Source organism: Ranitomeya variabilis, chromosome 1, assembly GCF_051348905.1.
Source record: "Ranitomeya variabilis isolate aRanVar5 chromosome 1, aRanVar5.hap1, whole genome shotgun sequence".
NCBI lineage: Eukaryota > Metazoa > Chordata > Amphibia > Anura > Dendrobatidae > Ranitomeya > Ranitomeya variabilis.
In genome coordinates this window covers 902,352,641-902,640,998 of record NC_135232.1, presented here as the reverse complement: position 1 = coordinate 902,640,998, position 288,358 = coordinate 902,352,641, and the positions used below count along the sequence as shown (strand labels likewise).

General features: G+C 44.1%; 1 protein-coding gene and 1 long non-coding RNA gene across 3 annotated transcripts; both read left to right on the top strand.

Moving 5' to 3' along the window:
- The first annotated feature begins 27,103 nt into the window (after nt 1–27,103).
- On the top strand, nt 27,104–27,903 carry LOC143776147 (uncharacterized). The gene is made up of 3 exons (XR_013215780.1): nt 27,104–27,230; nt 27,319–27,387; nt 27,650–27,903. It is a non-coding gene; the product is annotated as an uncharacterized LOC143776147 (long non-coding RNA).
- Nucleotides 27,904–51,370: 23,467 nt separating this feature from the next.
- ELOVL6 (ELOVL fatty acid elongase 6) lies at nt 51,371–240,441 on the top strand. 2 transcript variants are annotated; one of them, XM_077278959.1, is made up of 4 exons: nt 51,371–51,755; nt 208,170–208,301; nt 214,319–214,470; nt 238,076–240,441. In XM_077278959.1, exons 1-4 carry the CDS (start codon nt 51,667–51,669, stop codon nt 238,498–238,500), a joined length of 798 nt encoding a protein of 265 aa, XP_077135074.1. In that variant the 5' UTR covers nt 51,371–51,666; the 3' UTR covers nt 238,501–240,441. The 2 variants fall into 2 exon arrangements, with proteins under 2 accessions (XP_077135074.1, XP_077135082.1); XM_077278967.1 differs by having other exon boundaries at nt 51,618–51,755; nt 208,174–208,301.
- Nucleotides 240,442–288,358: the final 47,917 nt, after the last annotated feature.

The window sequence follows — 288,358 nt, the reverse complement described above, 5'->3', positions numbered from 1 at the left end:
CAAGGTAACCAATGTAACATTAACATTGGCATGGTAACAATATCATTACTCTGTTGCAATAGACATTTTTTGTAGCACCGTTGGCATAGTAGCCTTTCTGAGGTCAGCATGTCATGACACAATAATTACAATTTCACTCTAGTTACTACAACCATTTTGATTATGCATTTGTCCTTATATCTCCTGGGGTGATTGGAATCATCAGAATCTTGGTTTCAAATGTAATTAATGTAATGAATATTGATGACGACCATCCACACAACACACAATACTATTGTTATTTCAACTATTATAATGCCACCGTTGTCTTGATAACAATTATAATGTCATCATTGACAAGCGAGCTGGTATAATGTCACCATTGTTATTGCAAATGCATGGTTGTTGTGGAATGCACCATGATGTTACATTTTTTATGGCGACTAGTAGGGTGTCATGATTGTTATGCAACCATTAGGTTGTCACTTCTGCCCAGGTAATCACTATTTCTTATCATGGGAAACACAAGAGAATAACATTGTTGTTCAAACCACCACTGTCAATGTAATCGATTTAATGCTGATATACTCGTATTATGGCAGCCACAATATTACTGCTGTCATGGCACCATGTCTGTCTTGCCAACCACTATACTCACCATCAATTCATGGAAAGCATTATCATGGTACCATTGTCACAGCAACCTGTTGGATGTCACTGATATTATGGTGTCCAAGGATGTATTAGTAGTCAGACACTCAGAGGGATTTACAGAATTTAAGCAAAAGTGTTCTGCTGCTTGTAATACAGGAAAGATATATATCCTTGTACCGTTTAAGGCTAGTTTCACATTGGCGTTCGAATCCACAGCGTTTAATCCGCATCCGCAAGTGCAGGAAAAAAGACTTGGAAACGCGTACAAACGCGGCGTTTTTTAGACGCATGCGGAAACGCATGCGGTTAAATAAACGCTGTGTTTGCATGCTTTTCTATGCATTTTTTCCTGCGTTTGCGTTTTTGGTGCGCATGGTGACAAATTTTACAGGAGAAAAATCGAGATAACCAGACACCGCCAATGGGACTACAGAGGGCGTGTATTATGGGATCTCAATATATAGACCCTTGAACAGCTGAAATCTTCAGATTTTGCTCCTGTATGCTGTGTCAGAATGTATCTTCGCATGGAGAGCTTTTATTTCAATCTGGATTTAAGCATCAAGCTGTTTATTGCCTGTGCGTTTGCTTGGGAGCAAGACAGAAATCGCAAAAGATGGAGACGGAGACATCGTAGGCGTTTTTGGAGACACCCCATTATCGAACTACGTGAGAGCAGTGGAGCCTTTCACACGCTGTATGGCGAGCTTAATGTCAACCCGGAGAAATTCCATGAATATACAAGGATGTCGCAAGACTCGTTCCGGGATTTGCTTGCTCGTGTCCAAGGAGCCATACGGAGACAGGTCACCCAGCTCCGTAGAGCGATTCCACCCGAGGAACGTCTGCTGGTTACATTAAGGTACGTTCCAAATCTAAAACAATGACAGTCCAAATTTTGGGTGTTCTGACATGCATTTTTGGGGTATTTTCCTTTCTGTCTTTAGCGTAACCACACCATAAATAGAATAGATTGTAATTTTTTTTTGGTTTGTTTTTCTTACAGATTTCTTGCAACCGGAGAGAGTCTATCATCCCTCCACTTCCAATACCAGCTCGGAATATCCACCCTGTCCGGAATAGTTGCAGACACCTGCTGGGCTTTGTGGAATGTACTCCGGGAAGAGTTTATACCGCGGAAATGTGGCTTGAAATTGCGGAAAAATTCTGGAATGTGTGTGATTTCCCCAACTGTTTGGGAGAGGTGGATGGAAAGCACATTCGCATTATCAAACCAGCCAGAACAGGATCGGAGTACTTCAATTACAAAAAATATTTTTCTGTTCTGCTCATGGCAATAGCCGATGCGGACTGTCGCTTCATCGCCGTGGACATTGGAGCTTTTGGCCGTGGCAACGATTCCCAGACTTTTAAGAACTCTGATATGGGCTGCCGCGTATATGGCAAAAAATGTAATTTTCCACGGCCAAAACTGCTCTCCAACACTCAAGGTCCACCGATGCCATTTGTTATGGTTGGGGATGAGGCCTTTCAGATGTGTGAAAACCTACTGAAGCCATATTCCAGTCGGGACTTGAACCACACTAGGAGGATCTTTAACTACAGACTGACCAGGGCCCGAAGAACAGTAGAGTGTACCTTTGGCATTCTAGTCTCAAAATCTAATTCATATAGACAGCAATGCGTTTTTTTGGCGCATTCCTTGCGCAATCCACCGCATACGTCTCCAGGCGGTAAATTGACGCCTCCAAAAATTACTACATGTTGCATTTCCGCGAAAAGCCGCAGACGACGAAACGACGCATGCGGCGTCAAACGCGGTTAAACGCGAATGATCGCAAACGCATGCATCCCTAATGCTAAAGATAGGAATACACAACGCATGCGGATATTTGCGGAAGAAACGCTGCGGACACAACCGCAAATGTGAAACCGGCCTTAGCCAGTAGATAGTAAAATATTTAGAATTGAGAGTCCTCAGTGGTTGATACCTGTTAATGGCTAACTGAAAAGATGGTTACAAATTGCAAGCTTTCGAGACTACTCAGGTCTCTTCATCAGGCACAGACTAATACAACATCTGAAGAATCACATATTTATACACAACACAGCACAGAACTGTCATTATGGGAGAGTGATAAGTGATAAACAGTTGTGTCCATAAATATTGTAAAGTTCCTAGATTAGGAGTGAATGTTTTGTTGTACTCTGATTGGGGTCTGGTTCTGTTATGATGACCCCACATGGTCTGAAGTGCAAATTCCTTAATTGATGTAAAAAGACATAAATCCATGACCAAGGACAAGATAAAGATCCCCAATTCACATCAGGACTACAAGATCCCAGGTACCTTCAGCTGCATCACATCTAATGTGGTGTACTTAAATATTTGTACTAAATGTCCAACTGTTGGTCTGTATGTTGGGGAGACAGGGCAAAAACTGAGAACAAGGATAAATTCTCACCGCCATACAATAAAAGAAAAAAGAATGGATCTACCAGTGGCCAAACATTTTTGTATGCCATGGACCTGAAATTACTTGTATTAAAAGGTAGCTTCAAATCTCAGAGAGACAGGAGAATCTGGGAGTATAAACTTATGACGACCTTTGACACACTTAGTGCAGGAATGAATATGTCACATGGATTTATGTCTTTTTATATCAATTAAAGAGAACCTGTCACCCCCAAAATCGATGGTGAGGTAAGCTCACCGTCATCAGGGGCTTATCTACAGCATTCTGTAATGTTGTAGATAAGCCCCTGATGTTACCTGAAAGAGGAGAAAAAGACGTTAGATTATTCTCACCCAGGGGATGTCCCGCTGCGGTCCAAGTCCGATGGGTGTCTCAGGTCTGGTCCGGAGCCTCCCATCTTGATTCCATGACGTCCTCTTCTGGTCTTCACGCCGCGGCTGTGGCGCAGGCATACTTTGTCTGCCCTGTTGAGGGCAGAGCAAAGTACTGCAGTGCGGAGGCACCGGGCCTCTCTGACCTGTCCCGGCGCATGCACACTGCAGTACATTGCTCTGCCCTCAACAGCTTTTAGGCTGTGGGCACTTCCTAAGCCATCACTGCCAAGGCTGTGGGCACTTCCTAAGCCATCACTGCCATGCCAATATTGGGTAGGCGCATCACATGACCCGGCCTGTATAAATGCCGGATCACAAGTGTCACTGCCATTTTGCTCTGATTAGCATAGGGACAGGATGCAGCTAGGGACAGTGTTAGGTTCTGTGAGTGTACTCTGCACCTGTGTCTGTGGGAGTACTCTGCCAAAAATAATGTGTGTGCACCCTGCATCTGTCTTTGTGGGAGTATTGTGCCAAAAAGCCTCTGTGTGTATTCTGAATTAGTTTCTGTGGGAGTACTGTGCCAAAAAGCCTCTGTATGTGTACTCTACACCCGTCTCTGTGGCAGTACTCTACTAAAAAGCCTGTGTGTGAACTCTGCACATGTCTCTGTGTGAGCAGTCTACCAAAAAGCCTGTTTGTGTACTCTGCAACCGTCTCTGTGGGACTACTCTGCCAAAAAGCCTATTTCTCTTCTCTACTGTGTACTTTTTATGGTGGAAAAAATGAGGAGAGCATCATATAGAGGACATGGACGTGGTGCTGCTGGGGGTACAGCTTCAGCTGGTGGTGGTGCAGCTGCTGCAGGGAGATGACATGGTCATTCTGTGCCTGCTACATGCCCAAATGAAACACCTTTCTCTGATGCATGCAGGCAACAGGAAGTTCTGCATCATTTCATAGAACTGAGACTGCTGCACGAATGTGAAGCCAGAAAATGTTGAGGTGGTTTTAGATTAGATGGTTGAGAGTGCCTCTAGTTCCTTTACATTATCTTCCACTCAGGCCCCTGCTGATAAGGCACATGTGGACCATGGTCATCTGATTTCCATCTCACCCCCTTGCAAATCAGGCATACAGTCTAAGCCCTAAAGGTACCGTTACACTAAACGACTTACAAACGATCACGACCAGCGATCGTGATCGTTGGTAAGTCGTTGTGTGGTCGCTGGGGAGCTGTCACATGGACAGCTCTCTCCAGCGACCAACGATCAGGGGAAAGACTTCGGTATCGTTGAAACTGTCTTCAACGATGCCGAAGTCCCCTGCAGCACCCGGGTAACCAGGGTAAACATCGGGTTACTAAGTGCAGGGCCGCGCTTAGTAACCCGATATTTACCCTGGTTACCATTGTAAAAGTAAAAAAAAAACACTACATATTCACCTTCTGATGTCTGTCGTGTCCCCCGGCATCCACACGCTGCTGCAGAGAGCTTTCCCTGCACTGAATGTGTCAGCGGCGCCGGCAGTAACAGCGGTGACGTCACCGCTGTGCTCTGCTTTATGGCTGGCGCTCACACAGTCAGTGCAGGGAAAGCTCCCTGCAGCAGCGCGTGGACACCGGTGGACGTGACAGACATCAGAAGGTGAGTATGTAGTGTTTTTTTTTAACTTTTACAATGGTAACCAAGGTAAATATCGGGTTACTAAGTGCGGCCCTGCGCTTAGTAACCCGATGTTTACCCTGGTTACAAGTGAACACATCGCTGGATCGGTGTCACACACACCGATCCAGCGATGACAGCGGGTGAGCAGCGACGAAATAAAGGTCTGGACTTCTAGCTCCTACCAGCGATATCACAGCAGGATCCAGATCGCTGCTGCGTGTCAAACACAACGAGATCGCTATCCAGGATGCTGCAATGTCACTGCAACGTCACGGATCGTTGTCATTCTCGTTGAGTGTGACGGTACCTTAAGTCTAGCAAACGTCACTTCTGCTTTTTGATGACTCTGTTGGTTGTGGTTCCATGGGCCATCCACCTGGTCTTGCCTTACAATTGGAAGAGATTGAGTGCACTGATGCCCAATCACTTGTTCAGTTATAGGATGAGTACGTGGGAGGGTCAGTGCATACTGTCAGCGGACCACCACAGCATATCTATGATGATGACGAAACACAGGGGCCAACTGCTGCAACTTTCTACAGTGTAAAAAACCTCACACATATGCAGTCCAAGATTTCCCATAAAAATATAACTTTATTAGTACACAAATAAACACATAAAACTGTGAACAAGGTTGATGGACAACAGAGAGAAACAGGATACGCACTAGATGGCGGTACATATGCCCACAGGCTCAAGGCTAACTAGCTGCAGCAACATCAGTGCGGTAAGATCAATGCAATAAATAGGGGGCCTATGGTAAGTAATAAGAAAAATCAATAACCCCAAACACCGCATCCAGGTAGCGCAATAATGAAAAACCGATGTGTATAGTATAACTACCTGATGATGTCACAGCCAGAAGCCAGGAGCTGAGGCTACTCCTGCTCCTTCTTCTGCCTCGGTGTCAGCCTCTTAATCCCGCTCCCAATCAAAAGGGCCACCTGAATCACAGCAAAGACATGATGTAACAGCACTACCACCACCACCACCACCACCACCACCACTAGTGCTATTTAGCATCTTCAGCTGTCCATTCCCCAAATACCAGAGAGAAAGAGAAAGTACCCCCTACCCACCCACAAAACATGGTCCTGAATGACAGCATTTCAAAATTCCTGGAATTTGAAATGCTGCCATTTCGGCTGGAAGAGACGGACAGTTTTATAAAATTGATGACGGTGGCTCTCCCACAGTATGTGGTTTCTAGCAGCTACTACTTTTCCAGACGAGCTATCCCTGCCCTGCATACACATGTTGCAGACAAAACCAGGTGTGCACTGCACTACTCCATTAGTGTGAACATGTTTCGGGATGCAGTAACAGACAGGAGGCAGAGCAAGGTTTAAAGATAATTTTACTACAATGGGTATACTCCACGTAGGGAGGGAAAACCAGAGGCAGGGATATGGCAGGTGATATGAGCACAACTGGTGTGCTGAGGGAGGTAATGAAGGCAATAGGTATAGCAAATGTTCATGAAGGGTAAACTTTTCAGTCTGACGGCTTCCTGACTGCAGAGTCTTTGGTTCTAACTGTGGTGCCGACGCGATCTGGTGTCATCCTGCAGGCATTGATGATCCAGTTCCTGGCAGGGACGATGAGTCCTTGACGTCTTGCACGGGGTTCTGGGTCCAGGATTTACGTTGTAGAGCGAAGAGCAATCTCGACACTGCCGTGGCTCGGCAGAAGTATGCAGGTGAGAGAGGGAACAGTTCTTGGTAAGTCACCCGATGTTTCACACACACACACAGGCGGCACACACACCTTATTTACTGGCCCGCAGCGTTGGGTACCTTGAGCAATGGGAGTTAGCGGGCAAAATACAGTCTTTGTAAGTGGCAGCAGGGACAATATAGCGTGGACCTGTGCAGTCGCGGTGCTCAGAGGACTGAACACCGAATTCCCCCTGCTGCGCCCTGCGTGCTCCTGCAAAGTCTCCTCTCCTTTTCGCATGCTTTGCCCTTTTTATCCTAGCTACGCCCCTTGCTGTCGAGTGCAAAGGTCGGTCCGGGTCTGTAAGCTTTCCCCCAGACAACAAAGATGACAGTCCCGACAGTTCCGGAACCGGCGCAAGAAAGGTACCCTGGTCTGGTCCCTCTTCTTTCATTAGTGACAAGGTCCATATAACCACTGATATGTGGACCAATAATCACGGGCAGTGATGTTATATCTCCCTAACTGCCCACTGGGTAAATGTAGTGGCAGCTGGACCTGAGTGTCAGGACTCAACATTTTTTACCTTTTGTGCATTACTGCCCTCTTCGAAGATGGCATCTTTGGTCTCATGTGCACTGTGTCTTCCTGCTATAAAACTCCACCCCAGCCTTCAGTCTGTGCTAGAGTACTCTGCCTTGCATCCAGCTCCTGACCTCTGATTACTCCCTGGCTATACACCTGCTCCTGTGAACCTGTGTGGATATCCTGCTACTCTGCTCTGAGTTCCTGCTGCATACACAAGGTTCCAGTAATCCTCCTTGATCTGCTGCTTGTGTTTACTTCATCTGCATTTGCTGGACATGTAAGCTTCTGCTGCTTTGCAATAACCTGAGACTATTAACCAGGCCTCCCTGGTTGAGCTAAGATATGATTTGAACTGCCTATAAGCATATCTATCTGTGTCTGGACTAAGACAAGGATTTATTAGTGTCAAGTATCCTCAAGAATAACTGTGCTTCATAGACTTTCTGCTTGATTGCATTTTTCTCTGAAGTTTCCTATAGACTGCTGAGCTGCATTTATTATTTGCACCAAGTGTTGTGGACTTGAGTTTCTCTCTGCACCTGTTTGAATCACCGTCTGATAATATAGACTTTACCACTTATAAAACTGTGTCCTGTAGTTGTCTTGTTCCACACAAAGAGTCTCCTGAGTTATCCCCTATAATTATTACAGGATACTCTAGCCTTAAAAAAAAAAAAAAAAGGAGACTGCTGGAACAATGACTGCAGAAAGCAGATTAGAGCAGGTGTTTTCCATAATTAGATCACTGCAGAAAGATGTGGAAGGTCTGCAAAAGAAGTTTGGAAGCTTTGAACTCAATCAACAAGTGTTTGGACAGACTTTGCAGGACTTGAGCAACCGCATGGCAGCCCAGGAAAACAAACTTGCTGGCATAGAGTCCCAGTATGGACGGGCTTTTCAGGACATAAGCAGGCAAATAGCTGCACAAGTGTCTTTACCCTCTGGGCAACCGCCACCAGCTAGCCCACCTAAGTTGCCCCCATTCAGATTTAGTGGTGATCGTGACAAATTTTGTGGCTTTGTGAATCAATGTATGCTATATTTTGATGTGCATACTGACTGTTTTCCTACTGATAGATCCAAAGTATTGTGTGTAATAATGCTACTGACCTCACGAGCGCTCGCCTGGGCGAATCCGATGATTGAGTCTCGTGACCCACGGTTAAATAACTTGGATGATTTCTTGGCTGCTATGGCATTAATGTTTGATGTCCCTAACCGCCCTGCAACCGCTGAATCTGCTTTGTTGTCTTTACGCCAGGCTAAACGTTCTGTTATTGAGTATGCCACTGAGTTCAGGAGATTGGCGGTAGATACCAATTGGGACAGTTATGCACAATTGCCTATTTTTAAAAGGGGTCTGTCTAGTATTGTAAAAGATGAACTAGCTCGCTCTGAGTCACCACAAGAGATAGATACATTTATACAGCATTGTGTGCGCATAGACATTCGCCTTACTAAGCGTAGGCAGGAGAAATTTGCTGCATATAACCGTGTTTCTAACTTTTCCCTTCCTTCCAAAGAGCCTGCAGGTAAAACCTCTCGGGAGGTGGAGGAAGTGCCCATGCAAATTAATTCCGTTCAGAGGCACAAGATCAATGAGCGCCGGGAGCATCGCCTTCGTGAAAGTCTATGTTTCTACTACGGCCAGTCTGACCACTTCTTGATCAATTGTCCTAAGTGTCCTAGACGGCCTAACAAGGTGCTAGCAGCAATAGGGGAGTATGACAACTGTGATGATGAATCTGACATCTCTGAATGTAGCCTGCCTTTAAACGCTGTATTCCATTCACTTTCTATCACTTCACCCCCCCAAGGAGCTGAAGGAAAAGAACTCTCACTGTTCTCTCCCTATTAAGATCCTGTGTTCAGGACAGTGGATTTCCAGTTCAGCTATGATTGACTCTGGTGCAGGTGGCAATTTCATGGATATCGCATTTGCCAAGGAACATGGTATTAAAATTCAGCAAACAGCCTCTCCAATTACCATGGAAACAGTGGATGGGTCACCTTTAATCTCTGGTCCTGTGGATCAGGAGACCATACCCCTTGAAATTTTGTTGGAGCCTAATCATCAGGAGCAACTTTCTTTCTTGCTAATTTCTTCTCCTCATTTTCCTGTGATTTTAGGCATTCCTTGGTTGCGTTCTCAGAACCCAATTATCAACTGGGAGACCAAGGAGATTATCTTCCCAACAAGGAGCAACTCAGCATTAACAGAAGCTGTCCCTGAGTCCACGACTACGGAACCACATGTACAGGTATTCTCTTTACCTCCAGCTTATAAAGAGTTCTCTGACATCTGTGACAAGAAGAATGCAGATCAGCTTCCTCCACACAGGCATTATGACTGTCCCATTGAGCTGCTTCCCGGGGCAGCCATTCCTTTTGGTAACGTATACCCTTTGGCGGCACCTGAGCTTCAAGCTTTAAAAGAGTATATTGATGAAAATCTGACCAAAGGCTTCATACGACCTTCTTCCTCACCAGCAGGGGCACCTATCTTTTTTGTAAAGAAGAAGGATGGGACCCTGAGACCCTGTGTTGACTATCAAGAACTCAATAAGGTAACCATACGAAACCGTTACCCTTTGCCTCTGATTCCCAAATTACTCGAAATAGTCCGCCATGCTAAGGTGTTCTCTAAACTGGATCTTCGTGGGGCTTATAATTTGGTGCGTATTCGTCCAGGGGATGAATGGAAGACAGCATTCAGATGCCGGTATGGACACTTTTAATCTCTTGTGATGCCCTTCGGGCTTTGTAATGCCCCTGCAACATTTCAACACCTTGCTAATGACATTTTCAGAGATTTGTTGGACCAGTTTGTAGTGATCTAATTGGACGATATACTAATCTTTTCTGACTCTCTACAGGAACATGAAGAACATGTCAAAACTGTTTTAAGACGTCTGAAAGAGAACCATCTGTATATTAAGCCTGAGAAATGCGAGTTCCATTGTTCTGAGATACAGTTCTTAGGTTATATCATCTCTCCCCAGGGGCTGAACATGGAATCTGGTAAGATTCAGGCTATCCTTGACTGGCCGGTACCCAAGTACGTTAAGGAGGTCCAACGTTTTATTGGTTTTGCAAATTTCTACAGACGCTTCATTCGAAATTTTTCTGATATTGTCCGTCCCATTACAGGGAAAAGCCCTTTAAGTGGTCATCACAGGCTCAAGAAGCTTTTGATCGGCTTAAGATCTGTTTCACATCAGCACCACTGTTGATACACCCAGATCCAACACAACCTTTCATTGTGGAGGTGGACGCTTCTGATAATGCTTTGGGAGCTATTCTCTCCCAAAGAACTGGAGAGAAGGGTCTGCTACATCCTTGTGCTTTCTTTTCCCGTAGACTAACCTCAGCAGAGAAGAATTACGACGTGGGAGACAAGGAATTGCTGGCTATTATTGCGGCTTTCAAAGAATGGAGGCATCATCTGCAAGGAGCTGCACAACAGATCATAGTACTAACTGACCATCGCAATTTAGAGTTCCTTAGATCCGCTAGATGTCTTTCTCCTCGTCAGGCTCGTTGCAACTTATTTTTAAATCAATTTAACTTTGTTATCTCGTACCGTCCAGGTTCTCATAATGGGAAGGCTGATGCTTTATCCCGAATCCATGCTGCGGATTCCGTACCTGGAGCCCCGTCCAAGACCATTCTATCTGATGCCAATTTAATCGGAGTTATCCATGATCAGGACTTGTGGAAGGAGTGCAAGGAGGCCTATGAAGGTGATGTATTTCTGGCCAACCCACCTGTGGATATTAATCTTGTTTTTAAGGGTGGCATGTGGTTCAGAGATCGACGTATCTACGTCCCTGAGGTCGTCCGTCTGCAGATCCTCAAGTTGGTACATGACTCCAAGTTGGCTGGTCACAGGGGGGTACAGAAGACACAAGAGTTCCTGAGCTGATTCTTCTGGTGGCCAACTTGCCTGAAGGATACCAAGGACTATGTTCTCTCTTGCGAGGTATGTGCCTGTTACAAGACTCCTCATGTGGCACCTACGGGTCTTCTACAACCATTACCGGTTCCGTCCCGCCCTTGGGGGTCTATATCAATGGACTTTATTGTGGAGCTGCCTACATCAGGGGGCATGAATACAATCATGGTGGTAGTTGATCGCCTGACTAAAGCTGCTCATTTTGTTCCGTGCACCGGCCTCCCCTCAGCTAAAGATACAGTGAACTTGGTTATACAGAATGTCTTTCGGTTGCACGGGGTTCCGGATGAGATCATGTCTGACCGTGGAGTACAGTTCACTTCAAGATTCTGGAAAGGGTTTTGCTCTGCACTCAATATTAATGTCTGTCTCTCTTCTGCTTACAATCCCCAGACAAATGGTCAGACTGAGCGTACCAACCAGACGCTGGAACAATATCTAAGATGCTATGTCAGCGATCTCCAGGATGATTTGTTGGAGTTGTTGCCGTTAGCCGAATTTTCATATAATAATTCTCAGAGCGCCTCCACTAAATTTACACCTTTCTTTGCCATTCTGGGTTATCATCCGTGTATTTTACCTAGGTCTCCAATTAATTCTCCGATTCCGGCAGTGGAGGAAAGGGTGACTGCGATGAGACAAAATCTGGAGGTTCTGAAGGAATCCCTGACCACAGCTCAAGAACGTTATAAGAGATCGGCTTTTAGATTCCGTAAACCTGCACCCATGTTCAAGGTAGGAGATTCCGTGTGGTCAGCAACTAAGAATCTGAAGTTAAACGTTCTTTCACAAAAACTTGGACAGAAATTCATTGGCCCTTTCAAGATCAACGGTATTGTGAGCTCTGTGGCCTGCCGGCTGAAGCTGTCTAGGACAATGAAGGTACACCCAGTTTTTCATGTATCTTTACTAAAGCCTGTATCTCCTAATACCTTCCAGGGATGTGTTGTGCCACCTCTGCAGCCTGTTGTGATTGATGGGCAAGAACAATTTGTGGTGGAGGAAATTATTGATTCCAGATTCGCAGGAATCACCTCCAATATCTGATAAGATGGCAGGGATATCCCCTATAATTATTACATTGAGGTGGAAGACTCTGCCACATGTCCTACCACCCCTAAGGATTGCTGTACGTTTCTCTGTCCATGTTGCCTCCTCCTCCTACTCTGCTTCTTCCACTGCCTCCTCATTCAGTCATCACAGCCAGGGGAAAATGACAGCAGGCTGTTCTGAAACTCATCTGCCTGGGGGAAGATGCCACAGCGCACAGAAGGTGTGGATGGGGATCAAACAATAGACCGATGAGTGGTTGGTGTCTGTGAACCTCAAGTCCAGCCTGCTGGTGTGCGATAACGGGTGAAATCTTGTAGCAGCTCAAAGTCTAGCCAGTTTGACACATATTCCTTGCCTGGCGCATGTGCTGAAATTGCTGTTGCAGAAAGTGCGAGCTGTCTGTGAGCGCTTTTGGTGTTCTCACCTTGCTGTTTGCCTATCTGCACTGTAGCGTCACTTATGCCGTCCCGCTCACAGCCTCATATGCGACATACCAACAAGTTTAAACTCCACCTTGCATATGTCGGAGAGACTATGTGAGCAGCAGCAGAAAATAGTGGAGTTTCAGCTGCAGCAAACACAAGTGAGTCTCTGTGCAGAACAAGACCACTTCCCCACCAATGTGTGTGCTTACATATGAGACGTGCGCGCTGTGTTGCGCTGTTTCGAGGACTCCACCAATATGGCTTCTTGAAAAAAACACTTTAGGCAATGATGGATGAGGTTGTTTCACAGAAGGAAGAGGAGAAACAGGGATCATTCACACCATTATCAGGCCAGTAGTCCACACATTTCTTGGCGGAGGGCTCCTGTACCAACAGCGGCCAGGGACACAACTGTCCATCCGGGGGACAGTTTTGGAGGAGGAGGAGGAACTGTGTTCACAGCAGGACAGCACTCAAAGCAACTTGCGAGCATCACTGGATTGTGGCTAGATACATGCAGCTGTGCCTCCACAATGACTGCTGAGTTGCCCGGATTGTTACCAGTGCTGAATATTGGGTGGCCATATCCCCTACAAGGGCAATGTACAATTCTTATTTCCATCATTGGTGTGGGATAGAAGAATTTGGTAATACAAGCACATGCTGGCAGATGCACTACTGACAGAGTTCACACCTACCTGACAATGGTGGCTGAGTGGAAGAACAAGGCACTGGCACCACCTCGGAAGGCCCTGCGGCAAGTGTACTGTATTGCATGGCAGGGTGTGTGATCCCAGACAGGCGCATACATCTGTCAACAGCCAACATGGGCAATGTAACAACTCTGCTGGCATCACGGCATGGCCTCTCATCTCTCACACTATCTTACCCACTGCTCCAGGTCATGATGCGGTTTCTGTTTCCTGCCAGCTCCATATTCTGTGCCTCTGCTCTCTGCATGCTTCCTGGCTGTGTGCATAGGGGGGCGGCACCTGAACTCTCTGGTTCTTATAGGAATCAGGTGCACCTGTCTAATCTGTTCCTGACCAATTACCAAGAGGCCTCCAGTATTTAGTGCAGCTCCACCCAGTAGACTGGGCCTGTGCAATGTGTTAGCTCAGTTTGTGTTTAGCTTCTGGGTTGCCAGGCCTTGCTCTGTGTTCCTCCATCTCTGGAGGCTCTACACTTAGCTTTGCCTTGTTCTTGTTGGTCTGCCCTCCAGGAGGCTGTATATCCTGGTCTCTGTGTCTGTGTCCTTGCTTTGCCTTGTTTAGGTTTGTCCACCCTCCAGGAGGCAGAATATCCTGGTCCCTGTGTCTTTGTTCTTGTACCTTGCCTTGTTCCACTACCTTGTCTGAACTTAGTCCTATCTATGTCTCCTTGTCTGTGTCTTCCTTCCCTGCTGTGTCTTTCCTTGTGTTCTCAGCCTGCTTATGCTCCGCACTCTTGCAGCTCTGCCTGCTCTGAGCCCTTGTGACTTTGCCTAGGCTCCGCTCTCTTGAAGCTTTGCCTCTGCTCCGCACTCCTGCGATTCTGCTCCGTTCTACTGTTATGATCCGGTGACCCTGGAGCCGCATGAGACTATCTCTGGAGTAGGTGGTACCTGTACTGACCGCAATCCTAATACTGACACCGCAACTAGAAGTAGCCGTGGGATGTACCTAACCAGGCCTAGACACCTCGACACAGCCGGAGGACTAAATACCCCTAAAGATGGAAATGGGAAATCCTATCTTGCCTCAGAGCAGAGCCCCAAACGATAGGCAGCCCCCCACAAATATTGACTGTGAGTTTAAGAGGAAATACGTACACAGGCAGAAAAAACAGAGTTTAGCAAAAGAGGCCCTTCTAGCTAGATAGAAAGGATAGGACAGAGTTCTAAGCGGTCAGTATTAAAACACTAGAAAATTCCACAGCAGAAAATACTATATACTACATCTAACTAAAGACATAGGATGTATATCTGCATCTCCAGAGAAACCAGCATGACAGAAAAATCCAAACAAGTCAAGCTGGACAAAAACACAATAGATTGCACTGCACATAAAAGCACACTGCATGCGTGCTACAGAGAACCAAAACAAGGCACTTATCTTAGCTGAAATGACAGCAGGGCAGTGGAGCCAGACAGAGATGCAATCCCTCCAAGATACAATGGACAACTGGCAGGGATTGATGGATCCTACAAACCTAAATACCTAATAGAGCAGCAATAAGCAGAAACACCTGCCCTGGCCTATAATCCATAGACTACTGCACTACCACTAACAACCACCGGAGGGAGCCCAAGAGCAGAATTCACAACATCTACTCTGCTCTGCTGCTGCAGAGACCTCTTGCTGCAGCTCCTCTCCTCATTCCTTGCGGTTCCGCTCTTCTTAGCTTCTGTTGGTGCTCCATCTCCTGCTGCTCTACCATTCCTATCCGCAGCCTTGTGGTTCTCTTCCTGTGTGAACAGGTCCCAACCTGTTCCTTCACACTCCATTCCTTCCTGCCTGTTCCCGTACCTTCATCTCTTGTGTGAACAGGTCCCAACCTGTTCCTTTATACTTCATTCCTTTCTTCTTGTTTCCTTACCTGCACCTCCTGTGTGAACAGGTCCCTACTTGTTCCTTCATACTACATATCCGTATCTGCACCTCCAGTGTGAACAGGTCCCTTCCTGTTCCTTCGTACACCACACCAACCAGCCCTGTGTCTCTGCCATTCCTGCCAGCCCTGTGTCTCTGCCGTTCCTGCCAGCCCTGTGTCTCTGACGTTCCTGCCAGCCCTGTGTCTCTGCCATGCCTGCCATCCCTGTGTCTCTGCCGTGCCTGCCAGCCCTGTCTCTGCCGTGCCTGCCAGCCCTGAGTCTCTGACGTTCCTGCCAGCCCTGTGTCTTTGCCATACCTGCCAGCCCTGTGTCTCAGCTGTGCCAGCCTACTCGTCTGAGTTTCAGCCGTGCTCTTCTGCCAGTCCTGTCTGATGCCCGCACCTGTCCTAGTGTTCCTGTTCACCAAGTGGGATCAGCAGCCACAGCCAGACACCACCCTGGAGTAGCACCTGGCAGCTGCCTGCTGCACAAGCCTGCCCTCACCATCAGAGGCTCCAGTGAAGACCAAGGCAGCTGTCATAGTCAGGCCCCTTCCAGGGTAGTCTGGTTTGTGGCTCAGTGGGGCCACAAACCCCCCGAGCTCACGCCCACCAGTCAGGGCGTGAGCGTGAGAGGCAAGCTCACATTCATTACAATGAACCAGTAGAGGATTAAACAGGACTTGTCTGTACCTTTGGCTGTCTAAAGAAGTAAAGCAGTATTCCAACCGCACCCTGCTATACTCCACCGCAGTTTATTAGTTCTATTTGCCATTCCCCATGCTTTGTGGCTTCCCAAAATATTAAAAAAAACAGTGTTGGCTACCTCCTCTTCCACCAACACTGCCACATCCACTACCACTTCCTCATGAATTTCCTCTACTTGGACCACTGCCTTTTTTTAGGGAAATAAATGGAAAAAATAAGAATCTTGACCTGGTTCAAGATTGTTATTATTTTTATGTGTTATTTTAAGTTATTTCCTTAAAAAAAAAAAACAAGATAAAAAATACACACACAAAAAACAAAAACCTTGTTGGCTACCTCCTTCACTGCCTCTTCCTACATTGCCACGTTCTTCTCCACTAAGGCCTCCATCTTGTGATTCAATATTGTTGGTTTTTTTTAAATTTATTTTATGTTATTTTATGTCAGTGCCATCACTGAAGCTGCGCCCCCTGGCGGCATGAACTCATATGAACTCTGTAGTGTGCAAAATCAGCTGGCATTTTTCCACGCTACAGAGTTCATATGAGTTCATGCTGCCAGGGGACGCAGCTTCGGTGACAGCACCGCTAGTCACCAAAGCTCCGTTCCCTGCCTTTCATTCATTCCCCAGTTGTTTACAGCCAGGAGCGGCTGCATTAGCAGTGCTCCTGGTTGTAAATGTAAATGCCTCCAGATATGGATAATTGCGTGGGACATGACTGTACGGCGGACAGGTATAGGATATTGTTTTTTTTAATTTTGGATTTTTTTTTACAGAAGAGCGAGGGCTTTGCTTGGATTGAGCGTACAATAAAGATGTTAAAACCTGTGTGTTTCATTCTTTCATTAAAATACTTTATTATTTATTTTTAACCCTTTCAGACTATTGGATTAATAATGGAGAGGTGTCTTATTGACACCTCTCCATTATTAACCAGGCTTATTGTCACCTTACAATAGCAAGGTGACATTAACCCCTTATTATCCCATATGCCCAATGCTACAGGGCAATGGGAAGAGAGAGGCTAAGCGTTGGAATAGCCTCTTACAGATGCGCCTTTTCTGGGGTGGCTGGGGGCAGATAGTTTTAGCCGGGGGGGGGGCAATAATCATGGTCCTTCTCTAGGCTATTAATATCTGCCCTCAGTGACTGGCGTGGGAGCCCACACCAGTTTTTTCCGTGAACTAACCCTTTAATTTAACACCTACAGCTCCCAAAGTTTACACACACACTACTAACGGATATGCAATGGTTTACTGTATGTAAACCATGTCTCATATCTTTTCGGGTTCGATAATGATTTAGCAAAAGGCGACAATTGAATTACTGGCTTTTCTGCTATCTAGCTCTGTATGAAATATATATATATATATATATATATATATATATATATATATATATATATATATATATATATATATATATATATATACACTCACCGGCCACTTTATTAGGTACACCGTGCTAGTAACGGGTTGGACCCCTTTTGCCTTCAGAACTGCCTCAATTCTTCGTGGCATAGATTCAACAAGGTGCTGGAAGCATTCCTCAGAGATTTTGGTCCATATTGACATGATGGCATCACACAGTTGCCGCAGATTTGTCGGCTGCACATCCCAAAGATGCTCCATACAAGGCAGGATGGATCCATGCTTTCATGTTGTTTACGCCAAATTCTGACCCTACCATCCGAATGTCGCAGCAGAAATCGAGACTCATCAGACCAAGCAACGTTTTTCTAATCTTCTACTGTCCAATTTCGATGAGCTTGTACAAATTGTAGCCTCAGTTTCCTGTTCTTAGCTGAAAGGAGTGGTACCCGGTGTGGTCTTCTGCTGCTGTAGCCCATCTGCCTCAAAGTTCGACGCACTGTGCGTTCAGAGATGCTCTTAGGCCTACCTTGGTTGTAACGGGTGGCGATTTGAGTCACTGTTGCCTTTCTATCAGCTCGAACCAGTCTGCCCATTCTCCTCTGACCTCTGGCATCAACAAGGCATTTCCGCCCACAGAACTGCCGCTCACTGGATTTTTTTTCTTTTTCGGACCATTCTCTGTAAACCCTAGAGATGGTTGTGCGTGAAAATCCCAGTAGATCAGCAGTTTCTGAAATACTCAGACCAGCCCTTCTGGCACCAACAACCATGCCACGTTCAAAGGCACTCAAATCACCTTTCTTCCCCATACTGATGCTCGGTTTGAACTGCAGGAGATTGTCTTGACCATGTCTACATGCCTAAATGCACTGAGTTGCCGCCATGTGATTGGCTGATTAGAAATTAAGTGTTAACAAGAAGTTGGACAGGTGTACCTAATAAAGTGGCCAGTGAGTGTATATATATATATATATATATATATATATATATATATATATATATATATATACTGTATATATATATATATATATATATATATATATATATATATATATATATATATATATATACACTGTGTGCAGAATTATTAGGCAAGTTGTATTTTGATCACATGATACTTTTTATACATGTTGTCCTACTCCAAGCTGTTCTTGCTTGAGAGCCAACTACCAATTAAGTAAATCAGGTGATGTGCATCTCTATAATTAGGTGAGGTGTTGTCTAATGACATCAAAATCCTATATAAGATGTGCTTAATTATTAAGCAACTTCCTTTCCTTTGGCAAAATGGGTCAGAAGAGAGATTTGATGGGCTCTGAAAAGTCCAAAATTGTGAGATGCCTTGCAGAGGGATGCAACAGTCTTGAAATTGCCAAACTTTTGAAGCATGATCACTGAACAATCAAGTGTTTCATGGCAAATTGCCAACAGGGTCGCAAGGAGCGTGTTTGGCAAAAAAGGGGGCAAAATAACTGCCCATGAATTGAGGGAAATCAAGCGTGAAGCTGCCAAGATGCTATTTGCACCAGCTTTGCTATATTTCAGAGCTGCAACATTACTAGAGTAACAAAAAACACAAGGTGTGCGATACTCAGGGACATGACCAAGGTAAGGAAGGCTGAAAAACAACCACGTTTGAACAACAAACATAAGATAAAACGTCAAGACTGGGCCAAGAAATATCTTAAGACTGACTTTTCAAAGGTTTTATGGACTGATAAAATGAGAGTGACTCTGGATGGGCCAGAGGCTGGATCAGTAAAGGGCAGAGAGCTCCACTCCAAATCAGATGCCAGCAAGGTGGAGGTGGGGTACTGGTATGGACCGGTATCATCAAAGGTGAACTTGTGGAACCTTTTAGGGTTGAAGATGGAATAAAGCTCATCTCCCAGACCTTCTGCCAGTTTCAGGAAGGCAGTGGTACAGGAAGAAGTCGGTATCGTTCAAGAAAAACATGATTTTCATGTAGGACAATGCTCCATAACATGCCTCCAACTACTCCACAGCGTGACTGGCCAGTAAAGGTCTCAAAGAAGAAAAATAATGACATGGCCCCCTTGTTCACCTGATCTGAGCCCCATAGAAAACCTGTGGTCCCTCATAAAATGTGAGATCTACAGGGAGGGAAAACAGTTCACCTCTCGGAACAGTGTCTGGGAGGCTGTGGTGGCTGCTGCATGCAATGTTGATTGTAAACAGATCAAGCAACTGACAGAATCTATGGATGGAAGGCTGCTGAGTGTCATCATAAAGAAAGGTGGCTATATTGGTCACTAATTTTTTGGGGTTTTGTTTTTGCATGTCAGAAATGTTTATTTCTAAATTTTGTGCAGTGATATTGGTTTACCTGGTGAAAATAAACAAGTGAGATGGGAATATATGTGGTTTTTATTAAGTTGCCTAATAATTCTGCACAGTAATAGTTACCTGCACAAACAGGATAGCCAAATCTAAAAAAAAACACTCCAACTTCCAAAAATATTAAGCTTTGATATTTATGAGTCTTTTGGGTTGATTGAGAACATAGTTGTTGATCAATAATAAAAATAATCCTTTAAAATTCAACTTGCCTAATAATTCTGCACACAGTGTATATATATGTGTGTCTCACTGACATATATATATATATATATATATATATACAGTATATATAGAGAGAGAGAGACTATATATTTTATCACGAATATTTGAGCCCATGAATCCATTATATGTCCATTTTGCAAGAGAAAATCTCGCCATACGGATGCCATACGGATGACACACTGATACTTTTTGGAGAAAAAAATCACATCCTCGCATTGAATACGGATGACATACGGATCACTGTTCATAAACATTTCTGCGTATCTCAGCTGTGTAAAACTGAACAATTTTTTATACGTTGTGTGTGACTCCAGCCTTACCCTGATTGCCAGCACACCAGGGCAATTAGGAAGAGCCGAGCTAAGCACCGTAATTGGCACATCTAATAGATGCGCTATTTCTGTGGGGTCTGAGGGCTGGTGTTATTACTCTGGGAGAGGACCAATACCCATGGCCCTTTTCCAACCTATTAATATCATCCAGCAGCTGTCTGCTTAGCCTTTGCTACTTGTTAAAAATTGGGGAGACCCCACATCCTTTTTGCTTATGGATCCCCTTTTTAATAACCAGTAAAGCCTAAGCATTTTGCCACGTAGTATATTGCCCAGTGACGCAGTATATTGCCCAGCCATGTAGTATATTGCCAGGCTCGGACTGGCCCACCGGAGAACCGGAGGATTCTCCGGTGGGCCCCAGGCACTGACACCTGCTGGCATACTTGCCAGCAGCTGCCTAGGGCCCCCACTGCTTCAAGGGCCCCCACTGCTCCAGTGGCTCCAAGCCAGTGGCTATGGGACCCCTGAGTCAAGGGGGCCCCCCTGTGCCAGCCTAGCGGCAGCTGTAGACAGGATCCTGTCCCCGCTGCTAAAGCAAAATGAATATTCACGCTTCTCCACACCCCTATGGGCGTGGAGAAGTGTGAATACCATTTTTTTTTAATAGCGGGCAGCTTTAGCCGCAGGGTGAGGCTAACGCTGCTGCATGTAAAGCCCCACCACCGCACCACACACACGCACCGTCTGCACCACATACACAGGCACACAGAGTCAGACACACAGCGCAGTTCACCTCCTGGCAGCAGCAGCACATCCCGGCGTCCTGCTTCCTGTCTGAGACAGCCCAGCTGGACGACGTCATCATCCAGCACGCTGTCTCACACAGAAAGCTGCCGGCAAAGAAGAGGCTTCAGGGAGGTGAGCTGTGCTGTGTGAGTGTGACTGCGTGTCTGTGTGTGAGTGTGCCTGCGTGTCTGTGTATGAGTGTGCCTGTGTCTGTGTGTGAGTGTGCCTGTGTCTGTGTGTGAGTGTGCCTGTGTCTGTGTGTGAGTGTGCCTGCATGTCTGTGTGTGAGTGTGCCTGTGTGTGTGTGCCTGCGTGTCTGTGAGTGTGCCTGTGTCTGTGTGTGAGTGTGCCTGTGTGTGAGTGTGCCTGCGTGTCTGTGTGTGCCTGTGTCTGTGAGTGTGGCTGCGTGTGTGTGCATGCGTGAGTGTGCCTGCGTGTGTGTGTTAGTGGGGAAGCACAATGATATTGGTGGGGGACTCAATAGTGCAGGCGATGGGCAATGATGGCGGTGGGGGGAGACAGTGATGGAGGTGATGGGCACTGATGGCGGTGGGGGGAGACAATGATGGAGGTGATGGGCAATGATGGTGGAGGGCAATGATGATGAGGGGAGGCAACGATGGAAGTGATGGGCAATGTTGGAGGTGATGGGCAATGAAGGTGAGAGGAGGCAATGATGGAGGCGATTGGGCAATGATGGTGGGGGAGGCAATGATGGAGGTGATGGGGAGGCAATGATCGAGATGATGGGATGATGGGCAATGATGGTGGTGGGGGAGACAATGATGGAGGTGATGGGCAATGATAAAGGTGATTAGGCAATGATGGAGGTGATGGGCAATGATGGAGGAGATGGGCAATGATGGTGGTGGGGGGAGGCAATGATGGTGGGGGGAGGCAATGATGGTGGCGATAAGCAATGATGGTGGGGAGGCAATGATGGAGGTGATGGGCAATGATGGTGGTGGAGCAGGCAACGATGGAGGTGATGGGCAATGATGGTGGTGGGGGAGGCAATGATGGTAGGGGGAGGCAATGATGAAGGCAATAGGCAATGCTGGTGGTGATAAGCAATGATGGTGGGGGAGGCAATGATGGAGGTGATGGCGGTGGGGCAGGCAATGATGGAGGTGATGGGCAATGATGGTGGTGGGGGAGGCAATGATGGAAGTGATGGGCAATGATGGTGGTGGGGGAGGCAATGATGGAGGTGATGAAATGGGCAATGATGGTGGGGGAGGAGGCAATGATGGAGATGGTGGAATGGGCAGTGATGGGGTGGTGGGGGAGAAGAAGGCAATGATAGAGGTGGTGATGAGGACAATGATGGGGGTGGAGAGGGGCTGCATTATACTTTGTGAGGGGGCTACATTATATTCTGTGGGGGGACTGCATTATTCTCAGGGGACTACATTATATTCTGGGGGCCTACATCATACTATATGAGGGGGCTACAGTATACTTTATGGGGGCTGCATTATATTCTGTGGTGGGGCTGCATTATTCTCTCAGGGGACTACTTTATATTCTGGGGGGGCTCCATAATACTATATGAGGGGTCTACAGTGTACGCTATGGGGGGCTGCATTATATTCTGTGGTGGGGCTGCATTATTCTCTCAGGGGGTGACATTATATTCTATGAGGGTGCTACCCCTCTATGATTCTACCCCAACACCTGCTACATAATTAAGACGTGTACTACCTTATATTATACCCTGATATTAGCGTGTTTTACCACACAATTGGTGGTCTTGTATTTCTAGGTAACTGCATAGTGGGCCCCAAGAATGATTTTCTCTGGTGGGCCCAATGTGCTCCAGTCCGACGCTGTATATTGCCCAGTCACATAGTATATTGCCCAGCCACGTAGTATATTGCCCAGTCAAGTAGTATATTGCCCAGCCACGTAGTATATTGCCCTGCGACGTAGTATATTGCCCAGTGACGTAGTATATTGCCCAGCCACGTAGTATTTTGCCCAGTGATGTAGTATATTCCCCAGCCACGTAGTATATTGCCCAGCGACGTAGTATATTGTCCAGCCACGTAGTATATTGCCCAGTGACGTAGTATATTGCCCAGCCACGTAGTATATTGCCCAGCGACGTAGTATATTGCCCAGCCACGTAGTATATTGCCCAGTAATGTAGTATATTGCCCGGTGACGTAAAATAAAAAATAAACATATACTCACCTTCGGCAGCTTCCGGTCCCAGGGTTGGTATGAGCGCAGGACCTGTGATGATGTCGCGGTCACATGACCATGACGTCATGGAAGGTCCTTCTCGCGCAGGCGCGCAGGATCTGTGATGACGTCGCTGTCACATGACCGTGACGTCATGGCAGGTCCTTCTCGTGCAGGCGCGCAGGACATGTGATGACGTCGCGGTCACATGACCCTGACGTCATGGCAGGTCCTTCTCGCATAGCATCCTTGGCACCGGAACCTGCCGCTTGCACTGCCGAGGACACCACGCCACGTCGGAGGGTGAGAATAACCTTTTTTTTTAATTATTATTATTTGTAACAGATCTTTTTACTATTGATGCTGCATAGGCCGCATCAATAGTAAAAAGTTGGTCACACAGGGTTAATAGCTGCGTTAATGCAGTGCGTTATACCGCGGTCCATTAACGCTGGCATTAACCCTGTGTGAGCGCTGACTGGAGGGGAGTATGGAGCGGGCACTGACTGCGGGGAGGAAGGAGCGGCCATGTTGCCGCTGGACTGTGCCCATCGCTGATTGGTCGTGGCAATGGTTGTAGGCATTTTGCCACGACCAATCAGCGACTTGGATTTCCATGACAGACAGAGGCCGTGACCAATGAATATCCATGACAGACAGACAGACAGAAGTGACCCTTAGACAATTATATAGTAGATAAGTGGGACTCCACACCATTTTTTCATTTATTTTTATATTTATTACCTAAATACATTTACAGTAAACTATGCATGCACTGCACTTATACAGTATATCTCACATATTTCTATCTATTAATTCTACCCATAAATCTATTCAATCTATTCTATTCTGATGGTTAGCGCTGTGAATTTACTGTACTTTGCTGATGAAATGTCAGGTTTCCCTTGAGACTGGTGTGTAAAACTTTTATGGCACACACATGGACCAAGCTGAGAAAAGACTTGCAGAAGAGCGCTGAATTATTTGCTAACATTGATCAGAGTGCAATGCAAAGTTTTCTCGCATTGCACGCATCCGATTTATACGCTCGTGTGAGCTTTGTCAGATGCTCCTCCATCAGCAGCAATTTTTGAATACAGGAGTCTTATGCTGTTTGTGACTAAGGGTTTTTTCACACGTCCATGTCTCCAGTACGTGTGGTGACAGTTTTCACACGTATCGGAGACACTGACACAAGTTGACATATTCAAGTCAATGGGTCTGTGCACATCTACTAATTAGTTAAAGGGGGCACCACAGAGCATTAGAAGCTGGGATCCAACCATGACCTCAAGATACCATGTAGACACAAAAACAAGAAAAAGCAGAGGCCATAAAAAATGGGGATCACCAAGCAGCATGGATATGTGCAGAAACAACACAACTTTATTAAGGTGAAAACAGTGGACAATAAGCATTTAAAAACATTTAAAAACACTAAGATCTTAGCTAAGATCTAAGGGCCCCTTCAGACCTTCTGACACTCTATGTCGGTCTGTTCTCTCCTCTGTCTCTCTCTGACAGGAACTATCTTCACTTTCCCTCCAAACCACAATATACATAGGGGAGTCACCTAGGAATAGGATCCAAAGCTCCCCCTTGTGGCCTGGAGTGTGAACATGTTGTGTGCATTGTGATTACCTGATAAAGAGATATCCTTCATCGCTTCCAAGCTTAACATCACTCTCCCCGTGAGGAAAGCAATGTCGCTGTGATGACCAGGACCTTGGGGCGCCACATGCGTAGCAGCAGCCAGGAAGAGAAGCGCTCCATTCCGGGAGCATCAACATTACACAGTTCGTACAGCAGCCCCGTCACCACCAGTGGGGACCAGACAGCGAGAGGGACGTGCAGTGTGTGCCTGGTGGCTAATCAGGAGAAAGGTGCCGCATGCTAAGTGTCCGTGAGTACTGCACACGTGCCACATAAGATGGACCGCATACAAGACTGACACTTGTGCCCTGACTTTGATAGTGAATATGTGCCCAGACATTTGCGACCTGACTTAACCTGGAATATAGTTGCAGAGCCACCTTGGCCTCGTACAGCATTGTGGCTCATAACCTGGTCAGCCACAGCAGTTTATGAACTAGGCCCAGTGGAAGGTAACGGAGACCGACCACTGCTGCCAGAAGATGGGGCATTGATGCCCACAGGACTTTTCTGGAAAAGACACCGTGCCAGCCATTGCCGGCGCTATTGAGTTCTAAGCAGATGTTACAGTTGGCGGAACTCCTGACACAAGTGCTTCACAAGAACTGACATTATCTGGACCGTCGTTCTTCAACTTACAATATCCTTTGCCATCTAAATTGTTTAACCCTTTACCTCCCAACATCCTTTTCCCTTTATACTGTTTAACCCTTTACCTCCCTGTGTGGAGTATTCCCCTGTTATTAAACTTGTTAACCCTTGCTCTGCCTCCTGTCCGTCACTGCATCCCACGGTTCTGCGATTCATGCACTTGCTCTCAAATCTGTGGCAAATTCCTCATCAATGATAATCCATGTTGATATGATAGAAGTTACTGCAAATGAGTTGCATTTTGAAGGGGTATTCCCACTATATGCAAGCCAGATGAGATGGAAAATGATTGCAAAATGTTGTGAAGCCATGCTAGGTAAGTGTGCCTTGAATTTGGAATAAATCACAAACAAATCATCAGCAGTGTCACCAGTAATGCACCCCCATTGAGCCCCATCATCAAACATCCCCCTCCGAGCTTCACAGTATGCATCAGACATGTATTATGACGGCAGTCGGTATGGACCCACTGCACCACTGGCTGAGCTTACCCTGGAGGGGCATAACTAAGTGGCTACCTGATCTTCACTAGAGCCTCTGATGGTGAGGATAGGTTTGAGCCATTAGAGTAGCCACAAGGTGCCACACCAGGGCAGTGCCTGAACCTGTAGCAGCTGACATACGAGTCAGAGGCAAAACACGAAGCATAGAGGGCACAGGCAGAGACATGGTCAGACAATTTGAGGTCGGAGTGGGAAATATAGTATACAAAGCCGGGGTCTGGAGAGAAGAGGTCAGGCAAAATGAGAGAACAAGCAGGGTTGGTAATAGGAAAGACAGAACAAATAAGCACCTTGACGAAACACTAGAGACAGACTGAAACTAGGAACCTACGTTCAATGTGTGGAGCTGCCTTATATATCCCCTGCTGGCAGGGAATAGGCCAGGCTTCCAAGATCTCTCTTCGGGACAAAAGCCATTCCAATGAAAGGTCTTCCGTCGAAACTTCTTAGGCTAGGTTCACATTGAACCATAGGTGAGTCCGTCTAACGGACATGTTTTTAAGTAGTGAAAACGCAATATAATGCACATACTAACGCGCCCATAGACTTGCATTGTCTGACGCATCGTGACGCATGCCAAAATTGGCATGCGTTTGTCACATAACGTTTTTTTCTGACGGACCTTGGAACGCGGCTTGCAGCGTTTTCGGGTCCGGCCAAGCTAACGCAATACTAACGGAAGCGTTAATTCTGCCATTGATGGCTATGGCAAACGCAGCCAGATGCCAATCGTGAAAAATTTCCAAATAGAACCATATGTTTTAATAGCGTTTGAGGGTGGTCCATGTGGTCATGTGACAGGAAACATGATTTCGGCCATTAATGTCCATAGCACACATTTTTCCTGAGGCCTGCTGCACGTGAGAGAGAAAGTGTCTTGCAAGAGATCACAGGAAATGTAAGTACATTTGTATATATATATCTGTATACATCATGGGAGTCCGTATTGTCCGTCGGATGTGTGTGTACTAAAAATGTATTGCTTTGTTGCAGATGTCGGATAGTGAGGGAAGCAGCAGCAGCAGCAGCGTGTCTGCGGTTTTTTCTTCTCAATCGGTAGGCTTGCACTTTAAAAACCCACTAAAAGTTGTGTGAAACTCCAGTGTATTGAGCTAAGCACGTGTATAATCATGTTTTTATTGCAAATAGGAGTCTTCGGAGCCCGAGGCTGCTAGGCCCCCCCCAAAAAAAACAGGCAAAACCCACAAAGGTACATGGCAGACATTTTTAGTTTTGCAAGCATAAATTTATTGATCCAAGAAATGTAATTTTATTTTTTCCATTTAAATACACAATAGGTTGTGGCACACGGAGGACACAAGAGAAAGAAGGTTCCTCGCCGTCTGTCGTCGCCACAACTGCCAGTGGTAAATATAAAACTAGAAATTTTCTATCTAATATTTATCTACAATCTATCTATTCACTTTCTATCTACTATATCTATAAACTATCTATCCACTATCTATCTCGCTCTCTCTATGTATCGCTCTATCTATCTATCTATCTATCTATCTATCTATCTATCTATCTATCTATCTATCTATCTATCTATCTATCTATCTATCTATCTATCAGTCTACCAATAAAGTGAAATTGAACCTTTATACATAACATTTTGTGTTTACATAGTCCAAGTCAGCGAGCCAAAAAAAAAGGATTGTGGTTGACGAAGAGCCGTTGACCATTCACAACGAGACACTGATCAACCTTGTGGAAGCCAACCCCTCAATATGGGACCAAAGCGACAGCTCCCACCATGACATCGTGAAGAACCGCAAGTTGTGGGATAAAATTATCTGTCACTTCGATCCCCGATACATGGAGAAGTCGTCAACCTCAAAGAAAAAAATTGGTAAATATTGGTGATGTTACATTGTCTACTATCTATCTGTCAACTCCCAACTATATATACACTATTTCTTAAACTATTTCTCTATCATCTATCTAATAACTACTATCTATCAACTATCTATCTACTATCTATATATCAACTATCTTAACTAACTATACACAATTTTAAAACTATCAATAAACTAACTATCTATCAACTATTTATATATCTATTTTTTAATTTTTTTTAAAATTTAAAGCCGATGCGGTCCATACCCATTGGAAATCAATAAGGGATCACTTTGTCCGTGACTACCGGAACAGTCAAAATGCACCAAGCGGATCAGGTGCCAAACGGGTGACCCCGTATGTGCATTACGAGCAATTGCTCTTTCCGCAAAAAACAGTGTCTCAGCGCTCATAAGTACAAATAGGTCTGTGTGCAAGACAAAATTGTTTAATTAAAGAAAAATAATTTATTTTTTGGGGGGGTTATTACAGCACGATATGCAGTACCGCCGCGCCTAGACAGGCAGAGGAACTGGAGCCATCTCCACTGGAACCAAGCCAGCAGACGGGCGCTGAAGATGTGTCTGGCATCAGTGAGCCACGATCTGGGGAGAGAAGCACTGTTGCTTCTGGTGTAAGTGCCCGGTTGCAATCACAGCGTGGACGCAAGCGAGCTTCACAAAAAGATGAAGCTGATGCCATTATTGTCGATGGACTCCAAAGGGTAGAGGACAAGTGTCGTAGTGAACTCAAAGACCTGAGGCGGGAAATTACCGACTTGCAATCCCGCGAGTCTGTATATTCAGCAAATGAGTGGAAGCTATTTTTTTTGTCCTATGTGCCTGTAGCACAAAATATCCCGGCACACAGAAACCTTTTGTTTAGGCAAAGACTGAATGACCTTCTTGAGGAATTTGTGGGCCCCCAGGAACCCGCTCCATCGAGAACAAGAAGCATAGACATGCCGGCCTACAACCCTCAATATAGAGTCCGGGGTGAAACGAGCATGGAACATCAGAGACAAAGTAGCAGTCCATCATACAGTTGGGCAGACAATACGCCCGCGCAATACCAGAGTCTATAGTACTGCTCACTGTCCCCAGCCAGGTGCAATTACTGCGTTTCACGTTTTGTTGGTTAATTTTTTTTTTTGCACCCAATTTCGTGTGTTTTTTTTTACATCCCTATGGGATATCATATGTTAAACATGTCTAGCAACAGTTTTTTCATACAAATTCCAAAACTTTAGTAAACAGTTTAAAATTTAAGATTCTTGTATGACTTTAACTTTGAGCACAACATAATAACATGAATGTAACTTTTTACAAGACATAAAGGTTGTGGGAAATAAAACAACCAAAAAAAACCCCTCACATTTCAGCAAAACATCAGGACACAACTTCAGACTTTAAATAATTTTCACACGTGTCTGTCTTGCCATGGAACATGGCCTTCATGTGTGAAGTACTGTGCAAATTGATCACGAATCCTCATTATTTGAGCTGTAGACCGAACAGCAGTAGATTCAATGCTAATGAGGTTCGACTCATCGGGGTCAACCACCTGGGGTTCATGTCTGGCAACAAAATTATGCAGACAGATGCACGCCTTCACAACACGGTCCACATTTTCTGGTTGCAGTTGCATGCAAGTTAGTAAAATTCGCCATTTTAATGTCAAAATACCAAAGGCACACTCCACATAACGTCTTGCCCGGCTCAAGCGATAATTAAAAATGCGCCTGGTGGAGTTCAGACTACGGCTTGAGTACGGCTTGAGATTTTGTCCAAGTTGGAACGCCTCATCACCAACTAAAACAAAGGGCAAACTTGGGTCTTCTGTCCCCGGCAGAGGTCGTGATGAGGGTATGTTGAAATTGTTGCTGTACAAACATCTCCCCATGTTGGAGTCTCTGAAGACTCTGGAATCGTTAGTCCGGCCATACGCACCAATATCCACAGCTACGAAACGGTATCTTGCATCCGCAATAGCCATCAATATAATCGAAAAGTATTTCTTATAGTTATAGTATAGTGACCCACTATGCGCTGGTTTCTGAATCCGAATGTGCTTGCCGTCCACGGCACCAATACAATTGGGGAAATTAGCCACATCCTCAAACTGTTGGGAAATCGCTAGCCACATTTCTGATGTCGGGGTTGGTAGCACAAGTGGTTGCAAGTTGTTCCAAATGGCATCACAAGTTTCCCGAACCAGTTGGCAAATTGTTGACTTCCCAAGTCTAAATTGATAATGCAGTGACGAAACAGATTCTCCGGTAGCCAGATATCTGTCGGCATTCAAAAAGAAAAAAAAAAAAAAAATTGTTTAGGATTTTAAAGGACAACTAAAAGGCTACATACAATAGAATATACAATTGCCTTAAATAAACATAATTTATGCCCCACGATACCTACATCTAGTGTTTGTCAATAGAATGATAAAAAAATTTATAATTACCTCACAGTCACTACTAAACGTTCCTCCGCACAGATGCTTTCACGGAAAGTGCTGCGATGATGATGTATCTCATCCTTCACATGTGAGAGCAGAACATCAAAGGTCTCAATGGACATCCGTAGATAGCGTTGGAATTTGGAGGGATGATCCCGAAGCTGAACATACAGGGTGTGAAAGGCACCATATGTATTCCACAAGAAATTCACTTCGTGGATCCAATATCTCCTTTGCGAACTACGCTTTCTCTGCCGAAGTCGCAACCGCATCAAGCGAAATCTAACGAGCTCAGACACAAACATGTTGCTAGCAGAAGTTCACTCAATGCTTTCAAAATGGAGAATGAGTCTACACCCACACCCTGACGATGACAAAAGGAGAAAAAAAAAAAAAAAAACTTTATTGACAGTGACAAACGCAGACAAACGGATACTTCGCGAACGGACATCCAAGTGAGAAAAACGCGGTCACGTGCGTTAACGTAAGCGTTAACGTGATCCCGATTTTTCGACAAATTGGATCCTTTTCTGTACATGCGTTTAACGGATCCGTTTAACGCCATGTACTTGACGCAATGTGAACCTAGCCTTAGGAACAGAAGTAGAAGCAAGAGTTTAGAGAAGCAATTCAGGACCATCAGTTTCAGGAGCTAGACATGGAAAGAGTTTGGAATCCATAGATTCACTGGGAGCTGAAGACTGTCACCACATTAACTTGTCTGGGGATTAGTTTTCCGACAAATGTTTACAGTGAGATAGGGAAGGACACAAGCCCATGAAATAGCCCTTTCTACCACAGTAAAAACATACTCTCCTTTTGCGCCAAACAATATACTACTTTCCAGAATGAGTTGCCCCACCCAACTGCATAGGTTCCGCAGATGACTCAGACCAGGTTTGCCTTCGACCCAGGCCTCCCACACATTGAGGTGTCTCTTTATGTCTCTGGTGAAGACGGCGATCCACCCGCAGAGCCAGAGAGATGGCCGCCTCCAAGGAAACTGGAGTCTTATACAGGGCTAAGGCATTCTTCACCCTTACTGATAGCCCTTCACAGAACTTCCACTTAGTGATAATGGACCACCTCCAAAACTCGGAGCAATACTTCTCCACCAGAAGGTTTCCCTGCTGAATCTGACGTAGTGTGGACCCAGCCAGAGAGATCCGGTTGGGGTTGTCGTATATAAGACCGAATGCCAGAAAAAAATCCTCCAACATCTGGAGCAACTGGCAATCAGAAGGGAGAGAGAATGCCCGTGCTTGGGGTTTTCCCTGAAGAAGAGAGATTATTATCCCCACCTGTTGCTCCTCAGTTCCTGAGGAATAAGGATGTAACCTGAAGTATAGCTTACAGGCCTCCCTGAAAACAACAAATTTGTCACGCCCCCTAGAAAATCTGTCAGGCAAAGCAAACTTGAGCTCCACTAAGGGTTGCATGGGAGTCACGGTCCCCAAACCTGGTGTGTAGATCTGTCTCCTCCAGGCTAAGCTGCTGCAGTTGCCCTGTCAGAGCAGTGAAAGGATCCATAATGTACCAAAAACAGATTTAAATCAGAGCTAATGTCATGACTCTGTTGTTGGGTGTCCCAGGACCAGGGGCTCCTTCCCTGTCCCTAACGCAAGGGACACCCTAGCTTGCCTTGCTCCCTGCATTACTTCTGATGGTGACAATGCCTGGTCCACGTACCTTGCCTTAGCACCTAAATCCACCTTCAGTCTGTACCCTTCCCCCTTCCAAGGAAGAGGGGAGTAGTGGTATACCATAATACACCAACCAGACTAACAAGGTAATACTAACAGGGATAAAGAAAAATACCAATCACACAAATATACACACATAAATAACAGAGGTAAACACTGGGGAATGGAGGATGGGGTAAAACCAAAGTAGGAAAAGAAAGGAAATTATCACACACTCAAAACTAGCAACAGTCACAGATAAATCCACCAAACGCCTTCTCCAACAACCACCAACAACCTCCAGCCATGCATCATAAGCTACCTCTGACAATGAGTGAGCCAGGACTTAGTTTATATAACAGATGGGAGTGGCTAACAGTGCACAGCTGAGAGCCTTAAGGCAGGAAAGCTTCCAGGAGCTCTCAACTGAGCAGATTAACCCCTGCACTGCAAAAAGAAATTTACACCATTTATTATGACGGTGAAGTGCTTCCAGGGCAAGACTGGGACTAAAATTCAGCCCTGGCATTTGAAGTTACACAGGCCCACTTGTCACATGGTGACTGTATAATATCTTTGTACACTTTTAGGTTACAAGAAGTGAGGGGAGTGTAACACAACTATATAACATATAATTACAGCTTTATCCAGTATTACAACTCAGTCCTATGTATTGCTTTTAGTTGCAGTACCAAGAAAAGCCGCTACTTTACCTACATAACTGGATCTCGTAGATAATGAAGGGATTGAGATGACCAAAGGTTATGGAACTCTCATTCATCAGTAACGTCACCGCTCTTCAGATATTCCGGGTCTTGCGCTGAGCTCGGCGACTGTGAAGAGCGGTACTGTTACTTCCGTCACCGCTCTTCAGAATCGCTGGGTCTCGCCTGGTCTGGGCTAGTAGTGGGGGTGCCTGATAGACACCTCTCCATTACTTACACCAGGGATTAATAGCAGCTGACATTACGCAGCTGACATCAACCCTAAAAATCATTACACATACCAGAATTAAATGCTTTGGCAGCTAGGAAAAGCAGTAGAGTTAGAGCTATTCCCAGGCGTCGGGTGCTAACTACAACTGTCATCATCCTTGCCTCATCTCCCTGTGAAGCATTTCTGCTGTATTTACATGCACTGATCTCAGGCCACTAAACGAGTGTGATCGACAATACTGAAGTCGTTCGCTTGTTTCACGGCCTCTTTACACCAACTGAGAAAGAATAAAGGGAACAGAACAATCACAATTAGATCAATCTGTCCCCATACAGTATCATGTTATCAGCAGCACATCTACAGTTTACACCGGCGATGTGCTGCTGAGAACAAGGATTTCTGTTCCCACATAAACAATCCAATCACTCGATGAATAGGCAGCATTTTGCTTGTTTAGTATAATACACCCCATAGTCCTCCATATATTATAATGTGCACCTCAGTCCTCCATATAGTATAATACACTCCTCAATATAGTATAATACACTCCTCAGTCCTCCATATAGTATAATACACTCCTCAGTCCTCCATATAGTATAATACACTCCTCAGTCCTCCATATAGTATAATACACTCCTCAGTCCTCCATATAGTATAATACACTCCTCATAGTCCTCCATATATTAAAATACACTGCTCAGTCCTCCATATAGTATTATATACTCCTCAGTCCTCCATATAGTGTAATGTACTGCCACAGTCCTCCAAATAGCATAATACAAACCTCATAGTGCTCCATATAGCATAATGAACCGCCATTGTCATCCATGTAGTACAATTCACTTCCCAAAGTATAAGGCACCCTATAGTTCTTCATATAGTATAATGTATTCCCCATAGTCCTAGATACAGTATAATGCAGCCCACATATAGTATAATGATGCCACTCCAGAGTATAATGCAGCCACCCCACAGAATATATTGTAGCCCCTGAGTATAATGTAACCCCCCAGAGAATATAATGCAGCCCCCTCATACAGTATAATGCAGCCCCTGCATATATATGGTAGCCCCCTCATAGAGCATAATGCAGCCCCCCATAGAATATAATGTAGCCCCTCCATAGAATAAATGCAGCCCTCCTCATATAGTATAATGCAGCTCCCCATACAATATAATGTAGCCCCCTCATAGAGTATGATGCAATCACCCCTCATAGAATATAATACAGCCCCCATAGAATATAATGTAGCCCCCAGAGATTGTAATACAGCCCCCCATAGAATGTAATACAGCCCCCCCATAGAATATAATACAGCCCCCCATAGAATGTAATACAGCCCACCTCCCCACAGAATATAATACAACCCCCCATGGAATATAATGTAGCCCCCATAGAATTTAATACAGCACAGCCCCCATAGAATGTAATACAGCACAGCCCCCATAGAATGTAATGCAGCCAGCCTCATAGAATGTAAAGCAGCCAGCCCCCATAGAATGTAATGCAGCACAGCCCCCATAGAATGTAATGCAGCCTGCCCCCATAGAATGTAATGCAGCCAGCCCCCATAGAATGTAATGCAGCCAGCCCCCATAGAATGTAATGCAGCCAGCCCCCATAGAATGTAATGCAGCACAGCCCCGCAGAATGTAATACAGCACAGCCCCCATAGAATGTAATAAAGCTCCCATAGAATGTAATAGAGCACAGCCCCCATAGAATGTAATACAGCACAGCCCCCAGAGAATGCAATACAGCCCCCCCATAGAATGTAATACAGCCCCCCAATTGCCCCACAATCCAGTTATCACTCACTGATATATTGAAAAAAAACACTCTCCTCATCTCTCCTCGTGCTCCCGACTCCGGTCTCAGCAGCTGCAGTCTGCCCGGCCACACAGCAGGTGCGCGATGATATGTCATCGCGCAATTGCAGTGTCAGCACGAGGCAGAGCGGGTAATGATGGGAGAGGGAGCGACAGAAGACGCTCTCTCCTCCATCATTGCATTCAACTGTACCAGCGTCATAGACGCCGGTATAGTTGAATGCTGTGGGGCGGGCGATCAGGGGTGTGAGTCAGCGCTAAGGGGGGAGGCGGCTCTGGCACCACTGATGGCGGCAGCGGCCCACTCCTGGCATCGGCCCTTCTGGCATTTGCCAGAAGTGCCCAATGGCCAGTCCGGCCGTGAGTGCTTCTAATCTAATAATAGTAGGAGAAATCAGACATTGCGGTCTTCTGGCTCCTCTCTGTCACTGTAAACCTGTGACATCTCTCATATTCTCCAGTTTACCCCAAATTCTCCAGTTTCCCCCATATTCTCTAGAATTCCCCAATATTCTTCACAGTTCCTTCATATTCTCCAGTTCCCTCCATGTTCTCCATATTTCCACCATATTCTCTAATTTCTCCCATATTATCAAGTTTCCACCATATTTTCCAGCGTCTTCCTCTCCCCTCGTATCTTTGGCTCTGTGAGAGCTTACCTGCTCCAGGCTCTGCCTTGTCCTCCTCTGTGGCACTCTGCATTGATGTAACATCAACAACGTGCACAAGCTCAACTCAAGGTTCCTAAGAGCACAGTGGCCTACTTATTCCTTAAATGGAAGAAGTTTGGGACCACCAGAAGTCTTCCTAGACCTGGCCATGCAGCCAAACTGAGCAATCGTGGGAAAAGAGCCTTGGTGAGAGAGGTAAAGAAGTACCCCAAGATCACTGTGGCTTAGCTCCAGAGATGCAGTAGGGAGATGGGAGAAAGTTCCACAAAGTGAACTATCACTTCAGCCCTCCACCCGTCAGATCTTTATGACAGAGTGGCCCAGCAGAAGCCTCTCCTCAGTAAGACATATGAAAGCCTGCATAGAGTTTGCTAAAAAACACATGAAGGACTCCCAGACTACGAGAAATAAGATTCTCTGGTCTGATGAGCTGAAGATAGACCTTTTTGGTGATAATTCTAAGAGATATGTGTGGAGACAAAAAGGCACTGCTCGTCACCTGCCCAATACATTCCCAAGAGTGAAACATGGTGGTGGCAGCATCATGCTATGGGGATGTTTTTCAGCTTCAGGGACAGGACGACTGGTTGTCTTTGAAGGAATCATCAATGCAGCCAAGTACAGAGATATCCTGAAAGAAAACTTCTTCCAGAGTGCTCTGGACTGCAGACCGGGCAGAAGGTTCACCTTCCAACAAGACAATGACCCTAAGCACACAGCTAAAATAACAAAGGAGTGGCTTCAGAACAACTCTGTTACCATTCTTTACTGGCCCAGCCAGAGCTCTGACCGAAACTCAATTGAGTTTCTCTGGAGAGACCTGAAAATGGCTACCCACCAACGTTCACCATCCAACCTGATGGAACTGGAGAGGATCTGCAAGGAAGAATGGCAGAAGATCCCCAAATCCAGGTGTGAAAAACTTATTGCATCATTCCCAAGAAGACCCATGGCTGTATTAGCTCAAAAGGGTGCTTCTACTCAATACTGAGCAAAGGGTCTGAATACTTATGACCATGTAATATTTCAGTTTTTCTTTTTTAATAAATTTGCAAAAATTACTATATTTCTAATTTTTTTCAGTCAAGATTGGGTGCAGAGTGTACATTAATGAGAAAAAAATGAACTATTTTTTTTAATTTGAATTAACCAAATGGCTGCAATGAAACAAAGAGTGAAATATTTAAAGGGGTATGAATACTTTTCGTACCCATTGTACCAAAACATAGACTTGTCAATCCCATACTTGGTCAGTTTTTTCAATATAGATAGTATGAGATACTTTATCAAATGCTTTGCTAGAGTCGAGATACTGAAAAAACTGCAAGGCGAGTTTGGGAGCAGAGGGAAGGCTGGTCAAGGGAATACTGAATACTGAGCTATCTGGGAGAACTGGTCCACCACGATCCAAAGAAGGGCAGGTTCATGATAAATTCCATGGCAATGTGTTGCCAAGGGATGGAAGGAACTTGCTGAGGCTGAAGGAGACCAGCATTCTTCTTCCTGGGCTACTTGTTTTTGTTCACTGTGGCAAGGCGGTTAAAAAGTTCCAAGCATCCATAGCCAGCAAGAGCCACCAGAAGTGGCAAGCAATCACTTCAGTAGACTTACATATGCCTACATGACCGGCCAGCTTGGAATCATGTCCCCAGGACAGAATTCTCCTCCTGTCAGTAGGAATGAAGGTCTTACATAGAGGGATGACTTTTAAAAGAACAGGCGCCGCTTCAATAATCCTAGCCAGGTTAATGATGTGCTGTGATTCTTCCTCGGAATCATTCACATCAAAGGATCGAGAAAAGTCATTCACTTTAACAATCTTTTCCACAGGAAGGAAATGCAGTTCAAAGTCAAAATGGCCAAAGAAGAGTGTCCACCTGGCTTGATGTGGATTTAACCATTGGGTGGACTGCAGAAAGGTTAAATTCTTATCATCTGTGTATATTATTACCAGAGAGCTGGTGCCTTCCAGTAGATGTCGCCATTCCTCAAGCACCATCTTAATGGCCAGAAGTTCACGATACCCAATAGTATAATTTCACTCAGGGAAAGAAGTTCTTTGCAATAGGACTTCCCCAGGAGAGGAATCCACCTTCAAGAAAGAAATTGCCAGTGGAAGTTGGCAAAACCCATGAACCACTGGATGTTACCAAAGCCTTGAGGATGAGGCCAGTATAGAACAGCAGAAACTTTCTCAGGATCCATTTTGAGGTCCTGACTGGAAATTATGTGGCCAATGAATGCCACGGAGGATCGTTAGAAGACACATTTCGACAACTTGGCAAATTGTTCTCCCGTAGACACTACAGAACCTGTTGGATGTGTCTTATATAGGAATCTACACTCACTGGCCACTTTATTAGGTACACCTGTCCAACTTCTTGTTAACACTTAATTTCTAATCAGCCAATCACATGGCGGCAACTCAGTGCATTTAGGCATGTAGACATGGTCAAGACAATCTCCTGCAGTTCAAACCGAGCATCAGTATGGGGAAGAAAGGTGATTTGAGTGCCTTTAAACGTGGCATGGTTGTTGGTGCCAGAAGGGCTGGTCTGAGTATTTCAGAAACTGCTGATCTACTGGGATTTTCACGCACAACCATCTCTAGGGTTTACAGAGAATGGTCCGAAAAAGAAAAAAAATCCAGTGAGCGGCAGTTCTGTGGGCGGAAATGCCTTGTTGATGCCAGAGGTCAGAGGAGAATGGGCAGACTGGTTCGAGCTGATAGAAAGGCAACAGTGACTCAAATCGCCACCCGTTACAACCAAGGTAGGCCTAAGAGCATCTCTGAACGCACAGTGCGTCGAACTTTGAGGCAGATGGGCTACAGCAGCAGAAGACCACACCGGGTACCACTCCTTTCAGCTAAGAACAGGAAACTGAGGCTACAATTTGTACAAGCTCATCGAAATTGGACAGTAGAAGATTGGAAAAACGTTGCTTGGTCTGATGAGTCTCGATTTCTGCTGCGACATTCGGATGGTAGGGTCAGAATTTGGCGTAAACAACATGAAAGCATGGATCCATCCTGCCTCGTATGGAGCATCTTTGGGATGTGCAGCCGACAAATCTGCGGCAACTGTGTGATGCCATCATGTCAATATGGACCAAAATCTCTGAGGAATGCTTCCAGCACCTTGTTGAATCTATGCCACGAAGAATTGAGGCAGTTCTGAAGGCAAAAGGGGGTCCAACCCGTTACTAGCATGGTGTACCTAATAAAATGGCCGGTGAGTGTATATCGGGCGAGAAAATCAGGATGTCATCCAAATACTGAACCACCAACCAAAGGGCATGACAAGATACTCATAGTGACCGTCATGGGTATTAAAGGCCTACTTCCATTCGTCGCTCTTGCGGATCCGAATTAAGTTCATAGGTCCAATTTAGTGAAAATCTTTGCCCCATGGATTCTGTCAAATAGTTCAGAAATCAACGGTAGAGAATATTTGCTCTTGATGGTGATTTTGGTAAGGTCTTGATAGTCCATACAAGGTAATAGGGGGAATATCCGCCCAAGGAAGTTAAGGAGCGAAATGCATGTGTGTGTGATATCGGAGATCCCTTTGAGTAATTATTTACCACCTTATACCTCTGTGTTGGACATGATATGACATTTATTGGTACATATTCTGTACATGGGTGTTTTTATGCATTTGCATTTGTAGGGCTTTCTGCTATTTAATTCTTTTTGTGCACACTTTAAATTGATCTTTATGTAAGTCGTTGTTGTCATCAGATCACAATATAGAATTTCACTGATCTACAGTAATATTCAGTTCTTGTTTTGCCAGGGCCTAAAAAGTCTCTTTTTCTTGTTTGCGGTCCTTTTTAGTAACTTGTTTACAGGAATTTGACCATAAAGGCCTCCTTCTTGCAATCTCTCCTGGACAATTAATGTTGAGACGTGTCACTTACTTGATGTTTGTGCATCATTTATGAGGACTGTTACCTAGGTGCTGTCAATTTGTGGTTTCTGAGGCTGTTAACTGTGATGAACTTATCTTCATGAGAGCCAGTTTCATTATAGTGATTATTGGTTTTAATGACTGCACTTGAGTATACCTTCACGGTTACAGCGAATTTTCAGACTGACCGACTTTCATTTCTTAAGGTAATGATTAGACATGATGAGGCATAATTAGGCAGATGGAGGCACTGTTGTTGCCACAGGACCTGTGATCCGGTGGTGTCCATCTTTTTAGGCGTGCATGAAAGTGTGGACCGCCACAGTTTTGTGCATTTCAGAAAAGAGGGACAATGCTGAACAGAGGCCAGATTGAGTCCAGAGTAACTCTGCTGCCTCATCATAGCGATGGGATCACTCGGGGGTTTCATCTGAATCACATCATTTGGAAATTTAGATGGAAACCCCAAAGCAAGTGGTCAGGATAGAGCGCCAGATAAATATTATCCTAAATGTTATGTAAAATGTTCCCAATAAAAGCTTCAACTCAATCCACAAATAAAGCAAGTCCCCACTTAGGTCTGTTATCTGTTAACGGAAATATAAGGGGTTTCTACATTACTGGTAGCCCAAAGGCTCTGGAAAAGCAAAATGGCTCCTCACCTCCCCAAAAGAAATTCAGCAAATTATGCGCTCCCAAATCCTAATACCTTCTCCCTTCTGAGCCCTAGTGTGTCTAAACCACATATAGGGCCCACATATTTGGCATTTCTGTAGTGATAAGAGCCTGCATAATTTACGGGTGCGCGTCTCCAGAAGCATGAGCTATTTAACTCCCTAAATGCTACAATTGATATAGATAGCAACACTTAGGAGGTTAGGAGAGGGAGGGGGCTCCCTCTCCAGTCTAATTGGCGCCCCTGCGTGTCATCGTGAGGGCATCCGGGACACCCAGCTACGGCAAGCCTGATTGGCCATGCCATGAGCAGTGCAGCACTGACAGGTATAATGCATTGCAATGCATTATACCAGCAATCAGAGTAATAAAAGTTGAAGTCGCATAGAGTGACTAAGTAAAAAAAGTTTTAAAAAAGTTGTAAAAATATTTGTACAAAATATCACAAAATAACTAAAAAATGAAAAAAAAATAGGTACGTTTATGTAGAAAGAAAAATAAACCAAAAAGGTACATATATTTGGTACTGCCACATCGGGAACGACCCATCATATAAAACCGTCATGATAGTAAACCCCTTATTGAAAAAAAGATCCAAAAAACTGGGCTTTTCCTTCATACCGTCAAACGAAAGGTGGAATAAAACACGGTCAAAAAGTCAAATGTCATTAAAAATGGTACAGCTAAAAACAAGATCTTGCCCTGCAAAAAACGAGATTCCATACTGCTCCGTCAGCAGAAAAATAAAAAAGATATAGCTCTCAGAATACAGCGATGCAAAAACAATTCTTTTTTTTTTCTTAGTTTTTTTTTTGTAAAAGCTGCAAAACATTAAAAAACATAACAAATTATATAAATGTGGTATCATTGTAGTTATTCTGACCTGAAGAATAAAACTGTCTTATCACTTTTATCACTCAGTGAACGACATAAAAAAAAATAAAATAAAAGGCAATTCCTGAATTGCTGGTTTTTGTTCATTCTGTCTTTCAAAAATCAGAATAGAAAGCGATTATGTGTCCAAAAATTGTACAATAAAAAGTAAAACTTATCCCACAAAAAACAAACCTTCACATGACTCTGGCTGCATAAATATAGGAAAATTATAGCTCTCAATATATGGCAATGCAAAACGTTTTTTAGTGTGTGATAACAGTCAAACATAAAAAAAATATATAAATCTAGTATTGTTGTAATCACACCAACCTGGAGAATAAAGACGCCTAATCACTTATACTGCATGAAGAATTGCGTAAAAAATAAATTCTTGACCTGCTGTTAATTAGTTCATTCTGCCTCCAAAAGATTGCAGTAAAGCTTGTCTCGCGTTTATCCTGCGCTCTACGCTGAGCGTTTCCACTTGGGTTTCCATATAAATCTCTGAAATACGTGATTCAGACTGAACTCCCTGTGGAACATTCCCTATGAAGCAGATGGTGAACCTGCAGCCACAGTTTTGTGCACCTCTGAAAAGATAAAGCTGAATAGAGGCCAGACACAGTCCAGACTAATGCTGCTGCCTAATTATAGTGAAAGGATTCCTCAGTGGTTTCATCTGAATCACGTCATTTGGATATTTTGATGGAAATTCCGATGTAAGAGCGCAGAATAAATGTGATCCAAAATGTTTCCAATAAAGGCTTCAACTCAATCCACAATAAAAGCAAGCCCCACTCTATCATCTATCAATGGAAATATAAGGGGCTTCCACATTACTGGTATCACAAAGGCTCTGGAAAAGTGTTATGGCTCCTTACCTCCCCCCAAAAAAAATCCAGCAAATTGTGCGCTCCCAAATACAAATGCCCCTCTCCTTTCTGAGCCCCACACTGTGCCTAAACTACATTTAGCATCCATATGTTTAGCATTTCTGTGGCGATGAGAGCCCACTTAATTTACGGCATCCGAAAGCACAAGGTGTGCACAATGTATGGGCACTACAATATACTGTGCATTACAATATACGGGCACTACCATGGCAAATTTGAAATTTTCACTCAGCAACATCCACTGTTTCTTGTTTCTGGGAAAACACCCATGGAGTCAAAATTGTCACTACACCTGTAGATAAATTCCCAGAGGGGTATAATTTTCAAAATGGGGTCACTTTTGGGGGGATTCTGCTCTACTGGCACTTAGGGGCTCTATATATGGAGTCCGCAAACTATAATATGATAACGTGTTCTGTAAGGCTCAAATAGCGATCCTTCCCTCTCGAGTCTCACTGTGTGGCTAAGCAGTGCAGCTACATATGGAGTTTTGACATGTTCTGCAGAAATTGTGTGACAAATTTTGGTGCCATTCTTACCCATTTCTATAAAATCTGGGGCTACCCTCAACCATTCCAGCAAAATCAAAACTCCAATATGGTGTTTCTTCCCTTCTGAGCTTTGAACTGGTGTACTTGTTAGAAATTGCGTAACAAATTGTATGGTTCATTTTCTCCTATTATTCCTTTTGAAAATTGACAACTTGGGGCCAAAGCAACATTTTAGTGGAAAAATTGGTAAATTTTCCATTGACTCGGCCCAATGTTATAAAATTCTGTGAATTGCCCGTGGGTTACAAATGCTCATTAAACCCCTAGTTGCTTTCCACAAGAAGTGTAGTTTCCAAAATGAGATCACTTCTGGGAGTTTCTTCTGTTTTGGCATGTCTGGGGCTCTTTAAATGTGACATGACATCTGCAATCTATTTCAGACAAAATTGAGCTCCAGAATTCAATTGGCGTTCCTTCCCTTCTGAAACTTGCCGTGTGCCTAAACAGTAGTTTTCCACCACATATGGAGTATCAGCCTACTCAGGAAAAATCGCACAACAGATTTTATGGTCCATCTTCTCCTGTTCCCCTTGTGAAAAGGAAAATATTGAAGCTTAATGTTATAAAATTCTGTGAATCACCTGCAGGTTCAATGTGCTAACCACATATCAAGATAAAGTCCTTGAGTGGTGTAGTTTCCACAATGGGGTCACTGATGGGGGATTTCTACTGATTATTCACATCACAAGCTCTGCAAATGCAACATGGCATGTGCTATCTATTACAGCCAATTTTGGCTCCAAAAGTCAAATGTAGCTCCTTCCCTTTTGAGCCCTGCCGTGTGTCCTATCAGTAGTTTTCCACCACATAAGGGGTATCAGCACACTCAGGAAAAATTGCACAACAAATTGTATGGTCCATTTTCTACTGTAGCCCTTGGGAAAAATAAAAATTTGGGTCTGAAACAACCTTTTTGAGAGAAAAATGTATTTTCTCATTTTCACAAGTCAACGTTATAAAATTCTGTGAAGCACGTGTGAGTTCATGGTGCTCACCATACCTCTAAATAAATTCCTTGAGTGGTGTAGCTTACAAAATGGGGTCATGTGTGGGGGGTTTCCATTGTTTAGGTACGTTATGAGCTCTGCAAATGTGACATGGCCGTTTTTGCACTCCAAACGTTAAATGGTGGTCCTTCTCTTCCAAACCCTGCTGTGCACCCAAACAGTAGTTTTTCAGTGCATATGGGGTATTGTTGTACTCAGGAGAAAGCATACAAATTGCATGGTCTATTTTTGCCTGTCACCTTTTTGAAAATGAAAAATTTGGGGGCAAAAACAAAATTTACATTTTTTTTACTTATATTACTTTAATACTGGTGAAGCCTCTATAGGGTTAATAAACTTCATGAATGAGGTTTTAAGAACTTTGGAAGGTATACTTTTTAAAATTGTGTCACTTTTGGGTATTTTCATAGTGTAATGACACAGTATCTAGATATATCTGGGCTTTAGGCTCCTTCCTTATCCCTAAAGCTAAGTGCGCCCGAACTATCCCTGCTCCCCAGATCACTTCTGATGGTGAAGATGCCGGGGCCATGTGCCTTACTGAGCTTCTGAATCAGCCCTTATTGGTCCCCTCCCCACCCTGGGGAGTGGGGAGTTTGTGTTTATGAATACACAAGCCATTCAAGAAAAGATGTACATGGATAAATGAAAATACCAATTATACAAATATGCACTCACAAACAACAGAGTGGAACCCTGGGAAGGAAAAACAAAATAGGAGAGGATGAAGATATGCACACAAATCCCCAAGTAGCAGTCTCATAAACAACACACCAAAAGGTCTCCTTGAACAACCATGACCTCCAGCTCCACATCATACAGTATAAAACTAACTCTGGCAATGCCTGCTTGCCAGAGCAGAGACCAGTATATATAGCAGAGGGGAGTGGCCAACACTGAATAGCTGAGAGAATCAAAGCAAGAAAGAGTCCAGGATCTCTCAACTGAATAGATTAACCACTGCACTGCTAGCAGAAACCTGCAGTTTAATATGAAGGTGAAGTGCTTCTAAACAGTGTAGGAGTATGAGAAATCAGACAGTGCGGTTTTCTGGCTCCTCTCTGTGGCATGTAACTCGTGACACATAGGCCCCTCAAGGTCACTTTAGGGATGTTTTCCCTAAAAAAAACCTGGTTTTGTAAATTTTGTTGAAAAAATGATAAACTTTTAACTCTTCTAACTTTATGCTGATGTAAATTAGACATGTGGTAAATGTTATTCTGTGTGATATAGCTATCTGGTTTAAGGAAATAAAAATTCAAAGTTTGAATATTGAAAAATGTTCACATTTTTTTTATTTTGTATATTTTGTATAAATAAACACAAATCATATCGACCAAAATTTACCACTATCATGAAGTTCTACATTTCCTGAAATCACTATCTTAGAAGCACTGGGATATGTTGAAGCTTTCCAGATTTATTACTTCATAAAATGACAGTGGTCAGAAATGAAAAAAATGGCCAGGTCAGGAAGGTGAAAACAGGCTGGGGGTGAATGGATTAAACCTCTGGGTCTCTGACTTCCACTACCAGTCAATCAATTCTGCTTACCTGGCTTGTAGCTATCGTCTTTGCTCATTTTTTGTCTTCTTGATTTCTCCTGTTTTCTAACCTCAGATTGAATTTTGACCATCAACTTGTTTTCCTGTTTTATTTCTGATGAGATCTCATAGCATTGACCCCATGTGATGACTCTTCTTGCTTTTGATTGTTCCTCCACTTGACAGCCCTTCAGTGGAAGCAATCCACTGGACTGTGCTGTAAAACCAGATCCCTGTACAGGAGTTAAATGGAGAAGGTCGGGGATCCTGTGGAATCTACCAGACGGAGTGGCTTGTGCCAAGTCTGTTTAAGGTAGCCTTTTAAATCCTGTGGAGTCTGACAGCCCTCTGACGGTGTACTGCTAATTGCTTAGAAGGTTGACTCAAATTTCCAGTAAAAGAAATATCTGAGGTGTTCCAAAGGGTTTAACCCCTTCACAACGAAGCCTGTTCTTCTGACCAGGCCAATTTTTCCATTTCTTACCACTATCATTTCATGAGGTTGTAACTCTGGAATGCTTCAATGGATCCTACTGATTCTGAGAATGTTTTTTGTTACATATTGTACTTCATGATACTGATTAAAATATCTTTAATATGACACGTTTATTTGTGGTCATGTCTCTCCTGCTGCCATTGCCCATGGTGGCTTACAATTCTCACATTCCCCGAGACCAACAAACAGACATGGTGGTGGAGTCGGCATACTCCTGTCCTCACAATGCACTTTCCAGGTCATCCCCCCAGTTCCATCACTCTCATTCCCTTCTTTTGAGGTCCACGCCATCAAGCTCTTCCGTCCCCTCTCCCTCAGAGTAGTGGTCATATACCGGCCCCCAGGTTTACCCACCCACTTCCTGGACCATTTCTCTGCCTGGCTGCCGCACTTCATGTCCTCTGAACTACCAACCCTTATCCTGGGAGACTTCAACATCCCCATTAACAGCCCCACTTCCACACCTACATCCCAGCTTCTATCGCTAACCACTTCTCTAGGCCTCTCACAGCTCTCAACTTCTGAAACAGACAAAGACGGTAACACCCTTGACCTCGTCTTTGTCCAGCTCTGTTCAATCTCCTACCTAGATAACTCACCGCTTCCCCTCTCTGACCACAACATTCCCTCCCTACACGCATCATTGTCCCCAGTCTCCTCTTTTTCCTGTCCTGATCTGGCTGTACATCACTACAATGACACTCTTAGAAGCACCCTTGACCAAGTAGCTCCCCTCACCCTCAGAACCTCCAAACACAGAGTGAAACAGCCCTGGCTCACATCGCAAACCCGATTTCTCCAGCGATGCTCTAGGTGTGCTGAACGCTTATGGAGGAAATCTCGCACACCAGAAGACTTCATACACTTCAAATTTATGTTAAGAACCTATAATTCTGCCCTTCACCTCGCCAAACAGACCTACTTCACCACCCTGATCTCTTCACTATCCAACAACCTCAAGAAACTTTTTGACACCTTTGACTTCCTCCTCAGGCTAAAAGCACAAGCCCCTATCACAGACATTTGTGCTGATGACCTGGCCTCCCACTTTATACAGAAAATATATAATATCCATTAGGAAATCCGCTCCCAGCCACCAAGTGCAGTGACTCCCATCCCTCCCTGCATTTCCCCTGGCTCACTCTCCACATTCGATCCCATCACAGAAGAAGTCTCCAAGCTCCTCTCTTCTTCTCTTCCGACTACATGCACTACTGACCCCATTCCCTCTCATCTCCTCCAGTCTCTCTGTCCAGTCGTCACAACTCACCTAACTACAATTTTTAATTTCAACAAATTTTTATTAGAGTTTTTAACTAGAAAGAGAAAAATATACATTGAAAATGTATTCCCTCGCAGGGGAATTTATGGCGTAGTATAAGGACATATAACTAACAAGGGGGTAAACAATAAAATGACAACAAGAGGATAAAACAATAGGGGAGGGGGATACTAAATCCACAATGAGCATTGTAGCAAAGTAATTATCTGTTCAAAACCTTAGTTATAATGATAATTTCAGTCCAATTCTCATCCGAACCGCGAAACAAGGATAAACACAGATTGATTATGTAATAGGGATCTAGATCTCCATTTTTCCAATCCAAGTATGTTACGGTGAGAGACGTAAAATCTGGTCCATATGTGTGTTAGATTCCAAATCCATCCATGGTCTCTAAATCTTAAAAAACTGATCCCACATGTCATTTCTAACTACAATTTTTAATCTCTCTCTCTCTCCTCTGGCATTTTCCCCTCCTCCTTCAAACACTCTATCATTACTCCATTACTAAAGGAACCCGCCCTTGACCCATCCTGCACAAACAACTACAGACCAGTTTCCAATCTCCCCTTCATCTCTAAACTCTTGGAGCGCCTGATCTACTCCCGCCTTACCCGTTACCTCTCCACTCATTCCCTCCTAGACTCTTCACAGTCCGGTTTCCGCCTCCTACATTCGACAGAAACTGCACTCATCAAGGTGACCAACGACCTTCTGACAGCAAAATGTAATGGTGACAACTCTCTGCTCATTCTTCTCGACCTTTCTGGAGCTTTCGACAGTGTTGACCACCCTCTCCTACTCTCTAGGCTCCAGTCACTAGGCATTAAGGACTCTGCTCTCTCCTGGTTCTCTTCCTATCATTCTGACCGCTCCTTCAGTGTTCTGTTCGCTGGCTCCACTTCATCTCTTCCTCTCACTGTTGGGGTACCTCAGGGCTCAGTCCTTGGCCCCCTTCAGATTTGGCTTTCAGTACCATCTTTATGCTGATGACACACAACTATACACATCATCCACTGACCTTACCCCCGCTGTACTACAGAATGCAAGTGACTGTCTGTCCGCAATCTCCAACATCATGTCTGCTCTCTATCTGAAACTCAACCTCTCCAAAACTGAACTTCTTCTGCTCCCGCCATCTACTAACCTCCCTAAATCTGACATTTCCCTCTCCGTGGGTGGCACCATAATAACATCCCGGCAGCAGGCGCGCTGTCTGGGTGTTATGTTTGACTCCGATCTCTCCTTCACATCCCACATACAATCTTTTGCCCGCTCCTGCTGCTTATACCTAAAGAACATCTTTAGAATCTGCCCTTTTCTCACCATGGAAACAACAAAAACCCTCACTGTCACCTTTATCCACTCCCGCCTGGACTACTGCAATGCTCTATTAATTGGCCTCCCCCTCACTCAACTTTCCCCTCTACAGTCTATCCTTAATGCAGCAGCCAGGGTCATCCACCTCGCTAATCGGTACTCGGACGCGTCCGCTCTTCGCCAGTCCTTACACTGGCTGCCCATTCATTACAGAATCCAATTCAAAGTACTTGTTCTCATCCACAAAGCTCTCCACTGTGCGGCACCCGCTTACATCTCCTGCCTCATATCGGGATATCGGCCTAACCGACCACTGCGCTCTGCAAGCGACTTTCAACTAACCTCTGCACTAATCCGTACCTCCCACTCCCGACTTCAAGACTTCTCCCATGCTGCGCCAATCCTCTGGAATGCTCTACCCCAAGATATTAGGACCATCCACAAATTGCATAGTTTTTGGTGCTCCCTCAAAACATTTGTTCAGAGCGACCTATCACGTTCCCTAATCAAAGTCATTTTATGTTTGTGTGTGTGTAGCCCATTCGTCTTTGTCCCTCTTTGCCTTCTTCAAAAGTTGGGAGGTATGCCTATCCTGGTATGCATGGCCTCCTCATCTCTATCCTGGTATGCATGGCCCCTCATCCCTATATTGGTATGCATGGCCCCTCATCCCTATCCTCTTATGCTTAGCTTCCCTCATCCCCATCTTGGTATGCATGGCTCCCTCATCCCCATCCTGGAATGCATGGCCTCCTCATCCCTATCCTGGTATGCATGGCCCCTCATCCCTATATTGGTATGCATGGCCCCTCATCCCTATCCTCTTATGCTTAGCCTCCCTCATCCCCATCTTGGTATGCATGGCTCCCTCATCCCCATCCTGGAATGCATGGCCTCCTCATCCCTATCCTGGTATGCATGGCCCCTCATCCCTATATTGGTATGCTTGGCCCCTCATCCCTATCCTCTTATGCTTAGCCTCCCTCATCCCCATCTTGGTATGCATGGCCCCCTCATCCCCATCATGGTTTTGCATGGCCTCCTCATCTCTATCCTGGTATGCATGGCTTCCCTCATCCCCATCCTGGTATGCATGGCCTCCTCATCCCCATCCTGGTATGCATGGCCTCCTCATCCCCATCCTGGTATGCATGGCCCCTCATCCCTATCCTGGTATGCATGGCCCCCTCATCCCTATCCTCTTATGCATGGCCTCCTCATCCCCATCCTGGTATGCATGGCCCCTCTTCCCTATCCTGGATCCTTTGAATCGGGCAGGGGTGCAAAGGGACTGAGGGACGCATGAAGGAGACTCAAGGGCTTCATGCGGCACATGGGCCACATGTTTTAGACCCCTGCTTTAGAGTGTGGGAAAAACACGAGAATCTAGAGGAAATCCACACTAACACTGGGAGAACATACAAAGTCTAGATGTTGTCACTGGCAGACACAGGCAGAAAAGGGCCTTTTGCAAACCTGTAGCGCATTATAATGCACAATTCTACCTGTTTTGGAGGTAGAAATGACCTCCATACCTCTTGGGCATCTGTGCAGCTGCACACATTGCACCAGTGATATGTTCACCCCTGGATATTGACCTTAGGGCTCGCTCCCACTTGCGATTAAATTAGACGAATGCAATCTGATTAAAAATCGGATTGCATTCGTACCAATTTAATCCCATGCTTGTGTTCCCAATGATGTTTTTTTCCCTGCTCTGATCGGATCTTTTGAAACATCGCAGTGCTCTCGGATATCAGCCTCGGACGCCGACAACAAGGGCCGTTTGGATCTGCTTCCAAGGGCCGATAGCCAAAAACAATTGATCCTGTTAATGCTATTCCCCAATTTCTGACTTGTCTAAATGATCCCTTAGTGGGATTTAAACCCAGGACCTTTAATATGTTTTCTAAGGCCTCCTGCAGCCGTCAGTTATTTCTCTGGCATTTCCTCAGTGTTTTGGATCCTGTTTCCATCAATGTTTGGTCAGTGTGTCATTTTTTTACCATCAGAGTTTCATCAGGTATTTTCATATGAAAAAATAAATGAATTGCAAAGCTTGTCCTATTCATAAAAGTGATAAACAAGTCAGAACACGGATTGCATAAAAATGGCAACGTGTGCTGTTTGTGATTCTTCACGGACCCAAAGTTAGGTATGTGTAAGTTTGATAGCAGTCTTCGATCCAAAATGTTTTTTGCAGACATACGATCCACAAAAAGCCAGGGAAACATGAATAGCACCATAGACCAGTGCATGTGTGCTATGCGTGGAAATCACAGATAATACACGTACGGGATTCCCGGATGTCTGAGTGAGGCATCACTTAGGAAACAACATTTATAAAAATAAGTAAATATCATTGCTGAATCCTTTTTTTACTCAGGTCCCTCCAAAAAAACAAGAGCTCCTGATCCCTACTATCATACTAACTAAACATGTTATCATAAGGTCTTGGTCACACTACCGTATTTTCCGACAAAACATCGGATCGCAGTAGGACTGATGTTATTCTATGGGGCCGCACACCTGTCCGATTTGCAAAATCACAGCAAGTTCGAGTTTCATCCAATATTCAGATCACACTTCGCCATGCAAGTCAATCAGTGCGTGGAAATCATTAAACTGCACTCGGATGACATCTGAGTGCAGCTCGATTTCAGCGCACTGACACAATGGAAAAGTTTTTTTTTTTCCTCACTGTGTGCTGTTACTCTCATCCAAGAGGCAAGAGAAGCAGATCGCACTCTGATCAGCGTTTCCTTTGCATATTCAGCCTCATTCTCTTGGATGAGAGAGGCGATGCCATGTGCGCCTGCTCTTGGCTAGTGTCACAGTGCAGTGAGAAAATAGAATCAGTTATGCTAATCACTCCCAGATCAGAGTTTGTTCAGAGTGTCAGCATTGTGTGATTCGGAGAATATGGGGGTAAAAAATTTCTCCATTCTGTCAGTACATGAAACTCAGACTGCACTCAGATGTTATTCGAGTGCAGCCCGATTTTTCCACGGACTCATTGACTTGCATGGCTGAGTGCGATCCGATTGTCAGATGCAAATCATACAAAATAGGACATGTGCATGGCCCCATAGGACAACATTGGTCCGAGTGCGATCCATCCACTCGGACCCAACATATGGTCCCTGCACGAGCCCTCATAGGCTTTCATTTTCTATGCCATAGTTGCACTAATTTTCTTATGTGATTGTGTTCTATCTTCAGCTGTTAAAAATCAAGAAAGATAAGTTTATAAAAAAGGAAAAAACAACAGAGTTTTGAAATGCAAAGGGTTAATCATTTCAGGATGGCAACTTGACAAAGTCCAAAATGGTTTGGTCCTATAGGAGGGATGATAGTGAAGTGTTGCTTCTCCAGCTCCATGCACAGTTCTCATTCCAGGCACGGATGGAGTAGATGGCTTCTGGTGTGGCCACGAGTGGGTGTCAGGTGCTCCAGCCCCGCTAACGGGCGGCGTTAGGACCGCAGCGCTGCACTGCTGCCAGGGAGGATGCAGAAGAAAGGAGGAGGAGAGCCTGTGACCCGGGAGGAGGATAGGGCGAGGAGAGAGCAATGCTAACTCAAGGGTACAGTTAGAGGCACAGACACCTAGGGAAGGGGCTCGGAGCCGGAGGTCGCACTAGCTCCCAGGAAGGCTCCTCTCCCCAGGTAGCAGCCAGCAATGAACATGTCAGTGTTGACTTTGCAGGAATATGAATTCGAGAAGCAGTTTAACGAGAATGAAGCGATCCAGTGGATGCAGGAGAACTGGTAGGTGCCTTCCTCGTGTGTGGCTGTGTGCTGGGCATGATGGCAGGAGTGGGCTGTCACTGTGCTGTATATGATGGGAGCAGGCCTCCATGGCAGCTCAGGGGGCATGGGGATGTGCCAGGGCCCGGCTGCTGTACATCGGATGAATGAATGGGGAGCTCCATAGGACGCAGCTTGGATACATAGCAGGGCTTTATACTGGTAAGAGGGCCTAAGCTGTAATAAGCTAATGGCCATTAACCCCTGGGCTGCTACAGCAGCATCCTGGCTAGAAGCAGATGACCATTTATATTGTGTAGCACCAGCCCTGGGATATGTGCTCCAGCCCTAGGGTATGTGCTCCTCCTCCCTGGGGTACGTGCTCCTCCAGCCCTGGGGTACGTGCTCCTCCTGCCCTGGGGTATGTGCTCCTCCTGCCCTGGGGTATGTTCTCCTCCATCCCTGGGATATGTGCTCCTCCATCCCTGGGGTACGTGCTCCTCCATCCCTGGGGTACGTGCTCCTCCGTCCCTGTGGTACGTGCTCCTCCATTCCTGGGGTACGTGCTCCTCCATTCCTGGGGTACGTGCTCCTCCATTCCTGGGGTACGTGCTCCTCCAGCCCTGGGGTACGTGCTCCTCCGTCCCTGCGGTACGTGCTCCTCCATTCCTGGGGTACGTGCTCCTCCATTCCTGGGGTATGTGCTCCTCCATCCCTGGGATATGTGCTCCTCCATCCCTGGGGTACGTGCTCCTCCAGCCCTGGTGTATGTGCTCCTCCAGCCCTGAGATATGTGCTCCTTCAGCCCTGGGATATGTGGTCCTTCAGCCATGGGGTATGTGCTCCTCCAGCCCTGGGGTATGTGCTCCTCCAGCCCTGGAGTATGCGCTCCTCCATCCCTGGAGTACGTGCTCCTCCATCCCTGGGGTACGTGCTCCTCCAGCCCTGGGGTATGTGCTCCTCCAGCCCTGGGGTATGTGCTCCTCCAGCCCTGGGGTATGTGCTCCTCCATCCCTGGAGTACGTGCTCCTCCAGCCCTGGGGTATGTGCTCCTCCAGCCCTGGGATATGTGCTCCTCCATCCCTGGAGTACGTGCTCCTCCATCCCTGGGGTACGTGCTCCTCCAGCCCTGGTGTATGTGCTCCTCCAGCCCTGAGATATGTGCTCCTTCAGCCCTGGGATATGTGGTCCTTCAGCCATGGGATATGTGCTCCTCCAGCCCTGGGATATGTGCTTCTCCATCCCTGGGATATGTGCTCCTCCAGCCCTGGGGTATGTGCTCCTCCATCCCTGGAGTACGTGCTCCTCCATCCCTGGGGTACGTGCTCCTCCAGCCCTGGGATATGTGCTCCTCCAGCCCTGGGATATGTGCTCCTCCAGCCCTGGGATATGTGCTCCTTCAGCCCTGGGATATGTGGTCCTTTAGCCATGGGATATGTGCTCCTCCAGCCCTGGGGTATGTGCTCCTCCAGCCCTGGGGTATGTGCTCCTCCAGCCCTGGGGTATGTGCTCCTCCAGCCCTGGGGTATGTGCTCCTCCAGCCCTGGGGTATGTGCTCCTCCAGCCCGTGGGTACGGAAAGTATTCAGACCCCTTTAAATTTTTCACTCTTTGTTTCATTGCAACCATTTGGTATATTCTAAAAAGTTCATTTTTTTTCTCATTAATGTACACTCTGCACCCCATCTTGACTGAACCCCCCTCCCCCCAGAAATGTAGTAATTTTTGCAAATTTATTAAAATAGAAAAACTGAAATTTCACATGGTCATAAGTATTCAGACCTTTTGCTCAGTATTGAGTAGAAGCACCCTTTTGCGCTAGTACAGCCATGAGTCTTCTTGGGAATGACGCAACAAGTTTTTCACACCTGGATTTGGGGATCCTCTGCCATTCTTCCTTGCAGATCCTCTCCAGTTCCGTCAAGTTGGATGGTGAACGTTGGTGGACAGCCATTTTCAGGTCTCTCCAGAGATGCTCAATTGGGTTTAGGTCAGGGCTCTGGCTGGGCCAGTCAAGAATGGTCACAGAGTTCTAAAGCCACTCCTTTGTTATTTTAGCTGTGTGCTTATAGGGTCATTGTCTTGATGGAAGGTAAACCTTCAACTTCAGCCAAGTCTGAGGTCCAGAGCATTCTGGAAGAGGTTTTCATCCAGGATAGCTCTGTACTTGACCGCATTCATGTTTCCTTCAATGACAACCAGTTGTCCTGTCCCTGCAGCTGAAACCCCCCCCCCCCCCCCATAACACAATGCTGCCACCAACATGTTTCACTGTTGGGATTGTATTGGGCAGGTGATGAGCAGTGCCTGGTTTTCTCCACACATACCTCTTAGAATTATCACCAAAAACATCTTTAATCGTCTCATCAGACCAGAGATTCTTATTTCTCATAGTCTTGGAGTCCTTCATGTGTTTTTAGCCAACTCTATGTGGGCTTTCATATGTCTTGCACTGAGGAGAGGCTTCCATCGGGCCACTCTGCCATAAAAGCCCGACTGGTGGAGGGCTGCAGTAATAGTTGACTTTGTGGAACTTTCTCCCATCTTCCTACTGCATCTCTGAAGCTCAGCCACAGTGATCTTGGGGTTTTTCCTTACCTCTCTCACCACGATTGCTCAGTTTGGCTGGACGGCCAGGTCTAGGAAGACTTCTGGTGGTCACAAACTTCCTCCATTTAAGGATTATGGAGGCCACTCTTAGGAACCTTGAGTACTGCAGAAATTCTGTTGTAACCTTGGCCAGATCTGTGCCTTGCCACAATTCTGTCTCTGAGCTCCTTGGCCAGTTCCTTTGACCTCATGATTCTCATTTGGTCTGACATGCACTGTGAGCTGTGAGGTCTTATATAGACAGGTGTGTGCCTTTCCAAATCAAGTCCTATCAGTTTAAAGGGAATCTGTCACCTCATTTTTCTCATATATTAGCTGCGGCCACCGCCATCAGGGGCTTATCTACAGCATTCCATAATGCTGTAGATAAGCCCCCGATGTAACCTGAAAGATAAGGAAAACAAGTTAAGGTACCGTTACACTAAACGACTTACCAACGATCACGACCAGCGATACAACCTGCCCGTGATCGTTGGTAAGTCGTTGTGTGGTCGCTGGGGAGCTGTCACACAGACAGCTCTCTCCAGCGACCAACGATCAGGGGAACGACTTCGGCATCATTGAAACTGTCTTCAACGATGCCGAAGTCCCCCTGCAGCACCCGGGTAACCAGGGTAAACATCGGGTTACTAAGTGCAGGGCCGCGCTTAGTAACCCGATATTTACCCTGGTTACCATTGTAAAAGTAAAAAAAAAAAACACTACATACTCACACTCTGATGTCTGTCACGTCCCCCGCCGGCGTCCACAGGGTTAAAACTGCTTTCCGCAGGAGCGCTGCTATTGCACGCGCTGCTGCCGAGAGCTTCCCTGCACTGAATGTCTCAGCGCCGGCAGTAACAGTGGTGACGTCACCGCTGTGCTCTGCTTTACGGCCGGCGCTGACAGTCAGTGCAGGGAAGCTCTCGGCAGCAGCGCGTGCAATAGCAGCGCTCCTGCGGAAAGCAGTTTTAACCCTGTGGACGCCGGCGGGGGACGTGACAGACATCAGAGTGTGAGTATGTAGTGTTTTTTTTTTACTTTTACAATGGTAACCAGGGTAAATATCGGGTTATTAAGCGCGGTCCTGCGCTTAGTAACCCGATATTTACCCTGGTTACAAGTGAACACATCACTGGATCGGCGTCACACACGCCGATCCAGCGATGACAGCGGGTGATCAGCGACCAAAAACAGGTCCTGATCATTCCCATCGACCAACGATCTCCCAGCAGGGGCCTGATCGTTGGTCGCTGTCACACATAACGAGATCGTTAGCGGGATCGTTGCTACGTCACCAAAAGCGTGACGTTGCAACGATATCGTTAACGATATCGTTATGTGTGACTCAGCCTTTAGGTTTTGCTCACCCAGTGGTGGTCCGGTGCAGTCCGGGTCCAATGGGCATCGCAGGTCCGGGTCCGGCACCTCCCATCTTCATACAATGACGTCCTCTTCCTTCTGTTGTGGCTCCTGTGCAGGTGTAATTCTCTGCCCTGTTGAGGGCAGATCGAAATACTGCAGTGCGCAGGCGCCGGGAAAGCTCAGAGAGGCCCGGCGCCTGCGCACCTCAGTACTTTACGCTGCCCTCAACAAGGTAAATCAGCACACTTGCGCAGGAGCCGCAACAGAAGCAAGGAAGAGGATGACATCGTATGAAGATGGGAGGCGCCGGACCTGTGATGCCCATCAGACACGGCCTGCACCGGACCGCCCCCGGGTGAGTATAATCTAACTTTTTTTCTTACCTTTCAGGTAACATCGGGGGCTTATCTACAGCATTACAGAATGCTGTAGATAAGCCCCTAATGGCGGTGGCCGCAGCTTATATGTGAAAAATGAGGTGACAGATTCCCTTTAAACACAGCTGGACTCCAATGATAGAGTAGAACCATCTCAAGGAGGATCACAAGAAAATGGACAGCATGTGACATAAATATGAGTGTCTGAGCAAAGGGTCTGAATACTTATGACCTTGTGATATTTCAGTTTTTCTGTTTTAATAAATTTGCAAAAATTTCTACATTTCTGTTTTTTTCAGTCAAGATGGGGTGCAAAGTGTACATTAATGTTAAAAAAATGAACTTTTTTGAATTTACCAAATGGCTGCAATAAAACAAAGAGTGAACAATTTAAAGGGGTCTGAATACTTTTCGTACCCACTGTATGTGCTCCTCCATCCCTGGGGTATGTGCTCCTCCATCCCTGGGGTATGTGCTCCTCCATCCCTGGGGTATGTGCTCCTCCATCCCTGGGGTATGTGCTCCTCCATCCCTGGGGTATGTGCTTCTCCATCCCTGGGGTACGCGCTCCTCCAGTCCTGGGGAACGTGCTCCTCCATCCCTGGGGTATGTGTGCCTCCAGCCTTGGGGTATGCACTCCTCCATCCCTGGGGTATGTGCTCCTCCATCCCTGGGGTATGTGCTCCTCCATCCCTGGGGTATGTGCTCCTCCATCTCTGGGGTATGTGCTCCTCCATCTCTCGGGTATGTGCTCCTCCATCTCTCGGGTATGTGCTCCTCCATCCCTGGGGTATGTGCTCCTCCATCCCTGGGGTATGTGCTCCTCCATCCCTGGGGTATGTGCTCCTCCATCCCTGGGGTATGTGCTCCTCCATCCCTGAGGTATGTGCTCCTCCATCCCTGAGGTATGTGCTCCTCCATCCCTGGGGAAAGTGCTCCTACATCCCTGGGGTACGCGCTCCTCCAGTCTTGGGGAATGTGCTCCTCCATCCCTGGGGTATGTGTGCCTCCAGCCTTGGGGTATGCGCTCCTCCATCCCTGGGGAAAGTGCTCCTACATCCCTAGGGTATGCGCTCCTCCATCCCTTGGGTATACGCTCCTCCATCCCTGGGGTATGCGCTCCTCCATCCCTGGGGAAAGTGCTCCTCCATCCCTGGGGTATGCGCTCCTCCATCCCTGGGGAAAGTGCTACTCCATCCCTGGGGTACGCACTCCTCCATCCCTGGGGTATGTGCAGCTCCATCCCTGATTTATGCGCTCCTCCATCCCTGGGGAATGTGCTCCTCCATCCCTGGGGAATGTGCTCCTCCAGCCCTGGGGTACATGCTCCTCCAACCCTGGGGAATGTGCTCCTCCAGCCCTGGGGTATGTGCTCCTCCAACCCTGGGGTATGTGCTCCTCCATCCCTGGGGTACGCGCTCCTCCAGCCCTGGGGTATTTGCTCCTCCAGCCCTGGGGTATGTGCTCCTCCAGCCCTGGGTTACGTGCTCCTCCAGCCCTGGGGTACGCGCTCCTCCAGCCCTGGGAAATGTGCTCCTCCAGCCCTGGGGTACATGCTCCTCCATCCCTGGGGTATGTGTGCCTCCAGCCTTGGGGTACATGCTCCTCCAGCCCTGGGGTATGTGTGCCTCCATCCCTGGGGTATGCGCTCCTCCATCCCTGGGGTATACGCTCCTCCAGCCCTGGGGTACATGCTCCTCCATCCCTGGGGTATGTGTGCCTCCAGCCTTGGGGTATGCGCTCCTCCATCCCTGGGGAATGTGCTCCTCCATCCCTGGGGTATGCGCTCCTCCATCCCTGGGGTATGCGCTCCTCCATCCCTGGTGAAAGATTGTCTCATTTGTACTGTACACACTATTGTCAGTCCACTCTACATCCCTGTGAGCGTCAGCTCCTGTCCAGTTTCCGTGGTGCCTACAGGGCATCCTGCGATGTCACCTGTCTTGTCCTTCCTCCCGCTGTGGCTGCGCTCAGACATGTGGATGGCTCTTGGATGGAGCAAGGAGATGCTCAGATGTGTACACAGGATGCTACAGTAGTTTTAGTCTACAAGGCTCATTCCCGTCCTCACAACTGGGAATTGTCACATAAGGCTTGTAAATACTATCACTTTTGCAGTTTGCTGCTTATTAAAATGTGCATCCGTTTTTGCGATGGTAACACTTTTGTTTACAGCTTGTTGCCTTGAAGACTGACCACCGCTGCTGTCTAGCTTGTATACACTGTGCAGAAGCTGCCCGGCATTAGTACAGCTTAAAATAACGCTTACAGGCTCAATAGAAAGGGGCTTGTAAGTACGGAGTATGTTCCATTTTCTAGCAGCAGTGGATGGGCTCCAAAGCAACGAGCTGTAGATAAAAGAGAAGAGTTAATATCTCAAACAGCTAAAAATTTTAACAAGCAGTAAATTGTAAAATAGTTTTGAGTTTACGAGCACTGTCCGACAATGCCTACTTATGAAGCAGGGGAGCAATAGGAAAAGCTCACGGTGATGCCTCTTGTCTCTACGTATGCTCCTGGACCAATTGCAGAAAGCTTTCTTTGTTCCTGTTTGCAGCCAGGAGAGTTTGCCGTCCTTCTTCTCTCAGACAAGCTTCAAGTGAACTTTTGGCACCAGAATAGTAAGCGAGAACTTGCTGATGAAAACATGCATTCATTTATGTCTGCAGTGTGCTAAGCACAAAAATGGCTTGTAGATAGGACCAGTATGATCAAAGTGGGCCGAGGTTCGGGGACGTGGTTCTTTGTGCAAAGTACCAGTTCATCAATTTTTAAAAGTTAGGTAACGAACATGGAGAACATATATAGTGCTTACAATGAAATATGGGAAGCACATGTGCTATTTATGTTTGTGTGTATAAGGCTACCTTCACACTGGGTGTTTTTGCTGTATTCTTTTTTTGTGCGTTTTTTTAATGCAAATTTTCAGCTGCGTGTTACAGTACCAGCAAAGGCTATGAGATTTCAGAAATCTCCTGCACAAACATTGGTCTTTTTTTGTCATCAGTATTTTGTTCTTTGCATGGTTTATTGGGCATGTCATTTCTTTCAGCTTTTGTTCATCCATTGACTTGAATGGTTGATGAAAAAACGCTGAAAAAAACACACCAAAAACACATTACTTTTATTTTTCAACACTAAACTGTATCAGCATGTACATCAGACCTAGCATGTCAAAACTGCCGCAAAAAACGCATCAAAAATGCTGTGATAAATGCAAGAAAAGCCAAGGAAACATTCTGAAAAAACACCTAGTGTGAGCTTACCATATATATACGGTATATAAAATCTCAAAAGTCCGGTCACATCTGCAGCTTTGTTCCTCTTGGGTGCCCAGCAAACATGAGATATACTAATGTCCAGAATGACAAAATTAGAGCTTATCAAAAATATGTTGCCTTTATTCCAAACAGATTAGAATGACACCCTACACCCCCCTCCAGCTAATCAATTTTACAAAATCCTGCTCACCAGGATTATTTACATCCCACCTTGTATCAGTGCCTTAAAGGGAATCTGTCACCAGGTTTTTGCTCCACCATCTGAGAGCCCACATAATATAGGGGCAGACTTCTGATACCAGTGATGTTTTACTTATTGGGCTGCTTGCTGCAGTTTTGATAAAATCACTGTTTTACCAGTTTTCTTAATGCTGATTGGCAGTTTTCTGTGTACATTGTGCTTAGGTAGAAAGCTGTCATTCCTTAGTGGAGCGGGGATATACAGACCTCATGTATATGGAGGACGACCTGGCAACAGGCTTACTATTGATACTCTTCTTCTGATAAAAGTGTGATATTTAGGGCTCATACCCATATGTGAGAAAAAAAATGGTACAATTTCCGGACTGAAAAAACGGACGCGTGCTATGCGAGTGTCATGCTATGCGATTTTTAAACGCAACATCTGTATGACATCCGTATGCAATGCGATTTTAACATGAGCTTTTACATACAGGAGTTCTCTGTCATTTGCACATTGTTTTAAACAAAATATTCTTCAAAGCACACAAACACATATAGATAGATAGATAGATAGATAGATAGATAGATAGATAGATAGATAGATAGATAGGTAGATAGAGAAGCTGGCAATTCCTGTGCTTATACAGTGAAATCACACTGACAGGTTAGAATAGAATAGATATATACACATAGAATAGATATACAGTATATATATATATATATATATATATATATATATATATATATATATATATATGTCAGTGGCACACACATATATCTACACTAGCTATTGAACCCGTTCTACGCCCGGGTGGCGAGCATTTATATTGGTATATGGTATCCATCCTGGTATGTGGTACTTCCATCCTGCGCACTAATCTTGTCATGTGCTGCTACCATCTTGCGCCCCCATCCTGTCATGTGCAGCCCCATCTTGTTTTGTGCTCCTCCATCTTGTCATATGCTACTCTCTTCCTTAGCCCTCATTCTGTCATGTGCTCCCATCCTGCACCCCAATCCTGTCATATGGTGCTTCCATCCCACGCCCCCATCCTGTCATGTGGTGCTCCTCATCCTGCACCCCCATGCTGTCATGTGCTGCTCCCATCCTGCGCCCCTATCCTGTCATGTGGTGCTCCTCATCCTGTACCCCCATGCTGTCATGTGCTGCTCCCATCCTGCGCCCCCATCCTGTCATGTGCTGCTCCTCATCCTGCACCCCCATGCAGTCATGCGCTGCTCCCATCCTGCACCATAATTCTGTCATGTGCTGCTCCCATCCTGCGCCCCCATCCTGTCATGTGCTGCTCTCGTCCTGCACCCCCATTCTGTCATGTGCTGCTCTCATCCTGCACCTCCAACCTGTCACGTGGTACTCTCTTCCTGAGCCCTCATCCTGTCATGTGCTCCCATCCTGCGCCCCCATCCTGTCATGTGCTGCTCCCATCCTGCACCCCCATGCTGTCATGCTCTGCTCCCATCCTGCGCCCCCATTCTGTTATGTGGTGCTCCCATTCTGCACCCCCATGCTGTCATGTGCTGCTCCCATCCTGTGCCCCCATTCTGTCATGTACTGCTCCCATCCTGCACCCCCATGCTGTCATGTGTCGCTCCCATCCTGCGCCCCCATTCTGTCATGTGCTGCTCCCATCCTGCGCCCCCATTCTGTCATGTGTCGCTCCCATCCTGCGCCCCCATTCTGTCATGTGCTGCTCCCATCCTGCGCCCCCATTCTGTCATGTGCTGCGCCCCCATTCTGTAATGTGCTGCTCCCATCCTGCGCCCCATCCTATCATGTGCTGCTCCCATCCTGCGCCCCCGTTCTGCCATGTGCTGCTTCCATCCTGTGCCCCTGTTATATCATATGCTCCTCCCATCCTGCGCCCCAGTTCTGTCATGTGCTTCCACCCTGTGCCCCCATTCTGTAATGTGCTGCTGCCATCCATATGCCCTGTACGCTGCTCCATAAAGGTTGATGGCCCCCATAAGATGCTCCATTGTATATGTCCAGTATGCTGCTCCATAAAGGTTGATGGCCCCATAAGATGCTCCATAGTATATGCCCCATATGCTGCTCCATAAAAGTTGATGGCCCCATAAGATGCTCCATAGTATTATATGCTCCGTATGCTGCTGCAATATAAAATATAAAAGAAAAAAAAAAATACATACTCACCTATGGTCGCTGGGCGCCGAGTGCCGGGGGCCTGAGCAGGCGGGGACACCGGTGCGCTATGGAGGTCAGGTTCCGGTATCGCCGCTGGCTCAGGCCCCCGGCACTTGCTATATTCACCTGTCCCCCGTTCCACCGCAGCGCGCCGCTCTTTCTTCCGGGTGCTCTGGCTGTGACTGTTCAGTCAGAGTGCGGCGCCAGTGCGCACTAATCGCGTCATCGCGCCCTCTGACCTGAACGTCACAGGCAGAGAACGCGCGGAAGACGGCGGCGCGCAGTGGTGGAACGGGGGACAGGTGAATATAGCATACTCACCCTCCTGGCACGTCCCTGCTTCTCCGTCTGAGATCACGGTATGCGTTCAGTGCTTACGCATACCGCGATCTCCTCTGGGCTGCGTCACTCTGTGGGGTCCAGACTGTACAGGCGTTTGCGCTTGCGCAGTCTATAAAGTGGTGGGACAGAGTGACGCTCCCAGTGTTATATTATAGATATATATATATATATATATACACTCACCGGCCACTTTATTAGGTACACCATGCTAGTAACGGGTTGGACCCCCTTTTGCCTTCAGAACTGCCTCAATTCTTCGTGGCATAGATTCAACAAGGTGCTGGAAGCATTCCTCAGAGATTTTGGTCCATATTGACATGATGGCATCACACAGTTGCCGCAGATTTGTCGGCTGCACATCCCAAAGATGCTCCATACAAGGCAGGATGGATCCATGCTTTCATGTTGTTTACGCCAAATTCTGACCCTACCATCCGAATGTCGCAGCAGAAATCGAGACTCATCAGACCAAGCAACGTTTTTCCAATCTTCTACTGTCCAATTTCGATGAGCTTGTACAAATTGTAGCCTCAGTTTCCTGTTCTTAGCTGAAAGGAGTGGTACCCGGTGTGGTCTTCTGCTGCTGTAGCCCATCTGCCTCAAAGTTCGACGCACTGTGCGTTCAGAGATGCTCTTAGGCCTACCTTGGTTGTAACGGGTGGCGATTTGAGTCACTGTTGCCTTTCTATCAGCTCGAACCAGTCTGCCCATTCTCCTCTGACCTCTGGCATCAACAAGGCATTTCCGCCCACAGAACTGCCGCTCACTGGATTTTTTTTCTTTTTCGGACCATTCTCTGTAAACCCTAGAGATGGTTGTGCGTGAAAATCCCAGTAGATCAGCAGTTTCTGAAATACTCAGACCAGCCCTTCTGGCACCAACAACCATGCCACGTTCAAAGGCACTCAAATCACCTTTCTTCCCCATACTGATGCTCGGTTTGAACTGCAGGAGATTGTCTTGACCATGTCTACATGCCTAAATGCACTGAGTTGCCGCCATGTGATTGGCTGATTAGAAATTAAGTGTTAACAAGAAGTTGGACAGGTGTACCTAATAAAGTGGCCGGTGAGTGTATACATATACATCTTTATATTTCATAGACAGATGGATAGAATAAAAGCTGGTAATTCATCTGCCGTCTTCTGTAAAATCACTGCAGGAGCCAACAGGATAGAAGACATGGTTTACATACAGTTAATAAATATAGAATAGGTATATATACACTACGGTTCCAAAGTTTAGGGTCACCCAGACAATTTTGTGTTTTCCATGATAACTCATACTTTTATTAATCAAATGAGTTGCCAAATGAATTGAAAATCTAGTCCAGACATTGACAAGGTTCGAAAAAAAGATTTGTTTTTTAAATAATAATTTTCTTTCAAACTTTGCTTTTGTCAAAGAATGCTCCCTTTGCAGCAATTACAGCATTGCAGACCTTTGGCATTCTAGCAGTCAGTTTGCTGAGGTAATCTGAAGGAATTTCACCCCATGCTTCCAGAAGCCCCTCCCACAAGTTGGTTTGGCTTGATGGGCACTTTTTGCGTACCATACAATCAAGCTGCTCCCACAACAGCTCAAAGGGGTTGAGATCTGGTGACTGCGCTGGCCACTCCATTACAGATAGAATACCAGCTGCCTGCTTCTTCCCTAAATAGTTCTTGCATAATTTGGAGGTGTGATTTGGGTCATTGTCCTGTTGTAGGATGAAATTGGCTCCAATCAAGCGCTGTCCACAGGGTATGGCATGGCGTTGCAAAATGGAGTGATAGCCTTCCTTATTCAATATCCCTTTTACCTTGTACAAATCTCCCACGTTACCAGCACCAAAGCAACCCCAGACCATCACATTACCTCCACCATGCTTGACAGATGGCGTCAGGCACTCCTCCAGCATCTTTTCAGTTGTTCTGCGTCAAAGGTGATTTCAACCCCACAACTATTACCCCACTTGCCACCACTACAGGGCAAGTGGGAAGAGCGAGGCTAAGTGCCGGAATTGTAACAACTTACAGATGCGCCTTTTCTGGGGCCACTCAGTGCTCATGTTTTTAACCGGGGAGGGGGGGGGGGCAATATCCTTGGTCCCTTCCTAGGCTATTAATATCAGCCCGCAATATGAGTCCCCCACAGTAAATACTAATTATACAGCTGTAAGTTGATAATAATAGCCTGGGAAGCTCCATGGGTATTAACCCCTTCCCAGGCTATAAATATCTGCCCCAGTCGCTGGCTTTCCCTGTGCTGGTTTTGAAAATTGCGTGGGAGCTCACGCCATTTTTTTTCGTAAAATAATCTAGTAATTACATACATGTCCCCTAATTTCCACACACACTGTACTAATTGTATTTGTCACTGACATCTATATATCTTCCTATTCTATATGTACCGTATTTTCTGGTGTATAAGACGACTGGGCGTATAAGACGACCCCCAACTTTTCCATATAAAATATGGAATTTGGGATATGCCCGCTGTATAAGACGGGGGTCATCTTATACGCCCAGTCATCTTATACGGCGTGTGGTTCCCAGGGTGTGAAGGAGAGGAGACTCTCCTTCAGGCCCTGGGATCCATATTCATGTTAAAAATAAAGAATAAAAATAAAAAATATGTATATACTCACCCCTCCGAGAAGCCTGGCTGTCACTGCTGCAAGCGTCTGCCTCCGTTCCTAAGAATTGCAGAGCATGAAGGACCCTCGATGACGTCGCAGTCCTGTGATTGGTCCGTGACCGCTCATGTGACCGGTCACCTGACCATGACGTCATCGAAGGTCCTTCACGCTCTGCAATTCTTAGGAACGGAGGCAGACGCTTGCAGCGGTGACAGCCAAGCTTCTCGGAGGGGTGAGTATATACATATTTTTTATTTTTATTCTTTATTTTTTACATGAATATGGATCCCAGGGCCTGAAGGAGAGTTTCCTCTCCTTCAGACCCTGGGAACATCCAGGATCGCTCCCTGCACATGCCGTACCTGGCGTATAAGACGACCCCCGACCTTTGGGACAATTTTTAGGGGTTAAAAAGTCGTCTTATACGCCGGAAAATACGGTATTTACTGTGTGTATTCCATCTTTTCTATCCTGTTGGCTCCTGCAGTGAATTTACAAAACCCGGTAAATGAATTACAGGCTATATATCTTTTCTATTCTAACCTGTCAGTGTGATTTTTACAGTAGCCGCATATGAATTATCGGCTTTTCAAAGGACACCGGTGTGTAAAAAAACAGACAGCAGTCGCATGCTGCGAGTGCTGTGCGTTTTTTTCTCGCACTCATTGACTTACATTGGCGAGTCTCATCTGAGATACGCAGCATGCTGCGATTTTTTTCTCAGTCCGATTTCAGCTGAGAAAAAAATCACAGATGAGAAGTCACCCATTGAATAACATTGGTCCGAGTGCAATCCGATTTTTAATCAGATGGCACTCGTCCGTTTTTCTCGCAAGTAAGTATGAGCCCTTACCAAAACTACAGTGAGCAGCTCAGTAAGCGTCAGATTGCTGGAATCAAGGTCTATGCCCCTACATTATGCGGCTGTCAGATTAGGTGGCAAAAACTAAGTTGCCACTTGCTGCAAGTAGATCTGATATTCAGAGCATGCGCACTCATACAAGTCTACAGGTGTGAGTGAAACATCGGACTGCACACGGATGTCATTCGAGTGCAGTCTGATTACTGCGGATGGGTCATTCCATTTCATGTGAACCAATGCAATTTTCTTCTATATTTTTAATGCTTTTGAGATTTTGTTCTCTGGTAATAGTGTGTTAGAGAATGCAACATATGAAGAAAAAAATTTCTATATTTCATAACTCAGACCAGAAAGTTAGAGAAGTGGAAAAATCATAATTTCACTCTTAACTGTACAGGCTTCCACCTGATATGACAATAGCGTAGCGTCTTTGTTAATATTTTACACATGTGGACTCAAACTCAATATTTTTAAAAGCATTTCCAAAAAAACTTTACAATATGAAATTTTCAAAAAAATTCATACGTCCCTCTTATGCTCCTAGTCACATCTGTACCAAAATTAAAGTTGATATCGTAAAGGGATCATACTAAAAAATAACTACCGTATATACTTGAGTATAAGCCAACCCGAGTATAAGCCGACCCCCCCTAATTTTGCCACAAAAAACTGGGAAAACTTAATGACTCGAGTATAAGCCTAGGGTGGATTATGGCCCCATAAGATGCTCCATAAAGATATTTGCCCCATATAATCCTGCACAAACGTTGATTATGGCCCCATAAGATGCTCCATACAGACACTTGCCCCATTTGCTGTTGCTGCGATAAAAAAAAAATCACATACTCGCCTCTCCGTCGCTCAGGCCCCCGGCACTTTCAATATTCACCTGACTTCGTTCCGGCGCCGTTCCATCTTCAGCGTCTTCTGCACTGACGTTTAGGCAGAGGGCGCGCACTAACCACGTCATTGCGCCCTCTGACCTGAGCGTCACTGCAGAAGATGCTGAAGAAGGAGCAGCGCCGGAACGAGGAGCAGGTGAATATCACGCAGCGCACCGCTCCCCTCCCCGTTATACTCACCTGCTCCCGGGGCGGTCCCTGCAGGTCCCTGGTTCTCCGGCGCCGCAGCTTCTTCCTGTACTGAGCGGTCACCGTTTCTGCTCATTACAGTAATGAATATGCGGCTCCACACCTATGGGAGGTGGAGCCGCATATTCATTACTGTAATGAGCAGTACCATGTGACCGCTCAGTACAGGAAGAAGCTGGGGAGCCAGGGACCTGCAGCGCCGGGAGCAGGTGAGTATAATTAGACAGCCCCCGCTCCCCCTCCCCTGCCGACCCCTGGGTATGACTCGAGTATAAGCCGAGAGGGGGACTTTCAGCCCAAAAAAATGGGCTGAAAATCTCGGCTTATACTCGAGTATATATGGTATATGAGCAGTGTCAATTTGAAAATCTGGAATTCAGATGTTTTCAGCCCGTGGTCTGAAAGTGTAGGGTCTGTTTCCGAATAAAATAGAAAAAAAAGGTTCATGACTGTCCTAATTTTAAAGCAGGTAAATCATTAGATAAATCTATAGTGGATACAGTGGAAGGTTTTACAATAGTGATGAAGTGAGCCGAATTATGACTGGCAGGGAAGACTGTGTTTCTATGAAAGTGATCGTTAAGAAAACTCATGTCCAAAAGAGGCTGCTTCTTGCCAATTTGAAAAAGACTTATGAATATTTTTTTTTTAAATTCAACTTCTGCCAAAATTTTCTAATTGTGCTGCCTTGGTAACTGAGTTATGTCCTGGCTGGTGGTAGTGGTGCACACTCAGTATGCGTATGTACAGCACCCCAAAACACTAAGCTTATGACTGGAGGTAAGCTGAAAGATGCACAAACTGGGGAGTCCAACCTTGGTGATTACAAAGTATGGGTCTCACATAATGTGTCCAGAAGAGAGTTCAATCTGTTACCTAAACATTTGCAAAAAATGTCCTCCAGAAATGGCTCTCAAAGAAAAAACACTAAATCATGGAAGATAGTATAACTTATAAACAGTGGATATGTGGTGACAGATGGGCTTTTGACACTGTTTCTAAAAGTGCAGATGACTTTGTAGAACGTTTCTGTGACTCGCTGATAGTCCTTAATGGGTTACTCCAAAACCCAAAAGTAAATTTCAATTTATAAATCTTTAAAAACTAATAACTTTTGTAATTTGAGTCATAGTAAAATTTCCTACCATTGATTCTGTACTTCAACTTAGGGTTCTGTATATACGGCTCTGGCAAAAATTAAGAGACCACTGCAAAATGTTCAGTTTGTCTGATGTTTCTCTTTATAGGTATATTTTTGAGTAAAATGTAAATTGTTCATTTATTCTATAAACTTAAAACCCCCAGTGCTTTCAGACCTCAAATAATGCGAAGAAAACAAATTCATAATCATTTAGAATCAACAATACTAATGTTTTAACTCAGGAAGAGTTCAGAAATCAATATTTTGTGGAATAACCATGATTTTTAATCACAGCTTTCATGCATCTTGGCATGCTTTCCATCAGTCTTTCACACTGCTTCTGGTGCAAAAATGTAAGCAGTTCTTTGTTTGATGGCCTGTGACTATCCATCATCCTCTTGATTTCATTCCAGAGGTTTTCAATGGGGTTCAGGTCTGGAGATTGAGCTGCCTATATATATATATATATATATATATATATATATATATATATATATATATATATATATATGGGTTGGACAAAATAATGGAAACACCTGGAAACATCAACAAAAGTTAGTTTAATATGGTGTAGGTCCACCTTTTGCGGCGATTACAGCCTCAATTCTCCGAGGTATGGATTCATGAATTGATGCATTATCATCCTGAAAGATGGCGTTCCCCTCCGGGAACAGTGTTTGAACCATTGGATGCAGTTGGTCGCTCAAAATGCCTAAATGATCTCGGCTGTTAATTCTTCCATGAAGGGATATCATTGGCCAGCGGATCTCCGCGAAATAGCACCCCAGATCATCACAGAACCTCCGCCATGTTGTACGGTTGGGAGAAGGCAGTCTGGATGGAATGCTTCTTTCGGCTGTCTCCAAACGTACACTCGGCCGGAGGTCGGAAATAGGGTAAACGATGATTCGCCTGAGAATATCACATGTTTCCACTGCTCACGGGACCAATTCTGGCGGTTTCTACACCACTCTAAACGCTTGGAAACATTTGTCATTGAGAGCAGCTGTTTTCTAATTGCAACTATTCCGTGGAATCCAGATTTGTGCAGCTCCCGACGAACAGTTTTTGTGGAAACTGGGTTCTGTAGGTGTTCATTGAGCTCAGCAGTGATTTTCAGAGCCGTGGTCTTGCGATCCTCTCTCACAATTCACTTTAGAGTCCGACGGTCTCTCAGTCAACTTTGACTTTCGGCCGGACCTGTGCTTTGCTGCAGACGTTTTTCCTTCTCTTTCAAACGCAGTCATTACTTTGGAGACAGTACCTCTTGACACGCCAAGCATTCGGGCACTTTCTGTTACACTAGCGCCTGCCATACGAGCACCAACAATTTGGCCTCTTTGAAAAGCAGAGAGGTCTGCCATTGGTATCGGGTTCTCATCAATGTTCTTACAATTATGCAATTATGCAAAACAAACAGTTAATTTACATACACATATCACATAACACAAATAATCAACTACAAAACATTACCATATGTCACGGTTTGCATGTATATAACATGTTTGAAGATTATGATGCCAAAACGTTAGGTGTTTCCATTATTTTGTCCAACCCCTGTATATGTGTGTGTGTTTTGAAGAATACGTAGTTTTAAAACGATGTGTCAATGACAGAGAACTGCTGTATGTAAAAGCTCATGTTAAAATCGCATTGCATGCGGATTGTATACGGAAGTCATACGAATACATATAGGCGAGGAAATCGTATCATCGTATTGCTAACGGATTACACACGGATCACTATATGGAGAACATTTGTGCAACTCTCGGCCAAGAATTTGACCGATTTTTAATACGTTAAGTGTAACGCCGGCCTAAGGCCATGTTCACACTTTGCGGGTTTTACTGCGGATCTGCAGCGTTTCTGCAGCTGCGGGTCCGCAGCAGTTTCCATTGCGTTTACATTTACATGTAAACCCTATGGAAACCGCAATCTGCTGTGCACATGCTGTGGGAAAAACCGCGCAGAAACGCAGCGGTTTACATTCCGCAGCATGTCACTTCTTTGTGCAGAATCGCTGCGATTCTGCACACATTGGAATGCATTGATCCGCTAACTTCCCGCATGGGGCTGTGCCCACGATGCGGGAAGTAAGCGGATCATGTGCGGATGGTACCCGGGGTGGAGGAGAGGAGACTCTCCTCCAGGCCCTGGGAACCATATTTGTGTAAAAAAAAAAAGAATTAAAATAAAAAATAATGATATACTCACCTCTCAGCGCTGCACGCGGCCGTCCGGTCGCAGGGTTGCTGTGCGAGCAGGACCTGCGGTGACGTCGGGGTCACATGACCGTGACGTCGCGGTCACATGACCGTGACGTCACGAAGGTCCTTCTCACACAGCATCTTTGGAACCGGACCGCCGGGTGCAGTGCCGAGGAGATCGGACGTCAGAGGGTGAGTATAAACCATTTTTTTATTATTTTTAACATTACTATTGATGCTGCATATTGCTGCATATGCAGCATCAATAGTAAGAGTAAACCCGCAGCGGAAACCGCAAAACAAACCGCGATAAATCTGCAGGGATAACCGCAGCGGTTTTGCCCTGCAGATTTATCAATTCCGCTGCGGGAGAACCCGCAGAGGACCCGACCTACGTGTGCACATAGCCTTAAGCAGTAATAAGCGTAGACTTTTCAGAGAACCGTTCCTTTGTTGCTCATAATGAAGCACAGTCAGAAATATAATATAAAAGCATAGCTAAGATATCTGAGTACTCACCCCCCTTTTGCCCCATTCAAAATAAAACAATAAAAAAATAAAAAGTGCATGTTTGATATTGCTGCGTTCAGAAACGCCTGATCTATAAAAAAATAAAAAGAATTAATCCTATCGGTAGGTGTCGTAATGAGAAACAAATCAAAACTCCAGAATTACGTTTTTTTGAGCGCCGCAACATTGCAATAAAATGCAATAACAGGGGATCAAAGAATCGTATCTACCCCAAAATTGTACCATTAAAAATGTCAGCTCGGCGCTAAAACACCCAACCTCAAATCCCGAAAAATGGAGACTCTACTTGTCTCAGAAAATGGCTATTTTTTTTTTAACAAACATTGAATTTTTTTTCACCACTTTAATAAAAAAAGAACCTTTATGTGTTTAATATCTGTGAGTTTGTGATGACCTGGAGAATCATAATGGCAGGTCAGTTTTAGCGTTTAGTTAACATGGTAAAAAAAGTAATTGTGGTATTGCACTTGGAATTTTTTTCCTGTTTTCCAGTACATGATATGGTAAAACCAATGGTGTCGTTCAAAAGTACAACTCGTCCTGCAAAAAACAAGCCCTCACATGGCCATATTGACGGAAAAATAAAAAAGTTACGGCTCTGGGAAGAAGGGGAGCGAAAAGCGAAAACACAAAAATGGAAAATCCCAAGGTCTTGAAGGGGTTAACATTAGTTCATATTTTATTTTATAGCTTGATGATTTAACTACTGTACTAATCTTTTTAAAAACTTGTCTAGTGATGTAATAATAAAAAAAAGTTACATGTATATTTAAAAAAGTTTTAAAAATATTAATTCTTTTAATTTCATATTAAACATATGATTAGGATGAGACTGAATTTATAAAATCATGCTTCAAAATATGATCCTACAGAGATCCCAACTTTAACCAAGAACACAACTAACACATATGCATTTTTTTGAAAAATGTATACTATATAGGTTACCCGAAATCACCCATTAAAATATAGAAATTGACTCCTCAAGAACAAAATATCAACAAACATAGTCTTGTGACATATCAAATTAAAGCCTGTACAGTTCTGAACAAAATGGCACCTCTCCCATATCTTTATCTTACTTCTTACCCGAAATATGTAAAAAAAATGTAAAGTCGTACAAGCCCAAAATTCAGGCTTTTTCACATTTTTAAGAAATCTATAAAATATTAACTAACGAAGATAAGAATGCAAATATTATAATTTTTAAGTCAGTAAAGTATCACTTCAAAAATCACCAAGGAAAATAAATATCCTAAGATTTCAGGTAAAAAAATAGTCAGATTTGGATCACTTGAAATGGAATGACCCGGACACAGAGAATGGAGAAGATGGAAAAATTAGGTTCTCTGTCTTCTCCACACTTATAAGACGATTCTCTAATGCGAGACAATCGGATCACGATAAAGTGATACTAAGATCAAACTCTGACAGAGTTTGATCGGAGTGACATTAGTATAATAGGCCCCATTTTCTCACATGAGAGAATATAGGCTCGTGTGACCCCCTTAGACGCTGATGACTTATTCTGTGCATATGCAATAAGTGGGCTTTATCTCCATGACCTACACCTAGGGATGGACTTACCATTGGCTCAACCTGTGCATCCGCATTGGTGGCTAAGAGATAAGAGGTCCTATTTCCACCTCCAAAGCATCACATAAAGGGATGCATTATAATAAACTATTGAACTAATAAGGGGCCACATACTGTTTTTGTGCAGAGACCCTCTTCTATCTCTGTCCACCTCTGCCTACATCAGCTGCAGCTTACAAATCTGTATCAATATACAGTGGTAATGTAAATGTTTGGGCATCCTTGGTCAAAATTGCTGTTATGAACGGTTAAGCAAGTTAACAATGAAATGATTTTCTAAAAGGCCTAAAGTTACAAATGACTACTTTGTATTTTAAGCAAAACAAATATATATTTTTTCCTCTTTTACATTTTAAAAATTACAAAAAGGAAAATGGGCGATTCAAAAGTTTGGGCACCCTGCATGGTTAGTACCTAGTAGCACCACCTTTTGAAAGTATCACAGCTTGTAAATGCTTTTTGTAGCCAGAAAAGAGTCTTTCAAGTCTTGTTTGAGGGATTTTCATCCATTCTTCCTTGTAAAATTCTTCCAGTTCTGTGAGACTCCTGGGTCGTCTTGCATGCACTGCTATTTTGAGGTCTAGCCACAGATTTTCAATGATGTTCAGATCAGGGGACTGTGAGGGCGGTTGGAAAACCTTCAGCTTGCATCTTTTGAGGTAGTCTATTGTGGGTTTTGACATGTGTTTAGGATCATTATCCATTTGTAGAATCCATCTTCTTTTCAACTTCAGCTTTTTTGCAGATGTATTATGTTTACATCAAGAATTTGTTGAAATGTTATTGAATCTACTCTTCCCTCTACCCATGAAATATTCCTTGTGCCATTGGCTGCAAAACAACCCCAAAAGCATGATTGAACCACCCCCATACTTAATGGTTGGTGAGATGTTCTTTTCCTGAACTTCTGTGCCTTTATTTCTCCACACATACGTTTGATCATTGTGGCCTCATCAGTCAAATTCATGAGGCTTGTTTAGATGTTCGTTTGCATATTTCTGATGCTGAATTTTATGGCATGGACGCAGGAGAGATTTTCTTCTGATGACTCTTCCATGAAGGCCGTATTTGTGCATGTGTCTCTGAACAGTGTACCACCACTCCAGAGTCTTCTAAATCTTTCCAAAGGTCTTTCGCAGTCAAGCAGGGTTTCGGATGTGACTCTCACTGAAATTTAGTTTGGTCTTTCAGACCTTATCTTGAACTCCACTGTTCCTGTTAACTTAATTATATGTAAAACTGAGGAAAGGGCAACTTGAGAACACTTTGCTGTCTTGTTATAGCCTTTTCCTGCTTTGTGGGCCATCACCATTTTCATTTTCAGAGTGGACCATCAGTCTGTATGTAAAAACGTTCATGTGAACTAACACATTAATTTGCATTGGTCCGTACAATACAGCTGGATTCAGACACAAGTATTTTAAAGTTGTGCACTTTGTTCTCCAAGGCAAATTCTTAATATGCTGCCTGTAGTGTTTTCTACTCTCGTTCAAAAACTAGTTTGGTGTACAGCTGATGTGCCAGCTAAATGGCAGCAGTCCCTTAGAGAATTATAGGATCAGTTCCCTCTGGCTTTATACCGCAATGGAGGAAAAAAACACCATGATGGCAGGATAAATGGAAATGAGTCTCACTTTTTAACAGGTAGAGCTTTTATTAGAATCATGTCAAGACATGAACTTTGGCGTAAAAACTTGGAAAAGTCACAAAATTCTGCTGCAATTCGGAGTCCAAAATTTAGTGACATTTGGCGTTTTCACACCAGTTTCTCACAAATCTGCCAAAATAGGCAGAGCTGGGGTGGAACGGGGACATGGTGGAGGGCTTTACGCCGCAGCTTGTCTAATTCATGACTAGCTGTAGTTCTTTCTACTCCAGAAATGTCATTCTAATCCCTAACTGGAGTAAGTACGTCACTCATCAGACCCTCCAGATTCATGAAGTGGCGTGCACGTCTTCATTAATCAGGAGCCTCTTCCTCCACCACTCTCCCACATCAAGACCAGCGAAAAACTTCACAGCAGTCATACTTCATTGATATATGTGCAAGGTATGCAATCACTGTGCTAGCGGTGATCTCAATATTTAAATAATTAAGAAAACAGCCTGTGGACCCCTCTAATCTTGATAACCTGCTTGCTTCAGCTGACAACCCCTAGCTGTCAGTTTTGCCCGGCTGGTTATCAAAAATAAAGGAGAACATCCAGAGGTCTGCTCATCTCTACAAGCAAAGTCATGGATACTACAGTTGTAGCCAAATGTTTTGAGACTCAGACAAATTTAGGCTTTCAGAGTTTTCTTCTTCATTGTTATTATATCCTTTTAGTCAGATGTTTCTCTAGTTACGTAATTATAAGCATTTCATAAGTTGTTGTTTTTTTTGTTATGTTTTTTAATTGATAAGTACATCAAGTTTGTGGAATGTCTCAATATCATCTTCTGGACCAAATTCTGACTGATAACTCATCCTTACCTAATCGAGTTTATCACAATTTCTGTGGTTTTTTGCCTGTCCACCGATTTTTGGAGGATTGACCATAGGTTTCCAAGTGAGATTGATCCTGGCCGTGGATCCAAAATTTCAATGTTTTATTCATAGACCGATATTACATTGTTCGTCACCAAATTGCTCCTGGAGCGTTGGGAGAAGATGCTCTAGGATGATGTTTAGATAACATTATTCATGAAATTATATATTGATTTAAATTGTGATTGAGTCCACTCCCTTGGATGACAATCAACCCCAAAAATGAATGGTTTCAGGATGTTTTACTGTTTGCATGACACCGGACTCCTGATACTGCTCACATTTCTTCTCCAGGCAATCAGTCTTCCAGATGTCCCAAACAGATTGAAGAGGGTTTCATCGGAGAAAATAACTTTACTCCAGTCCTCTGTAGTCCAATCCCTCTACTTCCTATAGAATACCAGTCGGTTCTTGATGATTATCTTGGGGAGAAGTGGCTTCTTTGTTGGTCTTCTTGACACCGGACAGCCGTCAAAAGCCTCTGCCTTGTTGTGTGTGCATACGCACTGACACCTGCTTGCTGCCATTCTTGAGCAAGTGTTGCACTGGCAGTGAACTGATATCGTATGTGAATCCTCTTTAGGAGATGGTCCTAGCACTTGCTGGAATTTCTTGTTCACCCTGAAGCCTTCTTCACAGCAACTGAACATTTCGCTTTGAAATATTTTCTGATAAATGTTTGATTTAGGGGTTATCTTAAAAGCAGTAATGTCCTTGCCTGTAAAGCCCTTTTTCATGCAGAGCAATGATAACCGCCCTTGTTTCCTTGGAGGTAACCATGGTTTAGAGAAGAAGACAATGACTTATAGTTGCTGTCTAAATGTGAAGAAATAGACTTTTATTTAATTACTAGATGGTGGCCCGATTCTAACGCATCGGGTATTCTAAAATATGTATGTATATAGCAGCCACATAGTATATAGCACAGGCCACGTAGTATATAGGAGCCATGTAGTATATAGCAGACAAACAGCACGTGGCCTGTGCTATATACTATGTGGCTGCTATATACATACATACATATTGTAGAATACCCGATGCGTTAATACAGGGCACGCAGTATATAATACAGCCCAAACAGTATATAACACAGCCCACGTACTATATAGCATAGCCTACGCAGTATATAGCAGCCACGCAGTACATAACACTGGCCACGTAGTACATATCACAGCCCACGCAGTATATAACACTGCCCATGTAATATATAGCACAGCCCACGCAGTACAAAACAGGCCACATAGTATCTAACACTGGCCACGTAGTATATAGCAGCCACGCGGTATATAACAGCACAGTATACAGCAGTGTGGGCACCATATCCCTGTTAAAAAAATAATTAAAATAAAAAATAGTTATATACTCACCCGCAGGGATCCAGCGAAGCTCTGGCGATGCGCGCGCGGCTGCCGACACCTTCCGTTCCCAGGATGCATTGCGAAATGACACAGATGACTTAGCGGTCTCGCGAGACCGCTAAGTCTTCTGGGTAATTTTGCAATGCATCTCTGGGAACGGAAGATGGCGGCAGCCGCGCGCGCCTTGACGGAAGGTGAGAATAGCAGGGTTTTTTGTTTTTTTATTATTTTTAACATTACATGTTTTTACTATTGATGCTGCATAGGCAGCATCAGTAGTAAAAAGTTGGGGACACACAGGGTTAAGAGCAGCGATAACTGAATGCGTTACCTGCGGCATAACGCGGTCTGTTACCGCTGACATTAACCCTGTGTGAGCGGTGACTGGAGGGGAGTATGCGGGCGCCGGGCACTGACTGCAGGGGAGTAGGGAGGGACTAATCGGACTGTGCCCGTCGCTGATTGGTCACGGCAGCCATGACAGGCAGCTGGCGAGACCAATCAGCGACGCCGGATTTCCGTTACGGGAGTTGAGGACAGAAAGATGGAAGTACCCCTTAGACAATTATATATATAGATTAGATGGTGGCCCGATTCTAACGCATCGGGTATTCTAGAATATGTATGCGTAGTGTATAGCACAGCCCACGCAGTACATTGCACAGCCCACGTAGTACAGTGCGCAGCCCACGTAGTACATTGCGCAGCCCACGTTGTATATTGCGCAGCCCACGTAGTACATTGCGCAGCCCACGTAGTATATTGCGCAGCCCACGTAGTAAATTGCGCAGCCCACGTAGTACATTGCGCAGCCCACGTAGTACATTGCGCAGCCCATGTAGTACATTGCGCAGCCCACGTTGTACATTGCGCAGCCCACGTAGTACAGTGCGCAGCCCACGTAGTACAGTGCGCAGCCCACGTAGTACAGTGCGCAGCCCACGTTGTATATTGCGCAGGTCCACGTATATATCAATGTGGGCATGATATCCCTGTTAAAAAAAAAAGAATTAAAATAAAAAAGTTATATACTCACCTTCCGTTGGTCCCTGGATCCTCGTGCGCTCCGGTCTGAAGAGTGCATTGCGGTCTCGCGAGATGATGACGTAGCGGTCTCGCAAGACGGCTACGTCATCATCTCGCGAGATTGCAATGCATGGAGCGGTTACCGGAGTGTTGCGAGGAGCGGGAAAGGCGCCGGAAGGTGAGTATATGATGATTTTTTATTATTTTTAACATTAGATGTTTTTACTATTGAAGCTGCATAGGCAGCCTCAATAGTAAAAAAGTTGGTCACACAGGGTTAATAGCAGCGTTAATGGAGTGCGTTACACATTTTCTGTTGCAATAAACCTCATTTCAAGGCAGAAACATTACTGTGTCCAACAGTTATTAGATATATGAAACTGAAATAGCTGTTGCAAAAAAAAACTATTTTTATAAAACATTAAGCTTAAGATTAATAGGGGTGCCCAAACTTTTTCATATAACTGTAGTAGATGTTAATGAGTTATTCCAGGCTTCAAGGCATTCGGTGCCTGGAAGAAATCCTGCCTCCGCTCTTCATTGTACTATCAATTTCCTCCCATGCACGTCACACTGACCTGAGCCGTCCAGTTGTACCTCTGGAACACCTTGCATGTGTCCTGCACTCGCTCAATAATCTGTACCTTTTCCTTCTCTCTATGGTCAGTGTATTCAGCATTCTTGTGCTCTGGAGACAAACTTAAAGGGGTTGTCCCACAAACTAAGTGCAGTATAATTAATATATCTTAGAATAAAATATTGGAATAATATAATATTTTATGTAAGAACTGTAAAAAGCATATGGCCCAATGGCCTAATTGTGCTCAATCGGATTCAGGTCTGGGGAATGGGCGGGCCAGTCCATAGCTTCAATGCCTTCATCTTGCAGAAACTGCTGACACACTCCAGCCACATGAGGTCTGGCATTGTCCTGCATTAGGAGGAACCCAGGGCCAACCGCACCAGCATATGGTCTCACAAGGGGTCTCATCTCGGTACCTAATGGCAGTCAAGCTACCTCAGGTAAGCACATGGAGGGCTGTGCGGCCCTCCAAAGAAATGCCACCCCTCACCATTACTGACCCACTGTCAAACCGGTCATGCTGAAGGATGTTGCAGGCATCAGATCGCTCTCCACGGCGTCTCCAGACTCTGTCACGTGTGCTCAGTGTGAACCTGCTTTCATCTGTGAAGAGCACAGGGCGCCAGTGGCGAATTTGCCAATCCTGGTATTCTGTGGCAAATGCCAAGCGTCCTGCACGGTATTGGGCTGTGAGCACAACCCCCATCTGTGAAAGTCGAGCACTCAGACCATCCTCATGGAGTCGGTTTCTAACCATTTGGGCAGACACATGCACATTTGTGGCCTGCTGGAGGTCATTTTGCAGGGCTCTGGCAGTGCTCCTCCTGTTCCTCCTTGCACAAAAGTGGAGGTAGCGGTCCTGATGCTGGGTTGTTGCCCTCCTACGGCCCCCTCGACGTCTCCTGGTGTACTGGCCTGTCTCCTGGTAGCGCCTCCAGCCTCTGGACACTACGCTGACACAGCAAACCTTCTTGCCACAGCTTGCATTTATGTGCCATCCTGGATGAGCTGCGCTACCTGAGACACTTGTGTGGGTTGTAGAGTCCGTCTTATGCTCCCACGAGTGTGAAAACACAACCAACATTCAAAAGTGACAAAACATCAGCCAGAAAGCATTGGTACTGAGATGTGGTCTGTGGTCCCCACCTGCAGAACCACTCGTTTATTGAGGGTGTCTTGATAATTGCCAATCATTTCCATCTGTTGTCTATTCCATTTGCACAACAGCATGTGAAATCGATTGTCAAACAGTGTTGCTTCCTAAGTAGTGTTGAGCATTCCGATACTGCAAGTATTGGGTATCGGCCGATACTTGCTGTATCGGAATTCCGATACCGAGATCCGATATTTTTGTGATATCGGGTATCGGTATCGAAACAACATTAATGTAAAAATGTGTAAAAGAGAGAATTAAAATAAAAAATATTGCTATACTCACCTCTCCGACGCAGCCTGCACCTTACCGAGGGAAGCGGCAGCGTTCTTTGTTTAAAATTCGCGCTTTTCTTTCCTTTACGTGAGTCCCGGCTTGTGATTGGTTGCGTGCCGCCCATGTGACCGGGACGCAACCAATCACAGCAAGCCGTGACGTAATTTCAGGTCCTTCAGGATTTTAAAATTACGTTCCGGCGTTGTGATTGGTTGCGTCGCAGTCACATGGGCGACGCAACCAATCACAGCAAGCCGTGACGTAATTTCAGGTCCTTAAGGATTTTAAAATTACGTCCCGGCTTTGTGATTGGTTGCGTCGCAGTCACATGGGAGACGCAACCAATCACAAGCCGTGACGTCACGGGAGGCTGGACACGCGCGCATTTTAAAATGGGCGCGTGTCCAGCCTCCCGTGACGTCCCGGCTTGTGATTGGTTGCGCCGCGATCAACCAATCACAAGCCGGGAGGCTGGACACGCGCGCATTTTAAAATTTTAAAATGCACGCGTGTCCAGCCTCCCGGCTTGTGATTGGTTGACCGCGGCGCAACCAATCACAAGCCGGGACGTCACGGGAGGCTGGACACGCGCCCATTTTAAAAAGCGCGCGTGTCCAGCCTCCCGTGACGTCACGGCTTGTGATTGGTTAATGGCGGCCATGTTGCCGGGACGCGGACCAATCACAGCAAGCCGTGACGTAATTTCGTCACGGCTTGCTGTGATTGGTCCGCGTCCCGGCAACATGGCGCCGTGACCAATCATAAGCCGGGACGTCACTGGAGGCTGGACACGCGCGCTTTTTAAAAAGCGCGCGTGTCCAGCCTCCCGTGACGTCACGGCTTGTGATTGGTTAATGGCGGCCATGTTGCCGGGACGCGGACCAATCACAGCAAGCCGTGACGTAATTTCGTCACAGCTTGCTGTGATTGGTCCGCGTCCCGGCAACATGGCCGCCCTGACCAATCACAAGCCGGGACTTCACGTAACCAAGTAAAAGCGCGAATTTTAAACAAACAACGCTGCCGGTTCCCTCGCTAAGGTCCAGGCTGCGTCGGACAGGTGAGTATAGCGATATTTTTTATTTTAATTCTTTCTTTTACACATTTATATGGATCCCAGGGCCTGAAGGAGAGTTTCCTCTCCTTCAGACCCTGGGAACCATCAGGAATACCGTCCGATACTTGAGTCCCATTGACTTGTATTGGTATCGGGTATCGGTATCGGATTGGATCCGATACTTTGCCGGTATCGGCCGATACTTTCCGATACCGATACTTTCAAGTATCGGACGGTATCGCTCAACACTATTCCTAAGTGGACAGTTTGATTTCACAGAAGTTTGATTTACTTGGAGTTATATTCTGTTGTATAAGTGTTCCCTTTATTTTTTTGAGCAGTGTATTTTGATCGCACTTCTACAAATGCCAAATATGTATGTATGTGTATTTTATTTGGAGAGAGAGACACACAAAAATAATTGACATGCTGCGGAACATAAAGCAGCTGCGATTCCGCACAGAATTTTCCGCAGCATGTGCACAGCTTTTTTGCATTTCCCATTCATTAACATTGTGTGCACTCTGTACTGCGGATTTGAGGAAACACATCAAAACCCGCAACGTGTGCACATACCCCTAATGTTTTTCAATGCAGATGTGTATGAGTACTGAATCTGCTTCAGTCTTTTTACAGCACTTCCACCTATATCTACTTCGATGTTGAATCCAGGTTTGCTTCCGACGTCAGTCACTAGATCACAGGCCCTGCAGTTGGAGTAAGGGCAGGTGCAGACGGCCATAGATTCTCTCATCCACCTTCTTCATCTGTCTGAGTAAAAAATCAAACATGTACACGGCCCCATAGCATAACATTGGTCCAGGTGTGATGTTTTGTCGGATCGCACTCAGACCGAAAATACGCTGGTCTGCACCTGCCCTTAGTATGTTCCTACAATTTCCATTCTGTTAGCTTCACCACACTTTTATGTAAATCTGGTAAATACATTATTTTTTCTTGCCTCCTCCTATCCTTGGGCACGTACTGAGTCCTGATATGTCCCAATATCATATGGAAGCATATATAGTCATGGCATGTAGTATGAGCTGATGCCATGTTACGAGGTGTTGCTTCTGGGCAGGAATACAATATTGGAGGTGGTATATGGTGTAACAACTGCTCCATAATTCAGAACCGTAGGGACTTTCAGGGCCATACTGACTGCACTGGCTGCAGGACTTTGCCATGTACATGAGACCAAAGGATTATGTTTTTACCATGGTTTGATGTTTTTCATTGTGATCTCTACATTAAATATTAAATGCACAGATTGATTGGAACTACAAAAAAATATATTTTATTACCAAAAAATAGAATAGAACCCGCGCTTTAAGGAGAGAAGGATGGATAGTACTGGAAAATTCCAAGGTCCAAAATAAGAAATGAAATGTTTCTCATTTTGGACCTTGGAATTTTCCAGTACTATCCATCCTTCTCTCCTTAAAGCGCGGGTTCTATTCTATTTTTTGTTTTTACATTACGTACATGGGTGGGCACTACCTGGTTTGATCCCCAGCAGCTGAGGAGTGTTGTGCTGTGTGGGAGAGCGCCACTGTTTTGTATATCCTAAATATATTTTATTATTTCCTAAAAATTACAGTAACTATTTTACAGTGAAATATTTTTTTTCTTTTGTTTCCTCAACTAAATAATTAATTTGCAGCCTTTTCGTGCTGTATTCCTCTGGGTATATAATTCATCTGGGCATTGATTTTTCCCTTTACTAATTAAAAAGAAATTTTCTTACTGCATGCTGTACAGGATGATGTGTTTTACGCAATACTAACTTTCTCTATAGAAATATGTCAAAAATTAGACGTATACGGTGTATGTTATAAATATCACACTTTTAAATATGCACTTTTATCTTCTCACTGCTGTCAGCTGAACTTGGTGCAACAGGGGGTCATATACTGTGTGTAAAATGTCATTTCACAGTATGCCTTTTGATGTAAAAATGTTCCATGGTAAGGAAGCAAGGGAGTATTCCTGTAGGATCAAACTACAGCTCATAGTCGGAAATCATGGAGATATATTAATGGGAAGTCCACTACTAAGACAACCCCTTCTTGATCTGAATGTTTGGTCCCATGAAAATAAAAACACTTATACTCGCCTCCCGTGCTGGTGCCGTTCCAGCAGTGTTGGCGCTCATGTTCCCGGGGCTCACGTGCGGTTGTTATAACACGACAGCCCTGTGCCCAATCAACGCTGGCGTCACGGCCATTGTTGGATGTATACTTAATCAAGAGGAAGTGAGAGCTATATACGTTCGAAGGCGGGGACAGTGACGCCGGCTCTGATTGGGCACAGGGCTCACGTGTCATAATAACCGCATGTGCAGACACTGATGTAATTGCACCAGCACGGGAGGTGAGTATATAGTCATGGCTGAAAGTGTTGTCACCCTTGAAATTGTTATAGAAAATTAAGTATTTTTCCCAGAAATTTTTTGCAATTACACATTTTGTTACACATATGTTTACTTCCTTTGTGTGAATTGGAACAGCACAAAAAAAAGAAACAAAAAAAGAAAAATGCAAATTGGACATAATTTCACACAAAACCCGAAATATGGGCCGGACAAAATTATTGGCACCCTCAACTTAATATTTGATTGCACAGACTTTGGAATAAACTACAGCAATCGCTTCCTAAAACCATCAACAAGCTTCTTACACCTCTTAACTGGAATTTTGGAGAACTCTTCTTTTGCAAACTGCTCCAAGTCTCTCATATTTGAGGGGTGCTTTCTCCCAACAGCAATTTTAACCTCTTAACGGCCAGGGTTATTTCAATTTTTGCGTTTTCACTTTTTGCTCACCTTCTTCCCAGAGCCAATAAGTTTTATATTTTCCTGTCTATATGGCCATGTGAGGGCTTGTTTTTTGGAGAACAAGTTGTACTTTTTAACGACCCCATTGGTTTTAACATATCATGTACTGGAAAATGGGAAAAAAATATTCCAGGTGTGATGAAGTTGCAAAAAAACCTGCAATTCCACAGTTTTTTTTTTTTTTTTTAACCATGTTCACTAAATGCTAAATCTGACCTGCCATTATGATTCTCCAGGTCATTATGAGTTCATAGACACCAAACATGTCTACGTTATTTTTTATCTAAGTGGTGAAAATAAAAATCCCAACTTTGTTAAAAAAAAAAAATTGCGCCATTTTCCGATACTCATAGCGTCTCCATTTTTCGTGATCTGAAGTTGGGTGAGGGCTTATTTTTTGTGTGCCGAGCTGACATTTTTATTGATACTATTTTGATGTAGATACGATCTTTTGATCGCTCATTGTTGCATTTTAATGCAATATTGTGGCGACCAAAGAAACGTGATTCTGTGGTTTTACTTTTTTTTCTCGTTACGCCGTTTAGCGATTGAGTTAATTATTTTTTTATATTGATAGATCAGGCAATTCTGAACTCGGCGATACCAAATATGACATTTAACTAGTCACCAGCCGCGGGTGGATCGGAATTCCCACCCATGGCTGTTGTGAGCACATGTCAGCTGTATAGATCAGCTGACATGTGCCTGGAAAGGTGCGTGATCAGCGCCGGAGCCACTAAACAGGGGGAGTTCAATGTGAGCGTATTATTACGCTCAGTGTCGGAAAGGGGTTAAGATATCTTTACAGATGTTCATTGGGATTTAGACCTAGACCCATTGCTGGCTACTTCAGAACTCTCCAGCGCTTTGTTTCCATCTATTTTTAGGTGCTTCTTGAAGCATTGTCCTGCTGGAAGACTCATGACCTAGGACATAAACCCAGCTTTCTGACACTGACCACTACATTGCGATCTAAAACCTTTGGTAATCTAAAGTCAAGGCACCCAGTGCCAAGGGCAGCAAAACAACCCCTTCACTATATTTGACTGTAGGTACTGTGTTATTTTCTTTGTAGGCCTCACTTAGTTTTCAGTAAACAGTAGAATGATGTGCGTTACCAAAACGCTTTATCTTGGACTCATCTGTCCACAAGACTCTTTCCCAGAAGGATTTTGTCCTACATCCATTTTGACAAACTGCAATCTAGCTTTTGTACACTCCCTGACAGAAGTTATGTCGCTTATCCATATTATGTAAATAAAAGCTTATAACCTGACGTTAAATTCATCCATTGGTTGTATAAATTATTCTTTTGAAAGCTGAAACCTTCCAAAATGTAGTTTAGGTTAAGAAAATAAATTGGCATCAATGCAGAAATATTGAGCAGTTAATGGACATAGAATGGTCAGATTTTGGCAAGACAAAAGTTTTGTCGCCCACAGAAAGTAATGTGATATTCAAATAATTAACTTAAAATACAAATATATGTTGCATAACATTGGTGAATGAAGTTGTGGTGCTATTAAAGTCATAATGCTCAAAAGAATAAATATATTGTAGCACGGGGGAATCAAATAATAATCATGTGGAAATGCCCTAACTAGAAAACTTTATTATTAAAAACCAAGGCAAACTCAAAAGTGGAAGAAAAAAAAAAAAAGACACAGAAAGTGCTCAAACACAAAACAACAAATACCCTTAACCTAAAGGGGATTACTAGAAGACCCTAGCAAGAAGCTATGTATAAGCCCCTACCTGGCTGCGGAGGTTGACGCCCCAAGGGGAATCGTTGTGGCGCCCCCGCTTAACGATGGCTGACCCTGCACGCCCTGATGTTACCTGCAGCCACTAGTGAGACCCCTACCCACAGGCTAAAGGGTCCTCTATCACTATACAGAGAAATTCTAAGCTAGGGAAATACTAGGTCCCCAGTGAGTATAAAAACATAGTATGAACACATGGCGGGTTTATAAAGGATGTAATACCGTTCCATTAATAAACACGTCTATTTCAGCCAGAGTGATTTACACAGGTCAAGCATTTGTTGAATACTCCACTTTATAGACCCAAAAGGGAAACCAATAACCTATACCATTCAGATACTAAGGAGACCTCTCTTATATTATCCTGATAATTGATTAGACAGTATACGTCTCCTGCAGGTACAACCAGAGGCGTCATTATTCAATGGCGGGTGGAGAGTTACCGTTAACACGACCAGAGATGAGTATTGTTTTTCACCTATTCCACTGATTATTATCCTTCCATGCAGTACTTGCTTGGCATTAGTACTGGTTGTACCTGCAGGAGACGTATACTGTCTAATCAATTATCAGGATAAAATATAAGAGAGGTCTCCTTAGTATCTGAATGGTATAGGTTATTGGTTTCCCTTTTGGGTCTATAAAGTGGAGTATTCAACAAATGCTTGACCTGTGTAAATCACTCTGGCTGAAATAGACGTGTTTATTAATGGAACGGTATTACATCCTTTATAAACCCGCCATGTGTTCATACTATGTTTTTATACTCACTGGGGACCTAGTATTTCCCTAGCTTAGAATTTCTCTGTATAGTGATAGAGGACCCTTTAGCCTGTGGGTAGGGGTCTCACTAGTGGCTGCAGGTCACATCAGGGCGTGCAGGGTCAGCCATCGTTGAGCGGGGGCGCCACAACGATTCCCCTTGGGGCGTCAACCTCCGCAGCCAGGTAGGGGCCTATACATAGCTTCTTGCTAGGGTCTTCTAGTAATCCCCTTTAGGTTAAGGGTATTTGTTGTTTTGTGTTTGAGCACTTTCTGTGTCTTTTTTTTTTTTTTTTTTTCCACTTTTGAGTTTGCCTTGGTTTTTAATAATAAAGTTTTCTAGTTAGGGCATTTGCTATTAAAGTCATATTTAATATTTTGTGTGACTTCCATGAGCTTGAAGGACTGCATCCATGCGGTTCAACAATGATTCATACAATTTATTAAGTCATAAGGAATAACAAAGAATGCAGTCTTACATGCCTCCCAGAATTCATCTAGATTCTTTGGTTTTGTCTTCCAAGCTTCCTCTTTCATCCTACCCCAAACATGCTCACTGATATTCATGTCTGGTGACTGGGTTGGCCAGTCCTTGAGAACCGTGATTTTTTTTGCCTGGAGGAACTTTGTTGTAGAGATGGATGTATGAGATGGAGCACCATCCTGCTGCAGAATTTGACCCCTTTTATCATTTGGAATATAAGAGATAGCTAATACTTCTTGATAGTTTAAGCTTGTAATATTGCCTTCCACCTTGCAAATGTTTCGCACACCCCCATACTGAATGTAACCCCAGACCATGATCTTTCCACCACCAAATTTAACTGTTTTATGGGTGTATTTTGGATCCATACGGGCTCCAGTAGGTCTCCTGAAGTATTTGCAGCGGCTGTGGTGTAATTCTACTGAAGATTCATCAGAGAAATCCACCTTCTGCCACTTTTCTAGCGTCCATCTGTTTAGCAGGTTGTGGGACTTTGCAAATGCCACACGGTTTTTAATTGCCTTTTGTTTAGTGCTGGCTTCTGGGCACTGATTCGACCATGGAGGCCATTTTGAGACAGAATCCTACAAACTGTTCTAGTTGACACAGGGACTTGAGGTGACCAGGCCTGTTGGAGCTCTGCTGCACTGGATTTAGTGTGAAATGATGTCCAATTTGCCTTTTTTCAGTTTTTTTTCTTATTGTTCCAATGCACACAAAGGAAATAAACATGTGTATAACAAAACATGTGTAATTGCAATAATTTTCTGGGAGAAATACTTAATTTTCTGAAACAATTTCAAGGGTTGCAAAACTCAGATCAAGAAATGGCAGCGTATTTTCGCTGCGTCCAAAACACTGCGTTCTAATCACGTGTTCAGTGTCTGGATTTACCAGCTCGTAAACCCTGTGGGTGAGTTTATGATGTGTCAAATTTCTATAAATCCCTTCTACTGTGCTTGCAATGTAGAACGCAGGATTTTGGACGCAGCGCAGGTGAGCTACTTCCAAAATGCTGCTCCTCCTGACAGTGGACCCTTAAAGAATTACTCCCATCAAGATTTTTATCCTGTTACTATATTACAATCATCATATTATATAGCACTGTGTACTTACAATTCCTCATTTTTCCTTTCCACCCAGCTAATTCCTCTCTATGATCTGCTCTATGTAGAAATAGGAAGTATAAGCCCTGCATTTATCATTCCCCTCTTCAGCTCCTGACCCATCGTGCTATCCCCCCCCCGCCAGGCACATTTGCAGTGACTTATGACTCATACAGGGGGGAAAATTGACCTCCTGTTTCTACATAGAGCTCACAAGGATTCAGCTAGTCCGTTTATAATCACGTAATGTGATAGACCTAATGGAAAAGAGAAGAATTAACTGGGTACAAAGTAAGCAATTGTAAGTACAGAATGCTATGTAACATGATGATTGCAATATATTAAAGGGGTCTTTGAGGTATCACTGGTTTATGAGGCGCGAATGGTGGTGATATATGTGATATGCATACTTCGGCGTAGAAGCAGTCTAGTGGGTGCAGCCTCATCCCATACAAGTGTATGGAGTGAGTGAGTGGCCGTCTAAGGCCCCTTTCACACATCAGTTTTTTATCAGTCGCAATCCACTTTCCAGGAAACTGTTCATGTAGGAATGCTCGGACCTGACACCCATAATATAGTGCACCACCACATTTTGGGTGTCAGGTCCGAGCATTCCTACATGAACAGCTTCCTAGAAAGTGGATTGGTTGTCGTGGGCCAGTTGAATGGCCACCAAGGTCTCATGATCTGACCCCCTTAGACTTTTATCTTTGGGGTCATCTGAAGGCAATTGTCTATGCTGTGAAGATACGAGATGTGCAGCATCTGAAACACTGGCTGCTGGAAGCCGGTGCTACCATTTCTTCTGCGGTGTTGCTATCAGTGTGTCAAGAGTGGAAGAAGAGGGTTGCATTGACAATCCAACACATTGGCCAGCACTTTAAACACATTTTATAAGTTACATAGTTACATAGTTATTGAGGTTGAAGGAAGACTTTAAGTCCATCTAGTTCAACCCATAGCCTAACCTAACATGCCCTAACATGTTGATCCAGAGGAAGGCAAAAAAAACCCATGTGGCAAGGAGTAACTCCACCATGGGGAAAAAAATTCCTTCCCGACTCCACATACGGCAATCAGACTAGTTCCCTGGATCAACGCCTTATCAAGGAATCTAGTGTATATACCCTGTAATATTATACTTTTCCAGAAAGGTATCCAGTCCCCTCTTAAATTTAATTAATGAATCACTCATTACAACATCATACGGCAGAGAGTTCCATAGTCTCACTGCTCTTACAGTAAAGAATCCGCGTCTGTTATTATGCTTAAACCTTCTTTCCTCCAGACGTAGAGGATGCCCCCTTGTCCCTGTCTCAGGTCTATGATTAAAAACATCATCAGAAAGGTCTTTGTACTGTCCCCTCATATATTTATACATTAAAATAAGATCACCCCTTAGTCTTCGTTTTTCCAAACTAAATAGCCCCAAGTGTAATAACCTATCTTGGTATTGCAGACCCCCCAGTCCTCTAATAACCTTGGTCGCTCTTCTCTCCACCCGCTCTAGTTCAGCTATGTCTTTCTTATACACCGGAGACCAGAACTGTGCACAGTATTCTAAGTGTGGTCGAACTAGTGACTTGTATAGAGGTAAAATTATGTTCTCCTCATGAGCATCTATGCCTCTTTTAATACATCCCATTATTTTATTTGCCTTTGTAGCAGCTGCCTGACACTGGCCACTGAATATGAGTCTGTCATCCACCCATACACCCAGGTCTTTTTCATTGATGGTTTTGCCCAGAGTTTTAGAATTAAGCACATAGTTATACATCTTATTACTTCTACCCAAGTGCATGACCTTACATTTATCCCCATTAAAACTCATTTGCCATTTATCAGCCCAAGCTTCTAGTTTACATAAATCATCCTGTAATATAAAATTGTCCTCCCCTGTATTGATTACCCTACAGAGTTTAGTGTCATCTGCAAATATTGAAATTCTACTCTGAATGCCCCCTATAAGGTCATTAATAAATATGTTAAAAAGAGGGCCCAATACTGACCCCTGTGGTACCCCACTGCTAACCGCGACCCAGTCCGAGTGTGCTCCATTAATAACCACCCTTTGTTTCCTATCCCTGAGCCAGCTCTCAACCCACTTACACATATTTTCCCCTATCCCCATTACTCTCATTTTATGTATCAACCTTTTGTGTGGCACCGTATCAAAAGCTTTGGAAAAGTCCATATACACTACGTCCACTGGGTTCCCTTGGTCCAGTCCGGAACTTACCTCTTCATAGAAGCTGATCAAATTAGTCTGACATGAGCGGTCCCTAGTAAACCCGTGCTGATACTGGGTCATGAGGTTATTCCTCTTCAGATACTCCAGTATAGCATCCCTTAGAATGCCCTCCAGGATTTTACCCACAGTAGAGGTTAAACTTACTGGCCTATAATTACCGAGTTCAGTTTTTGCCCCTTTTTTGAATATTGGCACCACATTTGCTATACGCCACTCCTGTGGTACAGACCCTGTTATTATGGACTCTTTAAAGATTAAAAATAATGGTCTATCAATGACTGTACTTAGTTCCTGCAGTACTCGGGGGTGTATCCCATCCAGGCCCGGAGATTTGTCAATTTTAGTGATTTTTAGACGCCGCTGTACTTCCTGCTGGGTTAAGCAGTTGACATTTAATGGGGAATTTTTATCACTAGTCATATTGGCTGCCATGGGATTTTCTTTTATAAATACTGATGAAAAAAAGTCATTTAGCAGATTGGCTTTTTCCTCATCCTCATCCACCATTTCACCCAGACTATTTTTAAGGGGGCCAACACTGTCATTTTTTAGTTTCTTACTATTTATATAGTTAAAGAATATTTTGGGATTATTTTTACTCTCTCTGGCAATGAGTCTCTCTGTCTCAATCTTTGCTGCCTTGATTTGCTTTTTACAGAATTTATTTAATTTTTTGTATTTATTTAATGCCTCCTCACTACCTACTTCCTTTAATTCTCTAAATGCTTTCTTTTTGTCACTTATTGCACCCCTTACAGCTCTATTTAGCCATATTGGTTTCCTCCTATTTCTAGTATGTTTATTCCCATACGGTATATACTGTGCACAGGTCCTATCCAGGATGCTAATAAACGTCTCCCACTTTCTTTGTGTATTTTTGTGTCTCAGGATATCGTCCCAGTTAATTGCACCAAGATCCTCTCTCATCCGTTGGAAATTTGCCCTCCTGAAGTTTAGTGTCCTTGTCACCCCCCTACTACCCATCTTATTAAAGGTTACATGAAAACTTATTATTTTATGATCACTAGTCCCCAAGTGACCCCCAACCCTTATATTTGATATGCGGTCTGGCCTGTTGGTTAATATTAGGTCTAGCAGTGCCCCCCTCCTTGTTGGGTCCTGAACCAGCTGTGAAAGGTAATTGTCTCTCATAGTTGTCAAAAACCGATTACCTTTGCTGGAACTGCAGGTTTCTGTTCCCCAATCTATTTCAGGGTAGTTGAAGTCCCCCATAATAATGACTTCTCCTTGAGTCGCAGCTTCATCTATTTGCTTTACGAGGATATTCTCCATTGCTTCCATTATTTTTGGAGATTTATAACAAACCCCTATCATTAATTTATTATTTTTTCCCCCTCCTCTTATCTCCACCCACAGGGACTCCACATTTTCATTAAATTCACCTATATTATCACGCAGGATGGGTTTTAAGGAAGATTTTACATATAGACACACCCCTCCCCCTCGCTTATCTGTACGGTCATTTCTGAACAGGCTATAGCCCTGCAAGTTAACAGCCCAGTCATGGCTCTCATCCAGCCACGTCTCAGATATCCCCACCATGTCATAATTATGCTCCAACAACATTAGTTCTAATTCGTCCATTTTGTTGGCGAGGCTTCTGGCATTAGTATACATGCACTTGATGTTACTCTCTGTACCTCTATTCTTTCTTAAATTATTAACTGTTCTAACCCCACCCCCCATGCCACCGCCACCCCCAACTTCCTTATTTGTGCCCAGCTCTCTATCTGCACTATCTTCCCCTCCTATAAAATGAATACCCTCCCCCCCAATCCCTAGTTTAAACACACCTCCAACCTTCTAACCATTTTCTCCCCCAGCACAGCTGCCCCTTCCCCATTGAGGTGCAGCCCGTCCCTAGCGTAGAGCCTGTAGCCCACTGAGAAGTCGGCCCAGTTCTGCAGGAACCCAAACCCCTCCTTCCTACACCAATTCTTGAGCCACTTATTAACCTCCCTAATCTCCCGTTGCCTCTCTGGCGTGGCACGTGGTACAGGCAGTATTTCGGAAAATACCACGTTGGAGGTCCTTGCTTTCAGCTTGCAGCCCAATTCCCTGAAATCATCTTTAAGGACCTTCCACCTACCTCTAACTTTGTCATTTGTGCCAATGTGCACCATGACTGCTGGGTCCTCACCAGCCCCTCCCAGTAATCTGTCCACCCGATCAGCGATGTGTCGGACTCGAGCGCCAGGTAGGCAGCACACCGTCCGACGATCCCTGTCTTTGTGACAGATTGCCCTATCTGTTCCCCTAATAATTGAGTGGTCATAAACTTGTAAATAACTCATGAAAGAATAAAGTTACGTTAAAACCAAGCACACCATTGTTTTTCTTGTGACATTCTCAATAAGTTTGATGTGTCACATGACCCTCTTCACATTGGAAAAAATAAAGTTGGATCCAAAATGGCCGATTTCAAAATAGCCGCCATGGTCACCACCCATCTTGAAATGTTTTCCCCCTCCCAAATACTAATGTGCCACAAACAGGAAGTTGATATCACCAACCATTCCCATTTTATTTAAGTGTATTCATATAAATGCCCCACCCTGTAAAATTAGTGCCTTGTATGTGTAGCTTACCCTACATGTATTAACCTAATAAATAAATAAATGAAAAAAATGACATGCGATTCCCCCATTTTTGCTGACCAGCAATGGTAAAGCACGACGGTTGGGACGTGTGGCGATACGTCGCAATGCGTCGGTAATGTAAGTCTATGGGGAAAAAACGCATCCTGCAGACAACTTTGCAGGATGCGTTTTTTCTCCTAAACGACGCATTGTGACGTATTCCAAACGACGCTAGTGTGAAAGTAGCCTAATCCAGTAATCAGAAAAAAAAACACACAAAAAATACTTTATTCAAATAAACAGTTTATTTTTACCCCAATGGTCTTAAATGTTACTTGTGGAGTTTGTGGTGGAATTAGCCACAGATTGTAACTTACTGTATTGCATAGGGTAAACTCCACAGTGGAAATCCGCACAAGAAAAAAATTTGCATAAATTTGCAGCATGCACTGATCTGTCTTTTTTTCTGCTACCTGTTAATGGGATTTTTAAAAACCCATTCACTGTAAATCCGAACATTGTGAACATTGGCAAACCCATGGGTTGTAATTGTACATTACCCCTTAGACAGTCTGAAAGTTACATCTGCGCCGATCTGGGAGTGGGTATACCAAGGGTTTCATGGAAATTCATCCAATATTTTACATCTCATCAAAAAACAAAGGTTGAGACTGCTTTGTTCTAGATATTGTTACACTCAGCACCAGAGCATGCTCAGATAACACCTTTTCCCATTACTAGAGGGCAGGGCCGGACTGGGACTAAAATTCAGCCCTGGCATTTGAAGTTACACAGGCCCACTTGTCACATGGTGACTGTATAATATCTTTGTACACTTGTAGGCAGGGCCGGTTTTAGGCAAAGTGGGGCCCTAGGCAAAGTTTAAAATGGGTCCCCAAATGCTAACATATTGCACATCACACAAAAGCCTTTCTGTTGTATTTACGTGCGCTGAGTTCAGGCCGCTAAACGAGTTTGATCGACAATACTGAAGTTGTTCAACGCTTGTTTCCCGGCCTCTTTCCACCAGCTGAGGAATAATGATGAGACAGAACGATCACTAATAGATCACCATACAGTATCATGTTTTCAGCAGCACATCTACAGTTTACACTGGCAATGTGCTGCTGACAACAAGGCTTTTTGTTCCAGCAAAAACAATCCGAATATGCAGCATTTTACTTGTTTAGTAAAATACACCCCATAGTCCTCCATATATTATAATGTGCTCCATAGTCCTCCATATAGTATAATACACTCCCTATAGTCCTCCATATATTAAAATACACTGCTCAGTCCTCCACATAGTATAATACACTCCTCATAGTCCTCCATATAGCATAATACAATACTCATAGTCCTCCATATAGCATAATACAATCCTCATAGTGCTCCATATAGTATAATGCACCGCCACAGTCATCCATGTAGTACAATTCACTTCCCATAGTATAATGCACCCCATAGTTCTTCATATAGTATAACGTATTCCCCATAGTCCTCGATACAGTATAATGCAGCCCACATATAGTATAATGCAGCCACCCCAGAGTATAATGCAGCCACCCCAGAGTATAATGCAGCCACCCCAGAGTATAATGCAGCCACCCCAGAGTATAATGCAGCCACCCCAGAGTATGTAACCCCCATAGAATATAATACAGCCCACCTCCCCATAATATATAATGTAGCCCCCCATAGAATATAATGCAGCCCCCCATAGTATATAACGCAGCCTCCCCCATAGAATATAATATACCCCCACAATAGTATATAACACAGCCACATAGTACATAACATGGCCTCCCCCATAGAATATAATATACTCCCCATAGTATATAGCAAAGCCCGCATATTATATAGCACAAACCGCATAGTATACAGCACAGCCTGCATACTATAGCACAGCTCGCGTAGTAGATAACACAGCCCACACAGCAGTATTCAGCACAGACCACACAGTAGTATACAGCACAGACCACACAGTAGTATACAGCACAGCCCACGTAGAAGTATACAGCACAGTCCACACAGTAGTATACAGCACAGCCCACAGAGTAATATATACAGCACAGCCCACAAAGTAATATATACAGCACAGCCCACAGAGAACTATATACAGCACAGCCCACAGAGAACTATATACAGCACAGCCCACAGAGAACTATATAAAGCACAGCCCAGAGTACTATATACAGCACAGCCCAGAGTACTATATAAAGCACAGCCCAGAGTGTCATGATCTCTGCAGGCAGAGATCATAGCAAGCCTATAGAGGGACAAGCTCTCGGAAGATGGAACTATACTGACCATGAACTAAGCCTGCCGCGCAACTAGAAATAGCCAGGTAGCATTTCCTATTTATAGCTAGATGCCCAGCTCTGGCCTAAGACCTAAATAGCTAGCAGAGGGAAATATAAGACCTGGCTCACCTCTAGAGAAATATTCCAAAGAAGACAGTAGCCCCCCACATATAATGACGGTGAGTTCAGATGAAACAACAAACGCAGCAGGAAAATAGTCTTAGCAAATTTGAGGTCCGCTTACTAGATAGCAGAAGACAGATAGTATACTTTCATGGTCAGCAGAAAAATACTAACAAAACACCATCCAGAGATTACCTTAAACTCTGGCATTAACTCATAACGCCAGAGTAGCAATCCCTGATCGACGAGAGCTTTCCAGACACAGTAACAAAACTTCAGCTGCGAACTGGAACAAATAGGCAAAACAAAACATGGACAAAAGTCCAACTTATCAGTAGTTGTCTAGAAGCAGGAACAAGCACTGAGAGGCATCAGATAACATTGTTGACCGGCAAGAAACCACCAGAGAAATGAGCTTAAATAGCGACACCCACTACTGATGGAATCAGGTGAAACAGGAAAGAGGATGACAAGTCCAATTCCACAAGCGGCCACCGGGGGAGCCCAGAATCCAAATTCACAACAGTACCCCCCCCTCAAGGAGGGGGCACCGAACCCTCACCAGATCCACCAGGGCGACCAGGATGAGCCCTATGGAAGGCACGAACAAGATCAGAAGCATGAACATCAGATGCATTGACCCAAGAATTATCCTCCTGGCCGTAACCCTTCCAGTTGACCAGATACTGGAGTTTCCGTCTGGAAACACGAGAGTCCAAAATTTTCTCCACAACGTACTCCAACTCACCCTCAACCAACACCGGAGCAGGAGGCTCAAGAGAAGGTACAACAGGTACCTCATACCTGCGCAATAACGACCGATGAAAAACGTTATGAATGGAAAAGGACGCAGGGAGGTCCAAACGGAAAGAAACAGGATTAAGAATCTCCAATATTCTATAAGGGCCGATGAACCGAGGTTTAAACTTAGGAGAAGAGACCCTCATAGGGACAAAACGAGAAGACAACCACACTAAATCTCCAACACAAAGCCGAGAACCAACACGACGATGACGGTTGGCAAAACGCTGAGTCTTCTCCTGTGACAACTTCAAATTGTCCATAACCTGCCCCCAGATGTGATGCAATCTCTCCACCACCGCATCCACTCCAGGACAATCCGAGGATTCCACCTGACCGGAGGAAAATCGAGGGTGAAACCCCGAATTACAGAAAAACGGGGACACCAAGGTGGAAGAACTGGCCCGATTATTGAGGGCGAACTCTGCCAAAGGCAAAAAAGCAACCCAATCATCCTGGTCAGCAGAGACAAAACACCTCAGATATGTCTCAAGGGTCTGATTAGTCCGCTCGGTCTGGCCATTAGTCTGAGGGTGAAAAGCAGATGAAAAAGACAAATCTATGCCCATCCTAGCACAGAATGCCCGCCAAAATCTAGACACAAATTGGGTACCTCTGTCAGAAACAATATTCTCAGGAATACCGTGCAATCGGACAACATTCTGAAAAAACAGAGGAACCAACTCAGAAGAAGAAGGCAACTTGGGCAGAGGAACCAAATGGACCATTTTAGAGAAACGGTCACAGACCACCCAGATGACAGACATCTTCTGGGAAACAGGCAGATCTGAAATAAAATCCATCGAGATGTGTGTCCAAGGCCTCTTAGGAATAGGCAAGGGCAACAGCAGTCCGCTAGCCCGAGAACTACAAGACTTGGCCCGAGCACAAACGTCACATGACTGCACAAAGACTCGCACATCTCGTGACAGAGAAGGCCACCAGAAGGATCTTGCCACCAAATCCCTGGTACCAAAAATTCCGGGATGACCTGCCAATGCAGAAGAATGTACCTCAGAGATGACTCTGCTGGTCCAATCATCCGGAACAAACAGTCTATCAGGCGGACAACGATCCGGTCTATCCGCCTGAAACTCTTGCAAGGACCGCCGCAGATCAGGAGAAACGGCCGACAAAATTACTCCCTCCCTAAGGATACCTGTGGGTTCAGAATTACCAGGAGAGTCCGGGTCAAAACTCCTAGAAAGGGCATCTGCCTTAACATTCTTAGAACCCGGTAGGTATGACACCACAAAATTAAAGCGAGAAAAAAATAAAGACCAGCGCGCCTGTCTAGGATTCAGGCGTCTGGCAGTCTCAAGATAAATCAAATTTTTGTGGTCAGTCAATACCACCACCTGATGCCTAGCCCCCTCGAGCCAATGGCGCCACTCCTCAAACGCCCACTTCATGGCCAAAAGCTCCCGATTCCCAACATCATAATTCCGCTCTGCGGGCGAAAATTTGCGAGAAAAGAAGGCACAAGGCCTAATGACGGAGCAGTCGGAACCTTTCTGCGACAACACTGCCCCAGCTCCGATCTCCGAAGCGTCAACCTCAACCTGAAAAGGCAGATTCACATCAGGCTGACGCAACACAGGGGCAGAGGCAAAACGGCGCTTAAGCTCCTGAAAGGCCTCTACAGCATGAGGGGACCAATTAGCAACATCAGCGCCTTGTCTGGTCAAATCAGTCAGTGGTTTAACGACATCCGAAAAACCAGCAATAAATCGGCGGTAAAAGTTGGCAAAGCCCAAAAATCTCTGAAGACCCTTAAGAGAGGAGGGCTGAGTCCAGTCACAAATAGCTTGCACCTTGACGGGATCCATCTCAATGGAAGAGGGAGAAAAAATATACCCCAAAAAGGAAATTTTCTGGACCCCAAAAACGCACTTAGACCCCTTCACACATAAAGAATTAGACCGCAAAACCTGAAAAACTCTCCTGACCTGCTGGACATGAGAGTCCCAGTCATCAGAAAAAATCAGAATATCATCCAGATATATTATCATAAATTTATCCAGAAAATCGCGGAAAATATCATGCATAAAAGACTGGAAAACTGAAGGGGCATTAGAAAGACCAAAAGGCATGACCAAATACTCAAAGTGGCCCTCGGGCGTATTAAATGCGGTCTTCCACTCATCCCCCTGCCTGATCCGCACCAAATTATACGCCCCACGAAGATCAATTTTAGAGAACCACTTAGCACCCTCTATACGAGCAAACAAATCAGTAAGCAATGGCAATGGGTATTGATACTTAACAGTGATCTTATTCAGAAGCCGATAATCAATACATGGTCTCAAAGAGCCGTCTTTTTTTGAGACAAAGAAAAACCCAGCTCCCAAGGGAGAAGAAGATGGACGAATATGTCCCTTTTCCAAAGACTCCTTTATATATTCCCGCATAGCAGCATGTTCCGGCACAGACAAATTAAACAAACGACCCTTTGGATATTTACAACCCGGTATCAAATCTATGGCACAATCGCACTCACGGTGCGGAGGTAACGACCCAAGCTTGGGTTCGTCAAAGACGTCTTGATAATCAGAGAGGAACTCAGGGACTTCAGAGGGAATGGACGACGAAATAGAAACCAAAGGTACGTCCCCATGAATACCCTTACATCCCCAGCTCAACACAGACATAGCTCTCCAGTCCAAGACTGGGTTGTGAGACTGCAACCATGGCAATCCCAGTACCAAATCGTCATGTAAATTATACAGCACCAGGAAACGAATAATCTCCTGGTGATCCGGATTAATACGCATGGTTACTTGTGTCCAGTATTGTGGTTTATTATTAGCCAATGGGGTGGAGTCAATCCCCTTCAGAGGAATAAGAGTCTCCAAAGGCTCTAAATCAAAACCACAACGATTGGCAAAGGACCAATCCATAAGACTCAGAGCGGCGCCAGAGTCAATATAGGCGTCCGTGGCAATGGATGACAAAGAGCAAATCAGGGTTACAGACAAAATAAACTTAGACTGAATGGTGCCAATGGAAACAGACTTATCAAGCTTCTTTGTACGCCTAGAGCATGCCGATACAACATGAGTAGAATCCCCACAATAGAAACACAATCCATTCTTCCGTCTAAAATTCTGTCGCTCACTCCTGGACAGAATTCTATCACACTGCATACTTTCTGGCGTCTTTTCCATAGACACCGCCAGATGGTGCATCGGTTTGCGCTCCCGCAGACGCCTATCAATCTGAATAGCCATTGTCATGGACTCATTCAGACCTGCAGGCAAAGGGAACCCCACCAAAACATCCTTAACGGCATCAGAGAGACCTTCTCTGAAAGTTGCCGCCAAGGCGCACTCATTCCACTGAGTAAGCACAGACCATTTACGGAATTTTTGGCAGAAAACTTCAGCTTCGTCTTGCCCCTGAGATAGTGCCATCAAAGTTTTTTCTGCCTGAAGTTCCAAATGAGGTTCCTCATAAAGCAAGCCCAAGGCCAGAAAAAACGCATCCACATCGCGTAACGCAGGATCCCCTGCTGGCAATGAGAAGGCCCAATCTTGAGGGTCACCCCTGAGCAAGGAAATCACAATCCTAACCTGCTGAGCAGGGTCTCCAGCTGAACGAGACTTCAGGGACAAATAAAGCTTACAATTATTTCGGAAATTCTGGAAGCTAGCTCTATTCCCTGTGAAGAACTCCGGCAAAGGAATTCTCGGCTCAGATACCGGAGCATGTACTACAAAATCTTGTAAATTTTGTACTTTCGTGATGAGATTATTCAAACCCGCAGTTACACTCTGGAGATCCATTATTGTCAGGTGCACACAGAGCATACAGAGATTAGGAGGAGAGAGAGAAAAAAGACTGCAGCAAGGCAGACTGGAGGAAAAAAAAAAAAAAAAAAATTCCAGCAGACTTCTTATAACTCTCCTTTCTCAACCTGGGTCTTTAACACTTTAGTTTGGCCGGTCAAACTGTCATGATCTCTGCAGGCAGAGATCATAGCAAGCCTATAGAGGGACAAGCTCTCGGAAGATGGAACTATACTGACCATGAACTAAGCCTGCCGCGCAACTAGAAATAGCCAGGTAGCATTTCCTATTTATAGCTAGATGCCCAGCTCTGGCCTAAGACCTAAATAGCTAGCAGAGGGAAATATAAGACCTGGCTCACCTCTAGAGAAATATTCCAAAGAAGACAGTAGCCCCCCACATATAATGACGGTGAGTTCAGATGAAACAACAAACGCAGCAGGAAAATAGTCTTAGCAAATTTGAGGTCCGCTTACTAGATAGCAGAAGACAGATAGTATACTTTCATGGTCAGCAGAAAAATACTAACAAAACACCATCCAGAGATTACCTTAAACTCTGGCATTAACTCATAACGCCAGAGTAGCAATCCCTGATCGACGAGAGCTTTCCAGACACAGTAACAAAACTTCAGCTGCGAACTGGAACAAATAGGCAAAACAAAACATGGACAAAAGTCCAACTTATCAGTAGTTGTCTAGAAGCAGGAACAAGCACTGAGAGGCATCAGATAACATTGTTGACCGGCAAGAAACCACCAGAGAAATGAGCTTAAATAGCGACACCCACTACTGATGGAATCAGGTGAAACAGGAAAGAGGATGACAAGTCCAATTCCACAAGCGGCCACCGGGGGAGCCCAGAATCCAAATTCACAACACCAGAGAGTACTATATACAGCACAGCCCAGAGAGTACTATATACAGCACAGCCCAGAGAGTACTATATACAGCACAGCCCACAGAGTACTATATACAGCACAGCCCACAGAGTACTATACACAGCACAGCCCACAGAGTACTATATACAGCACAGCCCACAGAGTACTATATACAGCACAGCCCACAGAGTACTATATACAGCACAGCTCACAGAGTACTATATACAGCACAGCCCACAGAGAACTATATACAGCACACAGTAGTATACAGCACAGAGCACAGCCCACAGAGAACTATATACAGCCCACAGTAGTATACAGCACAGAGCACAGCCCACAGAGAACTATATACAGCACAGAGCACAGCCCACAGAGAACTATATACAGCCCACAGTAGCATACAGCACAGAGCACAGCCCACAGATAACTATATACAGCCCACAGTAGTATACAGCACAGAGCACAGCCCACAGAGAACTATATACAGCACAGAGCACAGCCCACAGAGAACTATATACAGCCCACAGTAGCATACAGCACAGAGCACAGCCCACAGAGAACTATATACAGCCCACAGCAGTATACAGCACAGAGCACAGCCCACAGAGAACTATATACAGCCCACAGCAGTATACAGCACAGAGCACAGCCCACAGAGAACTATATATAGCACAGAGCACACAGTAGTATACAGCACAGAGCACAGCCCACAGAGAGCTATATACAGCCCACAGCAGTATACAGCACAGAGCACAGCCCACAGAGAACTATATATAGCACAGAGCACACAGTAGTATACAGCACAGAGCACAGCCCACAGAGAGCTATATACAGCCCACAGCAGTATAGAGCACAGAGCACAACCCACAGAGAACTATATACAGCCCACAGTAGTATACAGCACAGAGCACAGCCCACAGAGAACTATATACAGCACAGAGCACAGCCCACAGAGAACTATATACAGCCCACAGTAGCATACAGCACAGAGCACAGCCCACAGATAACTATATACAGTCCACAGTAGTATACAGCTCACAGAGTACTATATACAGCACAGCCCACAGAGAACTATATACAGCACACAGTAGTATACAGCACAGAGCACAGCCCACAGAGAACTATATACAGCCCACAGTAGTATACAGCACAGAGCACAGCCCACAGAGAACTATATACAGCACAGAGCACAGCCCACAGAGAACTATATACAGCCCACAGTAGCATACAGCACAGAGCACAGCCCACAGATAACTATATACAGCCCACAGTAGTATACAGCACAGAGCACAGCCCACAGAGAACTATATACAGCACAGAGCACAGCCCACAGAGAACTATATACAGCCCACAGTAGCATACAGCACAGAGCACAGCCCACAGATAACTATATACAGTCCACAGTAGTATACAGCACAGAGCACAGCCCACAGAGAGCTATATACAGCCCACAGTAGTATACAGCACAGAGCACAGCCCACAGAGAACTATATACAGCCCACAGCAGTATACAGCACAGAGCACAGCCCACAGAGAACTATATACAGCCCACAGCAGTATACAGCACAGAGCACAGCCCACAGAGAACTATATATAGCACAGAGCACACAGTAGTATACAGCACAGAGCACAGCCCACAGAGAGCTATATACAGCCCACAGCAGTATACAGCACAGAGCACAGCCCACAGAGAACTATATATAGCACAGAGCACACAGTAGTATACAGCACAGAGCACAGCCCACAGAGAGCTATATACAGCCCACAGCAGTATAGAGCACAGAGCACAACCCACAGAGAACTATATACAGCCCACAGTAGTATAAAGCACAGAGCACAGCCCACAGAGAACTATATACAGCCCACAGCAGTATACAGCACAGAGCACAGCCCACAGAGAACTATATACAGCCCACAGCAGTATACAGCACAGAGCACAGCCCACAGAGAACTATATACAGCCCACAGCAGTATACAGCACAGAGCACAGCCCACAGAGAACTATATACAGCCCACAGCAGTATACAGCACAGAGCACAGCCCACAGAGAGCTATATACAGCCCACAGCAGTATACAGCACAGAGCACAGCCCACAGAGAACTATATACAGCCCACAGCAGTATACAGCACAGAGCACAGCCCACAGAGAGCTATATACAGCCCACAGCAGTATACAGCACAGAGCACAGCCCACAGAGAACTATATATAGCACAGAGCACACAGTAGTATACAGCACAGAGCACAGCCCACAGAGAGCTATATACAGCCCACAGCAGTATAGAGCACAGAGCACAACCCACAGAGAACTATATACAGCCCACAGTAGTATACAGCACAGAGCACAGCCCACAGAGAACTATATACAGCCCACAGCAGTATACAGCACAGAGCACAGCCCACAGAGAACTATATACAGCCCACAGCAGTATACAGCACAGAGCACAGCCCACAGAGAACTATATACAGCCCACAGCAGTATACAGCACAGAGCACAGCCCACAGAGAACTATATACAGCCCACAGCAGTATACAGCACAGAGCACAGCCCAGAGAACTATATACAGCCCACAGTAGTATACAGCACAGAGCACAGCCCACAGAGAACTATATACAGCCCACAGCAGTATACAGCACAGAGCACAGCCCACAGAGAACTATATACAGCCCACAGTAGTATACAGCACAGAGCACAGCCCACAGAGAACTATATACAGCCCACAGCAGTATACAGCACAGAGCACAGCCCACAGAGAGCTATATACAGCCCACAGCAGTATACAGCACAGAGCACAGCCCACAGAGAACTATATACAGCCCACAGCAGTATACAGCACAGAGCACAGCCCACAGAGAGCTATATACAGCCCACAGCAGTATACAGCACAGAGCACAGCCCACAGAGAACTATATATAGCACAGAGCACACAGTAGTATACAGCACAGAGCACAGCCCACAGAGAGCTATATACAGCCCACAGCAGTATAGAGCACAGAGCACAACCCACAGAGAACTATATACAGCCCACAGTAGTATACAGCACAGAGCACAGCCCACAGAGAACTATATACAGCCCACAGCAGTATACAGCACAGAGCACAGCCCACAGAGAACTATATACAGCCCACAGCAGTATACAGCACAGAGCACAGCCCACAGAGAACTATATACAGCCCACAGCAGTATACAGCACAGAGCACAGCCCACAGAGAACTATATACAGCCCACAGCAGTATACAGCACAGAGCACAGCCCACAGAGAACTATATACAGCCCACAGTAGTATACAGCACAGAGCACAGCCCACAGAGAACTATATACAGCCCACAGCAGTATACAGCACAGAGCACAGCCCACAGAGAACTATATACAGCCCACAGTAGTATACAGCACAGAGCACAGCCCACAGAGAACTATATACAGCCCACAGTAGTATACAGCACAGAGCACAGCCCACAGAGAACTATATACAGCCCACAGCAGTATACAGCACAGAGCACAGCCCACAGAGAACTATATACAGCCCACATCTCTTCTCTTCCTCCCCTCACCTCCTCCGAGAATGGCCCCACAGTCCAGAAAAAAAAAAAACTCTCCTCACCTCTCCTCGTGCCCAGCGTTGCTTCCTGGTTCCTGCTCCTGTCTCAGCAGCTGCAGTCTGCCCGGGACACAGCAGGTGCGCGCACCCGCAGTGTCAGAGGCAGAGCGGGGAATGATGGGAGAGGAGCGTCTGTAGACTATACGCCGGTATAGTTGAATGCGACGGCGGGGGCGGCGGATTGAGCGGCCCACCACTGGCACCGGCCCTTCTGGCATTTGCCAGAAGTGCCCTATGGCCAGTCCGGCCCTGCTAGAGGGAACCCAACACCCGACACCTCCACCGATCAGCTGTTGAGCTTTGGCCAGCTTGTAAGCAGTGAATGGTGTAGTCACCATTCCCAGCTCCTATTGAAGTGAATAAGAGCAGAGCTGCAGACCACAGGCATTGCACAGTGATCAGAGCTCTGCCATTTGTCTCCATTTCACAATCCTGCGGCCATTGGCCCACCCCAGATGTTAGCCATGTTTGCCCTACATTATCGGACACACCTCTTAGGCTTTAGGGTATGTGCACACGCTGTGGATTTTGCTGTGGATCCGCAGCGGATTTGATGCTGCGGATCCGCAGCAGTTTTCCCAAAGTTTACAGTACCATGTAAACCTATGGGAAAAAAAACCCGCTGTGCACATGCTGCGGAAAAATCCGCGCGGAAACGCAGCGGATTATTTTCCGCAGCATGTCAATTCTTTGTGCGGATTTCGCAGCGGTTTTCAACCTGCACCAATAGGAAAGTGCAGTTGAAAAACCGCTGAGGAATCCGCAGAAGAAACCGCGAGAAAATCCGCAGTGAAAACCGCAGTGGAAAAATCCGCAGCAGAATCCGCAACGTGTGCGCATACCCTTATACAGACATCAGTGGTTTTTCTTTTACCCAAAAACACAGTCCGAGTTTCATCAGCGTTTTGGATCAGATGTTAATCAGCATTTGGTCAATGTTTCAGTTTTACCATGAGTTTTTATAAATAAATTAATTGCAAAGCTTTTCCTACCCATCACAGTGTTAATAGTGGACTGTACGCTGATTTCATGGATCTGTAGAGTCATATGGGTAATTTTGATCTATGACTGAGCTAAAAAAAAACAACTAACCAGTCTCTGATTTTACATTTTTTGAGAATTTTTTGCTGGCCACGAAAAGAACATGGACATGGGACCAGCTCCATAGATTATAATGGACACGTGTTCTATCCAGGAACATCAGAATTGGTTTTTGAGGGGTAAAGGCTAAAAGGGGCTATTTTTGTGAGAGATGCTCTGGCTCAGATGGGTTTTGAGGGGCACTCTGGCAGAGGCGGTTTATGAGGGACAGCCTCTGAGTGGGGCAGCGTTTATTAGGGGCACTGTATGGCAGGAAGGTGTGCTGCCTCTACATGGCATGAGGCTACAGGGCGACATGTGCTGTGCAACAATCATACAAGTTGTGAGACTAAAAACATTTGTGCATTTTGTCTGTGACTGGCTGTCACGTGACTATTTTAGGGTATGTGTCCACTTTCAGGATGGCCGGCAGTTTGGACGAAGCGGCAAACCCGCTCCACCCTAAGCCCCGCCCCCTTCGGTGACGCGATGATGCCGAATGTGTTCATTGCACACATCCGGCATCATCGCACCCCACACATAGGGCCCTGTGATATACCTTGCGGCGGTGCAGCGTCGCCGCAAGGTACACGGACATGCTGCGATCTTAAAAGACGCGCCGCATGTCTGGAATCGCAGGGCCGCCAGGTGCGTGTTACCACGCATAGTGGAGACGGGATGTCATAAAATCCCCTCCACTATGCTGTAACATCTGGACGCTGCGTGTTTGACGCTGCAGCTCTACGCAGCATCAAACACGCAGCATTTCCTGAACGTGGACACATAATTGCAGAGAAGTCACATTGGTATGAGAATTGTATTGATGTCTATGGCAAGTTGTGTGTGGCCGGGCCCTGTATATATGAGAGGAGCTCGCTGGCCGGGCACTGTATATATAAGAGAAGCTCGCTGGCCAGGCACTGTATATATGAGAGGAGCTCACTGGCCGGGCACTGTATATATGAGAAAAGCTTGCGCTCGCTGGGCACTGTATATATGAGAGAAGCTCGCTGGGCACTGTATATATGAGAGAAGCTCGCTGGCCGGGCCCTGTATATATGAGAGGAGCTCGCTGGCCGGGCACTGTATATATGAGAAAAGCTCGCGCTTGCTGGGCACTGTATATATGAGAGAAGCTCGCTGGGCACTGTATATATGAGAGAAGCTCGCTGGGCACTGTATATATGAGAGAAGCTCGCTGGCCGGGCACTGTATATATGAGAGAAGCTCGCTGGCCGGGCCCTGTATATATGAGAGGAGCTCGCTGGCCGGGCCCTGTATATATGAGAGGAGCTCGCTGGCCGGGCCCTGTATATATGAGAGGAGCTCGCTGGCCGGGCCCTGTATATATGAGAGGAGCTCGCTGGCCGGGCCCTGTATATATGAGAGGAGGTCGCTGGCCGGGCACTGTATATATGAGAGGAGCTCGCTGGCCGGGCCCTGTATATATGAGAGGAGCTCGCTGGGCACTGTATATATGAGAGAAGCTCGCTGGGCACTGTATATATGAGAGGAGCTCGCTGGCTGGGCACTGTATATATGAGAGGAGCTCGCTGGCCGGGCACTGTATATATGAGGAGCTCGCTGGCCGGGCACTGTATATATGAGAAAAGCTCGCGCTCGCTGGGCACTGTATATATGAGAGAAGCTCGCTGGGCACTGTATATATGAGAGAAGCTCGCTGGCCGGGCACTGTATATATGAGAGGAGCTCGCTGGCCGGGCACTGTATATATGAGAGGAGCTCGCTGGCCGGGCCCTGTATATATGAGAGGAGCTCGCTGTCCGGGCACAGTATATATGAGAAAAGCTTGCTGGGCACTGTATATATGAGAGAAGCTCGCTGGGCACTGTATATATGAGAGGAGCTCGCTGGCCAGGCACTGTATATATGAGAGGAGCTCACTGGCTGGGCACTGTATATATGAGAGAAGCTCGCTGGGCACTGTATATATGAGAGAAGCTTGCTGGGCACTGTATATATGAGAGAAGCTCGCTGGGCACTGTATATATGAGAGGAGCTCGCTGGCCGGGCCCTATATATATGAGAGGAGCTCGCTGGCCGGGCCCTGTATATATAAGAGGAGCTCGCTGGCCGGGCCCTGTATATATGAGAAAAGCTCGCGCTCGCTGGGCACTGTATATATGAGAGGAGGTCGCTGGCCGGGCACAGTATATATGAGAAAAGCTCGCTGGGCACTGTATATATGAGAGAAGCTCGCTGGGCACTGTATATATGAGAGGAGCTCGCTGGGCACTGTATATATGAGAGGAGCTCGCTGGGCACTGTATATATGAGAGGAGGTCGCTGGCCGGGCACAGTATATATGAGAAAAGCTCGCTGGGCACTGTATATATGAGAGGAGCTCGCTGGCCGGGCACTGTATATATGAGAGAAGCTCGCTGGCTGGGCACAGTATATATGAGAGGAGCTCGCTGGGCACTGTATATATGAGAGGAGCTCGCTGGCTGGGCACTGTATATAATGAGGGGCACTCGCTGGCCGGGCCCTGTATATATGAGAGGAGCTCGCTGGCCGGGCACTGTATATATGAGAGGATCTCGCTGGCTGGGCACTGTATATATGAGAGGAGCTCGCTGGCCGGGCACTGTATATAATGAGGGGCACTCGCTGGCTGGGCCCTGTATATATGAGAGGAGCTCGCTGGCCGGGCACTGTATATATGAGAGGATCTCGCTGGCCGGGCACTGTATATATGAGAGGAGCTCGCTGGCCGGGCACTGTATATATGAGAGGAGCTCGCTGGCCACTGTATATATGAGAGAAGCTCGCTGGCTGGGCACTGTATATATGAGAGGAGCTCGCTGGCCGGGCACAGTATATATGAGAAAAGCTTGCTGGGCACTGTATATATGAGAGAAGCTCGCTGGGCACTGTATATATGAGAGGCGCTCGCTGGCCGGGCACTGTATATATGAGAGAAGCTCGCTGGGCACTGTATATATGAGAGAAGCTTGCTGGGCACTGTATATATGAGAGAAGCTCGCTGGGCACTGTATATATGAGAGGAGCTCGCTGGCCGGGCCCTATATATATGAGAGGAGCTCGCTGGCCGGGCCCTGTATATATAAGAGGAGCTCGCTGGCCGGGCCCTGTATATATGAGAAAAGCTCGCGCTCGCTGGGCACTGTATATATGAGAGGAGGTCGCTGGCCGGGCACAATATATATGAGAAAAGCTCGCTGGGCACTGTATATATGAGAGAAGCTCGCTGGGCACTGTATATATGAGAGGAGCTCGCTGGGCACTGTATATATGAGAGGAGCTCGCTGGGCACTGTATATATGAGAGGAGGTCGCTGGCCGGGCACAGTATATATGAGAAAAGCTCGCTGGGCACTGTATATATGAGAGGAGCTCGCTGGCCGGGCACTGTATATATGAGAGAAGCTCGCTGGCTGGGCACAGTATATATGAGAGGAGCTCACTGGCCACTGTATATATGAGAGGAGCTCGCTGGCTGGGCACTGTATATAATGAGGGGCACTCGCTGGCCGGGCCCTGTATATATGAGAGGAGCTCGCTGGCCGGGCACTGTATATATGAGAGGATCTCGCTGGCTGGGCACTGTATATATGAGAGGAGCTCGCTGGCCGGGCCCTATATATATGAGAGGAGCTCGCTGGCCGGGCCCTGTATATATAAGAGGAGCTCGCTGGCCGGGCCCTGTATATATGAGAAAAGCTCGCGCTCCCTGGGCACTGTATATATAAGAGGAGGTCGCTGGCCGGGCACAGTATATATGAGAAAAGCTCGCTGGGCACTGTATATATGAGAGAAGCTCGCTGGGCACTGTATATATGAGAGGAGCTCGCTGGGCACTGTATATATGAGAGGAGCTCGCTGGGCACTGTATATATGAGAGGAGGTCGCTGGCCGGGCACAGTATATATGAGAAAAGCTCGCTGGGCACTGTATATATGAGAGGAGCTCGCTGGCCGGGCACTGTATATATGAGAGAAGCTCGCTGGGCACTGTATATATGAGAGGAGCTCGCTGGCTGGGCACTGTATATATGAGAGGAGCTCGCTGGCCGGGCACTGTATATATGAGGAGCTCGCTGGCCGGGCACTGTATATATGAGAAAAGCTCGCGCTCGCTGGGCACTGTATATATGAGAGAAGCTCGCTGGGCACTGTATATATGAGAGAAGCTCGCTGGGCACTGTATATATGAGAGAAGCTCGCTGGCCGGGCACTGTATATATGAGAGGAGCTCGCTGGCCGGGCACTGTATATATGAGAGGAGCTCGCTGGCCGGGCCCTGTATATATGAGAGGAGCTCGCTGGCCGGGCACAGTATATATGAGAAAAGCTTGCTGGGCACTGTATATATGAGAGAAGCTCGCTGGGCACTGTATATATGAGAGGCGCTCGCTGGCCGGGCACTGTATATATGAGAGAAGCTCGCTGGGCACTGTATATATGAGAGAAGCTTGCTGGGCACTGTATATATGAGAGAAGCTCGCTGGGCACTGTATATATGAGAGGAGCTCGCTGGCCGGGCCCTATATGTATGAGAGGAGCTCGCTGGCCGGGCCCTGTATATATAAGAGGAGCTCGCTGGCCGGGCCCTGTATATATGAGAAAAGCTCGCGCTCGCTGGGCACTGTATATATGAGAGGAGGTCGCTGGCCGGGCACAGTATATATGAGAAAAGCTCGCTGGGCACTGTATATATGAGAGAAGCTCGCTGGGCACTGTATATATGAGAGGAGCTCGCTGGGCACTGTATATATGAGAGGAGCTCGCTGGGCACTGTATATATGAGAGGAGGTCGCTGGCCGGGCACAGTATATATGAGAAAAGCTCGCTGGGCACTGTATATATGAGAGGAGCTCGCTGGCCGGGCACTGTATATATGAGAGAAGCTCGCTGGCTGGGCACAGTATATATGAGAGGAGCTCACTGGCCACTGTATATATGAGAGGAGCTCGCTGGCTGGGCACTGTATATAATGAGGGGCACTCGCTGGCCGGGCCCTGTATATATGAGAGGAGCTCGCTGGCCGGGCACTTTATATATGAGAGGATCTCGCTGCCTGGGCACTGTATATATGAGAGGAGCTCGCTGGCCGGGCACTGTATATAATGAGGGGCACTCGCTGGCTGGGCCCTGTATATATGAGAGGAGCTCGCTGGCCGGGCACTGTATATATGAGAGGATCTCGCTGGCCGGGCACTGTATATATGAGAGGAGCTCGCTGGCCGGGCACTGTATATATGAGAGGAGCTCGCTGGCCACTGTATATATGAGAGAAGCTCGCTGGCTGGGCACTGTATATATGAGAGGAGCTCGCTGGCCGGGCACAGTATATATGAGAAAAGCTTGCTGGGCACTGTATATATGAGAGAAGCTCGCTGGGCACTGTATATATGAGAGGCGCTCGCTGGCCGGGCACTGTATATATGAGAGAAGCTCGCTGGGCACTGTATATATGAGAGAAGCTTGCTGGGCACTGTATATATGAGAGAAGCTCGCTGGGCACTGTATATATGAGAGGAGCTCGCTGGCTGGGCCCTATATATATGAGAGGAGCTCGCTGGCCGGGCCCTGTATATATAAGAGGAGCTCGCTGGCCGGGCCCTGTATATATGAGAAAAGCTCGCGCTCGCTAGGCACTGTATATATGAGAGGAGGTCGCTGGCCGGGCACAGTATATATGAGAAAAGCTCGCTGGGCACTGTATATATGAGAGAAGCTCGCTGGGCACTGTATATATGAGAGGAGCTCGCTGGGCACTGTATATATGAGAGGAGGTCGCTGGCCGGGCACAGTATATATGAGAAAAGCTCGCTGGGCACTGTATATATGAGAGGAGCTCGCTGGCCGGGCACTGTATATATGAGAGAAGCTCGCTGGCTGGGCACAGTATATATGACAGGAGCTCGCTGGGCACTGTATATATGAGAGGAGCTCGCTGGCTGGGCACTGTATATAATGAGGGGCACTCGCTGGCCGGGCTCTGTATATATGAGAGGAGCTCGCTGGCCGGGCACTGTATATATGAGAGGATCTCGCTGGCTGGGCACTGTATATATGAGAGGAGCTCGCTGGCCGGGCACTGTATATAATGAGGGGCACTCGCTGGCCGGGCCCTGTATATATGAGAGGAGCTCGCTGGCCGGGCACTGTATATATGAGAGGATCTCGCTGGCCGGGCACAGTATATATGAGAGGATCTCGCTGGCCGGGCACTGTATATATGAGAGGAGCTCGCTGGCCGGGCACTGTATATATGAGAGGATCTCGCTGGCCAGGCACTGTATATATGAGAGGAGCTCGCTGGCCGGGCACTGTATATATGAGAGGAGCTCGCTGGCCGGGCACTGTATATATGAGAGGAGCTCGCTGGGCACTGTATATATGAGAGAAGCTCGCTGGCCGGGCACTGTATATATGAGAGGAGCTCGCTGGCTGGGCACTGTATATATGAGAGGAGCTCGCTGGGCACTGTATATATGAGAGAAGCTCGCTGGCTGGGCACTGTATATATGAGAGAAGCTCGCTGGCCGGGCACTGTATATATGAGAGGAGCTCGCTGGCCGGGCACTGTATATATGAGAGAAGCTCGCTGGCCACTGTATATATGAGAGGAGCTCGCTGGGCACTGTATATATGAGAGAAGCTCGCTGGCCGGGCCCTGTATATATGAGAGAAGCTCGCTGGCTGGGCACTGTATATATGAGAGGAGCTCGCTGGCCGGGCACTGTATATATGAGAGGAGCTCGCTGGCTGGGCACTGTATATAATGAGGGGCACTCGCTGGCCGGGCTCTGTATATATGAGAGGAGCTCGCTGGCCGGGCACTGTATATATGAGAGGATCTCGCTGGCTGGGCACTGTATATATGAGAGGAGCTCGCTGGCCGGGCACTGTATATAATGAGGGGCACTCGCTGGCCGGGCCCTGTATATATGAGAGGAGGTCGCTGGCCGGGCACTGTATATATGAGAGGATCTCGCTGGCCGGGCACAGTATATATGAGAGGATCTCGCTGGCCAGGCACTGTATATATGAGAGGAGCTCGCTGGCCGGGCACTGTATATATGAGAGGATCTCGCTGGCCAGGCACTGTATATATGAGAGGAGCTCGCTGGCCGAGCACTGTATATATGAGAGGAGCTCGCTGGCTGGGCCCTGTATATATGAGAGGAGCTCGCTGGCCGGGCACTGTATATATGAGAGGAGCTCGCTGGGCACTGTATATATGAGAGAAGCTCGCTGGCCGGGCACTGTATATATGAGAGGAGCTCGCTGGCCGGGCACTGTATATATGAGAGGAGCTCGCTGGGCACTGTATATATGAGAGAAGCTCGCTGGCTGGGCACTGTATATATGAGAGAAGCTCGCTGGCCGGGCCCTGTATATATGAGAGAAGCTCGCTGGCCGGGCACTGTATATATGAGAGGAGCTCGCTGGCCGGGCACTGTATATATGAGAGAAGCTCGCTGGCCACTGTATATATGAGAGGAGCTCGCTGGGCACTGTATATATGAGAGAAGCTCGCTGGCCGGGCCCTGTATATATGAGAGAAGCTCGCTGGCCGGGCACTGTATATATGAGAGGAGCTCGCTGGCCGGGCACTGTATATATGAGAGGAGCTCGCTGGCTGGGCACTGTATATAATGAGGGGCACCGTATATAATGAGGGGCACTCGCTGGCCGGGCCCTGTATATATGAAGGACACTTCTGGTAGGTGTGCAGCTCCTAAATAGTATAGTGGCTTAGCAGTATAGGTGTGTGCACACATCACACCAAGATGTGAGGGCTGCATGTCATTCTTCTGGCCAGTCACCACTAGCCGGAATGCAGAACAGCACATTGTTGAACGCGTAGAGCGAATTCAGGAATTTGAATGGGAGTTTTCGCCTCACGCAGAATAGTACAGGCTAAATGACGCCTATAGCCGCTCTCTGACAGACCAATCAGTATTATCTTGTGATGTCTGCTGACACGCGGCCAGCCAATAACACCGCTGCTGCTCTGTGCTGACCGCTTGGTAGAAACCGTGCATTGTGACTTCACGGGGGCGGGGCCGCACAGTTCAGGTAATAGCTGGTGAATGAAAGCTGTAGTCAGTGTGTGGACTCGAGTGGGAGTCCGGGCAGCATGGCATGGCGGCTGCGCTGTTACCGCCAGTCACCCCGCCAGGAGCGGTCGTTGTGCTCTGTACACAGAGGTGCTGACTGCACTCTTATTACCGGCCGCTATCATCACTGCACGTTGTGGTCCCAGCACCAGACCGCTGTGTATCGCTGCACTAGACGCCCAGGACTTGTCTGTAACCTTCCATAGCCAGTCGTTACAGTTCAGTGGCCAATTAGACCTCATGCAGTCTGGATTACGGTGTGCAGTGGCGTTATCGCTGAGCGGAGAGTCGGCTGCAAAACACAGGAGGCTCCTGCACTGTCTGCGCACCCCAGGTTACGGGCTGGGACTGAAATTCAGCCCTGGCATTGAAATCACCCAGGCCCAGGGCCGGACTGGGACTAAAATTCAGCCCTGGCATTTGAAGTTACACAGGCCCACTTGTCGCATGGTGAATATATATTTATGCGCTACCAATCGCAGTATGCTGCAATTGTTCTCTCATGCCGATTCAGCATGAGAAAATAATCGCTGAACTGCTCTGCCCCATAGAATAACACTGGGCCAAGTGCTATACGATAAAATATCACATAGTACTATGCCCCAAACAAGCTGCACTTTATTCACACTCCGCAGATCCAGTGTCTACAGTTCTGATGTCACGTCAATAGTGCTGCAGCCAATCAGGAGCTCAGCAGCTAATCCTCTGTAGCACTACTGTCGTGATGTCAGAGATGCAGACAATAATAGACGCCAGCGCAGCAGAAGTTTGTATTTTTTCACAGTTCAGTGAACACATGCGGATTCACCTGCGCTCAGAAGCCGGCAGCGTTTTGGACACAGTGGACATGCACTGCATCCAAAGCACTGCCTAATACTGAATGTTTACACATGCCCTTAACCCCTTCATGACCCAGCCTATTTTGGCCTTAATGACCTTGCCATTTTTTGCAATTCTGACCAGTGTCCCTTTATGAGGTAATAACTCAGGAACGCTTCAACGGATCCTTGCGGTTCTGAGATTGTTTTTTCGTGACATATTGGGCTTCATGTTAGTGGTAAATTTAGGTCGATAATTTCTGAGTTTATTTGTGAAAAAAACAGAAATTTGGCGAAAAATTTGAAAATTTTGCAATTTTCACATTTTGAATTTTTATTCTGTTAAACCAGAGAGTTATGTGACACAAAATAGTTAATAAATAACATTTCCCACATGTCTACTTTACATCAGCACAATTTTGGAAACAAATTTTTTTTTTGCTAGGAAGTTATAAGGGTTAAAATTTGACCAGTGATTTCTCATTTTTACAACAAAATTTACAAAACCATTTTTTTTAGGGACCACCTCACATTTGAAGTCAGTTTGAGGGTTCTATATGGCTGAAAATACCCAAAAGTGACACCATTCTAAAAACTGCACCCCTCAAGGTGCTCAAAACCACATTCAAGAAGTTTATTAACCCTTCAGGTGTTTCACAGCAGCAGAAGCAACATGGAGGGGAAAAATTAACATTTAACTTTTTAGTCACAAAAATGATCTTTTCGCATCAATTTTTTTATTTTCCCAAGGGTAAAAGGAGAAACTGGACCACGAATGTTGTTGTCCAATTTGTCCTGAGTACGCTGATACCTCATATGTGGGGGTAAACCACTGTTTGAGCGCACGGCAGGGCTCGGAAGGGAAGGAGCGCCATTTGACTTTTTGAATGAAAAATTGGCTCCAATCTTTAGCGGACACCATGTCGCGTTTGGAGAGCCCCCGTGTGCCTAAACATTGGAGCTCCCCCACAAGTGACCCCATTTTGGAAACTAGACCCCCCAAGGAACTTATCTAGAAGCATAGTGAGCACTTTAAACCCCCAGGTGCTTCACAAATTAATCCGTAAAAATGAAAAAGTACTTTTTTTTCACACAAAATTTCTTTTAGCCTCAATTTTTTCATTTTCACATGGGCAACAGGATAAAATGGATCCTAAAATTTGTTGGGCAATTTCTCCTGAGTACGCCAATACCTCATATGTGGGGGTAAACTACTGTTTGGGCACATGGTAAGGCTCGGAAGGGAAGGAGCGCCATTTGACTTTTTGAATGAAAAATTATCTCCATCGTTAGCGGACACCATGTCAGGTTTGGAGAGCCCCTGTGTGCCTAAACATTGGAGCTCCCCCACAAGTGACCCCATTTTGGAAACTAGACCCCCCAAGGAACTTATCTAGATGCATAGTGAGCACTTTAAACCCTCAGGTGCTTCACAAATTGATCCGTAAAAATGAAAAAGTACTTTTTTTTCACACAAAATTTCTTTTAGCCTCAATTTTTTCATTTTCACATGGGCAACAGGATAAAATGGATCCTAAAATTTGTTGGGCAATTTCTCCTGAGTACGCCGATACCTCATATGTGGGGGTAAACCACTGTTTGGTTGCACGGCAAGGCTCGGAAGGGAAGGCGCGCCATTTGACTTTTTGAATGGAAAATTAGCTCCAATCGTTAGTGGACACCATGTCGCGTTTGGAGAGCCCCTGTGTGCCTAAACATTGGAGCTCCCCTACAAGTGACCCCATTTTGGAAACTAGACCTCCCAAGGAACTAATCTAGATGCATAGTGAGCACTTAAAACCCCCAGGTGCTTCACAGAAGTTTATAACGCAGAGCCATGAAAATAAAAAATTATTTTTCTTTCCTCAAAAATGAATTTTAGCCCGGAGTTTTTTATTTTCCCAAGGATAATAGGAGAAATTGGACCCCAAATGTTGTTGTCCAGTTTGTCCTGAGTACGATGATACCCCATATGTGGGGGTAAACCACTGTTTGGGCGCACGGCAGGGCTCGGAAGGGAAGGCACGCCATTTGGCTTTTTGAATGGAAAATTAGCTTCAATCATTAGCGGACACCATGTCGCGTTTGGAGAGCCCCTGTGTGCCTAAACATTGGAGCTCCCGCACAAGTGACCCCATTTTGGAAACTAGACCTCCCAAGGAACTAATCTAGATGTGTGGTGAGCACTTTGAACCCCCAAGTGCTTCACAGAAGTTTATAACGCAGAGCCATGAAAATAAAAAATTATTTTTCTTTCCTCAAAAATGATTTTTTAACCCAGAATTTTTTATTTTCCCAAGGGTAACAGGAGAAATTGGACCCCAAAAGTTGTTGAGCAGTTTCTCCTGAGTACGCTGATACCCCATATGTGGGGGTAAACCACTGTTTTGGCACACGTTGGGGATCGGAAGGGAAGTAGTGACGTTTTGAAATGCAGACTTTAATGGAATGCTCTGCGGGCGTCACGTTGCGTTTGCAGAGCCCCTGATGTGCCTAAACAGTAGGAACTCCCCACAAGTGACCCCACTTTGGAAACTAGACCCCCAAGGGAACTTATCTAGATGTGTGGTGAGCACTTTGAACCCCCAAGTGCTTCACAGAAGTTTATAACGCAGAGCCGTGAAAATAATAAATGTGTTTTCTTTCTTCAAAAATTTTTTTTTAGCCCAGAATTTTTTTCTTTTCCCAAGGGTAACAGGAAAAATTTGACCCCAAAAGTAGTTGTCCAGTTTCTCCTGAGTACGCTGATACCCCATATGTGGGGGTAAACCACTGTTTGGGCACATGCCGGGGCTCGGAAGGGAAGTAGTGACGATTTGGAATGCAGACTTTGATGGAATGGTCTGCGGGAATCATGTTACGTTTGCAGAGCCCCTGATGTGCCTAAACAGTAGAAACTCCCCACAAGTGACCCCATTTTGGAAACTAGACCCCCCAAGGAACTTATCTAGATGTGTGGTGAGCACGTTCAACCCCAAAGTGCTTCACAGAAGTTTACAATGCAGAGCCGTGAAAATAAAAAATCATTTTTCTTTCCTCAAAAAAGATGTTTTAGCAAGCAATTGTTTATTTTCACAAGGGTAACAGGAGAAATTGGACCCCAATATTTGTTGCCCAGTTTGTCCTGAGTACGCTGGTATCCCATATGTGGGGGTAAACCACTGTTTGGGCGCACGTCGGGGCTTGGAAGGGAGGGCCCACCATTTGACTTTTTGAACGCAAGATTGGCTGGAATCAATGGTGGCGCCATGTTGCGTTTGGAGACCCCTGATGTGCCTAAACAGTGGAAACCCCTCAATTCTAACTTCAACACTAACCCCAACACACCCCTAACCCTAATCCCAACTGTAGCCATAACCCTAATCACAACCCTAACCCCAACACACCCCTAACCACAACCCTAACCCCAACACACCCGTAACCCTAAATCCAACCCTAATCCTAACCCTAATCCCAACCCTACCCACAACTGTAACCCCAACACAACCCTAACCCTATCCTTAACCCTAACCACAAGCCAAATCTTAACCCTATTTCCAACCCTAGCCCTAATTCCAACCCTAAGGGTACCGTCTCACATAACGATTTACCAACGATCACGACCAGCGATACGACCTGGCCGTGATCGTTGGAAAGTCGTGTGGTCGCTGGGGAGCTGTCACACAGACCGCACTCCAGCGACCAACGATGCCAAGGTCCCGGGTAACCAGGGTAAACATCGGGTTACTAAGCGCAGGGCTGCGCTTAGTAACCCGATGTTTACCGTGGTTACCAGCGTAAAAGTAAAAAAAAAAAACGTACATACTCACATTTCGGTGTCCTTCAGGTCCCTTGCCATCTGCTTCCTGCTCTGACTGAGTGCCGCCGTACAGTGAGAGCAGAGCGCAGCGGTGACGTCACTGCTGTGCTGTGCTCTCACTTTCCGGCCGGCAGACAGTCAGAGCGGGAAGCAGACGGCAAGGGACCTGAAGGACACCGGAATGTGAGTATGTACGTTTTTTTTTTTTTACTTTTACGCTGGTAACCACGGTAAACATCGGGTTACTAAGCGCGGCCCTGCGCTTAGTAACCCGATGTTTACCCTGGTTACAAGCGAACGCATCTCTGGATCGCTGTAACAACGATCCAGCGATGACAGCGGGAGATCCAGCGACGAAAGAAAGTTCCAAACGATCTGCTACGAAGTACAATTCTCAGCAGAGTCCCTGATCGCTGCTGCGTGTCAGTCATAGCGATATCGTATGGATATCGCTGGAACGTCACGGATCGTACCGTCGTAGCGATCAAAGTGCCACTGTGAGACGGTACCCTAACTCTAATTCCAACCCTAACCCTAAGGCTATGTGCCCACTTTGCGGATTCGTGTGAGATTTTTCCGCACCATTTTTGAAAAATCCGCAGGTAAAGGGCACTGCGTTTTACCTACGGATTTACAGCGGATTTCCAGTGTTTTTTTGTGCGGATTTCACCTGCGGATTCCTATTGAGGAACAGGTGTAAAACGCTGCGGAATCCGCACAAAATTGACATGCTGCGGAAAATACAACACAGCGTTTCCGCACGGTATTTTCCGCACCATGGGCACAGCGGATTTGGTTTTCCATAGGTGTACATGGTACTGTAAACCTGATGGAAAACTGCTACGAATTCGCAGGGGCCAATCCGCTGCGGATGCGCGGCCAATCCGCTGCGGATCCGCGGCCAATCCGCTGCGGATCCGCGGCCAATCCGCTGCGGATCCGCGGCAATCCGCTGCGGATTCGCAGCCAAATCCGCACTGTGTGCACATGCCCTAACCCTACCCCTAACCCTACCCCTAATTCTAACCCTAAGGCCGGAGACACACTGGTGCGAGATACGGCCGAGTCTCGCTGGTTAAAAGCAAGCTGTGGCACCGGCACTCTGGAGCGGAGCGTGCGGCTCCATAGCAATACATGGAGCTGCACGCTCAGCTCCGGAATGCAGGTGCCACAGCTTGCTTTTAACCAACGAGACTCGGCCGTCTCTCGCACCAGTGTGTCTCCGGCCTAATTCTAACCCTAGTTCTAACCCTAGTAGAAAAAAAAATATATATATTTTCTTTATTTTTATTATTTTCCCTATGGGGGTGATAAAGGGGGGTCATTTACTATTTTTTTTATTTTGATCACTGTGATAGGCTATATCGCAGTGATCAAAATACATCTGAAACTAATCTGCCAGCCGGCAGATTCGGCGGGCGCAGTGCGCATGCGCCCGCCATTTTGGAAGATGGCGGCGCCCATGGAGAAGCCGGACGGACACCGGGAGGCCCAGTAAGTATGAAAGGGGGGTGATCGGATCACGGGGGGGGGGGGGGACCGGAGCACAGGGAGGGGGGACCGGAGCACGGGGGGAGCGGACAGGAGGACGGAGGAGCGGACAGGACGACTTAGGGGGGCGGACCACGTAACTGGGGAGGAGATCGGTGGGTGTGGGGGGGGACAGATTAGGTTTTCCAGCCATGGCCGATGATATTGCAGCATCGGCCATGGCTGGATTGTAATATTTCACCGTTTTTTGGGGTGAAATATTACAAATCGCTCTGATTGGCAGTTTCACTTTCAACAGCCAATCAGAGCGATCGTAGCCACGAGGGGGTGAAGCCACCCCCCCTGGGCTGAAGCACCACTCCCCCTGTTCCTGGAGATCGGGTGAAATTGGAGTTAACCCTTTCACCCGATCTGCAGGAGCGCGATCCCTCCATGACGCATACGCTGCGTCACAGGTCGGATTGGCACCGACTTTCATGACGCAGCGTATGCGTCAAAGGTCGGGAAGGGGTTAAAGTGAACCTGACCGTTGATATCTGCTGTGTGACCCATGGGCAGCATGTGTCCGGCACTGGCTGTACGATCTAAGTCAGGTATGTTTGTCTCTGAAACGCTGCGGCATCACAGAGAAAAACATGTCTGACTTCTCCCCTCAGGCTGCCAATGACTGGTGTTTCTGTACTCGCACGCAGGAAGAAACTTGTCGCTCAGTGGGAGCGGATGGGGAGAAGCCACCAGGGACCCGCCTGTCTGACTAGTCACCCGTGTGGCCTTGGTCCTTGGTGGCTTTTACAGTATGTTTTTCCCTGCAACGCATCAGCATTTCAGAGTCAAACATACCTTTCTGGACTCATACAGCCAATGTATGATACATGCGGCCTGTGGAACCAGCAGCATGCATCAGCCATCAGATTCCCTTTAAGATTCCATAGGTGCTATCGCATTGGGAGTGCGGTGAAATTAACATCTGTGTACGCTTAGTGGTGCTGACAGGAGCAGCGGGCATGTCTCACACCGTTTGCGCTTTCCAACATATCTGTTTTATATCATCCCTCTGCATTTTTGTGCAGGCGCAGTTCATGGCCTTGCAGCCATGAGCTGCGCCTGCGAAAGTGCCATACACGTCACGGCTATTCCCGAGCATGCGTAGTAACGACACAGTGGGAATAGCGGAGATGTGTATGTCACTTGGACAGGTGGCAGCACAGCACTGAGACAGTCTCTTCAGCACAGCATCCTCTCGTGGGATCTCGCTGGGCCCTTGTCTGCCATATTTTGCCCTGCTAGTATTTTGGTTTTGTGTCCTGCCTGGAAGCAGAGTAGTCATAGACAGAACTGCAGCTAAAGGAGGGACTATTATGTTCCGGGACCTGTGACATCAGTGGCGCTTGGTTCCGCTGGCGGAGCGCGGGACGTTCTGGACTGATTTTGAGGACTTTGCAGTGTGACTGAGTGGGGGAGGTGGCGGTGAGATTGCCAGGTCGGGGCAGCAGAGGTGATGCTTGTCCCCCTCCCCCCGCTGGACCGGGTTGGCTTCAATAGGAGGCTGACGAGAGGTGTCGCAGGCTCCGCATCCGAGCTGGTGGCGGAGGAGAAGGCTGTGAGGTGAGTGGGGACTGCAGTGTAGGGTGTTGGGCCCAGGCCAGAGTGACACTGACACGCTGCCTTATGAGATTTGGGGACAGCGGCCAGAAGTCCTAACTGGCGATTATTATATTAGATGTTTGACTATTATCCTTATCCCTTTCAGGAGAACTATAACTCCCAGCGTGTACAGAAGCTCCTATGGCATGCTGGGAGTAAGGCCACGTTCACACGCTGCGGGTTCCTCTGCGGGTTAATCCCGCAGCGGAATTGAAAATCTGCAGGGCAAAACCGCTGCGGTTATCCCTGCAGATTTATCGCGGTTTGTTCCGTGGTTTCCGCTGCGGGATTACTCCTGTACTATTGATGCTGCATATGCAGCAATATGCAGCATCAATAGTAATGTAAAAAATAATAAAAATTGGCTTATACTCACCCTCTGACTTCGCGATCTCCCCGGCGCTGCAAGCGGCTGTGCCGACAAGGACCTTCGTGACGTCACGGTCATGTGACCGCGGAGTCATCACGGTCATGTGACCGCGACGTCACCACAGGTCCTGTTCGGCACAGCAACTGAGACCGGATGCCGCGGGCAGCGCTGAGAGGTGAGTATAGCATTATTTTTTATTTTAATTCTTTTTTTTACACCCAAATATGGTTCCCAGGGCCTGGAGGAGAGTCTCCTCTCCTCCACCCCGAGTACCACCCGCACATTATCCGCTTAACTTCCCACAACGTGGGCACAGCCCCATGCGGGAAGTTAGCGGTTCAATGCATTCCTATGGGTGCAGAATCGCTGCGATTCTGCACCAAGAAGTGACAGGTTCCTTCTTTTTTTCTGCAGAAAATCCGCGCGGATTTTCCACAGAAAAAAAGGATCGTCGGCACAGCGGGTTTTGTTTTCCATTAGGTTACATTGTACTGTAACCTACATGGAAAAAGGATGCGGACCCGCAGCTGCAAAACAGCTGCGGGTCCGCAGCAAAACCCGCAGCGTGTGAACATAGCCTTATAGTTCACCACAGGAGTGGTGATTTTCTTTTGTGTTTGGGTACATTTCTACGGTCAGTAAACGCTGTGGATTGGACGCTGTGTACAGCCGCAGTGTCCAATCCACAGCGTCCAGATGTTACACCATAGTGGAGGGGATTCTATGAAATCTCATCTCCACTATGTGTACAAAGACGCCCCCGGCCTCCCTATGTAAATGGACATGCGGGGCTTCTTTCCAGACCGCAGCATGTCTATTTATCTTGCGGAGACGCTCAGTCTCTGCAAGATAAATAGCACAGTCCAATGTATAGGATGCCGTGATTCCGCACGGTTCTATGAACACATGCGGAATCACCGGACATACAGAAGCTGGCAGCGCTTTGGACGGAGCTGCGTCCAAAGCGCTGCTAATACCGACCGTTAGGGTATGTTTCCACGTTCAGGAAACGCTGCGTGTTTGACGCTGTGTAGAGCCGCAGCGTCATGCACTCAGCGTCCAGAAGTTACAGCATAGTGGAGGGGATTTTTTCAAATCCCGTCTCCACTATGCGTGGTAACACGCACCCGGCGGCCCTGCGATTCCAGACATGTTGCGCGTCTTTTTAGATTGCAGCATGTCTGTTTACCTTGCGTCGACGCTGTGCCGCCGCAAGGTACAACACAGGGCCCTATGAGTGGGGTGCGATGATGCCGGATGTGTGCAATGAACACATCCGGCATCATCGCGTCTCCAGAAAGGGCCGGAGCTTTGGGTGGAGCGGGTTTGCCGCTCTGTCCAAACTGCCGGCCATCCTGAAGGTGGACACGTACCCTCAGGGTATGTGTCCACGTTCAGGATTGCCTCAGGATTTGGTCAGGATTTTATGCAGGTAAAATCCTGACCAAATATGCACCTGAGGTCACTGGCAGGTCACCTGTGTTTTTTCTGCAATGTAAGGACATGCTGCGTTCTTAAAAGACGCGCCGCATGTGAGTTTTCTCGGGTGTGCCGCATGCGTTTTTTACTGCATAGTGGAGACGGGATTTGATAAAATCCCCTCCACTATGCTGTAACATCTGGACGCTGCGTTTTTGACGCTGCGGCTCAACGCTGCATCAAAAACGCAGCGTTTCCTGAACGTGGAAACATACCCTAAGGGCTCATTTCCACATGCGAGGCACACGTCCGTATCTCGCCGCATGTGGAAACCAAGCTGTGGAGCCGGCAGTCCAGAGCGGAGCGTGCGGCCGCATAGGAACACATGGAGCTGCACGCTCCGCTCCAAAGTGCCGGCGCCAGAGCTTGGTTTCCACATGCGAGACACGGACGTGTGCCTCGCATGTGGAAATGAGCCCTTAGTGGTGTGGGAGCACAATGGATACAGCTTTTTTTTTTTTTCTTAATTCTATTAATGCTTGCCTTTCAACAGCTTCTTTTCTCCTAGGTAAAACTTCGGAGCTTTCTGTTCTTCTGCTCAGGACACAGGTTTATCAGCAGCTCCTAAATCTTTTCTGTCCCTGCCACCGCGCTGGACAGGAGGAAGTGGGCGGTCTGATGTCCTGATAGCAAACAGCAGTAAGTGCAGGTGGCAGAGTCGGAGCTGCACAGAAGAGAAGAGCGCCCCCCTCCCCCTGCCTGACGTGCCTGTGTTACCTCACTGTAGCTGGTGAGCAGGACATCAGAGGGCACTCAGGCAGCCGCAAACTTCATCCAGTGTGGCGGCAGTGATTTTAATAGAGCAGGGCAGCTCGATCGCTTCTGACTGCAGGAGCTGACAGCATGAAGGGGAGCAAAAGATCGAGCGGCCCACTACAGGGACCGGCCGTTCTGGCATTTGCCAGAACTGCCCGATGGCCAGTCCAGCCCTGCCCAGGCCTATACACTGTGTTCCAAATTATTATGCACATAGAGTTTAGGAGTGATAAGGTTAGAATTCTTTTGTTTGTCATTTAAACTCATTGATGGTGATGTGTGTCAGGGCTCTTTATATCACTGAAAGCAATTGCAGAGACCTGTGCAAATTAGTTTGGCAGGTGTGTCCAAATAAAGGCAAGACTACTTAAGAAGGCTGTTCCACATTATTAAGCAGCCTACATTTTTGGCCAAAATGGGAAAGAAAAAGGATGTGTCGGCTGCTGAGAAGCAACAAATTGTGGAGTATTTAGGTCAAGGCATGACTACAATCAACATTGCCAAGACACTTCATCGTGATCATCGCACAATCAAGAAGTATGTAGCCGATTCCCAGCACACACGTGTGCGTGCTGATAAGGAAAAATTGAGGACTCTTTCCAACAGGCAATTGCGTAAGGTTAAAAGAGCAGCTGCAAAAATGCCTTGTCATAGCAGCAAACAAGTTTTTGAAGCTGCTGGTGCCTCCAACGTCCCCAGAACAACAAGATGCAGGGTCCTTCACAGGTTTGCAGCTGTGCGTAAGCCATCCTGTCGACCACCTCTATCCACTGCAACAAGCAGAAACGGCTCCAGTGGGCCAAACGATACATGAAGACTGACTTCCAAACTGTTTTGTTCACCGATGAGTGCCGTGCAATGCTCGATGGTCCAGATGGATGGAGTGGAGGATGGCTGGTTGATGGACACCCCATGAAAACACGGCTAAGGCGCCAACAAGGAGGAGGTGGAGTAATGTTTTGGGCTGGAATCATGGGGAGAGAGATTGTTGGCCCCTTTATGATCCCTGAAGGGGTAAAGATGAACTCCATAATCTATGTGGAGTTTCTAAAACAACACTTCCTGCCATGGTTCAAGAGGAAGAACCGTGCTTTCCGCAGCAAGATCATTTTCATGCATGATAATGCACCGTCTCATGCTGCAAAAAACACATCTGCATCTCTGGCTGCTATGGGCATAAAAGAGGACAAACTTATGGTGTGGCCACCATCTTCCCCTGACCTCAACCCCATTGAGAACCTCTGGAGCATCATCAAAAGGAGTGTCTATGATGGCGGGAGGCAGTTCACATCTAAGCAACAGCTCTGGGAGGGGATTCTGTCCACATGCAAAACAATTGAAGCAGAAACCATCCAAAAACTGACAAATTCAATGGACGAGAGAGTTCAGAAGCTTCTTTCGAACAAGGGGTCCTACGTGCAAATGTAACATCACCTAGAATAAAGTTTTCACTTGAAAACTGTTTGATTTCATTTTGTAATAAGCTGATAATGCTTATAACTTCGCAATTGACCATTATTTTGTTCAAAATAAAATAAAAAAGGTTGAAAACTCTGCTGTGCATAATAATTTGGAACATGCATTTTGAGTGTTTATTTTTTTTAAAAAGATACTGTTTTCATAGGCAGTTTGTTCCAAAATATTGCAATTATACTAGAATAGTAGATAATAATAATTTTTATTTATATAGCGCCAACATATTCCGCAGCGCTTTACAACTTATAGAGGGGATTTGTACAGACAATAGACATTACAGCATGACAGAAATCACAGTTCAAAACAGATACCAGTAGGAATGAGGGCCCTGCTCGCAAGCTTACAAACTTTGAGGAAAAGGGGAGACACGAGAGGTGGATGGTAACAATTGCTTTAGTTATTTGGACCAGCCATAGTGTAAAGGCCCCGTCTCACATAGCGAGATCGCTAGCGAGATCGCTGCTGAGTCACAAGTTTTGTGACGCAACAGCGACCTCCATAGCGATCTCGCTATGTGTGACACGTACCAGCAATCAGGCCCCTGCTGCGAGATCGCTGGTCGTGTCGGAATGGCCTGGACCTTTTTTTGGTCGTTGAGGCCCCGCTGACATCGCTGAATCGGTTTGTGTGACACCGATCCAGCGATGTCTTCACTGGTAACCAGGGTAAACATCGGGTTACTAAGCGCAGGGCCGCGCTTAGTAACCCGATGTTTACCCTGGTTACCAGCGTAAATGTAAAAAAAAACAAACAGTACATACTCACATTCCGGTGTCCAGGTCCCTTGCCGTCTGCTTCCTGCTCTCACTGACTGCCGGCCGTACAGTGAGAAGTGAGAGCACAGCAGTGACATCACCGCTGCGCTCTGCTCTCACTGTACGGCCGGATCTCAGTCAGAGCAGGAAGCAGACGGCAAGGGACCTGGACACCGAAAGGCGAGTATGTACTGTTTGTTTTTTTGGGTAACCAGGGTAAACATCGGGTTACTAAGCGCGGCCCTGCGCTTAGTAACCCGATGTTTACCCTGGTTACCCGGGTGCTGCAGGGGGACTTCGGCATCGTTGAAGACAGTTTCAACGATGCTGAAGTCGTTCCCCTGATCGTTGGTCGCTGGAGAGAGCTGTCTGTGTGACAGCTCCCCAGCGACCACACAGCGACTTACCAACGATCACGGCCAGGTCATATCGCTGGTCGTGATCGTTGGTAAATCGCTTAGTGAGACGGGGCCTTAAGGCTCTGGTGTTCATGTAAAGCTGCATGAACCAGTTCACTGCCTAAGTATGTACCAATACAGACACAGAGTGCTATTAACTGCATAAAGTGTATGAGAACATGATGCGAGGAACCTGATTGTGTGTTTTTTTGGGGTTTTTATTTTTTTTTATTTTTGAATGGGCCACACAGGGATGGTTAGGTTAATGCATTGAGGCGGTAGGCTAGTCTGAACAAATGAGTTTTTAGGGCATGCTTAAAACTGTGGGGATTGGGGATTAATCGTATTAACCTAGGTAATGCATTCCAAAGAATCGGTGCAGCACGTGTAAAGTCTTGGAGACGAGAGTGGGAGGTTCTGATTATTGAGGATGCTAACCTGAGGTCATTAGCGGAGCGGAGGGCACGGGTAGGGTGGTAGACTGAGACCAGAGAGGAGATGTAGGGTGGTGCTGAGCCATGGAGTGCTTTGTGGATGAGGGTAGTAGTTTTGTAGTAGTAGTAGATGACTGGAAAATAACAATGACTACAATTCAGATAGGTAATTTAGAGAAAATATTATTTGCATAATAATTTGGAACACAATGTAGTGTCCCCGTCCCCAAGCACCAGATGGGATATAATACTAATATTACCCTGCACAGAGGAAAGGAAGATTTACTGCCAGACCAATATTTCTAATAATACCGGTGGCCTGCTGGGGTAAGTGACGGAGTCAGCGACTTTGTGCTCCGTCACAACTCTTTAGGCTATGTTTCCACGTGCCGGATTAAATCAGGATTTGCTGTGGATTGAACGCTTCGTACAGCTGCAGTGGCCAGATGTTACAGCATAGTGGAGGGGATATTATGAAATCCCGTCTCCACTATACGTGCAGGGCCGCCTCCGGCGTCCCTGCATAACCGGACATGCGGCACGTCTTTACTGACAGCAGCATGTCTATTTATCTTGCGGAGACGCTCCGTCTCCGCAAGATAAATAACCCGGTCTGTGAATACGATGCGGTGATTCCACATGTGTTCAATGAACACAGGGGGAATCACCGCACGTACAACAGGGCAGAGCGGGGTATCTGCTGCGTCCAAAGCGCTGCCAATGTGCCCCATTGAAACATAGCCAAACAGTATGGGTGTCTTGAGACTAAAGATTCTGCTAATAACGTGGCAGACAAGGCAGCCCACGACCAGACAGGCCCTTCTGGCATTTGCCAGATGGCCAGTTCAGTCCTGGCACACCCCATAACTGACTTACAATCACCCTGTTAGAGCGAAGAGTTGGCTGTAAAACACAGGAGGCTCCTGCACTTTCTGTCCGCCCCCTATACCTGACGTACAATCACTGTGTTTTACATTAGAGGATTCTTCTGTGAAAACAAATTCTTATCCATGGAGAGGATAGGTGATAACTTGTTATAGGTGAGGGTCCGACCACTGGATCCTAACAGAAGACTGCTGAACTTTAATTCCTGTTTCAAAAAGGAATGGCAGGTTTGCCCGCCGCTCCATTCATCCTCTATGGGGCAGCCACACAGGGAGTGAATGGAGCAGTTGTTGGATCTTTTAACCCCTTTCTGACATCGGGCGTAATAGTACGCCGATGTCGGAGTCGTTCCCTTTTGATGTGGGCTACGGCGGGGAGCCCACATCTTTCCAGGGACATGGGCCCACAATAGCCGCAGGTGGAATTGCGATCCACCCGCGACAATTAACCAGATAAATACCGCTGTCAAACTCTTGACATCGCTCTTCCGGCAATCGTGATGGAAATACGCACAGCGGTGACTCCCGGTCATGATCTGAACTTTTATTTTTTTAATCTTTTTAAAAACTATTGTTTTTACTTTTTGTATGCTTTTTGTATGCTTCAATAGTCTCCATGGGAGACTAAAAGCTGCAGTTGTCCGATCGACTGTGCTACATACAGGCGATGATCAGATCAGATGTAGCAGAAATGCTCACTTGCTATGACAACTATAGAGGTTTGCTGGAGACCTCTGGTTGTCATGCCAACCCATCAGTGACTTGCGATCATGGGTGGGATTTCCGGCTGTTGCGAGCACATGTCAGCCGTATAACCTTCGGCCAAGTCTGAGGTCCAGAGCACTCTGGAAAAGGTGTTCATCCAGGATATCGCTGTACTTGGCCGCATTCATGTTTCCTTCAATGACAACCAGTCATCCTGTCCCTGCAGCTGAAAAACCACCCCCATAGCATGATGCTGCCACCGCCATGTTTCACTGTTGGGATTGTATTGAGCAGTGCCTGGTTTTCTCCACACGTTCCATTATCACCAAAAAGGTCTATCTTCGTCTCATCAGACCAGAGAATCTTATTTCTCATAGTCTGGGAGTCCTTCATGTGTTTTTTTTTTTTTTAAGCAAACTCTATGCGGGCTTTCATATCTCTTGCACTGAGGAGAGGCTTCCGTCGGGCCACTCTGCCTTAAAGGGAACCTGTCACCTGAATTTGGCGGGACCGGTTTTGGGTCATATGGGTGGGGTTTTCAGGTGTTTGATTCACCCTTTCCTTACCCGCTGGCTGCATGCTGGCCGCAATATTGGATTGAAGTTCATTCTCTGTCCTCCGGAGTACACGCCAGCGCAAGGCAATATTGGCTTACAAATACTGAGGTAAAATACTGACCAAATACTGCTAGTGTGACGGCAGCCTTACGGTTAAAGTGCTGTTCCCAGGTGCTGAATCCAACTCTCATCTTTGTCGCCTGGTCTCCCTGCAATCAGTGAGATCATGCAACGCTGATGAGAGTTGTAGTCAGCCCCTGCCATCTGTGAATAGCACGCATAAAATAGATAAATAAAAAAAATGGATGGGGTCGCCCTTATTTTTCCTAACCACCTAAGGGAAAGCAGACTTCTGGGGGATAGTGTTATTATTCTGGGAAGGGGCAAATAACCATAAAGGTTCTGCTTAGCGTTTACTGATTATTAAAAAGGGGGGACCCAAAAAATGATGTGGGGTCCCCCCTATTTTTACTAACCAGCAAAGGCTAAACAGACAGCTGTGGACTGATATTAATAGGCTGGGAAGGGGCCATGGATATTGGTCCCCTCCCAGACTAATAAAATCAGCCCTCAGCCACCTCAGAAATGGCGCATCCATTAGATGCGCCAATTCTGGCTCTTAGCCTTGGCTCTTCTTGATTGCCCTGATGGATTGGCAAACGGGGTTATAGTTTTGGGGTTGATGTCAGCTGTTTTATGTCATCAAGCCCAGGGTTTAATAATGGAGAGGTGTCTATCAGTTACCCCCATTACTAACTCTGTAGTCAAAAGTAATAAAGACACCGAGAAAAGTCCTTTAATTGAAAAAAAACACTTCCCGACCCTTTGTTAGCAATTTATTCCCAAAGAAATCAGTTATACTCACCTTTCCTCCAATTCCATAATAAGAAGGTCCCACGATGATCTCTAACTCTACTACATGCGGATGGTGTGATCCAGAACACAGTGAGAGTATCGCCTGGCGTGTGAGAATAGTGAGAAATTTCCGGCTTCAGTGAAAAGCGGTGGCGTAGGTACTCGGGTGTTATCCGAGTATTCTGGGCGTGCTCGGGTGTTATCCGAGTATCTTGGGCCAGTGGAAGTAGTGTGATGCTCTGGACAATATATTACTGGGAAACCTTAAGGTACCGTCACACTCAGCGACGCTGCGGCGATATAGACAACGAGCCGACCTAAACTAGATCGCTGGAGCGTCGCTGTTTAGGTCGCTGTAGAGACGTCAACACAGCAACTCCAGAACGATGCAGGAGCGATCCAGTGACGTAACGGCGACTCACTTCTCGTTCTCGCTGGTTGTTAGCTCCATGTCAAACAGCCGGAGTGTACCGACTGGCTAGAAGGAGACGCGACGCCCCTATGCTCGTTGCTGGCGTCGTTGCTTTTGATGTCAAACATGACGATACATGGCGGCACAGCGGGATCCATATCGCTGCTGCGTGTCAAACACAACGAGATCGCTATCCAGGACTCTGAAACGTCACGGATTGTTGTCGTTCTCTTTGCAAAGTTGCTGAGTGTGACGGTACCTTTAGGTCCTGACATTTGTACAGATATTACTTTGAAGAGTTGCATCCAGATAAGTAGGACGATTTGTTTTCACACTTGTCATCCGTATGCAATTTTTTTTTTTAAACTTCCGCAGCAGCTACTAATAATTTACATTTGCAATGTGACCTTAACCCCTTTCTGACATCCGATGTACTATCCCGTCCATGTGGGCTGGGCCTGTCTGACCATGGACGGGATAGTACATCGGATGTCAGAAAGGGGTTAAGGTCACATTGCAAATGTAAATTATTAGTAGCTGCTGCGGAAGTTTAAAAAAAAAAATTGCATACGGATGACAAGTGTGATAGTACGTCATAGCTGATCGGCCGCGCACACAGGTGGTGTGGGGCCGGGTGTCAGCTGATTCTCACAGCTGACACCTGGCAGTAATTGTCAGGAGCGGTCATAGACCGCTCCTGGCACTTTAACCCCCAAAATGCTGCAATCAATCGCAGCATTCTGGAGCCAGCACAGGGCTGACAGCCCCTCTGCCTTTGGATCGGAGACCCGATTACTGCCTTGGAGACCCGATGTCATCATGACGACATCCGGGTCTCCAGAGCTGAGAGACTTCCTGTCATGCGCAGTGCATGTCAGGAAGTCTCTAAGGGTCCCTTTCCACTTGCGAGATAAAAAACGGTCCGTAATCTGGACCGAAAAAACGGAAGGAACGTATGCGATTGTCCTGCGAGTGTCATGCGAGTGTCATGCGTTTTTTTAATCGCACCATCCGTATGACATCCGTATGCAATCCGTTTTTTACGCACAGAAAAAACGCAAGCAATCAGAATTCATGTGTGCTATGCCTATATAAAGGCATTTAGCAACATGTGTGATTGCTTGTTGTGAGGTTTGTTTGGGGCATTTTTGGATGATCAACAAGCAAGCATGGCTGCCAGAAATCTTAGTCTGGACCCTACTGAGGAGCTCCTCTTTAACTGGATGCTATCACGGGAATATGGAGTGGGATATCCCCTTGTTGATGCTCCCAGGAGGCGGCGTCGATTTTGGGTGCATCCGCTCCTCACCCATCGGCCGAGAAAAGGACATTTTGTGCGCCTATATGAACATCTGCGGATGCATAGGGATAAATTTTTTGCCTACACCAGGATGTCAGTTGAGGCCTTTGACTATCTCCTTGCAGAGCTTCGGCCAGCCATTACCTTTAAAAATACACGTTTTCGTCGCTGCATTTCTGCCGAAGAACGTCTCCTGTTAACCTTAAGGTATCTTTCTACCTGAAAAGCACATATTGTAAACATATATGAATGTAGATATATCCCAAATCAAATTGACATGTTTGCTTTAATTTTGGCTAAGCCATTCCTGCACACTGGTTTTGGACATGTTAAAGGGACACTGCATACCTCCCAACTTTTGAAGATGGGAAAGAGGGACAAAGTTTGCGGCGCGCAAATTTTAGGCCACGCCTCTGACCACACCCATTCATAATTAGTCACACCCATATCCACGTCCCAAGCACACCCATTTAGCACTGCTGATCACACTGTTTCATATACAATAGTTATAAACAAAAAAATATGGCCACACAGTGCTCCATACTGTATAATGGCCACACATGAGGCTCCATACTGTATAATGAACACACATGACGCTCCATACTGTATAATGACCGCATGCATACTGTATAATGGCCGCACATGATGCTCCATACTGTATAATGACCGCACATGATGCTCCATACTGTATAATGACCGCACATGATGCTCCATACTGTATAATGGCCGCACATGATGCTCCATACTGTATAATGACCGCACATGATGCTCCATACTGTATAATGACCGCATGCATACTGTATAATGGCCGCACATGATGCTCCATACTGTATAATGAACGCACATGATGCTCCATACTGTATAATGACCGCACATGATGCTCCATATTGTATAATGACCGCACATGATGCTCCATACTGTATACTGGCTGCACATGATGCTCCATACTGTATAATGACCGCACATGATGCTCCATATTGTATAATGACCGCACATGATGCTCCATACTGTATACTGGCTGCACATGATGCTCCATACTGTATAATGAACACACATGATGCTCCATACTGTATAATGGCCACACATGATGCTCCATATTGTATAATGACCGCACATGATGCTCCATACTGTATAATGACCGCACATGATGCTCCATACTGTATAATGACCGCACATGATGCTCCATACTGTATAATGACCGCACATGATGCTCCATATTGTATAATGACCGCACATGATGCTCCATACTGTATAATGACTGCACATGATGCTCCATATTGTATAATGTGACCACACATGATGCTCCATACTGTATACTGGCTGCACATGATGCTCCATATTGTATAATGACCGCACATGATGCTCCATACTGTATAATGACTGCACATGATGCTCCATACTGTATAATGACCCCACATGATGCTCCATACTGTATTATGGCCACAGTTCTCCATACTGTATAATGACATACAGGCACGCAGCTCACACACATGCAGCATCACACACACAGTATCACACATACACACGCAGCATCACAAACGCAGCTCACAAACACATGCAGCTTTGACACAAATGCATCACACATGCAGCCATCACACACACACACAGCCATCACACACACACGCAGCCATCACACACACACACACAGCCATCACACACACACGCAGTCATCACACACACGCAGTCATCACACACACACGCAGTCATCACACACACGCAGCCATCACACACACACACGCAGCCATCACACACACACACGCAGCCATCACACACACATGCAGCCATCACACACACACACACACGCAGCCATCACACACACACGCAGCCATCACACACACACACACACGCAGCCATCACACACACACACGCAGCCATCACACACATGCAGCCATCACACACACACGCAGCCATCACACACACACGCAGCCATCACACACACACACACACGCAGCCATCACACACACACACACGCAGCCATCACACACATGCAGCCATCACACACACCCAGCCATCACACACACCCAGCCATCACACACACACACACCCAGCCATCACACACACACACACACCCAGCCATCACACACACACACTCAGCCATCACACACACACACCCAGCCATCACACACACACACCCAGCCATCACACACACACACCCAGCCATCACACACACCCAGCCATCACACACACCAGATACCTCATACACACATGACACACACAAATGCAGCATCACACATCTCACACACACACACACATCACACACACACACAATCTCCTCTGTGGTGCAGGGGCGGCTGATCTGTCCATGTGCAGCTCTTCAGTTTCTCCGGCTGCTCACAGCTCTGCACTGTCCCGGCACCTCCCCCGTCTCTCCTTCTCTGCCGGGATAGCAGCTAAGAGCAGGAGACGCCAGAGCTCTGTGCACACACCTCAGGTAGTGAGTCGCTGACCTCTCATCTTGATCGCTGCTGGCTCTCTTCCTCAGCGTGGCAGCGCCGCACACACAGGGGGCGGGGGCGGGGGAGGGATCGGTCGGGAGGAGACCCAGCATGTATAAGAAAAAAAAAACAGCCACAAACCTAATCGGGCTCTCTCTACGTCCCGGAAGTGGGCGGGGCTTCACCGGCGGCCGCAAATTCGGGATTTTAAATGCCCGAAGCGGGACAGCGGGACCCCGGTGCCAAAGCGGGACTGTCACGCTGAAATCGGGACGGTTGGGAGGTATGACACTGTCCCCTGAATTTGTATGGACCAATCTTTAGACATAGGGGTGTTGTTTTCGGGTGTTTGATGCACCCTTTCCTTACCTGCCGGCTGCATGCTGGCTGCAATATTTGATTGAAGTTCATTCTCTGTCCTCCGTCGTACATGCCTGCACAAGGCAATGTGCAGGCGTGTACTACGGAGGACAGAGAATGAACTTCAATGCAATATTGCAGCCAGCATGCAGCCGGCGGGTAAGGAAAGGGTGCTTCAAACACACAAAAACCACGCCCCTAGGTCTAAAGATTGTTCCATCCAAATTCAGGTGTCAGTGTCCCTTTAATGAATGGCCAAATTAATACAATTAACATCACTCTCCCTTTAGTATTTAAACTCCGGTATGTATCCTGATGTTTCTGACATTGTTTGTTCGCTACATACCGTATATACTCGAGTATAAGCCGACCACAGTATAAGCGGACCACCCTAATTTTTTAAATAAAAAATGGGCAAACTTATTGACTAGAGTATAAGCCTAGGGTTGAAAATACAGCAGCTACCGGTGACTTACCAAACTAAAAATAGATGCTCCATAACGGTCATTATTGCCCAAAAGGAGGTTCCGTATAAAGCTGTGCCATATATAATGCTCTGCACCGTTCATTATGGCCCCATAGATGCTCCTTGTAAAACTGTGCCATATATGCTCTGCAGTGTTCATTGTTGCCCCATAGATGCTCCTTGTAAATCTGGGCCATATATAACGCTGCTGCTGCAATTTTGTAAAAAAAAAAAAACATACTCACCTCTCTTGCTTGCAGCTCCTCAGCGTCCGTCTCGGCGTCTCTCCGCACTGACTGTTCAGGCCGAGGGCGGCGCGCACACTAGTACGTCATCGCGCCCTCTGACCTGAACAGTCAGAGCCAGAGGACGGGAAGACAGAGCGGCGCACGGCGGGTGGAACGTGGACAGTTGAATCTCAAATACTCACCTAGTCCGGGCGCTCCCCCTGCCTGTCACACTGTCTTCGGGTGCCGCAGATCTTCCTCTGTCAGCGGTCACTGGCACCGCTGATTCGAGAAATGAATATGCGGCACCACCCCTATGGGAGTGGAGTCCATATTCATTTCTATAATGAGCAGACCCACGTGACCGCTGAACAGGGGAAGAGCTGCGGCACTGAAGACAGTGTGACAGGCAGGGGGAGCGCCAGGACTAGGTGAGTATGCGACGATCCTCTCACCCGCTGACCCTGCCGCCGACCGTGCCTCGAGTATAAGCCGAGAGGGGCACTTTCAGGCCCTAAATTTTTTGGGAAATTCTCGGCTTATACTCGAGTATATACGGGTTTTTTTTTTTCCATGTTAAAAAAAAAAAAACCTAACAAGTTTCTAATCCACACATTTTGGTCACATACTATTTATTTCCATACACCAAGGGTAACATGAAAAATGTACCTCACAAAGTTGGCCTATTTGGCCTGAGTACGCCCATAACCCATATGTGTGCTTAATCCACTGTTTGGCCGTACCACTATCCCGAAACATAACCCTACCCCTACCTATACTAAGGGGTAGGGTTATGGTTTTTTTTGCTAAAAAATTTCCTTTTTTGACTATCTAAATCTTTAGGTTTTACTTAAACATGGTCTGATATTCCTCATTTTTAATTTTTGCTGTTTGTATTTTGCTGTTTACATTTCTAAGTTTTTGTCAACGGGCCAAACCTATGCTTCACTCCATCTCGAGTTTCTTCTGGGTGTACCGACTATATCAAATATAGTGAAGCACACATGCTCCCAGATATGGATTGCCTTAAAGGACAAAGTGATGCCTCAGCCCACTACCGAAGATTGGGAACGTATTGCTAATGGCATCTACGACACGTGCCAATTTCCAAATTGTCTCGGTGCCCTTGATGGGAAGCACATCCGGGTCAAGAAGCCGCCGAACTCTGGGTCCCTATACTACAATTATAAGGGATATTTTTCAGTTGTCTTGTTGGCCTTAGTTGACAGCAAGTACAATTTTATAATTGTAGATATAGGGGCCTATGGAAGAACTGGAGATTCTCGAATCTTCAGTTCTTCCATTATGGGTCGGCGGCTGAAGGCCAATGAATTGGGTGTGCCACCCCCAAGGAGTCTTCCTTCTGCTGGTCAACCAATGCCATATGTGGTAGTTGGTGATGAGGCATTTCAGCTAACAGGGAATGTGATGAGGCCTTATCCGCGCCGGGGTCTGGACAGACGTGGGCGCATTTTTAACTATAGATTAACTCGTGCACGTCGTCTGGTGGAATGTGCATTTGGTATCTTGACAGCTAAATGGAGGGTCTTGCATAGTTCCATCCAGTTAAGCCCCAACAATGTGGACATAGTAATAAAGGCCTGCGTCATACTCCACAACTTTACCCGGCAACATGATGTCTCTGTGTCTCTGGATGGCATTTTAGGCTCACCAATCAATCCTCCACACATTGCACAGGCTTTGCCAAGACGCACCCAGCTGTCAGGCCTCAGAGTCCGTAATTTTTTTGCAAATTATTTTGATTCGCAGGAGGGAGCAATACCCTGGCAAGAAAATGCTGTAATCTGATTTTATCAAATTGTTGTGGATTCGTTATGTTTATTCTAAGTGTTAAAAATTTGAGCTTATATCTGTTTTCCAACAATGTTTCTATTTTCAAAATAAGGAAAATACCAAAAGCCATAACAAACGTGTTGTTTAATTTTACAAACATAAAAACAAGATTCCGCCTTCATTTTGAAAAACACAAAAAGTGCCATATTTGGCAATGCTTGGCTAATTTCCAAAAAAACAAACATTACAAGTCAAACAAACAATGATTGGCTGTTCAGGGTGAGGTTGCTGGTTGTGATGTTTGCAATTACTAGTGATGTTTATTGTTTGTAGGCAAACGAACATTGTGTGAATGGGTGGGTCTAGGATGTTATGTTATGGCTTCCTGACTGGGGATATACGCATCAGGTCTTACCTAACTGCAAACAGTATGTTTTTACAAATGTCAGGATAGCCTTGTTTTGAGTTGCCAAAAAAGGCATTGGTGTTGTTTTTTTTTTTTTTGGCCAACTTGACCATGGCCATAAGCATTCCAAAAACCATTTTGGGTTCCATGGTGGTACCTCGCACTACATAAATGTGAGCAATCAGATGATGGAGGCACGGTGGCATGAATAGGCGATGGATAAATAATGGCCTATGTTAGGAGGGATTATACTCGGCGGGGTCTTGACCGTCATATGAGGAATTTGAATTTCGGACTAATTTTGAACATCAAAAAAACTTTAGTATAAGCCGAGATTTAATGGGCATTTATCAAGGCCACAAATTCCCCCTCTTGGCTTATACTCGAGTATCTTTGGAAAGTATTTGTAAGCCTTACATTGGCTACATGTTTTAATGTAAAAATAACCACATATATTTTTGGGAACTACATTTTGGCTTGGAAAGATTAGAACAGCCAAAAATAACAAGGCTTCCTTTTGACTAAACTTTCAACTATACAATGTTTGCCAAAAATTAACCATGGAAACATTTGCAAACATTACAAATCTATAAAAGAATGATGTGATGTGGTTGGTGAAGAGGTTGAACTGTGAATATTGGGGCCTTCTGGAAGAGTGCTTTGCTCACGTGGAGCATTTTGATTGATTGATGCTGGGGGGTTGGCCTGTGTTCGCATTGTTTGTTGCTGACTGGGCACATAATCAACTTGTCCATGAGAATAGAAAGCTGCTTGTTGTGTATGTTGCTGGGGAAATATATTGCTGGGTTGTGCAAAATTAAAATTTTGTGGTTGAGCCCGAGGAAGCCAGCCTTCACCCTGCCCAAATACATTTGCTGCCCTATACTGTGGACCATATTGACCTTGCTGACCATAATGTCTTTGGTATGGGGGCCATGCTTGCTGAGTCTGTGTGTGGGTAATATTGCTGATGGTGTTTGAATAACCACCAAAAGGAGGCGGTTGGCCTATGTTGCCATGCTCCTGTCCTAATTGCCCTTCCCCAATACTATGACGTGGCAATGATTGTGTGGAAATTACAGATGAAGATGCCCGCCCAGAGTCACTATTTTGACTACTTAGAGCTGTTTGTTGGGACTCCCTAGTTGCAGGGACATGAGCAGGGCCAGAGCTGGATGCATCGGGGCAGGCAGACAGCTGTTGGTGGTTTTTCTCAATTATTTCAAAAAGCTCACGAGGATTTTGGGGGGGGGGTTGCAGCATATATGAGGTGCATTATCGCTGTTTTGGTATTTAGCCTTAAATCCATTGGTATTCGGCGAAGATGTTGGGCCAAGCTGCGACAAAATGCTTCCTCTCCATCATCTGAAATGGTGCGACCAATGTAATCCATGACACGTCTATCAATCTCCCTCCTTGTCACGAGATTTTGGGCTTCTCTCCTTCTGCGCATTCGCTGTGGTATTGATGCCAGTGGTGAGCTAGATAGGGGCAATGTTGGGCTGCTGCTCCTGGGCTGGTCTTCCTGCTGTGCATGATCCTCTTGAGGGTTTGGGGCTTCTCGACCTTCCTCCTCTGATGGTCCAGGGACATCTTCATCACTTTGGCGTTGTTGCTCACGTTGTGATGGCCCTGCCTCTGCCTCCGAGCCTGTGTCTGTTTCTCGTATGTTGGATTCGGTTCTGGATATTAAAAATGTTGCCAATTACTAAATTTTTTTGGGAAAACTAGGAATTAACACCTTCACCCCCGGAGCTTTTTCCGTTTTTCCGTTTTCGTTTTCCGCTCCCCTCCTTCCCAGAGCCATAACTTTTTTATTTTTCCGTCAATTTGGCCATGTGAGGGCTTATTTTTTGCGGGACGAGTTGTACTTTTGAACGACATCATTGGTTTTACCATGTCGTGTACTAGAAAACGGGAAAAAAATTCCAAGTGCAGTGAAATTGCAAAAAAAGTGCAATCCCACACTTGTTTTTTGCTTGCCTATTTTGCTAGGTTCACTAAATGCTAAAACTGACCTGCCATTATGATTCTCCAGGTCAGTACAAGTTCATAGACACCTAACATGACTAGGTTATTTTTCACCATGTCGTGGCGACCAAAAAAACGTAAATCTGGCGTTTCGATTTTTTTTCTCATTACGCCGTTTAGCGATCAGGTTAATGCTTTTTTTTCATTGATAGATCGGGCGATTCTGAACGCGGCGATACCAAATATGTGTAGGTTGGGGTTTTTTTTTATTGATTTATTTTGATTGGGGCGAAAGGGGGGTGATTTAAACTTTTATATTTTTTTTATTTTTTTCACATTTTTTTTTACTTTTTTTTTTAACTTTTACCATGCTTCTATAGCCTCCATGGGAGGCTAGAAGCAGGCACAGCCCGATCGGCTCTGCTACATAACAGCGATCATCAGATCGCTGTTATGTAGCTAAAATGCCGGTGTGCTGTGAGCGCCGACCACAGGGTGGCGCTCACAGCCACCGGCGATCAGTAACCATAGAGGTCTCCAGGACCTCTATGGTTACAATGTACAAGCATCGCCGACCCCCGATCATGTGACGGGGGTCGGCGATGCGCTCATATCCGGCCGCACGGCCGGATGCGGTAGTTAAATGCCGCTGTCTGCGTTTGACAGCGGCATTTAACTAGTTAATAGCGGCGGGTGATCGCGATTTCACCCGCCGCTATTGCGCGCACATGTCAGCTGTAAAAAACAGCTGACATGTCGCGACTTTGATGTGCGCTCACCGCCGGAGCGCACATCAAAGCGGGGGTCCCGACATGTGACGTACTATACCGTCACATGTCGGGAAGGGGTTAATGTCCTACAATTAGCAATGCCAATGAAAAACAGTGATGCAGGGACGGAGATGCAGCGACAGAGGGTGATTATGATGGGAAGGGGGGGAATGTCAGCCATGCCTACAACCAGGGTTAAGAGTGGGGAGCTGAGCAATGCGGGCCCACGAGAGTCAGGCATACAACTGGATGAGCCACACATACCAGGACAGGACAAGGCAAGCCACATACCACAACAGAACGGGGTTAGGCATGCATAGCAGGACAGGGATGAGTGGGACAACGCATACCCAGCTTCTACTCGAGGGTATAGGGTACTTACGGTCTTAGGTCAATGATGCGTGCTAAAAAGTTTAAGCGGCTCATATACAGGTATGGCCTTTTTTGTCTAGCCCCAGAACCACTTTGCTGACGTTGTTGGCGCTCTCTCCTGTATTGATCCCGGCAGCTCCGCCACCTCCGGGTTACATCATTCACTGCGAACAAAAATTTACATCAAAAAATTAAACAGACAAATCTTAGTCATGTGAAGGCAACAAAATATATGTACTATATAATTGGATAAGGGGACTTCCGTCTTTCTGTCTGTCTGTGGCGGATATTCGATTGCTGATTGGTCTCGGCAGCTGCCTGTCATGGCTGCCGTGACCAATTAGCGACGCGCACAGTCCGGACAAAAATGTACGCTCCTTAATCCCCGCACTCAATGCCCGCCGCCCGCATACACACCTCCAGTCAGTGCTCAGACAGGGTTAATGACGGCGGGACCGGACCACGTTAGGCCTCGGGTAACGCACTCCGTTAACGGTGACATTAACCCTGTGTGACCAAATTTAAAAGATGGATGATGCCTAGCCAGCCTCAATATTTAAACGAGCTTATGCGAAAAATAATAACAAACATAAAGAATCATTATATACTCACCCTCCAACAACGTTAGCGCTGTTGGGGAGGCTCAGGACCATGCATTGCGAGCTTGCAAGATTATGACGTAGCGGTATTGCGAGGACGCACGTCATCATCTCTCGAGACGACAGTGCATTCTTCAGACCACCGCCTCGCAACGTACAACGGTAAACACCTGCTTTGTATACACATGACGCAGGAGGGTGAGTATATACTGCTTTTTGGGTAAAATTGTTTTGGAAACAATAAGATCGTGGCAACATATAAAAATAATACGTGGATGGGCTAGATAATACGTGGGCTCTGTTATATACTACGTGGCTAGGCAATCTAGTACGTGACCTGTGCTATATACAGTACTACCTAAACATTATAGAATACCTTATGCGTTTCCAATTGTCCAAACATCTATTATATATATATATACACACATCTCTCTCTCTCTCTCTCTCTCTCTCTCTCTCTCTCTCTCTCTCTCTCTATATATATATAGATAGATAGATAGATAGATAGATATATATATATATATATATATATATATATATATATATATATATATATATATATATATATATATATACAGTCATGGCCAAAAGTATTGACACCCTTGCAATTCTGTCAGATAATACTCAGTTTCTTCCTGAAAATGATTGCAAACACAAATTCTTTGGTATTATTATCTTCATTTAATTTGTCTTAAATGAAAAAACACAAACATAATTGTCCTAAAGCCAAATTGGATATAATTCCACACCAAACATAAAAAAGGGGGTGGACAAAAGTATTGGCACTGTTCGAAAAATCATGTGATGCTTCTCTAATTTGTGTAATTAACAGCACCTGTAACTTACCTGTGGCACCTAACAGCTGTTGGCAATAACTAAATCACACTTGCAGCCAGTTGACATGGATTAAAGTTGACTCAACCTCTGTCCTGTGTCCTTGTGTGTACCACATTGAGCATGGAGAAAAGAAAGAAGAACAAAGAACTGACTGAGGACTTGAGAAACCAAATTGTGAGGAAGCATGAGCAATCTCAAGGCTACAAGTCCATCTCCAAAGACCTGAATGTTCCTGTGTCTACCCTGCGCAGTGTCATCAAGAAGTTTAAAGCCCATGGCACTGTGGCTAACCTCCCTAGATGTGGACGGAAAAGAAAAATTGACAAGAGATTTCAACGCAAGAATGTGCGGATGTTGGATAAAGAACCTCGACTAACATCCAAACAAGTTCAAGCTGCCCTGCAGTCCGAGGGTACAACAGTGTCAACCCATACTATCCGTCGGCGTCTGAATGAAAAGGGACTCTATGGTAGGAGACCCAGGAAGACCCCACCACGAGACATAAAAAAACAGGCTGGAGTTTGCCAAAACTTACCTGAAAAAGCCTAAAACATTTTGGAAGAATGTTCTCTGGTCAGATGAGATAACAGTAGAGCTTTTTGGGGAAAGGCATCAACTTAGAGTTTACAGGAGAAAAAAAGAGGCATTCAAAGAAAAGAACACGGTCCCTACAGTCAAACATGGCGGAGGTTCCCTGATGTTTTGGGGTTGCTTTGCTGCCTCTGGCACTGGACTGCTTGACCGTGTGCATGGCATTATGAAGTCTGAAGACTACCAATACATTTTGCAGCATAATGTAGGGCCCAGTGTGAGAAAGCTGGGTCTCCCTCAGAGGTCATGGATCTTCCAGCAGGACAATGACCCAAAACACACTTCAAAAAGCACTAGAAAATGGTTTGAGAGAAAGCACTGGAGACTTCTAAGGTGGCCAGCAATGAGTCCAGACCTGAATCCCATAGAACACCTGTGGAGAGATCTAAAAATGGCAGTTTGGAGAAGGCACCCTTCAAATATCAGGGACCTGGAGCAGTTTGCCAAAGAAGAATGGTCTAAAATTCCAGCAGAGCATTGTAAGAAACTCATTGATGGTTACCGGAAGCGGTTGGTCGCAGTTGTTTTGGCTAAAGATTGTGCAATCAAGTATTAGGCTGAGGGTGCCAATACTTTTGTCTGGCCCACTTTTGGAGGTTTGTGTGAAATGATCAATGTTTTGCTTCATTCTCTTTTGTGTTTTTTCATTTAAGACAAATTAAATGAAGATTATAATACCAAAGAATTTGTGATTGCAATCATTTTCAGGAAGAAACTGAGTATTATCTGACAGAATTGCAGGGGTGTCAATACTTTTGGCCATGACTGTATATATATATATATATATATATATATATATATATATATATATATATATATATCTATATATATATATATTTCTTCATTTTAAAATAAACCCCCCCCCCAAAAAAAATAAAAAAATATATATATATATACAGAGTTATATTTATATATATCTATATATATATAATGTGTATATATATAGATATGCAGATATATACATATATATATATATATATATATATACCGTATATACTCGAGTATAAGCCGAGATTTTCAGCCCAAATTTTTGGGCTGAAAGTGCCCCCTCGGCTTATACTCGAGTCACGGTCGGCGGGTGAGGGGGAGAGGGCGCTGAGGCATACTCACCTAGTCCCGGCGATCCTGACGCTCCCCCTGCCCGTCCCACGGTCTCCGGGTGCCGCAGCTCTTCCCCTGAGCGGTCACGTGGGACCGCTCATTAGAGAAATGAATAGGCTGCTCCACCTCCCATAGGGGCGGAGCCGCATAATTCATTTCTCTAATCAGCGGTGTTGGTGACCGCTGACAGAGGAAGAGGCTGCGGCACCGAAGACCAGCTGTCCGGGGGAAGGACCGGGACGCCGGGAGCAGGTAAGTATTACATATTCACCTGTCCGCGTTCCACACTCCGGGCGCTGTCTCCATCTTCCCGGCGTCTCTCTCTCCTCACTGACTGTGCAGGTCAGAGGGCGCGATGACGCATATAGTGTGCGCGCCGCCCTCTGCCTGATCAGTCAGTGCGGAGAGACGCCGGGAAGATGGCGCCGAGGAGCTGCAAGCAAGAGGTGAGTATGTGTTTTATTATTTTTATTGCAGCAGCAGCAGCACAGCTATGGGGCAATAATGGACGGTGCAGAGCACTATATGGCACAGCTATGGGGCAATAATGGACGGTGCAGAGCACTATATGGCACAGCTATGGGGCAATAATGGACGGTGCAGAGCACTATATGGCACAGCTATGGGGCGATAATAAACGGTGCAGAGCACTGTACGGCACAGCTATGGGGCAATAATGGTGCAGAACACTATATGGCACAGCTATGGGGCAATGGTGCAGAGCACTGTATGGCACAGCTATGGGGCAATAATGGACGGTGCAGAGCACTATATGGCACAGCTATGGGGCAATAATGGTGCAGAGCACTGTATGGCACAGCTATGGGGCAATGGTGCAGAGCACTGTATGGCACAGCTATGGGGCAATAATGGACGGTGCAGAGCACTATATGGCACAGCTATGGGGCAATAATGGTGCAGAGCACTGTATGGCACAGCTATGGGGCAATAATGGTGCAGAGCACTATATGGCACAGCTATGGGGCAATAATGCGGTGCAGAGCACTATATGGCACAACTATGGGGCAATAATGGTGCAGAGCACTGTATGGCACAGCTATGGGGCAATAATGGTGCAGAGCACTGTATGGCACAGCTATGGGGCAATAATGAACGGTGCAGAGCACTATATGGCACAGCTATGGGGCAATAATGGACGGTGCAGAGCACTATATGGCACAGCTATGGGGCAATAATGGTGCAGAGCACTGTATGGCACAGCTATGGGGCAATAATGGACGGTGCGGAGCACTATATGGCACAGCTATGGGGCAATAATGGTGCAGAGCACTGTATGGCACAGCTATGGGGCAATAATGGTGCAGAGCACTGTATGGCACAGCTATGGGGCAATAATGGATGGTGCAGAGCACTATATGGCACAGCTATGGGGCAATAATGGTGCAGAGCACTGTATGGCACAGCTATGGGGCAATAATGGTGCAGAGCACTGTATGGCACAGCTATGGGGCAATAATGGATGGTGCAGAGCACTATATGGCACAGCTATGGGGCAATAATGGTGCAGAGCACTGTATGGCACAGCTATGGGGCAATAATGGTGCAGAGCACTGTATGGCACAGCTATGGGGCAATAATGGACGGTGCAGAGCACTATATGGCACAGCTATGGGGCAATAATGGTGCAGAGCACTGTATGGCACAGCTATGGGGCAATAATGGTGCGGAGCACTATATGGCACAGCTATGGGGCAATAATGAACGGTGCAGAGCACTATATGGCACAGCTATGGGGCAATAATGGACGGTGCAGAGCACTATATGGCACAGCTATGGGGCAATAATGGTGCAGAGCACTGTATGGCACAGCTATGGGGCAATAATGGACGGTGCGGAGCACTATATGGCACAGCTATGGGGCAATAATGGACGGTGCAGAGCACTATATGGCACAGCTATGGGGCAATAATGGTGCAGAGCACTATATGGCACAGCTATGGGGCAATAATGGTGCAGAGCACTGTATGGCACAGCTATGGGGCAATAATGGTGCAGAGCACTATATGGCACAGCTATGGGGCAATAATGAACGGCGCAGAGCACTATATGGCACAGCTATGGGGCAATAATGGTGCAGAGCACTGTATGGCACAGCTATGGGGCAATAATGGACGGTGCAGAGCACTATATGGCACAGCTATGGGGCAATAATGGTGCAGAGCACTGTATGGCACAGCTATGGGGCAATAATGGACGGTGCGGAGCACTATATGGCACAGCTATGGGGCAATAATGAACGGCGCAGAGCACTATATGGCACAGCTATGGGGCAATAATGGTGCAGAGCACTGTATGGCACAGCTATGGGGCAATAATGGTGCAGAGCACTGTATGGCACAGCTATGGGGCAATAATGAACGGTGCAGAGCCCTATATGGCACAGCTATGGGGCAATAATGGACGGTGCAGAGCACTATATGGCACAGCTATGGGGCAATAATGGTGCAGAGCACTATATGGCACAGCTATGGGGCCATAATGAACGGTATGGAGCATCTATTTTTATTTTTGAAATTCACCGGTAGCAGCTGCATTTTCCACCCTAGGCTTATACTCGAGTCAATAAGTTTTCCCATTTTTTTGTGGCAAAATTAGGGGGGTCGGCTTATACTCGGGTCGGCTTATACTCGAGTATATACGGTATATATATATATATAAATAAAATCTAAAAAAATAATTGACACACACATAAATATATAATAGATATATATAGAGAGAGAGAGAGAGATATTAACACTTTACTTACTCAGCCTTGTCTGGACATCTGGGGTGCTCTCTGCATAATTGGGAAATAATTGGCGGCAAATATAAGTCCAGGAGGCGTCCTTGACAAGGCGGTTGTGATAATTGGAATCTTGAGGATCCCAAAGTTCGGGGCGCTCCTGGACTAACACCAAGAGCGTCTCCACATTAATTATATTCGACATGGCAAACTGAGGACAAATTTCCACTCCGTGGAGGTGTGACACAAACAGGGATTCCTGACATGTGCTGTAGGGGAGCCTGCCAACACTTCCCTGTAGGTCACTTCCTGTCATGGGAGCATTTCACTGTTTTGTGCTAATTTCTCTCACTTCAATCCGTTAAAAACGAATGTCATACGCATGGTGCGAGTGCTGTGCGTTTTTTTTCTCGCACCCATTGACTTGCATTGGCGAGTCTCGTCCGAGAATCGCAGCAATACGCAGCATGCTGCGATTTTTTTCTCAGCCGATCCAGATTTTTCTCAGTCCGATTTCGGGTGAGAAAAAAATCGCAAGTGAAAAGACACCTATTAAATAACATTGGTCCGAGTACAATCCGATTTTTAATCGGATTGCACGCATCCGTTTTCCTCGCAAGTGGAAAGGGGCCCTAAGGTTAGTGCACAGAAGCTGCAGCGCTGACAGCTTCTATAGCGTGCAGATCTCCATATTATAGAAGCGATCAGCCTGCACAAAATGAGTGTCCCATAGTGGGACACAGTGTAAAAGTAAGAATGAAATAAAAAAATGCTTTTTAAATAATTGTAAAAATATTTTAAAAAAATAATAATTAAAAAATCAATATTTATTCTATCAAGAAATAAATATTTAAATGAAAAAAAATCTAAACAATAAAAGTACACATATTTGGTATCCCCGCATCTGTAATGACCCGACCTATAAAACTGTCCCACTAGTTAACCCCTTCAGTGAACACAATAAAAAAAAGGCAAAAAACAACGCTTTATCATCATACCGCAGAACAAAAAGTGGAATAACACGCGATCAAAAGACAGATATAAATAAACATGGTACCGCCGAAAACGTCCTCTTATCCCGCAAAAAACGAGCCCCCATACAGCTCAATCAGCGGAAAAGTAAACATTTTATAGCTCTCACAATAAAGTGATGCAAAAATAATAATTTTTTATATAAAATAGTTTTTATTGTATAAAAGTGGCAAAACATAAAAAAATTATATAAACGAGGTATCGCTGTAGTCGCACTGACCCGAAGAATAAAACTGCTTTATACCATTCTGCGTGTGGTAAAATTGATAAACGCCCCCCCCCCCCCCAAAAGAAATTCATGATTTGCTGTTTTTTGTTCATTCTGCCTCCCAAAAATCTGAATAAAAAGCGATCAAAAAATGTCACGTGCCCGAAAATGGTACCAATACAAACGTCAACTAGTCCCGCAAAAAACAAGACCTCACGTGACTCTGTGGGCCGCAATTTGAAAAAATTCTAGCTCTCAAAATGTGGAGATGCAAAAACTATTTTTTGAAATAAAAAGCATCTTTTAGTGTGTGACAGCAGCCAAACATAAAAACCCGCTATAACGCCTCTTTCACACGTCCTGATATTTCCGGTACCGGAGATGTCAGTGTCTGTATGTGTAATACTTGCGGCACACGTGAGGCATGCGAGTGCCGCATCAATACCACAAGGACGGGCGCCAGGGAAGAAGCGTTACAGTAAGTGCTGTTCCCGGGTGCTGAATACGGCTCTCATCATTCTCCCCTACTCTGCCGGGGATCGCCACAAGCGGGGAGAATCATTCCCACAGCATCTCCAGACTCTGTCACATCTGGCACATGTGCGCAGTGTGAACCTGCTGTCATCCGTGAAGAGCATATGGTGCTAATGTCGAATCTGCCAATCTTGGTGTTCTCTGGCAAATGCCAATTGCCCTCCACGGCTGTAAGCACAACACCCAGTTTTGGACGTCGGACCTTCATACCACCCTCATGCAGTCTGTTTCTGACAGTTTGAGCAGACACATGGATGTTAATGGCCTTCTGGAGGTAATTTTGCAGGGTTCTGGCACTGCTCCTGTTGTTCTTTCTTGCACAAAGGAGAAGGTAGCGGTCCTTCTGCTGGTTTGTTGCCCTCCTACGGCCCTCCTAGTGTACTAGCCTGTGTCCTGGTATCTGCACCATTCTCTGGACATTGTGCTGACACACACAGCTACCCTTCTTGCCACAGTTCGCATTAATGTGCCATCTGGATGAGCTGTACTAACTGAACAACTTCTGTGGGTTGTAGACACCACCTTATGCTACTGTACAGTACCTCTTGGGAGAGAGCAATAACAAAATGCCAAAGTGACAATAACAACAGCCAAAAAGGATGAGAACAGAGAAATGGTCTGTGGTCACCACCTACAGAACCACTCCTTCATAGGTGTTGTCTTGCTGACTGCCTATCAATTCTACCCATTGTCTATTCCATTTGCACAACAGCAGGAGAAATTGAGTCCCATTGAATAACATTGGTCCGAGTTTGATCCGTCTTGTTAACGGGTAGAACGAAGACTGACAATACGGTCATGTGCACAATTAACCCTTTTTGCAGACCAAGTGCCCCACTGATGACAACACAAGAGAACGTGGAGTACAAGAAACCACAAAAAAAATAAAACCAAAAAAGTTTCTCCTTCTTGAAGAAGCATCTACGCGAATCCCGCGTCAAGGGGTTCGGTAGGAGGACCCATGGTCAATGCCAGTCATTATGGGTGAGCAATAACAACCTTTGGGGTACATGTGAGTTGGTGGCTTTTTTATGGGATACATTAAATGCTACTTACTACTAGCCCTTCCCTTGTACCCCTATTATTGTGATGGTTTCACATATATCTATCTAACTGAGGTGCTATTTGACGCCCCCTGGCTATTTTACTTTTCCTAGTTTTGGTTCTCCTGCCGTGCCAGCATGTCTCTGTACTTATCCCCCTTTTTGGTGCCATATTATTTGGCTTGCATTATCTGTATGTTATGTTGATTTAATAAATGATTTTTTGGTTTTATTTCTTTGGTGGTTTCTTATACTCCACGTTCTCTTGTGTTGTCATAATTGAAGGAGTATCCCTCTAGCTGATGTATTACTTTGCATTTATGCATTTATTTTGGGAGCGAGGCTCTAGCCTCTCTCGGCCTTGGTATTGTATTTTGCTTATTTTGACTCTTGTTCCAAGTACCCCACTGATGTATGAAGGCCCAACCTCTTAACTTACGGAACCTAAAGGATTGGTGTCAAACACCACAATGACTCATTCAGGTAGTCTTGCGGAATCCATGACTTGATGGGTCAGCTTTTTCTGACAGCACAAAGGGAAGTACATAGTGTTAGGTTAGTGGTTTTGATGTTATGGCTGATCAGTGTGTATATTTATTGGACATCATGACACCGAATAGAGTTAAATATAGAGCATGTTCTTAACTATTTTAATGTCATATAGAATTTCATGTTTCTTTTTTTTTAGGAAATGGCTTTTTTGCAGAAGAATTTTCTTTTTTAATCTTTTGAAATGTCTTCTAAGTTTGGCAGTTGCCTTTGGGTGTTTAACACTTGACAAAATAAATCAATTGAAGATTAATTTTATGTTAGTGTGAAAATGTTCTTTACAATAAATGAATATTAAAGGATACAATTAGATTTTATTTAGTTTTGGTATATTAATGGCAATGCCTCCTCCCTTAGGTGCTAATGTGGCATTCTGGAGTTTGACAGTATACTTGTGATCCTATAAGGACTAATTTTTCCAAGTTTAGCAGTAAATGTGAACGATTAATCAAATGAGTAGATGCTACGTACTGTACTATCCGGCCTGCAGTGGACCTCTGCCAGCAGTGTACAGCGATTGCCCTCATCAGCAGAATTCCAACATGGTGTTAATCATCAGCTATTGCCAGTATTCTCACCATCTGTTTTCTTTTCTAAACACAGGACACCTTTTTTGTAGGTTAGAATAAAAACACCTGAATATGTCGCCACTCCCTCATCTTTCCAGACAGATCACTAACAGAGTTCCAGCCATTGTTTTTGAACTTTTAACGATAAATTCACATACATGTAAAACTAGGTGAGGACTAAAGGGGAATCAGCTCACCACTGCACTGTCAGCAATATCACCATGCGTTTGGTGCACGGAGTCCTCCAGGTCGGCACTCCCGGTAGTGTGATGGAAAAAGTGGGGAATGCCTATGAGGATATTGAACTCAAGCAGCAGAAAAATAATCCCTATAAATATAAAAGTCAAATTTATTGAAGTAACACCATTAAAAAAAGATAAAAATATGTATGTGTTTCGAACCAGTACTAGTCCTAATTAATTGGTCTATACCTTATGCGACTGCAAACTGCCGAATCATGACTGTGTGCAATGCACACACTATCACAATTCCACTGTATTTGCAACACAAGTGCACAGTCACTTAACCACATCTGTGATTTGCATACTTGGGGGAATGTGCCTACTAATTACTTAGACCTTTCTTTCAGAGTTCTGTTGCTACCAATAACAATCTAGTAGGCATGTGACTGGAAATGGGCATTTTGTGTATTTGTGGTCAAGTGGCCATCCACCTATGCTATGAATACAGGGGAATTGTGACAATGTGTGCATTGCATATGGCCAAGATTATGCAGACTGCAGTCATACAGCGACTGCAGAAATTTTTTTAAGCTCAGAAAACCTCTTTAATTTTTTGTTTAGGAACTTTCAAAAACTTAAACAATCCATGAAGTAAAACGTAACCCTTTTGCAAAGGATTGTACCTATATTCATTACACTGTTCTTGTGGTGGGCAAATAGTAGATACCGTATATACTCGAGTATAAGCCTACCCAAGTATAAGCCGAGGCACCTAATTTTGCCACAAAAAACTGGGAAAACTTATTGACTCGAGTATAAGCCTGGTATGCATTGTCTCCTTATCCTGGTATGCACGGCCTCCTCATCCCCATCCTGATATGCATGGCTCCTCATCCCTATCCTGGTATGCATGGTTCTTCATCCCTATTTTGGTATGCACGGCCTACTCTTCCCTATCCTGGTATACATGGCCCCCTCATCCCCAACCTGATATGCATGGCTCCTCATCCCTATCCTTGTATGCATGGTTCATCATCCATATTTTGGTATGCATGGCCCCCTCATCCCTATCCTGGTATGCATGGCCTCCTCATCTCCTTCCTGGTTTGCATGGCTCATCCCTATCCTGGTATGCATGGCTCCTCATCCCTATCCTGGTATGCATGGTCCCCCTCATCCCCATCCTGGTATGCATGGCCCCCTCATCCCTATCCTTGTATACTTGGCATCTTCATCCCTATCCTGATATGCATGGCTACCATTAAAAAAGCATAAAAAAAACCCATCCATCCTAGTTACCCTTCCTGTGCTACTTTGCAGGGTCTTGTTCCGGTGCCAGCAGCTGCTTTATGCTTGTAAGCATCTGCCGGAATACTCACTGCTCTGCACGATGGGACAATGTGCGTGGAGGACAGTGAGTATCCATTGCTGTTAAGTAGCATGCAGAGTGTCAGCTGCAGCCGCCGTGCGGTCACATGTCCCCACTACTTAAGGGAATGAATATTCATGGATCTCCACGCCTATTGGCGTGGAGAGAGGTGAATATTCATTCCTCTTAAGTAGCGGGCACAAGTGACCGCCCAGCTGCAGCTGACACTGTGCACGCTAATAATTAATATTTACTGCCAGCGCATTATGCATAAAATCCAACAAACATGCACCCAAACAGTTTTTTGAAATCTACCATTGTGTACAGTGCTGTAGATCATATGGGTACCATATAAAAAGTGGGGTTTTAATATGTGCACTTTTATTCTAAGCACAATACTTTCTACAGTGCAGTGGGGCCGACTTGTGATCAGGTTTCAGCAGATGAATGCAGTACATGGAGCTCACATAGCAAATTTGTTCATCAGGATGCTCGCTTACATTATTGATTGGACCAAGTACAACAACATGAATGCGACTTGGCAGGGTTCATCGTGTATCTCATTACTCCGTCCTAGCCATTTTCAGAAGAAATATCTACGTACTGGTAATTACTGTTTTGGCCATCTTTGTACTGTGACCAGAACATTTTAGATTTTGCCATTTTGAAAGTAAATGCATGTTGAAGTAGCTCTAGTAAAAGAATAAATATTATGAATAGTAAAGTGCTGTGGAATATGTTGGTACTAAAGAAATAAAAAATGATTGTTATTATAAATTCAAATGTTTGCTCACATGTGGCCAGGCAGAAGGTGCAAACGCAATCGTCAGATGTTATCCCTTTTAAAGGGAACTTGACTGAAACTTGTACACTTTCAAAGCATTTTGTGTCTGTGTTGCTTTTTAAAAGATAAACAAGTTGATCTCTTTATGTCCCCAAATCGAGAGCATTGAGAAATTAGTGTTTTTTAAGTTCTATATATGTGTCTGGAAGTGCATTGAGGTGTGACTATGTGCTTCTGTCTCCTGAGCCTCACGCTGTATTCCCTGCTTATTGCCACTCTCCTCTGGTTGATTGACAGCTCCTACCTTTCAATAAACTTAGCTTTTGGAGTCCTAAAGTTATCAACTTGCTTATCTTTTAAAAGGCTGCACAGTCATATATAAGGTTTGGGGGTGTAAAAGTCTGACAGGTTCCCTTTTAAATGTGTTTACCAATACTTATATTGATGACCTATCCATAGCATCAATGGAGGTCCAACAACCGGTGCCCCCAACAATTAGCGGATCACCTCTGGGGTTGGCCGGATAGTATCAAATTGGAGCTGTTCTGCAGCACTTGGTAGCAGCCACTAAACAGCAGAGCTGTGGAGTTTGCTCCTTACACTGTGTGTATCTGGCTACCCCAGGAGTTGATCTCTAGGGGGCTTGATGTTGAACCCCACAATCTAGTCATTCACATCATGGAGAAAGCAAGTGGCATTAGACGTTTACCAACTTCATGGACATAGCATTACTAGTAATAAAGGGAGAGGAATTAACAGGTGTGAGGTTCACTCTTCTCCTAAAATGGATAGAGACCATGGTGCGGGAAAGGTAGCACTTTGCAAAAATGTGAAAAATCTAATTAAAAAAAGATATTTCCTATTACTCCTCTAATTCCTGTGTATGGGCTAATATTAGAATTGTAATAGAATTTTTGAGTGAGTTGTTGGTTACTATTGTGGGTCCACACCCCCCGAAGAAGCAAGTGTGCGAAACGCGCGTTGGGGTCCTTCCTTCCACGTCCAGGTGCAGGTTGGTTCATTATACCATATCACTTCACTTCACAGCACTTAGTTTCACTTCTCCCAAGCCTGATCTATCTAGCGCAGTGGGATTTCTCTTATGTGCTTTACTTTACCATTTCAGTATATACTACTCCTTCTATTTTCCCAGTAAGGTACTTTCTCACAGCACTAGCTATTGTTGCTGCATTGAGGCTATATTATTTATTGCACCTTGGCGCTTTGCACTTTATTGTGTTTTGGTTTGTTGAATTGATTTGATATGATATTTTGAGCCTTCTGCCTATATATATCTCTATATGTAATTGTCTAAGGGGTACTTCCGTCTTTCTGTCCTCAACTTCCGTCACGGAAATCCCGCGTCGCTGATTGGTCTCGGCAGCTGCCTTTCAAGGCTGCTGCGACCAATCAGCTACGGGCACAGTCTGATTAGTCCCTCCCCTACTCCCCTGCAGTCAGTGCCCGGCGCCCGCTCCATAATCCCCTCCAGTCACTGCTCACACAGGGTTAATGAAACGGTAACGGGCCGCGGTGTAACGCACTCCGTTACCGCTGCTATTAATCCTGTGTGTCCCGGTATATACTCGAGTATAAGCCGAGATTTTCAGCCCAAATTTTTGGGCTGAAAGTGCCCCTCTCGGCTTATACTCGAGTCATGGTCGGCGGGTGAGGGGGAGAGAGGACTGTCGCATACTCACCTGCTCCCGGCGCTCCTAACGCTGTCCCAGCCTGTCCCATGGTCTCCCGCGCTGCAGCTCTTCCTCTAGTCAGCGGTCACATGGTACCGCTCATTAAAGTAATGAATATGGACTCCACTCCCATAGGGGTGGAGCCGCATATTCATTACTGTAATGAGTGGTACCATGTGACCGCTCATTACAGGAAGAAGCTGCGGTACCATGGGACAGGCAGGGACAGCGTCAGGAGCGCCAGGAGCAGGTATTTCATATTCACCTGTCCGCGTTCCACCCGCCGGGCCCCGCTCCGTCTTCCCGTCCTCTTGCAGTGACTGTGCAGGTCAGAGGGCGCGATGACGTATTAGTGTGCGCACCGCCCTCTGCCTGAACAGTCAGTGCGGAGAGACGGGACGCTGAGGAGCAGCGACGAGAGGGGAGTATGTGATTTTTTTTTTTTTTTATTGCAGCAGCATTACATGTGGCACAATGCTGTATGGAGCGTCTATGGGGCTATAAAGAACTGCATGGAGCATTATATGGGGCATCTATGGGGCCATAAAGAACTGCATGGAGCATTATATGGGGCATCTATGGGGCCATAAAGAACTGCATGGAGCATTATATGGGGCATCTATGGGGCCATAACTGCATGGAGCATTATATCGGACATCTATGGGGCCATAACAGCATGGAGCATTATATGGAGCATCTATGGGGCCATAACTGCATGGAGCATTATATGGGGCCATAACTGCATGGAGCATTATACTACGTGGCTGTGCAATATACTACGTGGCTGGGCAATATACTACGTGGCTGGGCAATATACTACGTGGCTGGGCAATATACTACGTGGACATGCAAATACTAGAATATCCGATGCGTTAGAACCGGGCCACCATCTAGTGTGTATATATATATATATATATATATATATATATATATATATATATATATATACTTATATACTTAGAGGTTTACTATACTGATCATACTGAGAGATTTGATGAGATAATTTAATGATTTTTTTGTGTAGTTAACCTGTATTATCAAGTGGCTATTCTGATCATCCCTGCAATACCTCTTCCCTGTACATGGTACTAGGATGTTGTCTGTCACCTTTTAATTGTGTCTATATACAGTATATATAATTATTTCTGATCAACTTGTTTTTTAAAATATTTATAATAATAAAAAATCTATAGTATTTTATTTAGCTCTAGTGTCCATCTTTTCTTTGGGTTTTTATATACTTTACATGGCAGAGCTTATGTATTTCATGCCCCGGTTTTTGGTTTATTCCAGTTGTATGAGAGGACAGTGAAATTGAATATTGTGTATAACTGTGTAAATACACTCCTTATGGCAACTAAACAATAGTTATTACAGCGGAAGAACAACTTGTGCTGTGCTTGCAGGATCTGGAATGTAGAAGCTTAATTTTCTCCAACGGATTATTCGTACTACTTGCTGAATATTCAGCCACAAGAATTGTCTCATTACTGTGCAGAAATTTCTGTTCCTACCGGTAGGTGACCCAGAGGCTGCCTCTGACATTATTGGAGCATGATGTGCTTTTGAAAAGATAGAAAAGTCAGCATTTCTATTTGTCATTTCTTGCACAGAAGGGCACATAATGTTATTTGCTAAAAGTAATAACTTTATTTGTTTTAAGGTCACATACTTGTATTATTTCTTTAAACTTTATCCCATTTGAAAATATCTTAAACTACAACTAGAGATTAAAACTTACTTATTTGACTTTTTGTATTTTCCATAACAAATGTTTTTTGAACAAATAAACAGGCTAAGCGGAGGCTTAAAGGGAACCTGTCATTGCGATTTAGCATGTTAAAGTAAAGGTATGGTCATATCGGTGCTTTTATAGTGATTTATGAGATACAGTGGCAGGTAAAGACCAGGGGTGCCCAAACTTTTACGTGCCACTGTACCTATAGGGAAGAAATCCTCATCCTGGTTCTTATTTAATTCACTTTAGATGTTTCCGTACAATATCCTCTTTTTTTCATCGGGGCGGGACTGTGGGTAGGGTTTCCTGCACACATCCACTTCCCAGCAAAATGGCAGCGCATGTGCAGATTGACATCCGAATGTCTTCAGCAAAATGGTTCCGGGGGCAGCGCATACACAGGTTAATATCCGAATGTCTTCAGCGAAATGTGCACACATTGGCACCATTATGCTTAAGACATTCAGATGTCAATCTGCGCATTTGCCGCCCCTGGCTTATTTTGATGAAGAACACTAGGAGATGAATTTGCGCAAGCACAGACATCGACAAGTGCGGCTTTAGCACAAACTTTAAAAACGTAGAGGGGCCACGGCAGAACCAAAAACTCGAACCACAGTCCCGTCCCAAAGTCTTGCCCCGATGTACAAAGAAGATAGTGCACCAAAACTTTTCACATGAAATTAACAGGAACCAGGATTCAGGTTTGTTCCCTACAGGTATCTATTAACCCCTTTACCCCGAAGGAGGTTTGCACGTTAATGACCGGGCCAATTTTTACAATTCTGACCACTGTCCCTTTATTAAGTAATAACTCTGGAACGCTTCTACGGTTCCCGATGATTCTGAGACAGTTTTTTTCATAACATATTGTACTTCATGACTGTGGTAAAGTTTATTCTATATGACTTGAGTTTGTTTGTGAAAAAAAAAAACAAATTTGGTAAAAATTTTGAAAATTTTGCAATTTTCAAATTTTTAATTTTCAGGCCTTTAAAACACAGAGATATCTCACACAAAATACTTAATAAGTAACATTTCCCACATGCCTGCTTTACATGAGCACAATTTTGGAAAAAAAAATTTTTTGTTAGGAAGTTATAAGAGTAACATTTGACCAGAGATTTTTCATTTTTCCAACAAAATTAACAAAACCATTTTTTTAGGGACCATCTCCCATTTGAAGTCACTTTGAGTGGTCTATATAACAGAAAATACCCCAAAGTGACACAATTCTAAAAACTGCACCCCTCAAAGTGTTCAAAACCACATTAAAGAAGTTTATTAACCCTTCACGTAATTCACAGCAATTAATGGAATGTGAAAAGAAAAAATGAACATTTAACTTTTTTTCAATAGAATGTTACTTTAGACCCAATTTTTTTATTTTCACAAAGGTAACATGAGAAGTTGGACCTCCAAAATAGTTTTTCAATTTCTCATGAGAATGCTGATACCACATACAGTACAGACCAAAAGTTTGGACACACCTTCTCATTTAAAGATTTTTCTGTATTTTCATGACTATGAAAATTGTACATTCATACTGAAGGCATCAAAACTATGAATTAACACATGTGGAATTATATACTTAATTTCAGAAAATACAGAAAAATCTTTAAATGAGAAGGTGTGTCCAAACTTTTGGTCTGTACTGTATGTGGGAGAAAAACATTGCTTGGGTGCACAGCAGGACTCGGAAGGGAAGGAGCACCGTTTGACTTTTTCAGTGCAAAACTCACTGAAATTGAGAGCATACGCCATGTTGCAGTTGGAGAGCCCCTGATGTGCCTAAACAGTGGACACCCCCCACAAGTGACCCCATTTTGGAAACTAGACCCCTTAAGGAACTTATTTATGTGTGGTCAGCACTTTGAACCCCCAAGTGTTTTACAAAAGTTTATAACGGAGAGCCATGAAAATAAAAAATAATTTTTTTCCCCACAAAAATGGTTTTTTTTAGCCCCAAATCTTACATTTTCATAAGGGTATCAAGAGAAATTGCACCATAAAATTTGTTATGAAATTTCTCCTTAGTACGCTGATACCTCATATGTGGGGGAATACTGCTGTTGAGGCACAGTGCAAAACTCAGAAGGGAAGAGGTGCCATATTGGAGTTCAGGTTTTGCTGGGATGGTTTAAGGGTGCCATGTCACATTGGCAGAGCTCCTGAGGTGCCAGGACAACAGGAACCCCCCACATGTGAACTCATTTTTCAAACTACACTCCCAATGAATTCATCTAGTGGTGCAGTGATCATACTGACACCACATGTGCCTCACAGAATTTTATACAGTTGAGCGGTGAGGAAAGAATAAATTACATTTTTACCACTAAAATGTTGATTTAGCCCTAAGTTTAAAATTTTTCTAAGGGCTAATAACAATTTTTTTTACAACAAACTGCAGTCCATTTCGGGAAATATTTTTCAGTTTTTCAGGCAAAGCTCAGAAGGCAAGAAGCGCCAGATTTTACTGTTAGGCTATGTGCACACCTTGCGGAATGGGGTGTAGAATTTTCTGCACAAAATCCGCATCTCTGGCAGAAACCACAGGTGCATATTTGCCGCGGATTTTGTGCGATTTTTATGCTGATTTTCTGCGGTTTTTACCACTGCAGATTTCTACAATGGAAAGGTGCAGAAACGCTGCAGATCCGCACAAAAGAAGTGACATGCACTTCTTTTAAATCCACAGCGTTTCTGCGCTGATTTTTCCGCACCGTCTGCACAGCTTTTTTTTTTTTTTACCATTGATTTACATTGTACTGTAAATCACAGTGCGGATCTGCAGCATTTCTGTGCACAAAAATCCGCTGCGGGTCCACACTTAATCCGCATCATGTGCACATAGCCTTATGGTTTGCAGGTGCCATGAACCACTGGTAGAGCCCATGAGGTGCAGGAGCAGCAGAACCCCCCATAAGTGACCCTATTTTACAAAATACACCTGTTAATGAACCTGTTAATGAATTCATCTAGGGGTGCATTGATCATAATTGATTTTTTTTCTAGCTAAATAACATGAAGAACATGTATTATTGGGAGATTACATATGCAATTATGCTGCAGAGCAGATGTCACGGCTGGCACCTGGTGTTTTTTTTTAAGTATGTACAGATATTCATTATGCAAACTAGCAGCAGTCTGCATTATGTCTATCTAATCAGAGAGCCACATAAAGACCCCCCCTCCAGGCCTGCCCTGAGGCATGAGCATCTCATTAACTAAAAACTGAAAATAAAGATGAAAGAACAACCATAAGACGGATTTCATCAACAAGGTATAATTTTAATCAGTATAACGACCTGACACTGTCTGTAGGTTACTGTGCACAATCCTGCTTACAGGTTCCCTTTAACAAGTGGAACAGTTTTATAGGTCGGGTCGTTCTGGGCGCGGCGATACCAAATATTTGTACTTTTATTGTTTATATTTTTTTTCCATACAAATATTTACTGTATTTATGGGTGCAATATCTTTGATTTTTTATTATTTTTTTTATATATTTTTTTTAACATTTTTACAATTATTTAAAAAAAAGTTTTACTTTTTTTATTTTATTTTATTTTGTCTTACTATGGGACTTTGATTTTTTTGCAGGTTGATTGCTTGTGTAGCATGGGGATGCAGCAGCATCCCTGTGCTATGCAAACTGTCAGCTCTACACTGACAGATAAAATTGTTGACCATGCACTATGCATGATCAAGCAACTTTCCTAGCTCTAGTGAGCCGGATGTCGTCATTGACGACATTGGGTTACCACGGCAACGATTTGGCCCCATGTGACGATGCGGTGTCTCGGATCCAAAGGCAGAGGGACTGTCATCCCTCTGCCAGCTCCTGAAATGCTGCGTTCAAGTTCGATCTCAACATTTAGGTGGTTAAAGTGCCAGGAGCACTGCGGGACCGCTCCTGGCACTTAGTGCCAAGTGCCAGCTGTCAGAATCAGCTGACACCTGGAGGTTATCGCATGTGCACAGCATGTGTGCGTGCACGATCACGTGGACGTAATAATCCATCCCACATCAATAAGTACCAGGGCGTAAGGACGTATTATTGAGAACGTCGGAAAGGGGTCAATTATCTTTTTTTGTTTTCTGCTTAGATTTCGGTGCACAGGGGCTCGACTGTACTTGTTGTCTTCTGCTCCTGACTGTGATTCCCTGCACCTCCACCTGCATCCAGTCTTTGAAATCTCCGCAGTGACCTGTGTCATTCAAAGTTCGAAAGCAGCAGAGAGGCGCTGGGGAATCATAGACAGGGAGGAGAAGACCCTCTCCGTGTACAGGCCAGCTCCTGTACACTAGAATCTAATCTAGCCATGTCTTTAGTTTACATTACAAAATCAGGCTGACAGATTCTCTTTAAGTGTTGTGCATAAATATGTGATTCTTCAGAATTTGTTTTAGTCTTTGCCTGATGAAGAGACGTATGTAGTCTCGAAAGCTTGCAATTTGTTACCATCTTTTCAGTTAGCCATTAAAAGGTATCAACCACTGAGGACTCTCAATTCTAAATATTTTTCATTTGGTGGAATCTCATGGACAGGTCTTGCTACACGCTCCTCCTTCAGCAGTCATTCTATGAATAGTAAAACTGTGTAGTTGTAACATCCCAGGAATCCTGCTCTTATAGTGGTGTTGCCTTCCTTTCGGGGAGGGTGATGCCGTGCCTGGAAGCAAGGAGGATCCCTTTAAAAGGTGGTACACACACATGCAACATATTCTGATTCCAGGCCAGAAGGGGGAGCTCTGAACCCGGTTTCAGGGGAGCTTTCCCCAGATATATAGATATTCTGGCTTGGAAGAGGAGTTAAGAGAGTTGGTAGCAGACAGTGGAGGAGAGAGGAGTGTGAGCAGAGCTGGGGCCATGCAGCCACGTGTGTTGCTGCAGCTCCAGGCCAGAGAAGAGAAGCAGACGGGTTGCATGGATAGCAAGTGCCAGAGGGGAGAAGCACGGGAGAACCAAGAAGCTGGAGGGGAGTTGCAACTGAGCTCCCTCCAAGCTGAAGCGCAGGAACCGGGAGCCCGAGGCTGTGTAGTACTTCAAGTCCCACAGCAGAACCGGAGGGCAGAAGAATCTAGGTCGTCTGTCCACACCCAAAGGTTCAGCAATACATAGAGCCCGGAGTTATCCTAAAGACCCCTGTAAAAAGCTTTGTATTGCCCACCATGCGGGTACTGTCCTAGGACAGGAATATAGAGGACCTTGTTAGGAGCCACAGGCAGCAAAGAACTCTCCCCAAAGCGCGAGAAGGAAGGCTTACGAACCTCACCTGAGAGAGGGATCCATCATTGCTCCCAGGCCAACCGGACCTCACCAAAACCTGTTGCTGGTACCCTGGACTGTGGCTGTCTACCATCAGTAAACCAAGTAAAGACACTGCAACCCTGTGTCCTCTGATTATTACCAGCACCACACCATCCTTGCCAAATACACCGGGAGCCCAGGGGACCCAGCTTCACCTGTGGGAAGCCATACCATCTTTGCCATCCCCTTTAAAGACCGTCCCTTTAACATGGGCACGCAGGGCCACAGGCTGGGTCGCCGCCGCTGTGACACATCCCTTTAAGTACCGGACCGGGTACCGAGTGCCCCACGGCCCTGGCGGGTGTTCTATAGTCTGAGGAAGGCTGTAGTAACAAGTACTGGAGGAAAAATTGTAGTACACTCCTAATTCTTTAAAGGGAACCTAACACCCCGTTTTTTAAAAATTAGATAAAAATAGTGTGAAATAGGGGCAGAGCTGGGCTTTACATTAGTGCCTTTTCGGTGCCTTTACACCCCCGTTAGTTCGCATCTCGGCTTCACGAAAATGGCCGCCGCGATAGCCATCTGCGCACGCGCGGATGCCCGCGGCCATTTTCCTGAAGCCGCGGCCAGCAGAGCACCGCTTCTGCGCACGCGCGGCCAAAGCAAGATGGCCGCGCCCACCGACCACCAATGAAATAACGGACATCGCTGCTATTTTCACTCCCCTGTGCAGGATTCGGGACCTTGGACATGCGCACACCACTACGCCACCAACGTAATGATGAGCCTGATCTGGGGGAGAAACGGCGCTGTGACCACGCCCATCCGACCTGACCAACTTGAGTGACAGGACAAAACGGCCACTTCACAAAGGTATTTCGGCAGCCTAACGGGGGTGTAAAGGCACCAAAAAGGCACTAATGTAAAGCCCAGCTCTGCCCCTATTTCACACTATTTTTATCTAATCTTTAAAAAACGGGGTGATAGGTTCCCTTTAAACTGTCCCAAGAGCATTGTTCAATGTGACAGTGCCAGGCCACATGCTAGCAGCGGATTTTAAGGATCTGCGTACCAAGTGTATTTAGCGTGGCGGAACATTTTTCAGGCAACTATTAGTAAATGAATAACATCATTGATAGCATGACAAGTGGAGTAAGTAAATGCATTTATGCTTGTGGTGCTCATACTCTGCACTGAATAAAAATAAATCGAGATGTTTTGAAAATTTTGTTTCTCTTTTTTTCATCTTTTGCATACATTATTAAAGGTTGTCCACTACTTGGAGATCCTCTTCTCTTTCCTCATGTTTGGCACTTGGATTCTCAGGGATCCCATGAGCCCTGCGCCCAATCAGCTGCTGCTTCACTCTCCCGCCTTCGGACGTTTTGAACATCAACAAGAAGCCAGGGTCGCGGTTACTCCAACTTCCACTTGATCGATTTGTTTGAAGATGGGGACTGTGGTGCTAGCGATGAGTGGGCGCAGGTCTCACATGACATACCAACACCACTTGAGCGCCAGGAATATGAGTTCCGACACCGCTGGAATAGCACCGCCACAGAAGGCGAGTGTAAGTGTTTTTTATTTTAACAGGGCCAAACATGAGGTATGAGAAGGGGTTGTTCAAGTAGTGGACAACCCGTTTAACATGTCTGTTGATCCTGTAATTTCCTTTTTTCCACAACTTTTTCTTCTTTGCATTATTATTATTTATTATTATAGCACCATTTATTCCATGGCGCTTTACATGTGAGGAGGGGTATACATAATAAAAGACAAGTACAATAGTCTTAATACAAGTCACGACTGGTACAGTAGGAGAGAGGACCCTGCCCGCGAGGGCTCACAATCTACAAGGGATGGGTGAGGATACAATTATAATATAAATGTTAATTAAAGAGTATAATGCTGAGTGATTATTCTCCTCTGCAGAAACTGTAATACATGTATGTTAAGTTGCACAAAATCATGTCCCCAAAATACTTGTTATGATAAAGAAAAAGTAGACAGCCCCTTTAACAAACCCACCATCATTTTAACTTGCGTTGCTCTACCAATATACCAGTTATTAATATTACAAGTAGTATTTTCTAGTTATGTCTCAAAATATGTATTATATACACACGTTTATAAATTGGTGTCAGAGATTTATTTTCTCAATAGCAATTTCCTCTAAGACTCTGAAAGTGAAAACTTTCTTTTTCACCCCTGATTTTATTCCTCCTTTGGCTCCCTAATTAGTCCCTATGGACACTGCTGTTATTCAAGCCCAGGTATGATGAATGGGTGTTCTTGTTGTATGCCGCTGCGCTGAGGATGAGAACCACTGTAAGAACGGACATGCTGTTAGAGGATGGCAGCACCCCAGCAATTTAAAAACTGCAGTACAGCTGAAAAGAACAAGTAAATTGCTGCTTTTCACAGTGCTGCTGATCTGGTCCTTTTTTCCTAACTTTTTAATATTTTTATGACTCTAGATGACAGCAACTTTTTGGAAGGCAACAATAAGACCCACAGCCAAATGATCAAAAGAATGTTTTATTTTCACCCTCAAAGTATTGAATTAGGCTAAGGCCTCATTCACATGGAAACAATCGTACCAATGTCAGTGTTTTGCATTAGTGTGTCAGCAGCGTGTGGTCTGTTTTTATCATCAGTGTCTTTCACGGATTGATAAATAAATTTCAATGCTTCTCCTATCCTTTGCAATGTTAAATACTGATATCACACTGATACCATCCGTGTGCTGGATGTGTTTTTCATTGACCCGTAGACTTATATTGGCAGTTTTCAAAAGTGCTGCCAGAAGCAAAATTGACCTAGCTCTGTAAGTTTTGCACGGACACTCAGTCCGTGAAAAAAAACGTGAGCAGCCCCATAGATTGATAGGTACGCGTTCTATCTGGGGTTTTTTCACTGATAGAACACATACGTTCAACAAGGATGCCTTAATGAGGCCTAATATTAATGGCTTTTTTCTATATAAGAAATATTTGTAAATAAATTCACTTAACAATAAATTTTTGAGAACAAACTCCCCCTTTTGTAAGTGAGTTTTCACATTTTGATGCCCCTGGATGTCACAGGTGTTACACAGGCAAGGTTGGATCGCCTCAATGAGCGAAAATACTAATTCATTTTTTTTTCTTGAATAAACTTTACTGATAAAGAATGTACATAGAATACATAACATATACAGGGAATGTCACGTCAAACAAATGTACATAGTGCCTAGTATTTTACCTGCTAAGAAGTACACTAGATGCATAACCCTCCTTAAAAATCTTCTACTGCATCTTGATATTTAAAGGGGTTGTCCGGCCTTAGGCTACAAAACTGCAGTGACTCTGTTATTGCAGACTTATGAGTCCACACTGCGCGCTGTGAGGATTCTCTGACATCGTGTAGTCAGTGACCACAAGTATGAGATTTGCAAACTTCCGGTCACATTCCAACAAGGCTTGTCCGGCTTCGCTCGATACACTTGCATTGAGCAGGGCCGCACCCATCTAGTTTGAATGTGATCACATGTTTGCAAATAACATACCTGCGGTCTTGTGTCCACTGCTCCCAGCACCAGAGAATCCTGTGTGTGCACTGTGAGGATTCACAAGTATTCAGTTGCATAGAGTGACTGCAGACTTGTAGTCTAAGGCCAGACAACCATTTTAACTGATGAAGCTTACTTACTGTTCATGACCTATGTGAGGCAGTAACTAGTGTTGCATGTGAGGGTCGCTGTATGTTCCCACCAGGATGAGCATGGAGGCGTATTGAGGCCATGTGAGTGCATTGCAGTCCCAGGTGTAGCTGTGATTGCAATGGGGAATAACAAATAAATATTATTCTTGGGCAAACAAACTATTTGTCCAAGGCAGATTTAGGGAAAACCTGCTCTGGGCTTTTGTGTTTGGAAACAGACTACAAATTGGTAGTGGTGCAGTCCGTTTCATTCCTGGCCAGGTTTTCCATGTGGCTGAAGGCCACAGGTTGCTTGTAAAAACCCTTGAAGCAGAGGTTAAGGTGTGTTAGGTTCAGAGTCAATGTCAGTCTGGTGTTTGGAGGCGTACAGAGCAGCAGGCTCTTCATAGCTCCACCTGTATGAGGCAACACACACCAGCAGAGCCAAACAGCCAAGGCAGCTAAAAAGCCTGGCACCCACTGGCATGTTTATCGGCTGCAATCCAGAGGATACAGTTCCCGGCTGCAATCCTTAGGAAATCGTGTGCTGTGTTTTTGTGAGTTGAACATTAAAGAGACTTTTTGCTTTGAACTTTGTTGGGTCACTGCATAGGGTGCTACCGCTGCACTACACCATCGACATAAGACTTATTTTTCCACTGTTTGCAAGTAAGATAGACAATAACATTGTAAATCTGTAAGGTAACTTCTTTTTATGAACACGTACATAGAGCAAAGCTATCTCCATAATCCTAGTTTGTTTTTCAATTACGAAATTTTTGCTTTTTTAGATTTTGCAAATTGATCTTCGATAACCATTGCTAAGACCTACAGTCTTTCTATATGGACCAATCGGACAAACATGACTAGCAAGTATGACATGCCATCTTGTTTAAAGGGAGACTTCAGCCCAAAACTGAAAGTTAAACTAATAACTTTGTAGGTATTATAGCCCCATATAAAAAATCATATTGCATGCCCCGTGGCACTCACTGGTGATTAACAGCTTAGGCTGGTTTCACATTTGCGTTTTTTGCCGCTGCGTTTTAGCGCAAAAAAACGTATGCGTTTTTTTTCCTATATTTAACATTAAAAACACATGCGTGTTTTTTTCTATGCGTTTTGCGGCGTTTGACGACGCATGCGTCGTTTCTATGCTTGCGTTTGGTTGCAGAAATGCAACATGTAGTAATTTCTAGAGGCGTTTTTTTGCCGCAAAAAAAGCATGCGTTTTTTTGCCGCAAAAAACGTATTGCTTATGTAAACGCATGCGTTTTTAAGCACATGCGTTTGGTTGCGTTTTAAACGCATGCGTTTCAATAGAAAAAAACAAGAATACACACTGATAAGCCACCCCCCACCATCAAGGTGATAAAGGGATCCAAACCCTAACCCTAGGGATCCTAACCCTAACCCTAGGGATCCTAACCCTAACCCTAGGGATCCTAACCCTAACCCTAGGGATCCTAACCCTAACCCCAACCCTAGCTATTTCTATTTATAGTGGGTTTTCTAGATGATTTTGATGATTGGCAGCTGTCACACACTTCTCAGCATGCGTTTCAAAAACGCAAACGCAGGAAAAAACGCATGTAAACGCGTGCAAACGCTGCTTTTTTTACCGCATGGGAAAACGCATGCGTCTAAAAAACGCAGCGTTTGCACGCGTTTACATGCGTTTTTTTCACCACCTGCGTTTGCGTTTTAAACGCTGCGTTTTTAAACGCAAATGTGAAACTAGCCTTAGGTTTGTTTGGAGCAAGCACTCCCTGCAAAGTAAGCTCAAGCAAGCCAGTGCTGTCAGTTACCAGTGATGATGGCAGGGGCATGCAAAAACAGTGCACTAAGACTCTTGGCCATGCATTGATAGCGCTAAGCATCCTAGTTAGTAGATTTGTATGAACTACAGTTTCTGCAGACTGGAGATCACAACGCTGTGTAAAATGCTGGGCTGTGGAGTTGGTAAGCCAAACCTCTGACTCCTCAATTTCCCTGACTTCTGACTCCGACACCCCAGCCCTGCTTCACTACTGAGCATGAACATAAAGTGCAGCACAGATTCATCTCCACTACGACTCCACAGCATTGTTCACTACTGATCATGTGCATAAAGAGCAGCACAGATTCATCACTACTACAACTCCAGAGCACTGGTCACTACTGAACATGTACATAAAGTGCAGCACAGATTTATCTCCACTACGACTCCACAGCACTGGTCACTACTGAGCATGTACATAAAGTGCAGTACAGATTAATCTCCACTATGACTCCCCAGCACTGGTCACTACTGAGCATGTACATAAAGTGCAGCACAAATTTATGTCAACTAAAAGCCCAGATCCTTTGATCAGGAGCAAAACTGACATTTATAGGATATTTCATAATGTTCTCAAATTATTATGAAAATATTTACAGCACATCATGCATTGTACAACTGTACCCAATTTGCTATATATTTTAGGAGTCGAAGTTAGTCCATTTTATTCGAAATCAGCAATCATCTTCTACATTGCAAAACTAAACAAGGAAAACACTGGGTGTCTCTAGTAGTTAGCTACAATACAAATCTGGAGTTGCTAAGGGGAGCTGCATAGAAACTACAACATTTATTACAAAAAGATGCCCCATTACAATCCATATTTGCAGGTCCCCAACTTCTGTGTTTTTCAGGCAGCCCCAAAATCTAAATAACATCTTTAACGTCAGAAGCTCCCTGTCCTCTCCAACAGCTACAGGAACATTTCCCTGCAACCAGAAAAAATGTAAAACCTGTCCATTTATAATGACCACAGACAAGATAAAGATCCCCAACTGACATCAGGACTACAAGATACCAGGTACATTCAGCTGCATCACATCTAATGTGGTGTACTTAATTACATGTACCAAATGTCCAACTGGGGGTCTGTATGTGGGGGAGACAGGGCAAAAGCTTAGAACAAGAATACATTTTCATTGCCACACAATAAAAAAAAAAAGAATAGATCTACCTGCGGCCAAACATTTTTGTATGTCTGATCACAGCATGATAGAAATGAAATTACTTGTATTAAAAGGTAACAAGTCTCAGAGAGACAGAAACATTTGGGAGTATTAAGTTATGACAACCTTTGACACCTTCAGTGCAGGAATGAATGTGTTGCATGGATTTATGTCTTACTACATCAACTAAGGAATGTGCTCCTCAGACCATTTGGGGACATCACAACCATGGACCAGACCTCAATCACAGAACAGTAAAACTTTCACACTCCTTATCTATGAACTGCTTCAATATTTACAGCCACAACTGTTTCTCCCTCTCCCATAGTGCTATTTCTGCTTCACCTCACTTGTCTTATCTATTGCATTATCCTGTGTCCTGTTGTGTATAAATTTCTGACTCTTCAGATTTGGTGTTATTCTATGCCTGATGAAGAGGCCTGAGTAGTCTGGAAAGTTTGCCATTTGTTACTATCTTTTCAGTTAGCCATTAAAAAGGTATCAACCACTGAGGACTCTCAACTTGTAATATTTTACTATCTTCTGGATAACACGGTACAAAGATATGTTTTTTTTTCTGTATCATAATGTCACTAAAAAACTGGGATCCTTCTTGAGACATGGGTAAATGGCATATGCCCTATATACAGTCGAAGGTCTGTATATTTGTATACACCATAGCTAAATTCATTAAAACTCATTTTTTCCACAATCCTTGACATGTAATTCTAGAACATCTTTCATCTTTTAGATCAGTTAGGATCAATACTTTTCAAGTCAAATGTCAGACTGTTTCTAGAGACACGTATTTCAACTTTTTTATCTTTCTACACATTTTCAGCAGATGAAACCTTTACATACACGTGGTTATATTTGGTGGCATTACCTTTTACAATTGAGTAACTTGGGTCAAATATTTCTGTAGCCTTCCATAAGCTTATGACAATACGTTGCTTGGACTTTGTCACGTTCCTCCTAATGGAACTGGGGTAACTTAAGTCAGGTTTCAGATCGTACCAAAAATCTTCTACTCCGTTTCCTGCAATTTGTTGTTAAGCCATTTTGCAACATCTTTGGAAGTATGGTTGGTTCTGATTTCTATTTGGAAGACTCACTTGTGCCCTACCTTTAATTTTCAGGCTGAAGTCATAAGATGTTAAATCTGTATCTCCGCTTAATTTTCCTTCCACACAATGTCATCTATTTTGTGAAGTGCACCTGTCCCTCTTGGGGAAAAGTACCCCCACAACATGATATTCTCACAACTGTGCTTCGCAGTTTGGTGTTCTTTGACATGTAAGCCTCTCCCTTTTTTTCTCCGTACAGAACGATGGCCAAATATTTCCATTTTATTTATTAAGACCAGAGGACATTTCTCCAAAGAGTAAGATCTTTCTCCTCACTGGGAGCAGCAAGTCATAACCTTTGCTTTTATAGTAGTTTTGGAGCAGTGGCTTCCTCCTTGCTGAGCGGCCTTTCAGGTGATGTCGATCTAGTATGTTATACTGTTTGTATTGATGATCTTCTGGTTTTGGAAACATTTGTATGTATGGAACAGCAGCCAGTCATTGAGCTGACCTTACCGGATCAAGAACAGTGACGGCCATCGGACCGGAGAGCGTATTGGAGACATATAGACATCATTCTAGTATGCTGTCACTTAGGGTTTACAGGCAGTGGCGTAACTACAAAGTTATGGGCCCCGGTGCGAACTTCCAAATGGGTCCCCCCTACCCCACCCCCTACCCCCCCCCTACCCCCCCCCCACCTTCCCCCGCCCCCACAACCCCCCCACCTTCCCCCGCCCCGCTTCCCCTAGATACGCCTCGGACTGTTGCAGGAATCTCCTGCACTGCAACATGGTGTTGGGTGCCAGCACAGCCCACACAGTGGTATATCCAGCACAGCCCGCACAGTGGTATATCCAGCACAGCCCGCACAGTGGTATATCCAGCACAGACCGCACAGTGGTATATCCAGCACAGACCGCACAGTGGTATATCCAGCACAGACCGCACAGTGGTATATCCAGCACAGACCGCACAGTGGTATATCCAGCACAGCCCTCACAGTGGTATATCCAGCACAGCCCGCACAGGGGTATATACAGCACAGCCCGCACAGGGGTATATACAGCACAGCCCGCACAGGGGTATATACAGCACAGCCAGCACAGGGGGTATATAGAGCACAGCCCTCACAGTGGTATATCCAGCACAGACCGCACAGTGGTATATCCAGCACAGACCGCACAGTGGTATATCCAGCACAGACCGCACAGTGGTATATCCAGCACAGCCCTCACAGTGGTATATCCAGCACAGACCGCACAGTGGTATATCCAGCACAGACCGCACAGTGGTATATCCAGCACAGCCCGCACAGTGGTATATACAGCACAGCCCGCACAGGGGTATATACAGCACAGCCCGCACAGGGGTATATACAGCACAGCCCGCACAGGGGTATATACAGCACAGCCAGCACAGGGGGTATATACAGCACAGCCCTCACAGTGGTATATCCAGCACAGCCCGCACAGTGGTATATACAGCAGAGCCCGCACAGTGGTATATACAGCACAGCCCGCACAGTGGTATATACAGCACAGCCCGCACAGTGGTATATACAGCACAGCCCGCACAGTGGTATATACAGCAGAGCCCGCACAGTGGTATATACAGCAGAGCCCGCACAGTGGTATATACAGCAGAGCCCGCACAGTGGTATATAGAGCACAGCCCGCAGTGGTATATAGAGCACAGCCCGCACAGTGGTATATAGAGCACAGCCCGCACAGTGGTATATACAGCAGAGCCCGCACAGGGATATATACAGCAGAGCCTGCACAGTGGTATATAGAGCACAGCCCGCACAGTGGTATATACAGCAGAGCCCGCACAGGGATATATAGAGCACAGCCCGCACAGTGGTATATCCAGCAGAGCCCGCACAGTGGTATATACAGCACAGCCCGCACAGTGGTATATACAGCACAGCCCGCACAGTGGTATATACAGCACAGCCCGCACAGTGGTATATACAGCACAGACCGCACAGTGGTATATAGAGCACAGCCCGCAGTGGTATATAGAGCACAGCCCGCACAGTGGTATATAGAGCACAGCCCGCACAGTGGTATATAGAGCACAGCCCGCACAGTGGTATATAGAGCACAGCCCGCACAGTGGTATATACAGCAGAGCCCGCACAGGGATATATACAGCAGAGCCTGCACAGTGGTATATAGAGCACAGCCCGCACAGGGATATATACAGCAGAGCCCGCACAGTGTTATATACAGCAGAGCCCGCACAGTGGTATATACAGCAGAGCCCGCACAGTGGTATATACAGCAGAGCCCGCACAGTGGTATATACAGCAGAGCCCGCACAGGGATATATACAGCAGAGCCCGCACAGGGATATATACAGCAGAGTCCCCACAGGGGTATATACAGCAGAGCCCGCACAGGGATATATAGAGCACAGCCCACATCTCATCTCATCCCCCCCCCCCGATAATGGCCCCACAGTCCGGTTAAAAAAAAAAAAAAAAAAAAAACTCTCCTCACCTTTCCTTTTGCCCGCGCTGCTCCTGGCGGCTGAAGTCTGCCCAGGACACTGCAGGTGCGCGATGATATGACGTCATCGCGCACCCGCAGTGTACTGTCAGAGGCAGAGCGGGGAATGATGGGAGAGGAAGCGTCAGGTGACGCTCTCTCCTCCCATCATTGCATTGAACTATACCGGTGTCATAGACGCCGGTATAGTTAAATGCGGCGGCGGCGGCGGCACTGGGGGGGGTTCCGGGGGAGGAACAGTGCAGCGGCCCACTACTGGCATCGGCTCTTCTGGCATTTGCCAGAAGTGCCCGATGGCCAGCCTGGCCCTGCTCAGACCTGCCGGCCCGGGGCCCCTGACCTGCGGGGCCCGGTCGCAATGGCGACCGCTGCGACCGCGGTAGTTACGCCCCTGTTTACAGGTGCTGGCCCTACTTTTTATGGGAAAAACCTTCTGACAGTTTCCCTTTAATCCCCTCCACAGGCATCAGTATAGGTTAGAAAAGCTAAAACTACTGATTGCCTAATAGGTATGCATATGGCATGGTGTTCTGCTGCACAGTGGCTATGAATTGCAGTGGATCTGTGTCACAGAGCTGCAGACAAATAATTTCAAGGTCATCTACTTCCTATAAAGTCTATAACTATCTGGAAGAAATGTTTTGTATGTCTCGGTTTGAACAGTGTGATTAGATTTTCAGCAAAGTTAATTCATTTGCAGAACAAGAAACTGGATTTTTTGGTCGTTTATATAGGTCAATCTAAAGCGAAGGAAGGTTCAGGTGTAGGGTTGTATCATTTAGAATGCATCAGGCCAGCCAATCTTTATAGTGGTTCTGTGTGAGCATGTGAAGAAATGTTTGAGAGCATATATGCTACAATGTTGTAAGATACTTTGGGCCTGAGGGCTCGCTCACACTAGCGTATAAAAAATCGGTTTCATTCTCATCCAGGAGAGTGTGATGATTTTTACTCACTTCAATCCGTTTTTTTTTTTTTTACTCGGCAGCTATTAATCTTTTACAGGACCATTTACAGTTTCTTATGCTGCAGAACTGCAATATATGGGCAAAAATCTGATGGATGCCATACTGATTGTCCATACAGCATGCAATTTTTTTTTCTCACACTGTACCATTTTCATGGTGAAATCACAACATGCTGAATACAGCCGAGAAAAAAATACGTAGATCTGCACTGCCTCATTGAATAACATTGGTCCTAGTGCAATCTGATTTTTCTCTCTTCGTAGAAACATAGCCTAAAGCTAAGTTCACACGTTGCAGAATTGCCGCGGAAATTTCCGCGGCAATTCTGCGCCTCCTGCCACGGGTATATCGCATGCAGAATTTGCATGCATATACCCGCAGAAAACTAGCGTTTTGCAAGCATAATTAGCTTGCAGAATGCTAGCGTTTCCCAAGCGATCTGTAGCATCGCTTGGAAAACTGTTTGACAGGTTGGTCACTCTTGTCAAACATAGTGTTTGACAAGTGTGACCAACTTTTTACTATAGATGCAGCCTATGCAGCATCTATAGTAAAAGATAGAATGTTAAAAATAATAAAAAAAAAAAAAAAAAAAAAAAAGGTTATACTCACCTCAGCGGCGTCCGTTCCTAATGCTGTGTGTTCAGGACCTTCCATTGACGTAGCGGTCACGTGACCCGCGGTCATGTGACCGTGACGTCATCGCAGGTCCTTCACACACACCTCGGAAGACGCTGAGAAGGTCGTGCCGCCAGAGGGTGAGTATATCGCTATTTTTTATTTTAATTCTTTTTTTTTTACCACTTATATGGTGCCCAGTCCGTGGAGGAGAGTCTCCTCTCCTCCACCCTGGGTACCAACCGCACTTGATCTGCTTACTTCCCGCATGGTGTGTACAGCCCCGTGCGAGAAGTAAGCAGATCAATGCACTCCTATGTGTGCAGAATCGCCGCGATTCCGCAATTTTAATGAACATGCTGCGTTTTTTTCTGGATTGCGATTCCGCTCAGGAAAAAAATGCAGCATGTGCACAAAAAATGCGGATTGCATTCTGTTACATAGGATGCTTAATGTTAGCGTTTTTTTCGCGGTTTTATAGCGTTTTTATAGCGAAAAACCGCGAAAAAAACGCAAAAAATCTGCTACGTGTGCACACAGCCTAAGGGTATGTGCACACGTCCGGAATGCATGCAGAATTTTCCTGACATAAACCTGAGGTTTTCCGCTGGAATTCTGCATGCGTTTTTTTTGCGTTTTTTTGCGCAGATTTGACGCGTTTTTTTGTGCGGATTTTATGTGGATTTTTTGTGTTTTTTCCCTGCACTCCATTCTTTTTGCGGATTTTTTGCGGATTTCCCATTGTTTTGGAGTGCAGGGAAAAAACGCAAAAAATCCACATAAAATCTGCACAAAAAACGCATTGCTGGAAAAGAAGCATCATGTTCATTCTTTTTGCGGATTTTTTGCGGATTTCCCATTGTTTTGAACATGATGCTTCTTTTCCCGCAATGCGTTTTTTTGCGGAAAAAAACGCATCATGTGCACAAAAATTGCGGAATCCATTCTAAATGATAGGATGCATATCCAAGCTTTTTTTATGAGTTTTATAGCGTTTTTATTGCGAAAAAACGTGCAAAAAACGCAAAAATTCCTGATCGTGTGCACATACCCTTAGTGATTTTTCTGCTGGATTTTTTAATTTTCTGAAATGAACTAGAACTATATACGGCATATATAGCCAACATTTTTAGTCATGACTGTGTCTGTAGATATAAATCCAAATGACAGAATAATGAGAGAGAGAATGTTTTAAGACCTTTTTTATTACTTACTGCATGGTCAAAAGTTTACATACATTTCATTAGTATTTGGTACCATTGCCCTTAAACTGAATGACTTGCGGCAAACCTTTGGGATATCCTTCTACAAGCTTCTCACAATAGTTGGTCGGATTTTGGGCCCATTCCTCCTGACAAAACTGGTGTAACTGATCCAGGTTGCAGGTCACCTTGCCCGCACCTGCCATTTCAGCTTTGCCCTTAAATTTTCAGTAGGATTGAGATCAGGGCTCTGTGATGGCCGCTCCAAAACATTGACTTTGTTACCCTTAAGCTACTTTGTTACCATTTTGGCAGTATGCTTCGGGTCATTGTCCATTTGTAAGACCCATTTCCGCCCAAGTTTTAACTTCCTGGCTGATGTCTTGAGATGTTGCTTCAGTATTGCCACATAATTTTCTTTTCTCATGATGCCATTCATTTTGTGAAGTGCACCAGTCCCTCCTGCAGCAAAACATCCCCACAACATGATGTTCCACCCCCGTGTTTAACAGTTGGGATGGTTTTCAAGCTTCTCCCTTTTTTTCCCAAAGGTAACGATGGTCATTATGCCCAAAAAGTTAAATTTTAGTTTCATCAGACCACAGGACATGTAGCCAAAAATTAAGGTCTTTGTTCCAGTTTGGATTTGCAAACATTAATCTGGCCTTTTTATGTTTTATTTGGAGTAATGGCTTCTTCCTGGCAGAGTGGCCTTTCAGCCCATGTTGATACACACAATCTTACCAGGTTCTGCCATCATCTTCAAGATCTTTTGCTTTTGTCCTTGGGTTGATATGCACATGTTGGACCAAAGAATGTTCATCTCTGGGACACAGAACCCATCTCCAACCTGATCTGTATGATGGCTGGACATTCCCATCTTGTTTGTACTTGTTTGTACAGATGAACGAAGTACCTTCAGGAATCTTTAAATTGCACCCAAGGATGAGCCAGACTTGTGCAAGTCCACAATTCTCTTCCTGATATCTTGGCTGATTTCTTGAGACTTTCCCATGATGCTACACAAAGAAGCAGTGTGTTTCAGGTGTGCATTAATATACAGAGGTGTGTCTCTAATTAACTCAGATGTTGCCAAAAGATCAGACGCTTCCAATCACATGCCATCATCATAGGGGCAGTCCAGAATTGTTTAAAGGCATGGTCATCTTAGTGTATGTAAACTTTTGACTTTGCAGTAAGTAATGAGTGAGAGAATGTTTTAAGGCATTTGAATTATTCTGGCATTTGACAAATATTAATAATTATGGTAATCATAAATGACCTAAAACAGGAAAAGTTTATTCTGATTTCATGTCAGATATTGAGAAAAACATGCATATGTGTCTTTTTATGTAGTGTATGTAAACTTCTGGTTTTAACTGTATATACAGTAATGGCCTAAAGTGTTAGCACCCTTGAAATTGTTCCAGAAAATGAAATATTTCTCCCTGAAAATTATTGCAATTACACGTCTTTTGTTGTACACATGTATATTTCCTTTGTGAGTATTGGAACAACATAAAAAAGGGGAAAAAGGCAAAATGGACATAATTGCACACAAATACCAAGAATGGGCCAGACCAAATTGTTGACACCCTAAACTCCAAGTCTCTCATATTTGAAGGGTGCCTTGTCCTAACAGCAATGTAAAGATCTCTCACCAGGTATTAAATTTGATTTAGATCCAGACTCATTGCACCCTGAGCCTGCAGGACAGCTTGAATTTTTTTGGAACTTCATTTGGGCCATTTATCCACCATCTGGAGTATCCTGCATTGCAACCTTTCATCATTTTTTTTCTGCCATCTATATCCAGAGAGATTAACTACAGTGCCATGGGTTGTAAACTTCTTGATTATGTTGTGCACCATGGACAAAGGAACATCAAGATTTCTGAAGATGGATTTGTAACCTTGAGATTGTTGATATTGTTCAACAATTTTGGTTCTCAAGTCCTCACACAGTTCTCTTCTCCTTTCTCTTCTCCATGCTTAGTGGCTTAGTGTGGCACACACAGACACACAATGCAAAGACTGAGTCATCTTCTCTTTTTATCTGGTTTCAGGTGTGATTTTCATATTGCCCAAACCTTTTACTTGCCACAGGTGACTTTGAACGAGCATCACATGCTTGAAACAAAGTTGTTTACCCACAAATTTGGAAAGGTGCCAACAATTTTATCCGGACCATTTTGGGGGCTTTATGTGAAATTATGTCCAATTTGTCTTTTGTTTTCCTTTTTTTTGTGTTTTTACAGAGGAAGTAAACATGTGTATAACAAAACATGTGTAATTGCAATATTTTGTTTGGGTGAATATAAATATATACACTGCTCAAAAAATAAAGGGAACACTTAAACAACAGAATAAAACTCCAAGTAAATCAAACTTCTGTGAAATCAAACTGTCCACTTAAGGCCCCGTCACACATAGCGATTTACCAACGATTACGACCAGCGATACGACCTGGCCGTGATCGTTGGTAAGTCGCTGTGTGGTCGCTGGGGAGCTGTCACATAGACAGCTCTCTCCAGCGACCAACGATCAGGGGAACGACTTCGGCATCGTTGAAACTGTCTTCAACGATGCCGAAGTCCCCCTGCAGCACCCGAGTAACCAGGGTAAACATCGGGTTACTAAGCGCAGGGCCGCGCTTAGTAACCCGATGTTTACCCTGGTTACCAAAAAAAACAAACAGTACATACCAATGCTTTCTGGCTGATGTTTTGGTCACTTTTGAATGTTGGTTGTGCTTTCACACTCGTGGTAGCATGAGACGGATTCTGCAACCCACACAAGTGGCTCAGGTAGTGCAGCTCATCCAAGATGGTACATCAATGCGAGCTGTGGCAAGAAGGTTTGCTGTGTCTGTCAGCTTAGTGTCCAGAGGCTGGAGGCGCTACCAGGAGACAGGCCAGTACACCAGGAGACGTGGAGGGGGCCGTAGGAGGGCAACAACCCAGCAGCAGGGCCGCTACCTTAGCCTTTGTGCAAGGAGGAACAGGAGGAGCAGTGCCAGAGCCCTGCAAAATGACCTCCAGCAGGCCACAAATGTGCATGTGTCTGCACAAATGGTTAGAAACCAACTCCATGAGGATGGTCTGAGTACCCGACATCCACAGTTGAGGGCTGTGCTCACAGGACGCTAGGCATTTGCCACAGAACACTAGGATTTGCAAATTCGCCACTGGCGCCGTGTGCTCAAGAGTGTGCAAAACAGTCATCAAAGCAAAAGTTGGCTACTTTGAAGAACCTAGAATATAAGACATATTTTCAGTTGTTTCACACTTTTTTGTTAAGTATATAATTCCACATGTGTTAATTCATAGTTTTGATGCCTTCAGTGTGAATGTACAATTTTCATAGAAGAACCTGCCACTCAGCTTAATGCTGTGTGAAGGATTTATTTGTAGTACAAACAAACGTTTCGGTACTGGATACTGCGTCTCGGCCAGGAGAACACACGTGACACACGCCGCTTTAAGCGCATTTACCTGTTGGCTCTAATTCTACGTAACTGATGCAATCCATTATCTTTGGCTTTTCCTATTAAGTCCATTAGTACGTAACTGAGGAAGGTCCCAATTTTGGGGACCGAAATGTTTTTGGTACTACAAATAAATCCTTCACACAGCATTAAGCTGAGTGCCTGGTTCTTCTATCTAATATCACATAGTGTGGGAACCTACCTGAGCACCATCATTAGTAGTGCACGCATATTTATCTTATGTACAATTTTCATAGTCATGAAAATACAGAAAAATCTTATATATATTGGGCATGAGCACTGAATGTTGAAAGTCCACCAGATAATAATAATTGCCATATGTACTGTAAATCCATGTAATGTTATCTCTTCTCTCTGACATCAGTTTTGCTTGTTAATTCTGTGCTAACTACAACGGTGAACAAAGCTGCTGCTGTTGATTTATTGGATTTTACTAGAGCTAAATGTTTTAGGAAATGTTCTCCCTTTGAATGTATTATTAATGACTGGAAAGGCTATCACTTGGAGATGCTCATGGAGAATTGCTGGTGAAGTTACAGTGCATCGTCTCAGCATCGTTCTTTTATTTATATCAGTGTATTGTAACTGGTTTTAACTTTATATTTTAGATGTGCATTTACTAGAGATTTTACAAGAAATAGTTTTTTAGAGTATGTGCACACGTTATGTATTTGCAGCAGATTTTTCTGCACCAAAAAGTGTTGACAGGAAAAAGCTGCATAAACTGTGTACATTTTCATGCATTTTTAAATTCATTTTTTGTAGTTGTTTTCTTACTTGCATTTTTTTCCCCATTCATTTAAATAGGTGAAAGAATTGACATACTGCAGATATTAGTTCAAATCCACAATAATAAAAAATAAGCATCATGTGCTTGAGATTTAAGAAGTCTTATTCACTTTGCTGGTACCATAAAGTTCATCTTTTTTTACCCTTGATAAAAATGCTGCAAATATGCAACATGTGAACAAGTCCTAAGGAATTTGGGAGAAAAACAGGGGTTGTGTATATCCTTTTGATAACACAACAGTTTTGTATTTAAATGGGAAAACACTTTGTTCATGACCAAGTGACTGGGGCAGTGGATTTCAGTGGTGATGTGAAAGCCATGAAACAAGAGGTGGCATTTGGTGTCAAATTATCCCTTCTGCATTTTTTTCTTAAAGGGAACTCATTATATTGAAAATCGGCAAGCATCATGTTTACCAACGAATTGAGCCGAGCATAATGATATTTTTTACCCATCTTCTTATGGAGTTAGGATCCCAGTGGACATCCCTACCCTGGTCAATTTCCTCAGGTAGGTTTCCTCCTCGAGCCACCGGGCAGCAGCAGCTGGTATTCTATACTTTTTTCAGGAATTGTGTCTCACACAACTCCTCCAGGTGAGGACCACAGAGTGTCTTTTTCCTCCTCCATTAGAGTTTTACCCAATGTTCTGTGCGTGTGCATTATTCCCTACACCGCTCCATTTCTCAAGCATATCCTTTTGGCATACATTTGTCCCCCTGTAACTTTTCAACCATTTCCCACATATCATGCTTCAAACATAAAGATGCCAGTGTAAATTTTTGGTGAAGAATCAACAAGTGGAACACAGTTGTGAAGTTGAATGAAATTTATTGGTTATTTAAAATTTTTGTGGAAATTCAAAAACTGAAAAGTGGGGCGTGCAATATTATTCGGCCCCTTTAACTTAATACTTTGTTGCGCCACCTTTTGCTGCGATTACAGCTGCACGTCGCTTGGGGTATGTCTCTATCAGTTTTGTACATCGAGAGACTGAAATTCTTGCCCATTCTTCCTTGGCAAACGGCTCAAGCTCAGTGAGGTTTGATGGAGATCGTTTGTGAACAGCAGTTTTCAGCTGTTTCCACAGATTCTCGATTGGACTGAGGTCTGGACTTTGACTTGGCCATTCTAACACCTGGATACGTTTATTTGTGAACCATTCCATTGTACATTTTGCTTTATGTTTGGGATCATTGTCTTGTTGGAAGACAAATCTCCGTCCCAGTCTCAGGTCTTTTGCAGATGCCAACAGGTTTTCTTCAAGAATGGTCCTGTATTTGGCTCCATCCATCGTCCCATCAATTTTTACCATCTTCCCTGTCCCTTCTGAAGAAAAGCAGGCCAAAACCATGATGCTGCCACCACCATGTTTGACAGTGGGGATGATATCTTTGATAAATGGCTTTCTTCTTGCCACCCTTCCATAAAGGCCAGATTTGTGCAGTGTACGACTGATTTTTGTCCTATAGACAGACTGTCCCACCTCAGCTGTAGAGCTCTGCAGTTCATCCAGAGTGATTATGGGCTTCTTGGCTGCATCTCTGATCAGTCTTCTCCTTGTTTTAGATGAAAGTTTAGAGGGACGGCCGGGTCTTGGTCGATTTGCAGTGGTATGATACTCCTTCCATTTCAATATGATCGCTTGCACAGTGCTTCCTTGGGATGTTTAAAGTTTTAGAAATCATTTTGTATCCAAATCCGGCTTTAAACTTCTCCACAACACTATCACGGACCTGCCTGTTGTGTTCCTTGGTCTTCACGATGCTCTCTTTGCTTCAAACAGAACCCTGAGACTATCACAGAGTAGGTGCATTTATACAGAGACTTGATTACGCACAGGTGGATTATTTATTATTTTATTATTTATCATTATTAGGCATTTAGGACAACATTTGATCATTCAGAGATCCACAAAGAACTTCTGGAGTGAGTTTGCTGCACTGAAAGTAAAGGGGCCGAATAATATTGCACACCCCACTTTTCAGTTTTTGAATTTCCACAAAAATTTAAAATAACCAATAAATTTCGTTCAACTTCACAATTGTGTTGCACTTGTTGATTCTTCACCAAAAATTTACATTTGATATCTTTATATTTGAAGCATGATATGCCGGAAAAGGTTGAAAAGTTCCAGGGAACTGAATAATTTCGCTTACTTTTTCACTATAAGGACATCCAAAATAATATACATGCTCAGCTGTACTTGTTGACTTGTAGCCACATGGAGAATCTAAGGCTACTTTCACAATAGCGTCATTTGCAATACGTCACAATGCGTGGTTTAGGAGAAAAAACGCATCCTGCAAAGTTGTCTGCAGGATGCGTTTTTTCCCCATACACTTACATTACCGACGCATTGCGACGTATCACCACATGTCGCAACCGTCGTGCGACGGTTGCATCGTGTTTTGGCAGACCATCGGCACAAAAAAAAGTTACATGTAACTTTTTTTGTGCGTCGAGTCCGCCATTTTCGACCGCGCATGCACGGCCGAAACTCCGCCCCCTCCTCCCCGGACCTTACAATGGGGCAGCGGAAGCGTTGTCAGACTGCTTCTCTGCCCACATCGGGCATTTCTTTCACAACGCGCGTCGGCACGTCGGGCCGACGCTAGTGTGAAAGCAGCCTGACTGCGACAAATATCCTCCACACAAAAGTCCTAGTGATAATTCACAACATAATGTAAGTTAATAATATCAAGATTCCACCACAAACAAGACTCAACAATTTAGGGTCAGTTGGACTTTTTGCAACTTGCTTCTTGCAGAACCTTGGAGGGAGCAATGTGACTCCTTTCACTTGCACTGTAGCTGCACACAACCTTTGTCTCAGATGAAGTCGCCATTTAGTCATACTATTCTTAGTGATCATAGATGTGTATGTGTACAAATGGTAGGACCAGTTGGGACCGTAGAGAAACTTGAAAAGGAGAAAACCGTCCAAAGAGGCCATGGTATGTATATATATATATATATATATATATATATATATATATATATATATATAAAAATATATACTGTATTAGGGATCAGTAACAATGGTGGGGACGTGTAAATTCAAGAGGAACGCACACATTACATTAGGGTATTATCTGCTATGATAAAACTAACAGTTAAAAGCAGGGCTGTGGAGTCGGTAAGCCACAGTTGCGACTCCGACTCCTGGATTTTATCAGGTTCTGACTCCGGCTCCGACTCCGACTCCTTCTTAAATGGCCAATTTGTAACAATAAATTTACTGTTGTAAAATATTAACATTGTGCTTATTCAGTTTCTCACCATCATATAAGTAATCAGACCACTTAGAGCAAAAACTATATTTATTAGAATACAATTAGAATATAGCAAATAACTTTTATAAACTTTTCTAAACTCTTGTAAGTAAATATGCAATAAACACTGTTATGCAGTTAATAAGAAGAAATCTATAAATTTGAAATCAGAAAAAGTATTGCCTCTGTCAGATCCTCCTTCATGGATGCCCTCAAATCTGATCTAATTATTTTGAGAGCAGAGAACAACCTCTCTACACTAACTTGGGTTGGTGGCAAAGCAGTAACCACTTGGGCAACATCTCTGACAATGTCAGGATACAGAGAAATGGCTTGTTGCACTGTTATTTTTGATGAACGGTCAAATTTCTCAATTTCTTTTAGTGCACATGAAAAATTCTGCTGAAATGTACTGGCTGTGTTCTTTGATGGGGATGACTCTTCTTCTATGCGGGAACGCTTTGCACGGTCCTTGTGATCCAAATATTTTTCGAAATTAAATTCTTCATCAGTTGATGAGGGTGAAGATGTGGCAGGACGACCAAATTCTTCTTGTTCCTCCTGACTGTTCTGCAACCCTTTCATCCTTACTGCTATTTCAAACAGAGCTTATTTCCTTTAGTTAGCTGTTGATCATCTAGAAGAATCCGATGCATTGGGTCTACATAAACAGCTGCCAAAAGAATGTTATTTTGTAATAGCAGCTCCTCTCTCCATTTCATTGATGTAGCAATGCCACTTGCAATTAACCCTCCTCTTTGGGACAGGCGAAACATCAGGTTCTTCCACTCCTTTAAGAAAATACCTGGAGTTAAGTACTTTGCTTGTAATTTTTTAGTCACTGTAAATGGGTGCTCTAGCAATTTTTCCAGCTCAGTCACCTGATTCCACTGACTTTCATTTAGCATCAGTTGAGGGTTAGCCATGTCTACAAGAAAGGTTTTCAGTTCAACCAAGCGCTGAATCATTAAGTAAGTACTGCCCCATCATGTGGCTTGATCAATAATTGCCCCTTTTCCAGCACGTCTCTTCAAAATTGAGTCAACTTTAGGAGTTCTGGCAACAGTAGCCAATTTTCTCACCTTGCCAATCAGTGCAGCAGCATGTCCTTTTTGCAGACTGTCTCTTATAGCCAGCTGTAGCGTATGCACAACACAGCGCATGTGATGAATGAAAGAACGTATTGACACAGTTTCAACAAGATCATCTAAACTATCATGTTGCTGTTCATCTGAAGCAACTTCAGTTTGCTCCTCAGTTACAATACTGTGTTCCTCTATTTCAAACATTTCTGTGTCTGTGGACCCAGAATGTTCTTCTAGCTGCTGGTCACCATCATTACTCTCATTCATTAGCTTAATAGTACTTACCATATTTTTCAGACTGTAAGATGCACCGGACGATAAGACACACCCCAAATTTTCAGAATAAAAATAAGGAAAAAAAAAATGTTTCAAATGGGGGTACGTCTTACAGTCCGAATTCAGCTTACCAGTGAAGGGATCGCCACAGGTGGAGACGTGGTCACAGGGGCCTTTCAATGGTCCAGGCTGGTGCGTTTGCCTCCAGGAAATCCCATCCCAGGCTGGTGCTCTGTGCTTGGGCAGGGGTGGAGGCTCTGTGCTCCAGGGCAGTGGCTGGCTCCGGGACAGTGGCTGGGCTCCGGGGCAGTGGCTGGGCTCCGGGGCAGTGGCTGGGCTCCAGGGCACAAGCTGTGCTGCGGGCAGTGGCTGGGCTCTGGGGCACAAGCAGTGCTGCGGGCAGTGGCTGGGCTCTGGGTCACAAGCTGTGCTGCGGGCAGTGGCTGGGCTCTGGGGCACAAGCTGTGCTGCGGGCAGTGGCTGGGCTCTGGGGCACAAGCTGTGCTGCGGGCAGTGGCTGGGCTCTGGGGCACAAGCTGTGCTGCGGGCAGGGGCTGTGCTGCGGGGCTGTGGCAGCGGCTCTCTGGGCTCAGTGGGGGCTCCGACGGCATTTCGTCAAAGCCCGGAGGCCCCCCGCTCATCCGTGAATGGCAAGTTGCACGCTCAGATTCAGATCTTGTTGCCGAGATCTCGCCCCGAGATCTCGGGAGACGAGATCTCATTGACGAGATTTGAATCTAAGCGTGCGCCGGCCCGGCGGCCATTTTCCCGGCGCCCATGTTCTCGGAGGCCACCGCAACTTGCCATTCACGGATGAGCGGGGGCCCTACGGGCTTTGACGAAATGCCGTCGGAGCCCCCACTGAGCCCAGAGAGCCGCTGCCACAGCCCCGCAGCACAGCCCCTGCCCGCAGCACAGCCACACCAGCATGGGAAGGGAGGCTGCATCGGGAACGCCGCCGCATGATTTGTAAGTATATTGCGACTACAAGACGCACCCCCATTTTCCCCTTACATTTTTGGTGAAAAAAGTGCGTCTTGTAGTCCGAAAAATACGGTATCATATTTGAAGTATAGTCAGTTACGACAGAAAGAACTTGCTCTTTTTTAAGTTCATAGTCTTGCAGAACCTTTTCCACCAAGACCTGGAAAAACTCACTGGTGTGATAAGCTTTGGTGTCTTTTACTGCCAATGTCTTGGTAACTATTTCATTTTTGTCACAAACAAATCGGACATTGATGGCAAAATAGTTCACTCTGTGACGTGTGCAGGCATCCATTTTAAGAAACAGAAAGCGTCCCTTGAGAGTTTTTTTAAGTTCTTCCTTTTATTCAAAAGCTTCTTCGATTACTAATTTTCTAATACTCTCTCTCCAGAGAAACACCAAGCTTGCGGGCCATTTCCCCATTCAGACACATAAAAGCTGGTCGTGAAAATAATGAAATAGGCACACTATCCTTTACAACAAGCTCTATGATCTGTTTTTTAAATGTATCTACTGTCATTGTCACAGTAACTTTGTCACTGACAAAATATCTTGCAACTGATGGCTGCAAAGTCCACTGCTTTCAGTACTTCTGGATGAAAGCGCTGTAAATGTCTCTTTAGATTAGAAGCTCTGGTAGGAGCATTTTTATCTTTGCCTGAATATGCACTGATCTTGGCTTCACAGCATTTGTTTTTGTCTGGATCATTTGTCATACACTGACAGACATAATGTTTTCTATCTTGAGTCATGGTGAAATGTTCAAATACAGCTGATTTAATGTGATGCTTCTTTGACATTCTCAGGTTTTTAATTCTGCATTCACAATCCAAATGACAATTGTTTTTCCTAAAAACAATTGTACAGAATTATTGCCAGGTCGTGCAACTGATATAGTGGTCAGTAATACTGTTATTCCTCATATACTCACAGTTAACTGATGCAAAGTTTGTTGAAAGGATAATACTTCTGAGGCCGGAGACACACTGGTGCGAGAGACGGCCGAGTCTCGCTGGTTAAAAGCAAGCTGTGGCACCTGCACTCCGGAGCGGAGCGTGCGGCTCCATAGCAATACATGGAGCTGCACGCTCAGCTCCGGAATGCAGGTGCCACAGCTTGCTTTTAACCAGCGAGACTCGGCCGTCTCTCGCACCAGTGTGTCTCCGGCCTTACAGTCTTCCTCTTCTGAGTAGCAGCTGAGATGCTTGGAAGACGCACACCTAGTAAACATCTAGTCTAGAGGAGGAGCTTTACTACTAAGAATTTGCAACACATTTTCACTTTTAGTTTCATACATTGTAAGTAGGGGGGTTGGGGCAGCATGAGGTTAACCAAGTATAAGATTAGATAAGGGCAGTGGAGAACAGTGACACACAAGAAGTAAGAAATGTCTCTATCTCCAGCAGAACTGCTTATCACTGTTGTTCATAGTTTGATAGAACATATATATTTGAGTAACATTTATATAATTCATATGAAAGTTCAATTATGAAATATTAATACATATTTTTAAAAGCTGGAGTCGGTCGGTACATTTCTACCGACTCCGACTCCAACCAAAACTAACTCCGACTCCACGACTCCAACTCCACAGCCCTGGTTAAAAGGGGGAGAAGTGTTATCCCTGCAGAAATATAGTAGGAGAATATATATGTAATGCACAATAGATGTATACACCTAGAGTGAGAGGGTAGCCTCAATGATAAATAAGTCTAAATATCATAATCCTAGAGAGGCTACACCCTCCTAATTTTGACACATGATTATCAGGTATCACACACATATAGTATTAATTCAGTAGAATACATACTCCCTGACCACCAAAGCTGAAACGCGTGTTGGGGAAACTCTCCTGGGGAATCTCAGTGTACAGTATACAACCAGTGTATACCTTACTGCATTATTATATGTGTGTGATTCTATTAACACAATCTTTAAATTGGGTATGGCAAAATCCACCACTTAGGCCTCTTTCATACTTCCGTCGTTTAGGGGCCATCGCAATGCGTCGTTCTGTGAAAAAAACACATCCTGCAAAGTTGCCCGCAGGATGCTTTTTTTGCACATAGACTTGTATTACTGACGCATTGCGACGTATGGACACACGTTCCATACGTCGTGCACTGGATGCGTCGGTATTTGGCGGACCGTCGTAGCAAAAAAACCTTCAAGGGAACGTTTTTTCGTTTGTTGGGTCCTGCAATTCCTACCGCGCATGCGTGGCTGGAACTCCACCCCCTCCTCCTGGGTCTATACAGTGGGCAGCGGACGTGTTGAAACACTACGTCCGCTGCCCACGTTGCACAGAATTTTCACAACGTCCGTCGGTACGTCGCGCCGACGCTTAGCGACGGCTCCGTTCCGACGGATGTGTGAAAGAAACCTTACTAAGACAACACACAACCCCAAATGATAGTTTGAGGAGAGGCGGTTCAATTGCAAATGTCATTTAAAATTAAATTTTTTATTAATAAAGTATTAAAATAACAGTAAAAATTAAAGCTAAAAAACTAAAGGTACACTAGGAAGGAATGTTCTCAAACCTCTGAAGAAAGTACTTACCAAGTGATTAGTGCATTCTTCCAAGCGTGCTGCACACTTGAACGTTCAACACCCCATTTTGAAGAAGCTTTGACGAAACGGTGGCGGCAGGGTAGGTGTGCTGCGTGGAAGAATTCACTAATCACTTTGTAAGTACTTTCTTCAGAGGTTTGGGGAGAACATTCCTTCCACTAAACACTGTTATTTGCAGATATCTTTTCTCAGCGCTCCTTAGCCTACTTGCATATGGGAACTGATCCACAGAGGCTGTGTTGTCTCCCCGAAACATATATTTTGCATAATAGTTCTTTACCTTCATTCATGCACTTGCACTTTCTGAATATATGAAGCTGCTTTTTCCACCATCACTGAATGTGGACCTACATATCAGACATCAGAGGTTTCTGATTTTCATTTATGCACATGCACTTTCTTGATTCGTGGAGCTGCTTTTGCCATCAATGAATGTTTAATTATATTTAAAACATTGTTGATAACACAGTCTCTCTGAGACCTAACAGTATTTCCCATTATATCATATACATCTGATATACTTTCCTGTATGTTAATTACTCTGAGCTGCAAAATTATAGATACTGAGTTCAGATAACACTGTTGTGTCTAAATGCATTCCTAGTGTCAACCCACAACCTTTAGTTCTTTAGCTTGAATTTTGACTGTTATTTTATTACTTTATTAATAAAAATTTGATTTTAAATGAAATTTGCAATTGAACCGCCTCTCCTCAAACTATCATTTAGGGTTGTGTGTTGTCTTATGTGTGTGATACCTGATAATATGTGTCAAGATTAGAAGGACATAGCCACTCGGGGATTATGATATCCACACTTATTTATCATTGAGACTACCCTCTCACTTATTGTAAGTTCATGCATCTAAGGCTACTTTTACACTGGCGTTAACTGCAATACGTCGCAAATGCGTCGTTTTGCCGAAAAAACGCATCCTGCAAAAGTGCTTGCAGGATGCGTTTTTTCTGCATTGACTAACATTAGCGACGCATTTGCGACGCATTGACACACGTCGCAACCGTCGTACGACGGTTGCGCCGTGTTGTGGTGGACCGTCGGGAGCAAAAAACGTTACATGTAACGTTTTTTGCTCCCGACGGTCCGCTTTTTCCGACCGCGCATGCGCGGCCGGAACTCCACCCCCAGCTCCCCGCACTTCCCCGCACCTCACAATGGGGCAGCGAATGCACTGGAAAAATGCATCCGCTGCCCCCGTTGTGCGGCGGAGACAACGCTAGCGTCGGGGACCTCGGCCCGACGCACTGCGACGGACCGAGCCCGACGCTAGTGTGAAAGAAGCCTAATGTGTAGCAAATATTTTGCAGGTTTAACACTTCTCCCTTTTTTCCCCTTTTGAATTGTTACTTTTATCTGTTAGGCTATGTGCACACTCTGCGGCGTCCCTCTGCGGGTTCTCCCGCAGCGGAATTGATAAATCTGCAGGGTGTAAAACCGCTGCGGTTATCCCTGCAGATTTATCGCGGTTTGTTCCGCGATTTCCGCTGCGGGATTACGCCTATACTATTGATGCTGCATATGCAGCAATATGCAGCATCAATAGTAATGGTAAAAATAATAAAAATTGGTTATACTCACCCTCTGATGTCTGGATCTCCTCGGCGCTGCACGCGGCGCTCCGGTTCCAAAGATGCTGTGCCGAGAAGGACCTTCGTGACGTCACGGTCATGTGACCGCGGCGTCATCACGGTCATGTGACCGCGACGTCACCGCAGGTCCTGCTCGCACAGCAACCAGACCGGACGGCCGCGTGCAGCGCTGAGAGGTGAGTATAGCATCATTTTTTATTTTAATTCTTTTTTTTTTTTTTACACTAGTTATGCTTCCCAGGGCCTGGAGGAGAGTGTCCTCTCCTCCACCCCGGGTAGCAACCGCACATTATCCGCTTACTTCCCGCAACGTGGGCACAGCCCTGTCATGATCTCTGCAGGCAGAGATCATAGCAAGCCTATAGAGGGACAAGCTCTCGGAAGATGGAACTATACTGACCATGAACTAAGCCTGCCGCGCAACTAGAAATAGCCAGGTAGCATTTCCTATTTATAGCTAGATGCCCAGCTCTGGCCTAAGACCTAAATAGCTAGCAGAGGGAAATATAAGACCTGGCTCACCTCTAGAGAAATATTCCAAAGAAGACAGTAGCCCCCCACATATAATGACGGTGAGTTCAGATGAAACAACAAACGCAGCAGGAAAATAGTCTTAGCAAATTTGAGGTCCGCTTACTAGATAGCAGAAGACAGATAGTATACTTTCATGGTCAGCAGAAAAATACTAACAAAACACCATCCAGAGATTACCTTAAACTCTGGCATTAACTCATAACGCCAGAGTAGCAATCCCTGATCGACGAGAGCTTTCCAGACACAGTAACAAAACTTCAGCTGCGAACTGGAACAAATAGGCAAAACAAAACATGGACAAAAGTCCAACTTATCAGTAGTTGTCTAGAAGCAGGAACAAGCACTGAGAGGCATCAGATAACATTGTTGACCGGCAAGAAACCACCAGAGAAATGAGCTTAAATAGCGACACCCACTACTGATGGAATCAGGTGAAACAGGAAAGAGGATGACAAGTCCAATTCCACAAGCGGCCACCGGGGGAGCCCAGAATCCAAATTCACAACAGTACCCCCCCCTCAAGGAGGGGGCACCGAACCCTCACCAGATCCACCAGGGCGACCAGGATGAGCCCTATGGAAGGCACGAACAAGATCAGAAGCATGAACATCAGATGCATTGACCCAAGAATTATCCTCCTGGCCGTAACCCTTCCAGTTGACCAGATACTGGAGTTTCCGTCTGGAAACACGAGAGTCCAAAATTTTCTCCACAACGTACTCCAACTCACCCTCAACCAACACCGGAGCAGGAGGCTCAAGAGAAGGTACAACAGGTACCTCATACCTGCGCAATAACGACCGATGAAAAACGTTATGAATGGAAAAGGACGCAGGGAGGTCCAAACGGAAAGAAACAGGATTAAGAATCTCCAATATTCTATAAGGGCCGATGAACCGAGGTTTAAACTTAGGAGAAGAGACCCTCATAGGGACAAAACGAGAAGACAACCACACTAAATCTCCAACACAAAGCCGAGAACCAACACGACGATGACGGTTGGCAAAACGCTGAGTCTTCTCTTGTGACAACTTCAAATTGTCCATAACCTGCCCCCAGATGTGATGCAATCTCTCCACCACCGCATCCACTCCAGGACAATCCGAGGATTCCACCTGACCGGAGGAAAATCGAGGGTGAAACCCCGAATTACAGAAAAACGGGGACACCAAGGTGGAAGAACTGGCCCGATTATTGAGGGCGAACTCTGCCAATGGCAAAAAAGCAACCCAATCATCCTGGTCAGCAGAGACAAAACACCTCAGATATGTCTCAAGGGTCTGATTAGTCCGCTCGGTCTGGCCATTAGTCTGAGGGTGAAAAGCAGATGAAAAAGACAAATCTATGCCCATCCTAGCACAGAATGCCCGCCAAAATCTAGACACAAATTGGGTACCTCTGTCAGAAACAATATTCTCAGGAATACCGTGCAATCGGACAACATTCTGAAAAAACAGAGGAACCAACTCAGAAGAAGAAGGCAACTTGGGCAGAGGAACCAAATGGACCATTTTAGAGAAACGGTCACAGACCACCCAGATGACAGACATCTTCTGGGAAACAGGCAGATCTGAAATAAAATCCATCGAGATGTGTGTCCAAGGCCTCTTAGGAATAGGCAAGGGCAACAGCAGTCCGCTAGCCCGAGAACTACAAGACTTGGCCCGAGCACAAACGTCACATGACTGCACAAAGACTCGCACATCTCGTGACAGAGAAGGCCACCAGAAGGATCTTGCCACCAAATCCCTGGTACCAAAAATTCCGGGATGACCTGCCAATGCAGAAGAATGTACCTCAGAGATGACTCTGCTGGTCCAATCATCCGGAACAAACAGTCTATCAGGCGGACAACGATCCGGTCTATCCGCCTGAAACTCTTGCAAGGACCGCCGCAGATCAGGAGAAACGGCCGACAAAATTACTCCCTCCCTAAGGATACCTGTGGGTTCAGAATTACCAGGAGAGTCCGGGTCAAAACTCCTAGAAAGGGCATCTGCCTTAACATTCTTAGAACCCGGTAGGTATGACACCACAAAATTAAAGCGAGAAAAAAATAAAGACCAGCGCGCCTGTCTAGGATTCAGGCGTCTGGCAGTCTCAAGATAAATCAAATTTTTGTGGTCAGTCAATACCACCACCTGATGCCTAGCCCCCTCGAGCCAATGGCGCCACTCCTCAAACGCCCACTTCATGGCCAAAAGCTCCCGATTCCCAACATCATAATTCCGCTCTGCGGGCGAAAATTTGCGAGAAAAGAAGGCACAAGGCCTAATGACGGAGCAGTCGGAACCTTTCTGCGACAACACTGCCCCAGCTCCGATCTCCGAAGCGTCAACCTCAACCTGAAAAGGCAGATTCACATCAGGCTGACGCAACACAGGGGCAGAGGCAAAACGGCGCTTAAGCTCCTGAAAGGCCTCTACAGCATGAGGGGACCAATTAGCAACATCAGCGCCTTGTCTGGTCAAATCAGTCAGTGGTTTAACGACATCCGAAAAACCAGCAATAAATCGGCGGTAAAAGTTGGCAAAGCCCAAAAATCTCTGAAGACCCTTAAGAGAGGAGGGCTGAGTCCAGTCACAAATAGCTTGCACCTTGACGGGATCCATCTCAATGGAAGAGGGAGAAAAAATATACCCCAAAAAGGAAATTTTCTGGACCCCAAAAACGCACTTAGACCCCTTCACACATAAAGAATTAGACCGCAAAACCTGAAAAACTCTCCTGACCTGCTGGACATGAGAGTCCCAGTCATCAGAAAAAATCAGAATATCATCCAGATATATTATCATAAATTTATCCAGAAAATCGCGGAAAATATCATGCATAAAAGACTGGAAAACTGAAGGGGCATTAGAAAGACCAAAAGGCATGACCAAATACTCAAAGTGGCCCTCGGGCGTATTAAATGCGGTCTTCCACTCATCCCCCTGCCTGATCCGCACCAAATTATACGCCCCACGAAGATCAATTTTAGAGAACCACTTAGCACCCTCTATACGAGCAAACAAATCAGTAAGCAATGGCAATGGGTATTGATACTTAACAGTGATCTTATTCAGAAGCCGATAATCAATACATGGTCTCAAAGAGCCGTCTTTTTTTGAGACAAAGAAAAACCCAGCTCCCAAGGGAGAAGAAGATGGACGAATATGTCCCTTTTCCAAAGACTCCTTTATATATTCCCGCATAGCAGCATGTTCCGGCACAGACAAATTAAACAAACGACCCTTTGGATATTTACAACCCGGTATCAAATCTATGGCACAATCGCACTCACGGTGCGGAGGTAACGACCCAAGCTTGGGTTCGTCAAAGACGTCTTGATAATCAGAGAGGAACTCAGGGACTTCAGAGGGAATGGACGACGAAATAGAAACCAAAGGTACGTCCCCATGAATACCCTTACATCCCCAGCTCAACACAGACATAGCTCTCCAGTCCAAGACTGGGTTGTGAGACTGCAACCATGGCAATCCCAGTACCAAATCGTCATGTAAATTATACAGCACCAGGAAACGAATAATCTCCTGGTGATCCGGATTGATACGCATGGTTACTTGTGTCCAGTATTGTGGTTTATTATTAGCCAATGGGGTGGAGTCAATCCCCTTCAGAGGAATAAGAGTCTCCAAAGGCTCTAAATCAAAACCACAACGATTGGCAAAGGACCAATCCATAAGACTCAGAGCGGCGCCAGAGTCAATATAGGCGTCCGTGGCAATGGATGACAAAGAGCAAATCAGGGTTACAGACAAAATAAACTTAGACTGAATGGTGCCAATGGAAACAGACTTATCAAGCTTCTTTGTACGCCTAGAGCATGCCGATATAACATGAGTAGAATCCCCACAATAGAAACACAATCCATTCTTCCGTCTAAAATTCTGTCGCTCACTCCTGGACAGAATTCTATCACACTGCATACTTTCTGGCGTCTTTTCCATAGACACCGCCAGATGGTGCATCGGTTTGCGCTCCCGCAGACGCCTATCAATCTGAATAGCCATTGTCATGGACTCATTCAGACCTGCAGGCAAAGGGAACCCCACCATAACATCCTTAACGGCATCAGAGAGACCTTCTCTGAAAGTTGCCGCCAAGGCGCACTCATTCCACTGAGTAAGCACAGACCATTTACGGAATTTTTGGCAGAAAACTTCAGCTTCGTCTTGCCCCTGAGATAGTGCCATCAAAGTTTTTTCTGCCTGAAGTTCCAAATGAGGTTCCTCATAAAGCAAGCCCAAGGCCAGAAAAAACGCATCCACATCGCGTAACGCAGGATCCCCTGCTGGCAATGAGAAGGCCCAATCTTGAGGGTCACCCCTGAGCAAGGAAATCACAATCCTAACCTGCTGAGCAGGGTCTCCAGCTGAACGAGACTTCAGGGACAAATAAAGCTTACAATTATTTCGGAAATTCTGGAAGCTAGCTCTATTCCCTGTGAAGAACTCCGGCAAAGGAATTCTCGGCTCAGATACCGGAGCATGTACTACAAAATCTTGTAAATTTTGTACTTTCGTGATGAGATTATTCAAACCCGCAGTTACACTCTGGAGATCCATTATTGTCAGGTGCACACAGAGCATACAGAGATTAGGAGGAGAGAGAGAAAAAAGACTGCAGCAAGGCAGACTGGAGGAAAAAAAAAAAAAAAAATTCCAGCAGACTTCTTATAACTCTCCTTTCTCAACCTGGGTCTTTAACACTTTAGTGGGCCGGTCAAACTGTCATGATCTCTGCAGGCAGAGATCATAGCAAGCCTATAGAGGGACAAGCTCTCGGAAGATGGAACTATACTGACCATGAACTAAGCCTGCCGCGCAACTAGAAATAGCCAGGTAGCATTTCCTATTTATAGCTAGATGCCCAGCTCTGGCCTAAGACCTAAATAGCTAGCAGAGGGAAATATAAGACCTGGCTCACCTCTAGAGAAATATTCCAAAGAAGACAGTAGCCCCCCACATATAATGACGGTGAGTTCAGATGAAACAACAAACGCAGCAGGAAAATAGTCTTAGCAAATTTGAGGTCCGCTTACTAGATAGCAGAAGACAGATAGTATACTTTCATGGTCAGCAGAAAAATACTAACAAAACACCATCCAGAGATTACCTTAAACTCTGGCATTAACTCATAACGCCAGAGTAGCAATCCCTGATCGACGAGAGCTTTCCAGACACAGTAACAAAACTTCAGCTGCGAACTGGAACAAATAGGCAAAACAAAACATGGACAAAAGTCCAACTTATCAGTAGTTGTCTAGAAGCAGGAACAAGCACTGAGAGGCATCAGATAACATTGTTGACCGGCAAGAAACCACCAGAGAAATGAGCTTAAATAGCGACACCCACTACTGATGGAATCAGGTGAAACAGGAAAGAGGATGACAAGTCCAATTCCACAAGCGGCCACCGGGGGAGCCCAGAATCCAAATTCACAACACAGCCCCATGCGGGAAGTTAGCGGTTCAATGCATTCCTATGGGTGCAGAATCGCTGCGATTCTGCACAAAGAAGTGACATGCTGCGGGTTGTAAACCGCTGCGTTTCTGCGCGGTTTTTCCCGCAGCATGTGCACTGCGGTTTGCGGTTTCCATAGGGTTTACATGTAAATGTAAACGCTATGGAAACTGCTGCGGACCCGCAGCATCAAAATCGCCGCGGATCCGCGGTAAAACCCGCAAAGTGTGAACATGGCCTTAATACTCTGATATGATGTGTGCGTCCTTGTTCCTCTTGCATATACCCCTCTCCGCCATTGTTACTGATCCCTAATAAAGTATATCTTTTATTATATATACAATGAACTCTTTGGTCAGTTTTCTTCTCTTTTCAAGTTTCCCTTTCTTGACATTAGCGTATAGTCAGAAAAGCAATGTCTAGAAAAACTAATTTATATTGATAACTAGCGAACAGTGTTTTAGCAGTTGTAGTAAAGACAGGAGGTGAAAAATAAGGTGTGGAGTAAGGAAAGGAATGAGGTACACAATAAAATGAATATCCTAGTTCTTGCTGATAAAAACATGTGAAAAATACTCCTGACACCAAATGCTGTACAGGTAGATGGAGTTCGGGATGGGAGACGCCCAACACAAGATCAAATCAGTGAATTAAACACAGCGGAAGATCAGGACTGAGATATAAGCGAGTCCTAGGAGCGTGCAGCGGTAATATAAAAGATAAAGAACTCATGAATTATGCAATACTGGATGGGAAACCAAGTACCAGGATTTAATAAGATCAAGATTGCCATATAGTAATGGAATCGGCTTACAAAATTAGAATTCTTAGGTCGCATCTAAAGTAAATGTTTGAATGTAAATGTAATAAAGATAGAACTGTTTGTTACCAAAGTGCTAAAGACAAAGTGTAAAGTGAAGCAAGTTGTGAAGTAACGCCACTGTACACACCTACATAAGCAGGCTCTGCTATATATAATTCTCCGACATGCAGCCTAATTTAGCTACCCAAAAATGGTTTATTCACTGGATTACAGTGGCGCTAATGATAATTTACCATCCTGTGAAGCATATTGGGTAAAGCTCACCATGTTCCGTTATGAGGGCATAAAGAGGACCTTTCCCCACGTTTCTTGTTTAACTGGACACACCATGTAATCTTGCCTGCAGAGTGGAATAAAATGTTATTGGTTTGTCTGGTTTTTTTATTCCCCTTCTCCGTTGCAGTGATATTTGCAATCAAAGTATTTGTCACCTAAAGAGTTAACTTTTCTTAGATGCAATTGGGTGCTAGCATCTAATACAGGGAGAGGAAATACACCCAGTGAAAACACCCACCTGGACTTAAAGGGAATCTGTCAGCAGGTTTTTGCTATGTAATCTGAAGACAATGGGAGATAGAGGCTGAAACACAGAATTCAGGGATGTGTCATTTGTCAAAATGTGTCCTGTACTTTATGAACAGTGAAGGATTTATTAGCAGGACATTAGCATTGTTGGGCTACGCTAGCCCCTGTGATAGGCACCTCACTGTCTATGGACTTTGTACATGGAGAGCCTGGTGTGGACGGGGTTAGCTCTCAGTTCTGATACATTCTAAATCTAAAAGCTCTGCTTGTATCACAGCAACTGCACCCAGTAACCAAAGTGGTTCATCTGTGGATTCAGCTTCTCTTAGCCTATATTATGCTGCTGTCAGATGAGGTAGCAAAAACCTGCTGACAGATTCCCTTTAACTAATTTAACTCATTAGTTGCCAAATACTTTGATCACTAATATCTCTGCAAAAGAGAGCCAAAATTAAAAAGAAGCAAAGTTTTATTCCACTTTGCAGCCAATATTACATCCAGTAAGTCATTTTAGAGAGATTTTCATTATTCAGAATTTGCTAATGCATTAGCCACCGTGGTGATTATTGATAGAGACATATCGGGCATGATAGGAAGCAAGGACAGTAACTGACCAAGCTCATTCACATGTGGCTCCGATGTATAGCCAATCTGCATAGGACAGTTCATCTGGATATATCATCAGATCAGGGGCTGTAGGGATTCTGTTGGTTTCATTCCTCTCATTGACTTACTGTACTGCTATATAGCAATATGATAGTTTTTTGTATGTGTTATAAAGGATTCTCTAGCCAGGTGTCTCTCACATCTGAGGTCTTCGTTTGTATTTTAATCTTTGGGTTTACTTTAAGAAATTTGTAATAAAAATATTATTTTAATTCTATTTGTGGTGAAATGTGCTTTTTCCATTCACTTCCCCAATTTTGAGGGAGTAGAGTGTAACTGATGGGTTTGCTAGGTTGTAGGAATAGAAGAAGCGAGGAGCCTGGTCACTTATTCTGTGACAAGCTCGAAGATGGAATGTGAACTTGAGGTGAGGGAGGGAATGGGATCCACACTTTTAGGGGATTGTTCAAAAATGTCCAGTCTTAGTTAAAAAGCTGATCTGATTTACGGCAATTATTTATTTGACATTTTCTAAATCAATATTTTTTTTCATCAGAAAACTTGGCTATGTAATGAATAATTTTGCACTTCTTAAGGTGGTACTGTCTTGTAAGACACTATAGTGAAATATTCTTCAAAAATACAACTTGTCATATGACAGCTACTTTTTCAGTGTAACAGTGTTTTCCCAACTTCTGGTGAGTTTCTGCTTAGGCTTCTTTCACACTTGCGTTCTCTGCTGTCTGTCGTTGTGCAGTGAAATGACGGATCGACGGACGTCACGAAAATAGTGAAAAACGTGTGTGACGCATCCAGTGTAATGACGGATGCGTTGTTTGTGTTGTTGCCACAATGTCAATGGAGAAATTTCCGGGGAATCAAATGTCCGGGGACAAGAGAGAGAGACTTTTTCCCAGAGTTCAAAATCCTTCCAGGCATGCTCAGGGGGTAAAAACATGAGACGTCGCCGGATTCCTGTGTGTGACGGTCAGCGATGGATCCTGCGTCCATAGGCTTCCATTATAGCCGACAACCGGCAGCACAGGATGCGTCGCTGAGCAATTTTCCGACGTGCAGAAAAAACGTTCCTATGAACGTTTTCTCTGCACGATGGACTGCTAGTTTCCGACGGATCCAGTGCACGACGGATGAATTGGATGGCCATCCGTCACAATCCGTCGCTAATACAAGTCTATGGGGAAATGCAGGATCCTGCATTCTCAAAAATCGACGGATTGTGACGGAAGCTAAAAAACGCAAGTGTGAAAGTAGCCTTATTGAGAGGGTAAGACACTTTTCGTTAGGCATTTCCCCTGAAGTGAGAATATTCTGGTTACATGGCCACCATTTAAATGAAAGGCAATCCAAGTAATGCATTGAAGCTCTCCATTCTGGCTTATATGATTGCTACATTTAAGGTCCAAGATTAGTGTACATTATGAGGGATCATGGAGCTGTATTTTACATAGGGATTTATGTTCCTATAACACCTTTATTTCATCTATAACTTAAAGAAGGTATGTGTGTTATGAGAACTACGTAAACACCTTGGTCGATCACACTTTTCCTAGTAAAGCATACGGTACATTAAAAGCCTTGTTCACTTTGTTCACATTTACTATTCATCCTATGCATTAAAAAAATAACAACTTTTGCAAATAGTCTTAACGGCAATCTGTCAGGTCGGATAATGCTATTTACCTGAATATGTATGGTCAATCTTGAGGTTTACAGCTTTAGAAAGTTTTCCAGCCTCCGTGCTGAGAGCCCAGGATTCGATTAACCTTGTTCCTCCCAGGAGCCACCAGCTTTCAGTCACACAGGCGTGGCTACAGTCACCATTGGCAGCACTGTGAGCGGTGGGTGTAAGCACGCCCCGACATTTTGATTGGCAATTCACTCTGCAGTACATCAGTGCAGAGCCAGCCATTGACTAGAGTGCAGGGGTGTGCTTAGAGCTTACAGTGCTGCCAGCGGTGACTGTAGCCCAACCTGTATGACTGAAAGCCAGGTGCTCCCAGGAGGAACAAAGTTTTTTTTTTTCCAGGTGGCACGCTTTCTGTACGGAGGCTGGGCACCTTTAGAAATCTATTAACCTGAGGGTTAACCCTATATCTGCAAGTTAATAGAGTTATTCGTAGTGAAAGGTGGCCTTTTAAAAAAAAAAATGTAAAAAAAGATTGTGTGTAATATGTATTTGCACAGTTTTCTCAACTCCCTTTTACCACCCAAACATATAAGGAAGAAGGCAGGGAGTTGGGCTGCATTCAGACAACCATTGTACACGTTCATGTTCTGTGCGTTAGAACGCGCCGAGACCCATAAAGTTTAATTTATCCATGCACACATCCATTTAAAAAGATTTGTGTGTCCAATCTGAGACTCAGAGCTCGTAGTGTTCTCATCTATTTTGCAGACTTGAACATTAGTCTATAGGGATCCGTTAGACATGGATAAATAATAGAAGACATACTTTGAAGTTCATTTTTCAATCCATGTTTTGTCCATTTTAACTGTTGATTATTTAGAGTCAACTGATAAATAAAAGTTCTGACACTTCACTTTCTTCAATTGTTAAAAATGCATGATAAAAAAAAATAAGATGTCATATGAGAGAAAAACTGTCCATCTCATACAGATGTAAAATGGACATAAATGTCTAAATGGATATAGCCTTAGACAGTATTAGCATGAGTGCCGTTCACATGTGAGTGCAGTCCAAGAGTAGATCAGGCAGGACCCACACTAACCCCTTAAATTCAATGGGTCAGTTCAGATGTGCAGTTTTTTGCATGGACCATGGACTAATGCTAAGAACATTTCGGCTTACACTTCTTTGGTGAGATTCTCATGAGTCTTCCTCAAAGCATATTCAATGGATCTGTGAAAAGTAGTCAGAAATGATTCAACTCCCAGATCGTGATTGGAGAACAGTTTTTTTACTGTTGATGTGAATTGAGCCTTACACAACTGCAGGAGTGCTGTATAACATTCCTGCTTTGCGTCTGCAGCTCCCATGCCATCCTTTGTGTTTTCATGGTTACAGACTACAAGGAGGATGCTATTTGTAATCAAATCTTTAAGAAATTGCAGTCCCAAAAAAACCCCTAGGTGCACGTTTCCTATTCAAGCTTTAGAAAATACTAAATCTGCTCAAGCTGTAATTGCGATATACTGTATCTCATATGGAGATGGACACGTTAATCCATTATTTGTAATCATTTAAGCCTTTAAAAGAAACAAATGTGGTTTTTGTAGGAACGCGTCAGGGAGGTAATCTTTTTCTTCTGCTAATTCCTAATCTGTGGTTCTTGAATTTGTTCCATTGCTCAGATCAGCATTAAATGAGATTGATTATCCAAATGCTGTAGGTTTTCTTTTGGCCGGTGCCCTGTTTTTTTAAAACGAACTTTGATAAAATGCTTAGAAACACCATTTTTAATCAGATACTCCAGTTTTTATCTTCTTACCCAACTAAGCCAACTTTTTGTCATTCTTAGATTAATCTTCTTGTTATTAATTTACAGTGACTCAATCTTTAAAAAAGTGAACCAGGGAATATTGTGTCTTTTTAAATTGGGAAAAACAATGGATATCTAAACATACTATGGGACCTAAAGAATGGGGATATGGATGATCTTGATGCTTATATTGTTACGGAGAGCTTTTCAGATTTCTATGGATTTTCTATGGTAAAGAAAAATGCCAAACCAAGCATTCACTAACATGTTTTTTTAAAGAAAGGATTACGTAGTCTATAGCCCTATTCTTGCCATCAAAAATACCAAATCCTCAACAGAAACCATGGGATCTGTCAAGATTTGTTGGGATCTGTTTAAAGGGAACCTGTCACCCCTTTTTTTCTATTTGAGATAAAAATATGGTTCAATTGCGCCTGAGCTCTGCTTTACAGCAGTACTTTTCGTATCCCCGAATTCCCAACCTTTGCTTATAAAATACCTTTGTAATCTCTCCGTTTTCGTATGTAAATTACCCCGGTCCGATGGGCAGGGCCTATTCGCCATCTCTCCCCCTGCTCCTCGGCGTGCTTGACGTAACGAGATGTGAGTAGCACAAATCCCGTACAGTTTCTGCACGTGCGCATTGAATTGGCCTCAAGCGCCTGCGCAGTATGCTTTGCCCAACTGTGGTCAAAGCATAAAATCACTATTGCGCATGCGCCCGCATTTTTCATTACGTTCTATGCCCCCTTGCATGGCAAGACTTCCGGGACACAGAACGTCATGGAAAATGCGGGCGCATGCGCAATAGTGATTTTATGCTTTGACCACAGTTGGGCAAAGCATACTGCGCAGGCGCTAGAGGCCAATTCAATGTGCACGCGCAGAAACTATGGGATCTGTGCTATTCACAGATCTCGTTACGTCAAGCATTCCGAGGAGCGGGGGGAGAGACGGCGAATAGGCCCCGCCCATCGGACCGGATCGGGGTAATTTACATATGAAAACGGAGAGATTGCAAAGGTATTTTATAAGCAATGGTTGGGAATCCGGGGATATGAAAGGTACTGCTGTAAAGCAGAGCTCAGGCACAATTGAACCATATTTTTATCTCAAATCGAAAAAAAAGGGGTGACAGGTTCCCTTTAAAAACGGATTTGAATTTACCATACATGGAATAACTACCTCATGTTGGATGCCTGACGCCAAAACTGAGTTTGTGGTATTTGATTATGGTGATAGTTTAGGTGATAGTGATTAGTAATAGCATAACTGATAACAAAGTATATAATTATTGTTAGATAGTTTTGCTGTTTTTTCCTCGGATTAAATCTTTAGAGGCTCAGTGGTTAACATTGTTGATTTCAATGTTGGGGTCCTGGATTCTAATCCCACCAAGGACAATATCTGCAAGGAGTTTGATGTTCTCCACGTGTTTGCGTGGGTTTCCTCTGGGTACTCCGGTTTCCTCCCACACTCCAAAGACATACTGATAGGGATTGTAGATTGTGAGCCCCAATGGAGACAGTAATGATGATGTCTGTAAAGCACAACAGAATATGATGGGGCTATATAAGCAAAAAATAATAATAGTACCTTGAGTAGCTATTGACTGAATGCTTGTTCGAGTGGTCATCTTGGCTGAGTGGCATGTGTTTTTATTCAGAGGATGAACTCCTTTGGCATCAGGGTATTTCATGTGTGAACAAAGAATCTGGTCATACCACATAGGCTAAACTTTATTTCCCCGATATCTGCTGTTTTGGTAGACTTGAGATTTCCCCAGCCTCTCCATACACATGATAATAGTTGTCTAAAATGTAAGGATTTGGCTATCTTTATTTTCTGTTTGTGTCCCTTTCCAATAATGTCTCATGCCAACACAGGGTGAGCTATACTGATTTTTTGAAGATTGTACCTTTCCACGCATAAAGTCTTTTAAAGTGGATTCTGCTTGAGAAAAAAAAACACACAAAAAAAATATGCATAGCAATGTCAAAACAACTTGCTGCTCATGTTCCTGTGTCCAGATCATTCTTCTGGTGACCTCCATTGGAAGCCACTCACTATTAATATGTGCAGATTAAAAATAAAAAAGGTGTTACCTTACAAAAGACTAAAAAAATTAAACAGTTTTTTTTTTTAGGAAAAACTCCACTGGTACGCCGGCATCTAAGAGATGTTGTGTGCACATTCCCTAAGGATGTCTTCTTGTAAATAAGGTTGGCTCTCAAAACGTTGCCTAATTCTTTAAATTTGTATTTTTAGAATAGTAAGACTGGTGGAAGAGATATTTAATATGAAGTTGGAAAAGGAAGTTAGTTGGGGGTACGGCCTCTAAGTGTCTGTTCTTAGCCCGAGAGAGTGCTCTTCTGTCCTTATCCATTGACATTAACAGTAGTCTTATTATTGTACTAATTAAGCTGTTTTCACTTCTCATGGAGATTGACTATGCCTACAGCACCTACCCTACTAGCCAGCCAAAAACAAGGAAACTGGGCCTTGTATTCTTACGGACATCTACAGTTAATTTTTTTTTCTTTTGGGATTCACCAATCATATATTTAACCTGATAGACTCAATGGTATTTAGAGGTTTTAAAACCTGAAATAATCAACTGTCTATGTACTCATCTTGCACAGCGTGAACATATTACTATATACCGTGAAGATGTTACCATCTTTTCTAGGGTAAAGTGTGGAGGTCCACATGGTAGTGTACAACCATAATGCAGAGCAGAGCTTTGCGGGAGAGTAAAATATAAGTATCGTAAGATTTTCTATATGGCGTATTGGTCTGCATTTGTAATTATATTTTAATCATTTTTATGCCTGGTATTCATGGAGTTTCAGCCTCTTGTTTAAATTTTGTCTGGCTTGGTATCTCCATTTCCACTTTTATTAATGAACCAAGAGCCCAGCTGTTATCAGTTCAGCAAACACCATTATTGGCACTGTACTTGGCTGACTCCTATTGCCAAGTGTCTAATCGGCTCCATAACAAGAACTGCCAAGAAACTGACACTGCGAATATTTAGTAAAGAAGCTTAAACTTTGCATCTTGACATGTGGGTCAGTCGGCTTCCTTCCAATGACCTATCCTGGATCTCTCCTGTCTGTGTTATTTTCCGAAATCTATCTCCTAGTTTGTTTTTTATTTTCTTTGTATTGTCTTCACATTTCTGATCCATTATGTTTCCTTGCTGATTATTCAGTGGAAGCAATTTTCACCAGAGCAAATGATCATTATCAACTACAATTTATATTATGATATTAATTAGTTTAGATTATTATATGTGATAAGAAATATTAGTATATGCTAGTATATAAAAATTTCCGTTATATGTACAAAAGAAAGTTGGTGTTATGAGTAGTGTTGAGCATTCCGATACCGCAAGTATCGGGTATCGGCCGATACTTGCGGTATCGGAATTCCGATACCGAGATCCGATACTTTTGTGGTATCGGGAATCGGAATCGGAAGTTCCCAGTGTATGATTCCCAGGGTCTGAAGGAGAGGAAACTCTCCTTCAGGCCCTGGGATCCATATCCATGTAAAAAATAAAGAATTAAAATAAAAAATAGGGATATACTCACCCTCTGACGCGCCCTGGTAGTAACTGGCAGCCTTCTTTGCTTAAAATGAGCACGTTCAGCACCTTCCATGACGTCACGGCTTCTGATTGGTCGCGTGCCGCTCATGTGACCACCACTCGACCAATCACAAGCCGTGACGTCATTCTCAGGTCCTAAATTCCTAATTCTAGGAATTTAGGACCTGAGAATGACGTCACGGCTTGTGATTGGTCGCCTGGCGGTCACATGAGCGGCACGCGACCAATCAGAAGCCGTGACGTCATGGAAGGCCCTAAACGCGCTCATTTTAAGCAAAGAAGGCTGCCGGTTAACAGCGGTGAGGTGCAGGGGCCTCCGGAGAGGTGAGTATATCAATATTTTTTATTTTAATTCTTTATTTTACACATTAATATGGATCCCAGGGCCTGAAGGAGAGTTTCCTCTCCTTCAGACCCTGGGAACCATCAGTATACCTTCCGATACTTGGTGTCCCATTGACTTGTATTGGTATCGGGTATCGGTATCGGCGATATCCGATACTTTTCGGGTATCGGCCGATACTATCCGATACCGATACTTTCAAGTATCGGACGGTATCGCTCAACACTAGTTATGAGTTTGTTTTGCCACAATCACGATATAACTGCAACATGTTTGCCACAATTTTGGAAAATTGCAGCAAAATTGTGCTTTTTCTATGCATTTGTGGCAAAAGCTAACTGCACTTGAACCCAATCATATACTTGTTCTAATTACTCCAACTTAGGTTCCTGAAAAGATGTTGTAATATTGGAAATGCTATATAAATTATTATTGTATGATGAATTAATGTATGCTGAATATAGTTCATGGAATAATATATTTGATGCAACTTGCTAGTTATGTTAACCAGTTATCTTATATTTAATGACTTCTGTACTTTTACAATAATTTTGGTCCTCAGTGTTATATATATATATATTATTGTCTAAGGGTCTGTTTGTAACCGAAATCCCACATCGCTGATTGGTCGCGCCCAGCCGGCCTCGACCAATCAGCATTCATAAATAAACTACATACATATACTAGAACGAGAAAAACATGAAGGACAGTCTGTGAGGGAGAGAATAACATGGAGGACAGTCTGTGAGGGAGAGAATAACATGGAGAACAGTCTGTGAAGGAGAGAATAACATGGAGGACAGTCTGTGAGGGAGAGAATAACATGGAGGACAGTGTGTAAGGGAGAGAATAACATGGAGGACAGTCTGTGAGGGAGAGAATAACATGGAGGACAGTCTGTGAGGGAGAGAATAAAAATGTTCCCCATTTTTAAGTTTATCATATGGTAAAATAAATGGTGTCTTTGAAAACTATAAGTCATCCTGTAGAAAACAAGCTATCATACAGCGATAGATGACTAATAAAGTTTTGACTCTTAAAATAAAGACAGGAGAAAAACAATGGCAGTGTGTCCAATGGGTTAAAAAATAAATGTAAGCACCAATGTTTATATGAATACTAGATGGTGGCCCGATTCTAACACATCGGGTATCTACCATATAATCGTCTAATTCTGTCTGTTTGTCTGTAACGGAAATCCCGCATCGCTGATTGGTTTATTGGCGCAGTCCGGCCGCGAATTGGCACAGGATTAGAACTGCGCTCCGCTGATTGGTCGCGCCCGGCCGGCCGCGACCAATCAACAACAGGCGCAGTCCGGCCGCAAATTGGCCAGGATTTGAACCACGTTTCGCTAATTGGTCACGCCCGGCCGGCCGCGACCAATCAGCGATATTGGGCGGGATTTAAACACTGCTTAACTGATTGGTCGTGCCCGGCCGGCCGCGACCAATCAGCGACAGGCGCAGCAGTCCGGCCGCGAATTGGCACGGGATTTGAACCACGCTTCGCTGATTGGTCGCGCCCAGCCGGCCACGACCAATCAGCGATATTAGCTCGAGATTTAAACCCTGCTGCGCTGATTGGGCGCGCCTGGCCAGCCGCGACCAATCAGTGATATTGGCTTGGGATTTAAACACCGCGTCACTGATAATGTATATATTTTACCCGGAAAATCCTGTGTATTCATTGCATTATTCTTAAATCTTCATAAATAAACTACATACATATTCTTGAATACTCGATGCGTTAGAATCGGGCCACCATCTAGTGTCTAATAACTTTGGTGGAACTCCCTTAATAAGGACCTGTCACACGCTCCTAAAATAGAGATAAATAGCTTATGAATCTCCTCTGATTCTGCCATTCTTTTTTTGTGTTCTGTCGCTTCATTAGAGAGATATATTCACATAACCAACTGTGTATTTCTTTTAGTCTTCTCTGAGATCGGGCACTTTCACCCCTCCATCCCAGATTCTTCCAATTACAGCTCAGCAGCATTTGAGATTGCTAGATCTGCTGCTGCTTTTTTATCATTTGAAGCATCTGGGAAGGAGTGGATAGAGCCCTCACCCCCAGAGAAGACTCTGAATAAAATGCCAGTTGATCTGCAAGCAGAGATTTCACATACTGTGCTCTAAAAGCAATAAATGTGAATATCTCTACAATGGAGTGATGAAGCACAAAACGGAAAAGAGTGGCAGAATCAGGAGAACTTAGCGATTTGTTACAAGGTATTTAACTCAACTTTTTCGAACAAGTGACAGGTCCTCTTCAAGCCAGAACTAATTTTGTAGATGCTGCCGTTGTTATGCGTGGACTGAGTCTGAAATTGCAAATTATCTGTTTGATTGGGGTTAAACTACAATAGCTTTGACACAACCCTTTCACAGGAGTGCCACTGTTTTAGAAAGAAAACATCCACATTTTTCTAATCCTCCAACTGAAAAACCGCTTTTCTATGCACAGTGTTTTTTAATTGGAGGAGACTGATTGATAGCTCTGGTCAAAAGGCCTCCAGTTTCATCCATTTTATGAACCGGAGCACTGTGTGGTCTGTGAGGAAGACTGTGCTAACTAGAAATTGACGCTTCAAAATGCTGATAATCCTATAATACTTACATATTGCAAGAAAATCATGTGCTAACACATTTGGTAAAGATAAAGCAGACAACCTCGTTGGGCTGACAATAAACATTTTTTATTTTGGGGCACAATGTTAGTAAATGTGAACCTGCCAACACTTCCTTAACAGTAGATGTCCGTGAAAATAGTTATTGATCAGTTGGATTTAACCTGTTTGATCACTTTCATGGGAGATAAGCTGCCATCAAAGGTGTCTGGCAGTGATTTTCTCCTTTTTCCCGATCAAGAACACATGCATGCTATTATACTTTGAGTGTGCACATGTATGGGGGCTGTAGGTTGAACAAGTGATGCAGATTTTGTTGCAAAAATGTCTCCTTTGTAATTTAAAAAATTTGTTTTTTTTTTAAATGTATTTTATTATTGAGCAACTACAGTGCTTTCGGTCCATCCAAATGGTTAATAAATATGATACCTGAAAATTTAAGTAAGTAAAAGTGAGGTTTTGTCTTTTTTAGGAGACCTATCTGTGTGCAGAATTATTGGGCAACTAAATGAAAAGCACAAATGTTCCCATCTCAATACTTTATTTTCACCTGTTAACATGAGCATAATAACCAAACAACTCAAAATGTGGAAAACTACCTTTCTGACAAGTTAAAAAAATATATATATCAGTGACCAATATAGCCACCCTTCTTTTCATTAACAATGATTAACCTTCCATCCATGGAGTCTATCAGTTTCTTAATCTTTTGATGATCAACATTGTTGGGCTGCATCAACCACAACCTCCCAGGCAATGTTCAGAGAGGCTGTACTGTTTCCTTCACTGTAAATCTCCTGTTTAAGAAGGGGCCACATGTTCTCAATAGGGTTTAGGTCAGGTGAGGAAGAGGCCATGTAATTATTCTATAATCTTTAAGATCTTTACTGGCTAGCCAAGCAATGAAGTACTTCCATGCATGTGATGGGACATTGCATGTTTCAAGAAAATAATGATTTTTATGCAGGACAGGCTTTCTCATGTACTTGAAATGTCTTCTAAAAACTGACAGTAGATTTGGGAGTTAATTTTGAGTCATCTTTACCCAAAAAGGTCCAACTAGCTCATCCTTAATAATATCAGCCCATAACAGTACCACATCTCCACCTTGCAGTCATTTGAGTCGAAGAGGAGGTCTGTGCCCGTTGTGAGTGAGTCACTCTCATCTCATCAGTCTATGAAAATATATTTCTTGGCCCAGTCTTGATTTTCAACTTCTGTGTCTTGTTCAGTGGTGGCCAGGTTTCAGCCTGCCCTACCTTAGCCTTGTCTCTGAGCACTGAACACCTTGTACTTCTGGGCACTCCAAGGAGGTTGCAGGTAGATGACAGCACTGGAGGATAATGTAATGGGTGGTGGAACCACTGTGCCGTTATCCGCGGAGAGCCTGTAAGGGCGTGACTAGGTGGCTCACCAAGTCTGACCTTGGGTGCACAGCGGCTGACCATACCGCGATCCGAGGAGGGACGAAGAAGGCGGAACCAGGTGCTACTCCCGGACTGACCTCGGGTTGGTGGCAGCTGACCCCCAAGGGAAAGGAGGCAGGGATGGCTAGGAATGGTAAACTTGGCAAGTACTAACTGGCATGCCTGACACACACGCAGGAAGGTACTGGCGCGCATGGCTGATAGGCAGGCCGGCACAGCTGATAGATAGGCGGGCACGACTGATAGGCAGGTGGGCGCAGCTGATATGCAGGTGGGCATGGCTGATAGACAGGCAGGTATACTGAGATACGAGCACTGGCACCTGAGAACTAGCAAGCGTGTTTTAGAAACAGACTAACAATGTTGCACAGGCACCTCTTATCAGGTAGAGGTGCCTTTAAATAAGTGTCTCCCAGCCATTGGCTGGGGACAATTTAGGACAGCGCATTCTGTCTCTTTATGAAGGCAGGACCACGCGCGTGTACTAAGTAAGCACAGTGCCCGGGGATCTGCAAGCCATGTGCAGACCCCAGGCAGCTGGAGAAGGGAGTGCGGGGCCACAGCGATGAGTAAGTCAGCGTCCCTGCCGGGGAAGAGGGGCATCATGCAGGGATGCCGACACTACAGATAATAGGTTCCTGGTCGCTTCACGTTTGATTCTTCTCAAAACTTTGGCAGTTAAAATGTGGCTTTTTTATCAGCATGTTTTTTGTGACCTTGTTGACTATTTGCAACAAAAAATGTGTTGGTTCTGTGATCTCAACCCAATATCTTAGCAATTGCAAGTTCTGTATCCCTCTATAAGACTTTTAACTGACTCTGAAAAGTCAAAAATTGTTAAATCTCTTTTTTGTGGCCAATTTTGACTGCGGAAAACAAGTTGCTTGATAATTCTACACACTGACAAAGGGTGTTGATATCCTTAGGTCACACTCTCCCTCATTACACAAATGCACATCACCTGATTTGCTTCATCCAATAAGCATTCAAGTTTATACAGCTTGGAGTTAGAAAATATGGATAAAAATAATAATATGTTTAAAATACTCACCTAATAATTGTGCTCAGTGTAAAAGGAGATTGTTTAAAATGAATTGAACAGTTTCAAAACTTTCTGCATCAAAATCCACAGCATATGAATTCACTCCTAAAGTCGTTTTGAGGAGTGTCCTACAGCATGTGGTCCCCCAGTAGGGTATAAATCTGTGATTTGTTTATTAATGTGTTTTTATTCACATATTAAGTTTGTTTTACAAAGGTATGCGGCAAATAAATATAATGGATTTTCTGTTTCAGGAAGAAGTCCTTTCTATTTTCAGCATTGTATGCTGCCTTTATATTTGGTGGACGGCACCTAATGAAACAACGAGAAAAGTTTGAGCTAAGGAAACCCCTTGTCTTGTGGTCCCTCGGCCTTGCAGTTTTTAGGTATGTATTTACATATAAGAACTTTTGGTATCTGTATATATGATGAATGTAATAATTCTGTATATTACACCACTGATGTACCGACCACTGGGGTTTTATTGTGTATATGTGGGGTGGCATGGTTTTCATTAATAGCCGCAGATTTACAGTGTAATAAAATGTTGTCTTTACATGAGGGTGTCATACAAATAATAAGTATGATTGTTAGTCTAACACATTTGTGTCATGAACATATTGAATTATTATTCATATTTCATACGGAAAGGTCTCCGGCCACTACAGAATAAGTTATGGCTTGTAAAAACAAAAATATTAAGATGAGCAAGATTGTGGTTTTCATGGTTGAATATTGTTACAGCTATTATCATAAAGTGATTGAATCTTAAATCTGTAAATGGATAGGGTTGGCACTCCTTAAAAAGAGTTTCGTACCTTTGGCACAGAAGATGAGACTATAGATGGATATCAGAAGTTTTATTGAAGAATTCACAGACCATATAGGTGAGTCTGTCGGGATGTCCATCAAGGAGACTCCATACTGCACCTTGATGGACATCCCATGTACTGATGGACTCACCCACAGGTACCTTTGATAAAGGCCATAGGCTGAAACGCGAATGCTGCTATATGGGCGCTGAAGTATGGCTGCATCCGTCACTATAAACACAATAACTTGGAACAATTCAGAGTATCACTGGTAGCTCTGTGTCTGCTTTGTTGTGTAGGAATTGTGCAAGATAATATAGGTTGAAACTAATTATAAACATTTGCTATGGTATGTGCAACCGTATATAGATATAACTAAGGCTGTTTAATGGGAGCTAGCTATTATAATTCTCCTAAATGACAGATATTGCACATAAAAAAACTTTATTTTTTTTAAGTACGGTATTTTTAAATTAACTAGTCATCATTGACTGTTAGACTTATAGAAAGCCTGTCATGTTGAAAATAGTATCTGCAGGCAGGATGTTATAGAGCAGAAGGCACTGATTAGATTGATGCACATGTTTTGTAGAAAATTTTCAGTAAAACTTAATTGAAATCCCTGTTTGTATATATAAGTCCAATGGACGGTCCCATCCAGTAATTGAAAGAATTCCCTGTACGACTGAATGCAGAGATAGTTGTCAATCACTGAGTAGAACCGCCCACTGGACTCATATGCATACAAACACCAGACTCTTTCATTGAGTAAAACACAATTTATGAAGAATCTGTTCCTTAAATCAAAGTTCATCTACAGTGTGACAGTGCCTTGAAAAAGTGCTTATATTCCGTGAACTTTTCCACATTTTTCATGTTACAACCACAAACTTAAATGTATTTTATTGGGATTTTATCTGATATATATTCATACTGATATATATTCATATATATTCATACTAAGTAGCAAGAAGATGTGCAAAGCTGGTAGAGGCATGCCCTAAACGACTTAGAGCAGCAATTGCAGCAAAAAGTGGTCCTTCATTGAGCAGCAGATTGGACGCGATGACCCTTCCAACTCTCACAGTGAGCTGGGAATCTGGTGCCTGCGCAGTCAGGATCTCTGGAGGAAAGAGGCGGAGGGAGATGGGGACAGGCGCAGAAATCCTCACTGCGCAGGCGCCAGATTCCCAGCCCTGCAGTGTGAATACATCATAACCCAATGCGGGGCGGGATCTGGGGCCTCTGCTACATGCAGGCGAGATATCCTTACATCACCTGATGTAAGTTACTGGGCAGCACGCATGGCGCATGCCCAGGAACTGATTGCAGAGCGCAGGAGCCGGTGACATCACGAGAAAGACAGGAGGCGGCGCCCGGAGGCCAGAAGGGGATGATGGACGGCTGCGAGGCCGTTGAGTCAGGGAGAAAACTTACCTCCCTGGCTCAATAGAAGTATGGTGGGAAATTTATGAAACTCATTATTTCCTAGGGATATTAAACATAAGAGCCACCTTCACAGAATGCAGCCTTAGTGCTGCTGAAGGTGGCTCTTTTACTTTAATAGGCCCTGGGTTTGGGGGTCGAAAGGTTCCCTTTAAGTTTGTGGGTGTAATGTAAAAACAAAATGTGGAAACATTCACAGGGTATGAATCTTTTTTCAAGGCACTGTAAGTGAAAGCAAGCTATACTCTGAATTGGATGTATAGGTTGATTATAGTTACGGCTGCTGGAACACTTATAGTAACTATTACAATGAACCAGAAGGCCCTATTTGCACTTTGTGCTCAGGCTAATAGAGGTTCTGAGTGGAGTTTGACCTAACTGGTCAAGGATTTAAAGGAATTGTCTACTTTCAGAAAATCTTGGTCCCCCAGGCACATTTTGTTATATAAAAAAATACGCTTTACTCATCATCCACAGGTCCATAATTACAGTGGCATGTAAAAGTTTGGGCACCCCTGGTCAAAATTACTGTTATTGTGAACAGTTAAGCAAGTTGAAGATGAAATAATTTCAAAAAGGCCTGAAGTTAAAGATGACACTTTTTTTTGAATTGAAGACACAAAGGGGAAAAATATATTTTCATCTTTTAGAATTTAAAAATTACAAAAAGAAAATGGGCCGATGCAAAAGTTTAGGCACCCTACATGATTAGTACCTGGTAGCCTGGGCTGTGGAGTCAGAGTCAGTGTCCATTTTAGTGAAGTCAGTATAATAAACACTGACTCTGACTCCTAAAATATATAATAAATTGGGTACAGTAGTACAATGCAGGATGTGCTGTACATTTTTTTCATAAGAATGTGGGAAAGTTATGAAATGTCCTATAAATGTCTGTTCTGTTCCTGATCTAAGGATCTCGGCTTTTAGTTGAGTTGAATCTGTGCTGCATTTTATGTACATGAGGCAGTTCTGTAGATTTGGAATCGTAGAGTTGGACTCAGGGAAACTGAGGAGTCAGAGGTTTGGCTTACCGAGGATCACCCATTTTTGAAAGCATCACAGCTTGCAAACGCTTTTTGTAGACAGCCAAGGGTCTATCAATTCTTGTTTAAGGGGTTTTCATTTATACTTCCTTGGAAAATTCTTCCAGTACTGTGAGGTTCCTTGGTCATCAAAATAGCATGCACTACTATTTTGAGGTCTAGCCACAGATTTTCAATTAATTTTCCCCAATAAATGTCGGGGTTCAATTAGAATTGGTATTTAAACAGTCCTTCTCATCATGCTGTTCACATTTTGACATCATGCGACCAAGACGACACCTAACAATTGATCAACAGTACCTTGCCATTGTGAGGCTTCATGCAGGATGTTCTCAGAGGGAAATGGCCACTGAGCCAGAGTGTGACAGTGTCATCAACAGGTTGCAACAGAGATACAGAGACTGGAAGAGTCACAGAAAGGCAGAGAAGTGGACGTTCTTTGGTCACATCCCACACTGATGACCACTTCATTGTGAACAATGCCCTTTGGAACTGGATGATGAAAACCACACAACTCCAAGCACATTTAAATATGCAAAGGAATATGACGAACTCAATATTGGCTTGTTAGTTAGCCTTTCAATATAACTTAGGATAAAAGCCAAACCAGAATCTCAATTTGCAGATACGGTGTTTCGGGGTGTTGCCCCTCTTCAGTGCAAAATATGAAATCTGATTTGGCTGTATGAGAGAACTCTACTAGGGTAGCGTTCTAGTCCTTTTCCTCTCTGAAGAGACAATTTGCATATTTAAATTCCCAGAGGAGCAGTCTCCTCACTCTGACATGCCAGGCTTGGCTTGTTACTCTCCACAAAGAGAAAAGTTACCACTTTCTGTAATGTTAAAACTTTTATAAAATAAGTTACAAGGAAAATGTATACCGTATTTTTCTGACCATAAGACGCACTTTTTTCCTCCAAATTTGGGAGGAAAGTGTGGGTGCGTCTTATGGTAGGGATGTAATGTGGGGAGGGGGCAGCAGCGAGTGGGATTGAACTGGGAGGCAGGAGGCAGAAAAATGTCCCTGCCCGGCTTCAGGAATCAGCCCCGGGGAAACCACATGGTCCCGATCATTAAAGTGCAGTGAATAGTCATTAGCTGCTTCCCCACCCACCTGTCAGCTGAGCGGTGAGCCGGGAGCAGCAAATGAATACTCATTCACAGGGACATACATGGTTTACCCAGCTGGATTCCTGCAGCAGCTGGGGAGATCTGTGTGTGTGGTGGAGGAGGCAGAAGCAGCAGGGGCCAGAGGGGACAAGATCGCTGTATACCTACCTGCCGGGGCTGTGCTGGATGTTGAGTGCTCCAGCACAAGGACCTGTGTGATGTCAGGAGTGGGCGGGCTGGAGTGTCACATGACAGCAGAAACCACACTACAATCTGCAAGCTTCCTCCTGTGCTGTGGAGAGGCAGGGAGCGCTCTGTGGTGTCATGGGATGGGATGCTCCAGCATTTTACCTCACCACAGCATGGCTGGCTGCCACAATTAAAAGGTTAGTCTTTACAACACACAATAAAGCACTCTGCCACTCCTGTGGTGAACTATAACTCCCAGCATGCCATAGGATCTGCAGGACATGTTGGGAGTTACAGTTCTCCCAATGGGATCTCAAAGCAGCACTCCAGTGTTATATTTCAGTGCTGGAGTGATGCTTTAAATATAAAGCCCTGTGCCCCCATTCTTATACTCACCCGCCAGCGTCTTCATATAGTACTTTACAGACACCACACTGGTCCCGCAGCTCCATCTTCTACCCGCAGCTTCCAACATAATAACATACTATTATATATAATAACAACACATATAATAGTATATTATTAAATATTTTACTACCTTTTTTGCTTCAAATATTTTTTTCCCTATTTTCCACCTCTAAAACCTGGGTGTCTTATAGTCCGGTGCGTCTTATAGTCCGAAAAATATGGTACTTACCAGTCGCTGTCTTCTGCCATTTCCAGCGCTGTTGCATTATGTGACCGCATGCTCTTTCTTGCCTGCTCACACCACAGATGTCCTTCCTAATAGAACAAAGCTCTTAGACTTATGAGTCTCATAGACTAACATTGAGAAAGTGACTTCCAGTCCGCTCAGAAGATGCTGTGTGAACCGACCGGTCACAACTGAAGTCGCGTGATGTAGGAGAGAACTGGAGCAGCGATGGAAACTGTAGAAGACTGGCAAGCAATACGGTATAATGCATATAGTGTACGTGTATTACTGGTAGCCAACAGATGGTGTAATGAAGAACAGGGAAAAAGCGGTGAAGTTGAAATTCTATGGCAGGGGCTTCAAAATGATATTGTGCCTTGTCACAGTGCAAAACTAGTTAAGGAATAGTTTGAAAAACATAACAAAAAGTTCAAGGTATTGACTTGACCTCTGAATTCTAAAGATTTCAATCCAAACTCAGCATAAAAATAAGATTCTTATGATTGAAATTATGTCTTCCACTTCTTTTATTTTAGATACTTTTTTTTGGTGGGGTGGGGGAATTCTCGTGAGATATCTAAACAACTTTAAAAAAAATTACATTTTTTTAAATCATCCCATCTACACAGTAAAATAAATTATATTTATACTTGAGCATCATTTATTTTCACATATTAAGGCTATGTTCATGTTACCAATTGATGCCGGTTTGTTAACACACTATGATAATGTTAGACAACTTTTCAATGTGTGAATGAGCAGGCCATATGATGAATCTTGGTATGAATATGAAAGTCAGCCAGAGTAATTTTGTGCGTAATATTTAAAGCATATTTTGACCGAAATGTTTAAATACAGTGTATTCTATCTCAATGTCTTTTACATGCTGTTTGTGTAGAGCTTTGTTCATGTACAAGACTTTTGTATGTCAGGAACCACTGAAATATTGTAAAAAAAAATCTAGTTTGTTTGATCTTCTCATTGTAATTTTCTGTCACTCCACCTGGTTTAGTTAATGATGTTCTTAGAGATGTTCATTTTTCAAGACGTGAGGAACATGAAAGATGTGGAATTTAATACCTTTTCCCTACTAGTATTAGTTTTTTGGATGCAAGGGCTTGAATAAATATTTCATCTAAATATATTAATCCCTTGTTTTTTCCCTTTAGTATATTTGGTGCTGTCCGGACAGGTGCTTATATGTTGTACATTTTGATGACCAAAGGACTTAAACAGTCAGTTTGTGACCAGAGTTTCTATTATGGACCAGTCAGCAAATTCTGGGCCTACGCATTTGTACTTAGCAAAGCTCCAGAGTTGGGTGAGAAACTTTCATTCTTTATTCTTAAGATATAACCGTGAGTTAATTTTTGAGGGAAGGCTCTGTGCAATGTTTTTACTTGTTCCCTTGTTCATTATTGCTTGTGTTCTGAGAAAAAAATAGCACACTGATCTGCATTAAGAGTCTTCATGGGGGTTTCTGCCCTTTTGACCTTTAGAATAGTACCACATAAAACCATGACAGACTTCATAAGTCAGTGGTAAAATTGAGCAAAAAGATTTGCAGAACCATGGTCCGATGTCCAGGTCGGTAGTACAGGGTAAAAGGACAGGGTAGTGCCAACTTCCTTGGGCAGCGCTCAAATGCCGGCATCCTGGACACCCTTTGTTATTACTATACCTTGCAACATCATAAGGCCTAGTCACCAAGGGGTCTAGTGATCACAGGCAGCACCCTTATTGCCAACACTCAAGTGCTGGCTGAGGAGGTATTTTTATATACAAATACATTTATAGGGAATCTAAAACCAGGTTTTTGCCCCAAGTCTAAGAGCAGAATAATGTGGAGACAGAGACCCTGATTTCAGCAATGTGTCTTTTTTTGGACTGCTTCCTGTAGTTTTGATTTTTGATTAAATTACTTTTTATCAACAGGAGATTAATGATGGCTGAACAACTGAATGTTTGGGTCTGGTGGCTTCTGCCGAATATTTAAAAAAAAGTTTGGTTCAGGTACCAGAATAGTATCCAAAACTGAACCCGGAACCCATTCAAAAGTTTACTTCAATTCACAGGCGTCAGCTGATGAGAGCACTACTCCCATCAGCCTATATCTGCTGTTGCTGGTAACAGAGAGAGCAGGCACAGCTGATGAGAGTATTAATCAGCGGGCGCCTGCGCTATAAATAAATTTAAAAAAAATAATGAAATAGGGTCTGTTCTATTTTTGATAACCAGCATGGCAAAACTAACAGCTGCAGGCTGCAACCCTCAGCTGTCAGCTTTATCGTGGCAGATTATCAAGAATAGACGGATCCTCATGCCGTTTTTCTAAATTATTTATATAAATAATTAGTTTTAAAAAAATGGTGTGAGAAATGGATACTGCCTCACCCAACCTATAAATAGCAGCCCGCAGCCATCCCAGCAAAGGCGCATCTATTTGATGCGCCAGTTCTGGGACTTTGCCCGACACTTGCCCTGTGGCATTGGCAATATTTGTGGAGTTGATGTCACCTTTGTATTGTCAGATGACATCAAGCCCACAGGTTAGTAATTGAGAAACGTCTATAAGAAGCCTATCTATTACTAACCCCATGGTCATATTGTAAATAAAAAAACTCCCAAAATAAATTACCGTATTTTTCGGACTACAAGACGCACTTTTTCCCCCCAAAAAAAGGGGGGAAAATGGGGGGTGCGTCTAATAGTCGCAATGCAGGCTTACCGTGGCTTGAGAGGTGCGGCGGCAGAGGTGCGGCGGCAGAGGTGTGGCAGCAGAGGTGCGGGGATGAGGAGGCGCAGTGAGCGGGGTCCCTTTCCCCGGTGAGGTGATGCAGCAGCCCGGTAATGCAGCAGAGCCGGGTGAATCCTGTTGTTACCGGTGGTGGCGGCCATCTTCCTGAGGCCGCGCGTGTGCAGATGGAGCGCTCTGCTGCCCGAGGCTTCAGGAAAATGGCCGCGGGATGCCGCGCGTGCGCAGATGGGGATCGCGGCGGCCATTTTCCGAACTCGGCTTCAGGAAAATGTCCGCCGCGATCCCCATCTGCGCACGCGCGGCATCCCGCGGCCATTTTCCTGAAGCCCCGGCAGCAGAGCGCTCCATCTGCACACGCGCGGCCTCAGGAAGATGGCCGCCACCACCGGTAACAACAGGATTCACCCGGCTCTGCTGCATTACCGGGCTGCTGCATCACCTCACCAGGGAAAAGGACCCCTCTCACGCCATACCTCTCACTGCGCCTCCTCATCCCAGCACCTGTGCCGGTAACCACTGCTGCAACCCTCCCATGGACACCAGGCCGTGGTGTCGCCCACCTAAGCAGGAAGGGACCCTGCTCAGGTGCATGCCGTACCGCATCACCCCACCTCTGCCGACACCATGCCTCTTGTGACCCTGCTCTGCCACCGCCAGCCCTCAGGTAAGATACTGTAAATTCGGACAATAAGACGGACCCCCATCTTATAAAAAATCTTTTTTTTCTGCAATTTTCACCCCAAATTTGGGGTGCGCCTTATGGTCCGGTGCGTCTTATAGTCCGAAAAATACGGTACTTTATTTAAAATAAAAATCCACATCCTGTTTTACAAATTTATTTAAAAATAACAAAGTTATACTCACCTTTACGCCCATTCCATTAAAGCCCTTGTCCCCTGTAAAAAAGGAAAAATAATAAACAACCATATCCCTCACCTGTCCGAAGTGACGATGTCCAACACCGTAATCAATGTCTGCAATATGTGGTTTACAACTTGGACGGTGCCATGGTCATCTAGGCTGAAACCCACGGCAGAGTGAGGTGCTGCAAGTGCAGCCTCAGTGGCTAGTGGTGACATCATAGAGTTTACCACTGGTCATTGAAGCTGCGTTCACACACTTTTCTGTGAGTAGCCCAATGAACTCTGGTGAACTCAAGGAGATCATTGTGAGATTCTGACTGTGCTTGCAGTGATCTTATTGAGGTCACTGCAGTTCACCATCCCGGTTCACAGCGAAATGTGGGAACGCAGCCTCAGTGACCTGTAGTAACCTCAATGACTTGACCGCTAGTCACTAAGGCTCTTGGCACTGTCCAGGTTGTAAACCACATATCGCAGACAAGGGTTATGTGGAATATGGCGTGGGATATCTTAACTTCAGACAAGTGAGGGATATGGTTGTTCATTATTTTACTTTGATGATTGTAACTTTGTTATTTTTAAATAAATTTGTAAAACAGGGTGTGGATTTTTAGTTCAATAAAGGACTTTCTTCTGGGTGTTTTTTATTTACAATATGACTATGGGGTTAGTAATGGATAGGCATCTTATTGATGCTTCTCCATTACTAATTTATGGGCTTGATGTCACCTGACAATATAAAGGTGACATCAACCCCACAAATATTACCGCACTTGCCATCGAAACAGGGCAAGTGAGAAAGCCAGGCAAAGCACCAGAATTAGCGCATGTAATAGATGTGCCTTTTCTGGAGTGGCTGCGGGCTGCTATTTTTAGGCTGGGAGGGGCCAATATCCATGGCCTCTTACCAGCGTTAGAGAATACCAGCCGTCAGCTGTCTGCTTTAGCTTTGGTGGTCAAAAAGTGTGGGGGATTTTTAAAAAATTTTTAATTAATTTTTTAAAAAACTGCGTCGTGACCCCTCTGTTCTTGATAACCAGCCATGATAAAGCTGACAGCTGAGGGTTGCAGCCCGCAGCTGTCAGTTTTGCCATGTTGGTTATCAAAAAACAGAATTCAGGTTGTTTTTTAAATTATTATTTATTTATAGCACATACTTCCAACAATGTTGCCTGCTCTTGTTGTAAGTACTCCCATCAGCCAACACCTCTGTGACCGTCGGTAAACTTTTAACCGCTGGTCACAGCTGCTGGGAACCATAGCTCTCTGACTGGGGGTAATCATCTTACTGTCGATCCGAGCAGCCGGTGTTTTTCGCTCTGTCATGCAGATGACTGTGTGGGAAACATACCCGAATCCGAACTGTAACACAGACTTCCTGGAGAAGTCTGTGTTCCGGGTCCGTGCCCGAACAGTAGGTGTTCAGTATGGACCCCGAACTTTACTGTTCAAGTGAAAATCTTCTATAGTGATGGGCGAACCCGAAGACTAGTAACCTGCTGCCATGCAGTCCTCCATATTCATGAGTACCCTGGCCCCCCCACTGATTGGCAGCTGTCTGCCTATGCACAGTATATAAAGAAAGCTGCTAATCAGTAGTGTGGGTGGGGTTATACAGAGCTCAGTGAGCTGGTAGATCTGCAGCAGATATAACAGCGAGTTTTATCAAAATTGCAGCAAACGGCCCAGTAAGTGATACATTACTAGAATCAGCGCGTCTTCTCATACATAATTCTGGTCTATGATGGGTTTTCAAATCCTGGTGACAAATTCCCTTTAAAAGTATATGGTCTCCCATTAATTTGAATGGGTTCCATGTAATTCACTGCTGGCCTAAGTTTGCAAGAGTGAGATTTGGTTTTTGGAAACTCCCTGCTACAGGTGGAAATTCTGATGCCTTTTACAGTAACATGTGTATAAGATATTTAGAAATGTTATGCATTCACTATGGGGAATATCCACAACCTAAATTGATCAGCTCTACAGATTTGAAATGCACAACATGTCAATTTATGCTGCAGATGCAACAGCGGATTTAACCCTTTGCAATGCAAATGTTGTATTTACCGCCTATAAAGCAGTGTTCCAGAAGAAAACCTTTAACTCAAGACCTCTCAGCTCTCGCCCTTACTTCCATAGAGTTATAAGAAGTGGCAGTGCATATGCTGGACTGACAGGTGATAAGTGTTTTCTGCTGGAATACTCCTTTAGGTATTCTTGTGTGACATGACCGGCATCACAGCTTGGTCAGGATTTCTTTACTATTCAAGGAGTCAGAGGAAAGTTGAAAGTGTTGCTTGCATCATAGGTATTGCCAGTAAATTGGAATGCATTTAGTAATTGAATGTTTACTTCTGACTGTATAGCCGGTTGATAACATCCACTACGTCTAGTATCCTGGGGCTATGAGTAAAATCTATATATTTAGAAGCACCTTTCAGATAGGCCAGGAAATGTAATAAGCAGCACGTGCAATTCCTATAAAGAGTGCCCATCTTCTAGTAATCAGGCTATTAGGTGTATATTATGACTTCACGTGAAAAGACCTCCTGATCTTTCTAATGCACTTCTGCATTTAGGTCAGCGCTGGAGCGTGTGTGAAAAAGCACAGTGTAAACTAATACATTCCTAATCTACAATGAGCTGATTGATTTCCCATTCATTTTCCAATATAGAAATAAATGTTGTATGCCTTTTGAATCGTGCCGATCCCAAGTATAGAATGACACAAGTACACTTAGAGGTTGTATTATGTCCGTCATAATGCTGACAAATCATATGCTGCTCTCTTATAAGCTGTAAATGACATAATCTCTGCTTAAGCCTTCGACTGACTGTTATCTACCTTGGATCACTTCACAGCGTCCAATGTCATATGGTTTAATATACACTGTTTTTAATAGCTTCAGTATTAGAAGAGTGGTATTTATCATTAATGTAATGATTAGGATGCAAGTTACTTGTAATTGTTACTGTTTGTATTAGTATGCATCTGTTTTTGAAGCACCATTAATTCCGCAGAGCTGAACATGTGAAAAGGGTTTACAAACATGTCATGAACAGCACGACCGCTTCCACCAATGTGTCACAATAACGACTCGCTCCCAACACACCTGCCTTGGATGCTCACTAGCTCATCCACTCATCACAATAGGCTGACAATGAGCTAAGTGCACTCTACAGACGGTCACCACGTCTACACCACACCTTACTCTGCCGACGTCTATGTCACACCTTACTCTGCCCACATCTACACCACACCTTATTATGCCCACATCTATGTCACATCTTACTCTACCCCTGTCCACACCACACCTTACCTTACTCTAACCACGTCTATGCCACACCTTACTCTGCCCACTTCTATGCCACACCTTACTCTACCTATGTCTAAACCACACCTTTGCCCACGTCTATGTCACACCTTACTCTGCCCACATCTTCACCACACCTTACTCTACCCACATCTACACCACACCTTACTCTGTCCACATCTACGTCACACCTTTCTCTGCCCATGTCTACGCCACACCTTACTCTACCCACGTCTACACCACACCTTAATCTGCCCACGTCTGCACCACACCTTACTCTACCCACGTCTATACCACACCTTACTCTACCTACATCTACGCCATACCTTACTCTACGCACATCTACACCACACCTTTCTCTACGTGATACTTTACCCACGTCTATTCCACACCTTACTCTGCCACCTCTTGCCATTTGGATAAGTCAGTGAGGTCTCTGCACTGGGCAACACACTGGTACACATGCACACTCAACTTTCCCAAACACCTGAACGGTTCTCTACCTTGATCTCTTGCTACAACACAACCAAGCTATTTACTCGCCTCGAGATCATGGGCACATTAAAGAAATGGGGGACAAACTTATTACATTTTAAAGTTTACAAAAGATGGAGTAACAAAAGGACATACAGGCAAAAACAGTATAAAATAAATGGGATAAAATCCAGATACATCTTTCAAATTAGATCCATGAAAGCTTCTGGTGGAGGAGAGCGACACAGGAAATTTGGACAGATCTGCAATGTGTGTTTCTTCTTCTGGGAGCTGATACAGATATTCCAAAGATGACATGTTGTATAAAGGGTCTGACCAGACCCCTCACTCCTCCCACAGCAGAGATAAGGAGGGGACAGCTGATTACATTTGATTCTAATCTAGTTTTTGGCTATATTTCTGCTGATGATCCTATTTCCCCAGGAACCTCCTAGCGAGACAATATGGTGGTCTTCTTTCCGAACATCCTATATTCATAAATATAGTATACCCACAATTCAGGGAGATATTGAGTTCCTGTGGGTTGCCAGCTAAACACTATTGCAACTTTACCCAAAGATGCAAATACAGTATGTTCGTCATTCATGGATATATCCCTGGATTGTGTCACATTTGGATTTTGTAGCTTAGGGTACCGTCACACATTGAAATTTTCATCGCTGCGACGGCACGATCCGTGACGTCGCAGCGATCGTATGATTATCGCTCCAGCGTCGTAGACTGCGGTCACACGTTGCAATCACGGCGCTGGAGCGATGCCGAAGTCCCCGGGTAACCAGGGTAAACATCGGGTAACTAAGCGCAGGGCCGCGCAGTGAGAGCAGATCGCAGCACCGCTGTGATCTGCTCTCACTTTCCGGCCGGCACTCAGAGCAGGAAGCAGACGGCAAGGGACCTGAAGGACACCGACGGGTGAGCATGTACGGTTTGTTTTTTTACGTTTACGCTTGTAACCAGGGTAAACATCGGGTTACTAAGCGCGGCCCTGCGCTTAGTTACCCGATGTTTACCCTGGTTACAAGCGAAGACATCGCTGGATCGCTGTCACACACAACGATCCAGCGATGTCAGCGGGTGATCAAGCGACGAAAGAAAGTTCCATACGATCTGCTACGACGTACGATTCTCAGCAGGATCCCTGATCGCTGCTGCGTGTCAGACACTGCGATATCGTAACGATATCGCTAGAACGTCACGAATCGTAACGTCGTAGCGATGGAAATTTCAATGTGTGACGGTACCCTAAGGCATGGAAAATATTGTTCACCCCCTGCCATGTGAGGTCTGTAATATGGAGCTGTAGTGTCAGCCTTAGGGCAGGTAACTTCACCTTGCATTGATTGTGCATCCTCATTTCCAAAGAAATGCTAGTCAATGTTTGCCTTTTTAACAACTGTCAGCTACATGTTAATTAGTCTGTATACAAAGTCCATGTCTGCTCTTTACCTGTTCACAGGTGGGAGGAAGGCTGCAAGCAGTGATCCAATGCCGCCAGCCTTTGATCTTTAAAACTCTAAAGGTACCGTCACATTAAGCAACGCTGCAGCGATAGCGACAACGATGCCGATCGCTGCAGCGTCGCTGTTTGATCGCTGGAGAGCTGTCACACAGACCGCTCTCCAGCGACCAACGATGCCGAGGTCCCCGGGTAACCAGGGTAAACATCGGGTTGCTAAGCGCAGGGCCGCGCTTAGTAACCCGATGTTTACCCTGGTTACCAGCGTAAAAGTAAAAAAAACAAACAGTACATGCTCACCTGCGCGTCCCCCCAGCGTCTGCTTCCTGACTCTGACTGAGCTCCGGCCCTAACAGCACAGCGGTGACGTCACCGCTGTGCTTTCACTTTAGGGCCGGATCTCAGTCAGAGCAGGAAGCAGACGCTGGGGGACGCGCAGGTGAGCATGTACTGTTTTTTTTTTTTACTTTTACGCTGGTAACCAGGGTAAACATCGGGTTACTAAGCGCGGCCCTGCGCTTAGTAACCCGATGTTTACCCTGGTTACCAGTGTAAAACATCGCTGGTATCGTTGCTTTTGGTGTCAAACACAACGATACACGGCGATCGGACGACCAAATAAAGTTCTGGACTTTATTCAGCGACCAGCGACATCACAGCAGGATCCTGATCGCTGCTGCGTGTCAAACTAAACGATATCGCTAGCCAGGACGCTGAAACGTCACGGATCGCTAGCGATATCGTTTAGTGTGACGGTACCTTTACTCCATTTATGACAATACATTTATAAAATCTAGTAAACAAACTGACTGGTACAGAGGAGGGAGAGCACTTTGTCACCACAAACTTAATATCTAAAGGTACCGTCACACTAGGCGATATCGCCAGCGATCCGTGACGTTGCAGCGACCTGGATAGCGATATCGCTGTATTTGACACGCAGCAGCGATCTGGATCCCGCTGTGAAATTGCTGGTCGCTGCTAGAAGGTCTGCACTTTATTTGGTCGCTAGGTCGCCGTGTATCGTGTGTTTGACAGCAAAAGCAAGGATACCAGCGATATTTTACACTGGTAACCAGGGTAAACATCGGGTTACTAAGCGCAGGGCCGCGCTTAGTAACCCGATGTTTACCCTGGTTACCAGCGTAAAAGTTAAAAAAACAAACACTTCATACTCACCAGCGCGTCCCCCAGCGTCTGCTTCCTGACACTGACTGAGCGCCGGCCCTAAACTGAAAGTGAAAGCACAGCGGTGACGTCACCGCTGTGCTGTTAGGGCCGGAGCTCAGTCAGTGTCAGGAAGCAGAGGCTGGGGGACGCGCTGGTGAGTATGTGCTGTTTGTTTTTTTAACTTTTACGCTGGTAACCAGGGTAAACATCGGGTTACTAAGCGCGGCCCTGCGCTTAGCAACCCGATGCTTACCCTGGTTACCCGGGGACCTCGGCATCGTTGGTCGCTGGAGAGCGGTCTGTGTGACAGCTCTCCAGCGACCAAACAGCGACGCTGCAGCGATCGACATCGCTGTCGCTATCGCTGCAGCGTCGCTTAATGTGACGGTATCTTAAAGGTTATTAGGCAACAAGTGCAGTTTAAAGCACCCCTCCAGTGTTTTTTTTTATTATTATTTCAACACTAGAGTGGTGCTACTAATTTAAATTCCTATAATCCCAAAAGGAGGGAAAAATTACAGCCCAAATAATGAAATTTAAAATGTAACTACTACAGCTATTAAAGTAGGAGTCCATAATAAAGTGTCAGTGCATTACATATAGATATAATGTAAAATGTTCATTAGGGATGTATACATGGTATTGTAACAGAATAAAGTGCCGTGCAACTATTAATAACCATGCATATAGAGATGAATGAAAATTACACCTAAATCAGCATTTGAGACAGAAATCCACTGTAAAGTGCCAGTGCATTAAATATGAATACAGTACATCTACATGCCAAGGAGGTGTGTTTACATGTAAGGTGGAGAGATAGGGGTAGTCGACTCACGTCCAAAAAGAAAGGGCAGATTTGCCTATTGATGATGCATATAATCCAATAAATATTTAACAGGTCAAAAGAGTCATGAGTAATTAACATGTGCCTTACTGGGACTGATGTACAGGCTGAGAAACCCCAACATACGTTTAGCTTTTTGTGGCTTCTTCCTGGGGGACATCTACACCTATATGCATGATTGCACATTATTAATAGTTGCCCTGCACTTTATTATGTTACCATACCATGTATATAGCCTTTATGAACATTTTGATTTTATATTTTTCTGACATAATTATCCTTCACTACTAGGGATTGTCAATAATTTATTCTATGTAAGTACCTACTTATAGGAATTGATTGTGAAATATCTACGGTATATTTAATGCACTGGCACTTTATTATGGACTCTTACTTTAATAGCTGGTTATAGATACAATATAAATTTATTCCTGTCTGCATGCTTGCACATCATTAGTAGTCATATCGCACTTTATGTTGTTACTGCACCATTTATACCATTGACCAGTGGAGGTCACTCTAAACTCAGTATATGTGTACTTATGAAAATCCCTGTTTAAAGGAATTATTTCTGTTTGATACCTTCTTTACACATGCATGGTGATTGTTAATGTACAGCCTTCATTGCCCGTTTTGCCCTTCTCTTTTTTCATTATGCTTTTAACAATTCTGAAAAATTTGTTAAACTTTAAAATTCATTATTTGGGCTGTATTGCTTCCCTTCTTTGGGGATTATATGTACTTTTTGGAAGTGCCCCAGGTTCTGACTAATTTAAGTTTCCTTAGCGTATTTTTATTCTTACAAGCTGCCGGCTTCAGCTCTTCCTGGCTCTGTCCTGTGCCACTATATTGTGATTGTCACTTCTAGTCAGAGGTAACGTTCGCAAGCTCTCAGTGTAAGTCTATGAGAGCTTTATTCTGACTCTCATATTTTTACTTTGAGGTGTGACTTCCGAAACGCCCAGCAAACACTCGAGCGATCTGGCAGGTCACAAACTGCTGGAGCCCATCAGGAGCAGCATCGGGAACAGCTGAAGACGGCGGCTAGTAAATATGAGACTAGGTGCAAGGAACTTAGAGTAGAAACACCACTCCAGTACAGCGATAAAAACTGCTGGAGTGCTGTTTTAACTGCGTTATATACTGCCGTGGGTTAAATTGCATTATTTTTGCTTTGGTATGCATGTTCCTCATGTATCCAACTGGATGCAAATTGTCTTTATATGTGCCTGACCACTACATTGAGAAGGCTAAGGAACTAAGCCCCCTGTATTCATTGCTGGTGTCAGTTGTGTTATACAGCTGGCATTTGAATTGCTGTGTTCAGAACCAGCTCTGATGGCAACAGCTTTAACTTTTAGATGTCTCTGTGACAGCTGCCTTTAAGAGATTAATAACAGGGGTGTGCTTCTGACATCCATCAACACGATTGCAGGGTTATCATCGCAGACGGGGCCTACTGAAGGCCCCCTCGTCTGACATGTTGCTACTCCTGTGAAGTCCAGCCTGTGGCTAGTAAAGCTGGACGTCATAGGAGAACAGTAGTTCTAAAATAGACTATAATGATACAGTATGGCAATGTATTGTACAGTCATGGGCAAAAGTGTTGGCACCCTTGAAATTGTTCCAGAAAATGAAGTATTTCTCCCAGAAAGTTATTGCAATTACACGTTTTGCTATACACATTTTTATTTTATTTTGTGTGTATTGGAACAACATAAAAAACTGGGGAAAAAAGGGCAAATTAGACATAATTTCACACAAACCCCAAAAATCGACTGGACAAAATTGTTGCCACCTTTCCAAAATTGTCTGTAAACTACTTTGTTTCAAGCATGTGATGCTCGTTAAAACTTTACTGTGGCAAATAGCAGTTGTGGGCAATATGAAAATCATATCTGAAACCAGATAAATTGGGGAGAAGTTGACTCAGTCTTTGCATTTTGCATCTGTGTGTCACACTAAGCATGGAGATGAGAAAGAGGAGAAGAGAACTGCCTGAGGTCACGAGAACCAAAAATGTTGAAAAATATGAACAATCTCAAGGTTTCAAGTCCATCATCAGAGATCTTGATGTTCCTTTATGATTGATGCGCAACATAATCACTGTAGCTAATCTTCCCGGACGAGGACAGCAGAGAAAAAATTATGAAAGGTTTCAACTCAGGATATTCCAGATGGTGGCTAAGCATCCCCAATCAAGTTCCAAAGAAATTTAAGCTGTCAGGGTGCATCAGTGTCAGTTCAGACTATCCATCAAGATTTGAATGAAAGTAAACACTATGGCAGGAGACCCAGGAGGACTCCACTGCTGACACAGAGACATAAAAAAGCTAGACAGAGGAGACCAAAATAGAGCTGTTTGTTAAAGCATATCATTCTGCTGTTTACCAAAAACGGAATAAAGCCTACAAATTAAAGAACACAATACCTACAGTCAAATATGGTGGAGGTTCAAAGATGTTTTGGGGTTGCTTTGCTGCCTCTGGCACAGGGTGCCTTAACTGTGTGCAATGCATCATGAAATCTGAAGATTACCAAAGGATTTTGGGTCAAAATGTAGGGCCCAGTGTCAGAAAGCTGGGTTTGCGCCAGAGGTCATGGGTCTTCAAGCAGGATAATGACCCCAAACATACTTTGAGAAAGACCCAGAAATGGATGAAAGCAAAGCGATGGAGAGTTTTGAAGTGCCCAGCAATGAGTCCGGATCTAAATCCCATTGAACACCTGTGGAGAGATCTTAAAATTGCTGTTGGGGGAAGGCACGCTTCTAACATGAGAGATCTGGAGCAGTTTGCAAAATGAGAGTGGTCGAAAATTCCAGTTGAGAGGTGAAAGAAGCTTGTTGATGGTTATATGATGCGATTGATTGCAGTTATTCATTCTAAAGGGTGTGCAACCAAATATTAAGTTGAGAGTGCCAACAATTTTGTCCGGCCCATTTTGGGGTTTTTATGTGAAATTATGTCCAATTTGTGTGGCTCTCCAAATAAATAACTCTTCATACCATTACTAACCCACTGCCAAACCGGTCATGCTGGAGGATGTTGCAGGAAGCAGGATGTTTCCAGATTCTGTCACGTCTGTCACATGTGCTCAGTGAGAACCTGCTCTCATCCATGAAAAGCACAGGGTGCCAATGTCAAATCTGCCAATCTTGATTTTCTCTGGCAGATACCAATCGCCTTGCACGGTGCTGGGCTGTAAGCACAACATTTACTTATGGATATCGGGCACTCATACCACCCTCATGGAGTCTGTTTTTGACAATTTGAGCAGACACATGGATTTTAGTGGCCTGCTGGAGGTCATTTTTCAGGGTTCTGGCACTGATCCTCCGGTTCCTCTTTGCACCCAGGAGGAGGTAGCGGTCCTGCTGTTGGGTTGTTGCCCTCCTATGGCCCCTCCATGTTTCCTTGTGTACTGACCTGTCTCCTGGTATCTGGTCCATGCTCTTGACACTGTGTTGACACACAGCTACCCTTCTTGTCACAGATCGCATTGATGTGCTATGTTGGATGAGCTGCACTACCTGAGAAACTTCTGTGGGTTGTAGACACCGCCTCATGCTACTTTCCATTACCTCTAGGGATGAGAGCAATGTCAAAATGTAAAAATGATCAAAACAACAGTCAAAAGGAATGAGAACAGAGAAATGGTCTGTGGTCATCCCCTGCAGAACCACTTCTTTATAGGGGTTGTCTTGCTACTTTCCTATTACTTCTACCTGTTGTCTGTTCCACTTGCACAACAGCAGGATAAATTTATTTATAATCAGTGTTGCTTCATAGCTGGACAGGTTAATTTCACAGAAGTGTGATTGATTTGGAGATACATACCAAAAGTTTGGACACACCTTCTCACTTAAAGATTTTTCTGTATTTTCATGACTATGAAAATTGTACATTCACACTGAAGGCATCAAAACTATGAATTAACACATGTGGAATGATATACTTAACAAAAAAGTGTGAAGCAACTGAAATTATGTCTTATATTCTAGGCTCTTCAAAGTAGCCACCTTTTGCTTTGATGACTGCTTTGCACACTCTTGGCATTCTCTTGATGAGCTTCAAGAGTTAATCACCTGGAATGGTCTTCCAACAATCTTGAAGGAGTTCCCAGAGATGCTTAGCACTTGTTGTTTTTTTTGCCTTCAGTCTGCAGTCCAGCTCACCCCAAACCATCTCGATTGGGTTCATCTGATGTAGCACCCCATCACTCTCCTTCTTGGTTAAATAGCCCTTACACAGCCTGGAGGTGTGTTTGGGGTCATTGTCCTGAGGAAAAATTAATGATGGTCCAACTAACTGCAAACCGGATGGAATAGCATGCCGCTGCAAGATGCTGTGGTAGCCATGCTGGTTCAGTATGCTTTCAATTTTTAATAAATCCCCAACAGTGTCACCAGCAAAGCACACCCACACCATCACACTTCCTCCATGCTTCATGGTGGGAACCAGGCAGGTAGAGTCCATCCGTTCACCTTTTCTGCGTCGCACAAAGACACAGTGGTTGGAACCAAAGATCTCAAATTTGGACTCATCAGACCAAAGCACAGATTTCCACTCGTCTAATATCCATTCCTTGTGTTCTTTAGCCCAAACAAGTCTCTTCTGCTTGTAAACCTATACACAAGCGTCCTCTTGGCCAACAGAGAACATACCTCTATGCCACAACATATACACCTACAAGAAAAGAACCCAGCTATGGATAATTAAACAAGTTTGAAGAAGTATCTATTGTTGTGCGCAATGTAATTGTGCACAAAAACCATGCCAGAGATAGAGGTAGATAATCAATACAAAATTTTATTCAAGCATTAAATACATAAATGGACAAAAAACCAATGAATGGGAGACAGCAGCTAAAAGTAACTAATGTGCAAAGATGGTAAGAGATGGTAACAGTTGCATTGGTAAACGACACAAAGAATCCTACTGCAACACCGCACTGCCAAAACGTCACAACAAGTAATCAAGAGTCATAATACAAAGGAACGAAGTGACTAGGTTAGATGGCCTTAAAACCTGCTAATCGTTAAGTAAGGGGCATATTGCACAATCCCTTGTTGCCTGTCCTTAGCAGTGGTTTCCTAGCAGCTATTTTACCATGAAGGCCTGCTGCACAAAATCTCCTCTTAACAGTTGTTGTAGAGATGTGTCTGCTGCTAGAATTCTGTGTGGCATTGACCTGGTCTCTAATCTGAGCTGCTGTTAACCTGCGATTTCGGAGGCTGGTGACTCAGATAAACTTATCCTCAGAAGCAGAGGTGACTCTTGGTCTTCCTTTCCTGGGGCGGTCCTCATGTGAGCCAGTTTCTTTGTAGCGCTTGATGGTTTTTGCCACTGCACTTGGGGACACTTCAAAGTTTTCCCAATTTTTCGGACTGACTGACCTTCATTTATTAAAGTAATGATGGCCACTCATTTTTCTTTACTTAGCTGCTTTTTTCTTGCCATAATACAAATTCTAACAGTCTATTCAGTAGGACTATCAACTGTGTATCCAGCAGACTTTTGCACAACACAACTGATTGTCCCAACCCCAATTATAAGGCAAGAAATCCCACTTACTAAACCTGACAGGGAACACCTGTGAATTGAAAACCATTCCCGGTGACTACCTCTTGAAGCTCATCAAGAGAATGCCAAGAGTGTGCAAAGCAGTCATCAAAGAAGAAGGTGTCTACTTTGAAGAACCTAGAATATAATACATAATTTCAGTTGTTTCACACTTTTTTGTTAAGTAAGTAATTCCACATGTTAATTCATAGTTTTGATGCCTTCAGTATGAAAGTACAATTTTCATAGTCATGAAAATACAGAAAAATCTTTAAATGAGAAGGTGTGTTCAAACTTTTTGTCTGTACTGTGTATATATATTGAGAAAGGATATCACATCCGAAACGTCGCCACGCCGTTTGGCAATAAAGTCTTTTTTTCATTTTTTTTGTGCTGTTTTCCTTTTTTTATCTTTATTTCTAAGAGCCATTTGAATATTGGTTGGGGAAGCTTTGCACATTATTAAGGTAGGATCTGATGCTGTTCCAATATTATATATATATATATATATATATATATATATATATATATATATATATATATATATATACACACACACAGTGCTCAAAAAAATAAAGGGAACACTTAATATTTGTTGGCTTTGCCTCAGAAACTCAATTTTTTATGTCACCCCACAAGTGTTCTATTGGATTGATGCCCAGTGTTCTTTGGCAAATTGTATCTGCTTCAGTACATGTCTTTTTTTAAACAGTGGGTCTTTGCAGGAACTTCTTGCTAAGAGATTAGCTTCACACAGGCGTCTTCTGTCACAGTACTCACAGGTAGTTTGAGACTGTGTTTGATCAGCTGATCTTTAGCTGAGCCTTTGCCATTCTGGCTATTCTTCCATCCATTTGAATGGTAGTCTTCCGTTTTCTTCCACGTCTCTTTGGTTTGGCTTTCCATTTTTAAAGCATTGGAGATCATTTTAGCTGAACAGCCTATCATTGTCTTCACTTCTTCATAAGTTTTACCCTCTCCAATCAACTTTTTATTCAAAGTACGCTGTTTCTCTGAACAATGTCTCATACGACCCATGTTTCTCAAGTTTTCAAGGAGAAATGCATGTACAACATGTCCTGGGTCCACCTGATTCACACTTTTTTCTAAACAGAATGACTGACCTCACTAATTGAACTCCACACTGCTATTATTTTGAACACCCCCTTTCAATTAATTATTCTAATACACAGACTCAAAAATATGCAGATCATGAATGTTGAGTCTGTTGGTTCTATTAGACTCTACTGCACCAACTGGTAAATAGTTTGACATGTGGTAATGTAATTTATACCCAAAACAGTGATTAATCTGGTTAGTCATATTAGACTGCTATTATTTTGAACACTACCGTATGGCCTTAGATCAGAGAGATATGCTACATAAAATAGTTAATAAATAACATTTTCCACATGTCTACTTTACACATAAGCATAATTTTTTAAACATTACCTTTTTTTGTTAGGAAGTTATAAGGTTTAAAAGTTGACCAGCGATTTCTAATTTCTCCCAAGAAAATTTACAAAACCATTCTTTTAGCGACCACATTACATTTGAGGTGAATTTGAGGGGTCTATGGGACATAAAATACCTAAAAGTAACACCGTTCTTAAAACTGCACCTCTCAAGGTGCTCAAAATCGCATTCAAGAAGATTATTAATCCTTCAGGTGGTTCACATGAATTTTTGGAATGTTAGAAAAAAATAAACATTTGACTTATTTTCACAAAAACTTTACTTTAGACCCAAATTGTTTTTGTTTTCGCAAGGGAAAACAGGAAAAATGGATCCAACATGTGTTATGTAATTTCTCCTGAGCATGCCGATAACCCATATGTGGGATAAAACTACTGTTTAGGCGCATGGCAGTTCTCAGAAGGGAAGGAGCATCATTTGACTTATAATGTAAAATTTGCTGGAATCATTAGCGGACACCATGTCCCATTTGGAGAGCCCTTGATGTACCTAAACAGTTTAAACCCCCCACAAATGACCCCATTTTGGAAAGTAGACGCCTCCAGGAATGTATGTAGATGTGTGGTGAGCACCTTGAACCCCCGGGTGCTTCACAGAAGTTTAGAACGTTGAGCCATGAAAATAAAAAAAATCACATTTTCACCACAAAAATGTTATCTTAGCCCCAATTTTTTATTTTCACAAAGATAACAGGAGAAATTGCACAAAAGAATTGTGCAATTTCTCATGAGTAAGCCAATATCCCATATGTGGGGGAAAACTACTTTTAAGGCACAGTGCAAATCTCAGAAGTCAAGAAGCGCGATATTGGAGTTCAGATTTAGCTGGAAATGGTTTGAAGGTTCCATACCACATTGGCAGAGCCCCTGAGAGCCAGAACAACATATACCCCCATATATAAACTCAAGTTACAAACTACATCCCCCAATTAATTCATCAAGGATGCAATGATCATATTGACACCTCGTGCCTCATAGAATTTTGTACATTTGAGCCGTGAGGAAAGAATAAATTACATATTTAACACTAAAATTTTGTTTTAGGCCACAGTGTTTAATTTTTTAAGGGCTAATAGCAGAAATTTTTACAACAAACTGAGGTCCATTTTTTCCTGAGTGCGCCAATATCCTACATGTAATCGGGAAATACTTTTCAGGCACAGTGCAAAGCTCAGAAGGGAAGGAGCACCATATCATAGTGCAGATTTTACTGTTATGGTTTGAGGGTGCCATGACCCACTGTGAGAACCCCTGAAGTGCCAGCACAGCAGAGTCCACCATAACTGACCCCATGTTACAAACTACACCTCTCATCAAATGTATCTATGGATGCAGTGATTATATTGACACCACGAGAGTGTCACAGAATTTTATACCATTGTGCAGTGAAGAAAAAATAATTACATTGTCACCACCAAAATTTTGTTTTAGCTCCAGATTTTACATTTTCACCCAAGAAATGGGTTAAAATAGCACCAAATTATGTCCCACAATTTCTTCTGAACGAGGCAATACCCCATATGTGGCTGCACAGTACTGCTTAGCTACACGTCAAGACTGGGGAGGGACGGAGCACAATTTGCCTTCTTGAGTGCAGATTTTCCTAGATTAGCTTGTGGATTCCATATACAGAGCCCCTAAGTGTTAGAAGAGCAGCATCCCTTCCTCAAGTGACCCCATTTTTTAAATTATACCCCTTTGGGAATTTATCTACAGGTGTAGTGACAGTTTTGACTCCATGGGTGTTTTCCAGACACCAGCAGCAGTGAATGTTGCTTAGTGAAAATTGCAAACTGCCGTTGTAGTGACCAGTACCTTATAGTGACCAGTATGTTATGCCCAGCTCTTGCTTCTGGAGATGCTACAGACATGCCAAACATGTGGATGCTATATGTGGTTAGGCACACTGAGACTCAGAAGGGAAGGGGCTTTTGGATTTTGGAGTGCAGAATTTGCTGAATATCTTTTGGAGGGTAAGGAGACATTTTGTTTTTCCAGAGTCTTTGTACTACCAGTTACATGGAAGTCCCGTATATTTCTGTTAAGAGATGATGGACCTGATGAATACCGCCGGATCATATGCCAGGCGGCGTCCACAGTGTCTCCATCTGCCTCATTATAGGGAATCTTCCACTGGGGTTCTGAATGAATCACATATTTCACAGATTTACATGGAAACTCCGGAGTAAGCACTCAGCGTAGAGCGCAGGGTAAATGTGAGCCAAGCCTTACTGAAATCTTTGGGAGGCAGAATAAACAAATAAACAGCATGTGAAGAATTGGTTTTATTTATTTCTTACACTGTTCCTTGTAAATTATAAGTGATTAGGCAACTTTATTCTATGGGTAGGTGCAATTAACGATACCAGATTTATATTGGGTTTTTATGTTTAGCTGTCGTCACACACTAAAAGATGCTTTTTATTGCAAAATACAGTATTTTTTGCTTTGCAAGATGCTCTGCATTATAAGACGCAGCCCAAATTTTGAGGAAAAAAATAGGAAAAAAACTTTTTTTTAATAAATTGGTGGGACTTCTTATAATCCATGCATCTTATTGCTTACCGGGGGTTGTGGCTGCGGTGGATCAGGGTCGCTGCTGGAGGAGGCAGAAGTGGAGCATTGCTGCAGGCTGGGATGAGGGGTGTGCAGGTGTCCTGTGCTGCAGGGGGCTCCTGTGCTACAGGGGGCTTCCGTGCTGCAGGGGTGTCTTCGGTGCTGCAAGGGTATCTCCGGTGCTCCAGGGTGTCTTCGATGCTGCGGGGGCTCTGCTGACATTTTGTGAAAGGCCAGAGACCCCTGGCAGTTCGTCCATGCTTTCCTAAGCGGTGGACTTCAGGAAAATGGCCGCTGTGAGGCGGCGCATGCACAGATGGAGATCTTGGGACCAAGATCTCGAGAGAAGAGATCTCAGTGCTGAAATCTCATCACCCGAGATTCCGGTGGCCATTTTCCCAGAGTCCGTCGCACAGGAAAGCATGAACGAACTGCCGGGGGGCTCTGGCCTTTCACAAAATGTCAGCAGAGCCCCCCACAGCTTCGGAGACTCCACCATCACCCTGGGCAGCAGTGGACAACCATGGCAGCGGTGGTGGGCACCCCCTCATCCCATCCTGTAACGTTAAGCGGTATATCTGCTTTGTAAGACGCACCCCCATTTCCCCCCCAAATTTGGGGGAAATAAAGTGCGTCTTACAAAGCGAAATATACAGTAACTAACTTCCTAGTGCCTGGTTATCCGTATGTCGTCGTGACGACATCAGGACACCATGGCAATGATCAGGACCTTGTGATGACATCACAATGTCTCTGATCCAAGGGCAGAGGGGCTTTCTTCCCTCTGCCTGCTCCCGAAATGCTGGTGCGGGACCGCTCCTGGTGTGGAGCTCCAGTTGTCAGCTGTCAAATTCAGCTGACAACCGGCTGCAATCGAGCGTGGTACAGCGTCTGTGAGTGCAAAATCGCCTGGACGTATCCATACTTCCAGATCAGTAAGTACCAGGCCACCTGGACATATGGCTACTTCTAATGTCAGAAAGGGGTTAATGCTAACAAAACTATTTAAGTTCTAGCTTGAATATTAATTATTATTTAGAGCTTCCCACATATATAGAAGAATGTTGCTGATAATCCCTCCTTCTGTGTGGATAGTGATGTATTTATTATACGGTACATTTTTAAAGATACAGGATATCAGTCTAATTACCAGCAGATATACTGAGAAAAGTATTTGCATGAGTTAGGCTGGGACTACACAAAAACTTTGGACACCTGTTGCATGACCAAAGTTTGCTATATGTTGCCTACTACATTACAGCGCCATACAAGTGAAAAGGGTCACATTGCAACATCGATCTTACTGCAACAATCAAGTCGCAAAAAAGTCCAATGCATTTGGACCTCTTTTAACTTGCTTGTCAAGGTCTTAGTACCCTCAGGATCGATATGCAACCCCATTCACTTGTATGGCTCTGCGTTATACAACCCCTGCAAAAATTATTTAATCACCGGGCTTGGAGGATGTTCATTCAGTTGTTTTAATTTTGTAGAAAAAAAGCAGATCACTGACATGGCAAAAAACTAAAGTCATTTCAAATGGCAACTTTCTGGCTTTAAGAAACACTAAAAGAAATCAAGAACAAAAAATGTGGTAGTCAGTAATGGTTACTTTTTTAAACCAAGCATAGGGTAAAAATTATGGAGTCACTCAATTGTGAGGGAAAAAATTATGGAATCACCCTGTAACTTTTCATTCCCAAAACTAACACCTGCATCAAATTATATCTGCTCGTTAGTCTGCATCTAAAAAGGAGTGATCACACCTTGGAGAGCTGTTGCACCAAGTTCACTGACATGAATCATGGCTCCCACAGGAGAGATTTCAATTGAAACAAAGGAGAGGATTATCAAACTCTTAAAAGAGGGTAAATCATCACGCAATGTTGCAAAAGATGTTGGATGTTAACAGTCAGCTGTGTCTAAAATCTGGACCTAATACAAATATCATGGGAAGGTTGTTAAATTCAAACATACTGGCAGACCAAGGAAGACATCAAAGCGTCAAGACCTGAAACTTAAAGCAATATGTCTCCAAAACAGGAAATGCGCAACAAAACAAATGAGGAACGAATGGGTGGAAACTGGAGTCAACGCCTGTGACCGAACTGTAAGAAACTGCCTAAAGGAAATGGGATTTACATACAGAAAAGCTAAAAGAAAGCCATCATTAACACCTAAACAGAAAAAAACAAGGTTACAATGGGCTAAGGAAAAGCAATCGTGGACTGTGGATGACTGGATGAAAGTCATATTCAGTGATGAATCACGAATCTGCATTGGGCAAGGTGATGATGCTGGAACTTTAGCTTGGTGCCGTTCCAATGAGATTTATGAAGAGGACTGCCTGAAGAGAACAATCAAATTTCCACAGTCATTGATGATATGGGGCTGCATGTCAGGTAAAGGCACTGGGGAGATGGCTGTCATTACATCTTCAATAAATGCACAGGTTTATGTTAATGTTTTGGATACTTCTTATCCCATCAAATGAAAGGATGTTTGGGGATAATTAAATCATTTTTCAAGATGATAATACATCCTGCCATAGAGCAAAAACTGTGAAAACATTACTTGATAAAAGACACATAAGGTCAATGTCATGTCCTGCAAATAGTCCGGATCTCAATCCAATTGAAAATCTTTGATGGAAGTTATAGAAAATGGTCCATGACAAGGCTCCAACCTGCAAAGCTGATCTGGCAACAGCAATCAGAGAAAGTTGGAGCCAGATTGATGAAGAGTACTGTTTGACATTCATTAAGTCCATGCCTCAGAGACTGCAAGCTGTTATAAAAGCCAGAGGTGGTGCAACAAAATACTAGTGATGTGCTGGAGTGTTTTTTTGGTTGTTTGTTTTTCATGATTCCATAATTTTTTCATCAGAATTGAGTGATTCCATAATTTTTCCCCTATGCTTGGTTTAAAAAAGTAACCATAAGGGTATGTTTCCACGGTCAGGATGGCCGGCGGTATCGCCGCAGCGGTGAAGCCGCTCGGCGCTAAGCCCCGCCCCCTTTCTGGGACGCGATCATGCCGGATGTGTTAACTCTTCACATCCGGGATGATCGCTCTCTCCCATAGGGCCCTGTGATATGCCTTGCGGGGACGCTGCGTCCCCGCAAGGTGTACGGACATGCTGCGATCTGAAAAGACGCGCAGCATGTCCAGAGTCGCAGGGCCGCCGCGTGCGGGTTACCACGCATAGTGGAGACGGGATTTCATAAAATCCCCTCCACTATGCTGGAACATCTGGACGCTGCTTGTTTGACGCTGCAGCTCTGCGCAGCGTCAAACAAGCAGCGTTTCCTGACCGTGGAAACATACCCTTACAGACTACCACATTTTTTTGTTCTTGATTTCTTTTAGTGTTTCTTAAAGCCAGAAAGTTGCCATTTGAAATGACTTTAGTTTTGTGCCATGTCTGTGATCTGCTTTTTTTTCTACAAAATTAAACAACTGAATAAACATCCTCCAAGGCCGGTGATTACATAATTTTTGCCCGGGGTTGTAGCAGTGAAACCCATAAAATATTTGTAATGTGACAGACGTTGTGGTCAAATTCGCAGTGGTAGCCCCAGCCTAACTACAAAACCACAATCTTAAGGCTCTGTTCATATATGTGTTATGTTCATTCTGTCTAGAGCTTCCAGTAATTTTAATGGCAAGAATAGCAAAGTCTCTATTTCTATCACTACTGTCAAAATACCAGAAACTTGATGGAAACTTGACAGACTCTATCATAAGATAATATCCTTGGTATCTATCTGAAAATGCATCTGGCATAGTTGTCATGACTCCAATATGAACTGAAGCCAAACCCATTTATAAGGCAGAGCTCAATTACAGGAACAATATATACAGGATAGCTATATACTGCAACATAATCCTCAATGGACAGTTCCTATTAATGTGTATGTCAATAATACGGAATATGATTGATGTTACAGCTATTGGTGTTTGGTGACATGAGAACGTTTATTACAATGATGACTGTTGCAGACAGAGTAAGAGGTTACTGTACATTCCAATTTTTCTTTGGCAGAATGTCAATTATCACTTTTTGTCCATTATGATCCATGCATTTCCAATACCGGTTATCAATTATTAGCCATTATGATCAATGCATTTCCAATACTAATTATCAGTTATTATCCATTGTAATTAATGCATTTCCAGATAAAAAGAATCTCCTCTACTAAATATTTTTTGGTCTTTCCATATACATCCCAAATGTTTTCACAAGTTCTAATTTCTGTTACATTCATAATGTATATGTGCTAACAATGGTCCAAAAGGGGTTGTACTCCAGCACCAAAGGAAAGTAGTTAAAACTTAGCCTTTAATCATATAGTATCTTATAATCATATAGATTTTTCTATATATATTTATGCTAACACCCTATTTTCTTTCTTTTCTCATTTTTTTCAGGAGATACTATTTTCATTATTCTTAGAAAACAGAAGCTCATCTTTCTTCACTGGTATCACCATATAACAGTATTACTTTATTCGTGGTACTCATACAAGGACATGGTAGCTGGTGGAGGTTGGTTTATGACCATGAACTATGGAGTGCACGCAGTAATGTATTCTTACTACGCCTTGCGTGCAGCTGGCTTTAGGGTATCCCGAAAATTTGCCATGTTGATCACGTTATCTCAGATCACTCAAATGATCATTGGCTGTGTGGTGAATTATCTGGTCTTCTCATGGATGCAGCTAGGACAATGCCCATCCAATGTACAAAACATTGTGTGGTCCTCCATCATGTACCTCAGCTACTTTTTGCTCTTCTGCCACTTCTTCTTTGAAGCATATATCACCAAAACCAGAAAAGCTGCCAAGGTTGATTAACCGTGGAACCTAATGCCAAGTCATACCTCAGGGTCATTGAAAATTAAAGGAAAAAAAACACAACAGAATTTGGAGTAAGAAAATAATTCAAAGGCACAAAGAAAACCATATCTCAAGCACTTAGATCCTACAGACAAAAATTTATTAAACATATTTAATAATTGTCTCAAAAGTGAAGCTGATCTGTGCATACTGCACTACTGGTATTTCAAAGAGCCATGGGACGTAGACCGTTCTGTAGTAATCGGGTCACATGGGAGAAATACTAAATTCCATTAAAACCTCTGTTTTTACTACTGCCCAACACAAGATATCCGCGTAAAGTGGTATGTACTTCAAGAATACGTGAGGGTGAGCAAAAGGCTGTGTGAAGTAGAGTAGAACCTGTTTTTTCGGTTAAGGAGATTAATATATTGGTTTAATGATATAAGGTGGACAAGTTAGAAGAAAAAAACAATTGAACATTTAGGATGCTTGCCCAATGTTGTGTGTCATGTCCAGCTGCGGTTCTTTTAATATGCAAACAAACCACTTGCCCAAGATGGTTGCTACAGTATTAATACTAGACCTTAATTTTCGTACATATCCACTAGATCTTGTATCTAGCATGATTGACATCGGACTTGTCCAGCTCCTCCTTATGACAACTGTCATGGAGAGTACACATATCAAATCTTCATCTGTCTCTGTGGAACTACCTGTGGACTAAAATAACAAATATCTCATAGGATGGGTGGATAGAAAATACTATTTACTAAGGTCATTCAAATGTTTTGGTCTCCGGGACATTATAAAAGTCTGGTTTATACATAGGTATAGCCTAAAGCCTAAAATCAGTCATCTTTTCTATTTTTCTGAATGGTCAGATTTCTACTGCAGAGCTGTGTGCGTGAGTTCGGTAACACTGTGCTTTTGTATATGCTTATCGAGCAGTACAGAAAAGATTAAAGTGTCCTCCTCTGGTAAACATAGAGAATACAACTCAAAGGGTCTTTGCTACAACCTAATGGTTTTTTTAATTAAACCTTCAAAATGGATTAACAATCCTCCTGTAACAATCTCAAACCATAATCCAAACAACTTGTCTTACCTTCAGTCTCCTGTATTTTTCTATGTCCTTGTGCATTGGAAGCAGGTCAACATGCGAAGGGTACCACTATACCCGGGTATGAAACTTGAGAGCTCATGTTGTTGTAAAGCCATATTCTTCAGATCATAAAGTGTTCTGTCTGTTATAATGAAGTCCAGAGAAGCCAAATATGTGTACAATTTCCTGGTATTTCAAGGAAGCACCTAATGTAACTTGATGTTAAATGTTTTAATGTAGTCTTAATTGTATTAGATAGTTTAATATATTAGCAAATTAGAAGAGACAATGGTTAGAGGTGGCAATCATGCATCAGATTACAGTAAGTTATACGGTAATGACAAACCTGTAGGAAACATGCAGTCATCATTGTACTACCCTGTGGTATATAGAAGCATCTTTCCTAGCTACTTCAAAAGCATCTTTAATTTCCAGCAAAAGTGCAACACAAGGGATTTTTATTTTTTTTATTTAGCTTTAATGGTGCTGCCATCCATGCTGCTTTTTTATAATTAGTTTCCTGGTAGACATGGCAGAGGCGATCTAGTGTCCCATGTAGGGGAAATTTTTAAAAAAAAAGACGTAATGTTTTCATGCATTTTGTTTGAATGGTTACTCAGAATGAAGCGGAGAACTTGCAGTTCACTATTGTAACAAACAATAAAGTTTACATTTATGTTAAAGTATTTGGAAGTGTTTTTTTTCTAATAACAGACATGATTCTACTTAATAAATGTGTTCGTTTACCTGTTACAGAACTTTTGAAGCCAGCAATTAAAGGACATGTTCACATTTGCAACCAGTTTTTTATTGCTTTAGTGCATCTAAACTAAATAAAGTTTGCCAAATGTTGACTAAGAATTTTTCTCTGTTTTTGTACAGCTACAATGTAGATCTACACTATATGGAACAAAAACCTCAAGAAATGAGCTGGAATATAAGTTGGTATGCATGAAGTATATAGGCGCATGTTCACACTGGTCATTAAATAGACAAAACATTTTGTCTGCACTATATGGAATAACTTATTAGGACCCACGTCTTAATCACCGAATTCAGATTTTTATTCAATCTCATTGCCACAGGTGTATAACATCCAGCCTCTAGCCGTGTAACCGGCCTCTAATAGTAACATTTGTGAAATATTGGTTTATTCTAAAGAGCTCACTGAATTCGAATATGGTACTGTAATTGGATGCCTCCGCCTCGAATTCAGACCATGTGGCTTTATATAGCGGAATCGTTGACTGCTGAGGTCCATGGTTTATAAAAGTTGCCATCGCTCTACTAACTCAATGACTGCAGACTTCCAAACCTCCTATGGCAATAAAGATTTATTCTATTGTTATTAAGTGGTTATAGTTAACATGAAAATAAGTAAGCATACAATTTACTTGCTTTATCTATGGACTGTCATTCTCCTGCTGTGAGAGCTTATATCTTAAATCATTTACAGCTTGGTGCTAAGGAGACCAACCACCAGAACCTGGCCAACTATGTACAGTAAACAAACCTATACACTATGTTCCAAATTATTATGCAAATTATATTTTTCTCGGATTTTCCTAAATGGGCGGTGCAAATGACAGTCAGTTTAATGAAAGTCATCACCCGTTAGAGTATACATCGAATTTTATTGGAGAAACCTCCCAATGATAACAGTATAATCTCCAAAATGAATAAAAACTCAAAATGCACTGTTCCAAATTATTAGGCACAGTAGAATTTCTAAACATTTGATATGTTTTAAAGAACTGAAAATGCTCATTTGTGGAATTTGCAGCATTAGGAGGTCACATTCACCGAACAAAAAAGCTATTTAACTCCAAAACATCCTAACAGGCCAAGTTACATGTTAACATAGGAACCCTTCTTTGATATCACCTTCACAATTCTTGCATCCATTGAACTTGTGAGTGTTTGGAGAGTTTCTGCTTGTATTTCTTTGCGTGAAGTCAGAATTGCCTCCCAGAGCTGCTGTTTTGATGTGAACTGCCTCCCACCCTCATAGATCTTTTGCTTGATGATACTCCAAAGGTTCTCTATAGGGTTGGGGTCAGGGGAAGATGGTGGCCACACCATGAGTTTATCTCCTTTTATGCCCATATCAGCTAATGACTCATAGGTATTTGCAGCATCAGATGGTACATTGTCACGCATGAAGATGATTTTGTTCCTGAAGGCACGTTTCTCCCTTTTTATACCATGGAAAAAAGTTGTTAGTCAGAAACTTTATATACTTTGCAGAGGTCATTTTCACACCTTCAGGAACCTTAAAGGGCCCTACCAGCTGTTTCCCCATGATTCCAGCCCAAAACATGACTCCTCCACTCCTTGCTGACGTCGCAGCCTTGTTGGGACATGGTGGCCATCCACCAACCATCCACTACTCCATCCATCTGGACCATCCACAGTTGCTCGACACTCATCAGTAAACAAGATTGTTTGAAAATTAGTCTTCATGTATGTCTGGGCCCAATGCAACCATTGCTGCTTGTGATCACTGTTTAGGGGTGGCCGGATAGTAGGTTTATGCACCACAGCAAGCCTTTGAAGGATCCTACACCTTGAAGTTTGAGGGACTCCAGAGGCACCAGCAGCTTCAAATATCTGTTTGCTGGTTTGTAATGGCTTTTTAACAGCTGCTCTCTTAATCCGATGAACTTGCCTGGCAGAAACCTTCCTCATTCTGCCTTTATCAGCACGAACATGTCTGTGCTCAGATTAAGCCACAAATCTCTTCACAGTATGATGATCACGCTTAAGTTTTCGGGAAATATCTATTGTTTTCATCCCTTGACCAAGGCATTGCACTATTTGATGCTTTTCAGCAACAGAGAGATCCTTTTTATTTCCCATATTGCTTGAAACCTGTGACCTGCTTAATAATGTGGAACATCATTTTTAAGTAGTTTTCCTTTAATTAGAATCACCTGGAAAACGAATTATCACATGTGTTTCAGATTGATTTCAGTGATCCATTGAGCCCTGAGACACAGTACCATCCACGAGTTTATTTGAAAAACAAAACAATTAAATCTTTACGACACTTAAATCCAATTTGCATAATAATTTGGAACACAGTGTAATTGGCTAAAGGCCAATGAGCCACATAATTACAAAAGCATGAATGTAGTTGGAGTCTTATTTAATACTTATGTATATTTTCATATTTTACATTTTAAAAATGACAAAAAGGAAAATGGGCTAGTGCAATAGATTTGGCACCATGCATGGTTAGTGCTTAGTCCCCCCTGTTAGGGCTAGCGGAACGCACCAAGTAATAGAGGGATTGATCCACCGTGCAGAGATACCTGCTGCAATGTAATGGCGATGGACACTGAGCTCACACGTGGGTTAAACTTCACCCCGTGTGAAATGAAAGCGAGATATGTTGCCTCACAGAGTCGAGCTGTACACATGGAATAATACCCTAACTAGGGTTGTGCTTGCTCTGGAACTCTTCTGTGCTAACCGCACACATGAAGGAACCAGATGCTAAGCCAAGGCTAATTGCCCCCACTGATGCTAGCTGCCTGCCTGAGTGTACAGCCCCAAAGCTAAACAGACTCACACCACATATGAACTGAATGGTAGAGTATCCCCTGGCAACAGCCAAACACACATGATACTAGCGCATGGCCGTGCGGTCCTGTGAACCTTTTGTAGTTGTAGCTCTCCAGAACCTTCCTAGTGGACCAATAGGAGCTGCTACAGGACCTGAGCGTGTGACCCAACCTCCAATGAGAGGTCTTCCCTTGGGCATGATCAGAAGGAGAGAAGCAGGACTTAGTCCCAGGAGCGCCTGCTTGCCGCCGAACAGTACTGGTTATAGTGGCTAAACCTGGAAGGGCAGCAGTAACCAAACGTGCAGTATCTGTCTGAGCCAGGCGCTGGGACCGACTTCGCTGAGCAGGTTCCACTGCAGCTGGAGAAGAATGGGAGACCGCAGCGGACATGGTTCGAGATTCCCCCTGTGCAGCGGCAGGAACTTTACACCAAATACCCCCCTTTTAAAAATATCACAGCTTTTAAATGCTTTTTGTAACCAGCCAAGAGTCTTTCAATTCTTGTTTGAGGGATTTTCATCTATTCTTCCTTGGAAAATTCTTCCAGTTCAAGTTTAGCCACAGATTTTCAATGATGTTCAGATGAGGGGACTGTGAGGGCCATTGTAAAACGTTCAGCTTGTGCCTTTTGAGGTAGTCTATTATTGATTTTAATGTGATTTTAGGATCATTTATAGAAGTCATCCTCTTTTAAACTTCAGCTTTTTAACAGATTAAGTTATGTTTGCATTAAGAATTTGTTTAAATATCATTAAATCTATACTTCCCTCTACCTGTGAAATATTCTACCTTCAATTGGCTGCAACACAACCCCAAAACATGATTGATCCACCCCCATGCTTAATGGTTGGTGAGATGTTCTCCTGAATTTCTGCGCCCTTTTTTCTCCACATCTTTAATCATTGTGGCCAAATAGTTCTATTGTAACCTCATCAGTCCACAGGACTTGTTTCCAAAATGCATCAGGATTGTTTACATGTCCTTTTACATACTTCTAATGAATTTTTGATTGAGGCTGCAGGAGAGGTTTTCTTCTTATGACTCTTCCATGAGTGCCATATTTGTGCAGGTGTCTCTGAACAGTAGAACAATGTACCACAACTCCAGAGTCTGCTAAATCTTTCTGAAGGTCTTTTGTAGTCAACTGAGGATTCTTATTTGCCTCTAGCAATCCTACTAGCAGCTTTCACTGAAATTTTGCTTTGTCTTCCAGACCTTATCTTGACCTCCACTGTTCCTGTTAACTGCCATTTCTTAGTAACATTTTGAACTGAGAAAAGGGAACTTGAAAACTCTTTCCTCTCTTCTTATAGCCTTCTCCTGCTTTGTGGGCCTAAACCATTTTTATTTCCAGAGTGCTAGCCAGCTGCTTAGAAAAACCCATGACTGCTGTTTTTTGGCACAAGAATAGAGGAGGCTTAGCTTTTATAAAGCTGAGAAATTTCCATCACCTGGCCTTTCCTAACGATGATAGTAAACAAGCCATAACCCTAACAGGCTACATAAGATATGCAACCTCGGTCAAAGTAATTTGAGCACACAAGTCTGGAACGGTGCCTAAACTTTTGCATCTGCCCATTTTCCTTTTTGTAATTTTTAAAATGTAAAAACATCTATTTTTTGCCTGAAATACAAAGGAAATGTGTCATCTTTAACTTTAGCCCTTTTAGAGATCATTTAATCTTCAACTTGCTTAACTGTTCACAATAATAGTTATTTTGACCAGGGGTGACCAAACTTTTACATGCCACTGTATGTGCAGTATTAGCACCTAATAACCTCATAAAATTTATAAAAAGCAGATGCATCTATGGCCCTGTCAATAAAACATCCTTGGACATTATCATGGCAAGCTCATAGCCCTTAACCCGTTCCCGACATGCGAGATACATGTACTGCACATGTCGTGTCCCTCCCTTTAATGTGGACTCCGGCGCTGAGCCCACATCTTTCCCAGGGTATGTCAGCTATTTTGAACAGCTGACATGTGCCTGCAACAGCCGCTACACACAGGCTATCTGATCATTGCCTGTGTGTAACAGAGGCGATTGGACAACTGCAGTGTCTAGTCTCCCATGGAGACTATTGAAGCATGCAAAAAGTAAAATAATGTTTTTAAAAATATAAAAAAAATGAAAAATATGTACAGCTCTGGCAAAAATTAAGAGACCACCACATCAAAACCCTGTCATGAGCAGCCCATTCTCCAGACCTGAACCCCATTGAAAACCTCTGGAATATAATCAAGAGGATGATGGATAGTCACAAGCAATCAAACAAAGAACTGCTTACATTTTTGCACCAGAAGCAGTATGAAAGACTGGTGGAAAGCATGCCAAGACGCATGAAAGCTGTGATTAAAAACATGGCTATTCCACAAAATATTGATTTCTGATCTCTTCCTGAGTTATAACATTAGTATTGTTGTTTCTAAATTATTATAACTGTAATAATTATAGGGGATAACTCAGGAGACTCTTTGCGTGGAACAAGACAACTACAGGACACAGTTTTATAAGTGGTAAAGTCTATATTATCACATGGTGATTCAAACAGGTGCAGAGAGAAACTCAAGTCCACAACACTTGGTGCAAATAATAAACGCAGCTTAGCAGTCTATAGGAAACTTCAGAGGAATAGTGCAGAAAGTCTATGAAGCACAGTTATTCTTGAGGAAACTTGACACGAATAAATCCTTGTCTTAGTCCAGACACAGATAGATATGCTTATTAGGCAGTTCAAATCATATCTTAGCTCAACCAGGGAGGCCTGGTTAATAGTCTCAGGTTATTGCAAAGCAGCAACAGCTTACATGTCCAGCAAATGCAGATGGAAGTAAACACGAGCAGCAGATGAAGGCGGATTACTGGAAACTTGTGTATGCAGCAGGAGCTCAGAGCAGAGTAGCAGGATCACCACACAGGTTAACAGGAGCAGGTGTATAGCCAGGGAGTAATCAGACGTCAGGAGCTGGATGCAAGGCAGAATACTCTAGCACAGACTGAAGGCTGGGGTGGAGTTTTATAGCAGGAAGACACAGTGCACATGAGACCAAAGACGCCATCTTGGAAAAGGGCAGTAATGCACAAAAGGTAAAAAATGTTAAGAGTCCTGACAATAACCTTGTTTTCTTTGCATTATTTGAAGTCTGAAAGCACTGTTTGATTTTTTTATTTTGACCATTTCTCCTTTTCAGAAAAAAATAAATAAATTTATTGCTTGGAACCTCGGAGACATGTTGGCAGAAGTTTGTAGACTAAAAGAACAATTTACATTTTACTCAAAAATATACCTATAAAGAGAAAAATCAGATAAACTTAATATTTTGCAGTGGTCTCTTAATTTTTGCTAGAGCTGTAAAAGTTGAAATCACCCCACATTCGCCTCATTCAAAATAAAACAATTTGCCACGTTCAGAATCACCCAATCTATCAAACTATAAAAATAATCCGATCGGTAAATGACGTAGCGGAAAAAAAAGTAAATACGCCAGAATTACACTTTTTTGCTCACCGCATTAAAATGCAATAACGGGTGATCAAAAGATCGTAGCCACACCAAAATGGTATCATTCAAAAAAAGTCTGCTGGGAATGCAAAAAATAAGCCCTCACCCTGCCCCAGATCACGAAAAATGGAGGTGCTACAGGTCTCGGAAATTTACGTAATTTTTTTTTTTTTTTAAACAAAACTTTTTTTTCACCATCTATATAAAAACCAATCTATACATTTTTGGTATCTGCGAACTTGTGACCTGGAAAATCATAATGGAAGGTTAGTTTTAGCATTTGGTGAATATGGTAAAAAAATCCAAAAAACAGTTGTGGAATTGCACTCTTTTTGCTATTTGGCCATACTTGTAATTTTTTTCCTGTTTTCGAGTACACGATGTGGTAAAACCAATGGTGTCTTTCAAAAGTACAACTCGTCCTGCAAAAAACAAGTCCTCACATGGCCATATTGATGGAAAAATAAAAAAGTTATGGCTCTGGGAAGAAGGGGAGCGAAAAACAAACGCAAAAACTAAAAAGGACTGCTGTGTGAAGGGGTTAAAGCCATGGTGTGTCACATCTCAGCTACTTTGTGCTCACCTTTGCAATGCATGCAGACTAGAGCATTGTCAAGCACTTCAAATCCACATGAACCACTAACAAAATGTGGAAGTTTTAAATAGTAATGAATATTGGTCAAATAGTGGGTTCACAGTCACTACATGCAAATGTGTAAATTGTCATATCATCCAAATTGCCCATGATGAGATATTTCTATATCAGGAGGCACACAAGAGAACAGAGGGGGGATCCTGCAGCACTGAGGAGAAGCAGTGTGCTGCGGTGAAATGTAGTTTTAGCAAATAACAATAAGACCACCCATTCAGCTATGTGAAGCTGGATTCACAGAAGGGCAGAAGGAGATGAAAAAAGACACAAAGGTATAAGAAAAAAAAACGCATGTTAGTCTTGTACCATATGTTAATAATAAACATGCAAATACTGTGTTTTGTATATAAAAAAAAAATTATGGCCATTGTAGGAATAAGCCTTTAAGTACTATGGACCTATTGGGGAAAGAAATGGGGCCTGAAAATTCTTGGATTGGTAATGGAACAATTGAAAATAATGCCACCAGGTAACTTTACTAAGTCTAGATAATGTTACATTTTCATGTCAAACAGAAAGGTTGTTTTAATCCTGTCTTCTTTAATAAATATGAGTATTGTTTTCACTAGCAGAATAAATGGCGTAGAATTTGTCAACCTTAACTGCTGTACATGGCCGAACCAACATGCTGAACTTAATTTATTTTTATTTTTTTAAATTACTACTTTATATTCATTATGCTTTATTATACGCAATTAAAATTAAGCATGTTAATTACCGTATTTTCCGGCGTATAAGACGACTTTTTAACCCCTAAAAATTGTCCCAAAAGTCGGGGGTCGTCTTATACGCCGGGTACGGCGTGTGCAGGGAGCGATCCTGGATGTTCCCAGGGTCTGAAGGAGAGGAAACTCCCCTTCAGGCCCTGGGATCCATATTCATGTAAACAATAAAGAATAAAAATAAAAAATATGGATATACTCACCCCTCCGAGAAGCCTGGCTGTCACCGCTGCAAGCGTCTGCCTCCGTTCTTAAGAATTGGAGAGCGTGAAGGACCTTCGATGATGTCGCGGTCAGGTGACCGGTCACATGAGCGGTCACGGACCAATCTCAAGACCGCGACGTCATCGAAGGTCCTTCACGCTCTGCAATTCTTAGGAACGGAGGCAGACGCTTGCAGCGGTGACAGCCAGGCTTCTCGGAGGGGTGAGTATATCCATATTTTTTATTCTTTATTTTTTACATGAATATGGATCCCAGGGCCTGAAGGAGAGTCTCCTCTCCTTCAGACCCTGGGAACCACACGCCGTATAAGATGACTGGGCGTATAAGATGACCCCCGTCTTATACAGCGGGCATATCCCAAATTCCATATTTTATATGGAAAAGTTGGGGGTCGTCTTATACGCCCAGTCGTCTTATACACCAGAAAATACGGTAGTTGCTACTGCTAATACTTATTATGAAGTGGCTTATTGTAAAATGTATTCTTACTAGTAGTAGCAAACCAAAACCATATAACTTATTACTTTTTATAAAGTTCATAAGAAGCAGTAAATAATTCTACTCCAGTTATTCACCCATATGTATATGTATATACACACCATGTGCCAAATTATTATATTAATTTATTTTAAGTGTCATTAAAATGTAATTTCTTGTTTTTTATATTATCTCTCTTCTCCCGACTTTGCTAAGTAGATGATTTCACAAACACCCCTCTCCCGCTCTCTGACCACAACCTTCTTTCATTCTCTATCAAGAACTGCCATCCCGCTCAGGTCACCCCCACTTTCCACACTTCTAGAAACATACAGGCCATTAACACCCAGAAACTTATGAAGAACTTGCAGTCCTCATTGGCCCCAATCTCCTCCATCTCATGTCCTGATTCTGCTCTGAACCATTACAATGAAACCCTGCAAAGTGCCCTGGATGAAGCTGCTCCTCCTATACATAGAGCAACTCGACACAGACGGCGACAACCGTGGCACACGCTGCAAACACGCTTCCTGCAGCGATGCTCCAGGTGCGCCGAACGTCTGTGGAGAAAATCTAATCTACCCGAAGATTTCATCCATTATAAGTTCATGCTAAAAACATACAACTCTGCCCTTCACCTCTCCAAACAAACCTATTTCAGCACCCTCATCACCTCACTGTCCAATAACCCTAAATGTCTCTTCGACACTTTCCAGTCCCTACTCAACCCAAGAGAGCAGGCCCCAACCACAGATCTCCGCGCTGACGATCTGGCCAATTACTTCAAAGAAAAAATTGACCACATTCGACAGGAAATCATCTCCCAATCTCTTCATACCAGGCACTGTCCTCCCTCCCCCACTGCATCTAGTTCACTCTCTGACTTTGAACCAGTTACTGAAGAAGAAGTAAGCAGGCTCCTTGCATCTTCTCGCCCGACCACTTGCACCAGTGACCCCATTCCGTCACATCTCCTCCAGTCCCTTTCCCCGGCTGTCACCTCTCACATAACAAAAATATTCAACCTTTCCCTCACTTCCGGTATTTTTCCCTCCTCATTTAAGCATGCCATCATACATCCATTACTTAAGAAACCCTCCCTCGACCAAAACTGTGCCGCTAATTATAGACCTGTCTCTAATCTTCCCTTCATCTCTAAACTCCTGGAACACCTGGTCCACTCCCGTCTTACCCGCTATCTCTCAGATAACTCTCTTCTCGACCCTCTTCAATCTGGCTTCCGCTCTTTACACTCTACTGAAACTGCCCTCACTAAAGTCTCTAATGACCTACTAACAGCTAAATCTAATGGTCACTACTCCATGCTAATTCTATTGGATCTTTCCGCAGCATTCGACACTGTGGATCATCAGCTCCTCCTCACTATGCTCCGCTCCATCGGCATCAAGGACACCGTTCTCTCTTGGTTCTCCTCCTATCTCTCTGACCGATCCTTCACTGTATGTTTTGCTGGTTCCTCCTCCTCTCACCTTCCCCTTACTGTTGGGGTTCCTCAAGGATCAGTCCTAGGCCCCCTCCTCTTCTCGTTGTATACTGCCCCTATTGGACAAACAATCAGTAGATTTGGGTTCCAGTACCATCTCTATGCTGATGACACCCAATTATACACCTCTTCTCCTGCTTTCACTCCGACCTTCTTAGAAAACACCAGTGATTGTCTTACCACTGTCTCTAACATCATGTCCTCTATCTGAAACTGAACCTGTCAAAAACTGAACTCCTCGTGTTCTCTCCCTCTACTAGCCTACCTTTGCCTGACATTGCCATCTCCGTGTGCGGTTCAATCATTACTCCAAAGCAACATGCCCGCTGCCTTGGGGTCATCCTTGATTCCGAGCTTTCATTCACCCCCCACATCCAATCACTGGCTCGCTCTTCTTATCTGCATCTCAAAAACATTTCTAGAATTCGCCCTTTTCTTTCTTTCGACTCTGCAAAAACTCTTACTGTTTCTCTTATTCATTCCCGTCTGGACTATTGTAACTCTCTACTAATCAGCCTCCCTCTTACCAAACTCTCCCCGCTCCAATCTGTCCTGAATGCTGCTGCCAGGATCATATTCCTCACCAACCGTTACACCGATGCCTCTACCTTGTGCCAGTCATTACACTGGCTACCCATCCACTCCAGAATCCAGTACAAAACTACTACCCTCATCCACAAAGCACTCCATGGCTCAGCACCACCCTACATCTCCTCTCTGGTCTCAGTCTACCACCCTACCCGTGCCCTCCGCTCCGCTAATGACCTCAGGTTAGCATCCTCAATAATCAGAACCTCCCACTCCCATCTCCAAGACTTTACACATGCTGCGCCGATTCTTTGGAATGCACTACCTAGGTTAATACGATTAATCCCCAATCCCCACAGTTTTAAGCGTGCCCTAAAAACGCATTTGTTCAGACTGGCCTACTGCCTCAACGCATTAACCTAACTATCCCTGTGTGGCCTATTAAAAATAGAAAAAAAACCAAAACACATAATCAGGTTCCTTGCATCGTGTTCTCATACACTTTATGCAGTTAATAGCCCTCTGTGTCTGTACTGCTACATACTTAGGCTGTTAACTGGTTCATGCAGCTTTACATGAACACCCGAGCCTTACACTATGGCTGGTCCAAACTAAAGCAATTGTTACCATCCACCTCTCGTGTCTCCCCTTTTCCTCATAGTTTGTAAGCTTGCGAGCAGGGCCCTCATTCCTCCTGGTATCTATTTTGAACTGTGATTTCTGTTATGCTGTAATGTCTATTGTCTGTACAAGTCCCCTCTATAAGTTGTAATGCGCTGCGGAATATGTTGGCGCTATATAAATAAAAATTATTATTATATTATTATTATCTCATGGATGGATTTGTATCTCAGTACTATTTGGATCACTGAAATCAATCTCAAACACCTGAGTTTTCCAGATAAGCCAAATTAAAGGAAAACTACTTAAGAAGGACAATCCACATTATTAGGCACGTCACAGGTTTTAAGCAATATGGGAAAGAAAAGGATCTCTCTTCTGCTAAAGAACGTCAAAAACATTAGATATTTCACAAAAATTTAAATGTGATCATCGTACTATGAAGAGATTTGTGGCTGATACAGGGCACAGATGGGTTTGTGCAGATAAAAGAATAATGAGGAAGGTTTCTGCCAGACAAAATCATCAAATTAATATTGCAACTGCTAAAATGCCATTACAAAAGCACAGGAGGATACGGAGTCTGAAGGTTAAAAAGATGATTTTTATTTAGCAAATTTATATAAAATTCACAGTTGATGTAGGGGAAATGTATAGAAAGACAGACAAACAATAATCAGTCACGAGTATATAAAACAACATACCAAATCTAGTGACTTGTGTAGAGTATAATGTGAGTAAGCGCAGCACAACGCCAGCCCAGGGATGCAAGTACAAGTCACTAAGTGGGCAGAAATACAAGGTTGGGGAAGGAACAGTTTAAAGTTTACTAATAATTTATGGGGGGAAATAGTAGAAAAATATCACTTTTCTTTATTTACCTCGACCTGCCACTTCACTGGCATTGTCCATGTTGTTAATTCCAGATGCATGCAATTAATTGGGTTGTCCATTTAATTTTAACCATTGGGGACATGATTTTGAGGAATTTACTAATATACTACTTAAAGTGATATACACAGAAAAAGGTCAAATGGAATAACAGGAGATCACCAAATGGATAGTAAAATATAACACTAATGATTTTTAATATAAAAATACTAAAAATACATTGAGATCAACAAGCGAAATTACAAGATGAGACTAGACATATATAAGGTGGAAAGCATCTTATGCATAATAATCAAGAAAAGTCCATAGAATACATGACATAATGATAAAGTGCATATGAAAATAAAGTGCCAGTGAATATACAGTATATACTGTAAGACTGCAATGCTTCCATGGAACGAAACAAGGAATCCATGAGTATCTCCCCATATCAATTAAGTATCAATCAGTGTCCCTCCATGGAAAAACTAACAGCAAATGGGTATAGTTAATCGTGTATACGTAGCCAATGCTTACCCATGACTGTGATAAGAAAGATTGCCTGCCGTCAAACCCGAGGTGCGTTTCACTAAGGCTTTATTAATGGTAACTTAAAGTAAATATTATAATTCCATACATATCCATATAGCAGATATAAGCCGTTTAATCGTAACACCCCTGTGTGTATGTGTTGGTATCCCGATGTCCCAGCAATGAGTTAGTGTCAAGGGATGGTATTCCCCCTGACACAAAAAAGATAAAATAGGGACCACACACCTTTAAGATTAAATTAATGATCAGTTGCACAAATGCGCTATGTGGCCAATATACAAAATATACATACTCAATGCATCTGCACACTGATTAATAAATACATGAACTCCAATATTGCTGAAAACATCATTACTTAGCATTTTTTGATCAAAGAGCACAAAAGCCATCCAACCACATCAAGGTGACCTTTTCATGGATGGTCCCTAGCCACTAGATGTCTTATCTCTCTATGTGACGAAACAACCTCATGTTAATGGGGAGCCACAAGGTAAAAAGGCATTGTTCACAATTAACAATTTCCAAGCTTGTGATCAGTTGTGGCTCCTGCAACTTAATCAGGGCTACAAAGAGGATACAAGTTTGTTTTTAGAATTCAGTGGCAGAGACAATAAAGAACAAAATTGTCAGGATTAAAGTTATACTACAAAAAAATTGTGGAAGAATAAGGCCTTTTTGGAAAAATACCTCAGCAAATTAATTCCAAGGGGCTTATGAGTCCCAAGTATTTACATTATTCATTGTTGAGGTTGTTGATTTCAGAGAGAGTCTTTAGGTACTAATTGCCCCCATGGCTCCAAGTCGCTGAGGCAAGGATCATGAACTAGTATAATGTAAATTTCTCAGCCATAAAGTATTCTGTGATCTTAAGTACATTTCTGTGATATACAACACTTTGAAAAACCGTTTAAAAAATTTTGTGGCTTCAATCTCTCATCCATACAGTATTACATACTTTGTTGTACATTTCAGTGTTATAAAACACTTCCAAAAAGTGTTTACAATTTTTTATGGGTTAAATTACTCACCCATACACTATTCCACTATTACATTTTTGTCATTTCTAACATTCTAAAGAAGCATTAAAATTTTTTGCTGTATTCAGTTAGTCATCCATGCAGTGTAACCTGCTTAGTGGGTGTCAAACATGGCAGAACAATGTGAGACTCCCGAGGGAGTGACCAGAGGAATATTGAGCCAGAGGAAGCTGCCGCAATGGCAGAGGAGGCAGGATCTGGTCGATTTCCCGGAACCACCAAGGCCCAAACCCAGGTCGAATACTTTACTGCTGGGGATTTTGTGGACTGTGGATGGGAGAGCCAGGATTCAGAAACTGGTGAGCGGACTGCGGGGCCCAGGCTGGACAGAAGAGAAGGAGGCAAGCCAGGACTAGGTCTGGAGACTTGTTATCGGACCCGCTAGCCGCAAGGTACCGAGAGTTGGCATCCCTGGGGGTGGTCGTTACGACTGTTAGCGAAGAAGAGGGTCCATTGAAGTATTTGTGACCCTACATCACATCATGTTCAACCTTTGGCCAGTAGACATGGAACACTTCTCTCAAAGGCTGCAAGACCTGATGTCAGGAGCCTGGGTCACGTTTCTCAGAATGGAGGGGCAACATCGCTGGTATGCAGTGGGTGATCCCAGAAGGGAGCAGGATGAACCCTTCTTGAGGAATGAAAGAGCCTTGGAGAGGCTCCTTGAGGCTGCTTGAGATGGCTACTACCACCCCCGAGAGAGCGTACTGTCCTTGAAGTCCCCCACCTCCTTTGCAGGAGCAGCTGATGGTGCAGGTGACACGAGGCTGTTGACGATTTCTATATGTCAGGGGCTCTGATACTTACAGCCCAGGCACCTAGGAATCTGGCTCCAGGAAGCAGGTGGAGGCAGTCGCCCAGCCTCCCAAGGAAGGAGAAGTGGATACTTGAAGAGGATTACTGTATTACCCTTCTTAGAATTTCTTACATACTTTGCACTTTGTGGAAAGCCTTCATGAGTGTAAGAGTGCAGCAACTACACTTTAAAAATATGGTCTATGGATGACCCTCATAATTTTTTCCTGGCTTTGCACTTTCTGCAAAGCCTTCATGAGAGTAGAAGTAAATAACTACACTTTAAAAATATTTAAGTTCCAAATTTGTTTCTTGATTCAATTAGTCATACAGTTTAATGCGGTTATTGCTACATTATGGTGGTATGTAAATCTCCATAAAAGTGTAAAACAATTTGGCTGGGTTATATTTCTTGGCTGGGTTAAATTTCTTACCTATACAGTATTCCATGGTCTGGGATACATTACTGTGATATCTATCATTCCAAAAAAGCATTAACATTTTTTGCTGGGTTAAATTTCTCACTCATACACTGTTCTGTCTGGGGTACATTTCTGTGATATATACAGAGAAAAAGCATTCAAAAATGTATCTGGATTCAATTACTCATCCATAGAGTATTACGTGTTCTGGCGTACATTTCGTTGGTATATAACCCTCAAAAAATTGGTAAAACATGTATTGATATTATACTGCTCACATCTGCTGCAAGGTTTATTGATATTATAAAAGTTGAGTAGTACACTGGCACTGGAGGAACAAATATTTTCTAATTGTTCGTTTTCTAATACAGGATCCTTCCTTCAGCTAAGAGGGAACTGCAGCCCGTGGAAGATTTGGGAGGTGCTTTGCATATGTGATTAGCAGTGCAAGCAAAAATTCTAAGAAAAAAAATGCAGCACTCACCCACAATTCTTCACTTCTTTATTGTACAAAATGATCCATTGTTCGGATGTGGCACAAAGACGGCTAGGGCTTGTGAGGGGAGCAGGGGTGTGCAGGAACGAGACAGACGATGGCCGTTTCGCGACTTGCGCTTCTACGGGTCCATGTGAAGTGTGCTAGTGATGCCATTTCCTTTTATAGGATTTAGACATTTCACTAATTTTACAAATACAAATATAGTTACAATTAAAAACAACACTCTACTCGTATTGCATACTACAGAAGCGCAAACCGCTTAGATGAACACTGACAAATCGAGTTTTTCATTCAATCCCCAAGGGCCCTGGGCATTTGTTCTAAGGATCCACCTGGCTTCCCTTTGTAAAAGTAATCTATTGTGATCACCACCTTGTTTTGGTGGATTAACCAATTCTAGTCCGGCAAATTTCAATACATTGGGGTCGCCGCCGTGGCATTCATGTATATGTTTCACTAGGCGTACTCTCCCTTTGCCCGTGAGGATTGAGTTATAATGCTCACGGAATTGCACCATGAGTGGCCTTATTGTTTTGCCTATATAAAATCGACTACAAGGGCAAAAAATAGCATAAACAATGAATTTACTTTTACATGTTATGAAGTCTTTTACTGTGTGGATATGTGTACCTATCTTTAATGGATTATCTGTTAAATGGAGAGGACACATGCTGCAATTTCCGCACTTATGATTGCGTGGTGGTGCGGATCTTTCAATCCAATTTGTATTACATTTTTCTATACGATTTTTTACCACTAAGTCATCTATATTATTTGAACGTTTATACGAGAATAAAGGGGTGGTTTTTATAAAATCTGTATCTTTTTGCAGGATGTGCCAATTTTTGCGTATTGCCGCATGTATTTGATTATCCAGCGGGCTATGCTTGAATATAAATGGGAACTTGCGGTTTTCGTTGCGTTTTTTTGTTCCATCAGTTTTCCTGTTTTGTGTTTTATTTCCCTTTTTTAAAAGATCTATTTGGGACAATGCTGTTGCCCGTATGTCAGCCTCATTTAACAAATATTCTGGATATCCTCTTTTTCTAAAACGCATTTTTAGTTCCTCTATTTGTTTTCTGTACATCTCATCGCTGTTGTTAATCTTTCTTATTCTTACCATCTGGCTAAACGGAATACTAGGTTTTGTGTGGCTGGGGTGTGCGCTGTTAAAGTGTAAAACACTATTAGTAGCTGTTGTTTTTCTATGAACGCTAGTCAATATGGACCCCTCTTTTATTTCCACTTTTACATCTAGGAATTCCAATTCCGTACCCCCAAAGACCGATGTAAATTTCATGTTTTCATCGTTATTCTCATTTAGGAATCTAACGAACTGATTGAAAATTTGCTCCTCCCCATCCCAAATTATAAAAATATCGTCAGCAAAATGTAAAAAAAGGCGAATATGTTTTAAATAAGGGTTTTGGGGTCCGGTGACATGCTTCTCCTCAAACGCTGCTAAAAACAGGTTTGCATAGACGCATGCCACCGGAGTACCCATTGCGGTACCAACCCTTTGGCGGTACCATTTTTCCAAAAATTTAAACGTGTTGTTCGATAAAACAAAATCTAGACTATCAGTTATAAAGGATATGAAATCCTGATCTTTATCTGTATTTGATAAGATACGATGAATTGATTCTATACCCTTCTGTTGCGGAATTCTCGTATATTAATTAACAATGTCTATGGATGTTAAAGCAAACGTGGGCTGCCATACAAAATTCTTTAAAACCAAGAGAAAATCTCCTGAATCTTTTACAAATGAAGGTATTTCCCATAATAGGGGTTTCAACAGCCAATCTAGAAATTGCCACAAAGGTTCCGTTATTGAATTTATTCCGGAGACTATAGGTCGTCCTGGAGGTTTTTCTGCATTTTTGTGGATCTTTGGGATGCTATACCAATTTGGATAGCTGGGGAATTCAGGTATTAATTTTTCCGCCCGTCTTTTAGAAATAGTCCCTTTTTCCACATACCTTCGTAACAGGGACCTTAATTTGTCTTTAATGTTATTTGTTGGATTTTTTTCCAAGGGCTGATATGTATTTAAATCATTTAGCTGAGATAGCGCTTCTTCTATATAGTATGTTCTATCTAGAATAACTAGATTGCCCCCTTTGTCTGCTTTTCTAATTATGACGTCATCCCACTTTTGTATCTCCTTCAAAGCTTTTTGTTCCGACATAGACATATTTTTTTGAGGTTGTGTATAGAGAACCGCTTCTATATCCTTTACAACTAAATCCTCGAACAGATCTATGTTATTGCCTGGGGAAATGGGGGGCATCCATCGTGATTTCACTCCTCCTGTAAAAGGAGAGGTTACTAATGATTCCTCCTCTATTTCTATATTTTCTGATGTATTTTCAGCCCTTGGAAAAAAAATCCAACAAATAACATTACAGACAAATTAAGGTCCCTGTTACGAAGGTATGTGGAAAAAGGGACTATTTCTAAAAAACGGGCGGAAAAATTAATACCTGAATTCCCCAGCTATCCAAATTGGTATAGCATCCCAAAGATCCACAAAAATGCAGAAAAACCTCCAGGACGACCTATAGTCTCCGGAATAAATTCAATAACGGAACCTTTGTGGCAATTTCTAGATTGGCTGTTGAAACCCCTATTATGGGAAATACCTTCATTTGTAAAAGATTCAGGAGATTTTCTCTTGGTTTTAAAGAATTTTGTATGGCAGCCCACGTTTGCTTTAACATCCATAGACATTGTTAATTTATTTATACGAGAATTCCGCAACAGAAGGGTATAGAATCAATTCATCGTATCTTATCAAATACAGATAAAGATCAGGATTTCATATCCTTTATAACTGATAGTCTAGATTTTGTTTTATCGAACAACACGTTTAAATTTTTGGAAAAATGGTACCGCCAAAGGGTTGGTACCGCAATGGGTACTCCGGTGGCATGCGTTTTTGCAAACCTGTTTTTAGCAGCGTTTGAGGAGAAGCATGTCACCGGACCCCAAAACCCTTATTTAAAACATATTCGCCTTTTTTTACGTTTTGCTGACGATATTTTTATAATTTGGGATGGGGAGGAGCAAATTTTCAATCAGTTCGTTAGATTCCTAAATGAGAATAACGATGAAAACATGAAATTTACATCGGTCTTTGGGGGTACGGAATTGGAATTCCTAGATGTAAAAGTGGAAATAAAAGAGGGGTCCATATTGACTAGCGTTCATAGAAAAACAACAGCTACTAATAGTGTTTTACACTTTAACAGCGCACACCCCAGCCACACAAAACGTAGTATTCCGTTTAGCCAGATGGTAAGAATAAGAAAGATTAACAACAGCGATGAGATGTACAGAAAACAAACAGAGGAACTAAAAATGCGTTTTAGAAAAAGAGGATATCCAGAATATTTGTTAAATGAGGCTGACATACGGGCAACAGCATTGTCCCAAATAGATCTTTTAAAAAAGGGAAATAAAAAACAAAACAGGAAAACTGATGGAACAAAAAAACGCAACGAAAACCGCAAGTTCCCATTTATATTCAAGCATAGCCCGCTGGATAATCAAATACATGCGGCAATACGCAAAAATTGGCACATCCTGCAAAAAGATACAGATTTTATAAAAACCACCCCTTTATTCTCGTATAAACGTTCAAATAATATAGATGACTTAGTGGTAAAAAATCGTATAGAAAAATGTAATACAAATTGGATTGAAAGATCCGCACCACCAGGCAATCATAAGTGCGGAAATTGCAGCATGTGTCCTCTCCATTTAACAGATAATCCATTAAAGATAGGTACACATATCCACACAGTAAAAGACTTCATAACATGTAAAAGTAAATTCATTGTTTATGCTATTTTTTGCCCTTGTAGTCGATTTTATATAGGCAAAACAATAAGGCCACTCATGGTGCAATTCCGTGAGCATTATAACTCAATCCTCACGGGCAAAGGGAGAGTACGCCTAGTGAAACATATACATGAATGCCACGGCGGCAACCCCAATGTATTGAAATTTGCCGGACTAGAATTGGTTAATCCACCAAAACAAGGTGGTGATCACAATAGATTACTTTTACAAAGGGAAGCCAGGTGGATCCTTAGAACAAATGCCCAGGGCCCTTGGGGATTGAATGAAAAACTCGATTTGTCAGTGTTCATCTAAGCGGTTTGCGCTTCTGTAGTATGCAATACGAGTAGAGTGTTGTTTTTAATTGTAACTATATTTGTATTTGTAAAATTAGTGAAATGTCTAAATCCTATAAAAGGAAATGACATCACTAGCACACTTCACATGGACCCGTAGAAGCGCAAGTCGCGAAACGGCCGTCGTCTGTCTCGTTCCTGCACACCCCTGCTCCCCTCACAAGCCCTAGCCGTCTTTGTGCCACATCCGAACAATGGATCATTTTGTACAATAAAGAAGTGAAGAATTGTGGGTGAGTGCTGCATTTTTTTTTTTTCTTAGAATTTTTATTGATATTATACTGCTCATGTCTGCTGCACGTCTTCTTGGGTGCATGTCAGTGGTATCTAACCTTCAAAAAAATTATAAAAAATGTATCGGTATTTTATTGCTCATCCATAGAGTATTACATCTTCTGGGGTGAATTTCGGTGGTATCTAACCCTCAAATTGTTAAAAAATGTATCTGTGTTATATTGCTCACCCATAGAGTTTTACATGTTCTTGAGTAGATTTCAGTGGTATATAATGCTCCAAAAAATTGTAAAAAAATGTATCGGTATTATATTGCTCATCTACAAGGTATTACATGTTCTTAGGTGCATTTTGGTGGTATGTAACCTTCAAGAAAATTGTTCAAAAATGTTTTGGTATTATATTGCTCATCCATAAAGTATTACATCTTGGGTACATTTCGGTGGTATATAAGTCTCCAAAAAATTGTTCACAAATTTACTGGTATTATATTGCTTACCATAAAGTATTACATCTTTTTGGATACATTTCAGTGGTATACGTATAACCATCAAAACAAGTTGTCAAAAATGTATTGGTATTATATTGCTCATCCATAGAGTATTACGTGTTCTGTAGTACATTTCGATGGTATAAAACACTACAAAAAAATTTCTGGATTCACTTACTCAGCCATACAGTTTTATGAGCTTTCTGTTACATTTTGGTGTTATATAAAACTCAAAACAACATTGTAAATGTATTTATTCAATTACTGATTCATACAGTATTATGTGCTTTCTGTTACATTTTGATGTTATATAAAAATATAAAAAAAATTGAATAAATGTACACTACGGTTCCAAAGTTTAGGGTCATCCAGACAATTTAGCATTTTCCATGAAAACTCATACTTTTATTAATCAAATGAGTTGCCAAATGAATTTAAAATCTAGTCCAGACATTGACAAGGTTCGAAAAAAGATTTTTATTTGAAATAATAATTTTCTCCTTCAAACTTTGCTTTCGTCAAAGAATGCTCCCTTTGCAGCAATTAAAGCATTGCAGACCTTTGTTATTCTAGCAGTTAATTTGCTGAGGTAATCTGGAGAAATTTCACCCCATGCTTCCAGAAGCCCCTCCCACAAATTGGTTTGCCTTGATGGGCACTTTTTGCGTACCATACGGTCAAGCTGCTCCCACAACAGCTCAATGGGGTTGAGATCTGGTGACTGCGCTGGCCACTCCATTACAGATAGAATACCAGCTTATTACTTCTTCCCTAAATAATTCTTGCATAATTTGGAGGTGTGCTTTGGGTCATTGTCCTGTTGTAGGATGAAATTGGCTCCAATCAAGCACTGTCCACAGGGTATGGCATGGCGTTGCAAAATGGAGTGATGCCCTTTCTTATTCAAAATCCCTTTTACCTTTTACAAATGTCCCACTTTACCAGCACCAAAGCAACCCCAGACCATCACATTACCTCCACCATGCTTGACAGATGGTGTCAGGCACTCTTCCAGCATCTTTTCAGTTGTTCTTCGTCTCACAAATGTTCTTCTTTGTGATCCAAACACTTCAAACTTGGATTCGTCTGTCCATAACACTTTTTTCCAATCTTCCTCTGTCGAATGTTTGGGTTCTTTTGCCCATATTAACCCCTTCATGCCACGGCCCTTTTTCATTTTTGCATTTTCGTTTTTCGCTCCCCTCCATCCCAGAGCAATAACTTTTTTATTTTTCCGTCAATATGGTCATGTGAGGGCTTATTTTTTGCAGGACAAGTTGTACTTTTGAACGACACCATTGGTTTTACCATGTCTTGTACTAGAAAACAGGAAAAACATTCCAAGTGTGGTGAAATTGCAAAAAAAGTTCAATCCCCCACTTGTTTTTTGTTTGGCTTTTTTGCTACATTCACTAAATACTAAAACTGACCTGATATTATGATTCTCCAGGTCATTTTGAGTTCATAGACACCAAACATGAACACCAAACAAAAAAAAAATGCCCCATTTTCCGATACCCATAGCGTCTCCATTTTTCGTGATCTGGGGTCGGGTGAGGGCTTATTTTTTGCGTGCCGAGCTGACATTTTTAATGATACCACTTTTGTGCAGATACATTATTTTGATTGCCCGTTATTGCATTTTAATTCAATGTCGCGGCGACCAAAAAAACGTAATTCTGGCGTTTCGAATTTTTTTCTCGCTACGCTGTTTAGCGATCAGGTTAATGCTTTTTTGTATTGATAGATCGGGCGATTCTGAACGCGGTGATTCCAAATATGTGTAGGTTTGATTTTTTTATTTTATTTTGGATGGGGCGAAAGGGGGGTGATTTAAACTTTTATATTTTTTTTATTTTTTTCAAATTTTTAAAACTTTTTTTTAAGTTTTGCCGTGCTTCAATAGCCTCCATGGGAGGCTAGAAGCTGGCACCACCATTCGATCGGATCAGCTACATAGCAGTGACCATCACAGAGTGGCGCTCACAGCAGGCCGGCATCAGTAACCATCAAGGTCTCAAGGACCTCTATGGTTACCATCCTGACGCATCACCGACCCCCGATCATGTGACGGGGTCGGCGATGCGCTCATTTCCCGCTGCGCGGCCGGAAGCGGTAGTTAAATGCCGCTGTCAGCGTTTGACAGCGGCATTTAGCAGGTTAATAGCGGCTGGTGAATCGCGATTTCACCCACCGCTATTGCGCCCACATGTCAGCTGTACAAAACAGCTGGCATGTCGCGACTTTGATGTGGGCTCACCGCCAGAGCCCACATCGAAGAGGGAAACACGACATGCGCTGTACTAGTACGGCACATGTTGTGAACGGGTTAATCTTTTCCTTTTATTAGCCAGTCTCAGATATGGCTTTTTCTTTGCCACTCTGCCCTGAAGGCCAGCATCCCGGAGTTGTCTCTTCACTGTAGACGTTGATACTGGCGTTTTGCGAGTACTATTTAATGAAGCTGCCAGTTGAGGACCTGTGAGGCGTCGATTTCTCAAACTACAGACTCTAATGTACTTGTCTTGTTGCTCAGTTGTGCAGCGGGGCATCCCACTTCTTTTTCTACTCTGGTTAGAGCCTGTTTGTACTGTCCTCTGAATGGAGTAGTACACACTGTTGTAGGAAATCTTCAATTTCTTGGCAATTTCTCGCATGGAATAGCCTTCATTTCTAAGAACAAGATTAGACTGTCAAGTTTCATATGAAAGTTCTTTTTCTCTGGCCATTTTGAGAGTTTAATGGGACCAACAAATGTAATGCTCTCAACTAGCTCAAAGGAAGGTCAGGTTTATAGGTTCTCTGATCAGCCAAACTGTTTTCAGCTGTGCTAACATACTTGTACAAGGTTTTTCAATGGTATTCTAACCATCCATTAGCCTTCTTACACAGTTAGCAAACATAAAGTACCATAAGAACACTGGAGTGATGGTTGTTGGAAATGGGCCTCTATACACCTATGAAGATATTGCATTGCAAACCAAACGTTAGCAGCTAGAATAGTCATTTACCACATTATCAATGTATAGAGTGTATTTCTGAATCATTTAGCTTCATTGGAAAAAACTGTACTTTTCTTTCAAAAATAAGGAAATTTCGAAGTAACTTTAAACTTTTGATGGGTAGTGTATATGGATTCAATGATTCATCCATATACTCTAACTGGGTTCTTGTTACATTTCGCTAGTATATTAAACTCTGAAAAAAAAACTACCAAAACTTTTTATGGATTCAGTTAGACATCCACAGAGTATTACATGCTTTCTGATACATTTTGGTGGTAAATTAAACTCTACAAAAACCTTAAAAATTTTGTTATGGATTCAATGATTCTTCCTACACTGTAACGATGTTCTTGTTACATTTCACTGGTATATTAAACTCTAAAAAATTTCCAAAACTTTTCTTGGATTAAATGATTAATTCATACACTGTAACGTGGTTCTTGTTACATTTCGCTATTATAGTTAACTACAAAAAAGGATTCTAAAACTTTTCATGGATTCAATGATTCATCCATACAGTTTAAAGTGCTTTGTGTAAAAAATTTTAAAAACTGTTTGGCCTGGTACAGTTCAGAAAAAATTTTTGGTCAAAAAATTTACTCTTGTCATATATACTGTAGAACCTGCTTTGTTTGAAATTTGGTTGGTTTGAAATAAAAATCTAAATTGGCCTGCTACAGGTGTATACTGTTTTAACCCCTTCATGACCCAGCCTATTTTGACCTTAATGACCTGGCCGTTTTTTGCAATTCTGACCAGTGTCCCTTTATGAGGTAATAACTCAGGAACACTTCAACGGATCTTAGCGGTTCTGAGATTGTTTTTTCGTGACATTGGCTTCTTGTTAGTGGTAAATTTAGGTCGATAATTTCTGAGTTTTTGTGAAAAAAACGGAAATTTGGCGAAAATGTTGAAAATTTCACAATTTTCACATTTTGAATTTTTATTCTGTTAAACCAGAGAGTTATGTGACACAAAATAGTTAATAAATAACATTTCCCACATGTCTACTTTACATCCGCAAAATTTTGGAAACAAAATTTTTTTTTTGCTAGGAAGTTATAAGGGTTAAAATTTGACCAGTGATTTCACATTTTTACAACAAAATTTACAAAACCATTTTTTTTAGGGACCACCTCACATTTGAAGTCAGTTTGAGGGGTCTATATGGCTGAAAATACCCAAAAGTGACACCATTCTAAAAACTGCACCCCTCAAGGTGATCAAAACCACATTCAAGAAGTTTATTAACCCTTCAGGTGTTTCACAGCAGCAGAAGCAACGTGGAAGGAAAATATGAACATTTAACTTTTTAGTCACAAAAATGATCTTTTAGCAACAATTTTTTTATTTTCCCAAGGCTAAAAGGAGAAACTGGACCACGAACGTTGTCCAATTTGTCCTGAGTACGCTGATACCTCATATGTGGGGGTAAACCACTGTTTGGGCGCACGGCAGGGCTTGGAAGGGAAGGAGCGCCATTTGACTTTTTGAATGAAAAATTGGCTCCAATCTTTAGCGGAAACCATGTCGCGTTTGTAGAGCCCCCGTGTGCCTAAACATTGGAGCTCCCCCACAAGTGACCCCATTTTGGAAACTAGACCCTACAAAGGAACTTATCGAGAAGCATAGTGAGCACTTTGAACCCCCAGGTGCTTCACAAATTGATCCGTAAAAATGAAAAAGTACTTTTCTTTCACACAAAATTTCTTTTAGCCTCAATTTTTTCATTTTCACATAGGCAACAGGATAAAATGGATCCTAAAATTTGTTGGGCAATTTCTCCTGAGTACGCCGATACCTCATATGTGGGGGTAAACCACTGTTTGGGTGCACGGCAAGGCTCGGAAGGGAAGGCGCGCCATTTGACTTTTTGAATAGAAAATTAGCTCCAATCGTTAGCAGACACCATGTCGCGTTTGGAGAGCCCCTGTGTGCCTAAACATTGGAGCTCCCCTACAAGTGACCCCATTTTGGAAACTAGACCCCCCAAGGAACTTATCTAGATGCATAGTGAGCACTTTAAACCCCCAGGTGCTTCACAGAAGTTTATAACGCAGAGCCGTGAAAATAAAAAATAATTTTTCTTTCCTCAAAAATGATTTTTAGCCTGGAATTTTTTTATTTTCCCAAGGGTAACAGGAGAAATTGGACCCCAAATGTTGTTGTCCAGTTTGTCCTGAGTACAATGATACCCCATATGTGGGGGTAAACCACTGTTTGGGCGCACGGCAGGGCTCGGAAGTTAAGGCACGCCATTTGGCTTTTTGAATGGAGAATTAGCTCAAATCATTAGTGGACACCATGTCGCGTTTGGAGAGCCCCTGTGTGCCTAAACATTGGAGCTCCCACACAAGTGACCCCATTTTGGAAACTAGACCTCCCAAGGAACTTATCTAGATGTGTGGTGAGCACTTTGAACCCCCAAGTGCTTCACAGAAGTTTATAACGCAGAGCCATGAAAATAAAAAATAATTTTTCTTTTCTCAAAAATGATTTTTTAGCCCACAATTTTTTATTTTCCCAAGGGTAACAGGAGAAATTGGACCCCAAAAGTTGTTGTCCAGTTTCTCCTGAGTATGCTGATACCCCATATGTGGGAGTAAACCACTGTTTGGGCGCACGTCGGGGTTCGGAAGGGAAGTAGTGATGTTTTGAAATGCAGACTTTGATGGAATGCTCTGCGGGCGTCACGTTGCGTTTGCAGAGCCCCTGATGTGCCTAAACAGTAGAAACTCCCCACAAGTGACCCCATTTTGGAAACTAGAACCCAAAGGGAACTTATCTAGATGTGTGGTGAGCACTTTGAACCCCCAAGTGCTTCACAGAAGTTTATAAAGCTGAGCCATGAAAATAATAAATGTGTTTTCTTTCCTCAAAAATATTTTTTTAGCCCAGAATTTTTTAATTTTCCCAAGGGTAACAGGAGAAATTTCACCCCAAGAGTTGTTGTCCAGTTTCTCCTGAGTACGCTGATACCCCATATGTGGGGGAAAACCACTGTTTGGGCACATGCCGGGGCTCGGAAGGGAAGTAGTGACGTTTTGGAATGCAGACTTTGTTGGAATCGTCTGCGGGCATCATGTTACGTTTGTCGAGCCCCTGATGTGCCTAAACAGTAGAAACCCCCCACAAGTGACCCCATTTTGGAAACTAGACCCCCCAAGGAACTTATCTAGATATGTGGTGAGCACTTTGAACCCCCAAGTGTTTCACAGAAGTTTACAACGCAGAGCCATGAAAATAAAAAATCATTTTTCTTTCCTCAAAAATTATGTTTTAGCAAGCAATTTTTTATTTTCCCAAGGGTAACAGGAGAAATTGGACACCAATAGTTGTTGCCCAGTTTGTCCTGAGTACACTGATACCCCATATGTGGGGTAAACCACTGTTTGGGGCGCACGTCAGGGCTCGGAAGGGAGGGAGCACCATTTGACTTTTTGAACGCAAGATTGGCTGGAATCAATGGTGGCGCCATGTTGCGTTTGGAGACCCCTGATGTGCCTAAACAGTGGAAACCCCTCAATTCTTACTCCAACACTAACCCCAACACACCCCAAACCCTAATCCCAACTCTAGCCATAACCCTAATCACAACCCTAACCCCAACACACCCCTAACCACAACCCTAATCCCAACCCTAACCCTAATCCCAACCCTAACCACAACTTTAACCCCAACACACCCCTAACCATAACCCTAACCACAAGCCTATTCTTAACCCTATTTCCAACCATAGCCCTAATTCCAACCCTATCTCTAATTCCAACCCTAAGGCTATGTGCCCACGTTGCGGATTCGTGTGAGATTTTTCCACACCATTTTTGAAAAATCCGCAGGTAAAAGGCACTGCGTTTTACCTGCGGATTTACAGCGGATTTCCAGTGTTTTTTATGCGGATTTCACCTGCGGATTCCTATTGAGGAACAGGCGTAAAACGCTGCGATATCCGCACAAAGAATTGACATGCTGCGGAAAATACAATGCAGCATTTCCACGCGGTATTTTCCACACCATGGGCACAGCGGATTTGGTTTTCCACAGGTTTACATGGTACTGTAAACCTGATGGAACACTGCTACGAATCCGCAGCGGCCAATCCGCTGCGGATCCGCAGCCAAATCCGCACCGTGTGCACATAGCCTAATTCTAACGCTAACCCTAGTTCTAACCCTACCCCAAACCCTAACCCTACTCGTAACCCTAGTTCTAACCCTAGTGGAAAAAAAAAAATTTTCTTTATTTTATTATTAAAAATTATTATTTTACTACCTACGGGGGTGATAAAGGGGGGGTTTCATTTACTATTTTTCTTATTTTGATCACTGTGATAGGTTTTATCACAGTGATCAAAATGTAGCTGGAACGAATCTGCCGGCCGGCAGATTCGGCGGGCGCACTGCGCATGCGCCCGCCATTTTGGAAGATGGCGGCGCCCGTGGAGGAGACGGATGGACACCGGGAGGCTCGGTAAGTATGAGGGGGGGATCGGAGCACGGGGGGTGATCGGAGTACAGGGGGTGGGATCGGAGCACGGGGGGAGCGGAACAGGAGGACGGGGGAGCGGACAGGATGACGGAGGGAAGCGGAGCACAGGATGGAGGACTGGGGAGGAGATTGGTGGTGGTGGGGGGGACAGATCAGGGTTTCCAGCCATGGCCGATGATATTGCAGCATCGGCCATGGCTGGATTGTAATATTTCACCAGTTTTCATAGTGAAATATTACAAATCGCTCTGATTGGCTGTTTGACTTTCAACAGCCAATCAGAGCGATCATAGCCACGGTGGGGTGAAGCCACCCCCCCTGGGCTGAAGCACCACTCCCCCTGTCCCTGCAGGTCGGGTGAAATTGGAGTTACCCCTTTCACCCGATCTGCAGGGACGCGATCATTCCATGACGCCACATAGGCGTCATGGGTCGGATTGGCACCGACTTTCATGACGCCTACGTAGCGTCATGGGTCGGGAAGGGGTTAATATTTAAATGAGGCTGTCCAGTTCTTGCCTTCAAATAGAGGTATAGATGACCGTGATTGCAATTTTTGGAAGGCTTTTCACTTTGCAGAACTTTTAGGAGTACCACAACTTTACTTTGCTCATAATATTTGAATGAGATGCTACAGTTGGTGCCTTCAAGGTTGTATGGTTGTCCCTGCTTGTAATTTTTGACAGGCTTTGCACTGTTCAGAACTTTTATGAGTGGAGGATTGCCACAAGTATACTTTGCTCACAATATTTGAATGAGGTACTACAGTTGGTGCTTTCAAGGGTGTATGGATGACCCTGCTTCTAATTTTTGACAGGCTTTGTACTTAGTGAGTTGCCTTTATGAGTCTTGTAGTATCATTACATAACAATTTGAACAGAATGTGTATGAGGTCCTCCTTTTTGTCTAATACAGGGTGTATCCGAGTCCCTAATCTTTGCCACTTCTTGCTTCCTTCATTAATTACACTGAAAAATCCTATTTTTTAATAAAAAATTACATTTTGGTTTAATTGAATTGCATATTTTATATAATCTTTTTAAATGTATCTTTATATACAAGTCATTACACATGAAAAATGTATCTTAACATTTTTTTCCTGTAAACTCCAATTTCTCATATATTTTTAATGTTTTATTGTAAGTCCTTAATGTGGCGTAAAAGTGTGACACCATTGTTCTCAGCAGGGATCTGGGAGTCAGAGATGCTTCCAGGGGTCTTCCTCATGCTGTTCTTCCTTCAGAACTTTTTCCATCCATTTCAACATTTTCACTGCCCCCCAGACCTCTTTGTAGGGTCTGCTGGAAAAATCTTCAGATTTCCAATTGACTCCCAGTATACTCGTTACTCTAAACAAGCATTTGAGCATTAGGAATGGCTTGGTTCGTGTAACGAGCATCTGAGCATTTTAGTGCTCACTAAGCTATACTCACCATTCAATATTAGTACACTACACTTTTTATTATCACTTGCTGACATCACTTACATTTTTAAATATCTTTCACTGTTCATTCACCATCACTTTTCACAACATTGTATATTACATCGCATAATTTATTTCCATTACACATATTTGATATCACTTTAATACCCTATTCCACTTTGTTTTTAATATAAATACATTTTAATATTAAAATTTACAATAATTTATTTTAATTTTCCATACTCCTAAATATAAATAAAATTAAAAACTATATATTGTAATATATTTTAACAAGAATTTTCGTTCCATTTTAATTGATAACACTAGTACGGTGATGTTTTAGGATGCCTAATATTATTGAAAAACTATATATAAGAATACCAAAATAGTTAATCATTTTTCCATTCTTTTCCTTTTACACTCAGTTTGCTCTTCATACATATAATTTTACACTAATATTTTCTTATTAAAGACGTTACATCTATGAACTTGATATATATACAGGTGCTTCTCACAAAATTAGAATATCATCAAAAAGTTAATTTATTTTAGTTCTTCAATACAAAAAGTGAATCTCATATATTATATAGAGTCATTACAGAGTAATCTATATATAGTGTTTATTTCTGTTAATGTTGATGATTATGGCTTACAGACAAAGAAAACCCAAAAGTCATTATCTCAGTAAATTAGAATACTTTATAACACCAGCTTGAAAAATGATTTTAAAATCCAAAATGTCCTACTGAAATGTGTGCTCAGTAAATGCATTCAATACTTGGTCGGGGCTCCTTTTGCATCAATTACTGCATCAATGCGGCATGGCACTGCTGAGGTGTTATAGAAACCCAGGTTGCTTTGATAGCAGCCTTCAGCTTGTCTGCATTGTTTGGTCTGGTGTCTCTCATCTTCCTCTTGACAATACCCCATAGATTCTCTATGAGGTTAAGGTCAGGTGAGTTTGATGGCCAATCAAGAACAGTGATACTGTTGTTTTTAAACCAGGTATTGGTACTTTTGGCCATGTGGACAGATGCCAAGTCCTGCTGGAGAATGAAATTTCCATCTTCAAAAAGCTTGTCGGCAGAGGGAAGCATGAAGCGCTCTAAAATTTTGACGGCTGCGCTGGCTTTGGTCTTCATAAAACACAGTGGACCTACACCATCACTAATTGTGGAAACTTCACACTAGACCTCAAGCAGTTTAGATTGTGTTCCTCTCCACTCTTCCTCCAGACTTTGGAACCTTGATTTCCAAATGAAATGAAATATGTACTTTGCTTGTGGAGTGTGTCAATGACTGCCTTCTGGACATCTGTCAAGTCAGCAGTCTTCCCCCCCGTGATTATGGAGACTACTGAAACAGACTAAGGGAATTTTTTAAATGTTTAGGAATCTTTTGCAGGGGGTTTTGTTAATTTTTCTAATTTACTGACATAATGACTTTTGGGTTTTCATTGGCTGTAAGCCATAATCATCAACATTAAGGCTGTGTGCAGACACTGCGCATTTTTCACATTTTTTCGCTATAAAAACATATAAAAAATGCATACATTATGCATCCCATCATTTAAAATGCATTCCGCAATTTTTGTGCACATGATGCGTTTTTTTTTTCGCGAAATGCAGCATGTTCATTAATTTTGCGGATTTTTTGCGGATTTCCCACTATATCATTGCATTGGGAAATCTCCAGAAAAATCTGCAAAAAAACAGGCAAAAACGCATGAAAAAAGCGCAAAAAACTCGAAAAAAAACGCATGCGGAAAATGTCCGGTTTTGCTCAGGAAATAAACAGTTGAAATAGATCACTCTGTTTGTAATGACTCTATATAAGATATGAGTTTTTTGTATTGAAGAACTGAAATACGGTAATTTAACTTTTTGATGATATTCTAATTTTGTGAAAAGCAGCTGTAAAAGTTCCCTGTGTTTTAATCTTCCCCAACATGAAGTGATTTTTTTCACACATGACACATACAAGCTTCACACTTTAGATGGAATTGTTAAAGGTCGTTTTCTCACTGGTTCAGACCCAACGAGAGACACTTAAATTAATTCACATGGACACAATTATAACCGCTTTCTTATTCTTTACTGTAAATTATATCTATAGATTCCCTTCTGTTAACTTTATTTATTAATAGAATGATATGTGTATGCTTTTTTGTTATAATTCATCCTGATGTATGATCTTTATTTTAATGACTTGACTGTATACACCCCTCAAATATAGAAAAATCCTTCTGCACCGAATAAAAGTAAATTTTGAATCACTGTGTTTGTTGAGCCAACATTTGTGAGACAGATTGCAAACCAACGTTTTGGCCTTATCAAGGTCATCTGTACAAAACATAAAAATTGTGAAAATCAAATGAAATGAAAAATAAATGAAATGAAAAACAACAGATATGTCTCAAAATTGGAAACACAAAGAAAAATAACATGAAAGCATGCAACAGAAAAAATAACACAACTGCTGTTTCTTGTTCATACGAAAACTCAAGACAATTCCAGCAATGGGATGCTTCATTTCACATAAGTATAGTGTAACATAAGAAGACAATGTTAGGAGGCATGTACTCAATACATCAAATGATACACATGCATGTATCTGTGAGGAGGAGAACTGGGCAGTGGGTACCTGTCCTATGCCGGGTCCAGAACTGTCAGGGCTGTCTTCTCTGTTGTCCGGGGGAAGGAGTAAGAGACCAGACAGACCTTTGCACTCGGAAATAGTCAGTGTGGCTAAGTGGCAAGAGCCACAGTACGCACGGAAGCAGTTAGTCTTGGTGGGAACAGGCCATGTGCAGCACAGGGACAGAAGTGCTCCAGCCCTAGAACACCAAAGCTGTGCTGGCCCGCATTCTTGTGCTCCCACTGTAGGCAGTGGGTATTGCAGAGAAAAGTGCAGCGTGCCTGGTAACTGGCAATGAGCGAGGTGCCATACACTTCTTGACCGTGAGTACAGCACCCGTGCCACAAAGAGAGAACCGGCTATTGAACAGACCTTTGCGGCCCACCTTTCCTCCAGTCGCCTTCCCACCTACACAGGGCCTGCGGCCTTGTTTGCTCCGGCCACCTATGTTCATGGACTAGGGGCTCAGCGGAAGGTACCGGAGACCGAACGCTGCTGCCAGAAGATGGACCACCATTACCAGCTGAATGTCCTTGAACCAACACCGCGCCAGCCGGTGACGGTGCTGTTAACCCCCAAGTGGACTGCTGTTCCCCTGTTTAACCCTTCATCTCCCTTCGAAGAGTTAACCCCCTGTTAAAATTAAAACTGTTAAATCCGTTAACCCAGGGGTGGATTAAGGGTAGCCAGGGCCCCGGGCTGTTCAGACACTGTGGGCCCCCCCGTTCATGTGATGGGGGGTCATGTGATGGGGGTTCATGTGGTGGGGGTCATGTTGCGGGGGGTCATGTGGCAGGGGTCATGTGATACCTGAACCAGATTATTCCAGTAAAATGGCCGGGCCCTACTCTACTGTAACCTATTAAATATTTGTTAAAATATGCAATACAATTTAGGTATATTTTGACCAATATCACATACAAGGAACAAATACCACCGCACCGTGACCAGACCACAAATTACAACCACAGTGATCGAATAATATCACATACAAGGGACAAATACCACAACACCATTTCCAGACCACATATTACCACCACATAGTGACTGAATACTACAATACTGATCAGTAATAAAAAAAACACAATACTATCACCATAAGTGCCAGTATTCACAGGAGCTCTGTACTTAGTATGCAGTGTCTGTGTAGAGGTAATACAGCGATCACTGGTGACATTGTACACAGGACCTCTGTATATAGTGTATAGGTAATACAGTGATCACTGGTGACATTATATACAGGAGCTCTGTATATAGTGTATAGTGTCAGTGTATAGGTAACACTGACTCACCAGTGACGTCTCTAGGTGAAGTCCTTCATCTTTCATCCAGCACAGACTGCCATCACTTCTTCCAGCCAGGACTCGTTTCTGCAGGAAATAACACAGTTATCTCGAGCTCCGCTTGCAGATCACATTACTTAATTTTTCACAACTTCTACATTACACCACATGAAGAAAAAAAGGCGATATAGTGTCACTCTACACAGTAACAGGACCGCCCCCCATTTAAAACAATGTCCTCAAAAAATAAAATAAATACATCACTGCAGTAATAATATCCCTTAATTAGCCCCTATGTCCAGCATTGCCCCCAGTGTGTTCAACAATCTGCCCCAGTATGTCCAGCATATTGCCCCAGTGTCCAGCATTGCCCCCCAGACAGTGTGTCCAGCAATCTGCCCCTGTGTGTCCAGCATATTACCCCCAGTGTGTCCAGCATATTACCCCCAGTGTGTCCAGCAATCTGCCCCAGTATGTCCAGCATTGCCCCAGTGTCTCCAGCATTGCCCCAGTGTGTCCAGCAATCATCTGCCCAAGTGTGTCCTCCAGCATTGCCCCCAGTGTGTCCAGCAATCTGCCCCAGTGTCTCCAGCATTGCCCCAGTGTGTCCAGCAATCATCTGCCCCAGTGTCTCCAGCATTGCCCCAGTGTCTCCAGAAATCATCTGCCCCAGTGTGTCCTCCAGCATTGCCCCCCGTGTGTCCAGCAATCTGCCCCAGTGTCTCCAGCATTGCCCCAGTGTCTCCAGCATTGCCCCAGTGTCTCCAGCATTGCCCCAGTGTCTCCAGCAATCATCTGCCCCAGTGTGTCCAGCAATCTGCCCCAGTGTCTCTAGCATTGCCCCAGTGTGTCCAGCAATCATCTGCCCCAGTGTGTCCAACAATCTGCCCCAGTGTCTCCAGCATTGCCCCAGTGTCTCCAGCAATCATCTGCCCCAGTGTGTCCTCCAGCATTGCCCCCAGTGTGTCCAGAAATCTGCCCCAGTGTCTCCAGCAATCATCTGCCCCAGTGTCCTCCAGCATTGCCCCCAGTGTGTCCAGCAATCTGCCCCAGTGTCTCCAGCATTGCCCCAGTGTCTCCAGCATTGCCCCCAGTGTCTCCAGCAATCTGCCCCAGTGTCTCCAGCATTGCCCCAGTGTCTCCATCAATCTGCCCCAGTGTCTCCAGCATTGCCCCAGTGTCTCCAGCATTGCCCCAGTGTCTCCAGCAATCTGCCCGTGTCTCCAGCATTGCCCCAGTGTCTCCAGCAATCATCTGCCCCAGTGTGTCCTCCAGCATTGCCCCAGTGTGTTCAGCAATCTGCCCCAGTGTCTCCAGCATTGCCCCAGTGTGTCCAGCAACCTGCCCAAGTGTGTCCAGCAATCTGCCCCAGTGTGTCCAGCATATTGCTCCGGGCCCCCCGGATTGCCGTTCGCTAAAAAACAAACAAAACAAAAAAAACGAGTTCTCACCTGACCGGCGCTCCAGCGGCGAGCTCCCTCCAGCAGCGTGGACTCGCCGGCGACTGACAATGACGTCAGATGCCGGTGACGTGTGCGCTGCGCCTGCGGCTGACTTCAGCTGCCAGCCTCCAATTGGCTGGCGGCTGTTGTTAACTATTGACGTGCGGGCGCGCCGCAGCGCCGGTAGGGGCCCAGTGAGCAGATGAGACGGGGCCCGATGCGGGCCACCTCTCTCTGCCCACCGGGCCCATAAATGATACGTCAGTCAGGGCACGGGCAGTAATGCCCTGATGGCGGTGGCCGGCGGGCAATCTGTGCGGTAGCCCAGGGCCCCCCCACACCACTGGGCCCTGGGCTACCGCCCAGGTTGACCCTCTTATAATCCGCCCCTGCGTTAACCCTTGCTCTGCCTTCTGTCTGTCACTGCATCCCGCAACTTGCTTACATATCCATGCCAAAGCAAACATGCCTCCGTGTGTACAGTCACTAAGGGTACCGTCACACAGTGAAATTTCCATCGCTGCGACGGCACGATTCGTGACGTTGCAGCGTCGTATGAATATCGCTCCAGCGTCGTAGACTGCGGTCACACTTTGCAATCACGGCGCTGGAGCGATGCCGAGGTCCCCGGGTAACCAGGGTAAACATCGGGTAACTAAGCGCAGGGCCGCGCTTAGTAACCCGATGTTTACCCTGGTTACCAGCGTTAACGTAAAAAAAACAAACAGTACATACTTACATTCCGGTGTCTGTCCCCGGCGTTCTGCTTCTCTCCACTGTGTAAGCGCCATAGCCGGAGAGCAGAGCGGTGACGTCACCGCGTCACCGCTGTGCTCGCTTTCCGGCCGGCAGGCGCTCACACAGTGCAGAGAAGCTGAGACGCCGGAGGACTGACACCGGAATGTAAGTATGTACTGTTTGTTTTTTTTACGTTTACGCTTGTAACCAGGGTAAACATCGGGTTACTAAGCGCGGCCCTGCGCTTAGTTACCCGATGTTTACCCTGGTTACAAGCGAACACATCGCTGGATCGCTGTCACACACAACGATCCAGCGATGTCAGCGGGTGATCAAGCGACGAAAGAAAGTTCCAAACGATGTGCTACGACGTACGATTCTCAGCAGGGTCCCTGATCGCTGCTGCGTGTCAGACACTGCGATATCGTAACGATATCGCTAGAACGTCACGAATCGTACCGTCATAGCGATGGAAATTTCACTGTGTGACGGTACCCTTAGAGACTGCCAGGTTAACCACTGATGTCAGAGGGAACATATGTCAATTAACCAAAAGTCACACAAGATACTATTGAGAGCTAGGGAAAAAGTAAAATAGAAAAGAGAGAACAGTCCTTAAAGTCCCCTTTTTATATTAAACATCAATAAAATGTTATGTTTTACTATCCATTTCGTGATCTCTTGTTGTCCCATTTGGCCTTTTTCTGTGTATACCATGTATGGGAGTACTTCACCTATTTACCTTATTACTCTTGGGGGAATTGCCTATTCTAGTTATGTTTACAGCCCATAAAACTTATATGTGCTATGTCTTAGTTTTGATTTCTACATAAAGGTGTTGTCTCATGTAACTACATTGATAAAATTGCAAACTGTCCTATTAAATATCCTCTCTGATGTTCCTTGCCTAAGAAGGAAAGTTTGTGCACCCCTGGTCAAAATTACTGTTATTGTGAACAGTTGAACAAGTTAAAGGTGAAATGATCTCTAAAAGACCAAAATTTAAAGATGACACATTTCCTTTGTATTTTAGGCAAAACATATACACATGTGGTCAAAATTGTTGGTACCCCTCGTTTAATGACAGAAAAACCCACAATGGTCACAGAAATAACTTTTATCTGACAAAAGTAATAATAAATCAAAAATCTGTGAAAATTAACAAATGAAAGTCAGACATTGCTTTTAAACCATGCTTCCACAGAATTAAAAAAAAATAAAAACTCATGAAATAGGCTTGAACAGAAGTGTTGGTACCAGGGGTGTAGCTAGGGTTTTGGTTCAGGGGGGGCGAAGCTTCTGAGTGGGCCCCTAACCATGTAACCTTGATAACAACTGGGTGACGCACCCTAATAGTGGAAGAGAACCTCAGCAGATGACTGCGCTGTTACTGAAGATAATCTCTATATACTGTAAAGACCAACATTGATATTACGGCCATATGGTCAGTGCTAGATACCAGCCATGCAGAACATATTAGAGATCACAGCACAGTTAGAGATAATGACTTACTGCTGACGTCCTTTCTGTTGGAATCGTTCACTTTTCCCGTCTTTTCCATTTGGCCCAGACCATCATGACAACTTCTTCCAGCCAGGACTCATCTGCAGAGATTACAACAAAGACACATTTCGCTTCTCACATTCCAGCCCCATCACCATCTATTCCCAACCTGCACAAACTCCTCATCCTACTGGTACCCCAAATACTGAGCCGCTGCTGCCATGTGTGTCCCTATTACTGCCCCTGATAGTCAGACCCTGTAATAAGGCAGCCCCCATAGTCAGACACTGTAATAAAGAAGCACCCCCATAGTCAGACCCTGTAATAAGGCAGCCCCCCATAGTCAGGCCCTGTAATAAGGCAGCACCCCCATAGTCAGACTCTGTAATAAGGCAACGCCCATAGACAGACCCTGTAATAAGGCAGCCCCCATAGTCAGATCCTGTAATAAGGCAGCCACCATATTCAGACTCTAATAAGGCAGCCCCCATAGTCAGACTCTGTAATAAGGCAGCACCCATAGTCAGACCCTGTAATAAGGCAGCCCCCATAGTCAGACTCTGCAATAAGGCAGCCCCCACAGTCAGACCCTGTGATAAGGCAGCACCCTTCATAGGCAGACCCTGTAATAAGGAGGCACCCCCATAGGCAGACCGTGTAATAAGGCGGCAGACCCTGTAATAAGGCGGCACCCTCAAAGGCAGACCCTGTAATAAGGCAGCCCTCATAAAAAAATACCTCTTTTCTTCCTGGTTCCTGCACTGTTCCTGGCACCGGACAGTGACATCATCGCGCCCGCTGTCAGTGTCGGCGACGTCAGACGCCAACACTGACAGGGGGATGATGGGATGAGCATAACGCTCCTTCACCTATCAATGCGGTCAGCTGTTATGGCATGTAGCCTAACCAGCTGAACCAGCGATGACGGGCTGGGGCCCCGGTTGGCCCCCCGCCTGCTCAGGAGCCACTAGCGGTCAGGAGGCAGAGCAGGGAGATCGATTCTCCCTGCTCTGCCACAGAATGTAACAGTATCGACGTGCTGTGCACGCCGATACAGTTACAGTAACGTAGCTCCGGGTGGGCCCCCTCAGAGCACCGGGCCCGAGGCGCCCGCACCCTCTGTCCCCCCAGTACTTACGCTACTGGTTCGTACCCTTAACTAATATTTTGTTCCACAACCTTTTGAGGTTATCACTCCAATCAAAAGATTCCTGTAACTGTCAAGACTCCTGCACCTTTCAACAGGTATTTTGGCCCACCCCTCAAGAGCAAACTGCTGCAGTTGTCTCATGTTTGAAGGTTGCCTTTTCCAGATGGCATGTTTCAGCTCTTTCCAAAGATGCTCAATAGGATTTAGGTCAGGGCTCATAGAAGGCCACTTCAAAATAGTCCAATGTTTTCCTCCTAGCCATTCTTGGGTGTTTAGCTGTGTGTTTTGGGTCCTTAACATGTTGCAAGACCCATGAACTGTGACTGAGACCTAGCTTTCTGACACTGGGCAGCACATTTCTCTCTAGAATCCCTTGATAGTCTTCAGATTTCATTGTATCCTGCACAGATTCTAGACACCCTGTGCCAGATTCAGCCCCAGAGCATAAGAGAGCCTCCTCCATGTTTCACAGTAGGGACAGTGTTCTTTTCTTGATACGCTTAATTTTTCCATCTGTGAACATAGAGCTGATGTGCCTTGCCAAAAAGCTCAATTTTGTCTCATCTGTCCATAGGACATTCTCCCAGAAGCCTTGTGGCTTGTCAACATGAAGTTTGGCAAATTCCAATCTGACTTTTTTATGATTTTTTTCAACAATGATGTCCTCCTTGGTCGTCTACCATGAAGTGCACTTTGGCTCAGACAACAACGGATATACAATCTGACACTGATGTTCCTTGAACTTGAAGTTCACCTTTAATCTGTTTAGAAGTTTTTCTGGGCTCTTTTGTTACCATTCGTATTATCCATCTCTTTGATTTGTCATCAATTTTCCTCCTGCAGCCACATCCAGTGAGGTTAGCTACAGTCCCATGGATCTTAAATTTCTAAATAATATGTGCAACTGTAGTCACAGGAACATCAAGCTGCTTGGAGATGGTCTTATAACTTTTACCTGTAACAAGTTTGTCTATAATTTTCTTTCTAATCTCCTGAGACAACTTTTTCCTTCCATTCCTCTGGTCCATGTTGAGTGTGATACACACCATGTCACCAAACAGCACAGTGAGTATCTGTAGCCCTATATACCCCTGTAATGCTAATTAGTGGACAAACTGTGATTTAACATGTCCCTTTTGACACATTATTTTCAGGGGTGCTATCATTTCTGTCCCGCCCTATTTCATGAGTTTTATTTTTTTTAAATACTGTGGAAGCATGGTTGAAAAGCAATGTCTGACATTCATTTGTTCATTTTCATTTATGTTTTATTTCTTATTACTTTTATCAGATTCAAGTTATTTCTATGACCATTGTTAGTTTTTTTCTGTCATTAAACGAGGGGTACCAACAATTTTGACCACGCGTGTATATATTCATCTTTTACCTTTTAGAAAGTACAAAAAGGAAAATAGGCTGATGCAAAAGTTTGGGCACTCTGCATGGTTAGTACAGTGGGGAAAATAAGTATTTGTTCCCTTGCTGATTTTGTAAGTTTGCCCACTGACAAGGACATGAACAGTCTATAATTTTAAAGGTTAATTTTAACATTGAGAGATAGAATATCAAAACTGAAATCCAGAAAATCACATTGTATAAATTATATAAATGTATTTGCATTTTGAAGTGAGAAATAAGTATTTGATCCCCTAACAACCATTAAGAGTTCTGGCTCCTACAGAACAGTTAGACACTCCTAATCAACTCATTACCTGCATTAAAGACAGCTGTCCTACATAGTCACCTTTTTAAAAGACCCCTGTCCAAAGACTTAATTAATCAGTCAGACTCTAACCTCTACAACATTGGCAAGACCAAAGAGCTTCATAAAGGAAACATGGACGTTCGGGTGGTACACAGTGTAGGTAGTGATCGTCCAGCCAAAGGAGGCAAACCCTCAGGCAACCATCCAACCCCGGCAAGAAGAGCCAACTGTCTTGTTCCCACCCCTTTGGGCCTTGTGTTCTCCAGTCTCACCGATCATACTTGGAAGAGCAGCGGGGAAACCACCAGCTCCACGTCTTCTACCGGCAACACCAGGCCTTAGGCATATCAGAAGCAATAGGTGCTGCAGTATACGTCCCACTCAACAGCATATGTGGGAAAATCAGGGTGGCTGTGGATCTATATGGCGGCTATGAAGTACAGGTGAGTTGTGACCAATTGCCTCTCTGGATGAAGGATAAGCAAGTGCACAAGGAAGAGGGGAGTGGAGACCCCTAGGCAAATCCCAAATCACTCTGTCTGCCCTAAACATCCCTATATAGATTCTGCACCTACCGCCGAGCAGGAACCTAATCCCTGTCTGACCCTAGTGATATGCCCTACATAGGGAGGAGATAGAGTGAGCACTAGTCAGTCCCCACTAAAACTAAAGACTGAGAGGGTAGACCGATGGGGGGAAACATTTAGCTTGTGAAGCCACCAAAATGTCACACCAGCAATCCTCCAAGGGTCCTCAGGGAAGACAATAACCGACTGCTAGAGCTTCCAAGAAGAATGAGGCAATTATGAGCTAACATCCACACCATGCTGCAGCAATTGAATGTATTTAAACCCACAGCACAGGAGTGTGATTAGCAGCAGAAGGTGGAGGTAACTATTGGGTCCTAAAGGGAGAAGGTTATCGCTCCATAACAGAGATGCAAAAATCAAGAAGGTGCTTGAGCTAAACACAGAGACCACCTACAGCTGCATCCAGGATGACTGTCTGTCACACCTGACACACCCGTGACACCAATTTCAGCTGTGCTAGTTGCTTGAAGAAGGAACTGTTCTGTATTCCTGAGTGCAGGAGGCCTTGAGCTTATTGGGAACCCCGGTGTTGGCCAGGACAACAGAAGAGTTTGTGTGTTCTCTCTCCCAGTTTGTTTTACCCATATTTGCCTATCCCTCTGCTGGATTGAAGGGGGACGGGAGGAAACAGATGTCCAGCTGTTTGAGCTGGGTCAGAACTGTTTGAACTGGAGCCTTGCCTTAACGGACTGATAAGGGAACTCCAGAGACTGTGCTCCTGGACTGCTGGAGCTGAATGTGATGCACCCCACACCTCACAGCAAACTGGGACTGGGACATTGTTTTCCTATACTGTAAAGTGCCAGAGCATAACTGGACAGCAGGTAGGTCATGACTACCACTCTTGGCAACTTTACAGAGCGATAGTGTAATGAGAGTAATTCATTAACAGGAGCACACCTCTTTAATAGATGCCCAACAAACTGGCCCCACGTCTTTATCTCACTCTTTATACTGCTTCCAACAAATCCCTTACATCTGTTTTCTTAATTTACATAAAATAGCATATTTACAATCTTATTTACAATCTACTAAAACTCTTGTGCATGCCCTCATCATCTCCCGCCTCCATTACTGCAACATCCTCCTCTGTGGCCTCCCCGCTAACTCTCTTGCACCACTCCCGTCTGTCCTCAACTCTGCTGCTCGGCTAATCCACCTCTCTCCTCACTACTCCTCTGCTTCACCTCTCTGCAAATCCTTCCACTGGCTCCCAATTCCCCAACGAATCCAGTTCAAACTACTAACACTGATCTACAAAGCAATTCACAACCTGTCCCCTCCCTATATCTCTGAACAAATCTCCCACTATCTTCCCTCATGTAATCTTCGATCCTCCCAAGACCTCCTAATCTCCTCCACACTTATTCGTACCTCACACAACCGCCTCCAAGGTTTCTCCCGAATATCCCCCATCCTGTGGAATTCCATGCCTCAACATGTCCGATTATCCACCACCCTTGGATCCTTCAGACGGAACCTGAAAATCTCTTCAGGAAAGCCTACAGCCTTGCAATAACCATTCTGCTGCCTCACCAACCACCCGAGCTGCCGCCTCACCAACCACCCAAGCCACTGCCACGTCACCAACCACCCAAGCTGCCGCCTCACCACCACCAGTTCTGCAGCACACCGACCTCCGGTCTCTTCCCCATTATCCCAAAGAATGTAAGTCCGCAAGGACAGGGTCCTCTCCCCTTTGTACCAGTCTGTCATTGTAAATTTGTTTACTGTTAATGATATCTATAACCCTGTATGTAACCACTTATCACATGTACAGCACCATGGAATTAATGGTGCTATATAAATAAATAATAACAATATTTTATTTGGCCATAGATATACAAATCAGTGGGCAAGTAGTCAAAGTTGCGTTTTCTTTCCCCAGACTAATCGTGCCACAAATCATTTTATCCTGCTCCTGTGGGCATGAGTAAAATTATTTTGAAAAGCGGCATCACTGATGGTAATTCTTTGCCTCCCTGACAAAATGCACTAAAGTTGTGTAAACACACCCTGGCTTCATCGGTGCACTGTGCAGGCCCAGGGGGACAGTGGTGACACAGGATTCAGCCAGCTGTTACCACTAGCTCTGCAAATCTCACAGCTAGCTGTGTCATATGTCGGGCATTCAGTGCGCTGATGAAGCCGGGGTGTAAACACCGAGTATTGCCAAGGGATGCCCCCTCGACTAATCACCCACTGATTTGCACATCCCTGGCCAAATTACATACCGTAAGCAATTTTATGAAAATTAATTAGAGAGAAAAAAAAGAAAGGTGCTAATTGGAAGCAGTAGAAAGAATGGGATAAAGACATGCAGCCGGTTTGTGGGTCATGGGCAAGTTGAAGTTGGTGCATCTTTCTACTGCCATGCACCGTCACCAAAAATCTACTCCAGCCAGGTGCTGACCTACATTTTTGTTTTAATTTATACCACTTTTGTAGTGTAAATTATGATTAATTTATCATGTGCACTTAGCTATGCCCCGTCAAGCCCGAGCACTGTCTACTTGTGTAAAAATGCCAAAAGTCACATTTTGTGCAACTTCATGTTTCTATTAAAAATTGTGACATTTCAAGCAGGTTTATGAAACGTTGGCATCCCTGCATGCTTCATCTTCCCCCGGCAGGGAGGCAGACTCAATCACTGCCATGGCCCCTGTTCCATACTTCTTGCTCCTCCTGCTGCTACCCGGGGTCTGCCCATGGCTTGCAGACCCCTGTACACTGTGATTAGGTGGCTCGTGCTCCATCCCTTATAAAGGGACAGCACACACTGTCCTAAATTCCCCAGCCAATTGCTGGAAAAGACTTATTATTTAAGGCACCTCTACCTGATAGGAGGTGCCTGAGAAACATGTGTAGTCAGTTAGTCTGCAAGCTTGCTAGTTCTTAGATCCCCTCTCTGCTTGTACCCGCTTACTCTGCTTGTTTCTGGTTGTCCCTGCTTGTGCCTTTTAGCGAACTTGCCTGCACCTACCATGCTAGTCTTTATCCTAGGTGTACCTGCTTTCACCTGTCATACCAGTCTCTATACCATCTGCACCTGCCTGCACCTGCCTTTCCAGTCTGTATACCAGCTGTAGCTGCCTGCACCTGCCTCATCTTCCAGTATTCCTGCTGTGTCTGCCTGTACTTGCCAAGTCCTTCCTTTCTTGGCTGTTGCTTCTTCCTGCCCTGTTGGGGGTGAGCTGCCATGTGTCCGAGGTCTGCCCTGGAGTAGCACCTGGCGTTCATCGGTAGCCAAGTCTAACCTTACCATCAGGGGCTCTAGCAAAGATTCAGGGGTTTGCGTAGTCACGTCTCTCCAGGCTCTCCTTGGGCCACGGCACAGTGGTTCCAGTACCACGGACATTACAATTTACGCCAGTATTTTTTTGAAATTTTGAAAAGTGCTTGAGGAATCAGGGCCCAAGTGTACAGATTTGTAGGGACCTCTTGCCCCACCATATGATGCCCTAAGTGCTTTCATTCCCGGGTGAGGAGATAGGGAGTATTTAATATGGCGTCTGTAGGAACATACCAGAATTTTTTTCTGCAGAATTTTTAGATAATTTGACAGGAGAAAATGCTATATAAAGTGAGAGGTATTCAGAAGTTTAGTTGAGCCCCATCGAAATCAATGACTGGTCTATCATGGCTATGTACAACTTGGTATTTGTAAGAGGCAGTAATACAATCATGAGTCTTGAGTGTAGCAAGCGGGTAATTGTAATGGAGGGAAATGATTAAGAAACACAACCATGTGCCTATGCAACTATTCTTTTTCTACAATCAATAAGCAATGCCAAAGTTGAACCTCTATTGAAGAACATGTGGGAAGATCTATAACTATTGATTTAAAACAAGAACAGTAAAGTACAAAGGAAAAATATCATTATGTAACATGTACAGTATTCTATTAGGATCCCATTTACTAAATGAGAAATATTCCAGACAGACCTGAAAATTCTGGGGAAAGCCTTATTTCAAACAGCACAGTCTGAATACAATCCTTTGACAGTACTGCCCTCTACTGGCTACCATGAAACTGAGCAGCTATGAAAGACATCAGGTTTAGTGTCAACTTGTCATCACTTCCACACTTATATTTCAGCTCTAAGACTTGGCTTATAGCTCTCACTGATGCATAAAAGTAACCGTTGTTTTTTCGCACTTTTATCCTCTAAGTCAGTAGTCTCTATGGGTCGCTGGTTGTTGGAGAACTACAGCTCCCAACATGCCCTGACAACCTATAAAGCTATCCACCCATTGCCTTGTCTTACTTTATGGATATGAAATGCTAGGTGACAACCGCTGATAGCTGTCATTACCGTGCAATTACAAAGGTTGTCAGCAAGCATTCATCAGGCTCTGAATGTTGTATGAATCTATTCTTCCCTCTGCTCTCATTCATGTTCTTCATGTTCATGTTCTTACTTCGCTCTTCACTGCCATTCTATTTCTTTACCCATGTGCTAGAAGTTACTACTGAGGTATTTGGGTCCTGTACAAATAGTGAAATTCATTGATGCTATAACAGTTTTTAGCAACTGAAAACTTACTTTTCTCTAAACATGAAAGTTACATGTGCCCAAAACCAAAGACCATAAGAATTCATCTTTAATTATAATTGCAATAATATAGATTGTAATAATTCGGTATCTCCAGGTATGCAAAACTCCAAATTAATGGCACCGACATCCACAAATGTCACGCTGGCTACCTATAGTAACCGTCCTATAGTGGTCTTGTAATAACTCAAAGATTTGGAGTTCTGTATAATAAAAAATGATTGCAGAGGTGTTTTAACATTCATATTAAAAAAAAAAAGTAATTTGAAAGCTTAGAAACAGTAAAAAAACAATCAGAATAAACCGAAATGTAAGTTGCAGTGTGTAGTTAAATGGATTTGAAGAGTTCTAAAATGAAACATTAACCCATTATTATTATTATTACTGTATAATTCTGAATTACAAAATTATAAATGAAAACAGCGTAAATCACCTTCCAGACCTTTGAAGTTCCACTGATGTTTGCACTGTTTCTGTGGGGGCTTGCGAAACTCGTCCTAGGGAAGTGAATCGAAGATTATTAAAAATGGCGCCTCCTATTTACTTATTGCTCATGCCTTTGCACCATATTGGACCATTCATTTTTCATTGTGTATATCTCTGTGGAATATACTTTAGTTAATGACTGGCTACAATCTGAGTGTGGACTGAGAATTGTCATGGGGCTCTTTAAATATTCGGGATAGTTAGCCAGACAACATATACATGCCATGCGGCTGGGGTCACATAGATAGGTCTACAAGGCTAATTAACTTAAACTCATATTTAAACAGATTCTAAAAGTAGTTAAGGTCAACGGCCCTGGAGGTCTGAGGCACGTAGACTACAATCGGTATTCGGTAAGAAATGACTATATTATACAATATTATTACTGTTATTTTTTTTTTCAAGAAATCACATCTCCTTCAATTAAGGGACGAAAGCAAATGCTCAGCTCTGCTGAAATTCTACACCTCGTATTTAGTGGATATTTTCATTTGATGATTAAACCCTTGTTTGTGTCGGGATCTTTAGGAAGTTCTTTCATGTCCCAAACTGTATAGAAGAAGGCATGACATGGATGTTGGGAATATCATACATCAATATATGCCTCTGTGTTATTTTAACTCTGACTCATATATCAGGTCTGAAAGGAGAAAATCTAAACCTACTTTAGAGCTGTGAGTCTAAGGTATGATCAACAGATTATCTACATCTGAGGCCGGGGAAGAGAATGGAAATAATTTACATTGCACAGTCTTGGTTACTGGCCAGACTTCACTCTTGTCAGATATAAACTTTAATCGGGTTATGAGTAAACATTGTCATGGTAAGCTCGGAGTTAAATCACTCAAGCGCAGTCTCCTATAAAACATAAGTGAATTCCTACAGCCTGAGTTGTGCTGTGGACAATGCACAGTAAAGTCCTAGACTAGCAATGAATAGTGGAGAGCCGATAATATGATATAGGGGGCACGATTCATCATTTGCAGGGGTTTTTAAGTTCATTTTTAAACTTGTGGTTTTCGATGACTTTTTTTGCTCCAAGTTCATCAGAATGGAGTATGTGACTCATGATTTTGCACATTGCTCAAACTTGTCTTTTTTTTCTGTCTTTAACTGGTTTTGTGAATTTTTAGCTGCCGAAGTTGAACTTTTCACAAAATGTTGCGAAAAATGTGCCAAAATATTTGGCGCGCATATAATCACTCCAAGAGGGTAATGAAGTAGAGTTGTGTCATATTTAGTGAGTTGTTTAAAAAAAAAGTTGAATTTCATGAATCTGTGTAATGGCAGGTGCAGACGAGAATATTTTCTGTCCGAGTGCGATCTGACAAAGCACCAGATCACACACGGACCATTGTTAGGAGGCCTGTACATGTCCCATATTTTGCATGCCTGAGTTTGATCCAATATTGGAATCGCACTTGGCCATGCAAGTCACTAAGTGCGTGGAAAACACCAGTCTCCACTTGAATGACATCTGAGTCCGGGCAAATTTCCACAGACTAACACAATAGAGAAGATGGAGAAATTTGTTTTCTCCATCTTCTCCTCATCCAAGAGAATCGGATGACAGTATGATCAGAGTTTGGTCAGAGAGTCATTTGCATAATCATCCCAATTCTTTATGTTGAGAGAATCTATGGCCATCTGCCTCTGCCCTAAAATATGGAAAAGCCACATTGCTTTTAAAATCAGGAAACTAACTAAACAACAAATGAAAACTTGAACAAAGGTGCAAATTGTTTGATTAATTTATCACAAATCAAAAAGTCATTAATTGAGAGCTTCACGCCAAAAACGGGCAAAATGATAAATCAGCTTGGGTGCCTATTGCACCCTTAATCAGTACTAGGACTTCCAATAAGGGCTCATTCACACATTTTTTTCTGAAAAAAGGCAAAATAGTGTGATTTTCCTCAGTGTTCTTGATCAGATTTTCATTTGGTTTTGGTTTATGTGCCTTTGCTTACCAGTGTGGATCTCATTTTTCTTATATGTTAAAATAAAAACCCTCCAAACTTCTCATGTTCATTAAACAGTAAAAACCGAATAACTATGACACAGGATGGCATACATATGCAGTCCATTGTTTTTTCATTGACGCATTCACCTGAAAAGGAGATTTTGATTTCCAACTTGGATCAAAAATTCCCATGTCTCATTTTTTTTATTTTGTTTTGGAGACAATCAGTCCCTGTAAAAAAAAAATACAGGCATGTGAATAGCCCCATAGACAATAATAGATACATTTTCTGTATGTGAAACACAGACTTCTGAATGAACAGTGACATGTCTTCAGTCACAATTAGTGTACTGTTAAAAATTGGCAAAGTTCTTACTGCATGTATGAATAACAAGCTTGAGGCATCTAACCAACTTTGTCAAAAGTCGGGTCGGGTGAAATCGGCCGATTATTGTGAAAAGTCGGGGGCCGACTGAAACACGAAACCCAATGCAAGTCAATGGGGAATCAAAGTTGGCAGTGAGTGGAGGACAGGAAGACACCTACAGTGCCCATTTTAATGCCAAAAACATCAATTCTTATTACTTAAGCTTGTCAATCTTAATTTACTTTATAATAATAGTTAGGCATTGAAAACTGGGGGTCATTTGGCTAAAGTTGTGAGGGGGTAGGGCTGGCTCAAGATTTTCGTGGGCCCAGGAAACACGGAATACGTCACGGCGGTGGAGCAGGGTGAGGTAAGTATTTAAACTTTGCAAGTGCTGTGATCCTGAGCAAGCAGGGGGGCCCACTCATTGGCACTGGCACAGGGCCCCTCATGGTACGGAGGTGTGTTTGACGGCGGGTGGCGCCTCCCACTGGCAGAGACACTTTTGCGTACTATGAGGGGCCCTGTG

Excerpts from the sequence above, each read along its gene's own strand:
- ELOVL6 (XM_077278959.1), top strand. The coding sequence starts at position 51,667 with ATGAACATGTCAGTGTTGACTTTGCAGGAATATGAATTCGAGAAGCAG. Across the intron at positions 51,756-208,169 it reads CAGTGGATGCAGGAGAACTG|GAAGAAGTCCTTTCTATTTT; the intron begins GTAGGTGCCTTC and ends TTTCTGTTTCAG. Across the intron at positions 214,471-238,075 it reads TAGCAAAGCTCCAGAGTTGG|GAGATACTATTTTCATTATT; the intron begins GTGAGAAACTTT and ends CATTTTTTTCAG.